This window comes from Felis catus, chromosome D4 (genome assembly GCF_018350175.1).
Source record: "Felis catus isolate Fca126 chromosome D4, F.catus_Fca126_mat1.0, whole genome shotgun sequence".
Lineage (NCBI taxonomy): Eukaryota > Metazoa > Chordata > Mammalia > Carnivora > Felidae > Felis > Felis catus.
Window position 1 is genome coordinate 47,778,727 of NC_058380.1, and position 288,358 is coordinate 48,067,084.

Genomic DNA, 288,358 nt, shown 5'->3' on the forward strand with positions numbered 1-288,358 from the left:
GATTATAAATTAGGTTTGGGGCATGTGGAGTTTTAAGTTCCTTTCAGATCTATAGGTGGAACAGTTGAATAGGCAGTTAAACAGGTAGCTTCCAGCACTCAATAAAGATATAGAAGAAAAAAAAATCCCTGAAATATTTTAAGTTGAGAATTACATTAAAAGCAACACAGAAAGTATAATACAACTGAAAAAAATATATAATCAGGGTTATGGTAGATAAGAATATATAAAATATAAGTGCAAAGTTTAAAATTATAATAAGGTTGATAAATATGGAAGACATACTAGGGAGTTTATATGTATGTATAATTGGTCATCCTGAAGAAAAAAAAAAGGTAAATGAAACATTAAAACTAACTAAAGATATATTAGAAGAAAACTTTTTTGAAATAAATACTTGTATTATTGTTTTATCAAAAAATATTCATTAGATGACTAGTTTTTGTCAGGTGCCATTCTAGGCACTGAGAGCAAAGTATTGGAAAAGTTAGAGAAGGTGACTTTTCATGGAGTGAGCATTATATAGCCACTAAAATGCACACCAAGTTCCAGAGGAAACTTATATAAAATGTCAATAAGACAGACTTTGGTAACAGAATTGAGTTACCAAACATCAAGATAAAAAATTTTATGGATGTCCAAACAAAGAATGCAAGTCAGCTAGGGAATAAAAGTAATTTTGGCCTCAGATTTGTCCATTAGTCTTAGTGAGAAGACAGAGGGTCACTGTCTACAAAACTCTGAGGGAAGATATGTCCCAATAATTTTAATACCCAACCAAAATTTCTGTCAAGTATCAAGGCAGTGGACATTCTCAAGTAAGTAAGAAGTCAAGCAATAATATACCCATGAATCTTGGTTGGAAAAAATGTAAAAACTGGACAATGATATCCAGCTGAAAATGATATGAAGCAAATTAAAAAACTCAGGATGGCAGACCCATGCTTGGCATTGAATATATTGAGATATAATTATTTGTATATTGAATATACTGAAACATATTTATACTGAAGTAGATTATAATTATATAATATTAAATAAATGTGGGAATTTTTTCATCAGAACATAATACAAGTGCCATAAACCTTGTAATTAACGAGTAAATATTACAAGGTTCGGAGAGAAGAGATAGGAATTAGTATTTTTATGCTAATTTTTCTCGTATTTCATAGTAAAGGTTCAAGATCATGGCCTAAATTTAATCACGAGGTTTTGTTTTTCTTCCTGAAATAATGATATCTATCTTTTCATACTTTAAGATTTTTTTTAATAACTTCGAAAGAATCTTTTAGGAACCAATATTATATGCTGACAAATGAACAGGTGTCTAAACAATAACTTCTTTAGTTTTACTTTATTCTCTTATATTAAACTCAAGTAGACTTAAGTAATTTAGAAATTAGAAAGTACGATCTCATTTGGACCGCTATTCTTTGGCCTCATTCTCTCAGCCTATCTATGTATCTATCTGTGTGTTTGCATGGGGGTGATTTCTGGAGTGAGGGTCTCCAGATGATAAGAACAAAGGTGACTTCTGGAGTTAGGGAGATAGCGCAAACATGATATGTTTCTTTTTATTATGAATAGTCATATATTGAAGAAACCACTGATGAATGAAAAAAACAAACAGTTCAAAATCAACTTTGGGAATGGGTCTGGTAGTAGGGGTAGATAAGGCAGGAGGATTAACCATGGGAAAGTCTTTTATCCTCTTGGGCCCCTTCAGTTCACAACACATCTTATATTATAGACGGCAAGTTATTTAAGCAATAGTATTTCAGAGAAAACTTTCTAATTCTGATGTATTTATTGGCCATTTCAGAACTGACTTGCTAATTATTTCAATTTCAAATATTGAAACAATTTAAAGATTTTTTTTAGGTATTTTCAAGTATTAAAAATATTTTGAAGTAATGGTTTATTTTTTCAGGGAGTTCTGTAGTTGTTATACTTTGTGATTTTACTTGGTTTAGATCCTGGTCACACCTTTCCTTTCTTTATTTTATTTTTTCCAAAATTTTTTTTAATGTTTATTTTTGAGAGAGAGAGAGAGAGACAGACAGAGTGAGAATGGGGGCAGGGGCGGGTCACGGTGGGCAGAGAGAGACAGAGACACAGAATCTGAACCAGGCTCCGGGCTCTGAATTGTCAGCACATAGAGCCTGACATGGGGCTCAAATTCATAAACCGCGAGATCATGACCTGAGGCGAAGTTGGACGCTTAACCAGCTGAGCCACCCAGACACCCCACACCTTTTCTTTGTATAATTATTTCACATGATACACGCACCCACACACATTCAAATTTTTTCAATTAAAAAAAAAGCTTTTGGCATTTGAAACTGATTTACTAAAATGAGTTGATCTCTCTGACTTGATTTTCCCCACTAAATAACACAAAACAATCACTTCTCCTAAATTCCTGTAAGTTCCTTACAGCACTCAATTTATTTCGTTTCCCAGGTTGTCCTTGACTTCTATACCACCCAGGTACTGCTGGGAGCATTGCAGGTCAGGATTACACCAGCTCTCTGGGCTTTGTAAGTAAACCTGCCTCTACCTAGGAATTAGCAAATAGGATTTTTGAAAACATAAATCTACCTCCTTTTACTGTTTTTCTGTTTTAGAAATGTTTCATGCTGTCAGAGGCTTGAGTTCATATAGGAAGGAGAATAAGAAGGAGGCTGGGTGACTTGGGGACTGGAGGTCACAGTGGGCCAGCCGTGGGGGTGACTTCCACATACAGTGATCCATCTGGTGCTGCGGTTTGTACCTCTGCTCTGTCTTTAATGAGACCACTTGATGTCCAAGAAGCTCGGCTCTTTTCCAGCTTCTGGATCAAATCTCATCTCAGTAGCAATTTAAAGAGAAATTAGAATGGTCTGTTAAGATGTCACAATTCCAGTCTCAAAGGAGTGGGAGTTACAAGAGGGAAGTTGGTCATCTCAGGGGCTAGTTATCCATAAACTTCTGGGTGGTGGAATCTTTCTCTTTTATCACCATGACCCCCATTATTTAACATATTACTTTGCATAGAGGAGGAACCCAGTATTTGATGAGTGAATAAATTATTAATTAAATATATAAAAAGAAGGAAACAAAGAGTCCTAATTGGGTCATACTGGGGAGTGAGTTGCACAATTGCTCTTGAAAACGAAGCCATCACTAGCGTGATGAGTAAATTTAGTGCTAGAAGGTATAGTCTGAGGTATGAAACGAGGGCTCCTCCAATGTCTTCTCACCCACTTACCTTGAAGTCTTGGAAATCCTATTTAATTTTTATTTTATTTTATTTTATATTTTATTTTATTATTAGTTTTTAAAAGTTTATTTATTTTGAGAGAGAGATTGAGCATGAGTGTGAGTAGGGGAGGGACAGAGAGAGAGGAGAGAAAGCATCTCAAGCAGGCTCTGTGCTGATAGCACAGAGCCTGACGTGGGGCTCCATCTAACAAACCATGAGAACATGACCTGAGCAGAAATCAAAAGTTGGATGCTTAACCAACTGAGCCAACCAGGTGCCCCATTGGAACTCCCCTTTTAGAGATTTGTTCATAAAGGGAATGTGGCAGAAGTGGGACTGTCATATTTATTGTGACTGTTTCTGGATAAAAGAACTATGCAAGGTAAAACACAAACAATTCTCCCCACCCCCCCCCAACCCAGCAAAAAGTAATAACAATAAGAACAAAAGAGCAAGTCAAGGAGAATGTCTTACCAAAAAAATAGATGCCATGTTACATTGATGTAATATTTTTCCAGAGTTATTCTATTAAATATTGATTTTCTGTGTTTTTTTTTTAAATCTCTATCAATTTATTAAAGCCTTTTGGCATTATATAAGAATCTTTTGCCTTGAAAAGATTAAAACAGAGACCTTCCAAATCAGTGAGCAAGAACAACTTCCTGCCACCTACAGAAAATCTTGCTGCCAAGGAAAGAAATGACAGACCTATAATATTTATGCCAAAGATAGCATTTCTTGGGCCCTAAATGATATATCTGGAGACCCTATATTTACTGACTTTGTTCTTATTGCTAAACTATCTTTTATTACAAATAAAGTTTGCTTTAGTTCCCTTTTGGATGGAGAGAACCCATTTGCAGAAGCTCTATGCTATCCCTTCTCCTACAGTTATTTCAGTATGAAAGTTTGGAAATTCATTTTTCTGTAAGTTTAGGAGGAATTTATCCAGAGCTTCTCCATGGTTTTCTGGCCATCATATAAAACATCACAGAAACTCATCTGCTTCTGATGTGGTCATCTCTGGTCTTTGCATCCCAGCTGGCATTTTCGTGGACAGGGCAGAAGCATTTTTCATTTAGGTCACAAAACTTCAAACAACATGCACTGTAAAGGAAATATATGTCTTATCGTTTGCTCTTATCAACAAAATGTTTCCCCCTAAATGTGGTATCTGTTCACTGTGTATCGAAATTGTTGACCTAAAATCTTAAGGGAGATCTTAGTTTGTTTTTGGCCTTTGACAACCTATTCTCATTGACATAAGGATCCAGGAGACTGGATTAACAAACTCTTTGTGATAAAGGCTTTCTCCTAACAGAGATCCTCTTGGAAGCAGAGAATAGGGAGAGACTCCCTGAGGCATCTGAGTAGTCATGATGGACAGAGAGGAGACCAGACACCTGGACTCCATGGGGCCATCATTAGAGGGACATGATGTTTGTTAGAAAGGGAATCCCTTAAGTATTCTCAGATCTCCATTATATCTCCCTCTGGTGAGCTATTTCTGACAATAGAGTCTGTGTCCTTGGAATACATTCTCTTTGCTGATTGAACTACTGTACTTTTTGCTACCTTAGAGTCATAGATGATTTTGGATTAAGAAAAAAATTCTTTTAGAACTCAGTGACCTACAGCAGGTCATTCTTAAACCAGAAATGCTGACTCAATTTAGATTTAAGAAAATCTTTTTTTCAAATTTAGACTTAAAAAAAAAATCTTTTTTCTTGAAAGATGTTATAGAACTAAAGAGAAAGGAGAATAAATGAATGTTGTTTGGTTTCTGTTCATAGACACAAGCTCCGGACGTTTAATTTTTTTGCTTTATATCTGTATAAATATATATGTTTAAATAAGTGAATCCAACTATTCCCTGTGATATTCAGCTTGCTATAGAAATCCTTTTCTTCACTGAAAAAGTAAAGATCATTTCTCACAGAAATTTTGTTATTAATTTACGTTGAGGTAATAACTCTTTAAAAACATGGACTGAGTCAAAAGAGATAAATTTGACATTTTAGAATGGTAAGATCTTGATTTAACTGCAGATGGGAACTTTGGTTACTGAGGGACATCGTTTTCTCTTTTAATTAATTCCTTTTCCTGACATTTCTCCCATCATGAGGCAAATTTGTTTGTGGCGCTTAACCTTTAAGTATGATATCAGTTTTCACTGGAGTCATGCAGCGACCAACAGTAAGTACATGTAAGGCAAGAAAAGTATTTTTTTTTTTTAAGGCAAAAACTCCTCAAACTAAGTTTACAGTCAGGAAATTTTCTTCTTCACTTAGAACTCATGACCTCAGCTGCCTCTTTATCTTTGCCTTCTTGGTCCTTCTCCCCAAACTCCAGAGCCCAGGGACTTTGTGTCCTACAAATAGTTTTCAGATTCACTCTCTCCTCCTTACCCATCAAATTCATTCCCTGAACAAACAAACAAACAAAACAAACTTTTTTTTAAACTCATGCTCTTCCCTCTGCTGTTTCCTTTTTAGCTTTACTTGTCAAATTTTACTTATCCTTTAAGCTTACTTTGACTCTCCCAATCCTTGCTTCCCCTTTCCTTGTTATTTTTCCCTCTCCTGGCCTAGAATGATAAATTCCTTCTTTGTTCTCATATACTTAGTTCACATGTGTAGTATTTACTCCACGTTATTATCATTTGTAATTTGTCTGTTTCTACTCCTCCTTTCCTTGAGGGCACACCGGTTTTATTGACTTTTCAGCCCTGAGGGTGGTGGGGGGCGGGGTGTTGGGGTGAGGGAAGAAGTTCTAGCATCTGGCTTGAGATCCATTTATTCCCTTTACCTGGGCGTGAGGGTGGGGTAAGATACGCCTTCAGGGGAAAGAAGAGAAGGCAGTTATCTTGGTCTAGTCTCCATGTTAACTTGACCTCCAGGTAAATAGGATAATAATACTTTCTGGGAGGAAGAGACATTATTTCAGAATGCCTGCAGTACAGTGTTCCTGGCCAAGGCTTACTTATATTAGATAGAACCCAGGAAATGTGAGGGTTGGCTCCCTGGAGAATGGCACATGGGCTATGTAATAATCCATGGCAGGGGTTGATGAACTTTTTCTTAAAGGGTCGGATGCTAAATACTTTAGTCATGTGGGTCACATGGTCTTTGTTACAACTACTAAGTTTTGCTCGGCAGTGGGAAAGCAGCCATAGGCAATGTGGCGCATGTAGGACTGGCAGTGTCTTAGTGAAGCTCTATTTATAAAACAGATGGCCAACTTGCGGGTTGTAGTTTGCCAACCTTTGATCTAGGGTATGAAACAGAGAAGCTTCCAAACTTATATGCTCCCTGCGGTGGGGGGTAAATCAGCAAGCCTCACTTAGAGAACTCAACCATTGTTTCTCAGCAGAGGTCCACCTGGAGGAAGGAGGAAGGGCCTAGGTACGAACCATTCTTAAAGTCACAGACCTTGACTCCCCTTGACTATCTGTATCCTTGAAATCATTAGCAAAACTTGATTCAAAGTGAAATCTCTGATTTGTATGAACCAGACTTGACCATACGATCCTGAATGCTAGCACAAGACACCATGGGGCCTGATAGGTCACATTAGCACGAACAGATAAAACAGTGAATATTTGTCGAGCATAATTACTCTGCACCACCCCCTAAGTGTCTCAGTGAGCCACATGTATTGAGACATGAACTTGACTGGTCTGTTTTGGGAATCAGGTGACCCATCCCAGTCAACCTCAGACTGTCTCAAGCAGGTAATCCCTGACCTTTTATCATTGTTGATCTCCCTTATTTTTCTACAGCTATTTTGGTACATATATTATACAGTTGTTAAAGAGTGTTCCAAATAAAACAAAGTCGTGTTTTTGACTGTTTGCTGTTTAATAAGAGTGGCTTCTAAATAGCTTTCTCTGTCTGTAATACTCGAGTATGGGGATTAGTATCCTGTTTTGGTTTGGAGAGACTTAGTGAGGCCTGACCTTTGACGTGTGATTTCCGTTGAGCATATAGCTCGAGAGATCCTTCCATCTTCTCTATTTCCTATATAATTCCAAATTAAGTGAGGTGTGAAAAGAAAACAGAAGAAAATCCTAACTGAAGTTACGGCCCTGCCTTCTGGCGCATCCCTCTCTTATCTTGGGTGAGAGAAGTAGGCAGTGTTGGCACTAAATCTTGTTATGTCCCTAACTAGCTGTGTTACTCCAACCAACATACATAACTTCTCTGAACCTATTTCTCTTTTGTAAAAATGGGAAGTACACCTTTATTGTGTGGATTTAAAGGGAAAGCTCATTTGCAGGTTGGGTGATTATTCTTGTTCTTTGTTGGCCTGTAGCCAGAAGTTATATGCACATGCACATATGTCATTCAGAATTACAATCAACTGTTGCGAAAGCTCCCCTAAAGATGTTCCTGAAAGTAAAGAGCAAAATTTCTCTTTCTAGTGTGGTTTAGAAGCAATTCTACTTGAAGGCAGAAGGATGAACTGGAACAATGTCTTATTATCCTTTATAGTCCTATTAACCTGTCTATTTCATCTGCTTCCCTTTGGCACAAATAGTATCTCCCTCAACATGTTGACTTTAGGGAGAAAAGCCCACTATGCTAGTGCCGAATGCTAGTTAAGTGCTGATTAAGTGAGTTCTGAATGTATGTATGGCTTGACTAAAATTATTTATTCAGTCAGGGAAGAAACTAATTCACACAGCAGTGCCCTAATTGGCATCAGAGAGGCATTTCCGTAATGCCCTTAGGAAAAGCAGGAAGTTGATTAAACAGAAAAAATGCACATGGAAATAGGAGTACAAAGTATGCATAGAAGAATAAAAATGCAGTTGTTAAATAATCGCCCTCATGATATTTTTTTTTTTTTTTTTTCCCTGAGAAGCTACCTTTGATTTAATGCAGGAGAGAGCACCTGGGAAAATTTCAAATTGGAGTCCCTCCCACTCGTGCCCTGCTTACACTAAGCATCCATGGCCCAGAATTCAAATACTAAATCTAAGAGAGGCAGGTAAAAAGAACAGTGGAAAACAGATGGCAGCAGTTACAACTAGCAAATTCCCAGTTGGTGGCTCTCACATTTAGAATCGGGCATCTGTTCTTCTTCCCCACTGAAAAGTGGTTTTAACTCAGAGGTGTTAAAAATATCTAAGTTGCTGTTTTATTCATTTCTGCTATTTACTGACTTTAATGACTTACAGTATATCCAATGAAAAGTACAATGTTTACCCAAGTGGCAAGAGACTCAAAACAGAAATATGGAATGCTGTTAAAAAACCTTGTGGTCTACCAAACAGCCTGTATGATTTTATAGGTATACCTTGCTTTATGAAATAGACGGGCGTCTTAATATTTGTTTGTGTAGATGGAAATACACTCTGAAGTACACCTGCAGTTCTTGATATTGGAAGAATCCTGGGAGAGTCACAACCTCTCTGGACCTCCCTTTCCTTCTTCGCAAAATAGTAATAATGATGCCTACATTATTCGGTTGTACAGGTCTGTTGTGAACATTAGAGATCGTGGCAGTAAGTTATGTTCAAAGCCCCTCAGATCTTGTAGGTGCTTAATAAATAATGCATTCGATTATTTGTGAAAGTTCCCATTTTGAGACAAATATCCATTCATAAACAATCGAAAATGTTGGCTGTGCCTATATTCTTGAGTAAGAAAACCTCAAAAATGAGAGAAAAGAGGCAGCCTTCGTAATTATGAATAAGATATCAGCAGCCTGTTGTTTTTATGTTATTGTAAAAATGCATTTCCCGTAACCATTTATACTGGTTCCAGGAAGAGAGCCCTATTGAATTGAATGTCATTTAACCCAGGGCCTGATACAAAGTAGGTGATCAATAGATAGTTACTGACCACGGGTTATTTCATATTTCATTCTTTCCTTTTTTTTGCTTTAAAAATAATATTTAATCATTGTAGACAATTTGGAAACATAACAGCATGAAGAAGAAATAAAAAAAATAGTTTATAATTTCAAAACCCACTGACATAATTTTAAAGACTAATGTGAATCTTATATCACCACATGGAGAAAGCGCTACTAATAAGATTAATGTATTAATATTTTTTTCCTTCTCATAAAACTTACACTTGAATAATGGGTCTATATACAAACAGTGGTTTGTAATCACAGATTCTATTCTCACACTCTGAATATTCTTTCTCAGTCAGGCAGTATTAACATTAATAATCACTAACATTTATTGAGAATTGTTATTTACCAAGTACTATATTAATGCTATATATAATAATATTAAGGGGGTGTATATATATATATATATATATATATATGTGTGTGTGTGTGTGTATATATACACATATATATATGTGTATATATATACATATATATATCCATTTATTTATTTATTTATTTATTTATTTATTTATTAAATTTTTTTTCAACATTTATTTATTTTTGGGACAGAGAGAGACAGAGCATGAACGGGGGAGGGGCAGAGAGAGAGGGAGACACAGAATCGGAAACAGGCTCCAGGCTCCGAGCCATCAGCCCAGAGCCTGACGCGGGGCTCGAACTCACAGACCGCGAGATCGTGACCTGGCTGAAGTCAGACGCTTAACCGACTGCGCCACCCAGGCGCCCCTATATATATCCATTTAAACCTCACAACAATCCTATATGTGGGACTATTATTTACAAATGAGGAAATCAGAGCATTTGATATTAGGAATATGCCCAAGAGCTCATGTTGGGTGATAGAGGTAGGATTAAATTAATAATTAAGGGGGTAGGAGGGATAGGCAAAAGTAAAGAGGATTAAGAGGTATGGTGACAGATGGGGACTACACTTATCTTGGTGAGCATTTTGCAATGTACATGATAACTGTTGAGTCACTATGTTGTGTGTCTGAAACTAATATAATATTATATATCAACTATACTTCGATTAAAAATAAGTGGAGGAGGGTGCCAGGGTGGCTCAGTCGGTTAAGCGTCTGACTTCGGCTCAGGTCAGGATCTCGGGGTCTGTGAGTTTGAGCCCTGCGTCAAGCTCTGTGCTGACAGCTCAGAGCCCAGAGCCTGCTTCGGGGCTTCTCTCTCTGCCCCTCCCCTACTCATGCTCACTCTCTCTCTCTCTCTCTCTCTCTCAAAAATGAATAAACGTTAAAAAAAAATTTTTTTTTTTTTTAAATACGTAGAGGGGCACCTGGGTGGCTCAATCGGTTAAACATTCGACTTGGGCTCAGGTCATGATCTCACGGTTTGTGAGTTTGAACCCCACATCGGGCGCTATGTGTTGGGCTCTGTGCTGACAGCTCGGAGCCCAGAGCCTGCTTCGACTCTGTGTCTCCCTCTGTTTCTCTGCCCCTCCCCCACTCATGCTCTGTCTGTCTGTCTCTGTCTCTCAAAAATAAATAACGAATTTTTAAATCTTTATTTATTTTTAGGAGAGAGAGACAGTGTGTGAGCAGGGGAGGAGCAGAGAGAGGGAGACACAGAATCGGAAGTGGGCTCCAGGCCCTGAGCTGTCAGCACAGAGCCTGACGTGGGCTCTAACTCGAACCGTAAGATCACGACCTGAGCCGAAGTCGGACACTCAACCCACTGAGCCACCCAGGCGCCCCACATTAAAAAAAAAAAAACTTTTTTAAAAAGAAAAAGAAAAGGGGGCACTGGGTGGCCCAGTTGGTTAAGTGTCTGATGCTTGATTTCTGCTCAGGTCATTATCTCATGGTTTGTGCTGTGGGGTGGAGCCCCATGTTGGGCTTGGGATTCTCTCTCTCTCTGTCTCTCTCTCTCTCTGTCTCTCTCTCTGCCTCTTCCCTGCTCTCTGTCCCTCAAAATAAATAAATAGAGGTTAAAAAAACATAAAAAGGAAAGAGCGTTGGACTTGGAGTTAGACTAGATTTGAATGCTAACTAAACTATTAAATAGCTATGTGATCCTGAGTAATAAACCTTCTCTCCTTCTCTGAGTCTTCATTCCATCTATAAACAAAATTTTAGAAATTAGGGTATTTCATTCTGTAATGTGTACTGAACTATTCTGCTTCTCTTTAGTGTAGAGGTAGGAGCCCAGATTTTGAAATCAGATATGTGTGTGGGGGTGTACCTTTATTTCTCCATTTCTCACATGCCCTTTCATGTGGAAGGGCTTTCACTCGGGTCACCTTCTGTCCCTTCATTCTCCTCTTCTCACGTTAAGATTGGCATCCCACTTGCAAGAGAGTTCCGGCTTGCTGTCATTGCTTAGTTCTTTCCTCTTTTCTCTTTCTGTGTTCTATGTGTGTGGAGAGAATGTGCATTCTCAGCAGCTCCTTGGCAGTGCAGGCTCTATTTTTGTGGGTATGCCCAACATTTTTTTTTTTATTAATGGGGAGGGTAAATTCAAGCCAGGGATTCATAAGTCAGCCCATTTTTTTTTTTTTTAATTTATTTTGAGAAGGAGCGGGGCAGAGAGAGAGGGAGAGAGAGAGAGGGAGAGAGAACTCCAAGCAAGCTCTGCACTGCCAGCACAGACCCTCATCCAGGGCTCGAAGTCACAAACTGCAAGATCGTGACCCGAACTGAAACCAAGAACCATTTGCTTAACTGGGTAGTAAGTTAGCCTATTTATTGTATTTGAGTTACCTCCTCGCGTTTAGTTCTTTGTCAGTAATCCATTTGTCTGACTCCGATGTCTATCTCTCAGTTTGTTAGTTGAGTTGAGTTAGTATGTACAGAAGCACTGGAGGGAAAAAAGGAGGAAAAATTAAGATGCAGAAGTTTGGATGAGGTCGGTGGACTGAAGTTAGAGGGTAGAAGTGACCTTGGGTACATAAAGTGCTTGTCCTCCCATTTGTTCCCTGACCAGCCTTCATGGACCCAGGCCTGAACTTTGCTTGTGTTATTTCTTCTCATTTTCACAAAACCCTATACTACAGGCTTTGTTTTCATTGTCTTCTGATGTGGATACTGAGACTTGGGAAAGTTAAGTACCGTGTCCAGGGTCCCATAGCTGGAAAGAAGAAAGACTGGTAGACCAAACCAAATGTGGGCTCGTGAGCATGGAATCAGATACTCATGACTCCTGGGAGTGTGGGCCAGTGTCAAGGAGATCACTAACGGACAGTAGAAGGATGCCCTGAACTCATGATTAGAGCCCTGACACAGGTCGCAGGAGTAATGAATGGTTTGCAAGGCGGCATGAAGGTGCTCTGGTTTTTACAGAGGAATGGTTTTCTATCCACCTGTCATTTCCCCTTGTCTAATTAAAGCTCAGATTTAAAACTCCTGGTGTCTTAATATAGAATCACATGGCTTGTGATCAAGTCATCACGCTTAAGAGCTCCACCAGAATGTTTGATTTTTCCACGACAAATCCTACTTCCTCCAATAAGATGCTAAGGGTCGTCTCTTCCTGCTCTCTCTGCGTTCTCGGTCTCCATGTGTCCCCTCTGTGTGTCCCCTTTCCATCCTCTGCCTTGGAAGCAATGTGGGTTACTGCCTGAGGAAGAGTAATGAGTAGAAAGAATCACATGTACTTGAAGGGAAATTTTGGTAACGCATCTACTTTGAGAGCCATAGAGAAGTTGCTTAAAAAGTGGGGGATTTGGAAACCAAACGAAACCCCAAACTGTCCCCAGATCAGAGGACAGTCTGCAGAATTAATTGTCTTGTGTCTGTGGTTGTCTTTCTTAAGGAAAAGGCCATTTTTCAAGGGGCAAATTTGAGTTTAGCCATCATTTGAAAGAGTCACAAGTTCTTTCACAGAGCTAATACAAAATGAAGACCACACTTGGGCCAGTGCACTGTACTAGGTATCTTGACCCGCATTATCTCCTTTCATCCTCAACAATAATCCTGAGAAGTGGAAATTACTACCTTTGCTTTCACAAAAAGGAAAGTGGGACTCAAAACGATTAAATACTTTGCCCAGGGTGACCCCTTTAATAAGTGCAGGAGCTAGTATTCATGCCCTAGTCTGTCTGTTTGCAAAGCCCCTGCTCTTTTTGATCTTTCTTGCATGAACTAGTTTATTAAATATGAATGGGGGGAAACTTCACTAGAAGGCTTTTTCCTCAGAGCAACCTCAGGAATCCCTTCTCTACCTGTAAGTGGATACATTAGTATGGTCTCCATGTCCACCTATAAATTTTCTAGAGGGTGATCAATTCTGAAACTGGCAAGGACAAACTTGGGCAAATAGCTGCTCTTACAGAAAGTCTGGAATCGGAAAGAGAATGGCTGTACCCTGTGCCATGAATTTTTCAGGAGAAATGTTGCAAGGGATGGAAGTCATGATATAGATGCTTTTTTTTTTTTTTTTTTTTGAAGAGCTCCATATGAGAAAATCTTCCACAAGGGACATCCCTTTTACCAACTTGGCAAAGACTAAAAATGCAGAGTTTCCAGGATCAAAGCATATTCGCAATGTGAAGAACTATCCCCTGACAATCAGACTGGAAGAGGGAGGTTTCCTTTAATCTTTTTTCCTTTGTTTTATTATTTTTTTTTTCTGAGGCGAAAATTCCTTTTTCATTTTCTTTTGCTGACTAACTCGTCCCTTTAATCATTTTCATCTCGAGACTCTTAGCCATTTCCCCCCTTTACATTAAGAATGAATATAAACACAAATCATTTTTGAGTTTCTGTTGCAGGGAGTTGCTTTCCTCCTGAACCCTTCAAAGATATGCGGGTGAGAGCAGGACCCGAATCTAGCAGAATTGGAAGTTTTCCGTCTCCTCTTTCCTCTCAGTGCATTCTAGAATCGTGGAGAAAAATGTATCCTGTGGCCACAGGAAAACAATCTGAATCAATCAAAGATCATTTATAATCTTTATGAACGAAAGAGAAGAAATAGACTTTTAAGAGATTTTTGGAATCTAGGGAAGCTGTTTAAAGGGAGCCAGAGGTGGTTATTTATAAGTGAAACTTAAGGTTTTTGGTAAGGAGCTTCTGTGCTAAAGATTTCAAAGCTTCATTTGATGTGCCTTAATGTCTAGGACAAATGTCAAAATAAGGGATGCAGGATCATTGCACAGCTTCCCTTGTCTGGGGGCCCAAAGTGGGTGGATACAATGGATATCAGTGTTCACTTCTGAGCTGTTCTTTTCAAAAAGCTTCAAGTTATGAAGAATAAAATCATCGTTACTATCTCTTTATACTATGGGCCTGGGATATGAAAAAATTGATTACCTGATCTTTAGTTCCTTACTCTATCCTATCTATCTCTAATTTTGTTGCTTGGGGATTACTGGACTATCAACACTCTTCCTGAATAATCAATCTGGTTAATTTAGCTTATAAACCACTTTCCCCCTTGTGTCTGGTGTAACATATTGTTTAGTAATGTGCCCAGTAAAGCATAAAAAGTAACTCTCCCAGAAATGGAAAAGGAAACAGCACTCAGGTTTTGAACTTAGGCATCTTGAATTTTACCCGTCTGCTGGGCTGTGTGGTAACTGACTTTTTATTTATTTTGTTTTTAGACATATGACTAAACTTACCTCATTCTGCTCAGCAGCTGAACAAAATGCACGGTGCTATATTCTGAAGCGCCTACTCATTCTTTATTGCTTTTATGACAAAGCTGTCCCTCCACATGTCTGCTCTGCCCTCTGACCCAAGGCGTTTGCTTCAAGTAAACAGGCCAGATGGTGGAGAAAAGCGATGGGTCAAAGAACAACCCTCGAGGGTCAGGAGTCACCAAATCCTTCTTCACGAAGCAAACTTAAAAGCAACAATTTCACCAAATGCAGTGGAGTACTTTCACAGTGGAAATGGAGGTGGGGAGGGCATACCTTAATTATATATTTTGCTTTCAGGGCCTAATGATTTTAGGTGTAGTGTCTATTGGCTAATTTGAATATAAGCGATTTATGAGAAATAAGACAAGTTGGACAGATGGATCAATCTTATACTCAGCAAAGAGTGGCAAAGCTTGGGTGTGAATGAGCATTCCCAGCTCTGGCCAGAAAATTACGGAGATATTTTAGACTCTTACATTTTTTAGGGGCTATTGTTGAAAGTTGACGCTAAGGAGATGTCATTGTCTAAAATACGCTAGATCCCCACACCCCCCAAAAGGTCTCTAGTAACTCTGCAGGAAACATTCAAAGGTGACACTCCTTTCCTTTCCTTTGGTGTGGCGATGTGTGAGTCCAGGTGTATGAGCATTTGTGGAGGTGCTGTAAGTACCATAAACACAGAGATATAGTGGGTCTTTTTATACTGCTGTTTTCAAAAGTAATTTAACAAAACGTTTATTAGCCATTTTATAAGACTGTGTATTTTATAAAGAACATTAGAGTAGTAGTTTTTCCTTATAAATAAGCTGGCAATGGATAGGCCTGCTTAGCTCTTGTGCAGATAATGATAGTGTAATGTACCAGTAAAATGTATTAGATTTATACGTGGAATTCTAAAATTAAAAAAAAAATTTAAACGGTGAGCACCGTTAATTTTTCAGTTAAGGGTCCTGAAATACACCTGTGGGTTTAGAATTCTTTCTGGGCTAAGTATTATCTAATGTAGGGCGTTCAGGATGAAGTGTATCTCTCACTTGCCACGACATAGTTACTTATTTATTTTTGCGTGTGTGGTAAAATGAATTCTTTAGCTTGGATACAGTATAAAATAGAGAGTTTAATTGGTATTTTAAATGTAAAGATTATTTCTAAGGCTAAATTTTTGTTCTTAAGTTACCAAGCTTCTATAATATATCAATATAACTGATATTTAGTGTTTACAAATTACCAATCGCTGAATTTATTGCTTTGTGTGTGTTTTCTCATCAAATCTTCAAAACAACCCTCATCGAATCTTCAAAACAACTGTACAAAGTAGGTACAATTCTTAGTGCCATATTGTAAGTGAGAAAACAGGTTTGGAGAGACTAAATAACTTTCTTAAGACTATACGCCTGGTAGGTGGCAGACATAGACTGGAATCCCAATACACGAGTTTAAGTTACTTCTCTTGGCATTGTCATTATCCCTACTATATTAGAAGAAACATTGGAATTCAGACATGTTGCATCTACCCAAAGTCCCAATGCTATCAAGAGGCAGAGGGGACATGCATACTCAGGGTTTTCTTACTCTTAACACCGCACTAGATATGGTGGAAGCTCTCTCAACAGAACACTGCCTCTTCAGTACCCAGGACAGTGGGCTACTTTCTTAGTATGCTTGCGTATTTCTTCTGTCCATAGTTTAGTCGTGTGTTTATAGGAGTATAGTTTCTGAACCTGTTTATACCGGTTGAACATGTTACCCTAGTTATATAATTATTTTAATGACCACAGAAGCCAATGAAATCTGGAAATAGAATTGTGATTTCCATGAAAACTAAAGTGGATGGAAAGACTGACTTAATAAAGGCAAATTGAAAAAAAATTATATAGATTAGGTATGAGTGATGCTACTGTAAAGAATTGAGGGAAAATAATACAGTTCTAGGAAAGCTCTTTAAATTTTCATTCCACTTAAAAATTTTTTTTAAGATCCCAAAGGAAAGACAGAACGACCTTGGTTCTAAATCAAAAGACTGGCCAATGATGGGGTGCCTGGGTGGCTCAGTTAGTTGAGTGTCCAACTTCAGTTCAGGTCATGATCTCGTGGTTCGTCAGTTTGAGCCCTGCGTCAGGCTCTGTGCTGACAGCTTGGAGCCTGGAGCTTGCTTCAAATTCTGTGTTGCCCTCTCTCTCTGCCTCTTTCCCGCTTGTGCTCTGTCTCTCAAAGGTAAATAAACATTAAAAAAATTAAAAAAGAGACTGGCCAATGAATTGATAGTTATACATGTTTAGATTAGAATAAGATACTTAACTATGTCCTTAATTTTATGATCACATAATGATAGAGGATAGGAGCATTTCTTCTCTATTATTACTTTGTTTACAGCTGAGAAGACTGAAATGCAGGCTGACTAACTCTCTTACCTAGATCCTACAATCTAGTACAATGGCAGAGCTAAGACAAAGTGGCAAAGTCAGAGTAGGATGTAACTCTGTCGTTCTCCATGGCCTATACTTTGTCCCTTACTGCCTTGCCAAGGATGATAAATTTGAGGGTGAGAATCATATGCCGGGAAGCTCTATGGGAAGTATTTGGACCCAGGCAGTCCTTGAAAGGTCTGCCACCACATTCCCTACTCTCAAAAAGAAATTCCCTTTTCTCTGACATGAGCCTATTTGGTTTTCAAAAACTCTGGGGAGAGATATTTCATCACATCATGTTATGATTATCATTGTTATAAGAATTTTATTTTCCTTAGAGACTCTACCAATAGAAACTACTTCTAAAATGTAAGGCTTTTAAGCAATAGGAAAGAACAGAAATGACTTATAATGACAAGACAACGTTGCTGAAGATGTAAGTCCCAGAACTTCTCTACTGCATACTGTCTTCCCCAACTACTTACTTGACACTTGCTGAATTATTCATAAATGAAAAAAGACAGTGTACATTAGACTTGGTGATTAAAATCATTTAAAAATAATTCATTTAGCTAGTTTCTATCTGTTGAATTAATAGGAATGCCAGCTTTGGGGGAGGATTTCCTAGAGAGTGAGAGAGTGATCTGTGATCCTATTTTCTTCAGAATTAAAGCCGGGTTATGATCAATAGGGGAGTAATTGCTATATCTATCCCCTCTTCTCAGGATCTGTCAATGTAATGACCGGATCCCTTGTGTTAGTTACCATGGCTAGATAACAAATCACCCCACAACTTAGTGGCTTTTAATAATACTTATTTACTATCTCTTATGGTGTCTGTGGGTTAAAAATTTGCCTGTGGCTTGCTTGGAGGAGTCTAGCTCAGGGACTTCCATGAGGTTGCAGTCAGATGTTGGCTGGGACTGCAGTTATTTAAAGTGTTGACTGAGGCTGGAGGATCCACTTTCAAGGTAGCTTCCTGACATGATTGGCCAGTTGGTGCTGGTTGTTGGCGAGAGGTCTTTGTTCCTCTCTCCACGAGGCTGCTTGGGTATCCTCATGGCATGGTGGCTGGCTTCTGAGAGAGAAGTCCAAGAAACCAGGCTAGCAGCTATCGTACTTGACCTGGCTTCAGAAGTTACACCTTGTCATTTCTACCATATTCTGTTGGAGTCACACATGGCCAAAAGGAACAAAGATCATAAGGGACCATTTTAGAAGCTGGTTACTCCACCCTCCTGCTTTATACACTTGGAATTGTGGCCATAATCAAAATCTGCTGCAATGTAATGAAAACTGTCTCTCTTCTCTCTCAGAATTTAAGTTTCTCTGCTGCCTTCTTCCTGTCATTCATTTTCTTTTTCTTTAGTACACAGGTTTTAAGAATTTTTATTTTTATTTTTTACCATTTCTATCCCCCTCACCCTGGTGTGTACATTTGGTTGCTGCATTATTTATTTGTTGCCGCAGAACAAACCACACCAAACCTTAGTGGTTTAAAGCAACAACTATTTATTTGCTTATAATCATGTGGATCAGCAGTCTGGGCCAGGCTAAGTTGGGTGGTACGGGGGTCATTTGTCATGCCTGCAACCCAAGTCATCTGACAGTTTGAACGGAGCTGGATGGTCTAAGGTGACCTTACTCATGGGTCTGGTATCTGGCAGGTTATCAAACCCTCGATTCTTCTCTGTGTTGCTCCTCCAGTAAACTAGCTTGGATTCATTCATATGGAGCTTTCGGAGATGCAACAACATCTAGGAGAGTTCTTAAGCGCTTTTCAGTTCTCCTCTTATATTGTGTTTTCAAATATTCCGTTGGCTAAATGATGTCACATGAGCAAACCCAGATTTATGTAATTGAGAAATTGATGTCACTTCCTGATGGGAGGATTGGCATAGTCCCATTGCAAAGGGAAGTGATACAGGATGGGAAGAATAATTATTATGACCATCTGTGCGGTCTGCCGAAGTGGCTTTCCACTCTCCTTTGGGATAGACTCTCCTTATCTATATTACCCTCTAAGCTATACACTCCCTGAGGCAAGGACTTTGGCTGGGTTATATTTTTCTATATCCCTAGCATCTCTTCCACTGTTGCATAAATATTTATTGAATTGGATTGAATATAAAAACGCTTCCTAAAAAAAAAAAAAAAAAGATTGTGGAAAGGGCAAGTGGAGAATGAAATTCAGACTCATGCTCTATTGACAATTTTGACTGGATTAGTTATTTAAACACTTGCTCAACCCAGGCAAACAAAACCATGAGATTTTAAAAAACTCAGTTATTAGTTGTTTGTCTGAGCTGACTAGCTGTTTTGTCAAAAAGGTGGGATAAATTGTGGGTGTGTAGGCAAAATAAAAGTACCATGTGCCAAGCAATGTCAGTTGATAATACTTTCTAATTGCTAGCTCACATTAAACAACTTTTCAAAGTTTATTATTGAAATGCTCTAAGAATATATCAGGTGGTTAAGAACGTTGTTTGCATTGAATTAGTTCTTAAAGTAACAAGGTTTATTCGTGGCAACAACACCTCTACTTTTAGTATTCAATTTAGGATTATTTATGTTTTTTTCATCTATGGCAGTGGTGTTCAATTTGCGACTATATATACATATGTTTAATATTAAAAATATTTCAGATGAGACTTCAGAATCTAAAATTCCTAATTTTATTTGATTTTTTGGACTAGAATTCTATTGAGTGGAATTGCAGTGTGGCAATTCCGATTATTTTATCCTGATTAAAGTTATGGAATATCTGATTAATGAAAAAATAAAAACAAATTGATGTGTGTATATTGGAGCTTATTAAGTAGATACATTTTCATAGCATGAGGTCTATGGAGAGAAGTAGTAAAAGAAGCTGTCTGATAAAAGTTGGGAGATTGAGGGCTATGTTAAATGCTTTAAAATATGGGGTAGCCAGTATAGCTGTAAAAAGTAGGTCTCATGAAAATCATGTAAATTAAGACAGTTAGTTATTAATAGAGCTGGCTGTATTCATTATCTATTGCTGTGTAAAAAAATTATCCCAGAATGTAGTAGCTTAAAATGATAATGATCATTCATTTTCTCTCATGAGTCAGGAATTTAGGCAGGGTATCATGGGATGGCTTGTTTCTGCTCTGTAATGTCTGGAATCTCAGCTGGAAGAATTGAGAATAGGGGCTGGAGTAATTTGAAGACTTATTTGTTTGCATGGTTGATGCCAGGGGGCTTAGTAGGGATTGTTAGTCAGAATACCCATACAGAGCCTTGGTCTGGTCTTCCTCACAAAATGGTAGCTGGATTTCAAGGATGAAGAGAAAAGAAGAGAGAGAGAGAGAGAGAGAGAGAGAGAGAGAGAGAAGAGAAGAGAAATTGGTGCTTATGACCTAGCTGTAGCAGTCATGTATTGGTACTTCTGCTGCATTCTATTCATGTAGGCATTCACAAAGTCCGGCCCAATGTGTAGGGGTGGGAAAATAGAATTACCGTCTTAACAGGGAATGGCAAAAAGTTGGAAGCACATGTGGAACCAGAAATATTGCTGTGGCCAATTTTGGAAAATCTAACCTGCCGTTATGGAGCCACCAGAAGTGGTCATGATCACATTGGTTTTAGACTTATTAGGCTTTTAAAAAAACATATATACTAATATGGGATTTTTTGACTTGTGGTCTGAATAATGAATATGACTAAGAATGTTGGGCAGAATCCAGAGTGTTGATTCTAGGGGGAAGGCATTAATTAGACTATCTTTCAGAGAATTCAGAAAACATGAGCAATAATTTTTTGTTGTATTGGTGGTACATTTTTGTTGCAAGTGGTGAAACTGAACTTCAGTTGGCTTCATCACAGACAGGAGTTTATTAACTTACACAAATGAAAAATTTGGGGGGGGGGATAATGCTTACTGTAAGTACAACTGGATAAAAGGGTGTCAGGAATCCACGTCTCTCCATCTCTCAGCTTTACTTAACAATTTTTATTTCTCAGGTAGAGTTTTCTTAAGTCTTAGAAAAAGAAGCTAGCCATAACTCTAGGTTTCTATCCTTACAGCTTAGCAGCTCTTATTGAAGCAAAGAGTCTTTTCCCTAATAGTTTCAGCCATACTTCAGAGCACTGAGACACATAGTGCTGGACTCTGAAAAAATGACTACGAATGATCTCTAAGTAGTTATGACTCTGACTGACAAAGCTTGAATCATGTGTATATCTGAGCTAGTGGTTCGGTTGGTCATTGAACTGAGATACATAGTCTACCTTGAACTGGCCATTCACAGCAATAGTAGGACTGGATGCCTGTGCAGAGAACACTTTCTCGTCATGATAGAAGGGATGAGTTTGGAGGTTGACAAGAAAGCACTGAAATACCCAAGGATCAGTTCTGCAGGGAAGGAATCAAGGGCTGGAGCCCGTTGGTTGACTTAGTGAATTATGCATCAGTCTGACTTCATTCTCATGTATTTATTTGATACATCATTATTGAACATCTAATACGTGCCAGGAACACAATTTTATATGTTTAGCTAGTAATGCAGCTTGATTCTAAGTGAGAATCAGAGGCTTGGGGTGAAGCTGGTAGAAAACAATTACATGAGGACCTCAGAGCCTTTTGGAAAGTTTCATGCTGAGAGGAGGTATGTGTTAAGGAAAGTGAAGCCTTCACAATTGTAGATGAGAGGCAAGGGCAGATAAGAATTTCCCATTCAGAACAATTCCCTAAGCCTAACCTCCTTTGATTTACATATGAGTTCCAAAGAAAATTGTGGGAGTCCAAGTCAGTATCCAAAGTTGCCATAAGACAAATAGCACAGCATTGCAACCTCCGCCAGAAGACAGAAACCCAAAGGAAAGAGGAACATTCTCCTACTTTGGAGCTGAATAACTGGGTAGCATCTGTATCTTGAGTATTGTGGTGTCTCAGATAGGGCAGGAAATAAGAGTTTCCAGTTATAATTCCAGCAGGCATATGTTCAGGCTGGTGGGAAAATATTTATTTATAAGCTTATGCGTGCTAGTCCCTGGGTACCCAACAATACCTGGGAATACTTTTTAGAGCAGGAGAGTGAAGGTCACAACCATAAAAATATGAGTTTTTATATGTGGGGGGGGGTATTTGCATTATATATCATTTGGTGTAGTTCAGTAGTTTTCAGTTTTACTGGGATACATTCTTTGTTCTTTAATACAAGGGCTGTGGAGTGGACCAGAACCAAGGAGACTTAACTTTAAAAAGTCTGCATTTGAGACTGATGCCTGAAAAACCACAATAACATCCAGGGACATGTTGAAAGTAATCACTATTGTTTTTCAGATATACTGATTACATAATCTGCAATTAAAAGATGACCATAATTATCTAATGAATCTTCTGGGATGTTATGTCAGAGATGTTTGGCCTTGTGTAAGATCCTGCATGGAAGATGGTCAAATATAATTCTTTTAAAAACTGCTTTATTCTCAGATAGATTAAAGACTTTAAAGGAATTTAATTAGTATTGTGCTAGGCCAGAAGATATAAAGAATGAGACAGAATATTGAGATTACAGAATAGTGGGCTCTAATAAAAGTATGTTTAAAGTGTATCATGGGGAGAAAATGAAAACAGACAAGTTCATGGAGGAAGACATTTGAATTTGGCTTTGAAATATGAGTTGCAGTTTTATGGATTGCAGGGATGATCGAAGAGCCCGTTCAAGGTAAAGGAAACAGACACACAAGTAGCCCTATGTTTGGAAAGAGTGAGTAGTTTTGGGGCTAGGGCACAAAGTGTTGGAGGTAGGCAGGGACAGAGTATAGAGGATCTTTTGCATCTTGCTTATGAGTTTATTTTTTATTTATTTTTTTTTTTTAATTTTTTTTCAACGTTTATTTATTTTTGGGACAGAGAGAGACAGAGCATGAACGGGGGAGGGGCAGAGAGAGAGGGGGACACAGAATCGGAAACAGGCTCCAGGCTCTGAGCCATCAGCCCAGAGCCCGACGCGGGGCTCGAACTCCCGGACCGCGAGATCGTGACCTGGCTGAAGTCGGACGCTTAACCGACTGCGCCACCCAGGCGCCCCACTTGCTTATGAGTTTAAACTTGATCATGTGAGACATTAGAAGCCATGAAAATATTTAAAATTTTTTTAATGTTTGTTTAGTTTTGAGCCAGAGGGAGACAGAGCATGAGCAGGGAAGGGGTGGAGAGAGAGGGAGGCACAGAATCTGAAGCAGGCTTCAGGCTCTGAGCTGTCAGCACAGAGCCTGACGCGGGGCTCGAACTCGTCAACTGTGAGATCATGACCTGAGCCAAAGTCAGACGCTCAACTGACTGAGCCACCTAGGTGCCCCAGGAGCCATGAAAATATTTAAATGAAAGAGGGGCATAACTTGATCTTTGTCTCAGAAGCATTACTTTTGCATCATTTTAGAGGACTAGGAGTGGTCAAGATGAGGGAGAAAGAAACTAGTTAGGTTTATCATTCATAACCCGGGCTAGAAATGTCTACTGCCAACCCAGAAATGTCCACCTTGGTTCTTGGTAACAATGGGGAGCTGGAGGAGGAGGAGTGGAGCTTTGAGAAAAACCGATCAATTGTGTATTCATCAAGCAAACCAGATGAGACACTATGTACTTTTATTTACCTAATTTGTATTGTATACACTCTAACAGAATCTTACATTTTAGGTGGTTGGATGTGTTTTGTCAAAGGAATGTTACCACAGAGGTGTGCAACCCCACTGCATATTGTCTTGGTTGGTGATGGCCGCATGCTTACCAAGCAGTAGTACTTTATGTTTGGGGTTTGCTCTGGGCCTGTTTCAGATTTCATGATGATAATGAATGCGAAAATGAATTAATAGTTTACTATTTTTAATACAGCATGAATTTTACTTGAGTATGTCAAGAAGATAAGGAATAATTAACTTTTGAACAGGTTGAATGAAAGGTTTCAAATAGGCTGCCTTTGCCAGAATTTATTCTATGTTGACGTTCTTAAGGTTCTTAAATATTCTATTTATTCTATGTTAAAGTTCTTAAGGTTGTTTTATTATACAATTAGGGCTGAATTTTTAATGTCAAAGTATGATTCAAAATGTAAACATTCACTTAACAAATGTTTGAATAAATACATATTATATGGGAAAGCCTCTACCTCTATAGCATTTCCACCCTTGGATTAATTCCCAAATGAAAATTTAGTCTAGCTTTAAGTTCTGGAGGCAATCCTGTGCCTCGTCTAGGAAAGTTAAGAAGCCTCAGGTAGATAGCTTGGGTGGAGCTATATTAAGGTCTTTGGACAGCTATTAATCTGCTCTAGTGTCTTTAATTTATTAACTAGAATCCTAAGACCAAGTCCAACCTTGTATCCCAGTTTCAGTACCATTTTAATCCTCTCCTTTGTCTTAACTCCTGCTTTGATAATTAGTATTTCTGTTCCTTGAGGTTGTGACTCTGACCTTATGACTACGTAGAATTCAAGTCTTCTCTCTGGGGCCATGCTGTCTGCTACTGAGCCTCTCAGACAAATTCAACCATGTCTGTATCAGCTGCCTCTCTACTCTGCACTCTGCTTCCTAGGGGAATTCAATCCTGTTCCATGCAGATAGCTAGTTCTTATTGCTGGTTCTCAGCATCTTTTGACTTCTTCTGTCCATTTGCAGACTGTTTTCTCATTCTAAAAACAAACAGACCACAATATTCTATATTTACTCTAGAATATTGATTTTGAGACAGATTTCTTTAGAATCTGTGGTGATATTTCAAGAATTCCATGTTTAAAGTTAATATGATTTTATGTAAAATATTTTTGATTTATAATAAGCCCACTCCAAACTGTTAACTTTATGGCAGTAGAGCATGAATTCTGAAGTCAAGCTACTGGGGTTTGAGTCCCAGCTTCAACATAAATCACTTGAGTGTCCGTAGGGAAGTTGCTTTTCTCCTCAAAGTTTTGGTTTTCTAATATATGAAATTGTTATAATTATGGCACTTGTGGGGTAAAATGAGATTATCTAAGTAAAGAACTCATCACAATGCTTGAAGTATTAGGTAGCAAATATTGTTAGTGGCCCACTTAAGTTAGTCCGGCCCTCTGACAGTTTTTGTAATTAAATGTGATTGGAACACAGCCACACCCATGTGTTTACATATTGTCTCTAGCTTTTTCATGCTGCAATGACAAAATTGCATAATGGTGACAGAGACTATGTGGCCCACATGTCTAAAATATTTATTATTTGACCCTTTACAGAAAGCGTTTGCTAACTGCTGGCTTAAATCGTTATTTTTTCTTTTACTTGAGATTGAAAGCATCCCAATGAGTACATTAAAATTTTTCAATAAATAATAGCTATTATTCCAATAAAAAACTATGCAATGGAGCTACCTTCTTTTTTCCTAGTCTTCTACATAAATCTCCCATCTCCTCTTGTTTGAAGAGCATTCTGAGATGGCAAAGAAAATAGATTGTAATAAGCAAACAATTGTATTTTCATTTTGTAAATATTTATCTGTGGGAATCAGGGCTTTTATTTACACCATAAACCCAATTGTAAAAATATCAGAAATATGGGGCTCCTGGGTGGCTCAGTTGGTTGAGCGTCTGGTTCGTGATTTCAGCTCAGGTCATGCTCCCAGGGTTGTGGGATCGAGCCTCACATCAGGCTCTGTGCTCAGCATGGAGCCTGCATAAGATTCTCTCTCTCTCCCTCTGCCCCTCTCCCCAACTTGTACATTCTCTCTCTTTCTCTCTCTCAAACAAACAAAAAAAAGGAAAAAAATGTATAAAAGTTTATATAGGGCTACATCTGTTAAATGTATCTCTGATTTCAAAATGAATGCTCATCAAAATCCATTCATTTTCTTTATTCATTAATCTTATAAGGAAACTTATGTACATAAACTTATGCATATGCTTTAAGATATTCAACTGTTTTTAATTTTTAATGTTTATTTTTGAGAGAGAGAGAGACAGAGCTCAAGAAGGGGAGGGGCAGAGAGAAAGGGAGGCAAAATCCAAAGCAGGCTCCAGGCTCCGAGCTGTCAGCACAGAGCCTGACCTGGGGCTTGAACTCACAAGCTGTGAGATCATGACCTGAGCTGAAGTCAACTGAGCATCCCAGGCACCCCTCAAGTGTTTCATATAACAAGATACCAAGGAAGATGCTTGGTAAAAAAAAATTCTGTTCCTCAAAATAAGGTTGAATGGATGTTGGAAAAATTTTAATTGGCTACTTGACTTAGAAATGAGGCCCCCATTCTTGAGATCTTTAGTTAGTTCTGAAGCTTTTTTGCCTATCTTAAACTGGTTGAAGTGATTTACAAGTTATAAGAAAGGGCACCTATCATTCTGGTTACCTGCCTTTGTAATACCAAAAGGTATTTGTAATAGGAGAATGATGAGTGGTTAAGTTATCACTTTCCCTAACTGGGTGAATGATCTTGGTCAAGTCCCTTCAGCTCTCCAAGCCTTGGTTTACTATGGCAATACCTTAGCAGCTATAGTGAGGATCAGAGGATATTGATCTCTGCCAACATACACTTATTACTTCATTTCATAGATTTGACACTACACTATGTTGTATAATGCATGTAGACATTCTGATGATTATTACTACTAGACTGAAGACAGTGGAGTTAAATTGTTTTTGTTGGCATTAGTTCTCAATAATTAACTAAATAACATAAAGCCTAAACTATTGAGTCAATCATGGGAAAATAACATTATAAAAAGAATACATGATTGGTTAAAAAGAGTATGAATCCCTATCCTGGGTATTCTACAGGACTCCTAATTGCGTGTGGCAAGATACAAAAACAAAAATTACGTAAGTTTGCTTTAGGGGAAACAAATTCAATGGCAAACAAACTGAAAAGCATAGAATGTACAATTGTGAGAGCTCTCTGGCATGACTAGGTATAGGAGTCAAACTATGTTTTTGTGATCTCTCTCTCTCTCTCTTCTGCTCCCTCTCTCAAGCATCTCTTTCCATTTTTGCTTTGCTTTTCTCAGTGGTTTCATTCTTAGCCACGTTTTCTTCCCATCATGACATGTAATAGGTCCAGTGTAACATCCTACCTGTTTAGCGATTTCAGTAAAAGTCAGGTGTCATTTTGTTATTGCTATGAACAAGAGGACTTAGGTTACATTCCTCAGAACCAGTTGTTAGGTCTGGCCCTACCAAATCTCAAAGGCTGAGACTAGAATAAGGGTTGGCTTTCCAAAAGGAGGGCATAGCTTCTTTCACCATCAACTGGAATGCTGAGAAGATGCCCATGACTAAGTCACACTTCCTAAGTATATGATCTCAGACAATTTCTTGGCTTTTCTGAACTTTCGATCCATTACCTTCTATTGGTAAGAATAGTTATTCCAAAGGTTTAGGTGATAATTAATGGCTGAAGGTATTAATAAACTGCCCGGAGTAGCTGGCATTAGGTACCCTTCATCCATCTAATTCTTCTCTCTGTTTTTAGTGGCATGGAAATAATATTTTTAAGGAAGGCAAGTGTAAAATAGGAGTCACTCTGAAATTTCTACCATAATTTCACTTTCCTTTTGATCTCACATGTTTATAAATAGAAATCATGAGCATCTGTATAATATTTCCTTTAGGTCTGGGCTACTTTAGGTAGCAAACAGCCATAACTTGTGCACAAGGGGATAACTTTAGCTCTTGTGTTCTTTTAGGACCTTGTGATACTCAGGTCATTCCATTTACCTACCCAGTGGAAGATGTCATACTCTAACTGCCCATGTCAAAACGTCATCAGAGGCAGAAATGCCTGAACAAACTCAATATCTGTTGCCTCCTAGATAATGTTAGCCACCCCAGGCACAGGATCAAGGGAACTGCGGGACTATCAATCAATGAGTTGATTGGTAATTTGCTACTCTCCTGCTTTGTCCTGTTAATGTGAGGACAAAAGCTGTGGCAATATTGACAAAATCTGAAGAATATGTAGCAATTTGAATGTGTTGTTTGTCGGAATGAAGCCATGGTTATGTAGCTTTAGAAGTGTTAAAAGTAATTAGTTGTAACTGATCTTGACTATCAAAGAAATGCACGGGAGGCAGGTTGTGGGATATCCTTTTAGTTCCTGATTGATTTTTGCTGTAGGTTGTTTTTTGTAATTTTTCTAATAACAAACACTGTGTGACAATAGCCTTCCTTCTAGCATGTTGCGATCCTCGGTTTCTTGGTCCTGACATAATCCATTAGTGTCTGCATTAGAAGCTTAGGTAAAAACACAGAGCTGGTCAAGTTCCATTACAAAGAAAACCTTTGTTTAACAAAATGGTTCCCAAGTCTTTTTCTGTGGCATAATTAATTCAAGTAGCACAGAATAAAACATTTTGGTATCACAAAGTATTTGGAGATTCTCTTCAAATTCCTCTTAAGTGATTACAAAATCATTCATTGCTTATTCAACAATTTAAAAATATCTACTGTGTTTACTGCTTGGCATTGAGCCTATAGCAGTGGATGAAATAAAATCCCTGCTCTCAGGGACATCACATTCTAGTGGATGGCAAAAACAGTTGTATTAGTTTGCTTGAGCTGTCATAACAAAATGCTATACACGGAGTGGCTTAAACAATGGAGATTTATTTTCTCATGGTTCTGGAGGCTAAAAGGCCAAGATCAAGGTCTCAGCACATTTAGTTTCTCCTGAGGTCTCTCTCCTTGACTGGCAGATGCACCCTCTGTGTCCTCAGAGGATTTGTCCTCTATGTGTGCATGCCCCTGATGTCTCTCTGTGTCCAAATTTCCTCCTCTTGAAAGGACACTAGTCAGATTTGATTAGGGCCCACTCCAACAGCTTCTTTTTAACTTAATCATGTTTCTGAAGTCCCTGCCTCCAAATACAGTCACATTCTGAGGTACTGGGGAGCTAGGGCTTCAACATATGAATTTTGGGGGATACGATTCAGTCAAGAACAACAATGAAAACGAAACCAATGACTATGCATTTTTTAAGATGGTACCCCAATGATATAAAGAAAAATTAAGTAGGGTATATGATGGGGTGGTGAAAGGGGCATTGTTATAATCAGGATGGTCAGAAAAAGGCCTCTCTGTTGGAATAGCATATGAAGAGAAATAAAGAGAAGGAGTAAGGCATGGGAATATCTGGGGGGAGAAGTGTTTTAGGCAGAAGAGATGGAGTAGAAAAAGAGCCAAGAGGCAATGTGGCTGGAGTGGAGAGTGTGAAGGGCTGAAATGAGATCACAGGTAACTGGGGCCCATCTTAGAGCTCTTAGAGGGCTACTTAGAAAGGGATGGCATCTGCTGGGGATAACAGGTTACTAAACCCACCATCAAGGTTCAGTGTGATCTATGCTAGTAGGGTTCTTCAGGGTGTTATGGGTAGGGTGGCCACAAAATTTGTGGGGCTCAGTGCAAAATGACAGTGTCGGGCACCTTGTGCAGATGTCAAGATGGTGACAGCAGGATATTAAATCAAGTGTGGGCCTTCTGGTTATAGTTCCTTGTGCAGTTGCTCAGGTCACATGCCCTGGCTGAGGAAATATAAGAGAGACATAGTTGGCTCTACACAGCTGCTTCTTCAAAAGTAAAATACATAGCGTGGGGGGACACCTGGGTGGCTCAGTCAACTCTTGATTTATGTTGAGGACATGATCTCATGGTTCCTGGGATTCAGCCCCACATTGGGCTCCGTGGTAGCAGTGCAGAGTGCTTGGATTCTCTCTCTCCCTCTCTCTCTGCCCCTCCTCTGTTCAGTAATTCTCTCTCTGTCTCTCTCAAAATAAACACTTATAAAAAAAAAGTAAATACATGTAAATAAAAAAAAGTAAAATACATGTAAATAAAAAAAAGTAAAATACATGTTTGGAAGTTGTTTAATCTTATGGAAAGTGATTGCCCAGAATTTAGAATTGAGGTCCCTAGTAAATTCCGAGCTTCTTTGTTTTTTATTAGTCAGGGTTCTCCAGAGAAATAGAACCAGTAGGAGATTATATTTATATAAAAAAAGAGATCTATTATGAGGAATTGGCTCATGCAGTTATGGAGGGGGAGAAGGCTCACCACCTGCATCTGCAAACTGGAGACCCAAGAAAGCCAGTTGTGTGACTTAGTCCAGTTGGAAGGACTGAGAACCTGGGAGCTGATGTTGCAAATCCAAGTCTGAGGAGAGGAAAAGATGAGAAGAGGTGTCCCAGTTTGAATAGTGAGGCATAAAAAAAGGAGATGAATTCCTCCTTCCCCTGCCTTCTGTTCTTTACAGGCCCTCAGTGGATTGGATGATGCCTACCCACATCTAGGTACCTAGCTAGAGGGTACCGATTCAAATGATAATCTCGTTGGAAATCCTGTCAGAGACACACCTGGAAAAAAATGTTCCATCTGGGCACCCTGTGACTAGGTGAGGTGACACATAGAATTAACCAAAACAACCAGAGAGACCTTGGGCAAATAATGTAAACCAATTGGTCCTAGATTTCCTACCTGTAAAAGAGGAATAATTGGCCCTGTCTTAAAAGGTTTGGTTTTCATCCAATTTAGCCAAATAATGGTGAAAATGTTTGGTAAACTATGGAATTCCATAAAAGGATTATGATTTAGTAATATATTTAAATTGCTTCTCCTTTATGTTCTGTTTTGACATCTCCTCCTTCCTGTAATTCCTGAACAAGGAGAGCATTTTGTGAACTAATGGTGATAATTTGCACTGGAAATAAAAATTATTCACCTCTTTTTTTATGCAGGAAATCAGTCTCATTATGCGATACGTTTTATTATGGGCAAGAAGCCCAGACGTCAGATTGAATGTTATGCTTTGTCCCATGACAAAACTGAGACTGTATATCAATGGTCTTTATTCCTCTGCAGCAATTATTTGGTAAAATGAACCAATTCTAAGTGAGCCTGTTGTCCTGGCCTCCTCCCTCCTGCTTCTTTCCCTCTAGACAGTCATTTTTCTGCCTCTCTTGCCCAGCCCTCTCCCTAAAGAGCAGCTGTATTCATATGTCTCACCCTGAGAGGGCAGGCAACTGGCTGCCATCAAAGCCACTCTGTGGCCTGGCCAGTGGGGAGCCATGAAGAGCCATCTGCTCGCCTCTGCTGCAGTAACTGAGTGTCACCTCTGCAGTAGTCCTGTTTACAGAAGGATAATAGAGTTATTCTTAACTAAGTGCATTGTTTGCCAGAGAAAGGGGCATACTTTCAAGCAGTAAATAAGGAGGAAGATGTAACCAATGCTGGTAAGCTTGCATACTTGGCTGCATATTTTAGTTTTCCTGTAATCAAGTGAGAGATGACAGCAGGCACATGGGGCACATACCTCTGATTGAATACAACTTCAGACAGTGTGTCCCTGTACATGCAAAGATAAATGGCAGGAATGCCTTATTTGTTGAAGTGAAAATTTGTAAAAAATATTTATTTTTAGAAGTTATATTAATGGTTTTAACCCCCAGATCTCCCCTTGTAGCACCCCCACCCCAGTCCTGTCTATTGTTCCTAGGGCTACACTTGCAGTGTGGGGTAATAAAGAAGCATAGGCTCTAGCCCCAGACAGGCTCATGTCCAGACCCTCACTCCCTTACTTAGCAGATAACTTATATGGACCAGTCAAAATCTTGGGATTGTTTCCTAATCTATAAAATCAGCATCAGAATACCTACCTCAAAATACTGTTGGAAAATTTGGAAGTAATCTAATGGTCTTTACAGGAGGTACTTGAATATAGTAGATGATCAGTAATCATTAGCTGTTACAATTAGCCAGTGTTTAGATGACTGTTCTTCATTATTCTTACCTGTACATGAATACAAGAAACTCACCACAAGAAATGGAGGCATCTAACTAACCAGACAGTTTTGTTTTTGTTTTTGTTTTTACTAACCAGGGAGTTTTGATGGTGGTTGGAAACTTGACTCGAGTTAGGTATTAGTTTAATATAATTCAATACACATTTATTAAGTAGTAATTATGGAAAAATCACTGTGCTCAGAGTTAGAGGTATAAAAATTAACCCTGAATTCGGAAGTTGGTGGAATAGTCAATACGTGCAGCTACTAAATTACTAATTTCTTTTCAACTGGGCAATACCTCATTTCTGTGTAAAATCCTCTTTGATTCTCTGTGCCCAAAATGTTGATAATTTAGTTAGTCCTGTTTCTTGATGACTGTTGTACTATAAAGCATTTCATTACTTGAGTAGAATTCAAAATTTTTGTTATAGTTTTCCTTTTCGGTGCTGGGTCTTGAGATATCTTTGGGGTATCTCTTTCCTGATGACTTATACTATTTCTAAACGAAAGCATGGAAGTATTGAACCTAGTCTGGTGCTGTACAAAGAGAAGATTCACAGCAGGTGTGAGTAAAAATGAGGAAAAGACAAAGAGATGAGACTTTAAAATGTCAAGAAATGAGAACGGAGTAAAAGGTGCAGCTTGGTGAAAAATGGTGCAAACTCTGGAGAAATATATAAAAGAAAATGGAAAGCAGAAAGGAATTTTTAAGTAAAGATAAATCCAAGAGGAAGAATATATTTATGTCTGAGAATATGGTCATGTCATAAAATCTTTTGTCTTACTTTGGTTTGAAAGGGGCTTTGTTACTTGAAAAGAGATTTTTTTTCAGTGACATTTGTGTCTTACCTGTATTCCTTAGAAGACTGGAGAATCTTGGTCGCTGATCTATTCATCTAGAGGATCAAATGGAAGTTTTACCAAAATTCTTGCTATTTTTATGCACCTGCTGCTTGATCTCAGTTGAATGTATGATGCCACTGACTGAACCCGGCCATTCACATAAATTTTCTTTTCCATTGGGGCAGGATTAATATTCTCATTTAGTTAAATGAGAACACCAGGGATCACTGCCACAGCAGTCAAAAGATTTTGAGATTATTCTGTTGATAGAGCTTTCTTTCTAGTTCTCTTTGTAAACAGTGGCTTCTTATTCTTGAAACTCTAAGCAGTCAGTAATATCTAAATAATAAATGCAACAGGAGGATTGGAGACAACTTTTCTCAGCATAAATGTGTGCTTTGATCTCTCACATCGTTTCCTGAACTGACATTTGAAGATTTTTATTTTGAGGTATAGATTCAACACTGAAGTGTAACACATCATGGTTTTGACCACAGTTGAGTTGCACTCTGTAGCTAATTTGCTCCTTCTCTTTAATTTACTAAAGAGCAAGATATTAGAAAAAACCTTGGAAAGTTTTCAAGGGAATTGTTACACTTTCTAGCATTGTGTGGTGTTTATATTTTTATAAGCCTACTATGGCGTTAGAGAAAAATCTGAAGGGAGCTTCTCTTGGAATGAGTTTATCAATAAAATGATTGCAAAATAAGTTTCCTTTCAGGGTTTTGAAATGACAACAACTTCCCATTTTTCATAAAAATGTCTGACTGGTTAAAAACAAAATTAAAAATGATTTTTATGTGCCTTCAAGATATTTTTGTGGAAATAATTTTTTATTTTTGTTTATTAATAAAAAAGTTACAAGGCCAGTGATGTTTGATCTTCTATCGTTATTTATGAATATTTTCCCCTGGAAAATTCACATGATGAAAAGCAAATTTCCTTTTCTTCCCTTCAGAATATCTATTTTCCTTGATATTAATCTGACCATAAACAGAGCTATGAGACATACTAAATTTTATTTCTCAACGCCAAAGACACAACATAGAAAATAATCAAGAGATCCTCAAATCAAATTTTGCTGACAGTCCTGGGAGGACTATTAGAGTCAATCTTCAAGTTTCTAATAGTTCTTTCAAATGACCTAGAGAATCATTTGATACCTATTTACTCATCACAATTGAAAAAATGATAGAAAAATGAAAGTACTAAGCCAACAGGAAGCTTTGAGAAGTTAAGCATTATTATTGTAGCATTATTATCAATTTGAGTCATTATAGTAGTAATAATTGAAACTGTTCATAATCACAGAGAGGAATTTATGGCCAAAAGTATAAAAAGTATTTTGTTAGGGCTGTTAGTCAGGGCTTTTCACCAGAACAATGTCTATTGAATAAAATATATTATTAAAATTGGTTTCTCATTCTTAGGAGAATATTTTTAAAAGATCTGTTGCTGCATATGTTATTAAAGTAACTGGTTCGTGAGGAAAGAACAGATTTTGTTCGATAGTCTTAAATTTGAGTATTAATGTCCTGATTAAACCAAAAATCTTCATGGATGATTCCCAAGAATAAAGACTTCACTGGTCTCTTTAAAATGAGGATTCTAAGGCAACTTGCCAGATTCAAACTCTGAATTGGTTGTGCAGCATAGATTAAAACTTGGACTCTTTGACCTCCAGTCTTTTCCTTGTCTATTCTACTTTACTTGGTTATATCACACTCTTAATTCCTCCTGGAGCTTAGAGACCAGGGGAAATGGAATGAATTAAAGAAGAAACATGCAAATAGTTCATACAGAATTCACAGAATGGGTCCAAAAATTAGTGGACCATTTTCGCTGAAAATAATTCATCTCCAAAAAGGAAAAGGCTAAGCAGAGAGGGGAAGGGCCTTTTTATGTGAAACTTACTTGTTCGGACTTGCTGAGTACTTACTTCCCTTCATTTGTCCAGACACACTTATTCCCTTCTCAGACAGGCTGCTGTGCTATGGAATTGCTTCATGCCCTTGTAGAAATGCTAAGGCTCTTGGCAGGGACAGATGATTATCTCTCCACAAGATCTCTTCACTGGTGCTTGTGGCTACCACAATGATTTTTAAAATATATATTTTTTAATGTTTATTTTTGAGACAGAGCATGAGTAGGGGAGAGGCAGAGACACACAAAATCTGAAGCAGGCTCCAGGCCCTGAGCTGTCAGCACAGAGACTGACGCGTGGCTTGAACTCATCAAGTGCGAGATCATGGCCTGAGCTGAAGTCAGACGCTCAACCGACTGAGCCACCCAGGCGCCCCATTTTTTTTAATGTCGCTTTTATTCTGTGATTTGGAATGCTGCTCTGGATACTTGATTCCCAGATATCTGTCTCCTTGTGTGGGTGCTTGCTTCTTTATTATTATTGTTCATCTGTTTTAGCCCACAACATTACCGTAAATTAAGATGTGTCCCTAAATTCTGGGGTGGGTATTACATACTTTATTTTTCTCTCCACAAATAACTTATTTAGCTGTTAAGCACCTGGGTTATACTTTAACTAATAATTTCCAGGACTTATTCCACTTTGATATCTGTCCCATGCTCTAGGTTTACCGCAGTTGGTTCTCTGTTTCTTACCTTGTCTCTGAGATCTACTTGTCTCCCACTGTTTCAGAACAAATATTTACCAAAACCTACAGGAAGGTCCTCTGGATTCGTTAACAACACTGCTTCTCTCCTTCTTGAGAAGTCCTGAACAAATATTTCTTCACCATGTAGTTGGTCCGTGTACCCAACTGTCAATACGATGATATAGAACAACAACAACAACAACAACAACAACAAAAGGAATCCTGAAGGGTAAACGTTTGACTGATGCCAGAGTCTTCTATTCTCTCAGCTTATTAATACCACGTTGGTTTAGATATGGTGGGTATGAATTGCTCTGAGTCTGAGGAAAAGTTTATATATATCCCTGAAAAAAACAAACAAACCTGTTTTGTAACTGTGTATAGTAGTAATATTGCTGTGTAAAACCAGGTGCCAACCAAAAAGCCTAGCTTTGAAGGAAAGCCTCATAGTTGAGTTATGAGACAGCTGGAGAGCAGCAAAATAGATATAGATCCATAAGCCCTGCAGGAAAAACAACTTTAATCAGGGCCTGACACATTGGGTGATTGTAACGAAGTCCCTTGGTATGTGTAAGCCCTGGATCAAATGGGACCAATTGACTATTGACAAGCGTTACATTAGTGCAAAACTGGATGAAAAACGGGCTATGGCCCTGCACAGACTCCAATAATGAGAAATGAGTTTCTTGTAAAAGAAAAGGAGTTGGTTTGTTTTAGGAAAACATGTGTGCATTGGCCCAGGTGATACCTCTGGTGGACTGAAATTCCCTCGGTGCAGTCTTCAGACACGGTAGTGGCATTTAGGGCTGTCTTTCCAAGCCTCTGCATGCGACAGGCCTCTTTGACTCCTTAAGTTGATTCCATGGTTCTGAATACCAGTAGCTAATGCTGGCAGCCTGACCCAGGAACAGGAGCATTGTCCTGCCCTGAGAGCCCCTCAAATGGATTTTACAAGGGACTGGTGCATACCATGCATCTAGGTGCAGTGAGGCATGTTTCTAGCACTTTTCACAGATCATCATAAATTAATTTGAAATAAGCCTCTCTCCTCCCACAAAATATAATACCAGAGAAAAACTGTCATCATGGTTTTTCTGTAGCATAGTGCCTGAGGGGGTAAAAATCATTTTCTCTGGCATTTGTTGACTGGCCACGTGACAGGTACCAAATGCTATGCTGTCCATAAATGCGTGGCATGTGTGTCCAATTCAAAATAATTTGTAGTTTGGAGTAGATTCTTCACACCTTCAGCTCTGAACCTGAAAGAATGGAAAGAGCTGTGCCTACTCGGATTTGAAGCTGGGTGTCATGTAAAGTCCCAAACTGATGTGTCAGGAGCCCCAAATATCCTGTCTTCGCTGTTCTGTACTGCAAATGGAAGTGATGATTCTTGATAGTTATTCTGGAAAAGATAAGAAGGGGCAAGTAGGACATGCAGTCTTATTTTACTACTATGTGTGGGTATCTGGTAAACAATACAATAATGCAATATCCTCTTTAGTAATGCTGCAAGATGGGAAGCATGACAGCAGTTTTTCAGACCTTAACATTCATAGTGTTTCTTTAACTTGTAGGGAGCACCTGCTCTTTTCTACTTAGCAAAAATTTACTAAATTGATTATCTTAATCTAGGTTGATATCATTAGTTTTGTTTTCTTGTTTTCTTTTGCCTTACTGTATGGGGGGGCAAAGAAAGCCTTATTTGATTAATTGTGTTATGGTTGAAAGTGATCGTGGGTCAGAGAGAATAGGAAGCATTGCACTTAGGGAGAAAGAAAAGCAGAAGAAAGATGTTCTATCAGTAGCAGGTATCCAGGAAACTCAATATAAACTATCTTGTCAATGGTCTTCTCTCTCCTGCCTAGATCCTCTCCTGATTTCTAGAACTACCTATCTAACTTTCTAGGGACTACTCTTCTATATTCTGAGGGTACCTCAAACATCAGCATCCAAACTTAACTGCTCTTTTTTCCCTCTGTGTTCATAGTCTCTGTCTTAGGGAATGATAACTACCATTCTAGCAAAGACAGAAACCCGGAAGTCATCTCAGGGTATTTTGTCCACCTTCACTTTTACCTAATAGCTATAAATGGCTCATTGAGTTTTATCTCCAAAATTCCCTAACCTGTTATGGCCAAGTCTACTGCTTTAGCAGTTCTTGCTTGGATTACTAGGAAATGGCCTCCTTGACTCTATCCTCTACCCTGCTTTAATTCAGCCTTTGCCCTGCAGCTGTAGCCTTTTAAGTGCAAATGTGATTACATCACTTCCTTGATGACATTTCCTTGGGAGTCCTTTTTGCCTACAGACTATGTTCAACACCCCAAATTCTTAATGATCTTTCTGTGCTTGATTCTCTAATCTTATTTCCTACCACTATACTCTGGGGTCCTTTCACCGTATGAAGAGAAGTTTTCAATCGGTACAATGCTGTTTCATAATGCCATGTCATTGTATAGGCTATTTCCATTGCTGGAAGCACCTTCTGAACTTTGGAACATGGTTGGAGATTGCAAATCCATTCATCATGAACACATGTTTCTTCATCTGGAAAGCCCTCCATGATGTCTTAGTTCAATTTATTCTCTCTCAAGTCTTTGTAATGTCGCTGATTTCTCTGTTTCCCTCATTTATTCTAAGCTCTTTAGGATCAAGAACAGTGGTGTTTGTATTTTTGTAGTGTAGTACAGTCCCTGATATATGATGGATATTCAGTGTATATTTGTTGAATCAACATATGGATGCAATGGTAAAAGCAGAACTTCTTTGGGATGATGGATGAGGAGGTATCAGTTTGGAAAGAAACTTGCTATCGTGTTGGGGGATTTGGGAATTGGTACATTTAGGAGCTAAGTGAAGACTTGATCTTAATTCAGATTGGATTTAAATCTCTGGGGCATTTTGATCTTGAGGAAGCCAACAGGAATTGGAAACCAGTATAAGGGTGTAGAAGTAGTAACAGACAAAAAACTGAAGAAAGCCTTTTTTTTTTTAAGTTTATTTATTTATTTTGAGAGAGACAGAGAGAGACTGTAAGTGGGGGAGGGGCAGAGACAGAGGGGGACAGAGGATCTGAAGTGGGCTCTGTGATGACAGCAGAGAGCCCAATGTGGGGGTTGAACTCATGAACTGTGAGATCATGACCTGACCTGAAGCCAGATGCTTAACTGACTGAATAGTGCCCTCCAAAACTGAATAAAGACTTAAATTCCTCTCTCCTTTCCTCTCTTTCTACCTTCCTCCTTCTCTCCTTCTCTCTCTCTGTACAACAAATATATTATAGCATATATTTTAATATTTTAAGGTGGCTATGTTAATATATATGTGTGTGTTCATATATAACTAAAAAAACCCACCCCTTAAATACAGTATAATCTTTTCTTGCTAACTAGTTCTATGTTGATGTTGGTAATGGTCTGAAAAAGAGTTTGGGCGTGGGGAGGGAAAAGGGAACTCAAGTAATGCTAAAAAGCCAGAATATATATTTTGAGAGCCAGCCCTAGAGGAGAGGAAGAAGCAGAGGCAGAGTACGTGGAGCTTTAGAACTTCATTCTCTGCCGGTCAAGGGAGTGGTGGATGCAAGGGCCAGAGGAGTCAGGGCGGAGTGGTGCGCCGGTGCTCCCACTTGCTCAGCTGTGCAGATACCATGGACAGAGCTAAGGCTGCATTCCTCTGAGTTAGGCAAGACACTGAAGAAGGTACTCCTGTGTACATGTGGGAACATCTTTTTGTTTTGTTCTTTCCTTTTGCAAGTCAACCTGAACTAATTATGAACATCAGAATTGCCAAAAGCTTTTTCTAGCTCAGTTACCCCCGTTCATACTCTGAAGTTTTAGCAATGCTGAGAATTGACAGTCAACAGGTTATATATCCAAACCCAGCCTCTTGGGCTCTCTTAAATCGGAGAGAAGCACCTAGGGAAGAAAATACATCCAGTGACTTCTGCAGTAGGGGGTTCATGAAAAGATAGCTGAGGCTGCGAGGGATTTAAAGGCATATAAAATGGCAAGTAGGTTATCATTTGTGGGATACTCTTACTTTAGTGTGTAAATGTAAGTGTTATATTAAGATGGCTTTCACCATGTGGCCAAAAAGCAATGTACGTGCTACCAAGAGGGAAACACCACCAGCTCCTATGTTCTAAGCACTAATCCAGGCACATTAACTTAGTCCTCCTCACAGCATTCAAATATGGGTTTATCGTCCTGATTTTACCACATAAGAAGGTGGGCTTCACATCTAGTGAGTGGCAGAGCTGGGTTCAATTCTGGGTATGGCTGACTGGGATCCCCGTTCACATTCTTTTCTCCATCCTGCCTTCTTTGCCATCACATCTTGGCTGGCAGCGGGAGAGGCAAATCTGACAGGGACTGTGAAAAGCCTGGAGTTTTCAGCCTGCTAGGCAAGCGGCAATGCCATAGAGGTAAGTCACTGTGAGCTCTGTCATTTATTTCTGTCTACTTTAAATCTCTTATCTGTAGGGCGAAAAGCATTTACAAAGCTTTCAGAAAAATGCTTTGTGATTACCAGCACTAGGCGAGCAATGGCTTGCCTGTTTTCCACAGATAGCTACAAAATATGTCTTTTAGGGAGAATTATCTGCTTCCTTCCACCTAGATTCATATACAAACACACTGACAAAAAATATGTTTTGGAAATCCCATAGTCCTAGGTGTTAGCAGATACTCTCTATTCTGGGCTGCATTGAATCAGATGGAAAAAAAAAACTTGAAAAATAAAAGTAAACATTCAGTTGTAAATAAACAAACAAGAATTGTTACCTCTTGGTAACAAATTCCTGTTCTATGGTAATTTCTGTTAAAGCTTGGAATTCCAAGGTGTAATTCTACTGGTAAGGAGGAATCAGGTGTTTCCCACCAATGTGCTAGGTATTTTGGGGAGTTGGGGTTGGAGAAAATAGTAAAGAAAGGGGTACTAGCTCTTTCCCACTTAAAAAACATACCTGGCCATCTTGATGGGGTCTCCTTGAGTGATACCTTTACCTAGAATTGGCAACTCTTTTGGCCTGATGACAGCTTAATCTTCATTGTTCTTTGCACTTTTTCCACGTAGACTTCAGCTATGGGAATAATTCTTAACAAATTGCACAGCTGACCTTCTCTAAGTAGGCCCCTTCTGCATGGTTAGAAGATTTAGAATTGCACAAAAATATGATGATTCATGAAGCCGTGAATACCTTGGCCTCCTTGCTCTGATACCCCTTGTTGAAAGCATGGGCCCTGAGGTCTGCACTGTTTTCCCAGGTGGACCTGTGGAGCCTTCAGTCCTGGAGCTCAGGTCTTGCTGCAGCCGCTCTGCTAATTCTCCTCTTGCTTGAGCTTCTGACTCAGGGAATTCCTGAGGGAGGAAAACCTGAGTCCTTGATAAAGAGCCAGTTTTTGCAATATTCCCACTGAAAAGAACGAACATAACCTTTAAAGAGTAGAGAATTTGTTATTCTAAGTCTGTTTTATAGTCCAAGCTTACCGATTCTATTTGAGATGTCTCTTCCTTGCAAGATACACTGTCCTGGCTGGAAAAGGCTTTAATACGCCAGGCATGGTAGGAAGGCTGCTTTGCTCAACTTTGCTTTGCTGTTAAAACATTAAGTGTAATCTGATGTGTCAATAGAGTCACCTCAGGTACTCAGAATCATTTTAATTCCTCTTACTGTCAAAACATACTGTCAATGCTGACACGAATTGGCATTAAAAATATATGCGAAATCACCTGGAGAACAGCACTTTTTACTGATAGGAGGTCTCTTTAAAAGCGGTCTCTGTCAAAGATTCAATTTGAACTCTTTTTTGGCTTTGAATTTTATAGAGCAGCTCTTTTTTTTTTTTTTTTTAAACCTGACCTGCTTTGCATCATTCAAACCTATCAGTGGAGGAAAGAAGCTTTTCTTTTTATCTGACCCTATGGGAGATGTTGTACATTCCCAGTGTGTGCCCTGAAACAGATGTGCAAGATGACACATAAGTGGATGACATCACTCATGGCTAGTGATTAAATACTTCCCTGGGACTCACAAAAGGCACTCAAAAGAAAATGGAAAGGAGGAGTGATTATCAGGACTTATATACTCCTCCTGGGTGCATGATTTTGCCACTCTAGATAGATTTTAATATGGAGGAAATACGAATGACCAAAATGGAAGAATATAAATATGAAAACCTCAGATTTTGGTGTTGGAGAAGTATAAACCTAGAAATATACATATACATATACATGATTTTATTTGTAACATTATATTTTATGTGCTTTATATTTTATAACATGGGATACAAAATATATAAATGTATGTATGTATAATATATGTAATATATATGTCTTTGCAATATATAAGTATATTCAGTGTATATTATATACATGTAGTGTACCAGATCCCCAAGCAAATAGAAAAACCAAGAAGGAAATATTTTATTTTTTGAGAAGTGTCATATTCTTTTCTAACTTGCATGTATCTAAGTGTTATCTAAGTGTTATCTAAGTGTTTTTTTTTAATAAATATGTTATAACATTATATTTGAAGAGCTGAAGCATTATTTATCAAATAATTCATGTATTAGCATTTGATGTATACATGTAAGTGTGTGTGTGTATGTATATATATATATATATATATATATATATATATATATAAATTTGGTGCATACACAACTGTTTGTTTTGTTTTATTGTTTTGCTTTGCAGAGTCTTGGGTGGATAAATGACCTATTGAACTGAAAAGTGAACACCCTTGCATTTTAAGTTTTGAAAGCAATAGATTCCATTGACAGGATGACTAGATTTTCTTTGCTGTTTGAAATCTAAGAGCTGGTCATTCTTTTTCTATTTTGCTAATGTTAGCAGATTGTGTGTGTGTGTGTGTGTGTGTGTGTGTGTGTGTGTGTGTGTGTGTGTGATAGAGAGAGAGAGAGAGAGAGAGAGGAGAGAGTCTGGCAGCAAATCACTCAGCTGACCTTTTTCGTAATCAACTACAATGAGCAGAGTGTGTGTATATGTGTGTGTCCCTGCACTTTTGGTGTGATAGACAGTTTGCTTAAATATGTGGGAAAAGTTAATCCCACTGCCCCTGACCTTTGGCACAGGAACCTTGTGCTTCCAGTAGAAAGTGTGGTAAATGCCAAGTCCTTTGGGCAGAAGATGTTTGCATTAATGTTTTCTGTGCTGGAGCCTGAGCCATAGATTTTCTGTCAGCCGTCCTTTGCACTGCTGATATGGAGTAGGTTGAGTTGTATATAGAATATAGTGCCTGATGCCATCTGTTTTGACACCTTGAATATTTTAACCCCAGCCATTGTATTAAAGGAGAATGTCTTCCACTCCCTATCATGCATGTGATTACCATGTAGTATGGGAGGTGGAAAAAATCATGCAGTTTAATATGATTGCCAAAGGGTGGGTGAACCCTAAAAGGAAGATGAATCCCAGAAGAATAGGAGCAATACTCTCTTATGGTCCCTAAAAAGAGTTGTAATTCTTGCCCAAGTTACTATATCGGCACATGTCTGCAATAAAAATTTGGAAAGAAGAGTTCAGTTATTCATATGGACAATTAGAAAGCTGTTAGAAACTGTATGACTTTATGTTCTTTACAGTCACCAATTTATTGTATTGTTGTGACATTTATCTGTTCATACATTTGACATTTATGCGGTTAGCACCTCTGGTGATGACTGAAATTAAACACAGACTAAAAGGACTCAGGCAGAACAAGGATGTTCTCTCATTTTCCTAGAGATTAATCTCTCCCTCTCAAATTTATAAAAGTAAACTTTTTCTTGGTTTGATTTTGCCCCCCAAACTCTTTTCTAAGTTATAATTAGAGATGGAAATTAAGATATCAATGAAAAAATACACTCTGATTTATCACTTCTGACAGAGGAAGTCTTTCCCCAGGCTGCGTCTGAGTTCCTTTCTTTAGAGGAAACAGCAGGTGAGGGTGACTATTTCTCAGCTGGTGGCAGCTTCCAAGAGAAGAGTTATGTTCAGGACAATATTTGAGATTAAAGCACATCAGAAAAGAAGCATCATATCAAATTAAGATTTTATTCAAATCAACTTACTGACCTATATTTGAATGTTAAATCCTGATATTTCAAGGTTGGAGTTTTGAAAACCCATGCTCCTTGTAGACTGATGATATAGACCTCCCAAGCAAGGATTTCACTTAAAGATGGCATCCTTTTGGGAAAACATAGGGACTGTTATTTCATGAGCGTTTATAAGCCAAGTGCCTAATATGTATTTTGTGTTCCCCTTTTGGTCCTTACAAATCTTTGATGCAGGTATTATTATATAGTTGGCCCTTGAACAATGTGGAGGTTAGGGGTCTGACCCCTGTAAAGTTAAAAATCCATGTATAACTTTTGACTGCCCCCAAACTTAATTAGTAATAACCTACTGGTGACTGGAGGCCTCAACAATAACATAGTCAATTAACACATATTTTCTATGTTTTATGTATTATGCACCTTATTCTTAAAGTAAGCTAGAGAAGAGAAAATGTTAAGGAAAATATAAGGAAGAGAACATACATTTGTAGTACTTTACTGAATTTATTGAAAAATATCCACATATAAGTGGCCCAACACAGTTCAGGCTCGTATTGTTCAACAGTATCTATTTTGTAGAGGAGGATGGGGGCTGAGGAAAATTCAGTGACTTGCCCGGGGGACCTGTAAAATATAAATAGAAGGGCCACAAATGGGATGCAGTTTATTCTAAAGCAATGCTTCTCAATCCTTTTCTCTCCCCCCACTTTTTTTTTATAAACCCAAAAGACTCCATTTCCCACATACCCACTTCTCTTTCCCTTCTTACTTATAAGATGCTGCTCTTTATTTCTCCCAGCCTAGACTATTGTTCCTGGCTGGCTTCCTTCCTTCCTTCCTTCCTTCCTTCCTTCCTTCCTTCCTTCCTTCCTATCAGGAAGTCTGTAGGTTTTATTTTTAGTTTTTAATATTGAAAAATATATATTTTCCCTATTTCATTTAATCTATGATGCCATTGATTGAAAGACACACTATTGGACTAGGTTCTACTAAGAAAAAAAAAAAACACTTTCAACTAAACTATGATAGAATGTCTTAAAGACAGTCCTGCAATGATGCATGAATCACTCACATCAGCCACTCATTGTCTTTCATTAATGACAAGGGATTTAGCAATTTCTTTTATTTTCAGTTCCTCTGCTTCGCATGTGATAGCTAATCCCTTTTGTATGCGTCTTAATAACAAAACCCAATACAGCTTCATTTGCTTCTGGTATTTTCTTAGGTTCTGTAAAACACATGGTTCTTATTTTGTAGGAAAATATGGGGCTCTAGTCATTCCTGATGTGATGAATATTTGCTTCACTAAATCAAATTTTTCCCCACTGCTTTATTTCTGCATATGTAATGATTTCTCCTTCAATGCAAATCATAGTGTAATCCTATAGAAGATATTGTAAATGGCAATTAATCTCAACACCAAAAATACTCAACACCCAGGGGAAATGATAGCAATGTGAATATTTATAATCCAAGGCAATGACAACCACATCAAAACTATCACGTGGCTGGTAGTGACCACAACAGGTCACTGAATCTGAGACTCGTCCTACTTTTAGAGATATTGAAATGTGGAAAACTTTACTTCTTAGAATTAATGAGAAAAGAAGTACCGACTATGCTTTTGGATAGCCTCTGTTTTCTGCCTCTCAGATTCTGATCGGATCGTAGCTCTTTTATTCTTGAGGCATCCTCTCCCCCCGTACCTCTCATCCTGCAGAGAGATACTGCTGTGCGCTGTGCCTCTATCCACGATGATATGTTCTTTCCTCTACTCTAGGCTGGATTTTAGAATTTACCCCAAGGCCTGTTATAAATGTTCAGAAAATTAAATTTTTCTTTTTCCTCTTAGGGAGAGAAAACCTGACTACATTTCCAACTTTGGGCAGTACACATTCTACATTCCCATTTCCGTTCTACCATGGTGCTATGTAGCCCTTTGCTGATAGTTGTAGTGAGCATTAAGGAATTTAACTCAGTACTAAACTCTGTAAAGAACTTTGTAATTTGTATAGAAGAATTACTTTCCATTATTAAACATATTTTCATATGTAACTCATGAACAGTTTTTGTGTGTGCCCTGAGAAAAGTATCTATGCAGTTGCTGATTTTTGACTTTCATTGCTAGTTCATTTTTCTCTTTTTTTTCCATTCTTTATAATCTTTTCAGTTGCCTGAAATATAATCATATCTACTTCCTATACAAATCCAAACAATATATACTTAAAAGTGAAGTTGATAGTCTCTCACTTTCTCTTTCTAATCTCATTCTCTAATGTAACCACTATCAGCTACTGTGTCTCTTGTTAATACAAACAAAAATATATACATTGAAGATATGTATCGAAAAAGATACATGTGGCCCTGACAGGAATCTGCTATTCTCGCCTAATAGTATGTTGTAAGCCTATTTCTAAGTTAATGTGTAATGATCTATATTGTTTTAATAGCTGATTAGTGTTTCACAGTATTAGTATATCATGATTTGGGCAACCATTTTCGTAAATATGGGCATTCTAGTTGTTTATGGAGGTTGTTTCCAACATTTTAGATGTAAATTTGGGTAAGACTTTGAAAATATTAAACATTGCCGATGTTTCTTTTTCTTTTTTTCCTCTGTTGGTTAGAATCCCAGAAATGAAAATACTCAGTAAGGGAGTATGCATATTGGAAAAAAGTATTCTTACTATTTTAATTTTCAAAATATTATCAAAATGCATGCTTTCACCAATAGTAAATGAGAGCGCCAGTTTCTCTAGGTTTTCTTTAGCACTGACTGTTATCAAACTTTTACATTGTCATCCAATAGGCAAAAAAGTTAGTATCTTCTTTTAATTAGCATTTCCCTCTTACGATTGAGGTGGTATATTTTCATTGTTTACTGATCATTTGCATTTCCTCTTTTGTGATTTGCCTACTCCTATCTAGGACCTATTTTATTTTATTTTATTTTATTTTATTTTATTTTATTTTATTTTATTTTATTTTTTGGTGTCTATTTATTTTTGAGAGAGAGATAGAGCACAAGCAGGGGAGGGGCAGGGAGAGAGGGAGACACGGAATCTGAAACAGGCTCGAGGCTCCGAGCTGTCAGCACAGAGCCCAACTCAGAGCTCAAACCCATGAACTGTGAGATCATGATCTGAGTCAAAGTCAGATGCTTAACTGACTGAGCCACCCGGGTGCCCCTTTAGGACCTATTTTAGATTGTCTTTTTCTTATTGACTTAAAAGAACTCTTTATATATTTAATAATAATAAACACTGAGTGCTTACTATTTAAATGGACTCTAAGTTAAAGTACTTTATACATATTAACACATCTAATTAATTCACACAGCAACCTTATAAGGTAGGCATAATTTTATAGGTGAGGAAATGGAGGCAGAGAAAGGTTAAAAAAATGTGTTCAAGGTCACACAGCTAGTAAGTGGCAGAGCTGACATTCAAATGAAGTCATGTCCTGACTCCTATGCTATGGGCTGCTTAGTTGGAAGGATAGAGGAGTGTGTGCTGAGCACAGAGATATGTCACTGGTGGATCCACAGGTGCTTCTGGCAAGTGCTTTCCAGAGCACATTGGAAGACAAATGTTTGTGTCTAAAGTTTGATGAAAACACTTCTCTTTAATAAAAAATAAAACTACACCATTTCAAAGTAGATTCTTGATGGTGTGTATTGTTGAAAGTGAACTTTCGGAGATCGTAAGAAAACTGGTGGGACAGAAACTGAACAAGGAAAGCAAAGGAGTGGAGGAGAAGTTTTCTTGGTCACACTAGACATTGAAGGCCGTAAATTCCTTAATGAAGTGAGATTAAAAAATAATATAAGAACTACCTTGTTATTTGTAGTTTGTTTAAGTAAATTGTTTGTATGTGGTGTTCATTACATTAGCTACTCTTAATTAATCCCTTTGTGGTCTTTATAAAGTTCAGTGAAAGAAGGCTAACATCTCTCCCCCTATTCTATTATTACAGAATAGATTTATAATTGTTATGATGTTTATTTTCAGGTGTTCCAGAAATAATACACACACACACACACACACACACACACACACACACACACACACACACTTTTATTACTTCCATTTAATGTCATCTTTGGAATCCTCGTATTGCCTGATTGCAACAATAAAAGTCTTCCTAATCGATTTACGACAAACCTGGGCATCTCAGTTTTAAACTCGTTTAATTTAGGATTTTTCTCTCTAACTTCTCTTCTTTTCCAAGAGTTGATCTAAGTTCTAGGGGCTTTGGAACATGGGAGTTGGGAAAGAGATCTGGTTCAAGGTCATTTTTCTTCTAAGTGGGCAAATGAAAGACACTGCAATCCTGTCTGGTCCTCGGATTTGACCAGATCTTTTCACTCTCCAGAATCTTCTGGAGCATCTGTTATGAGTTAAAGTATGTTTTTCAAAAAGATATAATGAAGTTCTAACCCCCAGTACCTCAGAATGTGACCTTATTTAGAAATAGGGTCATTGCAGATGTAGTTACTAAAGGTGGGTCATATGGAAGTAGAGTAGACCCCTAACTCAATATGACTGGTGTCTTTTTCTAGGCAGACAATGTGAAGATAGTAGAGGAGAAGGCTCTGTGTGGATGCAGGCAAAGATCGGAGTTACGCAGCTGTAAACCAAGGGATGCCAAGGACTGCTGATGACACCAGAAGCTGAAAGAAAGCCATGGGACAGATTGTCCCTAGAGCCTTCGAGAGAGGATAGCCCTGTGACACTCTGATTTTGGATTTCAAGTCTCCAGAAATTTGAGAGAATAAGTTTCTGTTGTTTTAAGCCCCTAGCGTTGGAAAACTTTGTTATGTCAGCTTTAGGGAATTACTGTAGCATCCAAACTCTTGCTACTTCTGTGGTGTCTTCTTAGCCTGTTGGTCCACTTTCATTGAGAGTTATATACACTTGACTCTGGGTCAGTTGGGAAAATATCTGGCCGCTTCTAGTGTCCTGTCAAACTGCTGTGCTGTCAGAGTGCTTCCTACAGCTTCTCTGCACTACTTCAAGACCAGAATGTCACGGACACTCTCTGCAGTTCTTGTTAACTTCCAGGGCAACCAAGTAGAAAACCAGGCATAAGTACCCTCTCTTCATGAATCTCAAAACCCTTCTCTTATGCCTTGGACTCACCTAGAGGTGGAGAGCTTACATCCCTGTCCTCTCAAACTCCTGGGATGTTTCTGTGATTTTTATTTAATATGGGTAAACAGAAAAGCATTTCCTCCACAATCTGGATCTATATGAGTTCATCCTTGAATTTTCTGTCTGACATCTGGCAGGTGTAAAAGTCTAGAATTTGCCATCCTTGTTCTTTGTTCTTTTACGTTCCTTTATGACATATCCTCCTTGGGCAGTGGGGACTCCAGTCTTGTGGTTTAAGTGAGAGAGTCATCCTTTTACAAAAAGTGCAGATATGTAAAGCCTGAAACTGTAAAACTCCTAGATGGAAACATATGGGAAAAGCTTCTTGACAATGATTTCTTGGAAATGACACCAAAAGACACAGGCAACAAAACCAAAAATTAGCAAGTGGACTACATCAAAATGAAAATCTTCTGTACAACAAAAGAAACAATTAACAGAGAGAAGAGCCAACCTCTGCAGTGGGCAAAAATGTTTGCAAACCATGTATCTGTTAAGGGGTTAATGTTCAAAATGTATAAGGAACTTCTATAATACAGTAGCAAACAAAACCAAAACCAAAACTGAACTCGACTTCAGAAAATGGGCTAAGGATGGGCACCTGCATGGCTCAGTCAATTAAGCATCTGACTCTCCTTTTCAGCTCAGGTCATGATCTCAGGGTTTACGGGATCATGCTCTGCTGACAGCACAGAGCCTGCTTGGGATTCTCTCTCTCCCTCTTTCTCTCTGCCCCTCCTCCGCTCACACTCCTGTGTTCTCTCTCTCCCTCTCTCTCCAAACAAATAAACTTAAAAAATGGGCTAAGGATTTCAATAGACATTTCCCCCAAAGAATATATACAAATGATCAACAGTATGTGAAAAATTCTCAACATCATTAACCATCAGGGAAATGCAAATCAAAGCTACAATGAGATATCACCTCAGACCTGTAAGGAGGTTATTATAAAAACAAACAAACAAAACAACAACAGATATTGACAAGCATGCAAAGAAGTTGGAATTCTTGTGCACTGTTGGGAATGTAAATTGGTGCAGCCACTATGAAAAACAGTATGGAGTTTCCTCAAAAATTAAATAAAAATAGAACTACGTATGATCCAGCAATCCCACTTCTGAGTATTTATTCCAAAGACCTGAAATCAGGAACTTAAAGCTGTATTAGCACTCCCATGTTCATTGCAGCACTATTCACAAGAGCCAAGATACCAAAACAGCTTAAATGTCCTTCAGCAAATGAATAGATAAAGGGAATGTAGTATATACACACAATGGGGTATTATTCACCCTTAAAAAAGAAGAAAAATCTGCAATATGTGACAGTATGGATGAACTTTGAAGACATAACGCTAAGTGGAATAAGCCAGCCACAGAAAGACAAACGCTATGTGATTTCGCATATATGAGGCATCTAAATTAGTATAATTCATAGAAGCAAAGAATGGAATGTTGCTGTCAGGAGATGGGGGAAGGAAGAAATGGGGAATTATTAATCCACAGGCATAAAGCTTCAGTTAAGCGAGATGCATAAACTCTAGAGATCTGCTATACAACGTTGCACTAATAGTCAAGGGGATTGTTAAGGCAGTAGATCTCACATAGAGAGTTTTTACCATAATGAAATAAATAAAACATTTAAAATGCAGAAGAAACTCATCTGCTAACATTTCACAGTATAATTTTGATTCACATAGTTAGCCTAGGTTGATAAGGCTTAGCTGAAAATTGGAGTCACATTCTCAAGCTGAGCATGGGCAGAGACTATCTGCATCCTTTCTGGAACGCTGTCTTTTAAGGACTATACCTATCTATGTGGGATCATATTTAATGAAATTAAGAGATGGGAGTTTATGGCAGACACTGACTACAACTTAATGCTTAAATGTCAATATACACACTGTCTAGTGAAACCTTGGATTGCAAGTAACGTGTCCTGTGAGTGTTCTGCAAGATGAGCAAACATTGCTAATAAATTTTAGCTTGATAAACAAGTGATGTCTTGCAATACGAGTAGTACCTGATGCCGAACATCACATGATCACAACTGAGCCAATGATTCTTGAAATTCACTTTGCTATATGAGACTTTAGATTACAAGCATGTTTCTGGAAGAATTATGCTTGCAAATCAAGGTTTTGCTGTATTGGCTAATGTTCTTCATGGATCTTATTTCCTTGTCATCAAATATATATGTTTCTTCCTAGCATTGCTGAGGGGTTTTGCACAGTTGATGTATCATTTGGACTTTTCTCTGGTCATTGCTGTAACATGCCTATTCTTTTAGTTTTTCCTTGATTTGCCTATACCCTTGTATTTTACCTTAGTATGACTGGGGAATCATTGGGACCTGGTATTAGTAAACGCAGTAACCTTAAGGCAGTGATATATGCTGAATATAGCTAAACTTGATGACATAAAACTAAATATGTTAGTGATAGATTGGTGATTACACACATGCTGTCCTCAGCACAGCAGTGTGTGGCACAGAGAAGGGATACAAAAGAAGTATAAGGCATCACGTGTGGCCACATGGAGCTTACCATCTGGGTGGAAGGGAATAGGACCAGAGAATAGAGCAGAATAAAATCACCAGGTACAAGCTTATGATGCAGATTATTATATAATAAAACAGAATCTAATATAGTTCCAATAAGGCAGCAATCAAAGGTGACATAACAGTTTAAGAAGGAGAGAATAAATCTGGCCTGAAGTTACCTCCAGCTCAAGGTGACTTGAGTTGATCTTGAATCTGGCCCAAACATGTCCAGAGAGAGGGTTTTTCCGTGAGCTGTTCCGCAAGCTTGAAGACATGGTAATAAGTAGAGAAAATCCCATTTTGGAGGCACGAGAACAGTATGAACCTTTCATACAGATAGACCCCTGGATGCAAATGTTGCAGTTTTATTTTCACTCGGGCCTCAGTCTCACTCATGTTAATGCGTTAATTCATGTCCTTGTTAAAGATAGGACTGTAGATCCTACTGAATGCAGACTAGGATGTCCCTTCATTTATTTTTTGCTACCCTAGTGGCGTCTCCTTGTGCAGTCTCATTATTCAAAAAAAGAAAGAATCTGTGCAGGATACTAGGAAGCTTTACCTGGAAGAGTAGAAACATGGACAGCCTAACCTAAGAGATCTGGAGATCCTAACCCATCAAAGTACAAAGTACTTTGCATAGTCAATTATATTTAACATTCTTTCAATTATATTTAAAAATTGTTCTGCTGATGGTTCTATTCTGTATTTCATTTTTTGCTTCATTTATTGTCACATCATATAATTTCCAAATTTTTGTATAGCCTTTGTGACTATTTTCCATTTTCCATCAGAATTGCCAAACCATTTGCCTGTTTTAGTCATCTGAATAGTTTCTGTAATTTTTTTCTAACACAGATTATTAGCATTTAATGATAACTTTTTGCTTTTCTCCAATTCTTTCCTTACTATGAAGCTCCTGGAGTCAGATTACTCAGTTAAAATGACAGAAGCTGTTGCTTTCCAGAATGACTATAAAAATTTACAAAGCTGCTAGCCATGTATGAATGTGTTCGTGGGGCCAACTGCATTTTATAAAGATGGCTATAAGTATGTCTCCATCCTACACCATCTTTTCCAATATGACCTTGACATGGTGCCTCTCCCCCAACTCCTTGAACTTAGGTGGGCTTGTGACTTGCTTGTAACCAATAGAATCCAGCAGAAATGATATTGCATGATTCCTGAGGTAGGGAAAGAAAGGCAAAGCAGCTTTCACTTTGTGTTCTGGAGTGCTCATGCTTGGCACCTCTTGAGCTGTCGTGGAAGGAATCTGTGTATCTTTTTTTTTTTTTTAACATTTTTTTTTTTTATTTATTTTTGAGACAGAGAGAGACAGAGCATGAACGGGGGAGGGGCAGAGAGAGAGGGAGACACAGAATCGGAAGCAGGCTCCAGGCTCTGAGCCATCAGCCCAGAGCCCGACGCGGGGCTCGAACTCACGAACCGCGAGATCATGACCTGAGCTGAAGTCGGACACTTAACCGACTGAGCCACCCAGGCGCCCCAGGAATCTGGGTATCTAAAGACCACCATGTCACAGCCCATATGCCAAGCTACCTGGAAAGGCCACGTTTAATAGATGCTCTGAAAGGTAGTCCTAGATTTCCAGTCTCCCAGACAGATGCCAGACATGTATGAAGAAAGAGTTCAGATGATTTTAGTCCCCAACTATGGAGTCATCTCTGGCCCTGTTCTTCTCTCTCAGACCCCAGTTACAGACCCGAGTTACAGTGGAGCAGTGGCAAGCTGTCCCTGTTGAGCCCTTTCCAAATTCACAGACCCTAATCTGTGAGTAAAATACCTGGGTGGCTCAGTCAGTTAAGCATCTGACTTTGGCTCAGGTCATGATAACGCATTTTGTGAGTTCGAGCCCCGTGTTGGGCTCTGTGCTGACAGCTCAGAGCCTGGAAGGAGCCTGCTTCAGATTCTGTGTCTCCCCGTCTCTCTGCCCCTCCCATGCTTATGCTGTGTCTCTCTCTGTCTCTCAATAATAAATAAACATTATAAAAATTTTTTAAAAATGCAATGATTTATGTTGCTAAATTTGGGGATAATTTTTTTTTTACACAGATATATCATTTGGAAAATAATCTCAGTAACAATCCAGCCAGCTTTATGTGTTCTAACATCTTTAGCCAAAAGTTTTGTTTTTCATTGTTTCTTAAATTTAGTGTTGTCTTTCTTTTTAAAAATTTTTTAAAAAGTTTTTTTTTTGAGAGAGAGCATGCACGCTCATGAGTGGGGTGGGGGGGTGGAGAGATCGAGAGAGAGAGAGAGAGAGAGAGAGAGAGAGAGAGAGCGCGCGCTCCACATGCTGTCACTGTGGAGTCCGATGCAGGCCTTCAACTCAAGAACCTTGACATCATAACCTGAGCTGAAATCGAGTCATACACTTAACTGACTGAACCACCCAGGCACCCCAGTATTTTCTTGAAGTCTTAATGCTTTATATTTCAAATATATTTGAATACACTCGCTATAAAGTATTGATAACTATATTCAATGTAAATATATTTTCTTAATCAAATGTTATTCCCTTAATTTTAGTTTGTTATGTTACCCGTGTTTCCTTTGTGATGGCTTTTATAGCCTGAAAACCAAAAATTATTTCTCTGAAGATTTGATAAACATTAAATTTGATTCCTGATCATTTTGAATGTTCAGTTTTGATATTTCACTTATTAAACTCACCTCGAACTTGCTTCCATGTGTGGATACTTCACATTTATTCCCTCAGTATTTTCTAAGTAAATATTCTTTGTCACCTTACTTTTTGGAGATTTCTTTCTTTTTTTTTTTTTTAAATTTTTTTTTTCAGCGTTTTTATTTATTTTTGGGACAGAGAGAGACAGAGCATGAACGGGGGAGGGGCAGAGAGAGAGGGAGACACAGAATCGGAAACAGGCTCCAGGCTCCGAGCCATCAGCCCAGAGCCCGACGCGGGGCTCGAACTCACGGACCGCGAGATCGTGACCTGGCCGAAGTCGGACGCTCAACCGACTGCGCCACCCAGGCGCCCCATGGAGATTTCTTTATCACAGTTTGGTGTTATTTTGGGGGTGGATCCTTCTGAGCTACTCATTCTGTTTTACTAGCTGTATTTTTCTTCTTGTTGAGGCATCGCAGTGTTTTGGTTATTGCTACTTTCTTGAAGGTTTATACTTCCCTCACTGTCTCTTTGTTCGAAAATTTTTCAGTTTTCTTCTTGTTTACTTACAAATGAATTTCACAATTCATTCTTTGTAAAAACAAGTTACCAACTATTGTAGGTATAATACACTGTAATCAATCTAAAACCTGAACTTCCCTCAAATATTAAGACCCAAAGATACAAATATGGCTGAATGCAACAAAACAACTAAGTTACAGTGTTCCACCCACATTTCATCTAAAATTATGATAAGAAGAGGAGGAAAAAGGGTGAGTGAAGGAAAGCATTCCAGGACGGAGGAACAGAGTGTTAAAATTTGGGGTGGCAAGTCAAAGTATGGCACATTGGTGGAAGTGAAGTAGTTCAGGGTGATAGACACAACGGCACCTGACGGTGGTGGGAGGAGGGAGAAGGGAGAGAGAGAAGCAGGTGTCAGGTAATGGAAGTCCTTCTAGCTATGTTGACAAGTTTTCCAGAGGAAAGTATGGAGGGAAGGAAGTACAGGGAGTGAGAAGGTTGTCTAAAAGTGCAGAGAGAACTAGGGAAATAGCCAGAATGTGACCTGTTTCTCTGGTCAGCTACTTGTTTTTAAATACAGGAGGAATTTGGGCCAGTTTGGATGCTGGGAGGAGGGTGGCCACAGGAAGGGAAGGGCTGGAGATTTGGAGAGGCTAATATTAGAGAACTGAGTTCTGCTTCCTTGAATTATTAGAAAATGAAGTCAGTGTGACGAGCACCGGGTGTTGTATGTAAGTGATGAATCAGTAAACTACACCTGAAACTAATATTACACTGTATGTTAACTACCTGGAATTTAAGAAAAACTTGGGGAAAGAAAGGAAAATGAAGTCAGGTTAGCTGCATAGGACAAAATTTGGTTACCTTAAGGTGATGCTTTTTAGTTTTTTTTAAAAAAAGACAACTGAGTCAAAACAAGTGAAATGCATTAAAATGAATAAATATGTAATTCCTCCTTGTTTTTTTGAAATGTCCAATTAAGGATAATTTAAAATGGACCCAATTAGAAGTAAACAGTGTTTAAACTAAAAGGAAATATTTTGCAAGTATCTTGTTTTATGAAGGTAAACACTACATTTAAATATGCATCCTTGCACTTGACATATTTATTCATTTTCTTCAAAATGTAAATGCTTTAACAAATGTTGCAAATGTAGAGACATAAATTAACTTTACATCAAAGAGCAAACATCTTACAAATGGCAACAAGAGACCAGTTGTATTTAAGATGTCTGATATTGCTTTATGTCTGTATTAATAATAAAATTTTCTTATGCACTATTCCTCCTCATGGAAAACCCTGCTGTCCTTATTCATATACAAGTAAAGCTGAATTGGGATCTGGATGCCTGTGTGTCTCCCAGAAGCTTTTTCTGGAACGGATTTGATGAGAAAATTTATACTTTCTAACCACCTTTTTATACAGATCTGCTCTTCACTACTTTTACCCCTGGAGTCCTGGATATTTTGGTGGTTTTGACAGAGTACCTCAGACACACATGTTTGCTCCAGAGCGTTTAAACATACATTATTGATTCTATCGTTTGAAGGTAAAATGCTTTCAGAAGAAACTTGGAAAACAAGTCTAAATCGATTGAATTTAAAGACCAATAGAAGTCCCCAGATATTGTTTCCACAGCAACAGTTTGAATGTTGAATATTTCTTTGCATGTAACAGGTAATTAATGGCTTCATTGATTCAACAAAAAATTTTGGCAACTACTATATGCTAGGTAGCTAAGAAGCAGAAAGAACCAGGCCAAACTGTGTCTCGTTCTCTTCCTTTCCCAGTGTATTGCCACCGGAGAGTGCACAGTCTAACCAGGGTGCCTGGCAAATGAAGTTTTAAGAATACTATAATGTGTGCCATAATAAATGAGGGAAAAGGTACTTTGAAAGCACAGAAAGAAGAATCTAAACTTCCCTGTTGGGACTGGATGCAGACAAGAGGGATTTTATCACCTATTAAATCAGCAGAGAGAAGGCATTTGAGTTTTATCTTCAAGAACGGGAATAATTTGTAGGATGGGTGAAGGGCCTGGCAGGGTGGGAGGATGGGATTGTTGGGGCGGAAGGAGGCATATCCTGTTCGGAGGAAGTAACCTGTGTAAAGCCACGGAGCTGTGTTAGAACACTGTGGTTTTGGAGTGAATACTTGCCGTTCTGACTTGTGGTAGGAGAGGCACAGGGTGTGTTGAGAGAGTGGCAAGTTTTTCTTCTGAAAGAGTAGGTGGAGATATTAGTAAACATTTTTATGACATCATAAGGAGTTTGAATTTACACTGTACTCAGTGGGGAGCGTTGAATGATCGATGTCTTACATCAGACATATACGTTAGCATCAGGAAAAGCATAGCAACGAATCACAGGACTTGCATGACATCAGGTGACCATTGTTGTTCTCTCTTTACTTTCAAGAAAAACAATGGTCAAATAAGGCATTGCGGGTGACTGCTTCTTTCAGTGTAAAAGACCCTGGAAGATGCTCCTTGTAACTTGTGGAACTTACTAGTCTTTGCCACCATGACCCAATTCCACAGGCTAATTCTCATGGTTGGTGATTAAATCCCAACCCTCTTGTTTTATCCTCTTGGAGATGAAGACTTTTCAGCAGCTTTTAATTCACTTGAAGGCAATTTTAGAGTTATCTCTTGGACTTTCCACTCTAGACTAAATAGTTCTATCTCATTTACCTTTTTTTGTTTTCCCTCTCATGACTTCCATGCAACAACTCTTGAAGCCATTTTAGTTGTTGTTTTTTGGATCTTTTCTAGTCTCTTAATATCTTCTTAGTATATGGTAAAATAAGGCAATATAGTGTTTTAAAAAGATTCTAAGTGATGTTAAACCAGCATAAAGGATTATTCTCAACCGTTTTACATTATATTGCTATAGGATATGTCTAATATCATGTTAGGATTATTTATTTATTTATTTAATTTTTTTTTAACGTTTATTTATTTTTGAGACAGAGAGAGACAGTGCATGAACCAGGGAGGAGCAGAGAGAGAGGGAGACACAGAATCTGAAACAGGCTCCAGGCTCTGAGCTGTCAGCACAGAGCCCGACGCGGGGCTTGAACTCACAGACCGTGAGATCATGACCTGAGCTGAAGTCGGACGCTTAAGGACCAAGCCACCCAGGTGCCCCATGTTAGGATTTTTTTAAAGGCACCTCTGCATTGGTAGAAGATAGAATTATTTTTTTGATGTTTTGATCGTACATTCCTTTTCTATTTATACAGTTAAAATATATTTGAATATATATTCAAATATATAATATATAGTATATATTATATACATTTACTTTTTTAAAGTTGGCTCTATGTCCAACATGGGGCTTGAACTCACGACCCTGAGATCAAGAGTTGCATGCTCTACCGACTGAGCCAACCAGGCACCCCTATGCATTTGAAATATTTTTGAATCAATACTGATAAGTTCTTTCTTGCTGTTGATGAGTGATTTCTCTAGCAGTCTTTAAACTATTATTTTTTCAGCTTTATGGAGTTATAATTGACAGATGAAATTATAAGATATTTAAAGTATACAACCTAATGATTTGATATATCTGTACATCGTGAAAGAATTCCCTTCATAATTTGAACTGCATCCTTATTTCAAGCAACAAGGTGTAAAGAAAAGAAGATAGGTTGGGTAGATCTGGGTTCAAACCCACGTCTTCGTCAGATGTGTCGGAAGCGAACAACTTAGGCTAAAAAGATCACCCCGGAATAATTATGCAATATTCTTAAAAGTGTCCTAGTTTGGATGATAACCTGCATAGTTACCTTGGGTTCTGTCCATTACTAGTCTTCTTTGACTTCCAGCTTCCTCACTGGTAAGAGGGGTAACCATATCTAGCCAATACATTCATTTGTAAATATAAACACTAAAAAAAGCTATGTTTTTTAGCATGGAGCCTGATACATAGTAAATCCTTTAATTAGGTCCTTTCGTTTTTCTCCACTTTTTATAAAATTTATTAACTTTTCAGAACAAGTAGATTCTGTATCCTTAAATTATCTACATATCTGAGATAAAATCATATTTGTCTAAATAACATGCTTGTGAAGTTCATCCTTATAGATGTCAGTAGGAAGTTTAATGAGCGTCCTTGCTATATCCACAATCCTAAGTCATTAGTAATGACATTGCACAGCAAAGACTTGCATGTAAGGTGGTTTGAATTGTCCTTTAGTTACATATACAGCCAGTAAGAATGACTCCATATTCCGTCCAGTCTCCAGTTTTCAGGTTGAATCCCATTAAAATGGGATTTCACCATGTGCATTCTGAGGAACAGTATTCCCGGTGGGTAGTTGATAGCTGTTATGATGAGGGAGAAATGTTGTGGTCAAATAAGCTGTGCAGATGGGAAATGCTGGAATAATCTAAGCTAAAGAGGTTTCTACCCTACAGCATTTCCTAGAGCTTTATCATACTCCTCTGTGCTGTGAATCTGAAAGAGTGTACTGTATTATGCAGCATTCACGAAATAATGAACTGAACTTGGTTTTTTTTTCCCATGGTGGTATTCAAAAACGAATAGAAAACACTTGGAAAAACACAAGTGACTGACAGCTCAGTTTATCACAACATTTTCCAATTTTGGCAGAATGTTTATTCATTTATTCATTCATTCAACAAACATGTATTTACCCCAAATTATTTATTGATTGAGTGTTTGTCCCTAAGTAGTCCTTAAAACCACGTCATTTAATACACAATTATAGTTTTTATAGTTTAATATTTGGAATATAATTGAGGTAGTAATTTAAAAATATAGATATCAAAAACATGTTAAATTCTGTAAATATTTCCTCCATATTTTTAAGTTTATTTATTTATTTTGAGAGGGAAAGAGAGTGAGAGTGGGGGAGGGGCAGAGAGAGAGAGAAAGAGGATCCCAAGCAGGTTCCACACTGTTAGGGCAGGGCCCGACGCAGGGCTCGAACTCATGAACCCTGAGATCATAACCTGAGCTGAAATCAAGAGTCAGACGCTTAGCCAACTGAGCCACCCAGGTGCCCCTGTATTTCTTTCATTCTTATTTTGTAGTAAGAATTCAGTCTTCTACCAGTGGTCTCCAACTTTTTTGATTGTGCCCTCAGTTCTTTACCCATCAAATATGCTTGTTTATTTATTAAATTATATGCATGTATTAATGGATTAATATAATCATATGTTATAAAATATGCACAGAATTCAGATGTTTTAAAAGGATGAGATGAAAAATAAATAAAAATGAAAATTCTAATATTTTCTTCCTGGAATTCATTGGGTCACTTTGCCAGCCTCTTGGCTGTGTGCCCCTCTGTTTGTTTGTTTGTTTTGTTTTGTTTTGTTGTACCCTCTCATTGGAGACTACTTGGTGAAAGAGCAAAGAAGGAAGCAGATGTAAATGTGTTACAGGCAGAGGAAGTATTTTTTTTCATCCATTATGTTTGTCATGATTTATTAAAGAGTAAATTTAGGTCCGACACTATTGTAAGTGGTTCACCAAAAATGGATAAGGAAACATTGTTTTTTTTATCTTCATGAGCTTACTCTGATTGAAGGAAATGAGCAATATCAGTTTAGAAGGTAGAATTCTCAGATCAATTCTGTTATCAAATATTTGTAGAACATCTATCATTTGCTAAGTGCAAGGCATCAGAGATGCAGAAGTAAGTTATAGCCTTGTCCTTGAGGAGCTTTTATGCACCGAAGAGATGTCCAGTGTAACAGTGTTCTCAGGACAAAAGGGAAGGTTACTCTGGAAAACTACTTCTTCATGTTATGAATCTTACATTTTGAGTAAGACTTCTTTCTATCAAAGGATTATGGGAAAAGGCATCTGCTTGCTAGGAGAGAATCTATAACTCTCTTGTTTCTAAGTACTCCTCTTTTCTTTACCCTATTTTAGTATGTAAGACTCCTGCTCTCTTAAGATGCTGCTGCTAGTGATTGCTGTGCTATTTTTCCTCTTCACCTGCTCTTTGGTCTCAGTGAATTAACCATTCAAACTTGTTTTTGTTAACTGCTGCCATATTGTTCACTCATCAGTAGTCTCCCATTCCATCCTTTGTGATGAATACCCCAGTATGTTATTACTTTAGATACATTTTATTTCACCGAGACTCTAAATTCTAGCAGATGTCCACTTACATCTCAATCACAAATAGTCTTCGTTAGAATTACTTAAATGCATGTGACTTTAGGATTTTTCAAAACATATTTGATATCTTTGTTTTATCATACACTCACATTTGTACACCTATAAGAGCTTAGGTATTTGAAGGATGGGTATGACCTGTAGAAGTATTTCTCAGGTTTCTAGTTTTATTTTTCTGAAACATTTCACTTCAAATAGAGTTTTAATTGTATTGGCTCTAAGTGAATGTAAACCAAGTTAGTATTGAACCAGCAGATGGAAAAATCTTTATCACTGAACAATGAAACAACTTGAATTCTTTTTTCCCCTTTTGCCATCTGGTATCTGTGCTCATATTTGAAACATTAACCATTCAGGAACGAGTTGTTTTCTGTATCCAATAGTCAGAAGCTTTCTCTGAAGGCTGGTGCTTATCTTTTCAGAAGAAAAAAAAAATGCCACAAATACAAATGGAGCCCTGAACTAATATTTGACAGTCACATAAAAGCTTAAGAAAATGCAGAGTACAAAGTGAGTCTAAGGAGATGCCATTTTCAATTTATTTTCATAATCTAATTCTGCATTGCTTGTAAAGGTTAATCTAAATCCAGCAGAACAAAGCCAGCCCACTGTTTACTTGTTATAGGCACTGCTACATTATTCTAAACACAGCAAAATGAGCATAGCCCTTGTTCACAACCTATTGCTATTTTTTTTCTGAATTGTAGCAGATATTTTTTTCATGCAACTCTCAAATTATCAGTAGTCAAATAGTGTCTGTAATGGTAAAATGCTTCTAAGAAAACATCCAGAAAATAATTTATAATATTCACTTTGAAAAGAGCAACACAATACATTAGCCTCCAGTTATTCGAGTAACCTTGTGGATTGACTTTTCTCTGGATGTCCAGCAATATTCCCATCACTTAACTTTATGGAGGATGAAAGCCAAAGGAGCTCAAATAGTTTACATATTATTTTAAATATTCTCTAAGGACATATCTCTGCAACATTAGAAACTTTAGCCCCTAAGCGTCAAGCATTACAATGATCTGGTAGCAATGGTTTTGGATTTTCTGGCACTTTCATTATGTATAAACTATTTATCTCTATTTTTTCAACAGTTTTTCTTGTATAAACAAAACATAAAGAATTAATGTGGTAGTTCTATTGTCCTTGAAGTCAGATTCATGGTCTAAATCTAAATCTTTTGGCATATGGTGTATTTACTCTCACTTTTCAGATTGGCTTATGTTTGAGTAGACTTTGAAGACTTTCCTTCTGTGGTTGCGTTTTCCATCTGGGGACCCACTGGCAATTTCTTGGTTTGTGGCTGAGTGGACCGTTTCCAGAAGTTTTCTCTGTATGGACAGCTAAGACAATCTTATAAATTATTCTTTCTAGAAATAATTTTTACTGAAGCGTGTCTGATGGACAAGTTTAAGAAGATTACAAACAGCATTCACTAGGTTAAAGTGTATTACTTTCTTGTATAAACTTGGACCTTTATCTTTCTGCTTAATCTAACTCTGGTTTATTTGGCTCTAAGACAGATGTTTTAACACCCTCTCTCTCTTAATTGGCCTTTCAGGTGTGGAAGAGCTTTTGGGTGCGGGGATGTGCTTTGTGAATACTCCCAGCAGCTACAAGGGACGCCTTCCAGGGAACCTGAGCTGTACTCCCTGTCCCTCAGAACGCTGTACTCTGTACACAGCAGCTCTCATAATGGTGAGTCTGAAACTCTTCCTCCAGAGACAGTGCTCGCTGCTTTGTGCCCATGTCTGTTACCTGAACCATCTATTTTTCAGCTACTTTTTTCCATTCTGCCAACAAAACGTCCCCTGCTTACTTCTCTCCTCATGGCCTCTGCCTACTTAGCTCCTATCACTTTGTGGCTGCTTTTCCCTTAATGTGGATTTCAACTTTTACTCTTACTGAGTTCCAGCTGTCTCCACATCTTGCATTCATCCCTGCCACAGAGAGTGTGTGGTCGGATTGTTGCGTTACCATGCAGGAGAGGGTGTTATTGTGTCTCCGAGCTCTCATGCCAGGCCATTTCAAAGGTCTTTGGTCTTTATGTGTCTGAGTCAAATAGTCACTTGGAGTTAGAAAAACAACATAAGCCCAAACAGTACCAAAGACATTATTTACTTGTGATTTAACTAACCTGATGTCAGGAATTCGGATTACTGTTCATCTCACCCCTGGGAGGCAGGTATTATCCCTATCTCTGTTTTATAGATATGGAAACAAGATTGGGAGAAGTTCAATGCTGATAGAGCTTGGACTCAAACTCAGCTCTGACTTCAAAAGCCATGCCTTAACCAGTATAAAATGGCAGAGGCTGGGTCACAGGGTCATGTTATTCAACGCCCAGAGACTTTTGTAAATGGATGCCCTTGGAGGAAGGGTTGTATAGGCAGGTAGGTGCCCTGAGGCTTTTTAGAAAGGGCATTTTCACCAACAGGCACCTTTCTGCATGCATAATTTTCTGACAGCACAATGGAGGCTAGCACATTTATCCTATTAAACACAATTTCTTGATGGATTGAAGATGTGAAGCAAAGCTTTACTGTTTAAACTTCAAAGTAATTGTGTAATGAGAGAAATGGTACTGGGCATGGAATAGTAGGACTTGGGTTTTGTACCCAGCCCTGGAATTTACTGACCTTTAAATTTTGGACTAATCACTCAATCTCTTACTTTATTCATCTTTAAAATTGGGTCGATCTTAATTTTAAAAGGACAATTGCACACTTAATTTTTTGAAAAGATTAGATTACTTTAACAAAGGGCTTGGCATTTGATAGGAATCGAGTATGTTAATGGCCTGTTTCTTATGTCTCTGAAGAGAGACTATATCTGGCCACTTAAAACAAAAAGAAAAAAGAAAAAAGAAAAAGAAAACCTCTTAACTGAAGTATAACACACACAGAAAAGTGCGGAAATAATAAGTGTTCAGCTGAATTAATTATCCAAAATGAACTCACTTGTGAAACCACCTCCCTACTCAAGAAATGAAACACTACAAATACCCTCCCTAGGATTTCTACTCATGTCCGCTTTCAACCACTGAACTTTTCCCCAGAACTAACCACTATTTTGACTTCTAATACCATTGGTTGTTATGGGGAAGTAGGTTCTACTTACATAAATGGGTTAGAAAAAAGCTTGGGGTGGAAAGCTGCCACCATGGGGTGAAATCACTTGAGGTTAACTTGGGAGATATTGTAATGGGATCATGAGTATCTTGTTATATCACCTGCAGGAAATTACTTTCCATTTGATGCCTATGTACTATTGTTCTTTGATCACAAATTCCACTTGCCCCCCAGACCCTTTGCTTCTTACACACTCAAGTTAATGATTACTGTCTATTTTCTCAATGTTCATGTGTGTAAGATCTTATTTTCTGCACATTCACCATGTGGGTAATAGCTTGTGAGCTCAATAAATATGGGGATGAAACTCCTGTTCAGGGCTCTTGGCTCCTCCTGGACATTAGCCTCTCTTGTATTCAATTCTGCAATCACTCTCTTGCTGCACAAGAGTGAACTCCAGACTCATAGTCTGCGACAGTTGGTTTTGCCTACATTTCTTCTTCTTCTTCCTTTTTTTTTTTTTTTTTTAGCTGTGTGTAAATGAAATTGCATATAATGATTCTTTTGTGCCTGGCTTCTTTTGCTAATTTATATTTGCCATATTCCTTGCTGTAATTGCATGTGGGAATAGTTTTATTCATTGTGATGGCTATAGTGTGTTTCCTTGTAGGAATGTATCACAGTTTATTTATTTCACATCTGATGGACATTTGGGTTAGTTCCAGTTTTCAGTGATTATGAATAATATCACTGTGAATGTTCTTGCATATGTCTTTTTGTTAATATGTGTGCATGGTGAGTGGTGCATCACTAGGAAGATATCTTTAACCTGAGCAGATAATGCTAAACAGATATCCAAAATGGTTTTCCATTTCTGCCAGTAGTGTTTAAATTTTTTTTTTCAACTTTTATTTATTTTTGGGACAGAGAGAGACAGAGCATGAACAGGGGAGGGGCAGAGAGAGAGGGAGACACAGAATCAGAAACAGGCTCCAGGCTCTGAGCCATCAGCCCAGAGCCCGACGCGGGGCTCGAACTCACGGACTGCGAGATCAGGACCTGGCTGAAGTCGGACGCTTAACCGACTGCACCACCCAGGCACCCCTCTGCCAGTAGTGTTTAAATGCTTGTAGCTCCTAAGACTAGCCAACCCGTAGTATTTTCAGTCATTTGAATTGTGATGAGTTTGTAGAGTTGTTTTTACCTTTCCTTGACTGCTAATGTGGTTAGCCTCCTTTCCTGTACTTGTTGGATATTTGGATAACATCTTGTGTAAGATTCTTCTTCACAGTCTCTCATCCATCTTTTTGATTAAATTTTAGCTTTCTCTTATTGATGGTTTAGATTTTAAAATGTATTCTCTAAAGAGCCCTTTGTTGATTATATATGTTACAGATATTTTCTCCTAGCCTGTGGCTTTACTTTTCACTTTCTTAATAGTATCTTTTAAAGAAAAGAAGTTCTTAAGTTTAATGTAGTCCTATTTATTATTTTTTTATTTGGTTAGTACCCTTTGTCCTCTGGGAAATATTTCTTAATCTCAAATCATCTAGAAGATATTCACTTGCATTATCTTCTAGAAACTTTATTGTTTTTACTTTCATATTTATAATGACAATCCCCCTGGAATGGATGTTAGGAGTTTATCTACTACATTTCTTTGGCTTTCTTTTTTGATCCAGTGTTCTGTCCCCTTTATGGGAAATAAAATGAAACTCTAATCTAAACAGGATATGACTATTCATACATTTGTGCTTCTTATGACTGTCCTTTTACATAGCACCTCATTTTCCTGAACTTACTCCCCATTTTTTTGAGCATATTTGAGATGTAGGATGAGTTTCTTAAGGAACTTTTTAGCATTCTACGTCATTTTCCCCAACTTATTCCCCATTTTTCTTGAGCATATTTGAGATGTAGGATGGGTTTTTTAAGAAACTTTTTAATATTCTTCCTTCTTAAGGAGACTAGGACAAGAGCATTCTGCAATATATGCAGACAGCCCAAAGTAGTTGAAACAGATACATAGAGTGATTTATTTGTGGAGATGCAGGTCATTCTTTTCAAAATTCTTCCCACTATTCTCTGTCATTCCTTCCTGAGCCCAGTATCACTCTCAGTACCTGGACTTAATCACCAATAACAACTCTTCCCTTTGACGGTTAGCAATATGAAAGAAGGAAGGAAGCTTTCGTATATTCTATAGCAGGACTTGACAGCATTATGAAAACACAATGCTGCTTTTCAACTGTGTCTATGCGCGGGGCTACATCGGTGCTCATTGGCATCTTTTGTTTTGTGAATAGCTTTTCCATGGCTAGATAAAACATAATCGCAAGAAAGGTTATTGGCAGATACTCCAACAGGGAATAGGTATTCTTTGGATTTATTTTTGGTGCTGCTACCTTTCTTTCCAAGTCAAACACTGTTATGAACTCAAACCTTTGGTTCAGCAATGAAAATGTGTAGAGAATGTACAAATGCTGGATTGCACTGGGGTCTTATTTTCACATATTTCTCACAGGCCATGTTGTCATTTCTGCCATCTTTGGCACCTCTGCTCTGGTGATTTCAATGCTAACGTTTTTGCATTTCTCTGAACAGTGGCATTTTATTTAATTTTTTAAGAGCTGTAGGTCACAATTACAAATATCTTTTTCTTTTTTCTTTTGCTTTCTAGAGCTGACAAAAAAGGGAAGCGCTATCTAAGGAACAAGGTGTGAGTGAATCTGCCAGAGGCTAGAGCCATCCATGATTTACATCCTTCCCTATCTCTTTGGGAGAGCACTGTTTTCATGTCTCTGTGCAGTTTGCAGTTTTTGAAGGGCACGTTAATAAAGGTGCACTCCAAGGAAGATAGGGAAAGGTCAACTAGTGCTTCTTAACTAGTTTTAAAAAACTTCTGACTTCTACAGCTGTATAGATATGTGCACAGACATAATTGTTAAGGGCTTACCCTACAACGTAGTCGAAAGTAATGTGTTTTTTCTCTAGCATTGGCCTTTTAAAATGTCAGTAACTTTGTTAATTCCAAACCAATTAGTTTCACACTTTTCAAAGGATAAACTCAGACTAGTCATATGTATCTCTATATTGTGATATAATAAAAAATATATATGTGTATACATATACACCTGCACACATTTACTCATTGCTTTCAGTTCTAGGTATGATGCCATTGTTCTTACTACTTTAACTTAATATGCAAGATTTAGAAAGATTCTTTTTTTTTTTTTTTTTAAATTTTTTTTTCAACGTTTATTTATTTTTGGGACAGAGAGAGACAGAGCATGAACGGGGGAGGGGCAGAGAGAGAGGGAGACACAGAATCGGAAACAGGCTCCAGGCTCCGAGCCATCAGCCCAGAGCCCGACGCGGGGCTCGAACTCACGGACCGCGAGATCGTGACCTGGCTGAAGTCGGACGCTTAACCGACTGCGCCACCCAGGCGCCCCAAGATTTAGAAAGATTCTAAGTAAAATATGTATGCTGATCAAAAGGGAAATTGTGGCTTACAAGTATTTTCACTTTGAATATTCAGAAAATACTACTTAGGATTTAAAAATCATGGCCAGGCTGTTCTGAAAATCCCCCAGTTCTGACTCTATATGGCCATGGTCTGGGTGTGAATTTGTTTTTTTTTTTTTTTTTTTTTTTAATTTTTTTTTTCAACGTTTATTTATTTTTGGGACAGAGAGAGACAGAGCATGAACGGGGGAGGGGCAGAGAGAGAGGGAGACACAGAATCGGAAACAGGCTCCAGGCTCCGAGCCATCAGCCCAGAGCCCGACGCGGGGCTTGAACTCACGGACCACGAGATCGTGACCTGGCTGAAGTCGGACGCTTAACCGACGCGCCACCCAGGCGCCCCTCTGGGTGTGAATTTGTGATAGAATGAAGACAAAATCTCTGCTCTCAGGGTGCCAATATGCTACAATTTTTTACTTTGTATAGATTCAAAATCATGAGGTTACTAAGGCAGAGCAGTAGTTTTTATTATCTGCCTCTGCTGTATCTCACTGGCTTTATTTATTTTTCTCCTTCCTAATTTCTGAGGGTTAAACACCATTGTGTCCAAGACTGTAAATATTTTCTATTCTGGTAATAAAGAAGTGGGCCACCTTTATTGAGACTGGGGATAAAGTGCTCATAGGCAATCACTCTATGAAAAGGATGCCAAGTGGAAGATTCTTACTACAACTGAAGTCTTTGTGTCTAGCCAGTGGATTTGATGCCATTGCGCATTTGGTATGGCTTTTGATGTAGGGATATCAAATTAAACTTGTGTCTTATTTTGACATAGTGTGGTTCTTTCTTGCCTTCTTTCTTTCTGATTTTTTTTTTTGTTTGTTTATCTTTTGGCTAAGCAACAATCAAATGTATGGATTGTTCATCTTAATCTCTCATTGGATCTAGGGATTTCAGTACACTAGGGCTAAGCATGAGCAACAGCAGAATGTCCTTGATCATTATTATTTAGAATCTCATCAGTGAGCCTGGGTGGCTCAGTCAGTTAAGTGTCCGACTTTGGCTCAGGTCATGATCTCATGGTTCAAGGGTTCGAGCCCCACATAGAGCTCTGTGCTGACAGCATGGAGCCTGGATCCCGCTTCAAGTTCTGTGTCTCTCCCTCTCACTCGGCCCCTCCTCACCCCTGGTCACACTCTGTCTGTCTCTCTCTCTCAAAAATGAATACATTTAAAAAAATTAAAAAAAAAAAAGAATCTCATGGATTACTATGTAAGGTCAAAGATGTTAGTTCTTTACAAATTAATTTATGGGGTTGAGGTAGTTCTTAAAAATCTTAGTATGATTATCTGAGATTTGACAAAGTCATATTAATATTTCAGCTAGAAAAAGGAGAAAGTAAGAAAAACTAAGAAAATATTGAAAAAAAGTAATGGATGGAAGGTTTGCCCCATGAATTATCAAAAGCTACATTAATCCAATGTTTAAAACTATTAAGTCAGGGGCGCCTGGATGGCGCAGTCGGTTAAGCGTCCGACTTCAGCCAGGTCACGATCTCGCAGTCTGTGAGTTTGAGCCCCGCATCGGGCTCTGGGCTGATGGCTCAGAGCCTGGAGCCTGTTTCCGATTCTGTGTCTCCCTCTCTCTCTGCCCCTCCCCTGTTCACGCTCTGTCTCTCTCTGTCCCAAAAATAAATAAATGTTGACAAAAAAAATAAAAAAAAAAAACAAACTCTTAAGTCAGTCAAGCTAATGTATGTATAGGTATGCAAAATTTTAATAAATATGCATTTGGATATAATATTCAAATACTATCTATCCACATACCTATCTACCTACCTAAATCCTAATTTTAATAATCAACTTTATGTCTATCTGTTCATCTATCTATGCTTTATGTATATTTGGAAAGTTTACCAAAAAATATGCAGGGACAATATAAAATGATCTAAGAATTTTATTGAGTGGTATGACACATTATTAAATTATGTCCCTACATGGGAAAGGCTTGTAGGACAATATAAATTTCTTTGATGCACATTGTGGCCTACTGCCTAGCACATAAAGTAAGTATTCAATGAATAAGTATTCAATGAATAAGTATTCAATGAATAAGTATTCAATGAATTTAAGTTTCTTAAATCAAGGGCTATAAAAAAGTTTGTGGCATTTTGTAATCAGTTGTTGAAAGCTTTATATCAGCGTGAGGTATAATCTAAATCAGTATTAATTTATATAAAGAAATTGTCAGGAGGGGCGCCTGGGTGGCTCAGTCGGTTGAGCATCTGACTTCGGCTCAGGTCATGATCTCGCGGTTCGTGAGTTCAAGCCCCGCGTCGGGCTCTGTGCTGACGCTCAGAGCCTGGAGCCTTTTTCAGATTCTGTGTCTCTCTCTCTCTCTCTCTGACCCTCCCCCGTTCATGCTCTGTCTCTCTCTGTCTCAAAAATAAATAAACGTTAAAAAAAAAAGAAATTTTCAGGATAATTAGTGAAAACATTTTATCTCAGTTACCTGGTAAGAATATATTTACAGGAGATGGGGAAATATGGATGAAGAAAACTCTCGAAGTTTGCCACATTATGTTGGTGAATGAATAGGAAAAATATCTACCAGAAAATAGTAGCTTACCAGAAAAAAGGTAAGGGATCATCTATGCTCATGCCCTGGATTATATACTTGTACATATTCTCACTATAGGGCAGTGCCAGCTAGGAGTAATCTGGCATATCAGGCATTACATTCAAAGCAACAGGAAATTGGGAAGAAATGCAGATTTCGAAGGGAGAGAGAAACCTAGACTGACATTTAATAACTGTTCCCCCTGATATATGATTCATCAAAGTTCTTTTCAATATAATTACTCATGAATATGGGAAGTCAACTGCAATTTATTTCCAGGAATCAGTTAGTGCTTTTCTTGCTAGATTGATCCCTCATGGTTTCTGATCACTATGCCTGGATTTGGACCAGTGATGTAGAGTGCATTCATTTTTCATTCCTGTATTTCTTCAATAAATATTTATGAAATGCCTACTAAGTGGCATAATAGTGCTAGGTGCTGTTAATATAACAGGCAATGAGACCTGGTTTCTGCTCTCTCAAGGAAAGAGAATGGGAAGTACTGGGGGACACATTTTGATGTGTTCACAGAATATGGTATAAGGGCAGTAGAGTAGCTGGAGAAGTTGTATGTAGATCAAAAATATGTGTAGACTGTATAAAATGTAAGTCATGACAAGGAGTTGAGACTAACTCCTAAGAAAAACATGGTGCCATTGGAGATTTTTAAGCAATGGAAGAATATGGTCATATTTGCATTTTAGAAAGACCACGTTATCTATGGTGCTAAGGAGATTGGAGGCTTTTGCAATAATTCAGACAGGAGAGAGTATAGGTTTTGTAAGGGTCCACAGTTTATATAATTTGGGATCCTCTTTAAGAAAAATAATACAAAGCTTTGAATACAAAATTAGATACAAGGTTCTAGAAGGGACCTTAAGATGCACGAGCCCTCCTCTAGTTCACCTCTAGACCTAGAGAAGTGATTTTGGTGTTCTGAACCATGGCGGTGATAGTAGAGATGAAGACAAATGAATGGATAAGGAAATTTGAAAGACTTGTGATTAGATGTGCAAGATACAAAGAAGGAATGATCAAAGATGATGCTTCATTATCTGGCTTCAACATTTAGCTGGGTAGATAGAGGATCTGTTCACTGAGATAGGAAACACAGAAGTAGATTTTGGTGGCAATAGGATACATTTCAAGAAGTACGACAACCCATGTCAGGTTGAAGCGATGGTGAAACATTTGGGTGTGAAGCTCAAGATAGTTGAAATTATCCCACTTCGAACACAGCTAGTTCATTTGGCAGCTTATGTGTTCAACATCCTGAGGATGAATATAAACCCACAGTGGTTTTCAAATTAGATGTAGACTTCAACCCGCGTAGTAAATAGTAAAATGATCATTGCCTTGCAGCACTATTGTCTAGGTCTGAAAATTAATGGTGGGTTATGTAGGACTCTTGCTGTTTTTCTCACCTTTAATGTGGTACCTTTCAGGATGATTTTTTTCTTGGTCCCTAGCACTATAATATTGGGACAAATCCTGCTTAGCTAGCAGGTTACCCGGAAGGCTTTCAGTTCTCTGGGGATGATGAATTCTTGGTTGTGTGTGTAGGGTTTCTCTAATGTAGGTCAGTGTCTGAGCTTCCTTTGATTGTTAATCCATAGTCTTGAACTGATTATGCAACCCACTGAGGACCTGCTAAATATAATGTTTTAAAGTTCAACGGCAAATTCCCTTCCCATTGTCCTTTAACTTGAAAATGGCTGAACAGATTTTTCTAACACTTTTCATGAAAATAAAGAAAAATATGCTTCCAAAGAATCTAAAAATCATCCTAGTAGGGAAGTTTTAGACAGTTATCAAATGACTTAATACAAGGGATAATAATAGAGACTGTTTTGCAATCTAAAATACAGCATTTTCTACTATGAACACTGTAATTACTATTTACAGCTAGATTATAGGGAAATCTGTGGGTGTCATGGAATTCAGTTTCAGAATTATGGAAACTCTGTTTGCATAATTAAAGGGCTAGTTAGTAAATTCCCTCCTATTTTCTAACCTATTTAAGCAGATCATATATGTGCCAATATTTCTTTGCTAACTATGGTGAAGGAGACAACCAAGTTTAAATCTTCTATTGCTGAATAATACCCATAATAACTGTGTATAATATATGGTTCATAATTAGTGAATATGCTGAGGTTTTTTAAGAACTGCATTAGATATGGCATAGATACAAATTTCTGCTTCATTAAATGACTTTATAGACTATATTTTGCTGCTTTTGCATATGCAATTTTTTTTCCTGTTTGATAGCAGGATTACTTTACAGCTTCTTAATGAGAATACCTTTTTTTTATTGGAACCTTGTCTGAAGTTTTACTGAAGCTCTCGGTGACCTATTTCTAATGATTTTAGAGCTCTAAAGTTTTCTCTCCCTTATAAGTAGCTTTAACTTATGTTTGATTAGTGGCTTTGGAAGTAGATTCACAATCTAATTTTAGGAAGGAAATCTTTTCTTACCGGAGAAACAAATTCAAAAATAACCTTGCACATCACAGGATGCCTATGAATTATGGAAATGGCTCACATCCCCGCACCACTTATTAGGCAAAGAGAGGGTGAAAGTCAGAGATGGTTCCTCTTAGTTGCATTTCGTTCTCAGTCGTATATGTGCAGGAAAATTCCTCTTTAATATCCTCTTTAATAAACACTGAGAACTCCGATGAATATGTTCACTGGTGGCTCTGAGAAATGATTATAATGCATTGTTAAAGTGCTCTAGTTTTGTAGTACTGTGGAAAAGCATAGCGGAGATGCTGGTATTCGGTGTTTGTGAGAAAGGGTGGGAAGTTTGCAGGCATGGAAATGCCCAACACTCAAGGAAGTTTAAAAATCTTAATTGGAATTTGTAATAACTTTGACTTAAACATCAAGAAATATTGTGATGATTGAGTTGGGCCCTGGAAATAGGGTTTCAGTTACCACACAAAATGGAAGGCTATCCAACTAAGAGAAAGAGTCAGAGGCATTTATCCATAGTATCATTTTTTTTTCCTGGTAGAGTACATTTTTGTTGTAACTTCAAGGAAACAAGTATACTTTATAAAACTGAAACAATTTACAAACATGTAAAGTTAAAAGCAAATATCCACTCTGTTCTTTGTTTTCTTTAAAAAATTTTTTTTAATGTTTATTTTTTGAGAGAGAGAGAGAGAGAGAGAGAGAGAGAGAGAGAGAGAGAGAGGGATGGGCTGAGAGAGAGGGAGACACAAAGTCTGAAGCAGGTTCCAGGCCACGAGCTGTCAGCACAGAGCCCGACGCGGGGCTGGAACTCACTAACTGTGAGGTCATGACCTGAGCCAAAGTCAGATACTGAACCGACTGAGCCACCCAGGCGCCCCTGTGTTCTTTGTTTTCCTCTCTCTTCCCAGCCCCTATTCATACTTCTCCCTGCATCTGAAAGCTTTTTCTATGCATTTAATCATTTACATATCTGTGTGTGTGTGTGTGTGTGTGTGTGTGTGTGTGTGTGTGTGTGATTAGCTTCCTAGCTTTGTAACTTGCACCCGTAAATATGCTTTATAAACCTTTCATGTTAGTGCACTTCAATCTACCCCATTTATTTTAAGAGTGACCTATCATTCTAGTATGAATATACCATAATTTATTTAACCATTACCACATATAGGCTGTTTATAGTTTTTCCACATTATAAAATTGTTTGTTAATTTATTTTTAAAATTTAATTTATTTTAATTTATTTATGAGAGAGAGAGACAGAATGCAAGCGGGGAGGGTAAGAGAGAGTGGGAGACACAGAATCTGAAGCAGGCTCCAGGCTCTGAACTGTCAGCACCGAGCCAGATGCGGGACATGAACCCACGAACCGTGAGATCATGACCTGAGGCAAAGTTGGTTGCCCAACCGACTGAGCCACCCAGGTGCCCCTAGTTTTTCTACATTATAAAAAATGCTCTAACGAACATCTGCATCCATACTCTGATTTATTCCTCTAGCATCCTGTCGCCACCACGTTCCTTCCTTCCGTGCCATCTTTCTGCACTATATCTTTGTACTCATGTGTAATTCTGTAGGATAGGTCTTGAAAGTTGAATTGTTAGGTCAACTTAAGTACTGACATACAGTTTCAAATTTCTCTCCCCGAAACTGTACCAGCCTACCCTTCCACCAAAAATGTCGTGGTGTTTATAAATCATTAACCCTGCATACGGTTTTGCCTGTTTGGCTAGATAAAATGATACATTACCTTTCCATTTTTTTGTTTGCTTTTCTTGTTCCTGAAATGGTGAACTTGAACATCTTTTCATGTGTTCCTTGATCCAATGGAATTCCTGTATTTTTTTTGTTGTTGTTGTTGATTTTTATAATGATTTTTTTTTCTAAATGATTTTAGGATATCTTTATCCAGTTGGGCTATTATATTTTTGTCTGTTATATGTTTTGCAAATATTTCTTCCAAGAGTGCCACTTATTATTTTAATTTTGTCTTTTGTGAAAGAAAAATTTTGAATTTTGATGTAGTTAAATCTGTCATTCTGTGTGTGTGTGTGTGTGTGTGTGTGTGTGTGTGTGTGGTTTCTGCATTATATCTCTAGTCTTTGCCAGATTGACTATAAAAATGTTCTTTTAAAATCTCTGTTGGTACTCTCATAGTTTTGTTTTTAATTTTTAATGTTTATTTTTGAGAGAGAGAGAGAGAGAGAGAGAGAGAGAGAGAGAGAAGAAGGAGGAGGAGGAGGAGGAGTAGGAGGTAGGGGGAGAGAGAGAGGGAGACAGAATCTGAAGCAGGCTCTGTGCTGTCAGTGCCAAGCCCTACATGGAGCTTGAACCCACAAACGCTGAGATCATGACCCGAGCCAAATTCTGACATTCAACAGACTGAGGCACCCAAGTGCCCCTCATAGTTTTTTTATGTTAGATTTTTAATACTTACAAAATTTAATTTTGCATAAGATGTTGTTTATGGCTGAGATTCCTGGGCAATCACACATTGTTTCCTCTTTGTATTTACATACATAATTAGATTCCCAGCCTCCTGTGAGGCCATGTGCCTAAATTGCAGCCAATAGAATGAGAGTTGAGCAATGTACATCAGTTCCAGTTTTGGGCTATAATAACCTTTCAAGAGAGATCCTCTTCCAAAATGACTTTGTAGGTCATCTTTCAAAGGTGGTGAAGTCAAACCTGAGAAGTGTTTAAAATTTTTTTTTTATGTTTATTTATTTCTGAGACAGAGAGAGAGCATAAGCGGGGGAGGGGCAGAGAGAGAGACACAGAAGCAGACTCCAGGCCCTGAGCTGTCAGCACAGAGCCCCATGCGGGGCTCAAACTCACAAACCATGAGATCATGACCTGAGCTGAAGTTGGTCGCTCAACCGACTGAGCCACCCAGGCGCCCCAAATCTGGGAAGTGTTTAAATCCAAGACTCATCAATTAGGGGAGAGCCACCCACCAATCAGAAGCATCCATTTTGGACTCCATGTCAAGCAAGAAATTCTTCCTTATTTTTTTTATATTTTTCTTTCTTCTTTCTATAGATTTAAGCCACTGAGATTTTAGGGTTCATCTTTTACAACAGCTGTATAATCAGCATACAGAATAATATCATGGCTTAACTTTTCCCCAACTATAAGATCAATGGTTCCAACACACTTTTTTCCAACACACTGTCCTTTATCCTCTAATTTGAAATTCTACCTTTAGCATATTCTAAATTTCCATAGTTATAGGAATGATTTTGGACTATATTTTGTTTTATTAAGCTACTTTCATATTCCTGAAACAATACCATGGTACTTTATTTACTATAGCTCATAATTGTTCTTGGCATCTGGTAGCAGAGTGATTGTTAAAAATTCAGGTTAGTCTTATTCCTTCAAACCCTTTCCATGAATCTTAGGATAAAATACAACATGTCTAACATGGTCTATAAAGCCCTGGATGATTTGGCCACTGTCTATTTTTACCTGTTTCCTTTCTTTCCTGCTGCTCAGTGAGCCTCAGCTGCTTCAGTTTTGATGAAAATGCAAAGTATCTTCTCACCTCTGGACCTTCACAAATGCTTTGCCTGAACGAGATACTATTCATCTTCTATGTCTCAGATCTAAGAATGATTCTTTAGAAGAGATTTTTTTCCTGACCTCCTGTCAAACAAGATCCCATGATTAAACGGTTTTAGGGCATCTTGCGTTGCAATCATTATAATTTAAATATTTATTTGTGGTGTTATTATTTTAATATTTTCTCCTTTTCTTGATTTAAAATCCATGAGGCCAGAATGGCATTTTTCGTTTATTATGTATCCTCAACACCTAGTGTAACACTTGACACATAGACTTCATAAATGTTTGTTGAATAACTTAAGAATCTGAGGAATAATTTGGTAAGTATGTCCAAACATTATAGATTTATGACTGGGACCGTTTTCAGAATATCCAGATAAAATCTTCTTCCCCTCTTAACTTTTGTCTGTTATGTAAACAGAGAGAAGTCCTTGTTGATTTCACTTATACATGAAATATTCCTAAATATAAGCAATTTAAGGACATATGTCACCTGGAAGACAAGGACTTGACTTGGAGGATTTTGCTTTTCATTAGTTGACCCACAGGTGAATCCATTCTTCACTGACATCACATGAGTCCCATCATGCATATAATGAAACGGCAAAAATCAAATTTTTTTTTTTAGTAACCGTGGAGGCATTGGTTGTACCCTATATTGTATATAAAGTAGTATGAAGCTTAATGGAACTCTGAAATATTATAAATAAATATTCCTATGTTGTCCAGATACTATTTCATTAACTCTAGGCCTCTTCAAGAGCAAAGACGATACTGTATACAATGTCTGAATAAAGCCGAGAACCTTTTCTACCTAGGGGAACTATGTCAAACTCCTATATATCTCTACATCAGTCAGGGAGGGTATGGGAAGCAAATAGCTCACTGACATGGTATAATTGAAGAGTCTTTTATGGAGTCTATTGAAATGGTGTGGATAGAATTAAAGGAGACCAATAAGGGATGGTGATGTGCCCCAGGGTTGGTACTAATGGGGTCCTATTACCAGCCCCAGACATGAGGGGATAAGGGTAGAGAAAAAGTTTTTGGAACTTACAGATTGGGCCACCTGACAGGAGCCACGCCTTTGGTGGAATGGCATAGGTGACCTGTGGTAATGTGGCAAAGAGAAAGCTAGGGGAATAAATTCCTGCTCTCGTTTTCTTACTCTATGGTCTTGTGTTGGAATCTCTCATTTGTTGAATTCAGCTAGAAGCTAGATCGGAAGGTAGCCTCTTGATGTCATAAATAGAGGTCATAAAGGTCTTGGGAGACTAAAGTAGGGTGATGAAGGGTAGACAGAGAATTTGGAAGATGAACAGAAGTTATCTAGGATGCTCTGAGGTAGCTAGAATTTATTTTATTGTCTTCTTGAAGTTTATTCATTTCAAGAGAAAGAGAGAGAGAAAGAGAGGGAGAGGGTAGAGCCTAGAGAGTGGGAGAGAGAGGATCCCAAGCAGGGTCCACACTGTCAACATGGATTCCAACGTGGGGCTCGATTTCACAACCGTGAGATCATGACCTGAGCTGAAATCAAGAGTCAGATGCTTAACCGACTGAGCCTCCCAGGTGCCCCTAGAATTTATTTTTTAGTACATATATAGAGTGAATATTAATTTCACGTATTTTCTAGTTCCACACCAATACTCCCAGCACCATTTATAGAAACTTGATTTTCCCTACTAGTTTCTGAATCCATTTAAATTATTATAGATCCATTTCAATTATAATAGAGTCTGTTATGGGATTTGTATTCTGGGTTATGTTCTTCAATGTTTACAGTAGTTTCATAAAATGCTTACTATATGATTTGATAGACCTTTTCTTATTATAGTTTTCAGAGTTAAGAGCTTTTTTGAGCACTTGTGGATTCAGACAAAATTTTAATAGGGGCCTAGGCCACTAAAAATCTTAAAGCTATATGGGGAAAAGACCATGTTTCTCCTATTATATAACACCTTTCACAAATATGTGGAATGCAGTATCTAGTATGTTACAGGCATACATAAAGAATAAAGAATGGGTGAATAAATTAATATAAATTTATTTAACAATGTACTGAAGTATGTATGTTCTAAAAGAATAGAATAATGCCGTATGTGCTGCAGATAAGACTTGAAGACATTTAATGACATTTATTTAAATAGGAAAAGACAGATCTGTATTTTCAAATACCAGTGCAAATAGATTTCATGTGAATAGGAAAGGCCAAACACAGGATAATAGTGGTTAATTTCATGTTATTTAATCAATCATGCAAAAGGTTCTCACCAGAATCGAAGAGGATGGAAATTTAGGGACACATGTAAATTGAATCCTGTGTCCAGATACAAGGGTCTCTCAAGCGTTTAGGGGCTTCCCTGAACATAAACAACAGAGAGTATTTAGGTACTAAATATGTGGTCTAGGGCTGCTCCAACTCTCAGGAGGGAGCCTAAACTGCTCAGGGTAGGAGATGAAAACTTGAAGCTTCTATTTCATCTGTCTAGGACATTTCTATCTCTCTCCAACTCTTTATGTTATTGAATTATTTTTATTCATTATTAAAAATTTAGATGTGGTTTATACCTCTTACAAAATGTTTTTATTTAAAACTTCTTTCCTGGGGCACCTGGGTGGCTTAGTCACTTAAGTGTCAGGTCATGATCTCGTGGTTCGTGGGTTTGAGCCCTGTGTCAGGCTCTGTGCTGACAGCTCAGAGCCTGGAGCCTGCTTCGGATTCTGTGTCTCCCTCTCTCTCTGCACCTCAGAGCTCATGCTCTGTCTCTCTCTCAAAATTAAATAAACTTTTTAAAAAATTAAAAAAAACAGTTCTTTCCTAATTTCCATTCTGGGTCTTCAGTGTGTTTGTAGATCCTTGGGTTAGTGGAGGCATCATCATCATCATCATCTGATCCTAATAGTTATTTAAATTACTATGTGCCAGGAATTTTGTTAAATAATTTATATGGATTTTCTCACTTAATTCTTTCAATGAAATAGGTGATAAGATTATAAGTATACCTAGTTTAGAGATGCATGTAGTGTATTGTTTAGAATCTTTTAACTTGTCTCCCCCTGTAAACTGTGAGTTCATTGAGGGCTTAGACAGTCACTTTTATCTTGTATTTCTGCATCCATGGCACTAAGAATAGTGACCAGTACATGTAGCCACACCCCAAATATCTGAATGAATGCTGGTTGAATCTATGTTGATTTAATTTCAAGATGTGGCTCTGATATGATCATTTTAAAATAAAATGGCACTTTGATTATTATCCTGCAAAGCCAGTACATTTCTGGAACAATAACTTCTTTTATTAAATTCACGAAAATATTTGTCAAATTAAGATAAAATTTCCTTTGGGTTTCAGTTCTCTGTTCTGTATGTGTGTTTAATTCAAACTGGATGAAAGAAAGAGAATCATAGATTTCTGCTATTGAAGAAAATGGGATAGAAGACTTCTTAGCAAAAATAGTCAGTTTTTCAACTTGCAAATTATAGTGTAGATTTGCTGTCTTGCCCCCATTAACTTCTTGCCCTTTCTGGCATTCTGAGCCCCTGGGGATCAGATTTCCTGTGGCTGCGTATAACACGCTATTGATCACCCCTTCTGCCTTGTCACCCTTACTTCTCAGTACAAATTGGTCAGTGTCAATTGGAGGGGGAAGATAATTAATTTGCACTCACATTAAAATTAGATGTGTTCTGAAAGAAGGCCATCACCTGGGCTTGGGCCCCTAGCTCAACCAATTTTAGGACGTGAATTCCTAAGCTAACATTCCAAAGTAGTAGAAGTGTAGGTAAATATATTTATTTTTGTACATCTGTGCATATGTGGGTAAAAGATTGGGAGATACCCTAAAATAGATTCTAATGGCGATCTTTCTAAAGTTTTACAGTTTTAATCACATTGTGCCTCAAAGGTGAAATTGTCTACTCTTAAAATATTGGAAACTTCCTCAAAACCATGGAAACTGTGCGTGAGATGTAAGATGACTGGACAGCAAAATAAGTCTTTCCTATTATGATTATATGATGTTCTTTCCCTTTCAATTTCTAAGTGTATATGTTATGTTCATATGTCTCTTTCTTCTATTTATAGCCTTGGGAACATCACTACTTTAGAATCAAAGATGTCATTATGGAATAAAGTGCAAGTCATGAAACTATTCATAATATGCCTACAAGCAAGTGTTTTTCTCTCCTACTTAGCGTTCTACTTTGATGCTAAATAATGTATTTGAGGCACAGAGTCAGTAATCTTCCTAAGCAGAGTGACAGGAACCTCTAAGAGATAGGCAAGGCCATTCCATGACTCTGCTGGCCTTCCAGAATGCTTGTCACCTAATGCAGCTCAGATAAATTAGCATGCAATAAAGCTTGCAAGGGAAGTTATATTCATTCCCAACATTGGTACAGAAGTGAATAATTATAATTCTTTCAGTTGGTTTGCTGAATTCATTCTGATTACATCAGTGAAAACATTTTTAAAGGGTAATGGATGTACCATTCCCCAGAACCCGGTAGCAGTCCCCTACACATTATGCTTGTGGTGAATCCCTAAAGTTTAAAATACTCTCTGAGAGAGATATGGAAGAGTTTGGACTTAGTATTGAAAAGCAGTAACTTGTCCACCCGAGTCCTCTATTGTTTTGGTCTTATATTTCAGTTATGCTTATCTCAGCAAATCCTTGGTTAAGGACCTTTCTGTTTCTCAGCTAACATGAGTAGTAAGGATGATAGTATTGGTCAATCCTTTCAGAAGAGAGATGAATTTGTCTTAGATGGGTGGCTTATTAATTTAGAGTAAACTATACGTCACAAGCAGTTCCAGAACTTTTTCATTGCTGACACTCATAGATTATTATTTTTTGATGTTTATTTATTTTGAGAGAGACAGAGTGCTAGTGGGGGAGGGGCAGAGAGAGAGAGGGAGACACAGAATCTGAAGCAGACTCCAGGTTCTCAACTTTCAGCACTGAGCCCCACGTGGGGCTCGAACTCATGAGCTCTGAGATCATGACCTGAGCCAAAGCCGGATGCTCAACCACCTGAGCCACGCAGGCACCCTAACACTCATTGATTATTGAAAAGATGTTCAAAAAACGTAATTTTAGACATGAAACAACTTGTATTAAGATCTGAATCAGCTCAGGTGACCTTTAGAAATCAATTACTTTAGGTTAGATTTCTCCTAGATATGATTTAAAAAAATCTACATATAGTGGGCAAATTCAATCACTGATACAGATATTTTTTAAACTAAGTAAATCAATTCAACAAATAGTCATTGAGCACTTGCTGTGTGCCAGACACATTGACGGTAATTGGAATAAAGAAAACTTGGTGCCTGACCGTAGGCATTATTATTCAAGTACACAAGCTGGGTAAATCTTACTTGAAGAAGAGTATTCTAGATAAGGCTTTTTTTTTTTTTTAAATAAGAGAGTCAGGGACAGAAGGAAGCTGGTAGATAAAGAGACTGTTGTTGGCCTTTTGGTTGCCAGAAAGGAGAAAAGTAAGTAGAGATTTTGTTCAATGCTCCTATGATAGGTGAGTTGGGTCTGAAGGCTAACATTCTATGAAGTTAGGCTGTCTGAGGAATAGAATACTGGATGGCACATTGTGATGGCTTTAACAAGTAGCAGTGTTATAAAGAGGTCCTCTGGCTTGATGTGATGGTTTCATCTTCTTTGAACCATTGTCAACTTTTCTGTGGGCACAACATAGTCTGGCAGTGACAAGATACAGCATACTAAATCCTGTCATTGTGTCTGAATGTGAAGGTAAAGAAACGCTTTTTTCAAAACTCAGATGGAAAGGTGGTTGCTTTCCCAATTTCTGGCGGAAGAAATTAACTGATAACCTGCACTACCCAATCTATTCTTTGAGTTGGGGTTTTCATAATGCTTTAGATAAACACAGTAACAATATGAAGCATCGCTAACCATCTGAATACTCAAATGAGAAAGGTCAGTATATTCATCTTAACCTTCACACTTAGCTAATATAGGTTGATAGCAAGTCCTTCTCAAAGCCACCTTCAGGCAGTTCATTCGTATTGATCAGCTCTTTGGCTAGCAATGTGTTAAAGTGACTATCCTTGTGCTCACTTCGGCAGCATGTATACTAAAGTGACTATCCTAGAAGGCTGGATCTAAAGAAAAAAATAAGAATGAATACCCAACAAATTTTATGTAGAACTTTAAACTATAAGGGAACTATCGTTTTCTTAGATAAAAAGGAGATGAATTTTTTTTTTTAATTTTTTTTTTCAACGTTTATATATATTTTTTGGGACAGAGAGAGACAGAGCATAAACGGGCGAGGGGCAGAGAGAGAGGGAGACACAGAATCGGAAACAGGCTCCAGGCTCGGAGCCATCAGCCCAGAGCCCGACGCGGGGCTCGAACTCACGGACCGCGAGATCGTGACCTGGCTGAAGTCGGACGCTTAACCGACTGTGCCACCCAGGCGCCCCAAAAAGGAGATGAATTTTTAAATGTCATAATCTATAGAAATTTGTGAGTTTATGAACCCACTATGAAATATATTAAATGAATATTTATGTATACATTTACATGTGTATATATATATATATATATACATATATATGTATATATATATATATATATATATCTCCAAATGCTGAAGAAAGAAATTTTGTCATTTCTCTCTTTATCTGCAGCAGCTGACAGTTTCTGGCCCATGGGAGTGCTCAGTAAATGTTGAATGATTAGATGAACAAATGAAGGAATGAAGGAATGAATGAAGCCTGGTTTGTTTTAAGCTTCTCTGAATTCCATGTATAAATAAGATTAGTCTTTTCCTGCAAGAGGAAAGACCAATGAACACACTAATTAATTGAAGTTCTCTTTGTTTGCCAACTTTTTAATTAATTGAAGTCAGCATGATTCCTTGTCCCCCCAGTACCTTGAATAATCACTGGCATATAATGGTGCTAATTACTCATATGAGTGAGTGAATGTTCTAGTGAGACTAGACATTTTTGCCATTTCCATTCAGATACTCTTAATCCTCCCTTATTGTCTATACTAAAGTCCCTCATTTTCTATGAAGTATGTTTCATCTGATCCTTTAACTCACAGTGGTTCTCTTTCTTTGAACTTTGGTGCATGCCATCTTTACATTTTTTAATTGACATCTAGAAATGACGGCAGTTTACCTTTATCTGCTTCTGGGAATTTATCGTGAAGACAGATTATAAAATATTGGGCAAATTCTTTTGGAAGATGCTCATTGCATTGCTATTTTTAAGCGTGAAGCAGCTGTATTCTGCTTTACCTGTTTTTAAGAGTACAAAGTAAGGTCAAATTCCCTTTTAACATTCACATCCAATGAATCTGAGCTGCTTTTCTGCTTTCTCTGCTTAGAGTTCCTCTCCCAAGTTTAGCAGGGATATTTAGTCCAAAGAATTCGTCATTATAACTTCAATGAAAAAGAGCTGTAAAAAAAATCTATTCACCTCATCAAAGGACTTGTTCAGTGTGGCTGACACTGCTGTTGCTGTGATATGAAGTTACTTCTGAAAGTATGAAGTCCAGCATCAGGGTTTGAACACCCCTGGAATCACTACAGAAAACAAGGAGCCCAGCTCTGGCTGATTTGACGATTGTTTCTTTGTGTGCAGGGAGAGAAAACCTTTTCCTTCCAGGTGATGTTATAATATGTTTACTGCACACCAAAGTGTGTATTGGGTCCAAGTGTTGCAATCCTCAGTGATAAGCTCATTCAGTACATACACCCAGCTGTCATTCTCAAGGCATATCACAATGGCTGTGCCAGGAATGGCTTCAGTATCACCCGAATGCTGCCCAACCAGCTGTTCCTTATAACATTCTAGAGCTTCAGGTCGGGCCATTCACCAGTCCCAAGTATGACCTATTTTTTCCTGAGGTTTTTCTCTTAGGACACCTATCCATTGTCATGATCTGGCTTTAGGTAGATTCCAGTAACATTAAACATCCTAGGAGAAAGATTCTTCTTTTAGAAAGCTTGTTGGCCCTGCGTAACTTTTTAGTGTACCTGGTGTGGTAAGAGAGGAAATACACCAGTTGTATTTTAAATCCTAGGCACTTACAACATTTTTGACAATCTGCTGTATTCTTGGGTGATACACTTGCTGTGTTATATTGTGAACTGAAGTGTCATTCATTTTACCTTCCCCAAACTAGGTTCTCCCTAAGATAACTGATGTCTTCACCAAGAAATTGGTAGCAACTTTTACAGGATATTTTTCTCTCTTAAAAATTATAGTCTGCCTCACTGGGCAAATCGCTACACTAGCATATAAAAAGGAAATAAGTCAAAAGTCCAAAGATAGAATAATGACTAAGTAAACTGGTCAGTATACTAATTCAATCGGATGTTATGTAGGTACTAAAATCAAGATTAGACAGGCTATAAAATGATATTAAATATATTTATGAGTTATTAAATGAAAAAGCAGAAGCAGGTCCCAAGTTTGTACATATAATTCTGTGATATATATTAATTATATTATATTATATTATTATTATATTATATTATATTATATTATATATATTCTTCAAAATATGTAACTACTTTGCCATGACCTTAACTTTTGGAAGGGCATGCAGTCCATGATTAGAAAGTCTTAAGAGATGGAATGCCTACAAGTGGTTCAATACTGTTCTTTGCCTTTTGCCTCAAGTCATTTTTAGGTCCATTATGAGTTCATTTGGATGGAGATCAAGGAGTCTCTTCTATCTGGGCTGCTTTCTTCTCCCCATCCTTAATGTTCCTTTGTCTTCACCCTTTGGCTGTTCCTTCAGGGTTAGGCCTCTCTCTCCTCTTGGTCCTTAGATTCCATTGTTTGTTTTAGAAAAAGCTAGTGTGTGTGTGTGTGTGTGTGTGTGTGTGTGTGTGTGTGTGTGTGTGTGTGAGTGTGTGTATAAACGGCATAGCTCAGTCCTGCCTCATGGATAAACATCCACAAGAGAAACAAACCTTTCAAATACTAAAGTGAAGGGGCTTTTAGGATATAATTGTTCCTTTTGTCTCTCTTCTTCTATTTTGCCAACATAATTTGGATCCCATAATGATATGGGCACTTGCTTTTCCCCAAAAATGAGTGAGGCAAGAAGGAAACTCTACCATCCTATATTTCCTATAAGGAAATGGGACCAGAAAGGAATCTTTAAGCACCAAAAGATTTATTTATGGTGCTTGTATTAGAATGGAATATTGCATTAATTTTCCTCCCTTTTTTCTAATTTCCAAAGTGTATGTAATGGTTATAATACTTTTATAATAAAGAAAAATATATAATAGGAAATTATGAACACTTAGTGGATGAAGAGACTTCTTATATTCCTGATTAGGAAGTTGAATTCCAGGTTAGCTCAATGAGGTGTCCAGGAACAACCAGTGAGTGGTAGAACCAGGACTAGCATCAGGGAGGAAACATGTTCTAGTAGAAGGTAGATAAGTGTTGAAGACAAACCTCAATTCTTAAAATGGTCTTCACATTTTCTGGCTGCATTTCATAGGGAAGTCTTTTCCCCTCTCTTAGCCTCAGTTTCCTCATTTATAAAATGGAGACAGCCGGTTGGATTGTGATTTCCATGTGCTTTATACACGATCGCACATGTTAAGTGTCTGGCCCAGATACTGCCACGTAATGGGTAATCAGCAAATATTATCTCCCTTCCTCTCCCGTTGTTCTGAATTCTGGTGCAGAGCCTTACCAGTGTACCAGGCAGCAGCTTCTCTTGACTTACTGTATTTTCTTTATTATACTGATGATACACAATGCTTTGTGTTTTAGCTGAATTGTGTTCCTGCACCCCCTCCCTCAGATTCATAAATCTAGGCCCTAATCTACCTTAGAATGTGACTGTATTTGAAGATAGGGCTTTTAAAGAGGTAATTAAGTTAAAATGAGGCCTTTAAGGTGGGCCTTAATCCATCTGACTGATGTCTTTATGAGAAGGGATTTGGATACATGGAGAGACACCAGGGCTGTGTGCACACAGAGGAAGGCCATTGTGGGGACACATTGAGAAGGTGGCCATCTGTTAACCAAGAAGAGAGTCCCTTGGTTAACAGGGAAAAACCCAACCTGCTAACCATTTGATCTTGAACTTCTAGCCTCCAGAACTGTGAAAAAATAAATTTCTGTTGTTTTAAGTCACCCAATTTGTGGAATTTTGTTATGGCAGCCGTAGCAAATCACAGCAGATGCTTTGTAATCATAGCATACGATCAATAATTTCTTGATGAATATGATTTTTATTAGAAATAAAACTTTGTTTTATATTTCTTTTATGTCTTCTGTGGAGGCCCAGCTATTAAGGTTACTGACAACTATAATGTGATAATGAGGATTACATATGATCTTTTTTTTCTTTTGCAAATAGCAACTAGAATTGTCCTTTTTATGAAGTTATAGGAGTAAATGCAATTAAAGCTGAAAAGATTATTCCTCATTGCCTGTCTAGACATGGGAAGAGAGAATTAAATCTTCAAATGTAATTTCAGAAATTAAGATTAATGACCAGGAGTATATGATTCCCTCACATGCTGGTGACCTCATGTTGTCTGAGAGTAAATGTGGGGGCTTCTCACTATCTTTGTATTAATGAATATGATTAAGTAATTTTAAATATAGTCAGGATATAACATTAACTCATCAGTGTTGGAAGTTTGCCTTGTGTTTTTCAGAGGACCGAAACCAGTCCATCATGAGAGAGAAAGTCAAAGGATTTTTTACTGAGTTTTAAAAATTACAATTGATTTTCATTTTCTGGATTATGGGAAATGTGGAAGAAAGTGAGTTATCTTAATTAATTTATGGACAGGACATCAAGAGATAAAATTTTTTTTTTCAGGGTTTTCAATGTTTGCCAAGTCTAAGAGCTCAAAGGAGAATTTAGTGATAAATGGAAAAAACTCTGGACAGTAAGATATCAAATTTATTACTGGCAAAAATGCAGAAAATAGTGTTGAAGGAAGTAGGGGGCTCCTTCTTTTTGACCCAACATGGTCTTTGCATGTCCCCTCTTGCACATCCACGTACACATACATGCATACGAGGCACATTTTTCTAATGTCTTGCCATTACCATAACTTGCTGAATAATCTTTGGGTGTTAATTAACACCTCTGGCCCTCATTCACATTTATAAATAAAAAGCGTTAGAGTAGATAATCTATTTTTTTTTTTTTTTCAACGTTTTTATTTTATTTTTGAGACAGAGAGAGACAGAGCATGAACGGGGGAGGGGCAGAGAGAGAGGGAGACACAGAATCGGAAACAGGCTCCAGGCTCTGAGCCATCAGCCCAGAGCCCAACGCGGGGCTTGAACTCACTGACCGCGAGATCGTGACCTGGCTGAAGTCGGACGCTTAACCGACTGCGCCACCCAGGCGCCCCTAGATAATCTAGATATACTTTAGCATACCTTCTAATTCTAACGTTCTATGATTCTGTTGCATCTGGAGATGTGGCCAAAAAATGAGGGGCTGAAAGTGATGTCACTTAGGGAAGCTACTGGTCATACTGGGTCTGCTAGTCTCCTAAAGATAATCTCTGCAGAGGGTAGAGAGACCTAACACCAAATCTTAAGCTTCAAAATGACTGGAGAGCTGTTTAGTGCTCAATCTCAGAACCAGAGAAATGACTGTGGGAGGCAGTCAAGATATTTGTTGGATGAACAACAAATGTTGTTGGATCTCGAGATCATGAGGACGGATTAATGTTTCCAGTGCTGTTTTGGACCTATATGATTTATTATGATGTCACGTGGTCATATTTTTCAGGGTCATGTTGACATGTCTACTCAATTATTACACATGATTAGAGGATTAGAGAATTATAGAAATATAATCACATGTTGCTGCTAAACTGAAAATGATCTAAAATAGCAGAAACACTTTAAAGAACATTTCATTGTTTTTTTCCTATATAGAAAAACAATAAACTTTGTTTTATCCTTCTTTTCCAACCCTTCCTTTTGTTTTGTTATTATTTATTAAATTTTTAAATGTTTATTTATTTTTAAGAGAAAGAGACCGAGTGTGGGCAGGGAAGGGGCAAAGAGAAAGGGAGACACAGGATCTGAAGCAGTCTCCAGGCTCTGAGCAGTCAGCACAGAGCCCCATTCAGGACTAGAACTCGTGAACCATGAGATCATGATCTGAGCCAAAGTCAGTGACTTAACTGACTGAGCCACCTGGGCACCCCTTGTTTTGTTTTGTTTTTATCACAATCTATAGTCATTAGGAAAAAGATGTATTTTCTGAATGTAAACGTCATGAGGGAAGGGGTATTGTATGTCTTTTTAAAAATTTTTTTTAATGTTTATTTATTTGAGAGAGGGAGAGAGAGAGACAGAGTGCAAGCAGGGGAGGGGCAGAGAGAGAGGGAGACACAGGATCTGAAGCAGGCTGTAGGCTCAGAGCTATCTGCATAGAGCCCAACGTGGGCTCGAACCCATGAATCATGAGGTCATGACCTGAGCCGAAGTTGAATGCTTAACCGACTGAGCCACGCAGGTGCCCCTATCTTTTTCACGCACCTAGCGATCATGACAAGTAGAGCTATTTAAAAAAAATTAAATTCATTGATTTATTTTGAAAGAGAGCAGGGCAAAGGCAGAGAGAGAAGGAGAGTGAGAATCCCAAGCAGGCTCCGTGCCATCATAGCAGAGGCCGATGTGGGGCTCGATCTCAGAAACTGCGAGATCATGACCTGAGCCAAAATAATGAGTCGGGTGCTTAATGGACTGAGCCACACAGGTGCCCCAAAGAGAGCTATTTATTAAATGAATAAATGAATACTGAAATGTATAACCATAGAAAGACAAATGATATTTGGCTCACTTTTCCTCAGTACTGGGGAAAGATAGCTTGGAAAGAAGGGATGTATGTATGTAGTTATATTTATAACACATTAAGAGAAATATACGGATATTGTTGTTATAATAAAAAATAAAATCTCTGTCTGATGATTTGTCTTGGTTAAGTTTGAAGGAAACTGCTTATGACTGAAAAAAGGCAAAATTAAAAACGATTGGATTTCTAGCCATTCTTTTAAAAAGCCTGGTTGATTTAAAAAGGGAATTTTCGAAATATTAGCCATATGGCAAGAACTAATTAGAGACAACAAAGTTACCTTGAAGTATGGCGTGCCTCAGACACACCTCTTCTGGCAGGTAGCTTAGCATTGCTCTTCTCTCCCAGGTCATTATCACACTTCTCTGTGTGTCTGAGTTTGGTGCACACTTTCTGTGACTTAGGAGCCCTGATGTAGCTGAAAAGCTATATAAGAACAATCATCAGAATAAGAACCAGCCCTGCATTCTGACTCAATAAGGATAAAGAGGAAATCAGCTGCCTAATGAAGCTCTTTCTCTGCCCCCTGCCATTGTGAAAAATAGAGGCTAGTGTATTCCATTATGAATCTGTATGTTTCTCTTCTCACCCTTCCTTGGCCTGAGAATCAAAGGCCATTTCTGACAGATCTGACCCTCTGAGTTCTCATCTTCACTCATGCCTTCAACTATCACCTCTATGCAGATATCTCCCCAGATCGATATTTCAATTCACATCTCCCTCAACCCTTGCTGCAATCCTGCACCCTAACAGAACCATTTTCATTTTTAAAATGTTGTCCATTTTGACCTTATAGTTGCATACTTTCAGAGTCAAAAATCACATACACTATCTCATTCTGTTTTTTTTCCCCCTCAAAAATCAAATCATTAAAGCCCACAAATTGGACTTTTACATTTTTCTTCTTAATGAATATGTTGCAGGGGACTGAGGTACTTTTTTGGGGAAGTAGGGAGTATCAGAGACATTTGTCAGCTTCGTTTCTTGTTTCCTGAATAAAAGGACTGAGTAAGCATGACATATACATCACTTTAATGTTGAGGATGCAGAGTAAAATTTTTTATTTTTATTTTTTCAACATTTATTTATTTTTGAGACACAGAGAGAGACAGAGCCTGAGCGGGGGAGGGGTAGAGAGAAAGGGAGACAGAATCTGAAGCAGGCTCCAGTCCTGAGTTGTCAGCACGTGAGGCCTGAGCCCATGAACTAGGAGTTCGTGACCTGAGCCGAAGTCAGACACTCAACCGACTGAGCCACCCAGGTGCCCCTAGAATGCAGAGTAAAATTTAAGAGATTTATTCTCTCCTCGAATTTGACTCTGAAAATAACTTGTACCAATATTAGAAACATTGTATCCTCAACCTTGGAATCACATGGTTTCTGCAAATTTAAGACATAGAAGTGGTTGTGATTGAAAAACAATATTTAAAGAATGCAAAAGAGGAGCTCTTGTAAAGACTGTTCAGTCATACATTTAGTTTATATTCAAAAGCATGTTTTTGATCGAATATATCTAGGCACTATTTATATATCTCAGAAAATCTTAAATATTTATATAGGTCTCAGAAATTCTTAAATATTGTAAACTACAACTTAGTCATGAAATATGTCCCTGACTTACCCAAATCTCAGATTTGAAAAAAAATTTCAACTATCCGTCTGTGATCCATAAAGTCTGAATGATACATGATCCGTGGTGCTGGCACTTTACTTCTGCAGGGAATAATGTCCTTCTGAGGTCTTTCTCACTTACAGGGTACTTCTCTCTACCCCAGCTATCAATCCTCCATGAGCTAATAGTAACCCTGGCAAAGGGAGGCCAATGAGTTTGCTCTCCTGGCCTTAAATATTCTAGAAATGCATTTCCCTTCGTCTAGCCATGCAAACAACATCATCATCTCCCATCACTGACTATATACCGGAAGCATTCAGGACTCTGGGTTTATCTTTGTCTAATTGTATGATACCTCCCTACTTCATTATGGTTTCTATTTCTTTATATAGTATGTCACTCTGGAGCCTCTCCATGAAGAATTTGCATTGCTTCTAAGTAGAATGGGTCCCTCTTGCCACCTAGTTTGACCCGATTTGCCACCAGAGGTGTAGAAAACTTGCCTCTGGGTAGTTGTACAACGAACAGGTTTTAGCCATAAAGCGTATCTTTTTAAAGCATTATATTTTGGAAAAAAGTCATGAAAATGTATTAAACTGATTTTTGAATAATTTCATGAAGGTGTTTGACGAGGATGTTTGGCAGCATATCCAGTGAGAGACCAAAGCAAAGAATTCCTCCACGTCTCTTTCTTTGGAAACTTAAGATTTTTCTCTCTTGTGCTATATTTAGATGTGTGGCATGTCTAATTTTCTGCTTCTGTGCCTCACTGTGCTTCTAGTGCTTATTGTAATCCAGCTAAAGTGTCAGGCCAGAGTGTGAAGAAATCTTGAAGTTCCTACCTGAGTGAGCCAGCGTGTAGCAGTCTGAGGACCCTCTGTATTGGACCCCTCTCATCCTGCTTTTCACCGAAGCATTCCTGACATTGTAAACGGAAGTCAATACAGCCTTTTCTCAATAAAGGAGTTCTAAAAAGTTAACTCAAAGTGTTTCATTAATTCTGCAAGACTCAGAGTAGCTGGGAAGTTGGTGATGTAACCAGATTGATCAGATGGTAACAGCTGCCAATTAAATTTAAATAAATTTAGTTCAGTTCAAGTCAGGCTGATTCAATTCCATTAAACTCATTTCACACACATCTACTGAGTGCCTATATAGTCACATACAGCATTAGGTTACGAGTGCATAGAGATGCATAAAATACATTCACTATGTACAATCTAACAATGAGAGCAAGCATATAAACAAAATAAATTGTAATATCATTCAATAAGTAGAATAATGGAATCATATACACAATGCTGAAGTACTTAATTTTGAGAAGGGAGCTATAGTGAAGGACTTCTCAACAATGCTTCCTGGAAGGAGTGATACGTAAGCAGGATTTTGAAAACTGACCAAGAGTATGTTAAGTGTCAGGGTGGGGTCAAGGTTAGGCAGAGGGAAGACCATTCGATACCCTACTCTAACCACTATGACCTTGGATAGGCTCTTATGCATACAACACTGACCTTGGCTGTGTTCACATGCTTTTTCACTTCAGCTATTTTTTAAAAGATGAATATTTTTTCTGCAGTTATATTAAAAACAAATGCATAAACCAAGAGATAAATGGCTTTGACCTGGGATGCTATGCTACAACACGAACAGCATCTTCTGGATTTGTGAAAAGTGGTAAACTTAGTTTTAACCATCATTCAAAAGAAGAGCAATGAAACCAGTGGGAAAATAGTAAAAATGCAAAGTAAGTATGAATCAAGAGACTTGAGTTTAATTCCTCATTCTGACACCAAGAAGCTTTTGATTTGGGTTAAGTTGTAAATCCTCGCAGGCTGTAGATTTTCTCATGAGTCAACTGAGGGGATAACTAGGAAACTCTATGGTCTTCCCTACCTTTTAAAGCATTCTCTACTTCTATAGAATGGCCAGGACAGTGAAAATAACCGAAGGCAGGCAGAGTAAATAGTAGAATGAGTGTAGTCTTTGGAGTCAGCAAACTTCACATTGAACCCTGTCTGGATTTTGTACAAGTTGAGAGATCTATGGGGCAAGGGCATCATTTCCTTAGTTATTCTTATGTGCAGAACACCTGTTTTATAGCATTGTGTGAATTACTGCAACAACATGATCAAAATACCTACAGAGTTCCCTGCACATAGTAGGTACTCATTAAATGTCAATTTCTATTTCCATCTTCTTTTATTCTGAGTAGCAGAAACTAGTCAGTCTTTTTTAAAGGGACCCTCCAATATTTGAAATATCGATCTGGGGAGATATCTGCAGAGAGGTGATAGTTGAAGGCATGAGTGAAGATTGTTGTTATAGTTTAATTATTCTCCGACTTAGAGATTGCCCTGTCCGTACTGTGGCCAAGATATGCTAGATTGAGCAGAGTAGAGAAGTGGAATAAGGAGTCATAGAGCTATGGGATATTTGATGACTGTGTTGTTGTTGTTTTTTCCTCCAAAGGGAAAGTCATTTCACAAACTTGTGCCTTAGTGGCCTCAGCTGCTTTTCTGTCTCTCATGACCTTTCATTTCTGCCTAATTATTAACACTGATACCATGCAACTCGACTAGTCAGCACATTTGCTGATAAAGGGGCATTTCTTACACAATAATTCTCTTGCATTTTACTTCATAGCCAAGATTTACTAACCAAGATTTGTAAGGGGGGGGTCCTCATATGAAGATTTCTGTGCTTTGATAAGGACATACTGTAGTTCATTTGAGAAAAGATAGTACCATAAATAATATTACAAGAGGCAAGGTAGCTCAGTTGGTGCTAAAATAAGCTGAGTGTAGAGTTCGTAAGAGCTAATGTGGATGCCCCCACACCTCAGTTCCTCCTAGGGACTTGCTATTCTTGTTTCATTCTTTTTTATCAAGCACTTCAGGCCCAGTTTCACAGAAGCTGAAATCCTTTGCTTTTTGTGATGTGTGTGCTTTTTGAGAAGATGTGACTAAGGGCACCTCCTCATGGAATGGGAAAGATCCTTCCATTTCTTATCAAATGGTATGATAACATGTGATCCTTACTTTACTAAGGGGTTGTTAGAAATGATGGCATAGATGTCTGCCTGGTATCCTGGGAAGATCAGGGACTGAAAATTCAGACAGTTGTAAGCTCAAAGCTTCTCTCGTCACTTAATAACTGGGACTTTCCATTATAAGTTTAATTCCTCTGAGACTTGGTTTCCCCACCTATAAGATAAGGCTGATAATAACTTCTGTATGAGCTGTTGAGAGATACATTGAGATGACATGTGTAAACTGCTAAGCAATATCTCTTGCATAAAGTAGGTCCTTGTTAAATGGAAGCCATTAAAACAAAACAAAACAAAAACAAAATAAATGGAAGCCATTAAGAACAAAAAATGAGCACAAAATAACAAAGACAAAGTGTCAGTAATTTCAGTTGTGGTTTTTTATTTCCCAACAAATGAAGGTCACAAACGTCCTGTAGGAAGAAATTGGCTGGAATTTCAATTTTCAGTCCTGTTTGTTGAATAAACCAATAAATAAATAAATAAATAAATAAATAAATAAATAAATAAAGCTGAGCTAGAGAATCTGTGAGATAACTTTTTTCCCCCAGTGAAACGGAATTTGGCAAAAGTTTTCTGGTCATAAAGGTAACTACTGAGAGAAGGCAGGAAGATTTATGGGACATAAGTAACAATCTTCCAGCGCAGTAATGGTATGTTGCAAGCAAAAATAAGAAAAGCCATTGTAAAACATTGAAAAGGATGTTACTGTGCAGGTCTGGGGTACGTGTTCAAGAGACCATGTTGGTATGAGTGGCCAACATGAATATCTGTGATGATATGAATGTGCTGTGATTACCTGACTGATAGTGAGCTTGCTAATGTGGCTGGCTGTGGTGGAGGGTACCAGTGTGGAAAGGTGGGTATAAAACTGCAGTCACTGAGACCGTGTGTTTTTATCCTGCTGTACATTTCCCACAAAGCCAAATAACTGGTGAGATTGGTCTTTGAAAAAGCAGCCAGTGACATGCTATGCTAATAATCCCAACCTTAAGCCTTCAAAATTGTTATATACAGCTCCTTAGAAGAGCAGTCAAAGGCATTCGATGAAAAAAAGGAGGGGCAGCTTTTTCATTGTCAAATAAGTTTGGAAATGCTAAATGTCATGTCCCCACCAAGGATCATCACCATATAGATTAGCGTATGAAAAGCTCTGAGAAGTCCTGAAGTTAAAAACAGCTGATTAATTACGGAATAGTTCAGCGCTTCCCTAATTTTAACACTGGCATTGTTTATCAAGGAATTTTTAAATAAACATCCTGTTGTGCTAGTGATCTCGAAAACATACTTGGGGAAATCCTGTAATTGGCACTTAGGAAAAAGATAGAATTACATATATGGTAATAGGAAGGAGTAAGTTCTTTCAGGGAGACAGACATTTACAATTTTACATCTCCGGAAATGTACTCTTCATGCTTTCTCAGTGCTGGTATTTTAGTCATTTGTGAAGAATGTAGTGGAATCTTTTGGTGCTGGCTTATGACTAGCTGAAATAAGTTTCTTGTACGACAGCATGGAGCAAGAATCGGTTATTTCATAGTTTTATTTTGCAGATTAAGGCACCAGAGCTAGGTCTCATTGTCTGATGAAATCCTTTCGAGGTTTTGTTCTATAGCTTTCAAGTCCTGATGTAGCTTTCTTTTTAACTAAAACTATTTTCTTAATTTGAGCAATTCGCTGGGTTGAAGAAAACTTGTAAGCACTGTTAGTACTTGTCAGGAGTAAATGGGACTCTAGAGAGTTCTTTGAAATAGGAAACATTTGAACAGAATATCATCTTGCTTTCAGCTGTTTGTATAGATGCAATTTCTGCAATTCTATACCTCACAGCTCGAATTCCTCTTCATCTGTGTCTCAGGCTTCCATCAATAATCCCTCTGCTCAAACACACTTGACAAGAGAGGTAGAGTAGACGCCCTTGCAATATCTTCTGAATGTTACTCAGCAGTGATGTGTAATCGGGCTCATAAATTTTAGGAAGAAAAACGTAAAACTGAAGAGGGGATTCAATCCATATGAATCCACATTGGACAAGGGTAGTGTGAGGAGCATTTTATAAAATCAGTTTTTGATTAGACAGTGGAGATTTTGTAAAACATTAAAAAAAACAGTGATTACAGATTCTTATTAGATATATACATCATCTATATATGATAAATGTGGTATTTATATATAAAATAAAATCTTCCTACCATGTACTGTAATGTATGAGAGAACTGGCTGTTTTCTAGATCCAATTATATTCACCTTACACAGTGTGATTTCTGATGTATCTTCCCAATCGAAAAACTTTACAGTAGAGTTGTTATCCCATCTCATAACATCAGTATTGGAAAAAAGAACCTAGTTTGTATGTGTTAAGTAAGACACTGGATTCTTGCTGCCTTTCTGAAATTCAGGAGAAATCTGTACTATAGCCCACAACTATTTAATATTAAAAGATTAGGAAAAAATAATAGACATTCTTTTCAGACAGTGAAAAACGTTAGGTTAATTGTATTGATTTGGATTTTTCTGTTGACTTGGTGAAAGTTGTTAAAAAATTATTCTAGTTACTTTAGAACAAAATTTAAACAATAAATATATTTTTAAAGCTATGCAGTTTATTTTTCTTTCAATTTATACTAGAGCCATGTACTCTACTAACTTTTCATTATTTGTTTAAGAAGTAACATTGGAACTTTATGGGAAATATACTATATATGTATATTTAGCCTGGACTATTTTTCCCTCCAGTCTCATATGTTTATGTTTCCTTTATGGTTTTAGTTACAAAATAAAAAAAATACTATGTATTAAGCATTGTTTGGAAACAGGAATGATGAGTTTATAAAAACTTTTGTCTTAATACAAGGAATAGAGAAGTCGAGGCATATGACGATAGGCTTCCACTCTACTTTCTCTAGGGCAAATTGCACTGTTCGAGGAATTCCTTTAAGCTCACAATTATAGCAGATAAGCATTATATAATTTCACAAGAATATCCATATTGACTAATTGAAAGAAATTACTTTAAAAGTTTTGAAAGTAATGAGGCCTGAAGGCCCATTTAACATGAACTCTACTCTGTTGAATTCACAGTCATTCTTCTCCTTTCATTCAACTCTTCAGAGATTAGAGAATTCCAGCCCATTCTGGAAGAAGTCACTGTCTGGAGTGCAGAAGGCTACTTTGCTCTCTGTGTCCACTTAACCTTTGACTGCTCCGAGAGCCTACCAAGTGTCAATCAGGGCTCAGTGGACACAGGTGCCTGGGGAACAGGACAGAGCAGCTCACCTTACCCAGGACATCAGACCATCTCCAGATGGCAAAGAACTTCTGAAGTTATGAACTAACTTGCTTGTGATGCAAATTAGTGACCTGGGGCGAGATGCTTCATTAATGTTCCTGCTCCCCTGAGCCACCAAGGTGTCAGAAGTAGGACTGCTTACTCTCACATTTTTTCTCTCTGTAATATGTGTTAACGACCCTTTATTCTCATAGAGATGGTCCAATCAATTGCTTGTGGCTAGTTAATAAACTACCAAAGCAGAGATGAAAATTAGATTCCATTTAGAAGAAAACAATGTTTACCTTTTCCCATGGAAATGTGTGAAAAAGCTTTAGAAAATTCTGTGACCATATATAAGGTCTCAGAGGAGACTGTGATTAAAAATAATAAAAAGGAGAAATATGAGTTTCTATCCAGATCACTATTTCATTTTTTTTATCCAACAAGTGATGAGAAAAATTATGCGAACCCATGCATTTGCCCTGAGTTATGATTGTATTATATTAACCTCAGCTGACAATATCCTATATTGACTTTGGCTTACTTAAAATTCTGCCTCTTGGGTATAAACACACATCTAAAATTGACTCAGCTCATTTCTATCTTGCTGAGGTCACTTTACCAGTTACTCCCAACTACTGAACTTATTTTATGTGTTCTCTTTTTTTAGTATTACATTCTCAAATTTTTGGCACCTGGGAATTTCTCTGTGATGGTTTTATTACTGAATTCAAGATGCGTAGTTACGATCAGCTCTTATGGCTAATAAGATGCTAAGATGAGCTAACAGGGTTTTGCTTCTTCTTTTGTTTAATATGGATGGAATGGGTCTGATTACAGTGAACACTGGCCAGTCATTTGCCGGGAAAGTGGTCCCATAAAGAATGGGTTGTCTTTTTCCATAAATTACCTCAGCAGGAAAAAAAAAATGCATGACAGTTCACTATGGCTGTCATCTTGGAATCCAGGTAGCTCATATGGAAGAAGTAATGATCTTAGCAATGTCTGAGAAGGATACTTCTGAAATTTCACTACTAAAAAGAACAGACGCTAATAATGAAGATATAGGATCAGTAAATATTTGAGCATCTATATTATATCGAGTGCCATTTATTCAGTTGTGTTGCTTTTCAATAGAATACACTAGGTCATTTAGTGCCAGTGTGAAACCATGGAGTGTATTTTCTATAACAAGTGGGAAGGCTCACTTTTCTGTTCAAATTGACTGAATAAGCTACTTCCAGCAGATATTTAAGTCCTGTGGAATTATCCTTTATTATGTATCAGGGGGACAAAAAAGAAAGGATTCAGAGAGGAGAGGTGTGAGTCATTATGTGAGTTTTGGGGAAGTGTGAACGCTGGGTGATTCTTTATTCTAGTATGAGCGGTACTTTGAAAGATTAATTTAAGACTAATCTTCTTTAAAAGTTCATGATAGTAAAGGTTGGGATAGATTCCATAAATGAAAAATCATTTTTGTCTAGTTATAAAAATTGCCAAGTTACAATTTCAAAATTATAAAAATAGCAATATAATTTGAATTCATGGATAAACTCCACATGTTATCAAATGCATGTTTCTTTTTATTTTTTTATTTTTTTGGCTTATTAATTATAAGAAGGGTACTCTCTAATTGTTGTTAGAAGTGAAGTACCAGATTATGATACTGATGCAATTTCTATAACTAATTTGATCAAATAGATACACCAAATTAATACAATTTCAGGTATATGGAAATACTTATTTTGTTGACAGATATTGGATGTTAAAATAGTCCCTCAGCATGATTTGAATATATAGTTTTGTAAGTTTCCTATGTAGCTTGAAGGGCTATGAGGGTCAGATTCTTCTGATCTCTATAACAATAGGTGAAAATCTGATATAATGCTGGATTCTTACAGCTGAAGAAACACTTTTACTGTAAGCATAGGAATAATCTGGGTTTTTAAATTTTGAATTAAATATGTAGATAATATAAGTTCTTGTTAATTTAAAATAAACTTAAAGTATATGTACTCTGAGGATTTTCCAAAAGGATAAATTTAAGTTAGAATAAATTTAGCTTCACTTGGGAGACAAAAAGTGGACTTTTCAGAATAAAAATCTATGCCATGGAAAATAGCTATTACTTTCACTGATTATACACATTCCATGGCAACTGCTTTGTTGGAGTCTTGATGTCATTGTATCAGTGTTGAAGATTCTAGCTGCTACCACTAACGGAAGAAAAGAATGAGGCAATTTAATACAGCAATGTATCTGCACAGGATGCCCTCTGAGGTAGCTCATATTTTTGAAGGATGTGATGGAAGGCAGAACAAATAACTGAGAATGAACTTGGAAGAATAGTGCCATGGCTAAGTGGTGATTAAGCAGCGATGGAGATAAAAAAAAAAAAAAAAGAACATGAAAATGATTTCTAGTCGGTTGACTAAGAAAAATTACTTTCTTGGGAAAGTAAATGTAGTTGGGGAGAAAGGAGTCGGGTTCTTATTTACAGTCTCTACTATGTTTAAGGGCTTTAGTCTGTGCTTCCATTTAATCCTCAGAGCAATATACATAAGGTGGGTATTTAATAGACGAGAAGGCAGAGGCTCAAAAAGATCAATAATTTGCCTCAGTTAATATAGTGAGGATGTAGAATCCAGATTTGTTTGGCTCCAAGCTCATGTTCTTATTCATGACACGTAAAATTCGGTACATGACCCAAAACTGCTGCTACTAAACTTTTAAAAGTTTTGTTTTGCTTGAATTATGTGTATATTATTTATCTTTTCTTTTAAGAATCATTTCTGAAATCTTTGCTTGAATTTACTCTAATTTCAGTAACTGTTTTGAAAACGTCATTGCTTTATATAGTAGCTCTGCTCACTGTAACATCTTTCACTCTCAGATTCTTCATGATTGGAACTTCCTTTTGGTTCTTGGTCAGACGGAGTATGTCCTATGTAAGTATTTGTAATAAGGGCACTAGGATGATACATTTCAAACTTTTGTGTATTTGACAATATGGTTCTGTTGTCTTCCCGAGCAAATACCGCCTGATGGGAAGATATTCCTTGGGAAATAATCTTTTTTCCACTCCCACCTAAATTTGTAATAATTATCCCAAATATAGTAAGTCAAGAGAAGCTGCTGCCTGGTACACTGGTAAGGCTCTGCACCAGAATTCAGAACAACGGGAGAGGAAGGGAGATAATATTTGCTGATTACCCATTACGTGGCAGTATCTGGGCCAGACACTTAACATGTGCGATCGTGTATAAAGCACATGGAAATCACAATCCAACCGGCTGTCTCCATTTTATAAATGAGGAAACTGAGGCTAAGAGAGGGGAAAAGACTTCCCTATGAAATGCAGCCAGAAAATGTGAAGACCATTTTAAGAATTGAGGTTTGTCTTCAACACTTATCTACCTTCTACTAGAACATGTTTCCTCCCTGATGCTAGTCCTGGTTCTACCACTCACTGGTTGTTCCTGGACACCTCATTGAGCTAACCTGGAATTCAACTTCCTAATCAGGAATATAAGAAGTCTCTTCATCCACTAAGTATATTTGCTTTATTATACTTATACACAATGCCTTGTGTTAGAGCTGAATTGTGTCCCTGCCTCTCATCCCCCAGATTCATAAATCTAGCCCCTACCCTCCAGTACCTTAGAATGTGACTGTATTTGAAGATAGGGCTTTTAAGGAGGTAATTAAGTTAAAATGAGGCCTTTAGGGTGGGCCTTCATTGCTGTACATATTATTCCATTATACAAATCTGTTACCATTTATCTATCGATCAATGTGGGGTTTCTTCTAGCTTGGGGTTATTATAAATAATGCTGACATGAATGTTCTTATATACATCTGTTGGTGCATATATCTGTGTACATACCTTTTGTTACTATGTATGTGGGTTACATTCTTTCAACTTGAGTAGATAATGAGTTTTCCAAAGTGGTTAACCAGTTTACATGTCCTCCAGCAGTGACTGAGAATTTTAGATACATTACATCTGCTGTGCTCTGAATGTTTCTGTACTACCCCGCCTCCCACCCCCAGTTCCTGGATTGAAATCCTAGGGCCCATTGTGATGGTATTGGGAGGTGGGGCCTTTGGGAGGTGATTAGGTCATGAGGGTGGAGCTTTCATGAATGGGATTGATTCATGTGTCTCTTATAAGACTCCACACGGTTCCCCCTGCCCCACCTTTCTACCATTTGAAGACCCAGTAAGAAGGTGCTGGCTGTGAACCAGGAACAGAGAGCCCTCACCAAAACACAGCCATGCTAGCTCCTTGATCTTGGAATTCCCAGCCTGCAGAGCTGTGAGAAATAAATATTTTTACTTTATAAGCTACCCAGGCAGTTGTAGCAGCCTCTATGGCCTGACAGCCTCCTTGCAAACACTTGGCATTGTCAGTCTTTTAATATTAATAATTGGCTGTGCCAATTTATATTCTTATCAACAGTGCATGGGTGTCCCCATTCCTCCACCTTGTAACTGTTACAGTGCAGAAGACTTGTCCAATTTTTATCAAATTTATTTCTTGCTATTTGAATTTTTATGCTACTGTAAGTAGTACATTTTGAAAGCTGTAATTTAATTGAGTGTTGCTAGGATATATAAATAAATTCAGTGTTCTATATTGATCAAGTACTCCAAACCCAGGTTAAATTCACTTAGTAATTTTAATAATTCGCTTGTGGAGTCTTTTGAGTTTCCATTTATACCAACTTTGGATAGAAATGATGACAGTGGGCATCTTTGTCCTATTTCCAATCACAGGGATACATCTTTTGATAATCACCATTTAGCTACCCTTTATCAGACTGGGGACATATATTTATATTCTTAATTTGTTCACAGTTTTTATAACAACTAGATACCGAACCTCGTCACAATTTTTTGTATCAGTTAAAATAACATAATATTATTTTTCTTTTTCTATCAATGTGGTAAATTTCATTGATTACTTTTTAAATGTTAATGAATCTTTAATCCCTGAAATAAACCCAACTTGGATTTATATATCCATTTCTTTTTTAATGTTTACAGGATAAGTAAATCCTGATACTGTTTTTTTTGGTGTGTGCTTTTCTTCCATTTAAAAAAAGTAAATCTTGTTAATATTTTATTGTTTTTATTAATATATTTTTTTGCTAATTTCTTTTTTAATTTATTTTTTTTTTTAGTGTTTATTTTTGAGAGAGAGAGAGAGAAAGAGAGAGAGAGGGCGAGAGAGAGATGGAGGGAGTATGATCTGGGAAGGGACAGAGAGAGAAGGAAGGAGGAAATCTCAAGCAGGCTCCATGTTGTCAGCACAGAGCCTGATGCAGTGCTCGATTTCTCAAACTGTGAGATCATGACCTGAGCCAAAATCAAGAGTTGGATGCTTAACTGAATGAGCCACGCAAGTGACCCTCCTTTTTGCTAATTTCTATATTTATTTCTGCTTTTATATTTATCATTTCTTTCTTCTTGATTTTTTAGGTTAAATTTGCTATTTTGTTACTTCTTTAAAATTTTTTTTTAATGTTTATTTTTGAGAGAGAGACAGAGCATGAGCAGGGGAGGGGCAGAGAGAGAGAGGGAGACGCAGACTGAAGCAGATTCCAGGTTCTGACATGTCAGCATAGAGCCTAACATGGGACTCAAATCCACAAACTGTGAGATCATGACCTGGGCCAAAGTCGAACGCTCAACTGACTGAGCCACCCAGGCACCCCTGCTTTTGTTACTTCTTGAGACAGATGCTTTAATCATGAATTTTCACCCTTTCATCTTTTCTAACTTATAGATTCAAGGCTATAATTTTCCCATGGCTTTAACTGCATCTTGCAGTTTTATTTGATATGTCACATTTTAATTATCATTAATTTAAAATATTTTAATTATATTGTGATTTTTTTAATTGACCTATATGTTATGCAGAAATATAATTTAATATTTTTAACATTTGGGGACTTTTGATTTTTCATTTTATTTTCTTTTTCTACCTTTATCTCCACTGTGTTCAGAGAGTGAACTCTGTAATTTCAACCTTTGACATTTGTTGAGACTTACTTCATCTTCTCAATTTTCCTAAATGTTAATAGGCACTTCAAAAGAATGCCCATTATGTAGTTATTGGATTCAGTGTTGTTTATATGTCCTAAGATCATGTTTTTAAATCATGCAGTTCAAATCGTTCATATCCATACTCCTTTTTTTTTTTTTTTTTTTTGCCTGCCTATTCTGTTATTGAGTGAAGTGGGTTAAATCTAGCAATGATTGTGGGTTTGCCTGTTTCTCCTTTTAGTTCTGTATATTTGAGTCTAAGTGATTGTCCATCTGAGTTTAGATGTATTTTGTTTTCTTGGTAGATGATGTTTTTGTCATTATAAAATGTCCTTGCTTATCTTTAGTGATGCTTCTTAAAATTTCTTTCTCCAGGAAGTTATTTTCTTCCTACGATTTGAAGATTATTTTACTGTCTGCTTTCTTTCATTGTTTCTATTGAGAAATTGGTTATCAAACTTACTGCTTCTCCTGTGAAAGTAACAGGTCTCTTTTCTCCAGCTGTTTTTAAGATATTTCTTGGTCTTTAGTTTGCAGTAGGTTTTTCTCTAAGGCACTTAGGTGTGATTTTCTTGTATTTATCCTGCTTGCCCTTCTTAAGTTCTGACATAATGTTATTTTTTAATTTGAGAAAGTTTTTGTCTATTTTATTTGCATATGTTAGACTTTTTCAACACATGCTCACTATTTTCCATTTGTCTCTTACAGTAACCTTTATTTTTCTTCTTTGTATTTTCTCTGGCTTTAGTTTGTATATTTCCTTTTGATTAACTTTTTCTGTTCACTAACATTCCCTTCAGTTACATAGAGCTACTATGAACCCCATGTATTGAGATTTTACTTTCAATAATTATATTTTTCTCTTAGCATTTAGAGTTATCATATTTTGTATTTTCAAGTTCTCTTTGTTTTAATTCTCTATTTATTGACTTAGGAAGGTAATTTGAAATAGTCTCGTCGTTTATTTCTGGAAATAAAATTCCCAAATAGGATTTTTAAATAGCTAGCCAATCTTAATTTAAACAAGTAGGTCGATATTAAGTCTAATAATAAACTCTTGAAAATGATATAGAAATGTGTCCTTAATTAATACATAGATTAAAAAACTTACTGAAAGATGGCTTGTTAATAAGCCACTTTCATTCATTTGAGAGATTTCCAGTGCTCTTCCTGTACTTCTTTTATTCAACACATTATTGGCTATTTATGTCTAAAATCTTACCACATATAATTCAGGCATTGGTTTACATAATTATTGTAAAGAAATAGAACAATGGTTCATGATGATTAGATGAAGAGTAGCAGCTTAAAATTTAATGTCAATAAACATAAAATCCTGATTTAATATCAATAACTAGCATAGTGACATTTTATATGAAAACTTATAGAAATTTCATTAGCTTACCTAATTATTATTTAGCTATAAGGGACAATATTGTGAGCCTGTTTCTAAATCTAGCTAATAAAACCTAATTTTATAGTGATTATATCAATGCATTATTAACTCAGTTACATTATAGAAGAGTTGGATTTCATTCATCTCTTCATTCATTTAGGAGATAATAATTAAACATATACTCAAGACAAGGCAGAGTCTTGAATTCATGGGGTGCTGTAAAGATATGGCAGATAACCTGCCCTAAACAAAATTATTCTAGCAGAGGATACTGTCATTCTTCCAAAATAACTGAAACAGTAGGCTAATAAGCTGTAAGTCTACTAAAAAAGATGGAGTCATAAATTGATGTTGTGTTTTATTTGAGGGAGAAAGTGATTGCTCTCAGTTATGTGAATCACAGATTTCATCAAGGAGGCAGCATTTTATCTGGTGTTGAAAATGTAAAAGTTGGATATGAAGGGATGGAAGGCAAGACATTCTAGGCAGTTATGGTGGAGTGGGAAGAAGATATACTTTAGAATCAGAAAGATCCCCATGTTCAATTGTTGGTTTCACTAACTAGCTATGAGTCATTATTTGAGTCAGATTTTAAGAGCATGTCTTATTTCCATCATCTAATTCTATCATGCTACATCATCTTCACACCCAAAACCAAAGAACGCATAAGCTCTGAGTATAATTTTGTGTTTTAAGAAACTGTGAAAAACCCTTAATGTCTAAGTTTGATTCAGTGATCATCCCATTTTCTATTTAGAAAAGTAAGAAACATAACTATCTTCTTTCTAGATTGCAATGACATATCTTCGGTGGTTAAAAATTGCCAAGTAGTTGTCTTATTCTTGGAAGGGAATCAAGGTAATTAAAAAATTCATAAAACTATCAAATCCTTATAGTGAGAAGCTCTCTATTTTCTTTATGTTTCTTGTATTATTAAAAGATGATTGTATATTTTATTAGGGATTCAGAGAAATAGTTTCTGTCCTGTTAATTCTGCATAGTTATATGTAATAGTGACATAATATGTTAAAAGAGGTTCTCCCAGTTTCTTTATTATAAAATTAGACTTTAATTTCCAAACGTTTGATATTTGTGTTAGGATATTTTTCCTAAACTAAGCTTTTTTGGAGGAATGTTTAATGTTCTTTGTGAAGTCTCTCTACCCTCAGTGTTAGATGCACACAATAAACAGCTATCCCTTATATCCAGGTTGGCTTGGTGAAACATGAGTTCCAGTAGAACATTTCTGAAATAGGGATCCTAGAATTTGTGCTCATTTATAAATTTGAATTTGTGATAACTTAGGCATACATTTTCTCTGGCTTAAACAGGGAGGAGGAAGAAGAGAGAGGGTAAAACTCAGTGCTGTCCATGCATGAAATTGGCTTTGGTAATTGGCTTTGGCAGTACTAAGGTACTAAACTACATTGTTTCATGAAATGTGAGGCTGGGAAAAGAAGGAGTAATTAGTCAGTCACTTTGACTTTTTCGACACGGCTTAGCATTTATTACTGTTTCCCCCATTGCCCTGACCTAAATCAATGACCTTTAAACTGGAATATATTTCATTGTGTCTCCTTATAACCCCTCCCTTTTCTATCTGTATTGCACTCAAAGAAACAAACAAAACAAAACACACACACACACACACACACACACACACACACACACACACACGCTGATTCAAAGTATGGAAAGTATCGAAAACACCTACTCATCTTTGGGAAAGGGGCTATTTTTAAAAAATGTTTATTAATTTTTGAGAGAGAGAGAGAGAGAGAGACAGAACATGAACAGGGGAGGGGCAGAGGAGGAGGGAGGCACAATCCAGGCAGGCTCCAGGCTCTGAGCTGTAAGCACAGAGCCCAACGTGGGGCTCGAACCATGGGCCACAAGATCATGACCTGAGCTGAAGCTGGATGACCAACCAACTGAGCCACCCAGGTGCCCCGAAAAGGGGCTATTTTTAACTCCACTAAAACATTGAGAAGCAATGTCTATGACAAAAAAATGTGCCTTATTTATCTCAAGAAGTATAAACTGGGCCACTTTATTGTTAAGGTGAGAGGTATAACCTCATTTCTTATAATTTTAGTTAGATATAATTCATTCTTAAACCAGTTTTCTTTGAGATGATTAAACAAACTAAAAGAAAAATAGAAACTTTGAGAGGAAAAGAAAAAAGATTTTTCCAATGAAATTATCTTTATCTTTCATTTTGCCATAAGGCATGCAGATTTGGAATAGGTTAGTTTTTAAAAACCAATCACTACATATGAAATTCAATTTGTAGTTTTTAAAAATCATTTTTATATCATATAACACCTGGTGTGAACCAAAATTGTCCAACCCCCCACAGGTTTAATACTAGACTTACAAAATCAGAATACTTGAAAATTAGGGCCCAGAATTTCACGTTTTTAATATGACCCTCAGTATATTAAAAATCTCAGGAATTCAGAAAACCATTGATTTAAATGGATTATTCTTTCTTAAAGAAAAAAATCCTATTGTCATTATACCACACAAGGATAATGAGATCTTTTTATGTTCTGTATTTAATTCCTGAATGTTTTTATGTAATGAGAAAATGGAGAAATTTTATCAGAATTTTTTTGTGAAAAAATTAAATGCAAGCATAAGTTCAAGCTATCACACACTACTTTCTCCTCAAATTCTAGCAGTGAAAATAACTTATTATTTTTAAAAAATTTTTAAGGTTCATTTATTTTTGAGACAGAGAGAGACAGGACGTGAGTGAGGGAGGGGTAGAGAGAGAGGGAGACACAGGATCTGAAACAGGCTCCAGCCCAGAACTCAATGCAGGGCTCGAACTCACGAACCGCGAGATCATGACCTGAGCCAAAGTCAGATGCTCAACCGACTGAGCCACCCAGGCTCCCCTGAAAATAATTTATAACAATGGAAAACAATGTGGACCTCACAGTGTTCAAACATAAGATCAAAATCTCTGAGGGCCAGAAAATGAATAGAAAAATTATATGAGTGGGACTGAAGTCATAGACTTTCTGGTATCTTGGTCCACTACACACAGGGGCAGCCAGGAATGGGATATGCTTAGGGTGAAGGTGAATAAAAGCACTCCAGACAAGATGAAAGGAAGGAAAGGGGCAGATGAAAATTAAATTTACTGTTTGAAATTAGGACTTTGGATGAGAATTTCATGCAGATAAGGGAAGCTAAAAAAGTTTATTTCAGATCATTGCTAGCAGCTACAGCATTTTCTACATTTCATCCAATAGGAAGGAACAACATATTCAGCACTTCAAGATGAGGAATTAAAAACCATTCTAATGGTGCATGAATGAATTTGTATTCATTTCAGATATTCTCAATCTCACTAAGAGGCAGAAGCTGTCAAATGCCATTTTAAGACCTGGTTTCATATGAGGTTAGGAGTTAGGAAGAAACAACTGCAAAATTATGAGAAAGAGGGGTGAACACAGAGAATGGCAGAATAGATAGGTGGATAGATTATTGAAAGAGCATTAAAAATTTCCCCTAGTAATGCAAACTACATGAAGCTATCTAATGCTAACAGCAAGAGCCAACACCTTCAAAATTAAAACGTAAACTTGTTCCACATGAAATCAATTTTATGGAATGGTCTGACAAAAACTTCAAAATAAATAGGCTTGGAATTAAAGTGCTCAGTGAGGTAAATAAAAAATAGCTTCCATTTAAAAAGAGTAATAAAATATAATTTTTTAAAATGTTTATTTATTTTTAAGAGAGAGTGAGAAGGAGATAGAGCATGAGCAGAGGAGGCACAGAGAGAGAGGGAGACACAGAATCTGAAGCAGGCTCCAGGCTCCGAGCTGTCAGCTCAGAGCCTGATGCGGGGCTCGAACTCACAAACTGTGAGATCACGACCTGAGCTGAAGTCGGATGCTTAACCGACTGAGGCACCCAAGTGCCCCAAGAGTAATAAATTATTAAAGAGTAGAAATGAAATAAGAATAGGTGGATAATAAAGGAACCAATTAAAAATCTTGGAAATTAAAAAAAATATAATGGCAAAAATATTAATTAAAATACTATAGGGGCACCTGGGTGGCTCAGTTGGTTGAGCGTCCAACTTCAGCTCAGGTTATGATCTCACAGTTTGTGGGTTCGAGCCCTGCATTGGGCTCTGTGTTGATAGCTCGGAGCCTGGAATCTGCTTCAGATTCTGTTTCTCCTTCTCTTTGTCTGTCTCTGCCCCACTTGTGCTGTCTCTCTTTCTCTCTTTCTCTCTCAAATATAAACAAAGATTAAAACATTTTTAATAAAACAAATTAAAAAAAAGAAAAAGGGAGGAGTAAAAACATTTTAGACAAACTATGAGTGTTTATAACATGCAGACTATCGCTAAAAGAATCATGAAAAGATGTGCCACAATGAAAAGTAAACGTAGATGAAGTATATGGAAAAGAAAATAATGACAACCAAAGAAACTGATAAAGTTCAATTAAATATTGCTAGAAGAATGGTATTTACTAAATTTTACATGTTAGAAAGGTAAAAATAACAAATGGGGGACCTGGCCTTTGTAAAGTCTCATTGAGTAATCATTGTACTTGGACCACTCTCAGGGAAGGATTGCAACCTTGGATGAGGCTGCAATATTTGACTGAAGGTGATCCTTAGAGATATAGTTGCAATCCATAAGCAGCCAACGCACCTGACAGGTGAGGGAAGGTATGCAGAATGAATGCTTTGGTCTTGAAAGAGAATCTGGATCATATCACCTACATCATACAATAATTTGTGAAGCAAAATCTTAAAACTTAGAGAAGAAAATATAGGGCACTGTATGACATCAGGACAGACATACTTTTGATGAAAAAGAAACAGAAACAAATAAACCAGAAAGGTTTAAGTATTTAAATTAAGTATTTAATTAAAAATTCCTGTTTAGCGAAGTTAAAACTAAGTTATATCAGAGTCAGACAAAAAACAAAAAGATATTTGTAATGTATATAACTATTTAAGGATGGACTCACTAGAATGTATCAGACATATGCAAGTGAATAAGAGACAACACCCATAAAAAACCTGGATGACCAATAAGCTTATGAAAAGATACTGTGTATGCACCAGTCATATTGGATTAAGGCCCATCAGATTACCTCAGTGTAACTTAATTAACTCTTTAAAAACCCTAATCTCCAAATATAGTCAATGTCTGAAGTACTGGGGGTTAGAACTAAATATTTGAAATTTCGGAGAACACAATTCAGCCTATAACAGCGGGGAAATCTTTAAAAGGCTGTAAGGATCCAGAGAAATGAGAGCTCAATACAGTGCTCATAGAAATGTAAATTGGCAAACCCATGTTGGAGAGCAATTTGATAATAAGTTAATTTAAAGACATGCTTATCTTCCTTCCTGCAATTCTACTTTTAGATATTGAGCCAAGAAAGACTTTTGCACATGGGCACGAGTTGATAGATCCAGGAATGTCCATCATGATATATACATATAGAACACCACTAAAAATACATGATGTAAGGCTATACAAAAACACAATATTAAATGAAAAGATAAATTGCAGAGTTTTACATATATTATGTTGTCCATAAAAAGACTTTAAAATAACACTGTTTATTGCTTTGCCTACGAACATGTAGAATAGTTCAAAATACATATGCTATTGCTGAACACTAAATTCAGGGTATTATTTTCATCTTGAGAGGGAAGGTGTGAGGGAAGTTGGGTCATGGATGGATACCCAACTGTAGTTGGCAAAATAATGGCCCCCCCAAACCTGTGAATATGTTGTGTTACATGGCAAAGGGGAATTAAGCCTGAAGATTAAGATTGATAATGGATGACTTTAAAATGGGAAGATTATCCTGGAGAGTCTGGGAAGGTCCAATGTAATCACAAAGATCCTTAAAAGTGAAAGAGGGAGGCAGAAAAGTCAGTATCAGAACATCGCAATGGAAGAAAGGCTTGGCTGGTATTGCTGATTTTGAACACAGAAGGAGTCACAAACCAAGGAATGCAGGCAACTTCCGAAAGCTGGAAAAGGTGAGGACAATGGATTTCCCTCTAGAATCTTTAGAAGGAACACAGCCCTATAAACACCATAGTTTTTGCCTAGTGGGATCTATGTCAGAGTTTAGAGCAAATCTGTAAGAAGCAGCCAGATCCTGATACTCCAAACTTTACTTAATATTTTGGATCCCATGTATACCCTCATGGCAGAATTTTTACTGTATGTTTTTATATTATCTTCCTTGCTTTACATTATTCTCCTTGCTTGCTTAATGGTTGGTGACTGAATTAACTTTAGTATTCTCTGATCATGTCCTGTCTTTGTTTACAACCTAAGGCAGTATCTTATATAAGTAGAATCATGCATTATGACCTGTTTTATTGTACCTGGTGGTAGTTCATTTTTTAGAATTTGTGTGTATCATCCCATGTTACCATTTATATTTTCATTTTACTCTTTATAGTTATTTTGGTTGTTTCTGGCATTTGGTTATAATAAATAAAGGAATTTGGGACATTCTTGAACATCAGTTTTTCTTGGATATATACCTAGGATTGGAATTGGTGGGTCATAACATCACCAGTGCAGTTTTCCAAAGTAGTTTTATCAGCTTACACTCCAGTTTATTAATACATGAGAATTCTAGTTGCTCTGTATTTTTACCAGCACTTGGTATGATCAACCATTTTTAATTTTAGCCATTATGGTTGATGTGGAGAAGCATTTCACTGTTTTAATTTCAATGTTCTTGATGACTAATTACGTATGTTTTTACATATGTAAATAGTCATTTTATATCCTTTCTTATAGGTACCACTTACAGAAATATACCCATTAAAAGTTGAGATGTCTGTCTTTCTTAATTTGATTTTTAAGAGGTTTTTTTTATGTTTTCTGGATGTGAACTCTTTTGTCAGTTATATTTTCTCTCTGTGTGGCTTACGTTTTCACTTTCTTAGTTACGTTTTGGATGGCCACAATATCCTAACTTTAATGAAATGCCATTTCTCAATTTTTTTTCTCTAATGGTTAGTGATTTCTGTGTTCTTTTATGAAAATTTTGCCCAGTCCAAGGTCATGACAATATTTTCTTTTCTTTTTTTTTATTCTAAAAGATTTATTGTTTAACATTTAGGTCTATGATCCATATCAAATTAATTTGTTTTTTTATATAAAAACATTTATATATGATATGTGGTAACCATGGTTCATTCTTTCCCATTTATATATCCAATTATTCTAACACCATTATTTAAAAGCCCATTGTTCCCATACTAAAAGTAAAAATACTTTAAAGTAAATTAGGTGACCACTTATGTGTTTCTGGACTCTAGTTTGTTCCACTGGTATACTTGTATATCATTTTGCAAATACCACATTATCTTTACGAATGTTGTTTCTGGTAAGTCTTGAGGTCTGGTATCTTAAGGTGTCAGATTCTGTTTTGTTTTTTTTTTTTTTCAAGATTGCCTTGGCTACTTTAGGGCCTTTCAATTTCATATAAATTTTAGAATCAACTTGTGATTTCTCTTTCACATAATAAATATGTTGGTATTTTGATTAGGATTGCTTTGACAGTAGATTAATTTGAAGAGAATTGGCATTTTAACAACAGGCTTTTAATCCATGAATATTTCATATTTTTACATTTACTTAGGTTTCTTAAATCCCACTTAGTAACATTTTATGGTTTTTCATCGTATAAATCTTTTATAGATTTTATTAGATTTATTTCTATATATTTTATATTTGGATGCTAAATAAATGGTATTCTTTTTAAAATTACATTTTCTAGTTGTTTCTTGCAAGTGTATAAAAATGCATTTTGTACATTGAACTCATATTTATAGACCATTAATTCACTATGTACACTAATTTACTTACTAATCCTAATATTTGCAGATTTTTTTAGGTTTCCTATGTACCCAGTCATATCCTTTTCAAGTTTAAAAGATTTTATTCAGTTGTCTTGTGTTAGTGAAAGTATAATATTGAATAGAAATGGTGATGTGGTTATCCTTATCATGTTTCTTAACTAAAAGGAAGAGTATGCAATATTTTGCCATTAAGTAAGATGTTAACTGTAGGAGTTTTGTTGCTAATTTTTCTCAGATTTAGATAGTTTCCTTCTATCTAGTATGATATCTATCTAGTAGATATCTCCTATCTACTAGTATGCTAAGAGCTTTTATCATGAACAAGTTTTAGATTTTTATCAAATAACTTTTATACATATATTAAAATGATAATTTTAAAAATTCTGTTAACATAGTGAATTACACTAATTATATATGTTAATCCAAACATTCCCTCCTTCTTGGTAATGATATATTTTATATATTGCTGAATTCAACTTGATACCTTGAATTTTGAATTTATTTTTGAATTTGAATTTATTTTTATAAGCCTTTGAATTTATTCAAAAGATCTTTGAATTTATTTTTATAAGCCACATTGGCTTGTGTTTTTCCTTTTATGTAATGTCCTTGCCAGGTTTTGGTATCAGAGGATATGTTGGTATCTGGGACAACGGAAAGTATTTTCCCTTTCTGTATTCTGTGAAAGAGTTTACATGAAATATATGGCTTAAAACAATTTTTTTATATCCATTTATTTTTGAGGAGGGGGGGAGGGGCAGAGAGAGAGGGAGACCCAGAATCCGAAGCAGGCTCCAGGCTCTGAGCTGTCAGCAAAGAGCCTGATGTGGGGCTCGAACCCATGAACTGTGAGATCATGACCTGAGCTGAAGTCAGACCCTCAATTGACTGGGCCACCTAGGCACCCTTTTATGGTTTTTTAAAAAGTTTAATTATTTTGAGAGAGAGAGAGAGAGAGAGAGAGAGAGAGAGAATCCCAAGCAGGCTCTGCACCATCAGCAAGGACCCCCACAAGGGACTTGAACTTATGAATGGTGAGATCATGTCCTGAGCTGAAATTAAGAGTCAGAAGCTTAACCAACAGAGTCACCCAGATGCCCCTATATGGGTTCTTTTTTTTTTTTTTTTTTTTAATGTTTTAATGTTCACTACTGAAGCCAACTGGGCCTGAAGTACTCTTTGTGGGAATTTTTAAAAGTATCATTGAGATCTAATTGACATGCAATAAATTATAGAAATTGCAAAACATTTTGATAGTTTGACATATGTATGCACCATGTATTTTCTCATGATCCTTTGAAATTCCTCCTTTCTGACTCTCCACTTCCCTGAACCCACACAGCTATCAATATACCTTCTGTAACTGTGTATTAGTTTATATTTTCTAGAATTTTATATAAACGGACTCATGCAATATATGCTCTTTTTAGCCTGGCTTCTTTCATTCAGCATAATCATTTAGATATTCATCATGTTGTAGTGTGTAACAATGATTTGTTCCTTTTTAATGCTAAGTAGTATCCCATTGTACAGCTATATTACATTAATTCACTTACCTGTTGTTGGGTTCTTTTTGGGTTTTGTTTATTACAAATCAACTTACTATGAACTTTTATGGGCAAGACTTTGTATGGTCATTTGCTTTTATTTTTCTTGGGTAGATACCAAGGAGTGGCATGACCAGACTAAATGATAGGTGAATATATAAAGTTTTAGGAAGTGTTAAGCTGTTTTCCAAAGGTGTTGTGTCATTTATATAGCTAGAGCAGCGTATGAAAGTCCAGTCTCCACATCCTCATGAATACTTGGTATAGTCAGTCTTTCAAATTTTAGCTATTTTAATAGGTGTGTAGTAGTAGTCTGTTAATGTGATTTTAATTTGTCTTTTCTGATGTCTAATAATGTTGAGCATTTTGTCATATGCTTCTTTATTATCTGTCTATCTTTTCTGATGAAATGTATATTCAGATCTTTGGCTCATTAAAAATGAGCTGTTTTGGGGCGCCTGGGTGGCTCAGTCGGTTAAGCATCTGACTTCGGCTCAGGTCATGATCTCACAGTTTGTGAGTTCGAGCCCCGCGTCGGGCTCTGTGCTGACAGCTCAGAGCCTGGAGCCTGCTTCACATTCTGTGTCTCCTTCTCTCTCTCTCTGCCCCTTCCCTGCTCATGCTGTGTCTCTCTCTGTCTCAAAAATAAACATTAAAAAAAATTAAAAATGAGCTGTTTTATTATTATTGACTTTCTAGAGTTATTTATATATTTTGGATACAAGTCGTTTATCAAGTATTTTATAATTTTTTCTGCTATGTAGCTTTTCATTATACATATGTTAGGCTGCTTGAAGTTGAATGGAGGTCTCTGGGGCTATGCTGATTTTTAAAAATTCTTTTTTATTCTGTGTTTTATGTGGGGTATTTTTTATTGCTATTCCTTTAAATCTTCTGGTTATTTTAGCTCTTGCATTTTTAAATCTTTCAAATTGTAGTTTTAGTTAGTTTTTATATCTTCTAAATCTCGTTAATGGGTCATACTACCCAGCTTCTTTGCACAACTGATAATCTTTGATTGGATGTCAAATATTGTGAATTTTGTCATTTTATTTCCAGATACTTTTCTCTTCTTATAAATATTCTTGACCTTTTGTCTGGGATATAATTAAATTTCTTGGAAATAGTTTGATCCTTTTAAGTGTTGCTTTTAAGATTTATGAGGTGATGGATCCTGAGAAACTTAACAGAAAGCCATGGGGGAGGGGAAGGAGAAAAAAAAAAAGAAGTTAGAGAGGGAGGGAGCCAAACCATAAGAGACTCTTAAAAACTGAGAACAAACTGAGGGTCGATGGGGGGTGGGAGGGAGGGGAAGGTGGGTAATGGGCATTGAGGAGGGCACTGTTGGGATGAGCACTGAGCGTTGTATGGAAACCAATTTGACAATAAGTTTCATAAAAAAAAAAAAAAAGAAGAAGAAAAAAGATTTATGAGGTGGGACTGGAGCCATGCTCAGTCTAGAGTTAAATTTTCCTCACTCCTGGGATAAACCCTTTTGTGTACTACTCCACTCACTGCCTCAGGAATTAGTATTTTTCCTTTTTTTTTCCCCCTAGTTGTTGTTATTGTTGTTGTTAAGTGGCACTATTCCTGGATCTGTGTAAGCATCAAACCTTAATATCTATAACCCTTTCAGCTTTGTCTCCTTGGCCTCAGATAGTTTCCTCACAGGCTTGTGCTGATCAGGCTTATCTGAAAATCTGAAGGGGACTATACAGTTCTCCAACATTCTTTCTTTTTATTGCTCTTTCCTCCAGGCACTCTTTCCAGCAAACTCTCACTGGCTTCGTGTCTCCAGATTTCATCACTGTCTCTTAATCTCAGGAAGTCTACTGGACTCTGCCTGGGTTTTCCCTTCTCAAGTAGATGCCTAGAAAGTCTCTAAAAGCAGTGAGTTTGGGTAATGGTATGGCTCATACCATTTTTTTTTTTTTTTTTGATTTCCCGGTAATCATCCTTCTCTGTTCAGCCCAATATGTGAATAATCTTTGGATTTGTTTCTTCTGTTTTCTCCTCTTGGGTGCTGGTTACATTTATCCACCTCTTCATAAGACTTTTAGGATTTTTCTGTGCATTTAAAAGCCTCTTGATCTAGCCTCCCAGCTTGCCATTCTACTTTTAGGACTCAGCAAATGGGGAAATTTGGGCCCAAGTTTTGAGCTTCACCAGTTTCCAATGTGCTCTGCCAACCCCATTGGGCTGCTAGATGCTGTGCTATAGAGTCTTTCTACCTGGGAAAAGCTGATCTTCAGCCATGGCCAGAATCGGAAAATACCCCCAGGGAAAGAAATGGTCAGGAGTGTTTCCTCATATAGTGTATTAGTTTCCCGTGGCTGCTTTAACAAATTACCACAAATTAGGTGGCTTAAACAAGAGACATTTATTTTCTCACAGTTCTGGAGGATACTTCCCTTACCTCATGTTCACTTGATAACATTTAGAAAGTCTCTATTTTGTAATATGGTCACATTCATAGGTATTGTGGGTAGGACTTCAACGTATCCTTTTGAGGGACACAATTTAATCCATAATCCCTAGAGAACACCTTTTTCCCCTCTGGAATTTTAATTCATCTAGTGTTATTTGCTTTCAAATTTCTCCAATTTTCCATATTAAAAAATTATGCCAATTTACCATTTTTTTCCCTACCTGCTGCTATCTACAACTTACCATCTCCACTCAGAAACAAGTCTACTGATATTTTCCAAACTATTTTCATAGCCTTTCTATTTAGTGTCAGATTTTGACAATAGTTTGAATCTTAGTTCAGTTTTTGGTTTTGTGAATTTTTATATTTGTGCTTTTGTGAGCATTTTGGTGGAAGTTATGGTAGAGCTTCAGGAAGGGGCACTTGGCTAATTTACAGTAGCTGGTATTAGAGTGCTCTGTTTCAGACACCATATTAAACACTTAAAAGGCATTATATCATTTACTTTATACAACAAGCTTATAAAGGTTACATTCATCATATGCCCTTTAACTGTGGTTATTGTGATAATTTTAGGTCATGTTAAAACATTCACTTAATATTTGGTATAAGAAGATACCAAAGCTCGTTTTCCTCATGTTATAAATTTGAAGACATTACATCAGAATATTAGAGCCATGTTTACAAATACAATGCTTATCTTATTGTATTAGCTGTTCAGATTTCTGTATTTCTTGCTAGACTATGAGCTCTTTTAGGACAGAGACTAAATATTACCCATTTTTATATTACCAATACCTAGCATCACATAATACATATATATATATATATATATATATATGTGTATATATATATATATACAATTATTGTATATATATATATATACAATAATTATATATATATTAGCTTTTTGGATAGATAAAATGGGAAATATTACATATTATATAACTTTTTAATTATATCATAAGAATGTATTTGGTTATATGAATGACTCTTGAGTTAGTAATAAAACTTCTGTGTACAATTGGAAAGTATTGGACACATTTGCTATCATCCCCATTCTTCTGTCCAGGGAAGCCATCAGTAATCAGTTAAAGAACCCTTTCCCCCTAAACTTGGATATAGTCAACAATTACCCCTTTAACCATGTAGTTCAGGCAGCCATTACCAAATGATGCAAGTTTACCTATTCACAGAGTATTACTTACCACTTCTGGTATAGTAGTAGGAGCAGTGGACTAGGTGTCTGGAAACATAAGATAAAGCCTGGCTTTGAAGCTTATTAGGTATGTAATTTTAAGCTTGTTAATTGTTTAGTCCTCCATTGCTTCATCTGTAAAATGAGAGTCATAGTAGCTATGTGGTTTAAAGGACGAAAAAAGAACAGAAGGTCATGCTACATACTGAAGAGATCTTGTGAGTAAGGCTCTATGGTCACAAGTCCAGGGTCAGGCTCTTGTAAATTAGATGAATTTTGACAACTGGACAAACCCTGTGATGATAGCATTTGCATTTTTTATTTTATATTTTGTTTTCCTCCTTACCCCAGCATAGCACCTACTTAGTAAATACACAAAAGGTATTTGTTGAATTAAATGATTTGTCATATGAGGAGATTTTAGAAGATTATACCTGATGCCCCTTTTTGTTCGTGTATTCTACACTTCTTGGTAACAGATGTATGAGTGCTTTGAATGCTAAAGGGTACATTTGTAAGAGACTATTTTTTAATTCTGGCTAGATTATCACTATGAAGCTGCCGAAGCAGAAGAGACTTTTATTGATATTAATGGTTAGATAAGTGTTGTCAGGGTTAGATTTTTAGTAGGGAGTCAAAACTTACAGCAAGGACTATAAATCTCTGATCGACTAAATAATAATCATTTACATATTAATATTATATAGGCCACCCTACCCAGTTTGTTTTAAAAGAACTTGCTAGGAGTGCCTGGGTGGCTCAGTTGGTTGAGTGTCTGACTCTTGATTTTGGTTTCAGTCATGATCCCAGGGTCATGGGAAAGAGCCCCGCATTGGGCTATGGGTGTGGAGCCTGCTTAAGCTTCTCTCTCTCCCTTTGCCCTTCCCCTGCTCACAGTCTCTCTCTCTTTCTCTCTCTCTCTCTCTCTCTCTCCACCCCCCACCAAAAAAATTAAATTAAAGAACGACTTGCTTAATAATTCTAACATATACATAACACCATTTTTTGACAATGATACACATTGGTCCTCCCCCCATGCCCTTTTCTTTGGAAAATTGGCAAGATGATATTTGCTGGTTATCTAGCAAGAAACACTCCTTTGTTGCTACTTTGTAGGAATGATTTGGCTAGAACTTCTATCCAATAGTTAATTACTTGTATGCCTCTGGATGCAGGCAATGATGATCTTAATGCATTCTGTGGTTATTTTTTCTTTTTTAGAACACTGTGGTTTAAACCTGTTGTAAGTAGATTAAGTTAATTTTCAGGTTTCTTTATTTCCTCAAAAGTCAGGCCACTAGATAGAATATTTTTTGACATGTACATTCTGCTGTCATTTTGAATCTTATGTCTGCATCTTCAAAAAATTCAAATAGCATAATAACTATGCTGGTTAACTTAAGCAAATTTTAAAGCTTGTCTTCTGTTAATGGAAGATGTTACCTGCTTTCTTGTGAAAGATTCAGGTCAGCAAAGATATAGCAGGATGCATATCGTTGTAGATTTCCTTCATTGTTACCTGTTGCTGGGCGTGCATTATCAGATGTAAAAAAGACAATGACCGCTTCTTTTAGTTTCCTTTTCCTGTCTGGTGTGTGTTTGTGGCAAAATGTATCATTCATGGTGTGTGTGTGTGTGTGTGTGTGTGTGTGTGTGTGTGTGTGCGCGCGCGGGCGCGTGCATGTGTGTGTGTTTGCGTGTTCATGTGTGAGACACAAAGGAGAGAGAAAGCTGAAAGGTAGCTATATCTCTTTTACTTTCCTTAGGGAAAACTGTTTTCCTATTTGGTCTTAGATCTGCTCAGTGTAAACAGCAAGTCCTAAATCACGACTTTTGGAACAATACATTTCCAAACAAATCTATGCCATAACTTCCTGTTAGAATGTTCCAATTTTATGGGTTAACATCTCCTGTCTTTCTAGCCGCAGGAGTTTCTGGGTTTGTAGACTTGTGGCTGTGAAAGAACTATGTTATAGTCAAAACTATAAGTGCTTTTATTCACCCTTAATAATTTATTAAATTCCAGTTTCTTAATATAACTGCACAATAAATACGCAGTCTTTGTTGCTTAGAGAGCAGCAGCATTTTTTCTTGTTAAGAGTAAGCTTTGGGCTTCATATATTTGTAGAATGTTGGGATTACCACACCTTCCAAGATAATTTTTTAACATTTCTATTTTACAGATGAGAGAATCATAGGAGCAAGCAAATGATTGTGTCAAAGATCTCACTGCTTCAGTAGTGACAAGGACTCTATGAAATACTAGATCTCAACATTTCATAGTCTGTTCTGTTTTCTGACGTGTTGCATACAAACTCATAGCATTTCCATACACATCTCCAGAAATGAGCCTCCGGCTCTCCCTGCACAGCCCCCACTAACTCCCAGGGAAGTAGGATTGTAGCTTGAAGTTTCCCTGACTTTTGTAGTTTAAAAAAAAATCTCTGTTCTCCCTTTATGATGCAGTGGAAAGAGCTTTTATTTGGAATCATTTATTTAACCATTTTTATTGAATGCCTTCTCTGTGCCAAGCATGAGACCAGCAGGACCTGGGAATACAAAGTGAATGAGGGATGTGATCCCGGCATTTATAGTCTGTTTGAACTTCTAGTCTTGCCACTCAGCAGTTGTCTGTCTTAGGCAAATCATTTCACCTCTCTGAGACTCCACTTTCAGATCTTTAAAATAAGGGCTAATTCTATTTTTGAGAGTTGTGAGGATTAATTAACATTAAAAAAAAGGTAAATGTCTTGGCATATTTCTGACAAATAGTAGGCGTTCACTCAACAAATGTTAGTATCTTCCCTCCTACATCCAAGGGTTACTTTGAGAATCAAATATGATAATGAACGTGGAAATGTTTTGTGAATTGGAAATGGAGTCATAGACAAAGTTAGAGTTTTAGGGAGTCAACACATACTACCACTTTCTTCACCTTGCAAGTTCAAGTCAAATGAGAAGAGGCAGACATCTCAAGATCAAAGTAGCAACCTAATTATAGATTAAAGCTGTATTGATGATTGTAGTTTTGATGTGCTTCCCAGTGCTTTACTATAGAATTAAATGTACCCACTCAGGCATATGCAGAAAGGGTAGGTGCAAGTCTTATCCACTGGGACAGGTAACTTACGTCCTGTAGAGAGGCCAAGAGAACCCTGGAGCAGAGTTGCATATGGACAATTCTGTTTTCAAACACACCACTCAGGTAAGCCACTCCACCTTATGTGGGAAAGAAATTGAAAGTGCGTTTTTTTTTGGGGGGGGGGAGTCTTTCTGCCTGGAAAGGAAACATGACAACAGAAAAATAATAAGTCTTTTAACAGATTCACACGTTGCTGTGAAGAAACTCAAATTTAGCCTCCCTCTGCCAAACTCCCATTCTTATTTACGGCTATTTTGGAAATGGCTATATCATATGTTAAAATATCTTTGTATTTCCTTCAAAGCTGGTTAAAACTCTTTTACCAGATTATGATATGTTCAATGAAAAATGCAGATTAGAAAATTCTACCATATTACAGTGTATAATATATTCTGTACATATAATGTATATTGTATGTATGTTGTGTGTGTGTGTGTGTGTGTGTGTGTGTGTGTTTGTATACTAAAAGAATGTATATTTATAGAGGAAATGGAGAGTGAAATTACATTAAAGTGCTTAATGTGACCATTTCAGGTGTGATTATGGATGATGATGTTTATTTTTACTTTTCAGAATTTGTGAATCATGTGTTTTTAAAAAGTTGACAGACCCCTTCCCCCTCCAAAAAACCAACTGAAAAAAAAAAAGCACAAATAAAAACCCAAACCACCCCTATTATTTCTTCTTCCCTGATTTTTGCAAAGTTTTATAATTTTTCCTTTGTGGTTTTTTTCAATACAAGCTCACTCTGTACACTTAACAGGGATGGAAGAAAAATTCACCACGGGACTAATCAAATTTTATTAAATTGCAAATTTCAAATATTATAGGTGACATTGTCATTCCTAAATACCTACCTTCTAATTATTTGTGAATAATGATAGGTCCTGAAGGTAAGGTCAATAATTCTAATTCCTTTTCTTGATCAGCATGTGAGAGAGCCGTCTGTATTTACAGTTCTGTGAAATATATGTTCATATTCTTTGCCTATATTTTCTATTGTTTTTTGAAATTATTCTGCTCAGTATGCAGATACTCTTTGTATACCAGAGAAGTATTAGAAAAATATTTGTATATTCAAGAAATATTGGCCCATTGTCTGTAATTTGAATTATAATTATTTTCTCACTTTGTTATTTTGCTGGTAATCTTTGATATAAATTTTGGTGAGTTTCTTTTTTGTCATATAGGTTATATTTTTAAAAATTAGGTTTAATTTAACCGTCTTTTCTTTTATAGCTTCTCTGTTTCCATACTTAAAAACACTTCTACCTCTGGGTTATGGAAGTGTTTTTTTCCCATATTTTCTTCTGAACTGCTATGTTTTCATTTTTACATTAAATATTGATATATTGGAGTGTTTGTTAGAATAAGATATGGGGTATGGATGCAATTATATTTTCCCCCAGATGGCTATCCAGATTTACAGCATCATTTATGGAATAATCAGTCATTGCCTTATCTTTATTTTATACTAAATTTTTGTATGCATGTGTATTTATTTCCTGACTTCTATTTTGTATTCAAGGTTCCAATTTTTAAAAAGTTATCATACTTTAAAAGTTACATTGTTATGTTTTGTATTTTAAAATATGGTTAGTTAAATCCCATCTCTTTGTTCCCAGAATACAGCTAAAAGTGAACTCAAGAGTTGGTGTTTGCTGGAAAAATCACACATATATCTATCATCTTTAATTCCAACAACTTCAGCAGTTTCTTTGTTTTGGTCAATATTATAGCTTTTGCTACCTTGGAAATGTGCCACTTGAAATGACATTTAGTCAAGCGCCTATGATGCAATTGATCTTTCAATTATTAGCAATCTGGAATGCAGCTGGGTTTCAAGTAGAAGGAAAAGTCAAGGATGGGCAACTTCCTTATGTAAAATTGGTTATTATCATACGAAGGCAGGGACAGAACAAGGAGCTTTGGAGAAATATACATCCTTTTTCTTTATCTTTTGCTGAGACAACTTTTCAGGATCTATCTGGATTGAGAAATATTGCCTATTTCTCAATTAGAAAAGCCTAGTGGGTTGTGCCATCATAGATGGCAAATTTGTGTGTTTATAGGTATGTGACATGATGGGTACTTAAAATACATCATTCTAAATAGTACAGGAGCTCAAAAATTCATTCCACTGGTAAATATGCGTCTTCTCATCCAATTCAAGAAATAATTCCAATCTACTTGAACATGTCATTAATTTGCAATATGTCAATACTGTCAGCACATTGCAAATTTTAGCAGTATTTATGTAGATTTAAAAAAAAATGTTTATTTTATTTTTGAGAGAGGGAGAGAGAACACGCACGGGGGAAGGGCAGAGAGAGAGAGGGAGACACAGAATCTGAAGCAGGCTCCAGGCTCCGAGCTGTCAGCACAGAGCCTGATGCGGGGGTTGAACCCAACATCCGCAAGATCATGACCTGAGTCAAAGTCAGATGCTTAACTGAGCCACCCAGGCACTCCTATGTAGCTTTTCCTGTGTGTTATAATTACTAGAAGGAAGCATCTCCAAAAAATAACTAGAATTCTTTAATTCAGCATATGTTTTCTGCCTTCAGTTTATATGGTTCACTGTGACTGACTTAAGAATTCATCTTCTAGAAATTTATCCTCAGGAAATAATGAAAATCTTAGCATATATACAGAATACACACACACACACACACACACACACACACACACACACACACACACATATATATAAAGATTGAGGAGAAGGAGGAGGAGTACTATTTTTTACTACTCAGTCTTTTATCATCAACCTGATCCTCTATCCTGACAACGTCTTTGTAAATGTTATTTTAAACTGAATATGCCATACCTGTAAATACTCTAAGTTACATAACCATTCTCCTAAATGGGAGCATTTCAGTTCTAATTTGGTTCGCTTAAGTAATGCTAAGTTGTACACCTTAAACTAATGTAACATTGTGTGTCAACTATACTCAAGTGATAATAATAAAAAAGTAGTCACTGAAGAGAAAAAAATAGGGATACCACAGGTAATATCAGCTATTAACCTTACACTATAACTGTGAAATGATATTAGTTCCTCTGAGTGTTGGGATTATGGATTGTCAATATTCTTAGCTCCCGATTTTTGTGGGTTTTTTTTCCTAAAGTTTTTTACAGTCAATGAAAAATGTAGTACTCGGCGTATTTTGTGGTGGAGGGGGGTTGGGATGAGAACATTTAAGTTCTACTTTCTTAGCAAATTTCAATGATAGCATGCAGTGTTATTAACTATAATCACCATGTAACATAGTGGATTCTCAGACCTAATTCATCTTATAACTGAAAGTTCGTACCCTTTAACCAAACTCTATTTTCCCCAATCCTGGCAACTACTTTTCTATTCTCTATTTCTATGAATACAGAAATGAATGCTGCAACGAACACGGGAGTATAAATATTTTTTCAAGATAATGGTTTTGTTTCCTTTGGACATATACCCAGAAATGGGATTGCTGGATCACATGGTAGTTTTATTTTTAATTTTTTGAGGAACCTCTGTAGTGTTTTCCATAGTGGACGCACCAGTTTACATTTCCACCAACAATGCACTGTTTCCCTTTTCTCCACATCTTTGTCAGCATTGTTCTCTCACCTTTTTGATGACTGCCATTCTAATAGGTGTCAGGTGTTTTGTTTTGCATTTCCCAGTGATTAGTGATGTGCATATTTAAAAATTTTTTTAATGTTTATTTATTTTTGAGAGAGAGAAAGAGAGAGAGAGAGAGAGGACATAGATTCCGAATCAGGCTTCAGGCTCTGAGCTGTCAGCACAGAGCGCGAATTGGGACTCAAACCCACAGACGACAAGATCATGACCTGAGCTGAAGTTGGACGCTTAACCGACTGAGCCACCCAGGCGCCCCAGTGCATATTTTTATGTACCTGTTGGCCATTTGTATGTCTTCTTTGAAAAAAAAAAATGTCTATTCAGGCCCTCTGCCTGTTTTCTAGTTGTATTATTTACCTTTTTTGGTATGAATGAGTTCGTTATATATTTTGACATTAACCTCTGATCAGATATATGGTTTGGAAATATTTTCTCCCATTCCAAAGGTTGCTTTTTCATTTGTTGATTTCCTTTGCTGAGCAGATCTTTTTGGTTTAATGTGGTTCCACCTGCTTATTTTTGCTTTTGTTGCCTTTGCTTTTTGTATATCCAAGAATCGTTGCTCAGACCAATGTCAAGGAGATTTTTCCCCATGTTGTCTTCTAGGAGTTTTACAATTTCAGGTTTTAAATTTAATCCTTTAATCCACTTTGCGTTAATTTATGAGTTGTGCAAGATAGGGGCTCAATTTTATTCTTTTGTGAATATCCAGTTTTCTCAACACCGTGACATTAATTTATTTTTGAACATTAAACCAGTCTTGAATACCTTAAATAAAACCCCAGTTCATCACACTGTATAACTCTTTTTATGCATTGTTGGATTCAATTTGCTCATATTTTGTTGAGGGTTTTTGCATATATGTTCATGAGAGTTATTGATCAATAGTTTATTTGTTGGTAATGTTTTTATCTGGTTTTGGTTCTAGGGTAATGCTGTCCTTACAGAATAAGTAAGAAAGCTGCTATTACTAAATTCTTAATCTCTACTCTTTAATTCACCTGCTGTGCACAATGCTCCATTTCTCCCTTGTATTACCCTGATAGACACCACCCTGATTAGATTATTTCACTATCAAGGTCATGTTTTTTTTTAAGTCATGGCGTTTAGCATATTATACTGAAGATTTGCCATCCAAGAGGGGAATTAGCGTGCAACACAGCACAGTATACAATTCTAATTTATATTAGACAGGTTTTCTTTTAAATACCCTTGTGCTATTTCATATAATGTGAACTTTTTTTTTCCAGTAATTATTCTGCCTCATCTATCTGTGGACTTTAGTTGTATGGCAGGGCCTTTTTTTTTTTTTTTTTTTTTTTTTTTTTGGTCTTTCCTTAGCTCTCTTTTCAAAAATCATCTGGTTTTATAACATAATTCAATTTTCTTCAGTTAGTTCTGACCCTATGTTAGTGTATAAGTTGGGGGAGGCTGATATTGTTTGTGTAATAAAATGAACATTTAATGTTTATGTCATGGTTTGCTGTGGGTCCGTAGAGAGGGTCTCTGCTCCTTGTAGTCACTCAGGGCACCAGGCACCTTTTATGTAGTGGCTCTACCATCTCCTTGGACAAATGAAATAAAGAACTTGAAGGAGGTCCAAGAGATTTTGGGGTCAGGCCTGGAAGTATCATTTGTCACTCGCTCCTACATTCTACTATTCAGAACTTATTCACTAACTCCAAGAGAGGGTGCAAAATACTGTCTGGCTGTGTGCTCCAGAGAAAATTTAATGTTTTCTGATGAATATATAGGACTCTTTCTGTCAACCCTCAGAAAAATATTAGGTTGGTCTGCTAACTAGAAGCCTAATCTCGGTCTCCACCCCTTTACTAACATTTTAGCAAAAAATTCCTTTCTTATCCATGACCTCACCATCTTAAGCAGGACTTCTTGTTTGGTATGATAATCCCAAATCCCTTAGAAAGAAAGGTTTTCATCAATTTTGTTCCTTTGTTTTATTGTTTGTTTATGTAAGTGTCTTAAACGGTCCTTTTTATTGTTTCTGTACTTAGCCTAGTTTATGCAGTATGCATATATACTTTAGTACCTTTAAATTTTTCACTAATAACACTCAAGGGATCTTTTCTTATGGATTGATGCTATCTACCGGAATCTGAAATGATACTGGCTGCATTTAGTTCTGATTTTAACTAATAGGCTCAATGTTAATGTCTCTTGAGCTTTTTGATTATAGTTGGAAATCTGTCTGTACATTTTGTAAAAAAGCCTGCTTCTTTTATTGTCCTGTAAGGATTCCCCAGTCACCTTTTTCAGTTTGTCAGCTGCTTTCTTTATTTTTATTTCTTATCTGTTTCCAAGTTATTCACTGTAGCTACCTTGATTTCTTTGTCTTTTTTTTTTTAAACTTTGATTGCTCCCCATGTTCTCATAATCAACTGGGAGGTTGTTTATCACTCCTTACACATTCAGTCCCCCAAAGTGAAAGGAGTTAATGAGTACTTCAATTACTTCTGTTTGCTCCCCATTCCCTGACCTTCCCACTAATTTTAGTCTCCCAGTGTGTTTTATACATTATGGTTGCATTTTGTACAATTTTGTTTTTCAGAATTTTAATATGTGAATCAATTTGACTTTGAATTCACTTTTTATGGACTATTTTGTGACAGTCTTTATCAAGCATTTCTGAGATCAACCAATGCTATACAAATAAGGATTGTTTAAATTGAACTCAGGAGAGGATTTCTATGGACATGGTATGAGTTGAAGAGATTATAATCCCAATAAACTAGGAGAAGCAATAAAACGTTTTGTTGGAATTTAGATTTTTTTAATATAAAATAGCTCTCAAATGAAGCTCTTTCAATGCATACATCAGTTTAGAATCTGACTACTAGGCTGCTGCTTTTGCTAGTGAGATTATCTCTCTTTTTTTAAAGGTAATGGGTTAAATATAATGGTTGACCTTAGTAGAGTAACCAGTGCAACAAAATAATTGAAACTAAGGTTTAAAAAAATCTTTTTTGGTGGTGGTGATCATTTTATGGAGGGTAATTTCTTAGAAGGATGTGGATAGAGAACTGTTTCTTGCCCTGTGAGTTTCTGGAATAGCTAACACTTTTGTTTCACTGACAGTAATATGTATATGGTTTATTGGCAAGCTTCTGTGTCCCCAGTGTTCCAGAAGCCACTGCTTACTATAGGGATGAACTATGAGCACGTTATCAGGGCCTGGCCAGTTTGATTGATTTGGAGATGGATGTGTGACTCAAATATGGCCAATAAGAGCCCCACCAAAAATATTTGCTGGAACTTTCAGCAAAAAGTACGTCCTCCATACCTGAGTTGCTAGATTTTAAGTTGGAGCTGCTGGGAGCTCTTGTTGTTGCCATTAAGTGGAAAGAGCTCTGCCTAAGGACAAAGCAGAACGAGGAAAGCGGAATCAAGAGTGAGAAAGAGAGGGGCACCTGGGTGGCTCAGTCGGTCAAGTGTTCGACCTCAGCTCAGGTCATGAGCTTACAGTTCATGAGGTCGAGCTCTGTGCTGACAGCTCGGACAGAGCCTGGAGCCTGCTTTGGGTTCTGTGTCTCCTTCTCTCTTTGCTCCTCCCCCATTCATGCTCTGTCTGTCTCCCTCTCAAAAATAAACATTAAAAAATTAAAAATAAAAGAATGAGAAAGAGAGGATTTACTGATGGTAGTTTTGTAGCCCTAGACCTATTTAATGGAGTCTCAAGTCAGGACCTCTTAGACTTCTCAGGAATGTAAGACATTAAGTTGCCTTTTCATGTAAACTAGTGTTGGTTGAATTTCTTTCACTGACACTAAAAGTATGCCAACTGAATCACTGATTACCTAGAATTTTTTTTTTTAAATAATGTCACCGAAGTAGAATATTCATTTCTGTGGGGCAAAAAGGCCCTTTTCTATATTATTCAATGTTTTATCTCTAATATATATTACAGTAACTGGCACAGAGCTATGTTTAATACATGTTTATGGAATGGATACATGATTAATTAGTCCAATTTAATTTAATAATTTAGTTCAATCTGTTGGACACAACTATTTTGTGCAATGTCTTATCTTAGGAGATGGTAAAATGATAAAAAGAATAAGAGAGATAGAGTCTGTGTCTCTAGTTTCTGATTTTGTGTAGGCAATGAGGTATAACAATAATTTAAGGCGAAATAAAAGAAGGGCTAAAGGGAGTTAAAGTTGTATGTTGAGGTGTAGCCAAATCATCAAAGGGTTTTAGAGTCAGATTACCTGGATTTGAGTCCATGCTCTACACTTGTTAAATGAGTAACTTTGGCTACATAACTTACACTCAGTTTTCTTATCTGTAAAATGGGGGTAATATTTGTAAGTTCTTTATAGATTTGTCACGAGGATAAATCAACATATCCTACTTAAAAATGGTTGAAATGTCTAGGATATTTGAAATACTAAGTAACTTTTAGTTTTTTTTATTTCAGCAAGCAACCCATGGCTATCACATGATTTAAATATTGAAAGGAGAGAGAATTGGATATAATGTAACCCTTGGAAGCTGAATACTGACATCTCAAGTCACTATCAACTATTAACAAAATCACACATTCATGTGAAATACAAAATGATCCAGCAAAATCTTGCTTTAGTGTTAAGCGAGTTCGATTTATGCAGTGGTGTTTACTTTTGAGGAGACGGGTTAAGACCGGCATCCTTGGTAACTGGGCACAAGAAAGTAAAGACCTCTATGTTATATTTTTAACATTTTTATTTTAACGTTTTATTTATTTTTGAGACAGAGAGAGACAGAGCATGAACGGGGGAGGGGCAGAGAGAGAGGGAGACGCAGAATCGGAAGCAGGCTCCAGGCTCTGAGCCATCAGCCCAGAGCCCGACGCGGGGCTCGAACTCACGGACCGCGAGATCGTGACCTGAGCTGAAGTCGGACGCTTAACCGACTGAGCCACCCAGGCGCCCCTATTTTTAACATTTCAATAAGAAACAACTTAACGTTTTAAACCCAGAGTGGTAATGGCAATGTTGGTTTTGTGAAAATTAAAAAAAAAAATTGTACGAGATATTATGCAGGAGGAGAGGAGAAAAAAGGATTTTCCAGGATATATCTGTTTACTTGTCTGCTATGAGGTAGTGATGCAGAGGATGGAATAATATATAGAGTTAGAGATGGGCTTCTAGTTCGTGAATATACAATGCTTAAACTTCATAAAATCTGAAAGTTTTCAAAGTCTCATTCCGGAATAAATATCCTTCTATGTCACAAAATGCTTTTTATAACTACTTACATTCTTTTTTAGTTTAATCTGCACTTCAAGGTAGTAATTTCCTGAGGGTCTCTGGGCATAAAGGAAATTGGGGGTGGGGGGAATACCTGGATGGCTCAATCTGTTAAGCATCCACTCTTGATCTCAGCTCAGGTGTTAATGTCAGAGCCATGAGTTCTAGCCCCATGTTGGGCTCTGTACTGGGCATGAAGCCCACTTAAAAAAATGAAAATGGAGGCCTGTTAGTGGGAAAAAAAGTAACTTTAAATATCCTTAATACTGCTGGCCTACACATTTGAGAAACATGGGAGTATTTCCACTCGATTCAGGGGTCTTACGGAGAGAACAGAATAGCACGGTATAGTAAACAACACAGGCTTTGGAAATAGTAATAAGAATAGCGTAAAGTTGTGTGACCTTGTATTGCCTATATAGCCTTTCTGAGCCCATGATTCCCCCTGAGTAGAAAGTAGATAACATTAACTTCATAGTCTTTTTGTGAGGATTAGAGATAATATTCACAGGGTAACACTCTCGGTTTTTGGCATGTGGGAGGTGATCGATGTATGATAGCTATTCTTATAAATTATATATTATCTCTGGTTATTAATAACAGAAACACATCCGTGAGATTTGCTATAGTAATGGGAAATATAAACATATCAAAATAAAAATAAAAGAATGGATGACTACTATAAATTCGAAGGGAGAAAGATGTGAATAAATAAAACTGTAGAGACAAATGCTGTGTAACAACTTGCAAGATTTTTGTAGGTGTTGATGAATCTTAGCTGATGTCATTGCTGATGAATAGCCACGTTCAGCGTTGTCACTTAACTCTTTCCATTTCGGCCTGCTCCAAATCCAAAGGGAAGAGGGTGGAGGGTGTCCAGACAAAGATTAGGACCATGAAACAGCTCCTCCACCTCCTCTCCTCAGGCTGTGTGCCTTTTTTTATGTAGCCAGTGAAGTACATGTAACTAGTTTCTTCCAGGAACCAGAATTCCTGTCAGCGTTCTCTAGCCAACTTCCTGCCCTTGCTCCTACAGCCTTTTCTGGCCTTCTCTCCTGACCTCGCACTCTGTCCAATTTCCCTTTCTTGTTTGTTTAACGAGAAGTTCTCTCACCTTTTCAAAACTGTGTTCCTCAGGGGCAGTCTTAATATACCTCACACCACGGAAGGAACACAGCCCTCCCAAAGAAGTATAAAACATACTGTAGGATGTCAAAAGCAGTTGTTTTTTTGGGGGGGGGGGGGCGCTTAAGGACTCTTCATTGTCTTCGATTGGAATAGATGAAATTCCCAGATGTTTATTTTACCATATGTAACTTTATCCACTGGCCCAGGTATATCCTTAAGAAGTCGTAAGTTTTTCTTCTTTTTCTTTTTTCTTTTTTTTTTTCAACGTTTTTTATTTATTTTTGGGACAGAGAGAGACAGAGCATGAACGGGGGAGGGGCCGAGAGAGAGAGAGAGACACAGAATCGGAAACAGGCTCCAGGCTCTGAGCCATCGGCCCAGAGCCTGACGCGGGGCTCGAACTCAAGGACCGCGAGATCGTGACCTGGCTGAAGTCGGACGCTTAACCGACTGCGCCACCCAGGCGCCCCTCTTCTTTTTCTTTTTTAAGGGAACGCTTCTCTGAATTTGTATGTTGTCTGTATGTAGGGACCATGCTAATCTCTGTATCACTCCCGTTTTCGTATATATGCTGCTGAAGTAAGCCTGCTTCTCTTCTCTCCCCTTCTCCACCCTTCTCTTTCTGTTTTCTTTTCTTTTCCCACTTACATATGATCTGTCTGCAATAGTGTAAAACTTCTTTTTACTTTAAGCACATACACATTTTTTCCTTTTTTCCTCCTGTTTTCTTTTCTTTCTTTTTCTTTTTTTCTTTTCCCACTTAACATATGGTCTGTTTGCAAAAGTTTAAAACTTCTTTTTACTTTGAGCACATGCGCATTTTTTTCCTTTTTTTTTTTTTTTTTTCTTTTCTTTCTTCCCTGGTAAAAATCTTGCAAAGCAAGTCCAGGATATAAAAAGGAAAATTCAAAGCTGCTCTTGTTGAGGGGTATGTGGGTCTAGATCTCTCACTGCTTTTTCATCCCCATTATTTCTGTGGCCTCCACTACAGTAGCTCTGAGGAGCCCCCCTGGCTGGGGGAAACACAAGTGAAAACACTTGAGTTAGTGACATGGGTTATTACCTGGAATTCGGAAGACTCAAGTTTTAGCTTCAGTTCTAACATTAAATTTGCATGTGTCACTGATAGGGTTAATTGTTTTATCTGTGAAACAAAGGTTTAGAACAGTGGTTCTCAATTTTGGCTGCACGTTAGAATCACCTGGGGAGCTCTTAAAAATCCTGGTGCTTAGGCCTCACTCTCTACCAATTAAATTAGAATCTCTGGGGCGTGACCCAGGCAACAGCATTTTTTAAAGCTCCCTGGGTGATTCCAGTTTGCAACCAAGTTTCAAAACCTCCAAAGAATTTTTGAGTAATAATGTCCCACAAGTCTATGGGTCTGTGCAGCTTGTTTTTGTAGATGTCGTTAGAATGTGAGCCTATTCACAGATAGATGGTACTCAGTGAGGAGTGGGGATGAAGGTGGGCAGAAAGATTGGAAAGTAGGAAAAAGTTTTTTGATTATCTTAATAGCTCAGTGTGTTGGGCAAAACACTTAATTTTGTTATATCCCTGATGGGAGTCATTTTAACTTCCTGTAAAACGATGCTGTCAACTGAGAAATCCTATTTAAATGCAATGTTATTATTTTTATACTAATACTGATACCATTTCTCAATATGATCAGTCAAGAATTGCACCTAAATACTTTATTCACAAAGGAAATAGAAAAGGCATTGACTACTGAAATGTAAAATATGGTTAATATCCCTCAGTTGGTGGTATATTTTGAATATAGACTGAAACAACATGTTGATAACAATGGAAATCTTGGATACTGAGATGCTGCATTAAAAGTGCGTCCATCAAAGAGGCAAAGAAAAAAATCCCCAGGATTACCTCTATGAGCTTCTTGTCAGTTATGAAAAACTACTGTTTCAACAGAGTTTTTAAATTAGGGAAAAAAAATTCACAGTATTGGTAAGCAATTGATTCTAAAAAATATACAAATTGGGTGACAATGCCTAGGCTATAATCTTCAAAGTCAAATGAATTTATCATGATTGTATAAATTACAGTGAATACCAAATAGTTTAAAAATGACAGCACAGTTAGAACAAAATGATTGATATTACATGTGTTAGATGTATAGCTAAACAGAAATGCCTTTTCATTTTCTTATTACCAGGGCCATTTACATATTTTGTCTCACATTTGTGCAGCTAATAGGTGTTCAAGATTTGTGTGCTTTGATCTTCCCTTTTAACAGAGTAGCTCTTTTCTGGAACTTGGTGACCTTTAAATAAAAGAAAAAGTGCAGTTATCACTTGTGGCAGGGTGATATATTAATAATTTTATACCTTGTTCTTAGGCTTTTTGCTGGAATAGATTTACCAGCAACGGAATAAAAAAAAAATAATTTTACACATTTTCCGGCTGAAAGGTCAGCCAGTGCTTAGTGTTTTTGTGTTCTAGTTCTTACCTAGAGAAAAGTTTATACGAGCTTTTTTATGTGGAAATGCCCCCAAAGGTTGGCTATAAGCCCCAACATTGACTTGACAGGTGTGGAGAGTCCGTAGAGACAATTTGACAACACGGAATTGAGCCTGTAACAGCACTGGCCACTTTGAGCTGTGTTAACAAGGACAGTGATTCTTTTAGCAATGGCCATGAATGACCACCAGTTGAGAATTTGCTATACTTTTCTCAGATTTTTTAAGTTCTGATGTCTTGGTACAATATAAAATGAATGAATGAGTGAGAAGAATGGGGCTGGGGGAGAAGGGGAGGGAGAAGCAGGGAGAAACATTCAGGGAAGTGGAATGTAGTGAAACACAAAAAATTATTGATGTTGGTCTTTTCACTAAACTTGGTCAATGGAGACTGGGAGCTAAATATAATTTGATTTAGATAAGTTAAAAGCACATAACATTTCCCATACTTTATGTGTTATGTAGCACAATTCTTTTTCTTTCAAATTTTTATTTAAACTTTAGTTAGTTGACATAGAGTGCAATATTGGTTTCAGGAGTAGAATTCAGTGATTCATCACTTACATATAATACCCAGTGCTCATCATTTATAGCATAATTCTTAATTGTCACATATCTTTGAAAATGTATAATCGGTCAAAATAAAGCTCAATATTCGGTCATTAGTGAGTTACCTTGTTTTAGAGAACAAATCTCTAAAGCACCTCTGTGAAATCTTCTCAGTTTGCCCAGTTCCATTGTGATCCTTTCTATTCTGCACTTCAATTATTTATTGTCTATATCATTCATTTTATGACTTAGTAATACACTGCTTTGCGATTTTTTTTTTTGGTTTGTCGCATCATTTAACTTGCATTTTATTAACATATGTAGATTAAGTTTCTGCTGTGATAGGAATTGCCTAAAAAACGTTGAACAAGGTGGGGCGCCTGGGTGGCTCAGTCTGTTGGGCGTCCGACTTAGGCTCAGGTCATGATCTCACAGCTCGTGAGTTCGAGCCCCGTGTCGGGCTCTGTGCTGACAGCTCGGGGCCTGGAGCCTGCTTCAGATTCTGTGTCTCCCTGTCTCTGCCCCTAACCCACTCGCATTCTGTCTGTCTCTCTCAAAAATAAATAAACATTAAAAAAAAAAAAGTTGAGCAAGCAAATGTATGAACATTGTTGTAGACTGTGTCCTCTAAGAGTAGGAACTAACAATACCGTTTACCCATGTGTTTTCAGCAATGAGTACAGTACAGGCATGTGGAAAGTACTCAGTACCTGTTTGTTGAAGGACTACATGAATAGATGAAGAGACTAATACAGAATGAAGGCACAGTTGAATGTATCCACTTGAAAAGTTGATTCATTCGTATCTCAGGAAAGATTAGTCTGTTACACCCAGATACAAATTTCTAATCTAGCTATAGATGCTCTTTGCTAATATATTTAGGCAACCAATCTGATTAATGTCATAATAAAGGGAAATTTGATCCGACCTCACAAATGATAAGGCCTCTTTTAATTTTTCAACCAAGTCTCATATTTTGTATTGGTTTATTTTTCTCTTTTCTGCAAAAATGAAGATAGCAATTCTCCCACCAACACTCATACTCCATTGTCTCTCAAGCTGCAGCTCATAAATTCTGTTATTTTTCTCTGAGAGTTTATATCCTGAGTTTCACCAAACCATCGTATCATGCCACTTCACTTTATCTCAGGGACATCTGAGAGATGAACTCTAGAGTTTCTTTTGGTGGAATTGTTAGCAACTTCCTGTACGGTATTTCTGCAACAGTTTAAATCAGTTCTTTGGCAATTCTCTCATTGAGATATGGGGTCCCTGCCCACTCCCCTTGTATCTGGGTGGGCTCGTGACTGCTAAAACCAAGAAAATATGGTGGAAGTGATACTCTATGGCTTGGGTGTTCTGACTTGCGAACAAAAGGCCATGGGTGTTCTGACTTGTATGTTGGAACAATGAGTTTCTGTATGGGAAGCCTGACCACACTGAGGCCACAGGCTGGAGAGGCCATGCGTACATGTGCTCACCTAATCACCTACCTGAGGCCAGCTTTGCAGCCATCCATTCCAAGGTGCTGCATGTGTGTGTGAAAACACCACCTTGAAAGTGGGTCTCCAGCCTCAGCTGTCCTAACTCCAGCTATTTGAATCATTCTCAGCTGAGGCCCAAAATATCAAAGCGCAGAAACAAGCTGTACTCTGAATTTTTGACTCACAGTCTCTGCGAGCATAAGAAGAAAGCTTGTTTTAGGCTCCCAAGTTTTGGGGTGATTTTTGCATGTGAGAATAGTAACTGAAACGATTTCAAGACCAGCTTTTGTATACTGAAAGATATATTTTATTTAAAAAATTATAATCAATGATTGTTATTTGTCCTTTTATAAGTAATATATCATTCTAAATTTAATCTGGGAAACTTCAAATTTACTTTTATTCTCTTCTATTTTAAAGTTTGAAAATCACCAAATGATAAATTCAGTGGCTTGTTTCAGCATATTTTAAGCACATTTGGAAAATATTTTAATGTTTTTTTTTAGCTGCTGCTATTTTTGAGGAGGGTGGGTTGGGAAGAAATATAAGTTACTATAGAGTGCTGCCTCTATTTTAACTGTACCTGGAGTTATCACTATGGAGGCCTGACTTAGCTCAGAGTTCCCTGAAGGCATTGTTCCCAGCTTGGGTCATTTTTCCACTGGACTTGCTTCTGGCATATGTTAACATATATGACAAAATAAAAGGTTTACATCGTCAAATAGTTGGGAAATATTGCATCCTATATGCTCTTCTTAGAGAGTCATAATGAACATTAGTATATTGAATAATCTGAGAGGTCTTAACATAAGGAAATCTGTTCAATTCTATTTAAACGAGTGTTTCTAAACTCTTCTGACCACCCTCAGGTCATTTGACCACAGAGCCCTTTTATAGAATACATCTATAATGTTGGTGTTTTCCATTAGCACTTTAGAAAATGTGGATTGAGCTAGATGGATTCATTATTAGTAAATATTCAAAGAGTTTGCTTCATTTTTTTCCTTTCATATAAGTCTTCAAGTGTAGGAAGTATATGAGAACATAAATGCTGGCCTTTAGAACTCCAAAGAATGAGTGAGTAATAAATGTGAAGACAAATATTGAAGGAAGTAGGATCAGAAGGAAAGGCACTAACATGGGGCACCTGGGTGGCTCAGTTGGTTGAGCAACTGACTTCAGCTCAGGTCATGATCTCATGGTTTGTGAGTTCAAGCCCCGTGTTGGGCTGTGTGCTGACAGCTCAGAGCCTGGAGCCTGCTTCAGATTCTGTGTCTCCCTCTCTCTCTCTGCACCTCCCCCACTCATCCTGTCTCTCTCTGTCTCATAAATAAATAAACATTAAGAAAGAAAGGCACTAACACCAATTAAAAGCTATTGTAAATAACCTAGCTCTGTTATTATTAACTAGCATCCTCTTCCCCAGCTCCATTCCTCCTACTTGATTCCAGACTTTTTCTCAGAATTTCCAGGAGAAGCACAAAAAATGTTGTTTGAAATAGGCATGTTTAACATTAAGGTAATTTAAATTTGCCTTTAGTTGTACTATTTAGCTCTCTTGAATTTTCAAATAATAGCAGAAGAGGGTGTGAGCATGAATATCAAGCAGGTGAGAGCTCCAGGACTAGGTAGAAGAAAACATTGACAACTTTGGACAGTGAAGTAACAGCTTGGTATCCCAGTCTAGTTGGGGAGTGGTATATTCTTGTCAATCAAGTTTGCAGTTATTTCATTTTTTAAAATGTTTGCTTATTTTTAGAGAAGAAGGGAGAGAGGGAGAGGGAGAGGGAGAAAGAGAGAAAGTGAATGAGCAGGGTAGAGACAGAGAGAGAATCCCAAGCAGGCTCCACTCTGTCAGCATGGAGCCTGATACAGGGTTCAGTTTTCCAACTCTGGGATCATGACCTGAGCTGAAATGAAGAGTTGGATGCTCAACCGACTGAGCCACCCAGTTGCCCCCCGGTTATTTCATTTTTGACAGTGAAATTGATATTACTGTTTAGGTGTGAGGGTTGAACTGTAGAATGCTCTGGATTGATTTTTCAAGAGGTATATACGTTTTTAGAAAAGCAGCACTTTAACAGCTACAGATCTTGAATAGAGTTGCTAGACCATCAACTAACATGTCAACACACCTTGAAAGAGGCTTCATCAAATGCAAAGGTGAAGTTCTGTCAGATGTTGTTAGCAGAACAGAATAAACTCATAGGAAGAAGGAAATATTTCTTCTAAATACCCTGGTGTTATAAAACAGAATGCTTCAAAAGTCCTCAAGAAGGTGTTTCAAATAGGACGTCTGGGTGAAAATGTGAGAGATTGAAAAGGCAATAGAGTAAATGAAAGCACTTCTCAAAAGATTTAACTAGGGAGTGGCAAAAATGCCAAGGTGAAGCTTTGTTTAGTAAAAACAAAAACAACCCAAAAACCCAAACTCTACTTCCTTTAAACGGAATCAACTGTGGATTCCATGAGGTGAGAAAGAAATGAAAGATAACACTTCACAGACTTGGAGAAATAATATAAATACTATTAATACTAAAATTGGGTCAGAAACTGCTTTTATTAGATAGTTTCTGGCAAAAATGGGTTATGTGGTCAAAGAAGTTCAGGAAAGTTATGTCAAAAATGTTGGAGATCTTTTTACTCTAAGTTTTCTGGGGCTTTAATATACTAACATGCATTATGAATCATTCTGATATGCATCTATGGTACAGTGTTTCCAAAATTCACTTGACTACAGAATTTTCTTTTTTGTAAGAGATAATCTCTTTGGCACTTGGGCTCCAAGGGGGCAAACTTTGGGAACACATATTTAGCCCTTCTGTTTAATAAAGCTCTTGTTGACTTGTATGATGAGACTAGCTGGTACATGGTCTGTAGGCATCTCATGGTTCCCCCTTGGTGTATTCATAGTTGTAATCATTACGACTAGTTTAAGTGGTGCTTGTGCCTTTTCCTGGCTTAAATCACTGTTTTAATGTTTGTTTGTTTGTTTATTTATTTATTTATTTAAACTGGGATTATTACCTTTTGTAGAGGAGAAAAATGGAATGAAAAAAGGTGAGTAGACTCTCTGGAAGTCATGTGATATATGTTACTGTATTAGAATTTGAAATTTATACTTCTTCCCTGTCTGCTGAGTGTTACCTTCTAGATTTTTTTATTTTTTAATTTAATTTTATGTTAATTCCAGTGTAGTTAGCATTGGTTTCACGTACAATATAGTGTTTAAACAATTCCATATATTACTCAGTGCCCATCATTATAAGTGAACTCTTAATCCCCTTCACCTATTTCATCCATCCCCCCCCCAACCTGTCTCCCCTTTGGTAACCGTCTGCTTGTGCTTTAAGTTAAGGGTCTTTTTTTTGGTTTGTTTCTCTCTCTCTTTTTTTTTTCTTTGTTCATTTGTTTGGTCTCTTAAATTCCAAAGTGAAATCATATAGTCTTTGTTTTTCTCTGGTATATACTTCACTTAGCACTATACTCTCTAGCTCTGTTTGTGTTGTTCAAAATGGCAAGATTTCATCCTTTTTAAGAGCTGAATAATATTTCATTGTGTGTATATATGTATGTGTGTATACACACACACACACACACACACACACAGCTTCTTGTATGCATTCATCTATTGATGGACACTTGGGTTGCTTCCATATTCTGGCTATCGTAAATAATGCTGCAATAAACACAGGGGTGCATGTATCCCTTTGAATTAGTATTTTCATATTCTTTGGGTAGACACCCAGTAGTGCTGTTACTGGATCATATGGTAGTTCTGGTTTTAATTTTTTGAGGACCTCTGCATTGTCTTCCACAGTGGCTACACAGGAACCCCCGTGCACTGTTGGTAGGAATGCAGAGTGGTGCAGCCGTGGTTACTTTCCAGATTAAAAAACAAAACAAAACAAAACTGTGTCTGGTTAACAAGTCCTGGCCTGGCTGAGTCCCTCTTCTCTGAATGGGACTCTGGTTTGACTTGAAATTTGCGAAAAAGGTCTGAAGTTTTTGATGAAAGGCTGTATGTATCTCGAATAGGGTTTACTCTTTGGATAGTACGGATTGTGCTAGTGAATAACAGGAAAGGAAGGGAAAAACCTGTTCCCAGTTAATAAAGAAGACTTTTTAAAAGTGAAAGTAGCATTTGCAACTTGAGTAATCATGCAAAGGTGATTCCTAAAAATGAATATATTTTGAAGGATTTTAGAGAAACTTTGTTTCTTATGCAGAATTATTCAAAAGATGGTTAGAAACTTGGATGTGGAACTTGGGAGGACAGACTGGCTGGAAATAGCCTAGTCATCTTCTTACATTTGAAGATGAGGGAACAGCTATTGTTATATTAATAGTTCTCAAGTTAGAGCTCTCTCTCTGTCGCTTACTTTCTCATACTTCTCTATATTTTTTCACACTTCTGCTGCTTTCTTTTTCTCTTGTATAAATCCATCTTTGTGAATCAGATATTCAATGATGGGGCGCCAATGGGAATATCTAATTTTGTGGCCCATTTGTAGAGAGCTAGTATTTTCTGGTAGGAGCCTTCTTTGCCCAAGGCGTGATTTTACTGTGATCATGGTGCGGAGGTCTGTTTATTTGTTTGCTTATTTTTTCAAAATCAAGTGTCATTATTTTATTCACGTGATTTCCTACATTTAATGTTTTGAATTCCCCTAAATAGTTCTTTGCATGTGGACAAGGCCTGTTAAGGTATGGAAGTAGATTGATTTATCTGAAAACTGGCCAGTTTCCACAACACATGTACACCCTCTATTCCTAATTTGTGGAAATTATATGTTGGGAGCGAATGGTAGGTGTCCTGATAGAAGTTTGAAGGTGGGCACAAAAGGGAAGAGAAACTTTAATTTTCTAAAGTCACTCTTTGTGAGGAAAGAATGCAATAGCTTTTAGGAGTATCCCCTCCCGGGTTTGGTTATTTACTTTTTCTGTTCATGCTCTAGTAGAGTGAGCTCTTCACCCTGGAAAACTCAGGCAATATATTGTCTTCAAAACAAGCAAACAAAAGGTTAGCTCACCACTTCTTGCTCTTTCCTGTTTAGGAGGAGATTTTCCCTTGGGCAATTCCCTGGCAATTATGTAGATCTTCTGTGAGCCAATGAAATGTCTTCTGTGAGATATCAATGGTTCTCTGGGAATAGGTGAGCATTAACTTAGATGGCTATGAATATGGTTAGAAACAAAATGAACCCTCCCTTCCTAGTGTAAAGCTATGGAAACTTAAAGAGAAAAATTCCAGTTTCTCAAAAATTAGATTTCTAGGTGGATTTTCTTCATAGCACCTCTCGCATTTTCCCCCTTATTTGCTTGCTGGCTTATGGGTTTATTCCATCCCATCCGCATATACACAGGAAGTTAAGATACATGTGTACTATTGCATTCTCAGTGTCTAAAATAGTGCTAGGCACACAGTAGGTTTTCAATAAATACTTGCTGAATGAATGAGTGGATTAGTAAACAAACATGTCTTCATTTTAAGGGGAAGAAACTGAGTCAGCTGAGGTGAAGTGATTAACCAAAGGTCATACAGCAAGCTCAAAGCAAAACTGCTTAAAACTGAATGCTGTCTCCATATTCTCAGACCAGTACAGGATGTTGGATGTTTTCCATTTTATCTATTATAACTGCATATGTTTACACAAAAAAAAGCATTTAGAAATTCAGAGTGATTATATGCCAGACCTAGGATAAGTCATGTCTGATGACAAATCCTTTAATAACCCATTGACACTGCACTTTTTGTAATGTGACAGTGCAATTTTTGAGTTGTCTGAGATTTTTCCTCATGCTTCAGTGTATTGAGTAAACCTTGTAAATATGAAACTTATATTCATCTTCCATTATGTGGAGTTCTAGGTACATTCTTCCACTAGATGATCTGATAACAGAATTATAATACTGATTTAAGAAATAAATGTATGTTATTATTCCTGAATTATTTATGGTTTTGAATCTATAACATAAATTTCATTTGTGTATTAATATTTTTCTCAGATAGTTATATTTTTACTTTAAATTGATTAATTTTACATTTTCCTTTTATACTTTAGTACCAAAACATAGTTGATTTTAGTGGACTAAATTAACTATTTACATTATTTCTATACTTTCTCTCTTCCTTTCTTTTTGCCTTCCTTTTTTCCTTCCTCCCTTCCTTCTCATCCTTCTACCCTTCCTTCCTCCCTCTTTTCCTTCCTTCTTTCCTTTTTTTCATGACCCAGAAGTTCTGTACCCGTTGGAAGATTGGCAATGCCCTGTTCTTGACCTGCGATGGTTACATAAGAGTTAGTAATTACACTAATATTTATAAACTGTATCATGACTGTGTCCTATACACTGTTCTGCACGCATATTTCATAAAAATTAAAAAAAGCAAAGTCATATATTTCATATGCTCTTAAGTTTACACTGGATTTCAGTTTGGTAATGGGAACATATGTATATGTTACGATTTCTAATTCTCAGAAATCCGTGAAAGTTTCAGGGTGTGGAACTTTCTATTTTTGTTCCACCTTATGAACGAGCCTCTAAAACACAGTGCTCATAAGTGACTTACTCCACTTAAAATCTACTTCGATTAGACATGTAATGAATTATATAAAGAACATAAAAGATACGAACTTCCTGTTTAATAATAAAATAATTTTATTTTTTATTGTTCTGGCATAAGTAACCAAGTAAATTTTTGTAAAATTCCCAATGTGCAAGGTAACAGTAGTTTCAAGCCTTTTGCTTCCAGTATCCGTACTTTACACATAAAGACATACACTTAAGGCCTTCATACAGCATTTGTTGGATGAACGTATCTTTGACAAACTTTTGTTCTTTTACTCCTTTGGACAAATATATTTATCACATATTTCCCCGGCATAATGTAATTTTGTTTTGTCTTTTTCTGTCAACAGAAAATTAAAAGCATTTTTTTTGTTTACAAATTTAATTGCATATTTATTGCTTTCTAGGTATTCATGGATTCCAAGTACAAACACGACGAGCTTATCTTGTGCAGATAAAAACTAATACTTTAAATAAATTTAAAAACCTCCTATCATTATATAATATAGCATTTGTAACATCCAGTGAAAGACAACATGCCATGTTCACTTATATCATTTTATTTCCCACATGACAGGATATTTTTGCATAAATATAGCTGTGCCCACAAATAAAATTTTGAGTTCTGATCCTTTGAATTTAGGACTGAAGAAGGATTTCCCCAAGACCTTTTTAATATTAATTCTTCTTAGAATAAAAGAAAGTGAGGATCATGAAAAAAGTTAGAAAGTATTTGGTTCAGAATGTAGTCTTTTGTTCATATATACAACAGTAGATGTTGCTTCTTTGTTGTACAATAATTAAACTTTAGTGGGGGAAAAAAAAGAACCAAAAGGCAGGATACAGCTACTAATGAGCTATTGTTGGGAGTAAATCAGCCACTTGGGAATGAATTCCCACTTCGGAAAACACAACCTGAAGGAACATATTCACGCTGATTATTGATGACAGAAGCAAGGGAATAAAATTTATATAAAGAACGAATTCTGATTATATCATTGGGACTGCATTTGTGCAGGTTGCTTTGAGACTCACAGCAATGCTCTGTCTTTCCCCTTAACAAACAAGATTTGAAATCGGGAGCTACTGGGTAGTGGTCCCAGTATTCTTTCCCCTCTACCAAACTTTCTCTCATTGTGCTATTATTCGGGTTATGCCTATGGATTGGCACAGATATTTAACTTCAGATAAAAGACAGGACAATTTGAGAAAATTATTCTTTAAATTGCCTGATATTCACTTGGTCTCCTAAAATCTTCAAAGTTCCCTGCCAGAAGGTTAGAGATATAAAGAAATGTAAAGATCACAGGCCTTGAGCACAGTGTGCAACACATTCTTATTTGTTGATGGAATGAATGATGAGTATATATGAAAGAAGGAAGGAAGGAAGGGTGGACAAGAAATTGGAAAAAATGTAAATGACTGTTATAAGTTGAAGTTAAGTGGGTGCTGTAAGAGTAAGCCATTCCTAGTTTCGTGGAAGGTTAAGAAGAGAGAGAATTAACATACAGTTGGGAGAAACACAGGAGAATTTATGGAGTAGTAGGTCAAATGTGAGATGAATTTTGAGGGATTACAATCAAGACATATTTCATGGAGGAGTTGGTAGCTGAGGTAAGTGGAATGAAAGTTGAAAATGATGTTGGGCTTATTTTGTTGTTGTTCTTTTTTCCAGTTTGAATGAGAACCATGAATCAACCTTAACTTGGACACTCTTTATTTGGAAAGTAGGGCATTTTAAGTGAAATCACCCTTCCCTAGCAAGGGCAGGGTTTTGTTATCGATCTTATCTTCATTATTAATGCAAATTAATATTGTAAGACTTTGACACTTTACATGAAATGGTGCCTAGCATTTAGTAAGTGCTTTGTGTTTGTCAACTCAGCTGATTCTATCTCAAGTTAGTTACAGAAAACTATGAACCAACTGATCCTACTTGTCTGGTTCCTCTCTTTATCACCTTTACTGGCTTTTCCCAAGGCTCAGTTCTTGGACTGCTTCCATTCTATGTCTGAACTGACTATTGGGATCATCCAGTCTCATGGCTTTAAATACCATCTATACACTGACTAGTCACAAATGTACAGCTCTAGCCCTGAACTGTCCCATGAACTCCAAGTTCTTACAGGTACTACTTATGTTACATCTTCTGTCAGATATCTAACAGTCATTTCAAACGTGGCATATCCAAAACTGGATTTCTCAGTGTGCTCCTGCCAGGTTCCTTACTTCATCCAATGCCACCCAGATCCTCCAGTTGCTCAAATCAAAGACCTCGGAGTTCCTTTCTTTTATACCCCACAACCAATCCATGAGCAAATTTGTTGCCTCTGTATTCATAACACATTCAGAATCTGACCATTTCTCTTGATCTCCGTCACTGCCACTCTGGCTCATTCTACTACTATCTCTCCTGTGGCTCACTGTAGTATCTTCTTACACGGTTGTCCTGTTTGCACACTTCTTTCAGTTTGCACAGGAAGAATCTTCTCTGAATGATCCTGCTAAAATGTGTATCAGATCATGTCACTCTTCTGCTTAAAACCCTCCAAGGGCTCCCATATCGCTGTGAAAGTCCTACAAACCCTCGTACTATCTGTCCTCATTCTCTCATTTATTTCCTTATTCGTTCCATTCAGGACCTACTGCCTCCTTGTTGTGCCTAAGAAGGAGGCTAAGTGCTTTCCTGTCTGAGGACCTTGGCACTTGCTGTTGCTTTTCCATGTAAAATGCTTTCTTCATTTCCTCCTGGCCTGTGCATAAATGCCTGCCTCTCAGTGAGACTTTCTCGGACTATACTGTTTAAAATTGAAGCCCTGAATATTCCCTATCTCCTTTAACTTTTCTTTGTAGCCCTTATTGCCATCTAATATACTTATTTTAATCAGCTATTGTGCTTATTATCTACTCTTTGTAAAGAAGTACACTTTTGCCACGGCTCTATTCATATTGCCTAGTAGATACACAATAAATGTTTGTCAAAAAGTGAATTGTAGACATTATGTTAACCAGAGGTTTTGTAGGTTTATATTCTCATACTTGCTGGTGTTATAGTTTCATTTTAACAGTTCTGCATTTATCAATTTGGTGGACTTGGACAGAGGGGTTATTTGGATTACTATGAGTCTCTGACAGTCGTGGGCTGTAGATAGCTTACACAGGTTCTCCAGAGCTGATTATACGCATCTTGTGGCAACTCTGCATTTGGTGCCATCATGTTGGTAGCCAGGTGGAAGTCTTTACATCTTAGAAATTGGCAAATGTTACAGATCATGACTTCTTTTTCCTCGTAGACTGGGTTTTTAAATATTTTAGTACACCCCTGGTTGTTGGGTAGTGTGCAGAAGGGTTAAGGAAGGTGATTTGATAGTGAAGATACCTAACCCATTCAGCCACAGACCGTAGCAGGTCCTTTGCTGTATAAAGCTCTAGGATTTTATTTAGTCATTCATGATTAAGGGACTCAGTGCTATGAAAGGGAGACACACCAGGAGAACCTGCATTGTAGGAGAAAATCAGTAGTCATGATATGGAAAGGAGTATAAGAAGCATTGGTAGTTATTTGAAGCAGTCAGTACATTCCTACTATGTTCAGGGAATGGTTGCATGATAGAGGTATAGGATCTACATCATTAATAATGGAGGAGTGATGGTAGCTAAATAGTGACAGGATCCCAGCCATAATGGGTTAGAGGTGAGGAAATAGTTCTGTTCCTAATGGGGAACTGGAAATCTAGACAGGGACATTATACACACAATATTAGTCAGGGATGGAGTACTATCTGTAGCATGGTATCTCAGGGAGACTAATAAGTTAACACCCATTATTAACTTTTTCACTCTTCATTTTTTATTCAGCCCTTAGAGCAATGGTTCTGAAGTTGGAGAATACCTCAGCGTGACCCGAAGAACTTGTTAAAACACAGATTACTGGGTTTCATCCTATAGTTTTTGGTTGAGTAGATCCGGGGAAAGTCCTGAGAATATGTATGTCTAACAAGATTTCAGAAGACATTTCATGTCTAGAAATCTCACTTAGATGACCACTGATTTAAAGGAAAAGCAAGGGGCATGCAGGGAACGTAGAGACTGACAGCTAACAGTGGCAATGTCCAGCCTCCCTAACATGGTTCTGAGCAAGTCAACCATAGTCCTGAACTTGTTCACCCGGACAGTCCAGCAATTATCCAGGTCCTTATTCTTTGGCAGGCAGTTAGATTCCCTGATGATCTTATTCTTCCTTCCTCAGAAGGTGGCTCATTCCTAACAATGTAATATAGTACTCTTCTTCAGAAGAGTTCTGATTAATCAGTTTTCTCATCACATTTCCAGTAATAGCAATACTTCTTATAATATTTTATTGTCCCTGACTGGCAAGTTCCTTGGTTTAGCTCTGAATCACATGATGATAAAGCAATATAGTCTCAGCAATGATTAAGATGCCAGTTCTCATCCCCAGCATGGTGGAAACCAGGTGTGTTAGAAACAAGACTAATTCAAGGCTCTGCTAGTTAGGCAGTTGACCTGATTACACATCTACATTTTCAAAGAGTGTGTGTGTGTGTGTGTGTGTGTGTGTGTGTGTGTGTGTGTGTGAGAGAGAGAGAGAGAGAGAGAGAGAGAGAGAGCAAGAGGTCAAATGAGAAGTCAGATGTGGGTGTCTGCAACTGAATCTACTGGTAGAAGAAAGTACTAGAACCTCCCAATTATAGTCAGGAAGAATTAGGAAAATAGAGCCTCCTACAAATATTCTATTTGTTTATTGTTATAAAGTTATAGTCATCTAATTTTTATACAAATATATTAACATCTTCTATGCAGATGATGTACTGATACAACTTACTTGCTAATGACACATTTCATTTACTTATTTATTTTTCCCCATGTTCTCTTATATAATTTAATTTAGTTTCTTCAAATTATTTTTTAAATTAAATTATAGTTGACACACATGTTATGCTCATTTAATATGCACAACATAGTGACTCAACACATATTTTAAAAACCTGTTCATTGAAAAAAATCCCCAACGGACTTCTTTGAACCTCACTCAATGAATGAAAGATGCACTAGTTGAGCCTGAAAGCCTTTGTTTGGATAAAGATGGTATTTTGAGGCAGAAAATTAAATTTCTTTCAGAAGTATCTTAACATGTTGAATTTCCATTAATTTAGATAGACTTTTCTAATTAATCCAAATTGTGGAAATTTGGGTATGGGTCCCGATTTTCTCTCTTCACTAATCTTTTGGTCTTCCAAGCTCTATTAGGTGAGATAATAATTAGAAGCTTAGTGGAAAATGGCATTTAAGAAGAAATATAAAGGTGAGGAAGATGTTTGCATCACATCCTGAAGCATGCCTAGTTTTCATTTGTTAGTTCTTGGCTTTCCAGTTTATTATTATATAAGTAGATTTGCACTCCATTAGTGATTCTTTGCCCTAACTACACTTTGGAAGCACCCTTTGAGAATAGTAATTTCTCAGTTCCACCCCTAGATCTTCTAGTTTAATTGGTCTAGGATGGGGTCGGGAATTCGAAATTTTTGAAAGCTCCCTAGATGATTTCAATGTGCAGCCAGGTTGAGGACCATTGCATGAGAGAAAAACAAAAATCATGATGGCTTAGAATAACTGAACAAATACCTTTTGACAAGATTTTAAGACCAGAGGCCGAATCTAATGATTCTATAGTGATGTACATTTCACTTATGCTCTTAAACATAAAAAAACATATTTAAACCCATTATGGTCGTGTGACATGACTAAGAGCAAAGATGCTGTACACAATCTACAGATGAAAATGGTGAGACTTTATATTTTGTACATTTCATTGGGCACTTAATTTTCAGAAGATTTGTGTTGGGTTATGTGTTGCTAAACATTAGACTGGAAATTTTCAGTTTCATAGCAAGAAGAAGGTACATCTGAATATTTGATTAAATGCTTTCCTTTTCATATAAAAATTTGATCCTCAATGGATACAACCTTAGCTTATGTTTTCGTCTTATTTTGCAGCCAGTATTAGCTTTAAATAATTTCAGGCACAGTTTGCTTTTATTATCCTTGTTTATTTTGACTTATTCATCACATTCAGGATGTTTACAGTGCATTCCTAACTTTGGGGTCATTATTAAGCTTAGAAGTGACATTAACCTTCCCAGAGAGAATTCTCGACACAGGAAGGCTGACAGCCTGATCCTCTAATATGAAATCACAGGTTTGAAAGGTGAGGAAATTGACCTTGAAATCTTCTTTTTGCCACCTACTGGACTCTGAGCAGTCAAAGTCATTCTGACTGAAGGGCAAGCTGGGCTATTTGCTCTCTGCCTTTTACTACACTTTTTTTGTGGCAGACCAAACCTTTATTAGAAGACTATTGAAAATTCCATAAGCCCAGCTGCCAGAAAGATTTCTTTGTGGTAGCATATAAGCACAGTAGTCTCTAGGCATGGAGAGTGCTTTCATAGCACAGCTCACATCTTCAGAACAAACATGTGTCAGAGTCGGGATTTGAACTCAAAGTTACTGACTCCCAGACTTGTGCTCAGACTGGCAGGTCCTGCTGCTACTCAGATGTTTGCTATTGTAGAACTGAGCTGAGCAGCAAAGAAAAAGCATAGCCTGTGAAATAGCATGGCTGTTTCACAGCTGCAAATATGTGGCCCAGGAGCTTGATGCTTCCGCCAATGATAAGCGAATAAAAAGAAAATTATCAGTTGTCATTTTTAAAAGATACATTGATGAAAGAGTGGAAATGTGGAAAGAATACAGTGGAATACTTACTCAAGCAGGTTTTCTCTTGACTTTCAAATGACAAGAGGGATTTTTCAGAAACCACAGTTGAGAACTTTAGATCCTGGAGTAGGAATATTCAATATTCACTGGAGAGAAAGTGTGACCATCTTTCAAGGGAGAGTTCTTGTGGGGTACTCTGTGGAAACGCCTTTGTTTCAATTATTCTTTCCAGCATGGATGGGTATTTGCAAAACGGGCAGAGGCTTTGTTTTTTTTTTCTGGGTCTGATTAATCTCTCTATCCACTGCAAGTATAACCAGGGATATGATTAGCTAAAAATGGGTCCCAGTTCAACCAATCCAAGTATAATGTGAGCTCTACATTATACTTGAAAACCATTTAGACAATTGTTGCTAACCCTACTCTCATCAAAACAGAAAGTTAATAAAAAAAAGTTCTTCATGAGAGCATTTGAAAAAAACAATTACATTTCCTCCTCCCCCCCACCCTGCCGCCCAAAGCTTTCCATAATTAACTCTGCAAATTCAACAATTCCAGGTGTCCACCATGCCTTGTTAAAGGAGATAGGGTTTTTTACAGCATCACCTTCCTAGGATTCTGGAGACTTCTCGGAGGATGCTTATGCATTATACAAATCTATGCTTCGGATAACTCTCCATTCCATTCAGGAGTCATGTCTTCTACAAATCTGCAATTTCTGGGTGACAGATTTCCCTTAGGCTAATATGTTTTCCATATGTAGAGACATGGATACTTTCCATTAATTTCAGTGATCGCTGCAACTAAGTTAACTTTAAGTGAAAAGTTAGTAAACTATAAGCGGTAACAAGAAAAGTATTATTTACAGCTTATATATAATATGCATCTGAACACACATGAACATATATTGAGTGTGTTAATATATACATACATACTTAATAGCTCTGCTACTTTAATTCTAGCTCCTTTGGGCATTCTTTCACCAGGTACTGACTCTGAGGGAATCTGTTAGTAATGTGGGTAGCCCTTTGAAGGGGAGATTACGGAGGAGCAGATGGGTGCGTTTGGTTAGAAATGTGTGATTCTAACATGATTTGGCATATGTTGGGAAGATGCCACTTCTTTCTCTTTTAAAGAATGTTTATCTTAGAGAGAGAGAGAGAGAGAGAGAGAGAGAGAGAGAGAGAGAGTGCATGCAAGAGCAGGGAAGGGGCAGAGAGAGAAGAAACAGAGGATTCGAAGTGGGTTCTGCGCTGAGAGCCAAATGCAGGGCTTGAACTCACGAACTGTGAGATCATGACCTGCGCCAAAATCGGATGCTCAACTGACCGAGCCACCCAGGCACTCCGGTAAGATGCCACTTAGAATCATGGTATATGTAGCTGGAAATCATCGTAGAGAGCTTGCAGTGCAAACATCCTGTCTGCAGGTGAGAGACCGAGGCTCAGAAAGCTAAGTGCCTTGTTTTAGAGCACTGAAGTGAGTTAGAAGCCTAGAGAGGCCTAGAAGCTAGAGAACCCCTAAGCCAAGGTTACGAATGCCTTGCCGTCTCTCTCTGAAAGGTATGGGCAAGTTAGGGAATTGTTAATTTGTTGTAAAATGACACCACGAAGCAAATATGTTGGTGAATTGCATAAACCAGGGATACCTATAAAGAAAATCATAAAGTAGTATTTTCCCATGGCCTTTCATTCATTCTCCTTCCCTCTTTTCCTATTTCATCCCACCTCAGTGTGCAGGAGCTCATGCTCACTGTCAGATTCTGGTTCCATAAATACTCTGACTGTTGTCAGCCTCAGGCTCACCATTTTGGCTGTGTCCCAAGACTCATAACTTCCTGTTACTCTTTTTTTATTTTTATTTTATTATTTATTTATAATTTTTTAATGTTTATTTTTGAGAGAGAGACAGAGAGAGACAGAGCATGAGTGGGGGAGGGGCAGAGAGCGAGGGAGACACAGAATCTGAAGCAGGCTCCAGGCTCTGAGCTGTCAGCACAGAGCCCGACGCGGGGCTAGAACTCACAAACCATGAGGTCATGACCTGAGCCGAAGCCGGTCGCCCAACTGACTGAGCCACTCAGGTGTCCCAGTGTTACTCTTAATTCACAAGTACTGTCTTGTTGTTGTTGATATGGTTTTTTTTAAAGTTATTCAGGAATTCTGTGATCTTCTTAGGATAGTGTGAAGATATTCTAGGTATAAAAGATAAGCAACCATTTACTGAATTACCTTCCAGTGGAAGGTGTAGGTGCGTGTGCATACACACGCACAAGCGTGCTGTATGCTTTCATGTGCATGTAATTCACCCAGAGATCGTCTTAAAATGCGGGCTCTGATTCAGCAAGTCTGGGTGAAACCTGAGATTCCACATTTCTACGTTGTCTTAGGTGATGCTGCTGGTTCATTGGCCACACTCTGGGCAACAAGACAATTGCTATAATATTTAAAATATTTGCATTTTAATAGAGGACATTTAATATTTTAACCTATAAAGTGACTTAACATGGGTATTTCACGCAAGTGTGTTTTTGACAATCCTTGTATCACAACATACAGTCAGGTGGTTATTGCCTCTGCACGAGGTCCATTCTGTTAACCTTCACTGAGGTCTTTACATAAAAGAGAGCCCAGAAGGTCAAACAAATTATCCCTCACTGATCACAAGTTTCAACCATCAGCAATTTCCTCTTCCCATTTATGTATTCATAAATACATTAAGAGTTTCCCATGTACAAGATGCCAATTTTGTTTATTTGCCTTTAAAAGGAAAAGATACCTTTATTGACTATTCTTTATGTTTTAGTTGATAAAAGCAGTAAGTAGGTTTTCATTTTAATTTGGGAGGAAATTAGTTTTCTTCTTCTTGCTCCAGCCCCCATGGTGGTCCATTTCTTTCACATCTACTTTGTACTCTGTTTTTTTTCTCTCCATAATTGCCTTCTCGAAACCAGTTAGAATTTGTCTTCCTCTCTAAATGTTATACAGTGTGCCTAGCAGCATGGCTCAATTTTGTTCCAGCATCCATTATGGTGACCTCATATATTTATATGTTCGGAGAAGTCTTGATGAATAAATATACACTTAAATGTTCATGGCATTTAATTGCCCTGGCTCTTTGAGGTAACCCGTCTCCATGCTGGTTTTCAGTGACATAAGGACGATACTTGTGGGTTTTGGTTTCCCTCTGTAGACTCTGGTGATGTAGTTATTCTCTATTCTTTATGTATTTCTGTATTTTTCAGTCAAATGGCAACACTATTTTTATAAATAATATCTCTAATCTTACCTTTCCTACCTGTGATTTTGCAAATATCCTCTTTGGGGCATGCCTAAAGTAGAATAATCTTACATACTTGCGTTTCTCCATGTATCTTTGTGTCCTGAGGCAACTAGGAAAGATAAGTAGGTGGTTCAGATTAATAATTCTTTCAGTTGGTGTGGGAGCTGCTCAGTAAACAGAGATTATGCTCCGTTTATGCTTGAAACTTTCAGTGGCTGTTACGATGCTCTTACGATGAAGTTGAAAAAGCTTGAATGAAAGCTGGATCCCCCAGCCTCATTAAGCATGCCAGACTCCCTCAAGCGCTGTCTGTTTTAGCTTTGCCTCCTCCTTCTTTTAGTCCTCCTCTCTCACTCTTCTCACCACAGGGCCTTTGTGTGTGCAGTTCCACTGCCTGGAGGACTCTCCACCTGTGCAGTCAAACCTCTGCTCTTTTACATCCCAGCTTCATTATCATTTCCTTAGAACTGACAATGGCCTTCCTATAATCTCTGTTATGTGAACTCAGAGTATCATGCACCCCTTCATGACACTTATCAGCATTTCACCTGTACATTTCTTTGTGGGTTGATTAATGTCTTTTACTGCTACCAAATTATAAGCTCCATGAGGCCAGAAACCAGGATGGCCTTCTTTCCACCACATTTTCTCAAGTGCTTTGTGTAGTATCTGCCACACAGTAGATGTTCAGTAAGTACTTCAATAATTGATTTTTAAAAGTCTCCCACCATTTTCCCCCTTTCCTTTCACCTTTTATTTCTCTTCTTAGCCTCTTTCCTCCTTTTCCCCTCTGTTCTCTTTCTTTGTTTCTCTTTTCTTTCTTCTCTCCTCTTAATTTGTGAAGACTATTTTACTGCTGAGTTCAAGATTCTGTGAATATTTCCTAATAACTAAAAGTTATAATAGCATGCTGCCATTTTACGTGAAATCAAAGATGGCCCCTTCATAAGAGAAAATGACTATCACATCTTCCTTAAATGAGGACCTATATCAAGCACTGCAGCAAGGGTGTTTTTCCATTTCATTTCTTTTGTTCTGCTTGTGGCTTTGCTGAATCCATCCATCATTAACATTTATAATTTAGCACTGTCTTCTGGCAGAGTGTGATGCTATCTGTATTGCTGACAGATTTGTCTCAGTCTTGGTCTTGGGTCTTTCAGCTGTCTGGTTTCCCGAATTTTGCTTATCCAAGCATTTCATTTGTCACACTACCTGCCATTGTCACCACGTTTGTCTTTATCCTCAGTCATTAGTTTACTATGCTCTGTCTTAATTCCATTATAGGGCTTGTTCTTGCTATTTTTATTTGTCATGGTATCTATTTTGGTAACAGATGTAGTTGTCAGAACATCTCCTTTACTCCCATTACTGGTGTCACTTGTGCATTTGGTGTTAAGAGTTGGTCTTATGTGCTATTCTGGGTCTTTCTCTGTACACATGTTAGTTTACTTCATTATTTTAATTGTATCAGATCTTTTCTTCTCCTAGTGATATATAACTGTGGTTCATTTATTTCTTGCTGATTCTGAATATTGTTGAGTTGCTTTGTCTTTAAGACAAGCATATTTAGAAGGCCAAATCAATGGAGCAATAGATGAGAATGGAAATTTATGAGTATTTGCTCTGAACATGTGTGCATTCAGTCAGAGAGCTGAGCTACAGTGTGTGCAGTTGATCATGTGAGGAGAGAATGTTTGTTTACTGGGGTTTGATTTTTACTATGGGCTCTTCATATCTGCATTAATAACATATTGTACAAGATGAGAGTTTTTCTTTTTGTACTATTTAAACTTAGTACATTTTTATTGTAAACAAAATTTTAATTAAAAATATACTGCATCTTTCCTACTTTTGGGTGATGGATTAACAAAACAAAGGAAAACAAATTTATCCTAAAAGGAACTGATTGCTTGGAGGAAGATCTCACTAACCAGTGTTTAACCAAAAAGTACAAAATGAGGAGAAACATGGAGAAGTGCTGATAAATAAAAATAAATAGAATTTGTCTTGAGGATGGGTACAAATTGTATAAGCTTCTCAGATGTAACCACCTAACATTTACAACTGATTCTCAAATGATTTAAAATAACAGAGATCAGGAACACGACAGGGATGTGCACTGTCACCACTGTTGTTTACCATGGTGTTGAAAGTCCTAGCCTCAGCAGTCAGACAACAAAATGAAACAAAAGGCATCCAAATTGGCAAAGAAGAAATCAAACTTCCACTTTTCATAGATGACATGATACTCTACATAGAAAACCTGAAAGATTTCACCAAAAAGCTGCTAGAACTGACACATGAATTCAGCAAAGTTGCAGGATACAAAATCAAAGTTCAGAAATCGGTTGCATTTCTATACACCAATAATGAAGCAACAGAAAGAGAAATAAAGAAATTGATCCCATTTACAATTGCACCAAGAACCATAAAATACCTAGGAGTAAACCTAACCAAAGATGTAAAAGATCTATATGCTGAAAGCTATAGAAAACTTACGAAGAAAATCAAAGACGACACAAAGAAACGGAAAAACATTCCATGCTCATGGATTGGAAGAAGAAATACTGTTAAAATGTCAATACTACCGAAAGCAATCTACACATTCAATGCAATCCCAATAAAAATTGCACTGGCATTCTTCTCAAAGCTAGAACAAACAATCCTAAAATTTGTACGGAACCACAAAAGACTCCAAATAGCCAAAGTAATGTTGAAAAAACCAAAACCAAAACCAAAACAGGAGGCATCACAATCCTAGACTTTAGCCTCTACTGCAAAGCTATAATCATCAAGACAGTATGGTATTGACACAAAAACAGGCACATGGACAAATGGAATAGAATAGAGAACCTAGAATTGGACCCACAAATGTATGGCCAACTAATCTTTGACAAAGCAGGAAAGAGTATCCAATGGAAAAAAGACAGTATCTTTAGCAAATGGTGCTGGGAGAACTGGACAGCAACATGCAGAAGTTTGAAATTAGACCACTTTCTTACATCATACACAAAAATAAACTCAAAATGCATGAAAGACATAAATGTGAGACAAGAAACCATCAAAACCCTAGAGGAGAAAATAGGCAACAACCTTTTTGACCTCAGCCACAGCAATTTCTTGCTCAACACATCTCCAAAGGCAAGGGAATTAAAAGCAAAAATGAACGATTAGGACCACATCAAGATAAAAATCTTCTGCACTGCAAAGGAAACCGTTAACAAAACTAAAAGGCAAACAACGTAATGAGAAAAGATATTGGCAAATGCATATCAGATAAAGGGTTAGTATCCAAAATCTATAAAGAACTTACCAAACCCAACACCCAAAAAACAAATAATTCTGTGAAGAAATGGGCAGAAGGCATGAATAGATACTTTTCCAAAAGAGACATCCAGATAGCTAACAGACACATGAAGAGATGCTCAACATCACTCATCATCAGGAAAATATAAATCAAAACCACACTGAGATACCACCTCACACTGGTGAGAGTGGCTAAAATGAACAACTCAGGAACAACAGAGGCTGGTGAGGATGTGGAGAAATGGGAACCCTCTTGCACTGTTGGTGGGAATGCAAACTGGTGCAGCCGCTCTGGAAAACAGTGTGGAGGTTCCTCAAAAAACTAAAAATAGAACTACCCTATGACCAGCAACAGCAGTACTTGGAATTTACCCAAGGGATACAGGAGTGCTGATGCATAGAGGCACTTGTACCCCAATATTTATAGCAGCACTTTCAATAACCAAATTATGGAAAGAGCCTAAATGTCCATCAACTAATGAATGGGTAAAGAAGATATGGTTTATATATACGATGGAACACTACTTACCAATGAGAAAGAATGAAATCCTGCCATTTGCAGCAATGTGGATGGAACTGGAGGGTATTATGCTAAGTGAAATTAGTCAGAGAAACACAGATATCATGTTTTTACTCGTATCTGGAACTTGAGAAACTGAACAGAAGACCATGGGGGAAGAGAAGGGGAAAAAATAGTTACAAACAGAGAAGGAGGGAAGCAAGCCATAAGAGACTTTTAAATACAGAGAACAAATTGAGGGTTGATGGAGGATGAGGGAGAGGGGAAAATGGGTGATGGGCATTGAGGAGAGCACTTGTTGGGGGTGAGCACTGGGTGTTGTATGTAGGCAATGAATCATGGCAATCTAACCCCAAAACCAAGAGCAGCACACTATATACACTGTATGTTAGTCAACTTGACAATAAATATTAAAAACAAACAAATAAATAAATAAATAAATAAGTAAAATAAAGTAGCTTAGAATATATGGGAGAGTTTGAACTTACTATAAGATAGAAGGACAACCTAATGCCCAGGAGTTGTGGATACTTGCTCCGTGGAATTAGCTGTAGTTTTTCTAAGGTTTAGAGCTAATCCATAAGTTGTAAAAGAAAAGAGAATATATGAAAAAGTCAAATCATAGAAATCCTGTAAGTGTGTAAAATATTTTATGCCCAGTCAACTGATTTAAACAAGGCCATACTGGAATTCACATTCTTCCTCTACCCCATGATTTCATAATTGCTTTAAAGTTGGTATTTGAACTGTTTTGTTAGCTTGATTCTTCTAGACTGAGAAAATTGGAATATTGATCACTTTGAAGAAAAATTCAATATCATTGTGGAGTCTTAGGAGTCAAGGAATTTAAGAGAAAGTGGATTCTTGAAGGTCATGAAAAAGACTTTATAGTCCTCACTTGTTAGTGTCTGCTTTCTATTTCTAATTTTTACAACTTGAACTTGCCTTTTTACCATTAGATCATAGGAAAATGAGTTTTTGTAGGGAAGAGGGAGATGTTCATGGGGATGTAGATTTTCTATAACTATGAGACACCTGGCATTTATGAATTTGATAGACCTACATAGGTTTTTTGAGTGAGAAGGAGAACATTCTCCACTTTTATCCTGTGAAGGAATAAAACACCCAATAGCAATTTATGCAGGAGAATGTTTCATATGTATACATTTAGATACCCTTGTAAGAATCTGCTTTCCTGTATTTTATGGTGTTGTTCCCACTTTGTACCTCTGTGGTACTTGGTTCACAGCTCTCTCATAAGACTTTTTATTTCTTCCTGATTGCTTATCTTCTACCACCCTTGCAATGAGTTGCTTTGATGTGGGCTTACTTATCCACATTTATTATTAAGTCAGTACTTTTTGGATAATTGGTTTTCAATATATGATTGTTAATAGATGGTCACCAATTTATGATCTATGCCAGATAATTACGTATTATGGATACATGCTGTAAATCATTTTCCTGTTTGAAGATTTTATAACTCTAGAATACGCCAGTGGAAAAAAAAATCTATGTTGAAATATTTGAGGGCAGACTAATAATCTTCATGTATATGTGTAAAATACTTGAAAAGGTAGTTGAAAACAAAAACAAGCCTTTGAAATGTCAATCAAATACTCACACTTTGCAGAACACCATGCTTTAAGTATGACCTCCAATTTACTCCCTGTAACAACCCAGTGAGGTAGGGATTTGTAGTAGATACTTCTTCAGGGAGCTGCTGACTCAAAGTAATCTCCCCTTTTCTCGGAAAAATGTATGAGACCATAGTGATTACATTTGTACTCTTAACCTTAAAGTTCTGGCCATAGTTTTTTGATCCAGGGTTGGTTATGACCCCAGCAGGGATAGTCAGATTTTATCTTCTAGGAACTGGAAATGTGGGTTGGAGAGATACTAAGAATTGTTGCAGTGGAGTCATGTTAATGGCAGTCAACAATAAGTTTTCTGCATGGAATTGTTGAATCACTTCATTGTACACCTAAAACTAATATGTTAACTATACTGGAATTAAATTAAAACAATGCAAAGAAGTTTTCTTCACTCATTCAACAAATATATATTGAATACCATAAATATTCCAGGCACCAAACAGAGGCTGGAGATTAAATAAAAGCAAAATCAGACATAATCTCTGTTCTTAAGGAATTTGTACATTATAAAGAAGGAGGAAGACAATAATTAAATACTCACAAAATAATTAAAATTATAAACTAATGTAAATGAAAAAATGGAATATCGTTCCATGGTAGCAAATAACAGTAGAAGCAACAGCACAAAAGATTGGGAAAACTTCTATAAAGAAGTAACATTTACTTTTCTATCTGACCATTTAATGTTTAGAAAGAATGTTAAGTAGGTGAAAAGGTGGATATGGCTAAGAGTGAGACATTTAAGGGAGAGGAAAAGCATGTCAGAGGCCCTAGGATGCGCGAAAAGAGCATGGTGTCCCAGTGCATTTGACAACTGAGAATGGGAAAAAAGTGGGAGGTAAGTATGGAGGGTCTTGACTGGTATGTCAAGACTTTTGTCTCTACTATAAGAACAATGGCATTCAACTAAAGGCAGGTATCTTGATGTGATCAGGTTTAGTCCAGGGAAGAGTTGATTTTAGTTTGTTATGGTAAAAGCAATAGAGTGGGAAGAAAAATGGATGGGTTTGAGAAATATTTAGGCAATAAAGTCAACAGAATTTGGTGATAAAACCTATCTAGTGGATAAGAGAGATAGAGCTGTCATGTATGATTTCAAGATATTTGGATTGAGAATGAGAGAGAAAAATTCACTGAGTTAGAGAACCTTAAATAATATTAAAAACACTGAGCAGTATTTCAGTATTAAACAATGTAGGATTTTTGTGTGCCCATTTGAGATCGTAATGATGGTAATGGATTTCAGTTCTAGTATATATAAAGCTATGCCAGTTTTGATGTTTGGTGTTTAATAGTAGAGTTTGGCTAGTAAAAGATAGTGGCTAAGACTTAATTTTCTGGATACTCTTCAGGAGAAGAAATACATGAATTGTGTTCACCATAGTGAACCAGAGTGCCATCTGGTGACTATTTACACAAATAGTAGGTACATATACCCTGAGGACAAACTTGTAAGAGCTAACATTTATTGAGAAACTATTATGTGTCTAGAACCTGTGCTAAGATTTATATAAAGCATCACATTTATTAATACATTATAACACATTTAAATTTAAGTGACAATATAAGGTAATAATATTAATATAAAGTATATGATTGAATGGAATATGAATTATATAAATAAAAAAGTTATAATAAGGTTTCAATAGGATGATGGACTATGCCTTTCTTTCCCCAAAGACACATGAACATTCACATCACTTATTAGTTTATGAGAAAACTTATAATTAACTTTGCTATAGGAAAAAAAGAGTCTTGCTAAAGGAAAAAGGCTCATCTGTAGCTCTTGAGTTACTCTTTACAATGTAACCTAGGCTTAGGAAAAGAAGTTAATGTTCTTCTGCATAATTCATCTGTTCATTTACTCAACAATTAGGATTATATATTGAGCAAATATTATGATTATGTGCTATTTTACTGAAGATGCAACAGTGAAAAATCTATGCAAGAACTTATATCTTTATAGAGTGTTCCATGAAGGTAAACAGAAAATGACTTGTAAAATATATAATAGGCCAGATAGAGCTAAGTACTGAGGGGCAAAAAAAAAAAGCATAGAAAGAGAATAAATAGTGATGGTTAAGTAAGTTCAAGTTTGTTGCTATTTTAAATATATGTCAGAATCCATGGAACAAAAATTTCAAGGAGATAAAGAAATAGACCATATGGACATTTTGAGGTTGAGTGTCCAAGTATAAGGAACAGAAAGTACAAAGACCCTGAGGTAGAGGTGTGCCAAGTTTATTTAAGTAAAACTAAGGAGGCCAATGTGGCTACAGTAAATTAACTCATGGAATGAGTTAGGAAATGTTCCTTCTCCTTCTATTTTCTGGAAAAGATTATGAAGAACAGACATAATTTCTTCCTTAAATATTTGATAGAATTCATAAAGGAATCATCTGGCTTGGTCCTTTCTTGATGGAAGATTGTTAAGTACTGATGCAGTTTTTTAAATTGGTAGAGGTTGATTCCAATTATTGATTTATCTTTGTGTGCCTTTTGGTAGATTGTGTCTTTGGAGGAATTGGTTCATTTCAAATTTGTGGCTATAGTGTTTAAAGGGTTTCTTTATCTTTTTAGTGTCCATGTGAACAGTACTGATGACTTCTCATTTCTGATATCAGGAATTCATGTCTTCTCTCCTTTTCCCCTTGGTTAGCCTGGATAGAGGTTTATCAATTTTATTGATATTTGGAAATAGCAGTCTTTTGGTTTTGTTGATTATCTTTATTATTTTTCTGTATTCACTATCTATGCTCTATTTTTAAAATTATTTCTCCTGCTAGCTTAAGGCTTATATCACCCTTCTTTCTCTAGTTTCCTAAGATGGAAAATTAGATAACTGATTTTAAGTCATCCTTCCTTTCTGATATGTGCATTTAATGCTATAAATTTCCCTCTAAGAACTGTTTTAACTGTATACCACAAATTTTGATAAGTTGTATTTTTATTTTCACTTAGTTCATTAAAAAAATTTCTCTTGAGCTTTCTTCTTTGACCACCTGCCTTTAGAAGTATGCTATTTACTCAATAAATATTCTGAGTTTTCTAGCTATCTTTCTGATTTGTAGTTAAATGCGTGGTGGTCTGTGAACATACTTTGTATGAATTCCATTGTTTTAAATTTGTTAAGGTGTGTTTTATGGCCCAGAATGTGGTCTGTAGGTAAATCCTCAATGTGAAAAGAATGTGTATTCTGCTGTTGTTGGGTGGGCTATTCTATAAATGTCAATTAGATCAAATTGATTGGTAGTGTTGTTCAGGTCAGTTATGTTCTTCCTGATTTTCTGCCTGCTCAATCTATCAGTTACTTGAAAGGGAGGTGTTGAAGTTATGAATAGTAATACTGGATTTGTCTGTTTCTCATTGTAATTTTATCAGTTTTTGCCTCACATATTTTGATGCTGTACCATTAGGTGCATACACATTAAGGATTGTTATGTTTTCTAGATAATTGACGCCTTTATCATACACAATGCCATTCTTTAAAAGACCCCTGATGATTTTTCTTGTTTTAAAGTATGATTTGTCTATAATTATAGTTATAACTTCCTTTTGGTTCACGTTCATATGCTATATCCCTTTTTATATCCCACTACTTTTCACCTATCTGAGTCTTTATATTCAAAGTAGGTTTCTTGTACACAACATACTGGACCTTGTTTTTTTTATTTTGAAGCACTCTGACAATCTCTGTCTTTTAATTGGTGTATTTAGATCATTCGCATTTAAAGTGATTATTGATATAGTTAGGTAATATATCTTATATTGGAAAATATTTTCTATTTATTGCGTTTGTTTTTTGTTTCTTTTATTTTCTCCATTTTTTATGCCTTCTCTCATTTTGAGTATTTTGTGTTATTACATTTTATCTCCTGTTTTGCATATCATTTATAGTTCCTTTTTTAGTGAAGGGACTTTAGTGAAGACTATAAAAGAACATTTTTAACTAATCTAAGTCCATCTTCAAATAACACTAAATCACTTCATGTGTGATGCCAGTAATTTACACAAGAGTATTTCCAGTTCTGCCTCATCTCTTATGATGTCATTCGTTTATTTTCAGTTTCAGTAAAATTTTGACTTTTACTTATTAAAAAGATGAAAGTCACAGCTTTTACACTTTCTACATGTTGGATTTGAAAACTGGAAGTGGATTGATCATCTTTTAAAGAAATCATCTCCTGACATAACTGTTTATAATTTTTTTGGGCTATGGGACAAAACAATTTCCTTGCTTTCAATGTCCTTTCACTAGGGCAAGTAACATAGTTGAAAACACGTGTCCTGGAAATTCTAAGGGGAAAATGACAAGCTTTCAAATCTGTCTATCTGTCTGTCTACCTACCTACCTACCTACCTACCTATATATCCTATTTTAAACAGGAGTTTTAGACTACTATGAATGAAAAAAAAATTTGGCCATGTACAGAATTATCCAGTTTAAAAGATGTAACAATACAACTTGTATATTTATCAAGTATGATTTATTGTTCTTTTTCCAGTAATGTCAGCTTCACTTACATTGTTCTCTTTCTAAGCACCGTAAGTATATTAAAAGCATAGAATTCAAAACCCTCATGGATGTAAATAATTAGAAGTTTATGGGTAAAAATAACCAAAATAGACTTGCACTTAGAACTGTTGATCAATCACTTACAAAGGTAAACATTCACATTTTATATTTTAAAAAATATAAACCAATTCTCTATGGTATTCTAAAAAAAATGCCATATCTTTCTTTTCTTCATTGCATTTATTTTTCATATTTCCTATGCTTAGAAACAAAGGTATTTATAAACTACTTAAACCCTAAATTTTTTGTTTGCTGCCTGCACAGTATGCATAAATTGTCGATAAATACTTTGAGTGAAGCTTAACTGATGTCCTACTGAAACACACAGGGAATGGGGCACCTTAGCTGAGATTGGTCTCTATGGTTTTTAAAATCTTAAGAACTTAGGGCTATAAAAGCCACTTTTTCAAAGCTGCAAGCAGTTTTGATTGTTCAGAATGGAAGCCTTAAATTTATCCTGAGTGGAAAATATCACACTAATACCTCCATTTCAGACTAAGAGTTCCAGTGTGCTATTCCTGAGTCTACTCTCTCAGGATTTTCCTTTCTTTCTTTCTCTCTCTTTTTCTTTCTTTTTCTTTCTTTCTTTCTTTCTTTCTTTCTTTCTTTCTTTCTTTCTCTCTCTCTCTCTCTCTCTCTCTGTCTCTCTTTTTCTTTCTTTCTTTCTTTCTTTCTTTCTTTCTTTCTTTCTTTCTTTCTCTCGAAAGAGAGAGGGAAAAAACATTTGTCGGCTTTATGTATATGTATTTATTTATTAAAAAAATTAATGTTTGTTATTGAGAGACAGAGACAGCATGTGAGTGGGAGGGGCAGAGAGAGAGGGAGACACAATCTGAAGCAGTCTCTGAGCTGTGAGCACAGAGCCTGACATGGGGCCTGAACTCACGAACCGTGAGATCACGACCTGAGCTGAAGTCTGATACTTAACCAACTGAACCATCCAGGCATCTTGGCTTTCTGTATATTTAGAATGCACTCTGCCATATACAAACCATGACTTGTCCAAGCAGAATTTTGAATGTTTTTCATTTGTCCCAATTTAGTGGGCAACGATGATTATAAGTGGAGAGAACTATAGGCTCAATTTACTCATGCTGGATTTAGAACTATAAAAAAGGAACTGGGATATTAATATCTTACACACTGTATTAATAAAGATAATCCAGAACACAGTGATTATGGAATATTGGTTTGGATATTATTATCTAGACTTAGGCCATAACTCATGGGTAAGTAGAAGGGAAAAAGATATTTTATAGCACAGTTCTCTTTGATCATGTACTTATGAGAAGTCAGCCAACTCACATCCTAGTCTCCAAATTTGGGACTCATTTCACAGATAATAAAAGAGTTTAGGGATCACCAGCCAGGATTCCTGTCCTTAGCTGCCATTCCTGATGCTCACTAATGGCAGTTGATGAGAAAGGACAGCTCTGAATGGTGTGAGAATCAAATGGTGGGTACAAATTTCTTCCTGTCAAAGATTAATTGACCATATAGTTGTGGGTTCATTTCTGGGTTTTCTCCTCTGTTCTATTGCTCTTCTTTTGTGCCAGTAGCCTTGATACTGTCTTGATCACTATAGCTTTGTAATATAGGTTGAAGTCTGGAATTGAATTGTGATGCTTCCAGCTTTGTTTTTCTTTTAAAGGTTATTTTGGCTATTCAAGGTATTTTGTGGTTCCATACAAATTTTAGGATTGTTTGTTCTAGCTCTGTGAAACTGATGTTGGTATTTTGATAGTGATTGCATTAAATGTGTAGATAGCTTTGGGTAATATGGACATTTTAACAATATTTGTTCGTCCAATCCATGTGCATGGAATGTTTTTCCATTTCTTTGTGTCATCTTCAATGTCTTTCATCAGTGTTTTATAGTTTTCAGAGTAAAGAGCTTTTACCTCTTTGGTTAGGTTTATTCCTAGGTATCGTATGGTTTTTGGTGCAATTGTAAATGGGATTGCTTTCTTACTTTCTCTTTTTCTGCTTCATTATTGGTGTAATGCAATGGGTTTCTGTACAATGATTTTGTATCTGTTCTAGAAATTTTTTGGTGGAGTCCTTCAGGCTTTCTATGTAGATTATCATGTCATCTGCATATCGTCAAAGTTTGACTTCTTTGCTGATTTGGATGTCTTTTAATTTTTCTGTTGTCTGATTGCTGTCAATTAATCTTGTACAAAACAGAAATTAATAGTCAATGTTAAAAATACAGTTTCTTCAACAAATGGTGTTGGGAAAACTGGACAGCAACATGCAAAAGAACGAAACTGGACCATTTTCTTACATCATATAGAAAAACAAATGCAAAATGGAAAAAGACTTAAATGTGACACAGGAAACTGTTAAAAACCTCGAGGAGAACACAGGCAGTAACCTCTTTGACATCGGCTGTGGCAGCTTCTTATAAATATGTCTCCTGAGGCAAAGGAAACAAAAGCAAAAATGAACTATTGGGACTTCATCAAGATAAAAAGCTTCTGCATAAGATGAAAAGGAAACAATCAACAAGACTAAAAGACAATCTATGGGATGGGAGAAGATATTTGCAAATGAGATATCTGAAAAAGGGTTAGCATCCAAATCAATAAAGAACTTATCAAACTCAGCACCCCCCAAAAACAAGTAATCCAGTTAAAAAATGAGCAGAAGACATGAATAGGCATTTTTACAAAGAAGACATACAGTTAGCCAACAGACACATGAAAAGATGCTCAACATCACTCATCATCAATGAAATACAAATCAAAACTACAATGATATATCACCTCATATGCATCAGAATGACTAAAATATAAACAAAAGAAACAACAGGTGTTGGTGAGGATGTGGAAAAAGGGGAACCCTCTTACGTCGGTGGGAATGCAAATTGGTGTAGTATGGAGGTTCCTCAAAAAGTTAAAAATAGAACTACCCTATGATCACGCAACTGCAGTACTAGATATTTACCCCAAAATACAAAAATACTAATTCAAATGGATACATGTACCCCGATGTTTATAGTAGCATTATCAGCAAGAATCAATTTATGGAAAAGGCTCAAATGTTCATTGACTCATGAATAGATAAAGAGGACATGTTACACATGCACACACACACACACACACACACGCATGCATACATACAAACACAATGGAATATTACTCAGCCATAAAAAAGAATAAAATCTTGCCATTTGCAACATGGATGGAGCTAGAGAATATTATGCTAAGTGAAATAAGTCCATCAAAGAAAGACAAACACCATATGATTTCACTCATATGTGGAATTTAAGAAAGGAAACAAACAATTATAGGGGATAAAAGAGAGAGGAAAACCAAGAAACAGACTCTTAACTATAGAGAACAAACTGGTGGTTATTAGAGTGAGGGGACGGTGGAGGGATGGGTTAAATAGGTGATGGGGATTAAGGAGGACACTTGTGATGAGCACTGAGTATTGTATGGAAGTGTTTAATCACTAAATTGCACACCTGAAACTAATATTACATTGTAGGTTAGCTAACAGTAATTTAAATAAAAACTTAAAAAATAGGTATAGGTGGAAAACTAGAAGTATCAGCCTGTTAGAATAAATATATGCTTAAATCATTGGAAAAGAAAAAAAAAAGAAATTCATCCTGTCATCAAGCATTTTGAAACACTGGTTTCTGAGGGTAAATATGTCAGTGGTGAGAGATAAGGTGGTTCTACATGTAAAACACAAAGGAGCTTGACAGGATGACTCCCAGTAATAGAATGAGAGAACCGGGAACTGCCATATATAATAGTCCTCAATTATTCTTGAGCCACATTTTTTTAAAACTTCAAACTTTCAGTGATGTTTCTTTTCACATTATGTAGAGAATTAAGGAAAAAGTTTGATCCACTTTTTTTTTTTTAAGTAGGCCTCACACCCAGAATGGAGCCCAACGTGAGGCTTGAACTCATAAACCTGAGATCAAGATCTGAGCTGAGATTAAGAATTGGGTGCTTAACTGACTGAGCCACCCAGGTGCCCCCACTTTTTAATCATGTAGACCAGTGATTCTTGACTGGGAGTAACTTTGCCACCTAGGGGACATTTGACAACTATTGGAGACAATTTTAGTTGTTACAACTTGGGGTGGGGAGAGGAGGGCCACTGGTATCTACTGGGTAGAGGCTAAAGATGTTGCTAAACATCCTATAATGCACAGGCCTTCCCTTCACAAAAAAGGATCATCTGGTCCAAAATGCCAAAAGCGTTGAAGTTTAGAAGCCCTGAATTTTAGATATTTTGAGGAGATTCCTATATGGGCATGGAAAAGTTTGAAGTCAATTGTGATTTGTATGTTTACAGGAATGTATTTAAATATACACACATACACCAGAATAAGCGCTCTTACAATTATCTATCATTAGCGTGGTAATGACCTTCAGAAATAATGTCATGTACCTAACAGTCCCTCATCAGCACATGAAAAGCAGCCAGCAAAGCCCAAGTTAAGCTTGTGGGAACAAACAATTGCACTTCTTTCCTTATGATCTTATCTGAAGTAAATAAATGCTTTAATTTGCTTTGAAGCTTTCTTTTTAAAAATTATTGATCAAGTCTTGGCTTTATGTTTGCATTGTGCCTGGAAAGTTTATGTTATTACTATAAATGTTGATTTTTAGTGATTGATTATGGAATACAATGAAGTTGTCTCTGGACCTTGGATAAATTGGTGATGGATACTCCTGCAACAGTTCCAGAATTTGACATAAAACATTCCCTGGAATAGAAGCTTCTTTTTTTCTTTTAATGTTCATTTGTTTTTGAGAGAGAGAGAGAGAGAGAGAGAGAGGGAGCGAGCGCATGAGCACAAGTGGGGAAGGGGCAGAAAGAGAGGGTAGGACACCAGCTCTGCACTGAGAGCCAGAGCGGGGCTTGAACTCATGAACTATGAGATCACAACCTGAGCTGAAGTCAGACACTTACATGAGCCAAAGTCAGATGCTTAACCATCTGAGCCACCCAGGTGCCCCTGGACTAGAACATTCTAATGAAACCCATTCTTCCATGCTGAGCAGCGGAAGTCAAGTTTTACTTTCCACGAGTGGTGACTGGAATGATAGATGTCAGTCTTTACTACCAATTCTTTTGTCAATTTGACCTATCAATAAATCAATTTGCTTTATGGTCTAAGTTTAAGAACATTGGAATAGAAATGGAACATTATGTTCTAATTTATGTGATAACAGTAATGTTACGATTAGAGAAGGCATTTTATAATTATTTAGAAATCAACAAAAAAAGATTCTAGAACTAATAAAAGTCTTCTTTTTACCTCTATGACCTGAGATAGCATTTTCAGAAAGAGAAGCCCAAGATGCTATGACTGTTAAGGTGGTTTGGGAGGCCATATTGTGACTCTCCTGGTGGTAAAGAAGCTGTTGTCATGTGACAGGTCTCCCATGGATAACCATTACCTCCTGTCAGTGAGAAATGTGAAGATTAAAAACAGTGTCACCAAACACTGACACCATCCTGTATTTTTTATTTAAGAGCTGCTGAAAGATTTCCCGCTGGCTGATCAAATATGTGAACAGCTGGCTCCTGACCATAATCTGTCACTTGCAGCACATTTCAGACTGCCCATTTAAGAGCAACATAACATCCCTGGGACCTTCAAGCTAGTCAAAGGGGCAAGAGAGCTTATAAGGAAGCACATCGCTAGCCTAACCCATGGGTAGCCCAAAGCCCATTAAGTGGTTTGTGAGTATCAAGTTTCATGGGTAAAGAAAGGCAGAGATTCACGGACCCTCAAAGTTTTTTTTATAGCATGGATTATCAATCCTGGGATTGGGTTGAGTTTTTGAGAATCTAAATTCTTTTGGTTGATTAAAAGAGAGTTATACTGTAGTTCATTATCACCTGAATAGCATAAGCAGTGGCCTGGAATTTTTGAAATGGATGCTTGCTTGTGTATCTGACTGTCTAAGAACCTATCATCTCTTTAAGAGATTTATAAAAAAAAAAAAAAAAAAAAAAGAATAGTTGTTGTATTCTTTTCTCATGACCCACAATTAATCCTACTCTCCTCTATCAATCAGTGACTGGAGTGCCAGTTTGGCTGATATCCCTGTAATAGAAAGTCTCATTTGAATTGATTGATCAGCTGGATAACTTAGATAAAATGCAGTCTGCTTTTATTCATCTTTCTGTTTAATAATGAGCTGTCTGGAATTTCTACTCCTCTGATATATGTTGTATTCTAATAAAAAGCAATCAGCTGCAGAATTTGCTGAATTCTGTGTTCTTGGTTCCTTGATAACTTCTAAGGAACCTGCCTATTTTTGTGCTGTTAAAATACTGTCTTTTGAATCAAGTACTGGTTTAAGCCCTTTTAAAATGAAAATTTCCAAAATGTTGGGATTCCATTCTCAGCCAAAATAGGAGTGACCCTCTTTGGCTGCTTTCTCAAAGTCAACCTAGAAAATTGCCATCTACCTCTGCCTAAAATGAGACTGGAAAGGCAGATAAGAGCTCATTTACGAAAGACCGTATTTTGGCAAGATAGGATGCTTGGATCCTGTCCTTTGTGCCAGTGAGCTAGGTGAAGTTTTTTAGAAGGGACTGATATGCATTTCTTGTTGGAGTAAAAAATAGTAATGATAAAACCAGAAAGCAGCTGTTTGCAGTAGCCAACCAAGTCTTCCTCAGTGATTGAAAAGACACTATTTGCAATCCCATCCCCAAATTTGTCAGTAAAATAGGTTAACATTTTAACCATATGATGCTCTTTCTCCCACCAATAATTGGTATTTGAATACAAAGCAGGAAAAATACTTGAAAACACAAATCTCATTGAAGACCTATATTCATTAAACAAATAGTACCTTTTCTATCTTCCACTTTATTGCATACACGTTTAAGCCAATCTCACTGATGGAAAAACACCTGCTTTGCAGAAGGACATGAAGGGATATGGAAAGGATGGATGAGAAATAAAAGTTTCATATGATAAACTCAAAGGAAGATGTAAAGATCCTTAAAGACCCATATTGTATGTATGATTATAATTTAGGATTAAAATTTATGGTACAATTAAAATACCTGAACATTTGAAAATCTTAATATTGTTGCCTCTCAAACAAGGTCATAGGGCTTTTTAAAGCAAGCTTCTTATCTTACACTTTCTTTATTCTCCATAATGCATACGAATCATGCATCATTACACAAAAGATATTCAGTGATTACTTGGTGATTGACAGATTCTTTGTTTGCAAATTTTTTGAGCACTAACTCAGAACTAGGTTCTATGGGGGATTGAAAAAGGCATGAGATGTAGCCACAGTTCATTCCATAAATGTTACACCTGAATCAAACCAAATAGAACTGAGAGACACAAATGTACTTTATGTCCACATAGCATAATAGTAACATCTGTCTTTCTTTTCTGTCTCTAAAGAAAATATGAGGGCTGTTCATAACAACCAAAAATCTTAAGAGAGGTTGCTGTGAATCTAGTGAAATTGCATTTATGTCTTATGCAGTGCATTCTTAAATTTCAAAAAAATACATTATTAAGTGCCCACTTAATATTTGAGAAAACATTCACAATAATATATTCACAAAAGCAGAATTGGTATGACGATTAGATTTCCTTAAAAACTAAACAGAACTGATTTTCATGTTAGCAGATCACCATTACTCCTTTCTCCTATGCCAAATCAGCTCAGTACACTGAAATATCTCAAAAGAACAGTTGAGAAGAAGCTTCTAGGGGATTGAATGCAATTTTCCTATAGCAGAAGATTTTTATTTACCATCCATCAGAGAAAAGCAAGAACTCTTTGGGCAATTGTTCTTTTTGCCATTGATGCAGAGCTGGAATGTGTTAAATAAATCTTGGGGGCATTTCAGATCCTCCTTCGAACTAGCTGGAAGTTTTGCTCCCTTTCCTAACCATATTGCGTTATGTAATGATAACTTTTAAATGAATCATTATAATACAGAGACATGTCCTACAAATTTGATAATGGTCACCATGAACAGCAGTATGCAATAAGGTTTCCTCAGCAGGGACATATTCTTTCTGGAAGGGAAATTTAATTATCTGGCTTGACTACTGTGTAATTCAAACGCTAGCTGTTGCGGCTCTTTTATACTACACAATGGTGTTAGTGGCAAACAGAAAAATGACGGTTACCACCCTGTAGGCGAACTCACAGAACTGAACTAAGCAGAGCTTTGCTTTCACTCAATTTTTGAATTAATATCCAGATTTTTAGGCATTCCTCTCTCATAAACCATGTATGATAGGTGAAAACGGTGGGGATTTTAATTATGTGATGATCGCATGCCACCTTCTTTTCCTGCATTTCATCTTCTACCTTTTGGTAGAGGCGGGGGAAGGGGGGTCCAGGAAGGGGAAATACCATGAGCCAAATAATGGCACAGAGGGAAAGACAGACACACTCCTTACCAATCCCCCATAAACAATTACAAAAATAGTTTGAGTTTCTAAACAATAAAACCACTATATAAATTTAAAATTGTTGTTATTAATGTGTTGATATTCTGAAGTGTATAACCAAGCTGTTGAAAAGGGAGGAGTTGATGAGGTGGAAAGGGAAAGGTTGGGGGGAAAAGTGCTGCTGGGAGCGTCTAGTAGATTTGTCTTTGAGACGTCCTGCTAACCTGAACTTCTTTGGTTGCTAAGAGCACGAACAGATTGGAGAACGTGAGGTGAGCTTGCCCAGTCCATTGAAAATGGAAATTGCCCAGTCCATTTGTTAGTTTGTTCTTCTGGCAGTCATAGTTGTTAAAGCAAAGGTGTACAAGTCTGTGATTTTATACATACATACTATTGAGTAGTAAAAACAAAACAAAACAAAACAAAAAACCCAGCAAACCCAAAGTTAAAGGACTTAGATTTAAGAACTACTACTGGGATTCTGCTCTTTCCTAGTTTCATGGCCTTAGTTTTGATATATATAAAAAGCGAAGATAAAAGGTCTAGGTCACTAGGTCACTCTGTGAGATGTTGTATCAATTATAAGAGATATTAACTTTGAAAATAATTTATAATTATTATATAATTAATTATAATTATAATATAATATATATTATAAATATCTAAGAAACATGATGTTAATATTATTATAATGAACTAAGGAGAGAGGGGTACCTAGTGTGTAATTAAACCTTCTTGACTCTCAATCCCTTTAGAAAGAATATATATTCTGTGACTTTCTGTTGAGGGGGAGATAGTGCTCATTTACTTACCCTGGCATTTTCTTGTGAACAAATGTCACCCCTCTCCATCCAGAAAAATATGCTTCCTGGCATTTCTTATATATCACTTCTTTCTCTAGCTGCTGAAGTGAAATCAAAGGACATGTGTATGTAAGTCTAGACTATTTTTGATATTATAAGTGATACACAGTCATTGTACTTCTCTGTGTAAAGTAGATGGCAACGTGAAGAGTTGTGTAACATAACTGGCCCCACATTCTGAGAGACTGTTCCCTGAGCCTTCTGATTGGGACAGTCTTCATGGTCAGTCTACAGTGCTAATCTGATCATGCTCTTCCTTGCTTAGAAAGTTTCATTGAAACATTCATCACCTTTAGAGAATAAATCCAGTATTATTTGCATTGCACACAGTTCACAATTTGAGTTCTTATCTACTAGACTCATCCCCCACTGCTTATACCTTGGGCTTAATTAATATTTTTGTAGTTATCCAAGAAAATATTGCCATTTGATGTGCCTTTGCACATGCTATTTCCTTTACCAAATGTTTTCTTGCTGCTTTGCACTCATGGAAAACATACACTTATTCTTCAAGAGCAAGTTCAAGAGTTGTCTAGTCTTTGAAGTGTTCTCTGCTTTTCCCGGGCAGAGAGGTTCCCTGCCTCCTCTCTGCCACGAGGTACCTTTTTACATGCTTCTGTTATGGCACTGCTATTTTGGAATGGTTGAAGAATTTCCTAAGTCTAAGGATGAAACTAAGAGTAGGTGTTTTCTTCCAGGGGAAGAGAGAAAGAACAGAGATTCACACTGTAAGATCAAACCAGAAAGCAAGGAATTCCTACCTCTTATTTCTCAGAATGGAGGCAGGGTGCAGTTTCCCACCACTCCATGCTAATGGGGGACAGAACGTTGTTCAAGCGAGACAGAGACAGCTTTTCTATTAGCACGTTCCTGCAGATGCAACCACAAAAGCAAGGATAAAAATGTGCCGTGCTGTGCTAAGTTGATCCAGGGAAAGGGCCCAAAGTACTCTTTCCTCTCTGAAGCTAACTTAGTATAATTTTTGCTCTTACCGGAAGCAGAGAGGGATTTCAGAGATGGACTACACACACATGTAGGTAATCCAGGGGTACTCTTAGATTATATCATCAAAAATGTCATTCTCTTATGAGTCAGGCATAACATTTGTGCCTGAATTCAAATGAGCTAATTCTAATTAAATACTTTAATAATGCAAGACCTCAGTAGGGTGCAATTACTCTGGATTAGGAGATCATTTTATGACCAAAGGAGACCACCACTTATAGTAGCATTTTCTAGGAGGTCTTGGCTCTTGCAAGGAAGTTTCCTCTTTCAGGGGAACTGTAGGTATCTTTATTTCCAGTTGGGCTGTGTATACCCTTTAGTTTAGTTCCTGAAATGCATTCCTATTATGCCACCTCTGACGATGATACTAATTTTCTGATGAAGGATGTTTCATTTCATTTAAAAATTGAATTTCTTTCAAGTCACAGAGGACTATGGAATACTTCTGGGAAATCATTTCAATACACCTAAAGCCTACCACTGCGCTGTTGTGAAGAAGACCAAGTGTGATCAGGGTTAAGTATTCTGCAATCCAGTGAAGCCACCTCAAAACTGAAACACTCTGAGAGAACAGACAATCTTCTGACCTTTCAGCTTTTATACTCTATCTTGGCAACAAAGAGTTTTGCTCAGAATGAATATATAGTTACACGCCTCCTGAATTTCCGTGGTAAAAGTGGAGAACCAAGTGTATCCAATTGTTTAAAATAATGATGGATTTCTACATTAAGCCATGACAAGCCCCAAATGGTTTTATTTTCATGTGAATTATTCAGGTTAAATCTCCCAATTTCACCTTCTTGAGAAGGTACAATAGAGAAAGCCCTCCCATAATTTAACCTTGAGAGCTGAAAGCAACTTGAGAAATCTGCCTTCTGCAATAAGTTACCCGGTTGCACCTCTTGGTTGCACATGATCTAGCTCTCTGCCACTGTTTCACAAGCTGTAGACAGATGTGCATGAAGGATTCCTCTAAAACCCTGCTTAAATGACCCTTAGCTCAGTAGTACACATTTAAAGCCACCCATGGAGGCAAGGTAGTGAGATAATTTCTATAATCCTATTTTTGGAAAGTCAGGGAAATGATTCTTCTATCTCAGATGGAAATTCAGTGGGGTCCACTCTACTTTGTGGATTCCCTTTTGTGTGTTCATTGGTGTTTCTCATGACTGTCTTGGGTCCTCTTCTATGTATAAACATGCTTTTGGAGTAAATGCATCCATTTTCATGATTTTAATTACCCAATGGGTTTCAGCAGCCCAGATATCTCCCTGGGATAGGACTCTTAATATCTATTTTTTAAAGTTTATTTTTATTTATTTTGAGAGAGAGAGAGAGAGAGAGCATGAGTAGGGGGAGGGGAGAGGGTGAGGGAGAGGGAGAGGAAGAGAGAGAGAGAGAGAGAGAGAGAGAGAGAGAGAGAGAGAATCCCAAGCAAGGTTCTGCTCTGCCTGATGTGGGCTCCAACTCACAAACCTTGAGATCATGATCTGAGCCTAAGTCAAGAGTCAGATAGATGCTTAACTGACTGAGCCATCCAGTTGCCTCAGTATCTATTTTCTGACATCTACACTTGGACATACCACAGGAATCCCTATTGCAATGTGTCCAAAAGTGAACTTACCATGTTTCCCTGATCCTCTTCCAATGAGCTCTCTCTGCTGGGTTTGCTCTGTCAGGGAATGGGGCCAGCAGCTAGCTGTTGGCTTAGTCAGTCATCAGGAAGAAGAGTTACCCTTCTTCCACATGCTCCACACAATTATCAACTCTTGCCCAGCCTATCTCTCACTCCTCTTGAACCAGTAATTATTTTTTCCATTCCTTTTGCCCCACTTTGTTCAGGTCACTACTGTACAGAAGACACTCAGTGAATAAATCAGTCAAATGTATTTAAATTGGTAGAGGCTTCAAGCTAATTGGTAATTGGTAGGTATTGGGTTTTCTGCCTCCACTACGCCACCCCCCCAACCCCCCTCCTCAGCCCTAGTATTGCTTCCAGGCCCTAATTTATGTGTCTTTCCGTTTTGGTGTTACTCAGTCCATGATATGGAAGTTTATTGGGAAGATAAATTAGTCTTCTAACTGAAATCTGCAGGGTTTTTTTTGTGGGGTCTTTAAGAAAGCCAGTCATTTGAACAATCCTGTTACCTCTAAATCTGGATTATTTTTTGTAACATAGCTCTGTTTTAATTTTTGTTAAAAATGGAAACAAATTCATCCTTTCTCTTCTTTTTTAAGATTAATATTCTTAACAGAATATTTCATTACAAAGGAGTATGGCAAATAGTGATTTTCCACTTTAATATGGTAGTGAACCATGCCTTCTCTAAAGACTTTAGCATAAGTGAATCTTTTTTCTATTAATAAGTACTATCTAGTCTTTAAATGGGCAGTCAACTGTCAAACCCTCAGATGGCAGAAAAGAGCTCATTTTACTAGCCTAGCTATATACTTGCTACTATTGTAGGTGTAGACTACAATGATTTCATGCTGTGCCTGTGTCAACATCAGACTGAGATTTCTTTCATCTTTCTTTTTTTTCTTAACATGTGTAACTTTCCTTATTTTGTGAATACCTATAAAATATTGACATTTCTTTGATTTTCTTATTTTTCACATTTTGCTAAGACAGAAGTATGGATATTATTATTATATGGAAAGTGTTTTCATATAAAAAATAATGTATCATGTTAATTTTCCCACTTGTTTCTTGACTGAGTGAATGACTGTTGTTTTCACCACTAAAGTCTAGTGTAGTTTGATCTTTTATTTATTTATTTACATTGTAATTTTTTAATTTAAATTTTATTTGTTAACATACAGTGAAATTTTGGTTTCAGGAGTAGAATTCAGAGGTTCGTCACTTGCATACAACACCCCATGCTCATCACAACATATGCCCTCCTTATTAACCACCACCCAACTATCCCGTCTCCCACTCACCTCTCTCCATCAACCCTCAGTTTGTTCTCTATTGGTAAGAGTCTCTTTGATTTGTTCCCCTCTCTTCTCTTTTTCTTCCCCTTTCCCATGTGTTCATCTGTTTTCTTTCTTAAATTACACATATAAGTGAAATCAAATGGTATTTGTCTTTCTCTGATGGACTTATTCGCTTAGCATAATACATTCTAGTTCCACCCATATCATTGAAAATGGCAAGATTTCATTCTTTTTGATGGCTGAGTAATATTCCATTGTATATATATATACCAAATCTTCTTTATCCAGTCATCAGTTGATGGACAGTTGGCCTCTCTCCCCAGTTTGGCTATTGTTGATAATGATGCTATAAACATTGGGGTGCATGTACACCTTTGAATCTATATTTTTGTATCCTTTGGGTAAATACCTAATAGTGCAATTGCTGGATCATAGGGTAGTTCTATTTTCAGTTTTGGGGGGAGCCTCCATACTGTTCTCCAGAGTGGTTGACCATTTTTCATTTCCAACAGTGCAAGATGGTTTCCCTTTCTCCACATCTTTGCTAACAACTGCTGTTTCTTGTCTTGTTAATTTTAGCCATTCTGACAGGTGTGAGGTGATATCCCATCATGGTTTTGATATGTTTTTCCCTGATGAGGAGTGATGTTGAGCATCTTTTCATGTGTCTCTTAGCCATCTGGATGTCTTCTTTGGAAAAGTGTCTATTCATATCCTCTGCCCATTTCTTAACTGGGTGGTTTGTTTTTAGGGTGTTGAATTTGCTAAGTTCTTTATAGATTTTGGATACTAATTTGTTGTCAGATATGTCATTTGAAAATATATTCTCCCATTCTATAGGCTGTCTTTTAGTTTTGTTGAATATTCACTTTGATGTACAGAACTTTTTATCTTGATAAGGTCCCAATAGTTCATTTTTGCTTTTATTTCCCTTGCCTTTGGTGATGTGTCTAGGAAGAAGTCGCTGTGGCCAAGGTCGAAAAGGTCGCTACCTTTTTTTCTCCCCTAGGGTTTTGATGGTTACCTGTCTTACATTTAGTATTTCATTCATTTTGAATTTATTTTTGTGTATGGTGTAAGAAAGTGATCCAGTTTCATTCTTCTGCATGCTGCCATCCAATTTTCCCTACATGGTATGTTGAAGAGACTGTCTTTTTTTCCACTGGATATTCTTTCCTGCTTTGTCAATGATGAGTTGATCATATAGTTGTGGGTCCATTTCTGGGTTTTCTAGCCTGTTTCATTGATCTCTGTGTCTGTTTTTGTGCCAGTACCATACTACATTGATAACTGCAGCTTTGCAATACAGCTTGAGATCTGGAATCTCGATACCTCTGGTTTCGTTTTTCTTTTTCAGGATTGCTTTGGCTATTCGAGGTCTTTTGTTGTTCCATACACATTTTAGGATTGTTTGTTGTAGTTCTGTGAAGAATGCTGGTGGTATTTTGATAGGGATTGCATTAAATGTGTAGTGTAGACATAGGGTAGTGTAGACATTTTAACAATGTTTGTTCTTCCAATCCATAAGCATGGAATGCTTTCCGTTTATTTGTGTCCTCTTCAATATCTTTCATAAGTCTTCTATAGTTTTCAGCATACAGATCTTTCACCTCTTTACTTAGGTTTATTCCTAGATATCTTATTGTTTTTGGTACAATTGTAAATGGGATTCATTCATTGATTTCTTTTTCTGCTGCTTCATTATTAGTGTATAGGAATGCAAGATATTTCTGCATGTTAATTTTTTTTTCAATATGTGAAGTTTATTGTCAAATTGGTTTCCATACAACACCCAGTGCTCATCCCAAAAGGTGCCCTCCTCAATACCCATCACCCACGCTCCCTCCTTTCCACCCCCCATCAACCTTCACTTTGTTCTCAGTTTTTAAGAGTTTCTTATGCTTTGGCTCTTTTCCAATCTAACCTCTTTTTTTCCTTCCCTTCCCCCATGGGTTTCTGTTAAGTTTCTCAGGATCCACATAAGAGTGAAACCATATGGTATCTGTCTTTCTCTGTATGGCTTATTTCACTTAACATCACACTCTCCAGTTCCATCCATGTTGCTACAAAGGGCCATATTTCATTCTTTGTCATTGCCCTGTAGTACTCCATTGTGTATATAAACCACAATTTCTTTATCCATGCATCAGTTGATGGACACTTAGGCTCTTTCCATAATTTGGCTATTGTTGAGAGTGCTGCTATAAACATTGGGGTACAAGTGCCCCTATGCAACAGTACTCCTGTATCCCTTGGGTAAATTCCTAGCAGCGCTATTGCTGGGTCATAGGGTAGGTCTATTTTTAATTTTTTGAGGAACCTCCACACTGTTTTCCAGAGTGGCTACACCAATTTGCATTCCCACCAACAGTGCAAGATGGTTCCCATATCTCCACATCCTCTCCAGCATTTGTAGTCTCCTGATTTATTCATTTTGGCCACTCTGACTGGCGTGAGGTGATATCTGAGTGTAGTTTTGATTTGTATTTCTCTGATAAGGAGCGACGTTGAGCATCTTTTCATGTGCCTGTTGGCCATCCAGATGTCTTCTTTAGAGAAGTGTCTATTCATGTTTTCTGCCCATTTCTTCACTGGGTTAATTGTTTTCCAGGTGTGGAGTTTGGTGAGTTCTTTATAGATTTTGGATACTAGCCCTTTGTACGATATGTCATTTGCGAATATCTTTTCCCATTCCGTTGGTTGCCTTTTAGTTTTGTTGGTTGTTTCCTTGGCTGTGCAGAAGCTTTTTATCTTCATAAGGTCCCAGTAGTTCATTTTTGCTTTTAATTCCCTTGCCTTTGGGGATGTGTCAAGTAAGAAATTGCTATGGCTGAGGTCAGAAAGGTCTTTTCCTGCTTTCTCCTCTAGGGTTTTGATGGTTTCCTGTCTCACATTCAGGTCCTTTATCCATTTTGAGTTTATTTTTGTGAATGGTGTGAGAAAGTGGTCTAGTTTCAATCTTCTGCATGTTGCTGTCCAGTTCTCCCAGCACCATGTGTTAAAGAGACTGTTTTTTTCCATTGGATATTCTTTCCTGCTTTGTCAAAGATTAGTTGGTGATACGTTTGTGGGTGTAGTTGTGGGGTTTCTATTATATTCCATTGGTCTATGTGTCTGTTTTTGTGCCAATACCATGCTGTCGTGATGATTACAGCTTTGGAGTAGAGGCTGAAGTCTGGGATTGTGATGCCTCCTGCTTTGGTCTTCTTCAAATTACTTGGGCTATTCAGGGCCTTTTGTGGTTTCATATGAATTTTAGGATTGCTTGTTCTAGCTTCAAGAAGAATGCTGATGCAATTTTGACTGGGATTGCATTGAATGTGTAGATAGCTTTGGGTAGTATTGACATTTTGACAATATTTATTCTTCCAATCCCTGAGCACAGAATGTTTTTCCATGTCTTTATATCTTCTTCAATTTCCTTCATAAGCTTTCTATAGTTTTCAGCCTACAGATCTTTTACATCTTTGGTTAGATTTATTCCTAGGTATTTTATGCTTCTTGGTGCAATTATGAATGGGATCAGTTTCTTTATTTGTCTTTCTGTTGCTTCATTATTAGTGTATAAGAATGCAACTGATTTCTGTACATTAATTTTGTATCCTGCAACTTTGCTAAATTCATGTACCAGTTCTAGCAGACTTCTGGTGGAGTCTATCGGATTTTTCATGTATAATATGTCATCTGCAAAAAGTGAAAGCTTAACTTCATTTTTGCCAATTTTGATGCCTTTGATTTCCTTTTGTTGTCTGATTGCTGATGCTAGAACTTCCAACACTATGTTAAACAACAGCGGTGAGAGTGGACATCCCTGTCATGTTCCTGATCTCAGGGAAAAAGCTCTCAGTTTTTCCCCATTGAGGATGATGCTAGCTGTGGGCTTTTCATAAATGGCTTTTATGATCTTTAAGTATGTTCCTTCTATCCTGACTTTCTTGAGGGTTTTTATTAAGAAACATTGCTGAATTTTGTCAAAGGCCTTTTCTGCATCGATTGACAGGATCATATGGTTCTTATCTTTTCTTTTATTAATGTGATGTATCACATTGATTGATTTATGAATGTTGAACCAGCCCTGCATCCCAGGAATGAATCCCACTTGATCATGGTGAATAATTCTTTTTATATGCTGTTGAATTCGATTTGCTAGTATCTTATTGAGAATTTTTGCATCCATATTCATCAGGGATATTGGCCTGCAGTTCTCTTTTTTTACTGGGTCTCTGTCTGGTTTAGGAATCAAAGTAATACTGGCCTCATAGAATGAGTCTGGAAATTTTCCTTCCCTTTCTATTTTTTGGTATAGCTTGAGAAGGATAGGTATTATCTCTGCTTTAAATGTCTGGTAGAACTCCCCTGGGAAGCCATCTAGTCCTGGACTCTTATTTTTTGGGAGATTTTTGATGACTGATTCAATTTCTTCACTGGTTATGGGTCTGTTCAAGCTTTCTATTTCCTCCTGATTGAGTTTTGGAAGCGTGTGGGTGTTTAGGAATTTGTCCATTTCTTCCAGGTTGTCCAGTTTGTTGGCATATAATTTTTCATAGTATTCCCTGATAATTGCTTGTATCTCTGAGGGATTGGTTGTAATAATTCCATTTTCAATCATGATTTTATCTATTTGGTTCATCTCCCTTTTCTTTTTGAGAAGCCTGGCTAGAGGTTTGTCAATTCTGTTTATTTTTTCAAAAAACCAACTCTTGGTTTCGTTGATCTGCTCTACCGTTTTTTTAGATTCTATATTGTTTATTTCTGCTCTGATCTTTAGTATTTCTCTTCTTCTGCTGGATTTAGGCTGTCTTTGCTGTTCTGCTTTTATTTCCTTTAGGTGTGCTGTTAGATTTTGTATTTGGGATTTTTCTTGTTTCTTGAGATAGGCCTGGATTGCAATGTATTTTCCTCTCAGGACTGCCTTCGCTGCATCTCAAAGTGTTTGGATTGTTGTATTTGCATTTTCATTTGTTTCCATATATTTTTAAATTTCTTCTCTAATTGCGTGGTTGACCCATTCATTCTTTAGTAGGGTGTTCTTTAACCTCCATGCTTTTGGAGGTTTTCCAGACTTTTTCCTGTGGTTGATTTCAAGCTTCATAGCATTGTGGTCTGAAAGTATGCATGGTATGATTTCAATTCTTGTATACTTATGAAGGGCTGTTTTGTGACCCAGTATGTGATCTATCTTGGAGAATGTTTCATGTGCACTCGAGAAGAAAGTATATTCTGTTGCTTTGGGATGCAGAGTTCTAAATATATCTCTCAAGTCCATCTGATCCAATGTATCATTCAGGGCCCTTGTTTCTTTATTGACCGTGTGTCTAGATGATCTATCCATTCCTGTAAGTGGAGTGTTAAAGTCCCCTGCAATTACCACATTGTTATCAATAAGGTTGATTATGTTTGTGAGTAATTGTTTTATATATTTGGGGGCTCCTGTATTCGGCACATAGACATTTATAATTGTTAGCTCTTCCTGATGGATAGATCCTGTGATTATTATATAATGCCCTTCTTCATCTCTTGTTACAGCCTTTAAAGTCTAGTTTGTCTGATATAAGTATGGCTACTCCAGCTTTCTTTTGACTTCCAGTGGCATGATAAATAGTTCTCCATCCCCTCACTCTCAATCTGAAGGTGTCCTAAGGTCTAAAATGAGTCTCTTGTAGGCAGCAAATAGATGGGTCTTGTTTTTTTATCCATTCTGATACCCTATGCACCCTGGTGCATTTAGTCCATTTACATTCAGTGTTATTATAGAAAGATATGGGTTTAGAGTCTTTGTGATGTCCGTAGGTTTCATGCTTGTAGCGATGTCTCTGGTACTTTGTCTCACATGATCCCCCTTAGGATCTCTTGTAGGGCTGGTTTAGTGGTGACGAATTCCTTCAGTTTTTGTTTGTTTGGGAAGACCTTTATCTCTCCTTCTATTCTAAATGACAGACTTGCTGGATAAAGGATTCTTGGCTGCATATTTTTTCTGTTCATCACATTGAAGATGTCCTGCCATTCCTTTCTGGCCTGCCAAGTTTCAGTAGAGAGATCGGTCATGAGTCTTATACATCTCCCTTTATATGTTAGAGCACGTTTATCTCTAGCTGCTTTCAGAATTTTCTCTTTATCCTTGTATTTTGCCAGTTTCACTATGATATGTCGTGCAGAAGATCGATTCAAGTTACGTCTGAAGGGAGTTCTCTGCGCCTTTTGGATTTCAGTGCCTTTTTCCTTACCCAGATCCGGGAAGTTCTCAGCTATTATTTCTTCAAGTACACCTTCAGCACCTTTCCCTCTCTCTTCCTCCTCTGGAATACCAATTATGTGTAGATTATTTCTCTTTAGTGCATCACTTAGTTCTCTAATTTTCCCCTCATACTCCTGGATTTTTTTTATCTCTCTTTTTCTCAGCTTCTTTTTCCATAATTTTATCTTCTAGTTCACCTATTCTCTCCTCTGCCTCTTCAATCCAAGCCGTAGTTGTCTCCATTTTATTTTGCAGCTCATTGATAGCATTTTTTAGCTCCTCCTGGCTGTTCCTTAGTCCCTTGATCTCTGTAGCAAGAGATTCTCTGCTGTCCTTTATACTGTTTTCAAGCCCAGCGATTAATTTTATGACTATGATTCTAAATTCACTTTCTGTTATATTGTTTAAATCATTTTTGATCAGTTCGTTAGCTGTTGTTATTTCCTGGACGTTTTTCTGAGGGGAATTCTTTCGTTTTGTCATTGTGGATAGTCCCTGGAGTGGTGCGGGACTGTGGGGCATTTCCCCTGTGCTGTCTTGAATAACTTGCGTTGGTGGGCAGGGCCGCAGTCAGACCTGATGTCTGCCCCCAGCCCACCGCTGGGGCCACAGTCAGACTGGTGTGTGCCTTCTCTTCCCCTCTCCTAGGGGCGGGATTCACTGTGGGGTGGTGTGGCCCGTCTGGGCTACTTGCACACTGCCAGGCTTGTGGTGCTGGGGATCTGGCGTATTAGCTGGGGTGGATCAGCAAGGTGCACAGGGGCAGGAAGGGCAGGCTCAGTTCACTTTTCCTTTGGAGATCCGCTTCGGGAGTGGCTCTGTGGCACCGGGAGGGAGTCAGACCCGCTGAGGGATGGATCCACAGAAGTACAGTGTTGGGTGTTTGTGCAGTGCAAGCGAGTTCCCTGGCCGGAACTGGTTCCCTTTGGGATTTTGGCTGGGGGATGGGTGAGGGAGATGGCGCTGGTGAGTGCCTTTGTTCCCTGCCAAGCTGAGCTCTGTCGTCCAGGGCTCAACAACGCTCCCTCCCTTTGTCCTCTGGCCTTCCCGCTCTCTGAGCAGAGCTGTTAACTTATAACCTTCCAGATGTTAAGTCCTGCTCACTGTCCAAACACACTCCGTCCGGCCCGTCCGCTTTTGCAAGCCAGACTCAGGGGCTCTGCTTGGCTGGCAGGCCACCCCTCCACCCCGGCTCCCTCCTGCTAGTCCGTGGAGCGCGCACCGCCTCTCCACCCTTCCTACCCTCTTCTGTGGGCCTCTCCTCTGCGCTTGGCTCCGGAGACTCCGTTCTGCTAGTCTTCTGGCGATTTTCTGGGTTATTTAGGCAGGTGTAGGTGGAATCTAAGTGATCAGCAGGATGTGCGGTGAGCCAAGTGTCCTCCTACGCTGCCATCTTCCCAGGATCCTCTCTGCATGTTAATTTTATATCCTGCATCTTTGCTGAATTCATGTGTTAGTTCCAGCAATTTTTTTGTGGAGTCTTTAGGGTTGAGATTTCTATCAAAAGCAAGAAAAGATTTTTGTTCTTCCATTGGACAAAAATGGAGCATGGAGGGGAATGTGGGGAATGGAGAATGAAAGGTTTTGCCTTTGGCTTCCCAGTCTACAAATTAAGACTTTTTCATTCAAGGGAAAGGAAAGTGATCAGTATTAACAGACAGGTATTAACATTGAGGACAGGTTAAGTGCAGGGTAAGTTCTAGAGCAAGACTTTATCAGCCCAAATGTATAGTAGTCTTAAAGTGATGACATCATTTGTAAAGAACATCAAGTCCTAAATTGTCCTTGGCAATGTGCTAATCTACCTGCATGTCCTACACCCATGTTAAACTAATCTTCAAAATAGTAGATCTAATGAACTGACAAGCGGACTATAAAAATCTATTTTCTCTGATTTTTACATTCAAAAAGCAAAATTTATAATATGTCACTAAATATGTGTCACTAAATGACTTTCATGAAATATGGAGATGAATTTAGGTTATTTCCTAGAGATTTAAAAATTTTAGTGTCTATGATCCATATATTTTCTCTACATTTCTTTGTACAGTGTTTTTTGGTATAATTTCAAAGTCTTTTGGGCTATATTCATAATGTTTTTATTACCTAATTTTGTTAAATGCTTCCTTTTCCATTACTAGTATCTTTAGTGAGTCCTCATTATTTCCTTCCTATTGAATTAGTTGGAGCCTTTATTTGTAACCTGTCAGCTCATTCACAATGTTTAATTTCAGTTATATCTTCTTTTTTTAATGTTTATTATATTTTTTAATTTTTATTTTTCTGAGAGAGAAGAAGCAGGGAAAGGGCAGAGAGAGAGGGAGCCAGAGGATCTGAAGCAGGCACGAACTGTGAGATCATGGCCTGAGCCAAAGTTGGACACTAAACTGATTGAGCCACCCAGGTGCCCCTAATTTCAGTCATTTCTTTAGGCAGATACCTGTCTTTTCAATTATTAGGACAGTTGTAGAACTTACATAAAATGTATGTATATATATTTATAAATATATAATTATGCATATATCATATGTGTTTATATTATTATAGAATAATACAATATACCATTAATATTTATACATGTTTATCCTATGTATATTTACTTACATTCATAGAAAGTGTGCATATATAAAAGGTGAATACAGTGTGCAGAATTTTCCAAATTTATTTAATCACAAGCCTATCTGTTTTTAGTAAAGCGTCTCACAGGAATGGTGTTCTGTGGAATACATTTTGACAAATGTCATTTATTCATTAGTTCTATCAATAAATATTTATGTGTCCATTACCAGGAAGACAACAGAAATTAAAACAGTAGGGAAAAGAATCCTTACCCTCATGGAAATTACATTTTTCTGGAGGAGACAGTCAATAAACATAACAAAGAAAATAGTGAAGTTTATTAGAAGGTGACAGGAACTGTGGTGTGAAATAAACCAGGGAGGAGACACGGAGCACCTGAAATAGGGCCATAGTTTGAAATAGATGGTCTTGCAGAGACTTATGGCAAGAGTGATATTTTAACAAAGATTTAAAGGAGGTGATGGAGAAAACCAATGCAGATATTAGGGGGCTAGGATGTGCTTCCAGCAGAACAAAGAACAAGTGCAAAGGCCCCAGGTTACCTAGTTTTAAAGACTGGTAAAGAGGCCAGAGGCAATTTTGATGAGTAAGGAGGTAAAAATATATCCAGATGCTTCCATTTTGTAACTGGTTACAGGTGAGACTGTGTTGACAGAGATGATGGTTGATGACAAATTTGTGAATTATTGTCAGTATAGTAAATTTTTATCTTTCCTTTTATTTATACATTTACTTATTTATTTAAATAAATTTATTTTAAATACATAATATGTAACATGAAATAAATATGTTATATGAAAGATATAATGAACATTAATTCAGTCACATTTACCCAGCCCTCCCACTACCCTCCTTTTTATAAATGCAACCGTTATTGCTGGTACAATCTGTACTCATCATATTTGTAAGCATATCTGATAAACTCCTGAAAATATAATTGCTATATTTATAAGTATATGTTATGTGTATTTAAAAATTGTTGATAGGTAGGTATTATTATTCCCTGGATATTACTCCAACTCACAATTCTAACATCAGTGTGCGAAGCTGCCACTTTCTCTATAATATCATCAAGAATATTTTTGTTAATGTTTATTTATTTATTTTGAGAGGGGAGGGGAGACAGAGAGAGAAGAAGAGAGAGAATCCCAGGCAGGCTCTGTGTTGTCAGTGCAGAGCCCAACGTGGGGCTCAGTCCCACAACTGTGAGATCATGACCTGTGCTGAAGTCAAGAGTTGGATGCTTGCTTAATGATTGAGCCACCCAGGTGCCCCATCATCAAGAATAAATTTTTTAGCCTCAGTTTTCTATACCAACTGTCAGATTAAGCTAATTATTTTATTTATTTTTTATGCTACTTATATTTTATTGGTATTTTTATAGTAAAACGACCTTAAGGACAGTTTCAAATGAATGGCAACATATCAGGGAAATTTGAAGTGCCAAAACTGCTCTCTTGAAATGGAAGCTAATTATTTGCAGTTATAAAAAGGTCACTGCAATAGTTTCTGGTAATCAACAAAGAGATAAATTTATACAGTTGTTGCTCTCAGATACAAGTTTTTTTTTCCTATTGTTTCCTGGGCATATTCACAAATGCCAAATTATTCTGAGTCTTTATCATTTCACTAGGAACATTTTAATATATCATTTCATACACACACACACACACACGTGTATACACACACACACACACACACACATACATATATGGAGAAGAAAGATACATGTCTGACTAAAAAGTAATAATGAGCACAAGTTGATGATCCATATTGATTTAAACAAATATTTGATAGATTTAGGTGACAGATGTGCTTCCTTCTAAATCGAGTATCTAAAAACATTTTGAGCTTTTTTTTTTTTCAGTGGAAGACCATATGAAAGATGGTGGGGCCAGAGTTAATAAACGACATTCAGCATAAATGCTGCACCAAAGTTATTTCATGGCTTTGTGATATTCATGGGTTTTCAATGTCAGGTCACAAGGATTTGTTTCTTTAGGTAGAGGTTCCTAGAAGCCCTCAGGTTTTACTTCTAAGATATAGCTGTACTAGTGAGCAGTTTGATTTGGAAGCAAAATTTCAGGCATAGAGGGAATGCCATTTCTATGAAAATTTAAAAATAACCTTATGCTTAGTTTAATTTTTTTTTAATCCTTCAGTTACTATTAACAGGAATAGGGGAAGGTAGTCTGCAGAGGAACAAATTCTCAAGTTTAGGCAGATTGTTCCTTTAACACTTTCAGAAATATCCACCCTACTGTAGCACCTTAAACATAGTAGGTCATCAGTAAATATCTGTTTAATAAGTCAAAGAATTAAATAAAAGAATAAATAAAGATATATGGAGTGCTTTAGGCAAACTAACTGGTCTGGTCTTCAGTTGCCTCATGTATAAAATGGAGATAATAATAGTATTTACTATATAAGAATTGTTAATTTACATTATATAATGCAGGCAAAATACATTGTAACTTGCCAAGCACATAGTAAAGCTCAATAAATATTAACTTCCATGATGATGCTTTTCTTTATAGTGAGGGAGAGAGTTTCGAAACTTTCATTAGTACTTTCATTTATAGTATAAAAGGGAAATAAAGTTTCACTGAATAAGTCAGGGCTGTGTAACAAAGAATTTCTTCAAAGAGGACCAGAAAATTTGCATTTGTTTAGCCAGATTCCTTCAGCGTCTTAGCTATTATTGGTTGCCAAACTGACATCTTGAATATTAAATCATTTAGTCACTAGCTACCACTTTATCTAGACCCATATCATTAATGCCTTAATAAGCCGCATTATTGGGTGGATTTCACTCAAAACTGACTTGAAGCTTGTGTATATGTCACTCATGTCAGTGCATTCTTTTGTTTTTGAATTTTATTTATTTACTTATTTAAAAATTTACATCCGAGTTAGTTAGCATCTGGTGCAATAATGATTTCAGGAATAGATTCCAGTGATTCATCCCCTATGTATAACACCCAGTGCTCATCCCAGCAAGTGTCTTCCTTAATGCCCCTTACCCATTTATCCCATCTCCCCACCCACAATCCCTCCAGCAACCCTCAGTTTGTTCTCTGTATTTAAGAGTCTTTTATGTTTTGTCTTCCTCCTTGTTTTTATATTATCTTTGCTTCCTTTCCCTTATGTTCATCTGTTTTGTATCTTAAATTCCACATATGAGTGAAGTCATATGATATTTGTCTTTCTCTGACTACTTTCGCTTAGCATAATACCCTCTAGTTCCATCCACGTAGTTGCAAATGGCAAGATTTCATTATTTTTGATTGCCCAGTAATACTCCATTGTGTATATATGTGTATACACATATATACACCACATCTTTATCCATTCATCTGTCATTGGACATTTGGTCTCTTTCCATACTTTGGCTATTGTTGATAGTGTTGCTATAAACATTATGGTGCATGTGCCCCTTCAAAACAGCACACCTGTATCCCTGGGATAAATACCTAGTAGTGCAACTGCTGGGTCATAGGGTAGTTATATTTTGAATTTTTTTGAGGAACCTTCACACTGTTTTCCAAAGTGGCTGCACCGGTTTACATTCCCACCAGCAGTGCAAAAGAGATCCTCTTTCTCTGAATCCTTGCCAACATCTGTTGTTGCCTGAGTTACTAATTTTAGCCATTCTGACTGGTATTAGGTGGTATCTCAGTGTGGTTTTGATTTGTATTTCCCTGATGATGAGTGATGTTGAGCATGTTTTCATGTGTCAGTTGGCTATCTGGATGTCTTCTTTGGAGAAATGTCTTTTGCCCATGTCTTCACTGGGTTTTTTTGTTTTTTGAATGTTGAATTTGATAAGTTCTTTATAGATTTTGGATACCAGCTCTTTATCTGATATGTCATTTGCAAATTTATTCTCCCATTCCATTGATTGCCTTTTAGTTTTGCTGATTGTTTCCTTCGCTGTGCAGAAGCTTTTTATCTTGATGAGTTCCCTCATGTCAGTGCATTCTTAAATTTCCAATATTTACTTTCATGGACTTTGACTAGCTTTCATGACTTAAACCTAGCTCACTTCTCTAGAAAACTGGGAATATATAAAAATAAAATTTGAGCGTACTAAGCCAGATAACTATGATTATATACTTGTTAATAATTAAAAATGGTATATGGCAAATATAAAATAAATCTTTTCATAGAAAGTCCAAATTCTTTATGCTTCCAAAATTCCAATCTGTGGATGGTCTTTGACCCAACCACGTACTTGAACCGACAGGACTATTTCATAGGTCAGCTTGAATTTCAGCTGGCACAATTACCTATCTTTCAAGACCTTGTATCTCATATAGTCTATGATGGTGGTTCCAAAACCAAAATGATAGCCCAAAGGTGAGAGTCTGACAGACTTTTCTAGTCGGTCAAGAAATTAGAAACAACAAAACAAAAAATAATATAGTATGTTCTCCATAAAGTTAAAATTAGTCAAGTTTTATTTTTAAAAAATTTAAGTTTTTTATTTATTTTGGGGGGGGGCATAAAGAGAGGGATACACAGAATCCTGGAAGCAAGATCCAGGCTCTGCACTGTTAGCACAGAGCCCAAAGTGGGGCTCCAACTCATGGAGTGCGAGATCATGACCTGAGCCAAAGTTGGGCACTTAACTGAATGAGCCACCCAGGCACCCCAAATTCTGTCAATTGTTAAAAATAATTTGAGATGTCATTGTATTTTTTAAAAAGTTTTTATTTATTTATTTTAAGAGAGAGAGAGAATGAGGAGAGGAGGGGCAGAGAAAGAGAGAGAATCCAAAGAAGGCTCCAGTGCAGAGCCCAGGGCAGGACTTGATCCCACTAACAGTGAGATCATGACCTTGAGCCGAAATCAAGAGTCAGATGCCTAACAGATTGAGCTACTCAGGTGCCCCAGTTATCTCATTTTTTATGTTTAAATACCACTATAAAAGGAAATAATGATCATAGTAGTTAATAATAATCATTGTATATCAGCCAAAACAAACAAACAAAAAAGAAATAGTTGATTACTCCATGTGTGTCCTCCCTAACATATTTTTTTCTTAGCTGGTTAGAGAATAAATTCTAATCTTTCTTAGAGTTGTACTTCCCATTTAGCTTGCTAATGACCATCCCTCTCTATGATATAATATTCTATTAGAATCATGATACATTTATATTTATTACTTGAATCCCATTAAATCCATTCCTTCAGTGAATATATATTGAACTGTCTTTCTCTCTCTCTGTGTGTATATTTATATGTATGTATATGCATATTAATATATGTATAGAATATACATATACATACATATATGCTCATATACTTATACACATGCATTAACACACTCTTTCTCTATAAATAGTGTATCACTACTGCCCAGCACTGCATCTAATTTGACACATTTTCTTAATTTGAACTCTTTCCACTGTCACCTTTTTAATTCTATTCTATTTCCTGCTATCTTAAAATAAAGCTATTTTACAAATATATAGTTGAAGGGTACTTAGAAAGCTAAGAAGCAAAAATCACCATCAGAATCCCAACAGTATGTTTTGTATTCACTGAAAAATAAAACAAAAGCAAAGAATAAAAAGTACTACAATTAGAAGTATAACTTAACTGAACCTTGCAAAAGTACTATAGAGTTTGAGTTATTTTTCTTAAGAAGAATGAAGCCTACACATCATTGAGCTCCAGATTTGGGGGAGAAGTTCTAGCTCACTGCTTTTCGGCACTTGAATCGGCTTAAAGGGAATTGTCTGTCGTGCTTGATGGTTTGGCAGATTCTGGAAGCTGCTGGATGTTCTGGGCTCAATGGAGTAGAACACCACAGCCTAAAACTGATTCATGATCCACTTAGTGGAGAAGGAAGTTTTTGCCTGGGGGAGTTATCTTTTCCTTTAACATTGTGTCCTGGATTGTGGCTCAGAATAATTTCACAAAACATTCCAAAATGGAAACATTTTTTCCCATGCTTACAGTATAGTGGTTGATGCCTTTGGGTGAAAATCTAGTAACACAGATGAACTGTTGTTGTTGTTGTTTCTTTTTGGATTATCTTCACAGCTTAATTTTGTTGTTGTTATTGTTGTTCAGCACTCTTATTTAAAATATTCTGGGGGTGCCTGGGTGGCTTAGTCGGTTGTGTCTGACTCTTGATTTTGGCTCAGGTCATTATCCCAGGATCGTGGGATTGAGCCTCTCCACACTGAGTGTACAGCTTGCTTAAGATTCTCTCTCTCTCCCTCTACTCCTTTTCCCTGCTTGCTCTCTCTCTCTCTAAAATTAAAAAAAAAATAACAATAAAATAAAATATTCTGAAAAAAGATTGGTAAGTCTAGAAAAATCTGTCTCCTTTCCAAGTTATAAACTAGAAGTGAATTCCAGTAGTCTCCAAAAATGCCTTTGACTTCTGTAGAATAAACTTTATAAAATGCCTTTGGGTATGCAGTCTTATTTTATAGGCAGTGCTCCTATGAAAGAGACCCAAAAAGAGACGCTTCTACATCGGCTCAGCATTTAAGTGTTCTAGGATGTGCTATCTGACTCCAAGCTTTCTAAGGACTCACTGTTTCTGATATTCTGTATTATTTCTTTCATCTAAAATATTTTTCTGTCCCTGTGTATTTTACTTACCCATTTTGACTTGATGATCCAGTGGAAAAAATTATAAGGAAATCAAACCTCCTTAATTGTTTGCTAAGCATGTTGAAACTTTCTCATATATTCATTTCCTTGGATATTCATTATCTTTCACCTTTTTAATTCCTTTTCTGTGTTTAGAGAAAAATAATGGTTTATGAAAGTCACTGAGAGATAATTATCTGCCTGTAATTGATGACAACTACTTGGAATTTTCCAGAGAGTATGAGGGTTATGGCTGGTCATCACATTAGAATCTGTCTCATGGGTTTCCATCATGCTGTTTGGAAACAGTGTGAGAAATAGTAGGAAACTACTAAGAATTTCAAGCTAACATGACCCAAGTGGCTTACTCTGGATCCTGTCTGATATTTTTCATTTTTAATATGAATACTGGGATTTGTGATTTAAATTTTATTTGGCAAAAATCTTCCTGCTAAAAACTTGAGCTTTATTTTGTCTATTCTTTGTTTCTATGCTTTCTTCTTTTTTTTATTATTATTAGAGAATTAGAATAATTAGAACGCAAAGGATCACCTCCTCCAGAAAGCCAACAATTCCCATTCTTTTGTCCTTGTTCACTAGCTTGCATGATCATATATTATCATTTATTTTCTAGTTAACGTATTTATACTTTGTGCATCTTTTACCCCTTCCCCACCCCTAGTTCAGCTCTCCATCTGAGCTGTCTATGTGGCCTCTCTTTTGTTTCCCTAATAGTTATTGTGACAAAATTTTCTGAGTTCTTGGTCTGGTAAGATTCGGAGCATATGAAATGGAGAAAGTAAAGTTAAAAAATGGATTAGAAGTGCCAGAGTGCAGTTCCATATAAGAGGACACAATATCAGAGAGGTAAATGCAGTTCTTAATGCTCCTCAAATTTCTTTAGCATAGAGATGCCATTTCTGTCCGGGCAGAACTTTTAACATTCTCTTTTATTGTGAATATAATGAGTATATAGCAAAGTACATAAAATAAATAATATTAGTGCAAAAAGCACAGCTGTGTCATGCCACCTTGGTTAAGAAAGAGAACATTGCCAGAATCCTAGAAAATCCTAGAAAATTATCCATTTCAATGCTGCTGATTTTCATGCTAACCATTTCCTAGCTTTCCTTAAAATTTTGCCTTGATTATGCAGTCTGTAGAATCTTGATGCTGTTAGTCCTCTACCCTGCCTCTCACCTTTCCTTGGGCAGTTGCTGCATAGCAAAAATTCACAGATGTCCACCTATTTGGAGAATTGCCATTGGCCAAATGGGAATCTCTGCATCCTCAGTACTGACTGGCCCTGTGGCACAAGAGGCCATCCCTGAACTCAGGGTGGATCTAACTGTTTGATGTTCCAGGGCTTCACCTTGCGATCAGACTAAAGCTAGTCTCTAGCTAAGATTTTATTCTTGCAGTAGTCTTTCCCCTGCCTGTTTTGTTTCCTTTACTCCCTTGTCCTGACAGCATAGCTCCAATAAATGAATCTCTTGAACAAGAATCGCCATCTCAGGCTCTGATTTTAGGGAGTCAGAACTAAGACACTTTCTGTATTCGTTTTCTATTGTCATTTAACAAATTAGAACAGACTTTGTGACTTAAAACCACACTCACTTATGATATTACAGTTTCTGGGGGTCAAGAGAGTCCAGGTATGGCTTAGCAGGGTCTTCTGCAAGGTGGTAATCAAGGTGTTGGCTAGGTGGGGGAGTTCAACTAAAACTTGACTCTGGAAGGATCTGCTACCAAGCTAACTCAGATTGTGGGCAGAATTCATTTCCTTTTACTATGAATTTAGGTTTCATTTTCTTGCTAGCTGTCAGTCAGCTAGAAACCTTTGTAGGAACTCAACTGGAATTCCTTGCCAACATGGTCCCCTGGTTAATCAAAACCAGCAAGGAAAAGAAAGAGAGATTCTAGCAGGACAGGTGCTACATCCTTATGCAACATGATCATGTATATCCCATCACTTTTTTTGTATCCTGTTGGTTAAACGACAATCACAAGGCAATTTAGACTAGTTTTGGCTGTTTTTGGATTTTATGTATTTGGGATCACACATTGCATGTTTGCTGTGTCTGTTTTATTTTTACCCTCCCATTTTTGTTTTCTATGCATTTCCAGTTTTCTCAAATCATTTATTATGTTTTTAAGATCCATGTTTTGCTTTGCCTGTGGTTGTATTCATTTGTATTTTTCTGTAATATTTTATTTAATGCAAACTAATGAGTTATTTTTTCATTCCACTCTTTAGTTGGAATATTGTTGGTTTTGACGGTGTCTACATTTTTTGCTGTTGCAAACTATGCAATTATGAGAATAGTTGTGTATATGTCCTGATGCATTTAGTCTCCTTTTTTGTGTCGAATTGTGCTTCTGAAGCTTCAGCACACTTAGGAATCATTTGACGAACTTGTTAGAATGTCCCAAATTCTGGGACCCAACACTAGAGTTTGTTTCAGAAGGTCTTGATGGAAATTTGCATCCTAAGGTCTTAGGTGATGCTGGTGTCCACACTTGAGAAGCCACTGATGTAGAATGCATTCTTAGGTGTGCAATTGCTGGCTCAAGAGTATTGGTATTTATTAATACATATTTCTAGTGAATTTAACATTCTTTCATTGTGTAGACCATTTCTCTAATAATTCTCATTGCCTTAAAATTTGCTTTGTTTGATATTGCCATAATTACATTAGCTTTTTGGGGGTGTTGGATTTATCTTTTAAAAAGAGTCTTTGGGCACCTGGGTGGCTTCGTTGGTTAAGTGTCCACCCACGGTTCGTGGGTTCAATCCCCATGTCAGGCTCTGTGCTGACAGCTCAGAACCTGAAGCCTGCTTCAGATTCTGCGTGTGTGTCTCTCTCTCTGCTCCTCCCCTGCTCACGCTCTGTCTCTCTCTCTCAAAAATAAACATTAAAAAAGGTAAAAAAAATAAAATAAAAAATATTTTTACTTCAAAGCGTTTTATACACTCCAATTTCAAATTGTGTATGTAAAAGGGCTTATAGTTAATATTATTTTTAAAAATCAGTATAATGATTTTTTTAACTTAAGCATGTATCTAATTTACATTCAATACAATTACTAAAATATTTGGCTTTCAGTTGATTATATTCTTATGTCACTAATAATTTTTTTCTTGGGGTGCGTGGGTGGCTCAGTGAGTTAAGCATCAAATCTTGATGTCGGTTCAGGTCATGATTGTACCATTCGTGAGATTGAGCCCTGAGTCGGGCCCTGTGCTGACACCAGAGCCTGCTTGGGACTCTCTCTCCCTCTTGCTCTACCCCTCCCCCAGTCTCTCTCTCTCTCTCTCTCTCTCTCTCTCTCTCTCTCTCTCTCTCTCTCAAAATAAATATTTAAAAAAATTGTTTTCTTATTTTATATTCCTTTTTCACTTTTTTGCTATATATACACACATACACACATAGTCACAATATATAAATATACACACATATATTTAAGAGTTTGGAAGTTATAAATTTTTCCCTTCCAAATGTTTTAATACAGGTATTCATGGCCATACCCTGGAGATAATACTGTACCTATGCTTTATCATAGATTAATAACTATCTTTACCTGAATTATCCTTTCAGAAAATATAAGCATCTTAGAATACTTTTTACTCAATTATCTCATCTCAATTTATATACTCTTATGTGTTTTGATTCTCTTTCTATACATTAAACCCCATAAGACACTTTACATTTTATTTTCTATTATCAATGTTTATTTAAATTTGCCACATATGTACTGTTTTCTTTACTTATCATGTCTTCCTGAATTTCTGAGCTTAAAATCTGCATGAATGTAGTAAGACTGGTTGTTTTATTGTCTGCACCTAATAATTCCAATATCCAGATTCCCAATGGGTCTCTTTTTGTTTTCTGTTGTTCCTTCTGGTTTGGCTTATTTTGTCTTATGAGTCTGATTATCTTTCTGTGTTGGACATTGTATTCAAAAATTGCTTTTAGAAATAATCTGAGGCTGACAATGGTGTTTGTTTGTTTATTTGTTTTTCCCAGAGAGGATAGCATAGTCAGGGCCAGGGCAGCAAAGAAATCCAGTTGAAAGGATTCAGAAACTATTTATAGAGTGTTCTGGGGCAGGAAACCAACAAGGGACACTGAGTCACTTGGTCTAGTTTAAAAGGACAAGGGGAGGTAGCAGTGGAGAATCACCTGTGAAGCTTTACTTGGAGATGAGTACAGCCACTGCATGAACTATAGCAGAAATGCAGGTGGGGGAGGCAATGCCCTGATTTCTCTATCCTCCCAGCCTCTGCTGTCCTGACCATGCTTCTCTTTGTCCAAAACCGATTAGAAGCCGGAGGACATGGGAGCCTGAATGATGTAGTCAATTAGGTGTTAGTGATACTGAAACAAAGAGCAGGGAAGAGAAGGGTAGAAAGTAAATCTGGAGAGCCAATGTGGAATAACAGATACAGTGGGTGTATTTTTACTTCTGCTCTTTGCTGGGGCTATGACTTGAGTTTTTCTGGGACATGTAAGTAACTTATCGGAATAAAGTCCAATCTTTCACTGTCAGGGTGGAGAGCCTCTAGGCCTAAACTCAGAGGGATGGTGACTCAACTGGAGTCTCCTATCTTTTTTTTTTTTTTTCAACGTTTATTTATTTTTGGGACAGAGAGAGACAGAGCATGAACGGGGGAGGGGCAGAGAGAGAGGGAGACACAGAATCGGAAACAGGCTCCAGGCTCTGAGCCATCAGCCCAGAGCCTGACGCGGGGCTCGAACTCACGGACCACGAGATGGTGACATGGCTGAAGTCGGACGCTTAACCGACTGCACCACCCAGGCGCCCCTGGAGTCTCCTATCTTGATGGGCTCTCTATGCCATCCTCTGCTGAGTCCCTAAAAGTAAAGCTCCACCTTTCAGCTGTCTTCAGTCAATCTGTAAAGCCTCCAGGGCATAAGCACGACTTAGCTATAATGTTCTTTGATCTCTACCTGATTACCCACTTTCTGTAATATTTTTACAAGAAATTTTGAAGGAAGATGGGGAGGATCTAACTATTTTCTTTGTCTTCAGTAGAAAGGTTGAGCACGGGTTGGCAAACCATGACCCATGGGACAAATCCAGCCCAATACTTGTTTTTGTAAATTAAGTTCTGTTTGGAAAAAAAACCCCATACCTATTAATTAATATATTGTTAATAGCTGTATTCATGATGCAATGGCAGAGTTGGATAGTTTAGCTAGAGACAGTAGGACGCCACAAAGCCTTAATACTTACAATCTAGCCCTTTATGGAAAAAGTTAACCAGATTCTGCTAAACATGCCCGTCATTTTCAGAAACCAATCATCCTTCCCACAAGAAAATTTAAACATATATAATTCACAGTGTGAAGCATCTTCATATATACCATCTAATTAAATTTTAGTGGCAAACTTGATCGAGTTGAGTTTCTTTATTATTATAGATCTATCTAACGATGGTGATATTAATGAAATGTTCAGTGCTCAAACTGAAGTTAATTGGTAGGAAAATAAGAAAGAAGTGGTGTAGATTACTGGAAAAGGCCAATAAAACTGCCATTGATGGAGATAAATGGAAAACTGGAACTTCAAAGTGATTAAAAATATGATTAAGAGATTTAATTAATGTACACACAAACAAATATTAGGCTTATCATCACTTAAATCATATTTTGATACTTTCTAGCACCTACTGTGTGGCTGATAATATGCTACAATTTTTATATGCACTCTCCCAATCAAGTTCCAATCTCTGTTGAGTTAATTACAATTCTTCTCATTTAACAGATGGGTAGACTGAGTTCCAGAAAGTTTAACCAATTTATTTGTGATCTCAAGCTTGCAGGCAACGGTTTTGGGATTTGGATCCCCTTTAGAGTGAAAGCAGCAGAAGGACCAGCTGGGGCCACTTCATGTACTTCTTTAGACAACAGGGTTGTGCTGCCCCAACAGGTTTTGTTCATGTTGTAAATACGGTAACAATACCATCTCTGACTTTTTGTTTCAGTTGTATCCTGGAAAAAAAAACATCACATGGCAGAGGCAGAAATGTTTACTTCTAAGAAACAGTAGGACAGATCTGATTGATTTGGACTGAGGCATACTGACAATTCAACAGTAGCTGGCTGAAATTGCCTTTTCCAACTGAAATAGGCAAGCCTCGTCGAGAGCACTGTAGTCAGCCCGCACCTGCTGCAGGAATCCTTTGCAGTACTTCCGAGGCAACGCGCATCTTGGAGGTATCTTAAGACTCTGTTATGTATTTATTATGTTCATGGATATCAAAGAGGTGGAGGACAAGTTTGGAAGCTTCAGATAAACTTCAGATAGGCTCTGGGAACTTCTAATTGCATTTTTTTTAAGTTGTGTTTTATGTATACTCTTTATAAAAGATTTCTTCCCCATAAATTCCTAAGAGACTGTTCCTTAGCCTGCACTCAACAACTGGAAAGTTTTTTGTCTCTTAAAATCCAATTGATGTTTAGGTGTCTGTGCCTTTGTAATGTCCTCGTTTGCTTTCCCAGCAACATGTTTGCACTTAGGACTTCGTTTTGCTTTAACTTTGGCAAAGATTTGCCCTGAGTCTGAGGCCAGGAAGGAAGTCATTTAGGCCCCAGAAGGACGAATTCATCTTGACTGGTAAGTAACAGAAAATGGGTTTGTTGTTACAGAAAACTTACAGGCTTAACTTGAGCAGCTGTGAATGCTGCAATCGATTTGAAATGGTTGTTTTAAAAATAATTAACTACAAAAACAAATGCATATTTAAATTCTAAATATTGTTATACTGGTAGGCATGTTTATATATTGTAATTAGTCTGAGGTGAGAAAAAGAGCCCAAGGAGGTTCCTGAACCATTAGAATACTTCCAGTGTCAGAATGCTTCATCCTTCCCTTCCCTATTTTTTTGCTCCACCCTCCTAATTTTGTTACTTCTTAGTCTTGAAGAGAGAGAAATATAGGGGAAGAAACGATAGAAAAAGGCAGAAAGATTGGTACTTTCTTTTTTTGAGACAGAGAGAGACAGAGCATGAACAGGGGAGGGTCAGAGAGAGGGAGACACAGAAACTGAAACAGGCTCCAGGCTCTGAGCTGTCAGCACAGAGCCCGACGCGGGGCTCGAACTCACGGACCGCGAGATCATGACCTGAGCCGAAGTCGGATGCTCAACCGACTGAGCCACCCAGGCGCCCCAAGATTGGTACTTTCTAACACTGGAAACACAAATCATATGACATCAGTGGAGAATCAGTTCGCTTGGAAATTCAAATATGTGACCTCCCCGTAATGTAACATGAACGATTACTGAGAGTTGATCTCTATGTTTTTTAGAATGTGTCCTTTAACAAATGCACAGTAAATGTGCTGTCTCTGGGGGCGCCTGGGTGGCGCAGTCGGTTAAGCGTCCGACTTCAGCCAGGTCACGATCTCGCGGTCCGGGAGTTCGAGCCCCACGTCAGGCTCTGGGCTGATGGCTCGGAGCCTGGAGCCTGTTTCTGATTCTGTGTCTCCCTCTCTCTCTGCCCCTCTGCCATTCATGCTCTCTCTCTCTGTCCCAAAAATAAATAAACGTTGAAAAAAAGAAAATGTGCTGTCTCTGGAAGCATTGACCAGTGTGTAAAGTCTTGTTTCACGCAACTTGAAACCATTGAAAAATATTTTTGTGAGTTACCTTTACATGTCCTCTGTAGGACAAAGATAAAATAAGGGAAGAATAATTTTTATATGACAATGAAATGGACTCTTAAGGGTGGAGGAAAGGATTGGAACAAAAAAAAATGTCAGTACATTTAAATTAAATTTGCTTGCAATGATTGGTTCAGTTTCAAAACCTCTTCTGGTTAATAACCATTTTGCCACACACCTTAGCCAAAGGTCACTACTATCCTGACGGTTCCACCATTATAGATTAGTTTTGTCTACTTTGGAAAATTATACACATGGAATCATACAGTATGTTCTCTTTTATGTTTTTCTTCTTTCATTCATGAGATTCACCCATGTCATTGCATTTGGTTTTAGTATGTTTGTTCTCATTGTGTGACTGTACTACACATTATTTATTAATTTGACTGTTGAAAGATATTTGGTTTGTAGGACTGCAAACCAGGTATGTGGAATCCTGGAAAACCTTTTTTCCCCCAAGGTCTCTGCCTACATAAATGATTTGAGTAAAAATGAATTACAAAATTTATGGGCCTATGTGATACTGATTTATCAATAAACATTTAGAATAATAGGTAGAGAAGAGGTACTTACAAATTTGTTTATTGTCCAATTGGTAGTCATATTCTTCATAATATCCAAATATCTTCTAAATAAGACCCAGGAATTATGTCTTAATGTTCTTAATTGTCACATGTCTTATTCCTGGCTAATGTTTTTCTTACTATAAGGAAAAGTGAGCAAGACTTTACTATCTGCAATGCCATGGCTCTTCAGCATCTGTTGGTATTGAAACACCATTGCTTTTCTTGCCTTTGCATATCCTTAATACCTTTTTGTTAAATGCTGGTTACCTTATTACCCATGATGTTGCATCACCCATGTGACATCTGTGATTATTGGCTTCCAATGCCTCTCCCAAAGATTGTTACTTTACTTCATTGATTGTGACCACACATGCAAGTCTTATCCATAGTGTGCAGTGTCAACAAGAATTCATTTCTAGCCATGATAAATTTACCATTCAGAATTTTATAGGATAAACATAGAACAACACATCTTGTTAGCTATGTCTTCTCTTGAAGTCTTTTGACTAGAATCAGTATAATCCTAGAATGTGATATCTTTTGGTGTTGGTTATAACCCCTGCCTTGTACTTCTTCCCACCATTGGGAATGATCAGCTAGGAGTTGATCAGTTTGTACAAGCAGGGTGGTTCCCGTCCATACAAGGTACATCCTGCCATGTTCGGTACGGCTTAAGAACAATCAAGGGAAGCATCAAGAGGACCCACTGGCATTACAGAGCATCAGTCTGGTTAGCCCATGGAGGAGATAGCTATGAGCAGCGCTGGAGGACTGGCGGATATGAGATACACATTCTATGGAGAGGGTGGGGATTGTACTGGCTGTTCATATGGGATGAGTGCTGCCACCCTCACCACTGCCAGGTGCAATAGACTAGATGTGGCACTGAAGTAAGAGCTGATACATGGATGTACATAGGTGGTGAAGTTGTCAGTGGACTGTTAGTAGCCCAGAGCCTGTGTCTATCTTGTGTCACCCCAAATTACTGTATTGGCATCATTCTGGTGACTCAATCCCATGTGATTTTATGGGAAAAAAATGCCAAACAAGGAGTCCTGGACCTCCTTGGGACATCCAGTCAACCCCATGAGTGGGGTAGAGTGTTGGAAAGCACCTAGGAGAGGGGAAACAGGGAGCAGTACCCATATGAGTCCTAGTCTGGGCTCAGACACCCTACATGGATGGCAATACCAGCTCCAGCTGATACTACCCACTTGTAAGAGAGATAATTGCAAGGAAATCACTCAAAGCATGGGGTTCCTTGAGGCATTGGTAGGTAGAATGCTGCATGTCTAAGGATGATACTATTGGGTTGCTTCTAGTTTTAACCATTACAAGAAAGCTATTATGAATATTTTTGGTGCACATATGAACTGATTTCTGTTGGCCCTATACTCAGAGTGGAATTGACTATAACTAATTATTTATAACTGAACATAACATGCATGTTCACATTAGCAGGTGCTGACAAGTTTCCAGAGGATTTCTATCAAGTCACACTCTCAGAAACCTGACAATTATCAGATCTCCGCACGCTTGTCAGCATTTGGTGAGGTCATTATTGTTATTTAAAACAAAAAAAAAATAAGCTCTTCTGGTGGATTCAGTGGGACTTCATAATGGTTTTAATCAGATTTTTCTGATGAATAATGATATAGATACCTTTTCATATGCTTATTGGATATGTTGGTATCCTTGATGATTTTCAGTTTTTCTATTGACTCTATTTGATAGAAAAACATCTTTTTTTCTTATTGCTTGGTAGAAATCTTTTTCTTATTGAATGTAGGAGTTCTTGATATATACCTTTAATACTAGTCTTTTATTGGTATTTGTATTGCACATATCTTTATCTTATGTAACATTTAGGTTTTTATTCTCTTAATGGTGCCTTTGAGTGACAGAACATTTTAATTTTAATATAATCCAACTTATCAACATTTTCCTTTATTGTTAGTACATTTTTGTCCTTGAGAAAGGCTTGGTTTCAGCCTTTCATAGGGCAGTTTTTCCTATTTTTTATGGACCACACTCTTTAGGGTTTCATCTGAAATTCTGGGTTCTTTACCAGAAGGAACCTCACCTTTGCAGACCCTGAGCTCTAACCCTGTCTTTCAGTACCAAAACATTTTAGATATTTTTGCTCATTGTTTTAGCCTCTCAGACTTACTTTCCACTTGTATTCTTGGTGACTTGCATATATAGCTTTGGTGTCAGCTAACATCTCGTGGAGAGATTGCATATAGAATTTTCTAACTCACTTTTGTGCTGCCATTCCTTCCTCTGTGATCTTGGCCCTGCAAATCTGGGCATCTCCAAATTCTAATTTCTGTCTCCCCAGCCTGATGGAACTGCCTCCAGCTCCAGATTTCTTTCTGCTTCTCTTTCCTGGGCTGCAAATTGGTAAATTCCTCAGGAAAAAAAAAACCCACAGAGGCAAATTTGAGTCTCACCTCAGTTAGCTTATTTTCTGTGATGTTGATCTTTCAAGTCCTGTCCTCTTTGCATCATTTATGATGCTTTCAAATATTCATTAATTCATTAATTCATTCATTCATTTTTGTATTTATTCAAAATAATCTGCTTTTATTGTTGATCTGAGAGAGAATTACTCTGATGCATGACATATGCTATCATGCCAGAGGTGGAATGAAGTCATAGTTCTTAAAATAATCCTTTAAGCATGCTACACCTGGGGAGTTTCATTGGTCCTAGTTGGTATCTAGTTCCAGCTTTTCTCCATCTTTATGGCCCCTCCTATCCCTTATCTTTCTTTTCTGTAATTTTATTTCTGTTACTCTTCAGCAATAAAAAATTCCTCTGTTTACCTTATGCAGAGTACTGCTGTTCTCTCTCTCTCTCTCTGTCTCTTTCTCTCTTTTAATCCTTGAACTCTGTAGTCACCTTAACTGGCAGGACCCATTGTCCATTCCAAGCTTTTAACTCTCATGTGAGGATAGTTCCCACTTTAAGAGGAACTCTAATGCAGTTGTTAGAAAATTGTCCCCCTACATATTCCTACAAAGGTATGTATCAGTTTTTATATAAATGATACCTAATTCCAAAGAGAAATTGAAGTGGCTTGACAGAAGGAAGTCAAAGTCCTTATGTCTGAAGTATATTTTTTGTTTTTATCTTGCTCTTATTTTTTTGAGTAATATTTCCTATATATATATTCTATGTTCTAAAATCTTAGAAAATATTTAAAACTTCAAACCTGACTTGAAACTTCTTGAAATTAAAGGAGACTTATTTATTTACTTATTTCTTTAATGTTTACTTATGTTTGAGAGATAAAGTGTGAGTAGGAGAGGTGCAGAGAGAGGCGGGGGGACAGAAGATCTGAAGTGGGCTCTGTGCTGACAGCAGAGAGCCTGATGCTGGGCGTGAACTCACCAACGTGGAGATCATGACCTGAGCCAAAGTCAGATGCTCAACAAACTGAGCCACCCAAGTGTCCCTTCCTTACCTAATTTTTAAAAAATTGACTTCTAAATGAAGCACTGATGCTAGGAATATTGCTCTGTTAAGCCTAAGTTTCCTTTAGGCTCATCCTCTGGATTCACTTAGATAAATTATCATTTGCGCAGACTCTCAATGTATATATGCTGTTCACTCATTCAACACATATTTATTGAGTGCTAACTCAGTGCCATGCTCTGTGCTACGTGCTAGGCATACAATGGTGAGCAAAACACACATGATCTCTGTCCCCATGGAGCCTACTGTTCTGTGGGGAGGAGCAGATATTAATAAAATGACATAAAATGCTACCTCAATCTACAAACAGAAAATTGTTGACAAGAAAATGTGCGGCCTCTGTGATAGCACAGAGAGATCACATATTGGCTGGGAGTTGCTAAACAAAGCCTCGTTATGTGGATATTTCACCTAAGGTTACATGCAATTTCTATCATTACTCTGAATAATCAGCAAGGTGAATGATTTTGTTACAACTGTGTGCTACAACTATGTAGCATAACATTTCTAATCATCATGAGATCATCACACTAATAAAATTCCAGTATATAAGACGTATCCCACAAGCCTACATATTGTATGGCTAGGATGTCCTTTATTTTAAACATTGCACTATTTAATGGCATAGGTGGATGGCACAGGGATAGGGAAAAAGACGGTTCTTTGTTGTATAGTACTAAGTAAATTTAGATATTCAGTGTATTGTTTTAAATTTTTATTTATGCTTCCAGTTGGCATTGCTAGGTGGAAAGAAGGATGTGCTGATATTTTTCAGGGCAGATCATATTTACTTCTGGTCTTTGAGCATAAACTTCAACATATATACAAAAATGATGAAAATTGAATATCTTGGAAGAGAATACCTGCCAAACACTATTGTCACTTGAAATGCTACTAATTCTGTTCTTGCAGCTTTGCCGAAGGAACGCTATGAACAAAGCATGCAGGCATGAATGTGTGTCATATTCTCAGGGAAGGGCGAGCATAACAGTAAGTACAAAGAGAGGTAGAATGGAGTGGAAAAAATAGAGTGGACCCAGATTACAGGTTGAGGGGTGTCCTGCTAAGAATTTGTAGGTAATAGGGGAGCCACTGAAATGGGTATGTTGTGGCAGGGAGGATATCTATTATTTGGTAAGATTGCTTTGAGAAACCTGAGAAAATGGATTGAAACGAGGAGAGTTATGGACTGAGCCACAGTGAACAGATAATATCTGGGAAGGGATGGTATTCGAGAGTCTCAGATATGTCACCTATGATTAAAGATAATCTCTGTTGTTGTTGTTGTTTCTTTCTTTTCTTTCTTTTTCTTTTTTACTTTTAGGAAAAGCTTAACAACTGGAGAATTTTAATGAATCTGATAGGATTGCGAGATTACTAATTAACAACAATCGATCTTCATTTCATAATTTGGGGTCCCTTATCTGATTTTCCTATTACCTTAAGCATTCTATGTTCTGACTTTTTGCTTTTGATTCCCTCAAACTATGCTGCTCACAAATGAAGAATACATTAATGTAAATATGTAAGGACGTTCTCGTCTTTATCATTTGCTCCTGAGCCTTGGACAGTTCTGATGTAAATCATTTTAGAAGCCTCCCTAATTAAAATGGAAACCCATTGTGTCAGTTTGTCTGAAGGAACTCGAGTAATGTATATTTGAATGTTTGTTTGAATATAGCTTTTAGGCTATTGACAGAAATTTGAGAAGGAGGCCAAGTTTAGCAGCATGGGCCCAGAGAAAGACCAAAGCCAGGCATGAATATTTACTGACAGGCGGGTAAGCAAAACAGCCACTCTGCTGTTTGTCTTTTCACTGTCCTGGATATTTGCTTCTTATTAATCTTTTAGGATGTATTCTTCCTTTGCTGAATCCATAATTAAACAGAGAACAGACATTGTGTTAGTAGCATTGTTTGTTCTTGCTCAGGTTGATGGAGAAAAAAATATGTTGGAGGCAGTTAAAAGAAGTTGTATTACTTTTCTAATTATGTGCATTTACAAACAACAAGATTTCTAAAAAGACATCCTGTATTTTTAGTTGTTTTTAGGTGAGAAAAGTGTATATCTTAACACTAGATTGTAGAGAATGATCTCACAAATTCTCTAAAATCTGCCTCTTGCTCCCTGGGAGTTTTAATAGAATTATAAAAACTATTATGCTGATGAGTTTTTATGATAAAAAAAGAATACACTGGATTTTGTGTTTCATGGGCCAGCTATGGATTGCTTCTCTAGGATGATTTTGCCATTTTTATCTGCAGTATTTTTTTGGCAGTATTATTGTCTTATAACAATTAAAATAATATTGTTCTATTAAAATTAAATATGTAGCTACAATCTTCATTCTTTTAACAACCTTGTAGTTTAGAGATAAGGTTGCTGAGGCCCAGAGAGTTTGAGTAACTTGCCAAATATCACGTAATGGTAAATAAAGACACTGATATTCAAATTTAAGTCTGCCTCCAAAGATCCTATTTTTTTCTGATATACCCTGCTGTTTTTTCACAGAGATAAATGTCACACCAAATTATTTTTCTTCTTCTACTCAGAGGAGGAGGATGAGGCATGGAGGAGTTGTGTCTTGACGATATGAAGCAATGAGACCTTGTTGTAATAAAAAATGGCAGCCAGTCTTTCAGTGGCTTGCTCATTAGTGTCTCAAAATAAAGAATTCAGTTCTGATGATGGCAAATTCTTGGCAACTAACAAAAGGAAGCAAAATACAAACATTTTGAAGTAGGCTTCTACTGATACTTCTGTCTGAGAGATTTATACTTTTGTCTCTTTGTTTTCCCAAAGTGTCCGTTTCAGGAAAACCAAATCTCCATTTCAGTTTGACCTGAACGGGTTGTGTGAAACCTTGTCACTTATTGCTTGATGGATGATGTCATGATGAGTGGCATGTACAAGGATGGAGTCAGTGATCTCAAACTTTCCAAAGCTTGATTTGTATTTTAAGAAAGTATATGTCTGGCCAAAAGGAAAGATACATTCAGTGGCAAAGAAGCACATTTTGGCATTTTAAAAGCCCATATTGTTAAATTGTGCAATTGAGACTGTATCAGGGATTAATAAACTACAGCCACTCGGACCAATCTCCATCATCTGAACTTGTTTTTGCATGGCTTCCTAAGTTAAGATGGTTTTTTACATTTTTAGAGGGTTGTAAACCAAAAACCAAACAAACAAATTCAAAAATGCAAAGAATATGAAAGAGACCTTATGTGCTCCACGAAGTCCAAAATATTTACTATCTGCCCATTTGGAGGAAGAGTTTGTCTATGCCTGACCTATACAATGATGGTTAAGATATCTAAACATATACCAATTCTATTCCATGCAGCTTGCCTTAGAGAAACAATAGATTTGTGCTTGAATCCTATTTACTGCTTGTGTGAACTTGGGTAGAATACACAATGTTCTTGAGGCATGCTTACCCATTCTTGAAATAGGTATAATGTTATCTGTGTCATAGCGTAGTCAGAAAGATTCTGTATGTGAAGAAAGTTTTAAGTGTCAAAGCAGATTGCAAAGTAGAATGTAGAGTATAATCTCATCTTTGTAAAAACATGTTTATTTTTGCGATTTTATTCACATGAAAAATGCCTGGGAACATAGCCACTGAGTTGTGTTAACAGTGGCAAATGCCGGAGAGTGAGAATAAAAAAAAAAAAGTTCACTCTATTTTATATGGTTCTGTATTAAATTTTAAAAAGGTACTTCTTTGTTAATTACAGAATAAAAATAATTCAAAAACTTTTGGCTTATCATAGGGATAGGGTAGTGTTGATCCTTCCTTTTTCCTTAAAGAAGAATAAAAGATTCTCCTGATGGCAGATTCTAATTTGTGGATTTGAACAGCATTTTGGAAAAGGATTAAGTCTTAGCCTAGGATAGCAGAGCTCAGATTATTTAGGAGAACAAACATGTAAGTGTCTTTTAAAATGTACTTTATTGTTTAACAATTTGTAATGTCCTGACTTCTGAAAGGAAAATTAGATTCAATATTTAATCTCAAGTTTTAGCCTTTATGTGGTTGGATGGGGCATCCTCAAATAAGATGCCATCCTCCCTGCATCTCACTTGGGGGAAAATTCCATCACTTGTGTGTCCGTCTGGACTTTCTTTTATCCCTGAAGTCAAATTCATGGAAAGCTCAGCCTAACCTCAGTGGACCCAATACTTCTGTTATTATAGACTGTTACTATGACTGAAAGTATTTCTGTAATTAATGAGAAATAAAAGACATAATTAGCGACATTCTCCTTCCATTATAGCCCAACTGGGGCTCCATCAGGTCTATAAAGATTTCAGATTCTCTTAGACTGTTAGGCAATGCTGTTTGCCATGGTCTGGCTTCGTCCAGATATATAATGTAAATTGAAAGAGCATTATATTTATATAATGTAAATTGAAATGTAAATTTCATCTGAAGTTGAGGAAACATGCCCATTAGTTTCATTCCTAAGTGCTCTGACTTCTAACTAATGATCCTTTGGTGAAATTCCAACACTTTCAATATACCCAAACATCCTCAAGACCCCACAAAACTGTAAGATCCCAGGTAAGGTCACTTGAGCAGCTTCTCACCAAGACTGATGGTTACTCTCGTCCTCTGGAGCTGCCATGCTCTCTTGTTCTTTGCACAGTGCACAGGCCCTGCGTATCATTCCCTGTAACTCCCACTCTTCCAGGACCAGTTTGCCTGCCTCGGATTTCTCTCACACCTATAATTATTTTTTTTTAATTAAAAAATATTAATGTTTATTTTTGAGAGAGAGAGAGAGAGAGCATGAGCAGGGGAGAGGGCAGTGGGGGGAGATAATAGATAGATAGATAGATAGATAGATAGAGATACTCTTAAGCAGGCTCCACCCTCAGCCTGGAGCCCAGTGTGGGGCTGGATCCCATAACCCTAGGATTACCACTTGAGCTGAAATCAAGAGTTGGACGCTAAACAAATTGAGCCATCCAGGCGTCCCTCTCACATCTGTAATTTTGATTCACCCTCACACTCTATCTTTCTGAGGTGTGGGTCATCCATTTTCACCATTGCTCTCCACTGTCCCTAGGATTACCATTATTCATCTTTTAACCTGTTTAAAAAAGCTTTTCTTCTTGGAGATGTTTCTTTTACAGGATACAATGCAGTTGATTTAATTTTATTACTCAGCTCTCTTGAATAGGATTGTCTCTGTGTTATGTCTCTGTCCTGTTAAAGGGATAAACAGTCTGCAGAGAGGAAAGGAAGATGGGTTGGTTTAAGTTCAAGTACAATTTTACATGGCTTCCACTCAATATCCTACAAGGCCTGATGAATCTCATTCCTCATGTCTCAGTGTCTGCCCCTTAGAATGCTGTGTTGTCTTCCTGAATCTGTCCACCACCATGGCTATCGTTTCTCAGCCAAGCCTTCAGTTATAGCTTTGTTTGGTCTAAAACTGTGAACAGGGCTTGGACCTTTCCCATAGGAACTTTGTTTCTTAGGAAAACTTTGGGAGGGATCTAGTTGTCTGATAAAGTTCCTCTCTGTATTCTATGACTTCGTTAAAAAAAATGTTTACAGGTTTTTTTTTTAATACTTTGATTTCCTAAAAACTGCAAAAGACAGTATAGACTTCTCATACTCTTTGCCCAGTTTTCCCTGTTGTTAACATCTTACAATAGTACATCTGTCACAACTGAGGAACCACCATTGGTATATTCCTATTAACTAAACTCAGTCTTTATTTGGATTTCACTAGTTCCGTGATTCTTAAGGAGGTATTTTTTTGCCAAAAGCACAGGGGATATATAGGAGAGTGTTGCCTGTTTGGATTAAGCTCTGATCCTTTCTAGGTAATTTGGGGTGGTGAGTGGCTTGGTTGACAATTAATTACATTATTTTCTAGGTGTGTCCTGATTAAATGACTTGAAAGGGGTGCCATTAGGGACAAACGTTTTTTCACACAGCAGTTCTTTGAGTTTTTAAAACTCCAAAGAAAGAGGACAGATTAGGGTAACCTGAGTCTTCTTTTAGTGAAACCTTTTGCTGAGAAAGAGCAGGCAAAGGACTCTGCTCCAATTTTAGTATATGTGCTGCTGGAGGGAGCACCAAAGGCCTCTGCTCATGTGGCTCCCCCTGCCCTGGGGCTTCATGGGAATAATGCTGACTTCAGGCAAAACTACAGTGCCTGGGAGAGCAGTAGGGGCTAAGGAAGGTTTACAAATAGGATAAAAATAAAAATCATTTGGATTTTTGGAGAAAGCAGAATGAAGTGAAACCAGGATGAACTTAAAAACATAGAAAACTATTAAAGTGCCCAAGGGGATTTGGGTTAGTGGTCATAGAAAATCTTGTATGATTACTGTACCTTCTTTAAATGTAAAATCTATCTCGTAAATGTTCTGAAGATACTGTATGTGTGTGTGTGTATGTGTGTGTGTGTGTGTGTGTGTGTGTGTGTGTGTGTGTATTTGAGCTGGCAGGATGACATTTATTAGGCAAATAAATATTAAACAGCTAGCTAGCTGTGGACTAGACACTGTAGTAATTACTGAGGATACTGAATAAAGAAGACTGTTCTTGCCCTCAAGAAGCTTATGACCTGGCTGATGGTGACCTTACATATGTATAACCTAGCAGTTTTTCTTTTCAACTATTTCTCTTCCTCCAATTTATACTGCATTTTATCTGGCAAGGCAGGAGATGTCTAGCTATCGCAATATGACCATTGTCATAAGTTTGTCCTTATGACAAATATAAACACAAATTATCACCTTCATTAACAAATGTTGATTAAGTTTTTGCTCTCTGTAGCACTTTTACCAGCCATTAGGCAAATAAAACCAATGTAAGACATACTCTATCCCTTTTTTACCCAGTGTATTATCCTAAAAAGAAAAACAATGGTACAAGTTAGCCCCAGTTCGTTCTGAAGAATGTTACAGATTTAAATTCTCAGGGAGATTAGGAAAGGATGCAATCGCTTCCAACTGGAACCGGAGGTGAAACCTCATGGAAGAAAGCCTCACATTATGCACCAGAAGTAAAACCTTACATATTCACAGGGTTTTCGAGGGTTGAACTAGACCAGCCCAATTTATTAAACACCCCCCTGTTTTCTTTGGTATTGCTCATTTTCTCGCCTTTTTGTGCCACGATGACCAATTATGGTGAACATCATTCATTTCTCATTAGCTGAGTTAGAAGAAATGGTTAATATAGATTAAGATTGGCAGCAACAAGCCATGCCACCCTGGGAGTTAACACAGCAAGTGTGGAAATTATCCTGGTCTCTTCACTTCTCTGGGTTCCAATGCAGACCTTGAAATCCCCTAAACCAGTGATTAACTAACTGGTTATCTGTATATTGTGCCACAGTATACACTTTTGGCCCAGAGTCCTAGTTCATGGTAGAAGTAAATACTTATTCTATGCTTTTTCTTGATGTCTCCAATTGCTGTTTTACCCATAGGATATAGTTGGAGACTGTCATAATTCTGCCATAATATTCCAAATTTAGTTTTCAAACAGTCTTTGTCACATGCTTTGTTATTTTTAAGATACAAGTGGCACAAGATTTATTATGCTATAGTCATATATATATGTATGTATATGTGTGTATGTATATAATTTCCTACCCCCTAAGAGGTGAATTCTGTAGAGGAAATGAAAATAAAAATTTCATAGGGTGTAGGGCAGAGCAAATGCTCATCACAGACTTATCTGACAAGTCTCTTTCAAGAGCCTGTCCACAGATTGAAGATTCACTCTTTGCTCAATTTGCATCCTTGGCCCAATAAATGTTTTATGACCTCCCTCTATGAGCACTCACAGCCAGAAGGAGGTAATGCAAAATTGATCTGTATATTAAAACTGCTGAGCCAAGCGGGCTTGCTCCTGGAATTACACTGATTATGTGTATATGTGATTCAACAGGCCCTATTGAGACACCATAGTATTTGAAAAGACACCCATCAGCTGCATTTTTTATATACACAGTTTCTTCTTTTCCTCCTCCTCTTAACCCTCTGGACCAACTCCTATATTCACATTTTTAACTCCCTTTGGGCTCATGAATAGCAATAAGTGTTTTCAGAAAAGAAAATGCTTCACCATTATGCTCAGCAGTCTATTATTTCTAGAATACAAGGAAGGACATAGACCTTCAAATCAAACACACAGAGGTCGGAATCCCAGCTTTACCATTTAATTGCTATGTGGATTTGGGCAAATTATTATATCTCTCTGGGCCTCATATTGCTATTTTAAAGTAGAGATAATAACATCTACCTGCCTGAATTGTTGCAAATATAACTGGCATAGCCAGGCTTTCGCTGTCTGTGAATATAAAATGAGGTCCATTTCCTTTCATATCCATGTTATGATGGTGGAGTTAACGCTGACATGATAGATCCCCTTAAAGCATGCTCTAATTATTTCTGGAAATGACACCAGGTTCTCTTTTACATGGGCTAAGAACAGATTTATTCACGTTTTTCATTCTGTCCTTTTTTGACAAGCTCCCAAGATATTCATTTATATAACAACTATTTTTATTGATACCTATTTTGTGCTAGGAGCTTTTCTAGCACATGGGTTATTGCTGAATAGGACAGACAAGGTCCTTGTTTTTGTGAAACTTATAGATTATGTGGAGCATCTGGGTGGCTCAGTTGGTTAAGTGTCTGACTCTTGATTTTGGCTCAGGTCATGATCTCCCCAGGTTTGGGAGTTTGAGACCTGCTTTGGACTCAGCTGTCAGCACAGAGCCCAAGCTGTCTCTTGGGATTCTCTCTCCTCTGTGCCTTCCCCATGCACACATGCTCTCTCTCTTTCTCTCTCTCTCTCTCTCTCTCTCAAAGTAAATAAACTTAAAAAAAAAGAAACTTACAGATTGTCGCAGGTGAGGGGTGAGGGAGTCAGACCAAATAGATAAATAATTATAGATAAGGATACTCTGAAAGAAATAAAGCAGAGAAATCCTGTAGAAATTGACTAGCAAGCTGTTATAAAGGAACAACATTAGAGATGATAGGTAGTTGACATTTGAGCTAAAACCTAGATGGTGAGATGGAGCCTACTAAGTGAAGATCAGAAGTAGAGGAAGGACATTCCAGATTGAAGGAGCTACAAAGGCAGTTTTGAGAAAGAGCCATGGAGTTAGAGCAACTGAGGGAAGAGGAGTATGATTCTGGTCATCAATTCTGACATGTGGGTTTCTTCCCACACCACCAAGCGCTTCATCAACACCAGGTGGGTGTCTTGCAATTCAACTCAATTCTGACACTATCTACCCAGGAGAGAGCATCAGATTCCACAGGGTAAGGGTTTAGTCCCATAACACTCGATACTATCCCACCCTGAACTTGCACTTCAGATGCCAGGTTGCTACCTGTGCTTCTGACTGACTGGCTATAAATCAGAGCTTCCCATGACCCCCTCCTTTGGTTTCATTAATTGCTAGAACAGGTTACAGAACTCAGGAAACCAGTTTACTCACTAGATTACTAGTTTATAATGAAGGATATCAAAGGACATGAGTCAACCTACATGTGAAGAGATATATAGGGCAAAAGGGCACGGAGCTTCCATGCCCTCTCCTTGCACACAACTCTTCCTGGATCTCCATGTGTTCACCAGTGAGGAAGTTCTCTGAACTCTGTCCTTTTGTTTTTTTTTTTATGGAGACTTCCTTATATAGGCAGTGTTGATTAAATCATTGGTCATTGGTGATTTATTCAGTCTCCAGCCCCTTCCCCCTTTCCAGGGAAGTCAGGTGGTGGGACTAAAGGGTCCAACCCTCTAATCATGTGGTTGGTTCCTCTAGGGCCAGCCCCAATCCTTAGATGACCTAGGGGCTTTCCACAGGACACCTCATTAACATAACAAAAGACACTCTTTGTCATTCTCATTGTTTATAAGGGTTCTAGGAGCTTTGTGCCAGAAATGAGGGATGAAGACTAAATATATGTTTCTTATTATAAATCACAGGGAGTATAACTGAAACAGTGAGAAAGGGTAAGGTAGTACAAGGTGAGTCTGATAATTGCGCAGGGTCCTGATTATGTATGTCCCTGCAGGACATCAAAGGGCAATTAGAATGACTGGAAGATACTGATTGATATGTTTTAAGCAGATAAACCACATGATCTAATTTACTTAAAAAAAATTACGTTAAAAAAAAAAAAAACCAAAAAACTTCTGGCTGCTGGATGTGTAAGAATATGAGTACAAGTGTGGAAATAGGGAAAATATTTTGGCTATGATTGTAGTTCAGATAGGAGGGGTCGCCTGGGTGGCTCAGTGGGTTAAGCATCTGACTTTGGCTCAGATGATGATCTCATAGTTTGTGGGCCTGAGCCCCACGTTGGGCTCTGTGTGGACAGCCTGGAGCCTGCTTCAGATTTTCTCTCTCTCTCTCAAAAATAAACATTAAAAAATTTTTTTCTGGCAGTGGCTTGCGGGTATGATACAGAGCATGAGTTCTGTTTTTCATAAGCTGGTACTAGTCTTACTATTGAAGATGTCAAGTAGTTAGATATACAGCCTGAAATCTAGGGTTTAGAGAGGATGGCAGATTTAAATTTGAGAGGTATGAAAATATATATAGTATTTAAAGCAATGGATGTGGATGAATTATTGGGGAATATGAATGGGAGATAAAAGAAGAGGTTATAGGATCAATCCCTAGAGTACGCTAACATTTAAAAGTCAGCTAAAGAAGAGAAGAAAGTAAAGAATATTGAGAAAGAGAATTAATGAAGCTGGGGGAAAATGGAATAATGTATGATGTTCTGGACTCAAGACAAAAAAAGGCTTTTAAAAAGGTAAGAGTGTTTGAATGTACGGCTAAGAAGTGCAGCGAGAGGAGACAGAGAAGGGATTACAAAATTTGGCAGCATGGAGATCACTGACAAGATCCTGAGGAGCTAGTTCATTGAGTCATTGATGTAAAGAGTGAAAACCCAGTTGAAGTGAGGTGAAGATAAGATAGGACCTGAAAAAATGGATATAGATATGTATTTCCAGACATTTGGCTATTGAATGAAGTAAAGAAAGGAGACACTCTTTGGCAGAACATGAAAGGTCCAGAAAAAAACTTTTTTGTTTGTTTATTTTTTCCAAATGGCAGATCCAGAACCTGTATACTTTTCAATGTTAATAATCCTTGGAGAAGAATAATTGATGGTCTTGGAGAGAGGGGGAATCTTTGCCACAGTGAAATCTTTGAGAAGCCAAGAGAGTATGTCTATAGAACACAGGTGCTCTGCTGGCATTTGATAGATAAGGATTGGTCTTTCATGGTAGGGGAAGAGAAAGCAGTGACTGCACGTTCATTTTGGGGGAAACTGAAGACAATTCCATCTGATTATTCTATTATCTCAGTGGAGTACAAGGGAAGGTTATTATTTAAGAGTGAGCAGGGAGGAAGAGGGGTTTTGGAGGGTTGGCAGAGAGAAAAGATGTGAAATAGTCTCTGAGGGGAGAGGCAGTGCCAGTCTTTAAGGAAATGTTCTGGTCTTGCTGGGCAGGCTTGAGTACCCTCAGAGAAGGAAACAAATTTAAAGTAAGACCTATTAGCGTGGTGGAGTGCCTCTGCTCCTGCACATGCTCTCGAAAGTGCTATTCAACACACAAAACACTGCTGGCGGCTGCTCTGAGAGGTGCTCTGTGAGGGACTAGTCCCTTTGGGACCACGTTCCAAGCATAAAATGAACATCCACAGAGCAAGGTCATGCTACAATTTTTAACAAAGTTTTGGATCTGGTGGAAGGAAGCCATGATGGTATGAATTTAAAAGTATTCTTGAACATAGCTACTCTTGCAGTTCACAGGAGAATTTTCAAGGAAGGTCTGATGAGCATTTTGATGCTTATAAGTCGACTGGCTCCCAGGTAGGTAGTAAGGGTCAGTTTACCCTCTCCAAAGAGAATGCCCTTGAGAGTGGCTGTTCTGTGTCCAAGAACCAGGTACGCCAAGGCCCAGAGAGATGAAAATACTTCATTCTCATCCCAGCCTGAGGTGTTTCCCAATCTCCATTTTTTGTCCCTAGAATTTTCCTCTTTCCAGGTTGACTGACAATAGTAATATAAAATCACATTTTTAAAGCTTATTTATTTATTTTGAGAAGGAGAGAGAGAGAGAGAGAGAGAGAGAGAGAGAGAGAGAGCGCGCACATGAGCAGGGTAGGGGCAGAGAGAGAGAGAGAATGAGAGAGACTCCCAAGGAGGCTCTGCACTGTGCAGAGCGTGACATGGGGCTTGATCCCCATGAACCGTGAGATCATGACCTGAGCTGAAATCAAGAGTCAGTTGCTTAACCGACTGAACCACCCAGGCACCCCAATATCAAATCACATTGAAGAAAGTCTGTCTTAACCAAAATGGATGTAGTCTTACTTAATGGCCTGAATAAAATAACAATATTAGTGCATTTGGATTATTCCCTCTAAATGACATCATGTATAGAACATCAGTTCTATCAACATCATCATCATCAACATCAGGTTGAGTCTGACCAAATACTTTTTTTAAGTCGATGAATAGTAGCTTGAGGGCAAAGCCATATCTGTATGCTTTTTCTGTAGTTCTCTCTATTTCAGCTTCATACTTCCTATTTGAGCTACTTAAGAACATATACAATTCCAATGAGCAATAGTATTTTTTTAATCTACACACCATCCAGGAATACAGCTTGCGGAAACACAGTTTATGCAGGGCAATTTACATTGCCAAATAGAATTCATGGCAGTGAATATTTTATATTTTTCCCTAAAGAAAATATGTGTGTGATGGTTTTACATTTGCAGAATTATGGCTCATTCAAGAGGTTCTCCCCCATGCCATAACTACAACAAAGGGTTTCTGTTTCCTTCCACAAAGAAGAGTGGAGGTCTCTTCTATGTTGATGTATAGATAACCCCCGTGACTTTGTTTGTTTATTTGTTTGTTTATTTATTGAGAGAGAGCGAGAGAGGGAGAGAGAGAGAATGAATCCCAAGTATGCTCTGAGCTTTCAGTGCAGAGCTCAATGTGGGGCTCAAACTCATGAGCCCATGAGATCATGACCTGGGTTAAAATCAAGAGTCAGATGCTTAACTGACTGAGCCACCCACGTGCCCCCTCCCCCCCTCCACCACAACTAACTTTTAAATAGTAATTTTCTGAGGTTTCCAAAACATTTAGGGTTGAGTTGTGGTCTAAGGACCTTGCTAAATGAATTTTAAAGTTCACATGTTTAATGTGGCTTGAACATACCTACAAAACAAAGGGGCCCTATCTTACAGATTTTAAGTTCTATATAAGTTAATGCTATAGTATTATGGTACCTACATCATAGGTAGATACCTAGAAAATGTAGATTCTTTTACCTGTAATAATCATTGTTTCTTTCAAAATACAAAATTAAATTATTATAATGTACATTACTATTAGTACAAGTGCCTAAATTTGCATTATATACTGCATTTCTGCTACTTGATTGGTTCTTCTTCATGGGCTTATTACCCCAGTTTATTAAAAATCGGGATTTGCTATAAGATGGATTTGTCTTGAAACTTTCCCATGGATCTATTTATCAAAATGGCTTAATTTAACTTCTAGGATATATTAAAAATAATAAATTATAATAGTAAAATTTTATTATACCACTTTATTAAAAAATAGATTGTTTGCCATACTGGGAATCCAATTTACTTAAGTGTTTACACTGGTGGGGTGATTACAGTAGGGTCAGAGAAAAAATGAGAGGAAAAGAGAGAGAAAGAGATTTACAATAGATTACAGCAAGAAAATAAAACCCTAGAGTATGACCATGTAGGTTAGCAACTATAATCATAGAAAAAGGAAAAAAAAAGGATGATGTCTCAATGACTGGAAATGAGATAATTGCAAATAATGCACCAAACTCCAGGCTACTGCATGAAGAGCTATGAAACAGAAAATCTTGGCCTGTTGTGAAAAAAATTAATGTTTCTGATATTCCTTCATTCACTCACTTAATCATTTATACATCAATCCTTGCATCATGTTTAGATGAGAACAGTGAAGAAAAAAATTGATGTCTAAATTCTGAAAAAAGGTAATGAAATAAACTCCTATTTGGTTATATGTCTTTCTTTGTAGAGACATGTCCATACTTGATTGGTAATCATAATTAATTCTACTACTTTTTAAAGGATTAAACCTGAAAAACTATAAAACTCCTAGTAGATAACATAGAAGAAAATCTAGGTGATGTGGGTATGGTGATGCCTTTTTAGATGTAACACTGAAGATGTGATCCATGAAAGAAACAGTTAACAAGCTGGGCTTTACTAACATCACAAACTTCTGCTCTGCAAAAGACAATATTAAGAGACGCAGAAGACAAATTATTTGCAAAATAGTTTTTGGGAAAAATATTTGCAAAAGACACATCTGATAAAAGACTGTTACCCAAAATATACAAAGAGCTTTTAAAACTCAGTGGTAAGAAAATAAACAACCTGATTTAAAAATTGGCCCAAGACACCTTAACAGACACCTCATCAGAAAAAGAGACACAGATGGCAAATAAGTACATGAAAAGGTGCTCAACATCATATACTTAAGAGAAATGGAAATTAAGACAACAATGAGATACCACTAGATACCTATTAAGATGGCCAAAATTAAGAACACTGACACGAAATGCTGATGAGGATGTACAGCAACAGGAACTCTCATTTATTGCTGTTAGAAATACAAAAGGGAACAGCCTCTTGGGAAGACAGTTGGACCGTTTCTTAGAAAAAGAAGACATATTCTTACTATATGATCCAGCAATTGTTTCCTTGGTGTTTGCCCAAAGGAGTTGAAAACTTGCGTCTACACAAAAATCTGTGTGCAAGCGTTTATGGCAGCTTTATTCATAATTGACAAATCTTAGAAGCAGCCAAGATGTCCTCCAGTAATTGAATGCGGAAATAAACTGATATATCCAGACAACGGGATAGTATTCAGTGCTGAAAAGAAATGAGTTATTAAGCCATGAAAAGACTTGGAGGAAACTTAAATACAAATTATTAAGTGAAAGAAGTCAACCTGAAGAGACTACACACAATAATTCCAACTAGGACATTTTAGGAAAGGCAAAGCTATGAAGACAGTAAAAACATTAGTGTTGGCAGGAGTTTGGGGGTGGAGGGAGATGAATTTGCAGAGCACAGAGGATTTTTAGGGTAGTGAAAATACTCTGTATGATATTATAATGGTGGATATGTGTCATTATACTTTTGTTTATACTCGTGGAATGTACAATGCCAAGAATGAACCCTAAGGTTAGCCATGGACTTTGACTGACTATGATGTATCGATATAGGGCTATCTTTGGTAAAAAATTGTACTATTTTGTTGAGTGATGTTGATAATGGGGAGGCTATGCATGTGTGGGGGCAGAGTTAATGAGAAATCGCTGTACCTTCCTCTCAGTTTTGTTGTAAACCTAAAACTGCTTGAAAAAATAGTCTTTAAAAAAAGCAGGCCCTTGACATCAAAAATCCATATGACCTTTTTGGCCAATAGGACTACTGTGAAATTGAGATGTGCTGACTCTAAGTGTATAACACATACTGGATTTTGAAGTGATAGTAATAATGATAAAAAATATAAGATATCTCAATTTTATGTTATATGCTGAAATGGTATTATTTTGGATATATTGGGTTAAATAAAATACATTATTAAAATTAATGTCACTAGTTTCTTTTGCTTTCTTTCAAATGTATCTAATAGAAATTTAAAATTATACATGCAGGGGCACCTGGGTAGCTCAGTCAGTGGAGCAACCAACTTTTAGCTCAGGACATGGTCTTGCGGTTCATGGGTTTGAGTCCTTCATTGGGCTCGCTGCTCTTGGCACAGAGCGTGCTTTGGATCCTGAGTCCCCCTCTCTCAGCCCCTCCCCTATTTGTGCTTTCTCTCCGGAAATAAACATTAAAAAAAAACTTTAAAAAATTATAAGTGCAGCTTAAATTATATTTAAGGACAATACTGCTCTAGACCAGTCTGCCCCCAAATAATGAAAATTGTTGGAAATAATGGAGGAATTAAAACACACATACATAAATAGGTATTTAAGAGAGGTTTGCGACTTTTAAGGTGCAATCCACACTTCTTAGATCAGAGGAATTTATATAGGTTTCTTCTGATTGTGACTTAGAATTTATTTCTGAAGATTTGTTTTACGGATTGTGCTGACTTTTTTGTTCATCTCTCCTAGTAAATTAATTGCGCTTGCAGGATTTTTCTTTGTTTTCCGGTACATTTCTCCTTCCTTTCATGTTTGTCATCTATTCTCCGACCCGTTCCAAGGGTTTGAAATTGACTCCATATATGACTTTCCACATGGTGGATTTTGAGGATCCTCTGAGAAACGATCTAGGGTGGGATCTATGTTTCTCACTGTAAAGTTGTTTATGGCTTTCCATTCTCAGCCACCCTTTGGGCATCACAATTCTGACTTTCTCACTCCCGCCTCCTCTCCCTCCTTCCCTTCACTCTGTGTGGTATGTGCATGTGTACTTTGGATTTTGTGGGAATTCAGAATGTGTGATGTCTAAGAATGGAAACTAAGGTAGGTTTTTTTTTTTTTTTAAGCTTGTGTGAGAAACAAGTAATCAGACAAATGCTGTATAGGATTTTGTTGAATATCGGTCAGGAAACCCGTTCTGTTTGAAATGAAGTAGCATCCAGCATATTGACATGAATGAAGCTGACACTTGGATGCAGAAAATTCACTGAATATAAATTTAAATATTAAAGAATAATGAGGTTATAAGTGCCTGAAAAATTGCTTTTGCTCATGCCCAGTAGGAATTTTCATGAGCATGGAATTATGTAACTGTTTCTGCCTCTCTGAAATATTACCAAAGTTTAATTGGCAGTTGTACAGTTGGGTGGAAATTTTTTAATGGTTTACTGTTTTCTATAGATTGAAGTCTTCACTTATTATTACAAAACGTCTTCATACATTTGACAACAATAAAACCCAGACAGACAAAATGAAAATGTTGGTACCTTAAGAAATGTAAGATGTTGGTCATTTTATAAATGTGGATAGATCTGTTAAATGTCCAGGAATGTTAAGGTATTTTACCCTCTATTTATTTTAGACAAAAATATAGTCAGAATTTATAATTGCTTGTATTTAGATGATATTATATGTGTATCTATATGTGTATAATAGTCCATAAGATAAATGGCAGTATCTTTCATTATTGTCATATCTTTACTTCTGCATCTTTATATTTGTGAAATTAGACATTAATTTGGAGGTTTAATGAATGAAATATTTATATGCAGGAGTTCCTGGGTGGCTCAGTCAGTTAAGTGTAGGATTCTTGATTTCAGCTCAGGTCATGATCTCACAGTCATGAGATCAAGCCCCAAGTCGAGCTCTGTGCTGCACATGGAACCTGCTTGGGATTCTCTCTCTCCCTCTTTCACTGTCTCTCCTCTGCTTGTGTGTGTGCCTGTGCTGTCTCAACATAAAAAAAAAAGAAAAAGAAAAAAAATATCTATATGCAGATTTACTGCATATGTTTCCTATTTATATACATTCCCATAAATGAGTGAACAAGTCTTTGCAAGATGTTTTGTAAAAATCATTGTTCTTAAGATATTCACTCATTATACCTAAGCTTGGGAATGGATATTTTTACATTTTACCTATCTTTTGTTCAGATGAAATTTGTAAATATTAATGGAATGTCTATTATGCGCAGGTGCTTCTTTCTACTTGCCTAATGGGGCCACTGATACTGATGGTTGTATTGTGGTTTTGTGTGAAAATGTCCCTGTTTTAAAGCATTTGACTGTGATGGGACATAGGTCAACAGTTCTCAATAGTTCAGGAAGAAAAGAGTTTTTTTGTACTTATAATTATGCACCATACTTACAATTTTCCTGTAAGTTTGAAATGTTTCTAAAAAACAGAAGGAAAAAAAAAAGACTATCACTTGGCAACTGTTTGAGCTTGGAAAAATAACTTCAATGTTCTGAGCTCAGTTACCACACATACTAATATCTTTTTTAAAAAGTTTTTATTTACTTATTTTGAGGGTTAGAGAGCACACATGGGCAAGTGGGGTAGGGGCAGACAGAGAGGGCAAGAGAGAGAATCCAAGCAGGCTCCACACTTTTAGTGAGGATCCCGATGTCGGGCTAGATCTCATGAACCACAAGATCATAACCTGAGCCAAAGTTGGAACATTAACCAACTGAGCCACCCAGGTGCCCCTGGGCATACTAATATCTTAAAAAGTTGTTTTAAGGATTAGGATTGTAAGTTAATTATAGATTTATGATTTCCTATTTTATTCAGCGGTTTATAATTTATTAGAGTCATTATTTACTTTGATGTTCAAATTATTCCATATTTGCTAGTGGGAGCCCCTTCTAATTTGCAAGCCTGTTTTAACATCCTTGCAACAATCCTATTTTATGATTAAAAAAAATCTTTAAATTGCATCAGTATAGCACATCAAAGTACACATGACATGAGGGCATTTGCAGACATCTCAGAATAGAGATCCGGACAGTGGTTTGCAACAATACAAAACAAATACAAAGTCCCTGAAGAACCACCGTGTTACAGAGAATGCAGCACCTGTAGGAGGTGTCTGTGATGGCAAGCACTGGGACAATAACCTGAAGTGTTGTTTGCTCTATTCATGGTGGTAGGCAGGGTAACCCTCTGATTACAAAATAAAAAAGACATTTCCTGACTTATTTCAAAAAATATTAATCCCACAGAGAAAGAAAATCATGGTGAGGGAAAGGGAATTCTAATATTTTTGCTTATAATCTCTGAAAACTGAAGAGATGAAATTAACAGAGGGAAACATGGGGGGAGGTTGTAATTCCCCTCTTTTTCTTACCTTTAGGAAAAACCAGACCCAAGCTGTTCCAGACACATGATGTTATTTCTTCAAGACCTCCCAAAACAGGAGACTCCACCACCTTCTCAGTCCATTTCAACATCTACTGATACTTACAGCCTGGAATTCTGTGTCTCTAAACCAAGTATCATGTGCTGCTTTAAGATGAAACCTGCTATGCTTGTTCCATAGTCAAAAAAATAAAAATTCTGGTTATCATTCTCTTCAAGACGTCTGTAAGGGAGTAGTTTTCAAATTTATAGTTGCCGTGTTCATTCTCTACTTCCAAGGAGTAAGGATGGAATATTTTCTGGATTTTTACTCTCTGCCAGAGAGGCATTTTACTAACATTTACTGAGTACTTACTATATGCCAAGGGTGGACCTTACTAATTTGTTGAAAGCCTGAATAGAAAGCTGAGTAAGAAAGAATTCTTTCTCTGCCTGTCTTCAAGCTGTGACGATAGTCTTCTGCTTTCAGACTCAGAATCAGATCAGAGCTTATACTATTGTGTATAAGACCAGTCCAGACCAGACCTTCTCAGCCTCCATAGTTGTGTGAGCCAACTGCTCATAATTATCTATCGGTCTATCTATCTATCTATCTATCTATCTATCCATCTATCAACTATCTGGCTAGCTCCTGTGGGTTTGGTTTCTCTGGAGAACCTTGACTAATACAATAAGCAAGAAACAGAGCTTGGAGCCCAAGCAGTCTTACTTCAGCATCCTTGCTCTTAACTAACACACTGAGTTGTCTCTGATTCAATAAACATTGTGTAATCTTCACAACTCAGCACAATTGGTGGGATTTTTTTCCCTCTCTTTTACAGATGAGGAACACAAGACTTAGAGAGGTTAAGCAATGTACCTGTGATCAAATAGCTAAGCTAGTAAGTGGCAGAAATAAATTAAAAATTCAGATAAACACGGCTCCAAAGCCAGTGGTATTTATCTTCTAAATTTATCTTCTAAATTTATATATATATATATATATATATATATATATATATATATATATATATTTTGTAGGCAGGAGAGAGAAGGAGAATATTATCTACAACAGGGGCCTGCTCAGAAAGGAACAGAAACCATTACTTTGCCTGGACAAGAACTGTATTTATCAGGTGTATTTCATCAGGTGGGCTCCAAATTAGATCTATAAAAGGCTGCAAAGGTAAAAAGACTTTCAGCTCCCTTCTTAAAGAACAGATAGTAGTTGCCATTTATCAAAGGCCTGTTATGTGGTCAGTCCCATTCCTGGGTATAATAATCTTTCATTTAGTTCCCAACAGAAACCATTGAGGTAGTTTATTTTCATAGGCTGGGTTTCCCAGGAGCAGACTCTAATATAAAGATTCAAATGCAAATGATATATTATGGAGAAACCAGTGAGGGATTGAGGAAAGCAGGCAGAGCAGGGAAGAAGGAAAGCAAGGATACAAATTAAGGCAAGAATTCACTCACAGAAAGTGACTTCAGCCTGATCCCATAAGGGCCACTGGAAAGGAAGGCATGCCTCAGGGTTTATCCCAGCCTGAGGCGTGGAACAGTGCTTTCCTCAGCGCTCATTTTCTACCCTTGGTGAGTGTTGTTCTGGTATTTGGGAAAGGGGGGCATAGAAACTCCCAGGCATTTATGAAGCTCCAGTAGCCTGGGGGCGGCCCAGGGAAGAAAAGTCACATGTGTGGTCAAGTTGGAGATAAAACCACCATCAAATTTGGGGAGAGTGCACAGAAACAGTAAAGGGATCTGAGGGAATGCCCCGTTTTGCTTCTTCTTGATTCCCCTACCCGAGCCTGTCTTTCCTTATTCCTGGCTCAATTAACAGCCACAGACCCAAGGACTGAATTACCCTGTATCTTGGAAACCAATCACACTGAAGGCAGTTGAGAGAATCAACAAACTCAATTCCATTTCCTAAAGGGTTTAGTAGCCTTCTAGGCTTAGAACTCCAGAACTAGTGGTTTAGGAAATTGATTTCCCATGTTACAATTTATGAAATTTTAAAACGTTTTTGTAACTTTATTTAAAAAGCATTTAAAACTTATAAAAATAAAATGAAGCCTCCTGTAAGCTAGCCAGACCTCTGTCCTTCAGGGCAGCAATGTCCTGTCTGTGTACTTTGGGGACCTCCTTTTCCTGGACCTCACAAGACAGCAGCTCCTACCTGGGTTGTTTGTGTTCCTGGCGGGAGCAGGTCCTGGACAAAAATAAGTCACCTGCTGCCGTAGGGACCAGATACCATGTGGATTTCTGATGTATGAATGCACAGGACACAACAGATGGGATCTTTGAATTTTGCTTTTCTGAAAGTCTCCTTTCTTTTTCTCTGACAAATCTTATTTATACTTCTCTAAACTTGAATTATTAAGGCTTTGTGGTCTTGTGTATGCTGCAACTTGACGAACAGAGACAATAGCACTAAGTAAAAGTGTGAAGAACAACTTTACATTTTTATAGCGTTTTTCACAACCATTGTATCCCGAGGCACTTCACAGGAAGTAGCAACACCGACTTTTCCTATAGGTCTTATTGGGGTGTGAATTCTGAAACCCAGTTCTGGCCTTCTAAAGCTCATTTGATGGAGTGGGAGACTAAAAAAGGCACTCTTTAGCTTTTTTCTTTCTTTCTTCTCTTTTTTAATTTAACTTTCCTTTGAATTGTTTCCTTTGATGTTTTTATACACCTCTCCTTTAAACAAATATTTATTTAACATTCAGCAATGTACTAAGCAATAGGGCATAACATGGCAAACAAGAGATAATTTTGAATTTCATTTAAAAAATTTTGAAGTTTATTTATTTATTTTGAGAGAGAAAGAGAGAGAGAGAGAGAGCGAGAGCGCAAGTGGGGGAGGGGCAGAGAGAAGGAGAGAAAGAATCCCAAGCAGGCTCTGCACCACCAGTGCAGAGCCCGACGTGGGGCTCACACTCACAAACTGCAAGATCATGACCTGAGCCGAAGTTGGATGCTTAACTGACAGAGCCACCTAGGTGGCCCGTGAATTTCATTTTTGCCACTTTGAGCCTGGGTTTTGTTACCTATAAAATGAGAGTTATATGTTTCCTATGGGGAATGAAATGAAGTGCTGCATATTAAGGTCTTAGAACAATATCTGGGAGTCAGCTAATAATTAGGTATTGAGAACTGATTGTGTGTGTGTCAGGCACTGTTCTAGGGAGTATGAAAATGACATAATGCTGCTGTCCTCAAAGAACTTGCTTCAGGTAGAAGGAGACAGACACAGCGCAGAAATTATAAACATTTAATTACCAATAAGTACAATGAACCAAATAAAATGATAATCCATTGGAGATAGGAAAATTTTCACTGGGGTCATCAAGGAAGGCATCTCTGATGAGGTGACCTTTTGAGTTGGGACCTGAATGATGAGGAGGCTGCCAGGTGAAGACCTGGGATTAAGTCATTCCAAGCTTAAAGTGCAAATGCCCTGAGATGAGAATGAGTTTACATATTTAAGATCCAGAAAGAAGGCATGTGGTTGGAGCACAGTAACCATGAGCGAATGGTGGAAGAGGAACTTGGAGAAGTAAGCAGGGGCCAGATCACCTAGGACCCTCTACTCTGTGGGAAGGATTTAGAATTTTATTGTGTTTGCTGTGGGGAGCCACAGGATGCTTTTAAGGAAACTAAGCGGTAGTGATTGGAGTAATATTGAATTGGGTTGACTTAATTTCACTTCAGAGTGGAAAAAAAAACCATAATAGGGTCAAGAATGTGGTAAGAGGGAGCCTTTATGATGGTGGTCCAGGTGAGAGAAGAAGTTGCTAACTGGATTGGAGTTAGGGAGTGATGATCAGATGTGGGATACCTTTTTGAGGGTATTAAAACTGGACTTGTGGGGTTGGGTGTGGGAAGGGGTGGTGGGTTTTGACTAGCACAAATGGATGAGTGGTGGTGTCATTTTCTCTGAGCAGGAAGACTTGGATTGAGTTGATAGTTATGCTTGGGTCATGCTAAGTTAAAGTGAAGTTAAAATTCCTCTTGCACATCTAAAAAATGAAACAGCCAAATAAGCAGTTGGCTATGTAAGTCTTGGGTTTAGGGAGATTCCAGGGCTAAATGCAAGCATTTTGAAATTATCAGCAATTAGGTGACTTTTAAAATCATAGGATCAACTGAAATCCTGTAGAAAATAATAGCTACTATTTATTCAGCACCTACTAAATACCAAATACTGTTGTAAGTGATGTATGCATTAACATCTTTCTTTAATACTCACAACAATCTGACAAGGTAAGAGATGTTCTTATATCAATTTTACTGATGGGGAACAGAGACAAAGAGAAGTTAAATATTTGCTCAGTTATATACATAGTCAGATGAAAAAGTCAGAATTTGATTGTAAGTAATCTGGCCTCAGTTTCCAGGCACCAGAGTATAGAGAGAAAAGAGGGAATAGGATTCAATTCTAAAGCAATTTAACCTTAAAAAAATTTTTTAATGCTAATTTATTTTTTAGAGAGACAGAGACAGAGCACAAGTGGGGGAGGGACAGAGAGAGAGAGGGAGACAGAATCTGAATCTGAAGCAGGCTCCAGCTCTGAGCTGTCAGCACAGAGCCTGACATGGGATTTGAACTTGTGAACTGCGACATCATGACCTGAGCAGAAATCAGATGCTTAACCAGCTGAGCTACCCAGAAACCCCCTAAAGCAATTTAACCTTTTGAGATCAACTTAGAGGAGCTGTGGTCTGTGAGACAACTGAGGAGAGGTGGTCAATGAAGAGGGAGGAAGTCTAATTGCTGGTGAGTTGTGGATGCCCAGATAAGTAAGTTAATGAGTAAGTAAGAGGCTGATGCACCAAATGTTACAAGATCACCACTAGATGTGTTAAAATTGGAACAAAGCAAAGAAAATGAGCTCTTATCCTTGAGCAAAGGTGTTATGCAAATCTGTGAAGTGGTTCATGTATTTTTGTGGGCCCACATCTCATGCTCTACAAAAAATATAAAATTTATGTGGGTTAAAGATTTAATTCTGAAATTTAAACTTTAAATCTTTTAGAAGAAAATATAAGAGAATATATTATGAGCTGGGAGTAAGAAAGAATTTCTTTTATGAAAATAGCCAATGCTTATTAAGTACTTAAAATGTTAAATGCAGTTACAATAAGTTAAAGATATTAATACATTGAATCCTTACAACAATCCTGTAAGATTATCCCTACTTTACAGATGGAGCCACTGAAGCATATAAGGCTAAGTACCCAGGGTTGTACAGCTGATGAGACGTGGAGCCAGGACCCAGGCCAGCGCGACAACTCTGATAACCATACACTTTAAACACCATTCCTTACTAAGTCTAAGATAGGATACAAGTACACATTCCATAAAGCAAAATATTAATGGACTTCAGTATGTTTCATTAAACATTTTTCATCAAAAGTTATCGTAGAGAAAAGAAAGAGACAAACCACAGACTGGGAGTGTACATCTGTAACACATGTAACCAACAGATGATGAGTCTCGTGAATATTTAGAGAGCTCTTAAGACGATCAATAAGAAAAAGACAAAGAATTTCACAGGAAAAAAGGGCCAAAGACTTGAACAGGCATATTTCACAGAGAGAAAATGTAAACCATCTATCACCTAGAAGTTACTCAATCTCCTTGATAATTATGGAAATACCGATTACAATCGTTTGGTTACTTAGGTAACCATTTGATGCCCAGAAGATGGGCAAACATAAAAACATCTGGCAATAACAAGCTTTGGTTGGGACATGGAACAATTTATGCTGTTCATGGAATGCAAACTGGTGCAATTACATAGGAAGACAATTTGGTGTTATCTAGTAGAACTGAAGATGTGTACCATGTACGTCCCAGTTTATATCACTAGTAAATATGTGATCTAGAGAAACTCTTATGCCTGTGTATCAGAAGACATGGCTAAAACATCTACAGTGGATTTAAAGATAAAAAAATATTCAAACGAAGAAATAAAATCTGGAAATAGCTAAAATATTCATTGATACGGGATAATGAAATGAATTGCGATATATTTATACAATGGAAGGTTTCTCATTGTCACTGTTGTGGCTATTGTTGCATTGTTATTGTTTTGTTTTGCTTTGTTGTTTAAGATGAGAAGGGTAAGAAAAGACTAGCATGCTGATGCAGATAATTGAAAAGAAAGTGTTGAACTGGTGATATAGAGAGGGAAAATAAGACTAGAAATAAAGCCCATAAGAAGGCAAGAGGAAATGAGATTAAAAGCTCACATGTGCCAGTTGGACTCAGGAACAGACAGATGGGAGGCAGGTAGGTGGATACCTCTGCAAGTTGTGAATGAGGTGGCAAGAGGGTGAGATGGTTCCTCTGCATCTAGGCTTTCTATGATGTTTGAAGTCAAGTCATTGTATGGGGACACTTCATGGAGACAGATTGTTGGAGAATTGAGGAAGAAGAGGAGGTGTAAAAAAATTCCCGAAGAATTGGAAAATGGGTAAAACAATTGTCAAGATACTAACACTCTCCTGTAGAAGAGAAACAATGCTCGGAAAGATGAAATAAATTCGATGAAGCCCCATAGCTAGGTAGTAAGAAGTCTCGGCTTCTTACACAGGTCTTCTGTCTCAGGTCTGGTATGTTTTCTCCCATGCTTCGACTTCCGAGAGGTGAAAATTTGCTTCTTTTTATGGATCTTAATGATCCCTGGAATTTCTGGATGAGTTGGAATTGTTTCAAAGGTCTGCCTGCTCCAGGAGTGCCTGGGTGGCTCAGTTAGTTAAGTGTCTGTCTCTTGGTTCCGGCTCAGATCATGGTCTCACGGTTTGTGGGTTTGAGCCCGTGTTGGACTCCACACTGACAGTGTGGGGCCTGCTTGGAATTTTCTCTCTCTCTCCCTCTCTCTCTGACCTTTCCCTGCTCACATTATCTCTCTAAAAATAAACAAACTTAAAACAAAAATGTCTGTCTGCCCCAGGCACTATTAAGGAGATCAGATACCTGTCGTTTTTGAATTTATATAGCATCATTGTATTCTTATTTGGCTTATTTTAAGACTAAAACTACAGGTAATGAGTGCTTGTTTGAGGATTGTAATTTTCATTCATTTATTCATTTGAAGCATTGAGCACCTACCATGTGCTTTAAAATAATGGTGTGTTGTAATATATTTATGAGCACCTCTATAACTTGGGGGGGGGCAGAAAACCCCAGGTAATTATGTCAGATGGTGATAATTTCTACGGAGATAAATTAAGCAGAATAAGGGGGTTGATGGAGAGATTATGATCTTATATTGGACTGCTGAATGAGCAAGCTTCAGAGGACAATGGGAGGAGAAAGATTAGACATGGTGGGTATCGGCAAATCTTTAAAGAAATTTTGCTATAAATGAGAGTGAAAGGGATTTGTAGTCGGAAAGAATGCAGAAGTCAAGGGAGAGCTTGTGTTATTTTTTTCAGGTGGGAGATTGTGATGGTTAATTCATGTATCAACTTGATTGGGCCATGGGGTGCCCAGATATTTGATTAAACATTATTTTGGGTATGTCTGTGAAGATGTTTCTGAGAGGAGATTAACATTTGAATCTGCAGACTGAGTAAAGCAGATTCTTCTCCCCAATGTGGGAGGGCGTCATTCAATCCACTGAAGACCTGACTAGAAAAAGAAAAGGCTGTGTGAGGGAGAATTCATTCTCTTTCCTACCTTGGTATGTTTAAGCCTGGACATCATTCTTCCTCTGCGTTTGAACCCAAAATTAGATGGGAACTTCTATCACTGGCTCTCAAGTACAGGTCTTGGGACTTCCCAGTCTCCATAATCATGTGAGCCGATCCCTTACAATAAATCTCTTTATAAAAACAAATTGGAATTTTCCAGTAAAGAGGGGAAAGTGATGATTCTGGAAAGGGACAATTGCTGGTATAATATTCTTGTTTAACAGAGAGGGAGTGGTCTCGAGTGAACAAATGGAGAGCTTATCTACAGATAGTTCATAAAAAAATGGGATGTAAGGAAGAACAGGTTCAGGAACAGGTATGTATATGTTTGTGGATGTGGTGGTGCATGCTTGTGGAGGTTCTTTTTGATTTCCTCCATTTTCTCAATAGAACAAGAAGCAAGTTCCATAGCTGAGTGTAAGAAGGGGTATAGGTGTTGAAAATTCGATAAGTAAACAATTTTAAAGGAAAGAATATACTAACAAATAATTTCTTACATAAAATGAATTTCTGTACAACTCTAAAGTCTGATTTTTGTGTCTTCATTTCAACCTCCGCATTGATATTAAAAATCTTATAGTAACTGAGAAAATTGCACTTTATCCTATGTGTAGTATGGATAATAAGCACTAAGTATCGAAAAGGTTAGTGGAGACAAGTGAAAAATAACAAAGACCTTGAGTAATCCACAAAGAGATCCCTCTCTCCTGAGTACTTTCATTTTAGACAGAGATTGACTTTGTACTCTGAAATTGGACTATGAGACTTGATATATGTTCTGTTTTTTTTTTTTTTAAGAAGCTCAAGCATTTTGCCTGTGCTTTCAATTTTTCTCTAAAGTGAGGGAATGTTTTAACATTTATCCATGTGCAAACATTACTCTTGTAATCCTAGAGGGTTATGGAGACCTTGGTTTACCCACCACATCACTTTCCTTTGCCCATGGGCGGCTTTACCTTGTGTATCCCAAAATTTCTAAGAGGCCCTGCCTTTTCCAGATGGGTAATAACTTATATTTTTATTGATCTCCAACTTTGACCCAGGTGCCTGTCTCCCCGACAAAAGTGTAGACCAGCATATAATAAGTGTTAATATTAAAACACAGAACCTTGTGTTTTAACATTTATGACAAACTAAAATTTTAACTTCCATACTGCTAAGGTATGGGGAGAAGCAGGTGCTAAGTTGTAACCAAGTAATAATAAGTAGGAATGGACAAATCTAGGTGGAGAAATCAAACCTCCCATGGGGATTACCAGAAATAGTTTGGGTAACTTTTTCCTTCCTTCCACTTCTGCTTTTTTTTTTTTTCCAGCTTTGTCTATAAGATTAAGATTGGAAATGTGAGCACAAAGAGCTCTTTGCTACAGTTTTACTGTGTGTTTTGCTCATTCAGGGAAATCTTCTAATCCAAAATAAACTTTCTGGCTTTTATGAATTTCTTTTTTTTTAATTTTTATTTAATTATTATTTTTTTTAATTTACATCCAAGTTAGTTAGCATATAGTGCAACAATGATTTCAGGAGTAGATTCCTTAATGCCCCTTACCCATTTAGCCCATCCCGCCTCCCACAACCCCATCATTCTTAAAGCCAAGCATGCTGTCTTATTGTCAAAAGACATTAGCTTAATTTGAAAAGTACTTTCCCATAAGTAGATTTTGTTCCAATGATGTATTCATTGATTTTTTTTCAACTTGTGTTGTTTTTTTTTTTCAGGTGTGTGTGTGTGTGTGTGTGTGTGTGTGTGTGTGTGTGTGATTAGCAATTGTAGTGTGTTATTTTTGCTTGGTGGAGCCTTCTCTGGAATATGAGCTCTTTTTTACACAACATTGTGTCTGTTTTCATGATTCATTTATATAAAAAAGAGACATATAATTACCACCCAGGAAGTCTGGGACAGTAGCACCTCAGAGTTACTTGTTATTGTTGTTGTTGTTGTTATTGTTGTTGATACTTAATTTTATTTTGCATATATATTATTTATGAAAACTTTATAAATCCTGCCAAAACACATTGCTGCTGAATTGGAAATGGCATCACAAGAAAAATTGCCTGGTGTGGATCCACAGGCTTTGTGGCCTGTTTTATAAATGTGCCTTTTTGTTGTTTACTTTATAAATCATGTATGTAGAAGGAAGAAAAAGAGTGATTTATTAAATGTTTATGAGAAACTCTAGTACACCCTGTTTTTAAAGTGCAAGGAACAGACAATTAGCTCAGGGATTTGTCATTCAGGTTATTGATCACAACGGGGGTCTAAATGGAGGGAAAATGTGAATTTCTCCTCAAGCCAACAGTCACGGTACAGATGAAGTAACCCTAATTTTGAATTCCCTTTCCTTCTCAAAAGTTTATTATCACTCAGTTTGCAGCGCTGAGATCTTTAGCCTTTGACCGAGAGAGAAAGAAGAATTTCTGAAGGGGGCTCCCTTTATCCCCTTTTATCAGTTTCCGTAAGGAAGGAAGACATGTTTTTGTCTCTTTTCTTGCTTAAGAAAAAGGCTGGCATAACGTTATAGATCTTGTTGGCTGCGAAAGAAGAATAACTATATCAGTTTGATTGAAGGTGTCAGAAATGTTTTGGGAAACAGCAGAAGCAGAGTTCCAAGGTGGGAAAGGTTTGACATATAGCAACGGCAGCGTCTGCTTTGTTTGTGTTTTGATTTAATACACCCACTGGGTTTTTAAGCATATTATGCTAGAAGAGTGAATTGCTTATTTGCCAGGATGGCTAGAGTGTGTTTTGTGGACGTTTGTCCTTATTTTACCTCCACGTTTAAACAAACAAACAAACGTAATTTTGAGATTTTTGTGAAGGGTCTGGTCGACTTTTTCCCCCTGGTTGAGAATGGTAGGCGTCTCTCAGTCGGATGAAAATGAAGAGGAAGCAGTGTTTTAGGTAACAGATTGTTTTAATAAAAAGTGTCCCTCACCCACAGAGATTCTCTGTTGTATGCATGGCTGCTGCTGGAAATATTTGCCTTTTAATGGAAATAAATAGCTCAAAATCAGAGCTCACACTAAAGAAAGTGAATCACACCCATAATTATCCTTATATTCTTAATTTTTCCACTTGTTTACATGTGTGCATTTTGATGAGGCACTTCACTTCCTGGTGCCTTAGTTTTCATATTCACATAGTGGGGTCCATAATATGCGTTTATAACCCTGCTGAGAGGATCAATGAGGTCCGTGTACATGAAGGGGCTTAATAAAGAGTATGTGATTCGAGCTTTCTGGATGAAAGGTGCTACGTGAGGACAAAGTAGAGCAGCCTCCCACAGGTAATGCCTTTGCCTGGGTAACTCTGATTATAGGCTTTCTTTATCTCTTCAAAGCAGAGATTTTTCTCCTTGATTCCTTCCTATATCTTCGTTGTGGAAGCTAAGATTCCTATTTACTCAGTACCATTTCCTTTTGAGCATGCATCCACCAATCAAGGAACACACTTGGCAAAAAGATTTGTTTACTTAGTGCACACATGGTCAATCACGTAAACGCAGATAGGAAAAAGGAACAGCATGAAAGCGATGTTCACATCACATCCAGCCCCCAGATGGCTCTCAGAACCTTTGCCATCTCAGGTGGAACAAAATTTTAGAATATGTATTTTCAAGTAAAGCCACTGTGTCCCCAAAACATTGAATAAAATATTTTTTGGAGTTAATTTAAATTCGACTTCATTCTATTTCCATGTCCTGTGCGGCTCTAGATAAAAGTGATAACAAGAAATAATTTTATACAACACTTTAAAGTGTTTACAAAACATTTTCACGGGCATTCTTTAATTTGCTCCTCACAACAGCCGTGTGAGGTGGGAAGAACCTGTGTGCTTGGGAAGGTTATGTAACTTGTCAAAAACTACCCCGCTGTTAAGTGGCAGTGTGTAATTTAGAACAAACGTCTTTGGTGCTTTTCCACATTTTCTGGGATGGCAAGTGAATTTCAGCAGACATTCCATCTCTGATTAATAAGTAGTGGCTGTCTACAGTGCTGTGCTCAGTGGCGAGTATCTGAGGGAAAGAGGGCAGTAATTGACTAGTGATGTCTGTTCTGTATGTGGGCAGAGCACTGGGTCACGAGTGATGCTATCTGCCAACCCAGAATGTACTATAATGTGGGTGCTATGGACTGAAAGTTTGTGTGTGCCTCCCTCCCCTGTTTGTCTGTTGAAATCAAATTCTTCATGCCATGGTATTTGAAGGTGGGGCCTTGGGGAGGAAATTAGGTCATGAGACTGGAACCCTCATGAGTGGGATTAGTGCTTTTAGAAGAGGAGGCCAGAGCACCAGCTTGCTCTTTCCACCTTGTGAGGAAAACACAAGAAGACGGCTCTTTATAAAGGGGACGTGGTCACCCACCAGGACCTGACCATACTAGCACCCTGCTCTTGGACACTCAGCCCCAGAACTGTGTGAAATAAACTGGTGTTGTTTATAAGTCACCTATCTATGGTAATTTGTTATAGCAGCCTGAACTGACCATGACAGTACATTGTTTTTAAGTGTCTTTTGTCCCTCTAGTTCTCATTTACAATTGGTATTGCTAAACAATTTGTACCAGGGGTGTGGACTGGGTGTGTTATCAGCCACCGTATACAAACAGCCGCTTGATCAGCACGAATTTAATTGAACTACTCCTTTACCTAGATTTCTGATTTTGAAATGTGGCAGATGATTATGATACAGGTATATATTTCCTTGAACTTTCTCTCAGTCTGTGTGTTTATTTATTATCACCAATCCCCCTACTTATCCTTTAGAAACTCTTGCAGAGTTTGGGTTAGGTGAAATCTATTTAGAAAAACTGATGCATGAAAATGAGAAGGTAAAGGCACTGGGTTACAAACTTCTTCTAAATATTGGTTGGTAAAATGAAGGAGAAATAAGGGGAGATGATCTGAAATAGAAGTAATATGGCAGGGAATCTTAGTTTCCTGACATTATATCAGGTAGGTGACAGTCTGTCCTCAGTATTGTAAGGAGAGCATTGATTGCTGAAGTAAGTTATTTTAGGAGGGCATTAATATTATGGTAAATAATTTAGGCCTATCAACCACAGGAAGTATCCTATCTTAAAAGACACATCAGAAGACATGTCTTTTGGCTTTTAAGAAAATGATATAAGACTCATGCAGTTAAAATTATTTTTGAAGCTGACTATCCCTAGGTGCATAACTGTACTGATACTTTCCCATCAGTTTGCAGACAATTGGCCCACTTTGGTGATGAGTCATTCAGTTCCACTTTGAATCTTGGCATTGAAACAGACATAGATAACTCTAGTGTGAAAAAAGAAATTTCCATATTCTTACCTTAAAATTAGATTTGGAACTCTATGACCTGCTATTTTGTTTCTTTTACCAGAGGTTTTTGAAATGAAATTTTTATAAAATTGCTCTAATACATTTTTATAGTTGTGAGGGACCATTTGAAAATATGAATTGGAATTCATCACTGTGTGATTGGCTTCCAAGTCTGTATCTTCCGCCAGGCACCTCCTTAGAGTTCTGGAGCATATTTATTGACACAAAAGGAGATTCGGAGTGGAATAAGGAAGAAAGGTGGGTGTCATTATTGATATTGGCTAATTTTTGACTCTGCTATAACAACCTATCCCAGTAGAGATAATTTACTCCCTAAATCATCTCTAAAATCTGACCATATCACTCTGAGTCCATTGTTAGAAACGTTAGGCTTAACCTTAAACCAAGCTAGCAATCTCTCCCTGGACTTTTAATGATGTCAACTGATTTGCCTACACTGATTTTCCTACTCTTGCCCCTCTCCTATTCATTATCCAGATGAGCTTTTTAAATGAAGCTGCTAAACATCCTTCTCCACAAAACTAGAGGGTAAAGGCATTTTTATTTCTAGAAACAAATTGAATCTGCTCACAGACCTTGGGTCCTGGAAAATTGAGTCTCAGATAGTACAGTAGATTCAGATGAGGGAGGCCAGATTCAGACTCTTCTAGCTCAAGTGCTGAGTTTGTAAGCCACGTGATATTGAGCAGATCACTTATCTCTTAAAGCCTCTTGTTCTTTCCTCATGTGTAAAATAGGGACAGCAGTAGTCTTTAACTCGCAGGTGGTTGTCAGTATCCAATGAGACAATCCCAGTAAAGATATGTTGGATGTGAGGTCGTGCAGATCATCCTCAAGGCTGCCGTGGGCAGTTCTCGCTGCCTGTCCCCAAACTCCATAGCATCAGTGCTTGGCCAAATCCACAGGAACTCTTGCTGTGGTCTTCCTGGTCATGATTTATTTGTCCACCTTTGGTAGGCATCCTATATTGCAAAATTGAGACCTGGGATTCTGCTCTAATGCAACCCCCCACACCTCTACCTCTAACTTCATCCCTTCTGTCAGTCAATACCACATAATGGACCTGATGATGGAGTCAGGGAGTGGGGAAAGGGCAGGGAGGTAGAGATAAAATGGCTACTCAGCCCTTTGGATAAATAATCCTGGCCTCTCTTTCCTTATGTCAGATGGGACAGGAGAAGCACAGTTTTATTTATTTATTTTTTCCTTAATAACTTCTCATTATCCTAAAGTTAACTCTTATTACATCACCTACCTTGATTTCATATCCTTTACGGCCAAGATCCACCAGGCACAGAGCCTATGCCTATAGTATTCCAACACACTTCCTGTCTTTCTTTGCCTGGTGAATTTCTACTGGTTCTTCGTATCTCAGATTAAACTTTCTCAGAGAAGCTTTCTCTGATGCACCAAGTGAGGACAATTCCCCCTGTTGACAACATATTTTATATTTCTGTGTGTTCCTCCACTCATGATCTGTCATAGTTTATAATGATCTTTCTAATGTGCATGTGGTAACTCCCTCACATCAGACTGAAGGCTCCAGGTGGATAGAAACTATATCTGTAAGGTGTTGACTGACTGAATAAGTAATTTTTTTCATAAACACTGAGAATTTATATGGTCTGTAGTACCCTACTATCTTTTAACATTTAGTTTTTACTTTTAAGTTTTTTAAATCTAATCTGCAAAGGACAGCAAACATGCAATAATCTATTCTTAATTACATTATAGCTGAAGAACAATTTTCATGTTTGCATTTTCCTGTTGCCTTCATTGACCAAGCATAGGAATTAGTCATTACTGCTTTCTGTTGTCTGCACCGTTTATTGCAAACTACTGATATTTAGAATTAATCTTTTTATAAAACATTTTAAGGTTATATATCAATTCACAAGGGCACATATACACAGAGGTAAATACTTCCTTTTTGTTTTTTTAGAATGATATTAACTATGGGCTTTCCAAATCTTCTTTCTCTCTTTTCCTTCTCTATCCTGCTTCCTTCCTCTCCCTCTCTCCTCCTCCCTTTCTCCCACTCCCCCTCCATATATACACTCCCTGATCTGAACTCACAACTGTAGGAAACCATGGAAGCATCTATCCATTGGTGGCCTGGTTAGCTCAAAGTTAAGACACATGCAATATTGAAATATTCTCTTTAAACTTCCAGCTCTCCATTGTGATTTAAAAATTTGCATTATCATTTTAAAGGATTAATTTTCTTTGGCAGTTCTTCCAGGATTCTGCTCTTAAAATCACTTTGGGAATTAACAAGTGCATTTGTTTTCCAAATCTGCTCAGCTCTGCACCTTCAGCTCCAAAGCGTTCAGAGCTTGCTTCCCTCATTCTCTCCTTGCTACCCCAGTTAACTCAGAGGATGAATAAGTCCTCAGTAGACTAGTAAAGAGGCTGCTCAGAGATCTCTCCTTTTCTCTTTTGGGGGGAGAATTTCCTTTGACAAATTTGGCATGAGTGCTATCAGTCAGTTAATACTTCATGAAACGCGGACTGGAATAAAATTAATCTTCAGAGTACTGGCAAATCAGTTACACTTCTGCTAATTAGAATTCAGTGTGCATGAGAATGTTATTGGAGACGGAATACATCTTTCCATCATGTAGTTAATCTGATTGTTTCCAGCTCACTCTACTCTCTGGAATCAGTATAACCTACAGAGCTAAGTCTGGGTAATATGTTGGTCTTACACCCCCATCAATGCTAAGAAGGAATATGCAGTAACTGGATGAGGTGATGTTGGAGGTAATTACGACCCTCCTTAGCCTCTGAAATATTCAAAAGATTCCTTAACCCTGTAATAGGTTGCCAAACTTTAATGTAAGAGCCATGATGTACAGGTGCTACTTTTTAAATATCATTTTTGTTGTCTTAAGTGTAGCAGTACCAGGGAGACCTTATGGAATGGGAGAAAAATAAGAAAAAGAAAATTACTATTGTACTGCTGCTCTAACACATCTGGTATCATTTTGATGTGGACTCTTCTAAATTATTTGTACATGTATTTTTAAGTAGCTGTATTCACAATTTTGTATACTGATTTTTCTTTGATACCATTTCAGAAATATTCCTACATTATAAGGTAGAGGTGTTAAAGTATCAGTATGATATTATGTAGCTAATAGATATGGCATAATTTGCCTAAACATGTCCTATTATTAGACATTTGGGCTTCCTGTAACTCCTCAATATTTTAAATAACATTGTAATGAATAGTTTTTGCATAGATATTTTGATTTATTTTCTTAAAAGAAATTCACAAAGTGGTATTATCATTGCTTGACTTTTGAAGGGTTGATATTAATAACATTCTTCTTCTTGAATTGCCATGGAGTCTCAGAAGGAGAAACTGTGAGCTCACATGATAATTCTATAAGAGCTTTATCCATTGAATAGTTTCAAATACCTTTCAGTTGTGTTTCTTATTTTCCCTTTTTTGGAACTAGGTAAGTCAACTTCATCTGTAAAAACATCACTACCAGTAGCCACAACTCTGTACTTAGTATCTATGTTAATATGCCAAGCCCTTCATTTATATTATGTTAGTTGATTCTTATAATAATCCCACAAAGTAGACATTACTATTGCACCTACTTTGCAGATGAAGAAAGGAAGGTTCAAGATGGTTGGGTAACTTGCCTAAGGTCACACTAGGAAAATGGTAGAACTGGATGTTAAGCCCTACTCTTATGATGCACTTTACAGCTTAATTGTATGGACTCTCTGAAATTATGGACAGTTTTTCACCGTGTTCCTCAGAAGAACCAAAACTTCATGCTGTGCACATTTTAAATACCACTCTCATTGTTTATTGAAATGAATACATGCTATTTCATCAGGTGAATAAGAACTCGGCAGAAACAGTAATCACTTAAGGAGAAATACTGGATACAATTAAGTAATGGATCATATATTTCTGGGTTTCTGCAAGGCTAGATTGAAAACTTCATGACCAAAAATTCATGCCTTTGTGTTCACAGCTACATTTCTAACCTTATGCGATAGTATTCACAGAGGACATTCACTGCGTGTTGGATGCCCATCTCCAAATGCTAACCAATTCTTTCATAGCAATTTGCTACCTATAGCATCAGAACTATTCACTGAGTCTTGACTAAGCTTACTTGTAAGTTACTCAGAGTCCTTTTTTATCTATTAAATCCCTCTCCTATAATAAGAATCCTATAACATTAAAATACCTCATTGGAGAATGACATAATTCTGCCACTTGGAAAAAAAAATAAAGCAAACAAAACATCATTAGGCCTAGAGCCTACATAAGTAATTGCAATTAGAGAAAAGGAGAACAGCTGCAAATAATTTAAAACCTATAGAATCGAAATTGATAAATGTTTAATAAATAGATCTAGAAAATGTAACAATGCTATGTAGTCAAATGAAATTCCACTGAACTCTTAAAATGTTATAAATTTTATTTATGGTGATATGTGGCTATACTTTATTATGTTTAAAATTATGAGGGGGGAGTCTTCAATGTTAAGAGTTCCTAGGGTTGCTGAAGTCATAACACTGCAGGCCATTGCTATTTGGTTCAAATAAAAGACAGCTCATTAGTCCCATACTGATTCCTCTGGCTGTTGAAGGCCAGATTCCAGAACGGCAGGTGTAATCAGTAGACACTTGTTAGTCTTTCTTACTGTTGGGTATTGGGGGTCAACAATTGGTGAGCCTTAAAAAAGTATGGGCTTTTCTTCCTCTAGTTAAGTCCTGTTCTAGACTAGTATTTTTTTTTTCTTTTCTCTCTCTCTCTTTTTTTCTTAACTCTTATTTGGTCAAATATGTGCACACATATAAATTTCCTGAAATTATTTTCTGCTTAGGGATTATCTTTTAGATACTGTTCAGATGCTTCATGTACTTTCATGGAGACTCTTAGTGCTGCTGCATGTTAGCCTTAGCTTTAGTTCTGGGAAATATTTGCCCTAAGGGTGGAAACTTTAGAGTTTCTGGAACCAGAGCTCATGAAATCAGCCTTGAGTCAGTTTTGCTTCTGGGTTTGGACTGGGATGTTTGAGCTGGGTTTTGCTACTGATCTTTGGTTGTTGTGGTTGTATTTCCACCAGGAGTGCCTGGATCCCCAGATGTTATCTATCTGATTGATTGAACCTCTGCTTGTTGCCGGTCAACAGTCACAGGATGAGAAATTCTGTTCACCTGTAGGGCTATCCACCTGTTTCTACTTTTAGACCTATTTAATGCTTAACACCTGCCTACCTGCCTGAACTTCCTTCAGTATCAGTCCAGTCTTCCTTTAGTTCGCTTCGAGGCTTTTCCCAACAGCCTCTCCATCTGTCCATTCTGGCTCCAGTGGGACGGTCTAACGTCTGTGCCCGGTCTCCTCCAGATTGGCCGTTTGTGGTACTGACAAAATCCCTGGTCCTGAAGCAAAAGAGAACACCATGCAGTTGAAATACGTGAGAAGCAGAAAGCAGTGAGTATATAATATTTAAGTAAAACATAATGTTTTATTTTATGTTACTTTAACCCACATTGAAACCTAGTGGGTTTTTTTTTGTTGTTGTTTCAGACAGTTGTCACCTCAGCTTTTTACTTTATGTTCTGTATAGAAATCTTTGGTTTCAGGCAAATGGAGTCAGAATGAAAATGAATTATTTTACTTTCTTTTTTTTTCTTTTTTCTTTGTGGAGGGGAAGGTGTGGTATTTAACTACCAAAATATGGTTATTGGAGGAAAAGTTTTCAGATTTAAATATGGAACTTTATTTTCAAAACTATTTTCTGTATTAGCTTGAATTCTAAGAATCCTCCTTCAGTAACTTTTTCTCTCTGTATTGCTACTCGTGATTGCAACACCTCAGCCTGGCTTTCTCTCCCTTCTAAGAGAAGTTGCCGCTTTTCATCCTCAACACCCGGTTAGCCATTGACTGATGTTGATTATGGCAGTTTGCTTTCTTTTCTGGAACTGGAGACTCCCATCTTGACCCTGGCCAGTCACTTTGTGCTTAGTGTATTACAGTGGGAACCAGGTTAGAAAGCGGGACTGGATTTGTATGGAATTCACCTGTGAATAGTGCTTCTTATGGAAGCTCCGTCATATCACCTCTCTGAAAGGACATTTTAATTATTCCTAATGAATCCATTTTCCTGGTTCATTTCTCCTTTATTTTTCGTTGTTTGTCATCCACAGGTGGCAGATTTATCAATTGGATGACCTGTTTGTGGGGGAGTGGCTTTCTTCTATTCTTGGTGTTTGGCTTTATCTGGTGATAATGATTTTCCTCTTGGATTTGTATGTGCATCTTCCTCGTTTCCAGTGCTCATATGGAGAAAGAAAGCACAACATGGCAGTGTTCAATATAGGGCGAACTATTTGGCTATTCTGACGTCTGATAACCATCAGTGTACTGTTGAGTTCCTTTTGTTGTTGAGTATATCCATTTTTTGGCTCCAACAGGCTATCCCCCCCCCTTTTTTTATTTGAACATTGGAATGGGAATGAGACCAAATAAGCTGAAGCAGAAAAATTATGTTTTTTAATCAGAATTGCCTAAAACTATGGTTGCCCTTACCTTCTGGTGTTCCAGTGGTTAGCTGGTGTTCTATTCTACAAACATCAATTACTCAGCCCGAAATGATTTAGATTTAAAGCGAAAGTCGTACCCTTCTGTAATTATGGCTATTTGATCAATGGTCTTGACATTTTTACATTTTCAGTATTGTGAAGAGAAAATCCAGTTTTAAGGCTTGCCCTTTAAGAAATTAGAAAATTAAAAATTAATCTGATTGAATATTGCACGTCTACAAAAAAGAAAATTCCAGATGTCATTAAAAGACAGGTGTTCCCTTTCCAAAACCTGACATACATAGTGAATACCAGCTTTAATATTTTGATGACCTCTTGGGATAGAAAGTTAAAAATGTGCCAAATATTTCTAAATATTATATAGCTAATGGGGTTGAAAAACAAGGCCACCTCTGATGAGTGGGTATTTCCCATAAAAGAGTTCCCCAAAATGTTCTGTGCTTCATGAAACTATCATTGGCGAGATCTATAACGCAGTGAATCCCAATTTTCTAATACAGTATGTGAATTATAATTTTTACATAGGGAATGGTATGTAATTTATAAAGACTATTTGATAAATAAGGGTCAGGCCCAGATTTAGAACGAAACACACTATCTTCTAATTGAATGTTAATTTGGGACTAATTTGAGGACTCAGGTGATCTCATTTTCCTATGAGGTAAAACATGGAATGTTAGAAATCAAGAGACTGGGATTAAAAGGATATGAGGTTGAGTTTTATATTTGATTCTTACTAGAAATGTGGTCGTCGACTACATAACCTTCTTGTACAGTTAAATTTTACTCACAATATTGCTTTAATTTAATGAGCAGACAGTATATGATCATTTAAGGCAAGTTATAAACATTATCTAGCTTAATTTTCATAATACCATGGTGAGATAGATATTGTCATATATGTATTAAATAAAAATAAATTGAGTCTTGGAGAGGCTAAGTAATTCCAATTTCATAGAGTACCAAGAGTCAGTATCCAAAGTGAGACTTCTTTCTTTCCTTTGTGAGAAATGGTATTAAATTCTCTTGCAAGGTGTTGTAACAATTTAATGAGATAATGCAGTATATTTCCAGCCACTATATAAATGCTCTATTTTGGCATCCTATTTGGCCATCCTGTTCTTCACTCTTTACTTCTAGTCATTCTTTAATTCCTGCCTTTTATATTTCTTTTAGCCTTCTTTACTTCTTAGTTTTCTCAGTGTTAGTGCCCTGATTTAGGACATTATTTTTCTTTGAATCATTTTCCCTGGCTCTGCCTCTTAGCATTTCATGTCTGTTCCCTTACCTGCATGTCCTACATATCCTATAATATAGCTTTGGTCATATGACCACCTCCATACTCTTTCTCGTAAGTTTTTCCAGGAACTGAAACTAACCTTCCATGACTTACAAAGCAGTTTTAGTTCTTAGCATAACTTTTAGGACTCTCCCCAAAGTGGCCATGTACTACCTCTCCAAGCTTAGATACACTTCAGGGCAGCAAACTCAACTAGTCTCACTCCCTGAGCAAGGTGTGTGTATATCTATGTTTTGCATCTCTAGTATTGCTCACATTATGCTTTCCATCTGCCAGGTCTTCCTTTCGTACTCCCGCTGTTGCCCATCATTTTCATGCACAAGTCTTAAATGGCCAGTGGAAAACTACCTCTTGCATGAAGTCTTTCCTGCCTTTAGCTAGAATTTTCTTTCATTACTAAAACCTCAAAAACTCATATGACTGGTAATGTTTTCCTGGCACTCTATTAGTTGTGTCCACATTTTCTTCCATTGTTAACTCTGTCCCCCTTAAAGACAGACATGATGTCTTGCTCATCTTTTTATGTTCTAAGTAGCACCACATAGACCTATAATATCTTATATCTAGTAGAATCTTGGCAAAATGATTTTTAGTTACATAGATGGTCCGAAGAGAGACACGCTGGAGGAGAGCAAAGAGCCAGAACTTTGGGAAAAGGTATAATCAAGTTAAATAAGATACCTGCCAATTAAGAGATGAATTAGACCTCCTATCTGTAAAGTGGGCTGATAGTGTCTATCTCAGACGACCGTGGGGAAGATATATACAAGCAGCATATACTGATAGCTGGTACTCTGGTATGTGATATGTGTTGGCTCTTGTTCTCAGTGCTACATACATATTTTGCACTTCATTCTTAGAACTGCCCTGTGGGATAAGTATTATTATAACATTTTTAGAATGGACAAACTGAGGCACGGGAAGTATTCAGTCTGTATTATTCTTGCCTAAGTTCACATGGCTGGTAAGTGGAGGAACTGGGACCTGAATCCAGGAAGATGTGTTTAAGCACTGCCTTCTTCATTTATTTTCCCCCTGTGTAAGTGGAGGATTTTTTTTTTTTCTAAACTGAAAGGGGGATGATTACATTCATGGGTTCAGCAAATGCTTGTAGGTGATGTCAGTGCGCCAGGCAAGATGTGGTCTCTGCCCTGAGGGAGTCTCAGTCTCGTGGGGGAGGTAGGCAGCAGGCGAGCGGCATGACAAGCCTTGGCGTTCCAGCAGTCACAGTTGCTGTGGGAGAACAAACTTGTTTCCTGTACACGCAGGTTTTCTTTTAAGAGTGTTCTTTGCAAGGGGGAATTTCTTCTGTTTTTTGATGCCATAGAAATTAAATAATTGAAAAGAAGTCCTGTTACAGGTTCAGGAACTAGGCCCTAAATAGCCTATGATTTCCGAAGTCTCATATTTATATCTTTTTTTCTGTTACTTGGTTCTTTGAATTGTTCAAATCAGAGGGGCTGCTTCATGGACTATGATCTGTAGATCAAATGAAACCTTAGGGAGGAGAGCTTTGATACTCTCCCATTCAGACCCAGGTGAGGAAGGTCCGGTATGCCCGAGACAAAATGCAGGTGGGCAAATCTGACTCATTGTATTCTGAGTTGAATATCTTTAGACAAAGTGAGAGAAATAGCCATATAGCTATGAGACTCTGTATGACAGAAGTTAACGTCTTTCATGGTTCATATTAAGATGTTTTTCACCACTCTTTCCCTACTAACTGCCCTAAAATAATAAGTGAATATCCACAAAAAGAAGAAATCTGTTCTAATGGCACTTATCCAGCCTAATTGAAGGTAAAATCTTACATAGTATGTGTGTACGTATTATTTTCTGGCAACCAGCCAGCTACCACGTACCTGTTTGGCAAGATAGTTGATTTCCTTTCAGAATGTGATATGTACACAAATAAACGTTGAAGGAGGTAAGAGATGGGAGAGTCTAAAGAAAAAAGGTCTTGTTTAGTATAGCTACATCCCTCGATGATTGTCATACCTGCTTTCCTTTTTCATACCACACGTTTGCATATGTATCATGGCTCTAGGCATATTGATTTGAAATTTTCATGCTCAGTGTTTTCCATTTTTTTCTGTCTATAGGTGTTCTTATCTGAGCGAGGGGAATTCTACTTGTTTAATGGGTTTCTGTGAATTGGCAACAGTCTGATCACTTGATGATATTCCAGGAGAAGTTTAGACAAGTCAGAATCACTCCAACACTACCCCAGAAGGGATGGAAACCTTTTCCAAGCAGATAGTAGCTATATTTAAATACGTCTTCTTATCTAAGACTCCAAAATTACATGAAAAAATGTCTTTTTCCCCCCTGAATATAATGTTTTTTTTGCTCATTTCCCTAAGTCCAGACTCAGGGGTTAGGTATGACTTGATGTTAGATGGACGGCACCATCGTGTGTCTCAACAGAACAGCGGTATTTTAGATGCTTCCAAGAAGTATTTTAGGTGCTTCCAGGAGAGAGAGGGGGAGGGAGGGGCAGGGAGGGGGAGGGGGAGAGCTCTAGGGCCCCACACCAAGTACATGAATGCTGTTGGTCAGGCTGGAACAAGTAATGTTGAAGAGCTTACCTGATGATTTTTAGTGATCAGCTGCGTTTGAAAACCATTATAAGCATGAGTTTGGTATTTTTAAACTTTCACGATTCTACTGTTCAGCCGGGAATGAGAACTACTTGATAGCAGTTGGGAAGTTAGATGGGGGCAAAGTATAGACTAGTAGGGATCATTGGACTAAACTAAATAGAGACAACCTGAAGACCGATGAGAAAGGCAATAGATTTGAAATCTGTGATCTTTAAAACTCCAAGTCTCTAAGTAGCACTGACATCAATAACTCTGTACCATTTCATTGACCACTTGTCTCCATCAAACTAGGATGTACATTTGAATTCTGGCATAACTATATTAGTGTGGTTGTCAGAGATGGGGAATGTGCCAAGCACTGTGTAAATGGAAGAGAAGACCATGGGATCCCCGTATTCACAATTAGGTGAGAGAGGTGGTGGGAAAGATGAGATGATCCTTTTTACTTAGAGTCGCTACTGTGTGACAATTATTTTACTATACTATTAATAGCGATGCCTGGGGGGCTCAGTTTGTTAAACATCTGACTTTGGCTCGGGTCATGATTTCACAGCTCATGAGTTCGAGCCCCACATTGGGCTCTGTGCTGACAGCTCGAAGCCTGGAGCCTGCTTTGGATTCTGTGTCTCCCTCTCTTTCTATCCCTTCCCCACTCATTTTCTCTCTCTCTCTCTCTCTCTCTCTCTCTCTCTCTCTCTCTCTCTCTCTCAAAAATAAAACATTAAAAAATCATGGTAATAGCTAACACTTTTATGGTGTTTTCTAATATGTCAGGCACTGTGTCTAAGTATCCTATATGTATTAACTATTTTAGTCCTTGTAAAAACCTTGCAAGGTCAAGACTATGAAGTTCCACATTTAGAGCTGAACCAACTGAGACCCAGACAGGTTATGTGACTTGGTCTAGCATCACAGAACTAAATAATGGCTGAGTTTAGATACCTCTTAGAATGCACTCTCCTTGCGTCCCTGCTTTCAACTACTTTCTTAAATAATGGACTTGGGTGTCCATTTAGAGTGCCCTTCAGAATTTGTGTATAGATGGATGAAAGACAGAACTGCTTTCTGAGGAATACAAGGATCGCTGGACATTGATCACATGACTCCTTAATGTGCCTCTCAAGGATGCTCCTTTCTTAAAGCAAAGGCATGGGCAAATGCAACAGTTGTTATAGAATTGCAAAAACAATACTTGTGATGTCAGTGCTTTAAGTTTATTAGTGGCCTGATAGATTCTCCTGTAGCCCTCATTCTTAGTCTCTGCTTACATCTCCTTTTAGACATCTGGCTTTCTTGTTCAATTTCTTCTTTCCATGTGCTATTTTTCTACTTTGCACCTCAGGCAAAAATACAAAAAGTTCAAACAAAAACCAAAAAGCACCCTGTGTGACATCTAGCCAAAACAATGTGACAGAAGGTATCCATCTTTATGCATTCCTTTCTAGCACCTAATATATTCATATTTAATGGCTCCAATTTGGTCATCTGTCTTATGTTGTTGTGAGCTTGCTATGATCACCAGACTAAGAGACCCGTTTTACATTCTTTACCCCAGCTTCAGCTGATAGTTATCCTATGCCCTTTAACAAACAAACAAACAAACAAGGAAACCAAACAAACAAGGAAACCAAATCAACAAAATCCTGCCACGGCCATCAGAAAGTGGCGACATGGCCATTTGACGGAAATCCCATCCTTTGCTTCTACCCCCTGAGAATTCCTGGACAGTGTAAATTTCTTTTTACACATCCTTGCCCTGATTTCTTATTTCCCTCTAAATTTTTATATCTTTCTTATGCATCTCGTTTTCTGTAACTTTTCTTATCTGTATCAAGTCTATCCAGGCGCTTTTGCCGAAGTAACATTAGCAAAGGCATTTTTGCACGTCAAGATTCTGAGAGTTTGAGGGTATCAGAAGTTTGTTATGTCGTTTCCCAGCATTGCAAATGAAGTATGTTTACATTTTAGACATTACTATTATTCAAGTCCCCAGGCATTACCACCATAGGTGTTTCTCAATGATCATCATCTTTCTCAGGGGCTTCAACCTTCTTCCTGAACAAGCAGCTTCTGTTCTTTTTAGATTGTGTCACAGCTACCCAAATTCTCATTTCTCCTCCTATTTTTTAATCGTCTATTTGTGGATTCTTGGAAAAGAAGGCTGTTAGGATTTATGGCTTGACAAGTCTTCCTTCATATACAGACAGATTTGATCTGCTATCATTAATGCTCCTAGAACAGAGATGGTTCTACTTTAAAAAAAAAAAGAGTTTACATAAATTGCAACTGAGGAGAGAGTGAACAAATCTTAACAGCATATTACTAGAACAGCTGTCCAAGTAGTATCTGATTATTCTTTAATATTCCTCTGAGTAGAAAATTTAAAAGACTTTATTGGAAAAAAAACATTTTGACTGGTATTTGTACCTTAGAGTTTTAAATCTCTTACTCAATCCCTTGAAAAGGAGCCAACTAACTTTAGAGGGCACTGTCAAGGAGAAGTCTTCCCTGATAATTGGCTAAGAATTCCTACGACTCTCCCCAAGCCTCAAGTTCCAAGTCTAGCTCATTTCTGTATCTAAAGTCATTCAGATTTCTTTCATTTCTTCCTTACCATCCAGTCCTTTCCATGAGCTGATCTTTTCACCTCCGAATTACCCATCGATGTATTTTGTGCATCAAAAATAAGTTGTCAACTTTTGTTTCATTGTGTAGTTATTTTCTATAAATAATAGTTTTGCCCCTCCGTGCTGCAGGATCGTGCAACACTGCACTGCAAACTTAGATTGAACATTGCCGTCTCCTGTAGCCCACTTACTGTTACATTGGTTATAAGCCTCCTCCTCTCTTGTCTTCCTGATTCTGATTTTGATGATTATTTTAGTACTTTCCTACTCTGTTCAAGTAGTCTCATCTCATTAGGGTATTCTGAAGACCATTTGCTAAACCAAACCAAAAGGAATGTGAGCATAGGGAATGTAGCTTCAACATTTGGGTTTCCAAGATGGAGTTGAGCAAGACAGGCAGGGTTGCCTGCTTCATGCTCTGTGTTTCTTGACCAATATTCTTCATTTTATGAAATTCACTGAGTGAATTGGTCTCATGACGTTGTTGAGACAGCATGAACAATGATGGGCTTTAACTAATGAATACTGTAAATTTTGAGGTGCATGAGGTTTCAAAAAATTTTATTTTAATAACAGTAGATGAACTCATACTCTTGATGTAACCACTCCTGTAAATATTTATCTTAGAATTTGATCAATAGGAAGTATTCCTTCAAATGCAAGGAGAAGTTTCGCTTTTTCTTTATTTTACCATTAAAATGACAAACAGAATGCTATGAAGCATTCATTACCACCTTTTATCCTCCTGTCTCTTTGATGTCCTAAAAAGTATTAATGTTGTTTATACTTACCAGAATCATAACTGTAATACACTTTTCTCCCCATTGCCGTGTTGACTGCATACAGTACATGCTAAAAACCCAGAGTCAAAGCCATCCAACCTTCTGCTGGATGGTTGGCATTGGTCTGGTATATCTGCCCTCCCACCTGTCCCCAACTTAAGGGTTAATATATTTTTTTCACTCCCTTTTTTTTCACCAGCTGGCGAGTTCCAAGCAGAAAAAAATAATGCTAAGTGGAAGTGTGTTAAGTAGAAAATAATGGGGGAAGATCCCATAAGGCCAATATACCAATCTAAATCCTAAATCCAACTATCCTGAAGAAATGCTACATATTTTATGGGATCCCCCAAATAAAATGACAGTAGAGGAAGAGGTAGCTTTAAAATAACAGGATTTTTTAAAAGACCCATAAACCTGCAGAAAGGAAAATAAATTATGGTAAATGAGAAGAAATAATATCTCTATTAAGTAGGATTAAATAACTTTTGTAAGTACTCATTGCATGTATATGATATACAATGTAAAATTAGTTCACTCATCCTGCCACTTCTCTAAAGTACTCTGGAAAATGGGGACTTTCTAAAGTATCATGTAATGAATTGCAGTTTCCGTCCTTTAAATATTCATTTAATAGTCTAAGCAAAATAATGATTGCAATGTTCCTGTTAATGAGAATTTGTGCTGGAACTCACTGATGAAATCTTCTATCCACATTGTTGCCAGTTTGAGGTCAAGATTTAAAAAAAAAAAAAAAATTTTTTTTTTAACGTTTATTTATTTTTGAGACAGAGAGGGACAGAGCATGAACAGGGGAGGGGCAGAGAGAGAGGGAGATACAGAATCTGAAACGGGCTCCAGGCTCTGAGCTGTCAGTACAGAGCCTGACGCGGGGCTCAAACTCACGGATCGTGAGATTGTGACCTGAGCCGAAGTCGGCCACTTAACCGACTGAGCCACCCAGGCGCCCCTGAGGTCAAGATTTAACAATAAAAACAAAAAGTTTAAAAGGCTAACAAATATCATTTCAAAGGATTCTCTTGTCTTGTTGAAAATAAGACCAAGTTTAAAATTCTGTGTTCAAAAGTCAATTATTGCCAATTTCGTGGACTTTTCAAACATGGGACTTTGATTTAGCAGAGACAACTTTACCTGCCAAAAGCCCATTAAATGGCCCCTTTCCATCTGGTAAATGTTCCACAATGAAATTAGAACCATTGGAAAATAATGGAAACCTATGGACATATGTATACTGTGGCTGAAATGGGGAAATGTGTCAATGGTGTCTGGTGTGAATTACTGACTTAAAGACCAGTGTTAACTCCTCTAGACCAATAAAACTTGAGTTGCTATATTATAGCTGATGTAATTTCCTACGTCCAGGTAGAAGTAATTCTAACGTTTCAAAAGAAATAAGAGCTCCCACGTTGGCGAAAGTGGTTCTTCAGTATTTTTGGTGAGTATCATGACCCTTTGGAACATCAAATGAAAAATATACACATTCATCCCAGGAAAGAGATGCTATGTAAAAAAATTAGAAGCAACTTGGGTGGTTTAAAAAAAAGATATTCCAAATGGTTTTTTGAAAGAGGGGTTCTACAGAGTCTCTTAATGCATTTAGCATTTCTGAGGAGGAAGATCTTTCTTGAGTCCAACATATAAATTTAAATAATTTCCCCTAGGTTTATCTACCAACTCTATTTATATTATTGGCTTTTTTCCCCTTTGAAGATTTAAATGAATTTCTCATAATTTTCTACTACTCTATGAATGGGCCACAAAGGAGACAGCCTAACTAGTGAAAAATGGTTTGCTTTTTCCAATGTACGAAGAAAGGAAAACGTAATTCTGTGTATGTGCCCATGTGCATACTTATGTGTAATGCAGAGAAGGTGAACTGGCACATGCATACGTAGACAAGGTAGGAACCTGACAGAACATGTGCATTATTAATTTATGAAATGTAATCCATGTGGGTATGCTAGCTCCCTTCCCCTATCTCGTTCTGGGAAAAAAAAGCCTCTTTTTAAAAAATTTATTTTCTTATTTTATTTTTATTTATTTTATTTTAAGTTTATATATTTATCTTAATATGAAATTTGTTGTCAAATTGGTTTCCATACGACACCCAGTGCTCCTCCCAACAGGGGCCCTCCTCAATGCCCATCACCCACCCTCCCTTCCCCTCCACTCCCCATCAACCCTCAGTTTATTCTTAGTTTTTATGTTTACTTATTTTTGAAGAGAGACAGTGTGAGTGGGGGAGGGGCAGAGAGAGAGGGAGACACAGGATTCGAAGCAGGCTCCAGGCTCTGAGCTGTCAGCACAGAGCCCGACACGGGGCTCAAACCCACAAACCATGAGATCATGACCTGAGCCAAAGTTGGAGCTCGACTGACTGAGTCACTCAGTGCCCCCCCCCTCAAAAAAAAAAAGCCTCTTAACCTCTGATTCATGAAATTTTTTATTTTAGCAAAATTAAAGAATTAGCAAAATTCTTAATTGAAGTAAAATGATATCCAAGGGCAGAAAGAACTTTTTAATCCTCACAGGGGAGGAAACATTGTGAAACAGTGGAAAAGGGGGACAGTGGTAGGATACGGGGCAAAATTAAGTTGTACAGAAATTACTCTTCCTAAGACAGGAAATAGGTTGTCAGTAGATGCTTCTAGAAACTAATCTTGTTTACATTTGGTTGCTCACTTTGTCCCTCAGTTCTGTGAATCTTTTCTTAAACGATGCTGTAGTACTTTGTTTTCTAACCATATAGAGGACTCTATCAACCGAATGGGTTTCAAGGCATTGGTTTCACATGGTGAGGATAAGCGAAGCCCTTTCGGACTCAGGGGAACCAAAGGATCATCTGCATAGACAGCTGCCAAGGAGATCCTACTTCGTAGTAGAGCGCCACATCATTTCTCCTGATTCACAGCACGGGGAATTCCAGCTTACTTTGAAGCCTGTTAAGAATACTCTTGTCCATCTTATTTTCAGACCTGCCCTTGGTTAGCTTTGACTGACAGAAAGGCTTTAGAAGCCATTGCAATCTTATTTTAGAAAGGATTGAAATCTTATCTCTTTGAGTTCTTCAATCTCTGTTTGGAGACCAAAGGCTCTATGTCAAAAGACTTGTAGATACCTGTACTTGCAACGGGGAGTTCTATGGCAGATTTACAACCCTTGAGTTATTTGAGGTTTCCAAGTTAAGACCTTATGGAAAGAGGGACATGGAGAGGCAGCTGAAATACGGACAATGCACCTATAAATTTTTCCTGGAAATAAGTATATTCTCTAGTCTGTCACAGTTAATACAAAAACAGAGTAATACAAATGAAGACTTAAATTGATGAGGCACATGTGTAAATTGATAAAGGAAGTTTGATGCATCATAACATTGGAATTTATCTAAATTCAATATTGTTAAACATTCTTAAAGATCAAATGAATTATACATGAAGTATATGGATTATTTGTCCCTGGCAAACAATGGTGACATTTCTGTCTGTCACTTAGTATGACAAGGTTAGCATGTTTTATTCAAAACTTTTAAACAGTAAAATGATTTGTATGCATTACTCTTTCTTTGGACTGTCAGGGAAGGCAGAAAGCAACACAGTTATTCTATGACATTGAGTCAGCATGTGCATAAAAAAATGACAGAACAGGATTGCCTCCGACATCTATAAAGCTAATACTTGGGCTTTCTAATCATCTGGTAGGAAAACAATAAAGCCGTAAAGATAAAACTATTTCTCTTCCACCCTAAAAAGAAATATTCCCGTTTGCTGAAATATAAATATAATATTTGTGATATAATGAATATAGAATATTCATGAATGGGAAAAGGTTTCTGGAAATAGTATGCTTTGGGTTGTAAGGAAATTTAATGAAAGAGTATTATTTTCAGTAAATAGGTTAAGAGTCAGATTTTGTTTCCTTTGTTAAAATACTCTACCGTGCTGGGATTGTCAGTAATCTATAAGATTTTTGGATGTTGTGCTCTCTGTATGTGGGATGGGCATATCGAAGGAAAGAGAGTAGAAGGCACTGTTCAATGCGTGAACATAGGTGACACTGGAGTGTCATAGCTGACACTGGAATGTAGCAGAATTGATTTCTGATAGAGAATCTTGGAGAAGGAACAACTCCCAGGGCAGCCCTAAGATTGATCGTGCATCCACCCTTTTCTTCTCCACCCAGGACACCAGAAGAACCCACTCTTTACTGTGGTTATGACCTTCCTCTCATGAGAATCTAAAGCAGAAAGGAGTTTTGGGGACATTATGGTAGGTTGGAATAGGGTAGAACTTAGGGACCTTGGTTCTATATTCACACCCAGGGACAGAGAATATCTGAGACTTTTTATTCACTACTTTCCATTGACAGGTGGCATTAGGGACCTCAGTAGTATAGCAGCCATTGCACAAACAACATTCCACTGACATTTTTTGAGAATAAACTGTGGACCAGTGACTGGGAATAAAATGATGACTAAGGCAAAGTCTTGCCTTTGTGGTATTTACAGTAGAGAAAGAAAGAGACATTAGCGAGTAAGCACAATGATGATACAGGTGCTATTGTGGCTAATTGCGCAGGGCGAGTGGGGTAGGGAAGAAGAGGGGTACCAACAGTGGGGAGGGGCCAGCAAACCACAAGTTACTGTTTCCCGTTTCTCTGTTCCATACCTTGGAATGGTAAGCACAGAGAAGAATATTTCATTGCAGTCAGCAGTATATTTACTAGAGCTTCAAAAACGATAAAATTTCATATATCATGCATGCATTTTGTATCTCTTCCATACTTGCCTGTGACCTGGAGTAAAGGAAGTCCTTTAGATCATGTATTAAGCTTTCCTGATCATTATAACAGCTAATGGCTATAATTGATTAAGACCTATCTAAGGCAAAAGACTGAAGTATGCATTTTTTTTCCTGGAATTATTTCAGAAATCCTTTTATGAAAGGAAGAAGAAATTTTACTATAGACTCCATTTTTGGAAAGACACATTTATTTTTATATTGATCCTGAAACCAGTGATAGTAATATATACGATACCAGCTACAAGGTAGATAATTACTGGTTGCGCTGATAATTATTGCTATTTCATTTTAGTTATGTACAAAAAACTGTCCAACCTATTTCAATCTTTTATCTCCATTTCCCCCCAAGCCTCCAGCATATCTAGCATCAGGTCCAAATGGAAAGAAAAAATCAAAGAACTTCATACTTTTCAGAGATATTTATCCTGACTCAATAAGCAAATTTACAGAGATCTTTGGAAGCAAATTATAATAACCTATTGCTGAAAGGGGACTTAAGGTGCTGCCAAATCTTTGGGATGCTATTCAGTCTTCCTGGGCTGTCATTTTAAGAAATGTTGTTTCCCTAGAGGAAAATGTTTCCAGAAATACTCCAACCTTTCCACTTTTTAGCATGAAAGTGAGGTGATCTAAGAAGAGCCATCTTCCAAGTAAACGTGGTGAGCCTTAGTTTGCAATATTCATCGTGTTTCTGTTGTGAGGAGGCCAATCCAGTGCTAAGATTCAGCTTGCCGGTCTATTCAGCTTATTCATTTCATGCAAATCCCAATGTGCATGAAATGAACAAAAGACTTCCTTTCTATTTGTATGCATTGTTAGTTTTCTATTCCATTTTTATTCCCAAACTTGTTTTTCTCTCTTTCGTATTAGTACTGCATTCTTTCAACAAATATTTGTAGCATCCCTAGGCATGGCAAGGCACCAAAATGAACACCATTCCAGCATGGTGGTAAGCATGACCCACAGGATTCATGTTTTTTCTGGCTTTATAGATGCACCATTAAAGGAGGCTTGGAGATTTCTTGAGCCACATCTGTGATAAGGGGAAAGAACGATCTGCTCAATTATGTGTATCTGCTATGAGTATAGCTTGGGGGGCTCGTTGCCTTACTGACTCAGGGAATGGGAAGAGTGTACACCTGGGAGTCAAACAGCTATGGATTCTGATTCTTGCTCTGATATTTGTAAGCTCTAACCTGGAGGAAATCACTCGTCCTCAGAGCTTACTTATATGGAAAATACTTGTCTTAGAGTGTTGTTAAATGAATTAGCAGAGATTCAACACTTAGGACTCCCCAAATAAGTGCTCATGCTCAATGCCTTAGTTCCTAGGCTCTACAATCTATTATATATGAAAATGAGTAAAAATTTTAATAATAATAATGAAAGGCTAAAATAAGTCCTATTAAGGCAGGTACAGGGTTCTGGGATTTCTTGGAGGATGTGTAAATTGTAGACCTTCTGATTTTCCTTTTTTCAGTTTTTATCTTAGATGTAATAGTTTCCATCATGGAAGTTTTAAACTTAGGTAAATTGAACTACAAGTACACAATGGGAAGAGAGAGAGAATGAATATGAGTTTAAGGAGTTTAGATAGCATGGCTGATTACACATGCCTTCCACTCAAGGAGTACCACTACCCTGATTCTTCTTGGGACCATCTCCCCACACTGAATTTGCTTCTATTGTTTTAAAGACCTATGTTTTTTGTACTATATTGCCCCACGTTCAAGCTAACTCAAGTAAGCTTTGATTTGTCCCAATGCTGGAGGAAAAAAACAAAACAAAACAAAACAAAACTGACGTTGTTAGACTTACTGAGACCTGACAAGTTTCTCTCTAAAATGTACCTTTCTAAGGCATTATGAAAGGCATTTTTTATTATACACGATTATTAACTTATTTGCAGTATAACATTTAACCTCACTGTACTTCTTTACTTTTCTTTTATTCTTTATCATTCCTTTCATCTTTTACTTACCTTGATTACCTTGTTTTTGTTTTTTCTTTTTTCTACATAATCTTTGCAGGTAACTTTATCTGTTCTTTGCCCAGGTTATTTAAGGGGTATTTTATTATTTTTTCAAGAAATGTCGTAGGGCAGTGTCTAAAATTCAAAATCACTGTATGTTATGTCTCCAGTGGGTCTTGATACTTAGGGCATTATCTGCTTAGGAATACCTGGTAAAGTTTTGTGTTCCTGGAGTTGTATGCGACAGTTTTGCAGGTTAGAATGAGCACAGCAGTGTTTTTAATGTTACAATAATCACCCTTTGCTGCCTGACACTTCCCTGTTTTTATACTGCCAACACAGAGGATCTTGAGACTGAGTACAAGAACCCAAGGCTCTGATCCACAATAAAATGCAAAGAGCACAGAGAAGTAAGATCCCTTTATTGGTTATTTACATCTCTGTGTGAATCAAGTGTGATAAGGGCTAGAGAAAAAGGCCAAAGGGCTCTAAGCAGGTAAGGAAAAAGCAGGAGTGTCTCAAAAGTGCTTGGATGGGGTATAAGGCCAGCTTTCCTACTTCACACCTTTGCCAAGTGCTATTGACCACCATTAAACATTCTCACTCCACTCCTGTCCCCTTTTTGCACGTTGGTTCTTCTACTCTGTCGTGTGGGCGTGGGGTTTTCCATTACCTTTCTTTTAGGGAACTTGTTTTCAGCTCTTTCTGCCCATACACATTAATATTGAATATTCCTTGTTAAAGATAATGACACCAATGGTGGTCTAAAATGCATTAAGTATAAGGAAGAAACTCCTAAGCATCTCTAATTTTCACAATAATTCTATAAGGAAAAGTTTCATGTTAAAAATGAAAAAAAAATCAAAACACGGAAAGTAACTTAGCACATAATGTAGCAAATGGTGGAGCCAGATGAGTATCCATATGTCTGTATTGCCTATGCCCTCTCCACTCTCATATGCTGCCTTTGTTTGTACACTAAGTATGTTTATAAGTGTGTGCACGCGTGCATGCGTGTGTGAAAGGGAAAGAGCGAGATCATGCTTATCAATCTTTGTGTGTATACATGTATTTTTTGAAACCATGGCTGACTTCCACATATTTTTGCTGTGCTTGCATAGCAATGTTGCCAGATCTTTCACTCCAAACATGTACCCCCACCCTCCAGTGGCTTAAAATTTTACAAGTTGGAATTTATACAACTGATGTTTTCTTTTCTGATATGGTTTTTGCAAATGAAACAAAACTCATATCATCTTACTAAAAAAAAAAAAAAAATTCCAGGGCTAGCAATTGCTTTAATTCTCACTGGCTGGTCTTTGATGACACCAACACTATTTTCCTTAACATTATTTGCACTTTGCTGTAAGGAGGAACGCCCCTTTCGTATTGTGTCCATTGGAGCAGTTTCTCATTTCTGAAATTTTAATGCCTTAAAAGATGGAAAAAAGAGGGAAGGAAAGACCCTGTGGTGATTTAAGATGATAATTCTGGATTGAAGCATCTTGCTACTTAGAGGAACACCATATTTCATAGCGTATTTGTAGAAATGCTTCATGGCACAGACTCCTATTTCCTGTCCTTGAAGGCCGATGGAGTAACATAGTTTCTGTTTCAGTGACTATCTGATCAATAATTCTATGACTTTTTGGACTTGCCGTATATCTTGTGATACATTTTTACTGTGTTGATGTGCAACGACTAATACCTACGTGTATATATTTTTTGTCTCCAGCTGTAAATTATTTTAAAAATATTTCTATAGGTGGTTAGATTTATTTATATAAAACATATCTTCCTTCACTTCATTGGAGATATCCATAAGTCAGTTTCACTAGAAAAATATATTTGGAATTTAATATAACTTCTCATGGGCTTGGCCTTTAACTCAACATAATAATAGAACACCAACTGTAAGATGGGAAAAATGATAAATGTTATCTCAAGATTTATGTGATAATTGCATTAATGCATTTAAAGTCATTTAAAGTGGTGCCAGGCATCCATCTCAAAAAATTCTGAGTATCACTGACATTGCTGTTATCACATGAGCTGTTACTATCACATTGCTATTGTTACCACGTTTGCTGTTATTATCACATGAGCCACAAACAACTATTATAATACTCTACAATAAGTATAAAGTATTCAAGAGAAGAGTACAAAACTCCTTCATGAGCTATCAAGGAAGCTTTACTAGGAGAGATAAGACTTGAAAATCTTGAAGTTAAAATATTTCACTACATGTATAAGGAAGGTCCTAACACTCTAATACTTAAAGCTAGAAGTAGCTTTAAGAAGGTAGGAAGTCTTGAGAAAGTATGTCCCCACTCAGCAAACTGTGGATAGGGCCATGTATATAATGGGAGTAAGTGTGAGGTGTACAGAGTGGGGTCACAAAGAGCCCTGCGTGATATATTAAGAATTTAAGACTTAATCATATTCGCATTGGAAGCCATGAAAGGATTTTTAAAAAGGGAGCTAACGTGGTCAGATTTATATTTTAGAGATATTACCTTAGCATCCTTATAGAGGATAGATTAGAATGCCAGCTAGCTGGAGGAAGCTGAGACATGGGGCTAAAAAGCTTTTCAAATTGGTCATAGGAGAGCCGGTCAGGTCCTTAAGGCTGTGGCTATGGAAATGGAAAAAGCAAACACATTTGAGATACATTTAAGACACTTTACTGACAACGCTACAGGATCATTTGGCTGGAAAGGGAAGAGAGGGATCCAGAATGATGTAGTTCAAGTTGATGTTTTGGGCAATTGAGTGGATAACATTGCTATCAGTAGAGATCAGGAAAAGATTTGAAGGGCAGAACAAGGGCAGTATGGTGGGTAAAGATGAAACTCTGGGCAATTATCACCTACTCATGGACTGGTAGAGAAAGACCAACCAGAAAAGAAGACCTATAAGAAATGTACAAGAAATACGAGAAGAACCAAGTGTTAGATAATCTAAGGGAGAAATAGATGTCAAGAAAAATATCTGTTAACAAAATTAGTCAGAAGTTATTGGTGATCTTAGTATATTCTAAAGGTATGAAGGATGAAATGAAGGTAAGGAAGTGAAGACAATTAAGTCATTGTCAAATAGCTTGGCTATGGGACATAGAAATGTTTTTTCTTCCCCTTTGTAGGAAAATAGGCTTGAGAAATTTTTTAGTTTATGGGAAAAGAGTCACTAGAGAGGGGAGAGATAATAGTAACAGAGGTAATAAATAATTCCTTTTAGATAAAAATGGGTTGGAACCAGAACATAAATGAAGTTCCAATTAGAGGATGGGATCCTGTTAGTATTTATGGGGGAGGGCAAGAATGAGGTACATGAAAATAGATTATATGTATCTGGAATACGAATTTGGAAGGATCATATCTGATGGTTTCTATTTGTAAAGTAGAAGGTGAGGTCATCTTTGTGAGTAGTCGAAGTTTGTTCTCTTTTCCCTCTTGAAGATTTTGTTTTGGCTAATCAATCCCAGAAACCAAGTAGTAAAAGAAATATGTATTTCATTTTATTTTATTTTATTTATTTTTAAAATGTTTTATTTATTTTGGAGAGAGAGAGAACACGGGTACAAGTGCGGGAGGAGCAGAGAGAGAGAGACACAGAATCTGAAGCAGGCTCCAGGCTCCGAGCTGTCAGCACAGAGCCCCACGCAGGGCTTGAACTCACTGACCACAGATCATGACCTGAGCCGAAGTCAGACGCTTAACCGACTGAGCCACCCAGGCGCCCCAGAAATATGTATTTTAAAAAATGTTCAGGTTTTGTGAGTTTCTTGGCATTTCCTATACTTCTGTGTGTGTGTCTTTTCTAATGAAGATTTATCAACTAGTGTGTTAACAGTAAGATAGTTTCTGGGGTGCCGGAGTGGCTCAGTCGGTTGAGCATCCGACTTCTGCTCAGGTCATGATCTCACAGTTGGTGGGTTTGAGACCCTCGTTGGGCTCTGTGCTGACAGCCTGGAGCCTGGAGTCTGCTTTGGATTCTGTATCTCCCTCTCTCTCTCTCTGCCCCTCTCCTACTTGTGCTCTGTCTCTCTCTCTCTCTCAAAAGTAAATAAATATTAACAGTAAGGTAGTATGCACTGTTGTAGGCCTGTGCCGCCTCTACCTCTTCATTTTATTGAGGGGCAGCATGGATCTCTGAGGGCCAACCACCATGTCATTAATTTGGTGAGGGTCACCCGTGGAGATCACCTAGGAACGTATTAGCAGAGAGGAAAGGTGACCTTCAATATTTGGGATCAGCAGTATCTCCGATATGGATTCTTCGTTGAAAATCCTGGGAGGACATGTCTTGTACTTGGAACTGAACACTCCTCATACCCATTGCTTGCTAAAGGAACATTTGAAGAACATCTTAAGAATTGGGTTAAAAAAAGATGATACCAGACAAATACACTGAGAAGATGTTAAGTACATCATTTCCTGTTGTTAGCTGGGCATGTGTTTCAAGTTTGCTCTTGATTACTACCAAGTTCAAGTTTTTAATCCTATGGTATTAACCTAATGCCCCTGTCCAGTCTCAAGCTTTATGCTATTTGACTCTAGGTCTGTCTTCTGGAGTGAAACAAAACAATTCTCCCTTTTCTTCCACAAGAACGTCACTGCAAGTAATTGAATTTTACTGTAATCATCATTTTCAAGTCCCTAAAATTCTCATCATAGGTAATGTTTTGCACATCTTTTCAATGTCCAAGTCTCTGTGAATAAGCTTTGCTTCACAATTTATGAGGAAAATGCTCATAAGATGGAAATTGCATTAGACTCAAATACAGAGGATGGGTTCTGTTTTAGAAAATTCTAATTTGGAAAAAAAGCCACAGCTGAATCTTTATTCATGGGCACCTGAGAATGGCACCTTAGCAATAAAATTTTTTCTTTTTAAACAGTTTCATTAATAGTTAACATACTATAAAGTTTACCCATTTAGAATACACAATTCAATGGTTTTTAGTATATTTGGGGGGTTGTGCAAGAATCCCCATAATCTAATTTGAATATTTTCATTACCCCAAAGAAACACCATAGGCACTGGAAGTCACGACTCATTACCCCCATCTTCTCTCTTCCCACCCCTGGTGCTAGGTAAACCCTAATCTGCTGTCTTTCAATACAGATTTGCCTATTGTATAAACTTCATATAAACGGAATCATAACATGTGGTCTTGTGAGACTGTTTCTTTTTTTAAACTTAGCCTACTGTTCTTGAGTTTCATCTATGTTGTAACATGTATCAATACTTCATTTTTATAGCTGAATATTCCATTGTATGGCCACACTACATTTTGTTTATCCATTTTTCAGTTGATGGACATTTGGATTGTTTCCACTTCCTGACTATTATGAATAATTCTGCTATGAACATTTGTGTACAAGTTTTTATGTGGACATATGTTTTCATTTCTCTTGAGTAGAATCCTAGGGGTAGAATTGCTTCTTAAAATTTTTTTGCATTCATATGGTAACACTGCTTAGCATTTTGAGGAACTGCCAGACTGTTTTTCCAAAGTGGCTGTACTATTTTAAATTGCCACCAACAAGGTTTTGATGATGACTAAAAGATTGAGTCAGAGGAATAGTCAGAGGAATAAGTAAATGGTAAAGTACTACCCATGGATTCTTCTATTGTTTTGTTTTGTCTAACTCTTCTCAGAGAGCAAAGAGTAAAGAAATATTTAGTGTGCATTTAAAAAAAAAATCTCCAGATCACCCTGTGGGTTTCTTTAGGTATTTCCTAGACTGAATGTTGGGCTTTGACCTCACATGTTTCTTGTAAGGCTCTATTGAGGCCAAGAATGGATGTGAGTCTAGTATATTCAAGTTAAGTAGTTAGCTATTTGGGTGTTTCCCCCCATTATTACATTTTATCTAAAGGTTTTAGAAGACAAGTGGCATAGCTCTCAAAAGTTACTCGAATTACTAGAAGCCACAAAGTTGGGAGAGCGTTTTTTTGTTTTTGTTTTGTTTTAAAGTGGATACCAAAATAGCTTTTAGGAAGATAACACCTTACTTATCTCTTAAATTACTGAAGTGAGCAAAAGAAGCCTTAAGACCTGAAAAGTAAAAGTTAAAAACATGATAAAGAATACATTAAAACAAACAATAGAATGAAGAAAAATACATTGTTTTATAGGTTAAATTTTGTTATAAATGAACATCATTTTTATGCAACTCTATGTTTATAAGCCTCATACTGTGTTTATTTTCAATTTTGGGTGGTACATTTGAATTTCTCTCTGAAGAAACGGGGGAAAAGGTATTGGGTGTCCCCTCCCCTCCTCTCCCCTATTCCCACCAGCCCAGTAAGTCCCTGCTGGGAGGGCATTTCTGCTGCCTGTAAAATTTTGAAGTAAATAGCAAAGGAAACAGCATCAAATGTTAAATGTAGAGCAATGGCACGGACTGGGCCCCAGCCCTGGCAGGTGGAGCACTCTGTGTGTGGACAGTCTCGCGGTGTCATGAGGAGAATGCAGGACTTGTTGCTCTGCTGGATACTGGGGTACGCGGGCACAGATGTGACATCTGGTCCCACCCAGATAGCAGGAGCTGCCAGGAAGGCCGCCTAAAATTTGTTCAGGAAGTTGCCAGGGTCTGCAATATTTACTTCAGGCCTTAGTGCTTGTGGGTCTTTGCCACCATCTGGCTGGGCGGCTGGTGCTGTGGTAGGGGTCTCTGGGCAGGGTTTGCTGGCGGCTGACCATCCACTGGGGAAGGTCTAGCTGCTTGTGTGGGACCTCAGGTTTGTAGTGAAGCCAAAGGACTGGTTGATGGGCAGGTAGGCCTTCAGCACAAAGATGGGGGTGCTGGCCACTTGGAAATTCTCCAAGGCATGGCCCCATTCAGAGCATGTTCTGTGTTTAACACAGTATATTCCACCAACACTTGTTCTAGACACTGGATCTCCACAAGGCCGATGGGCTCCATGAACCAGGGCTGGGGCATCAGCACGTGGGTGTAAGAGGCAGTGCCTGGCCTTGGGGATGACCTGGATGGCATCTGCGTTCAGGGACACGTCATGGTCAGGGAAGGGCATGCTTTGCTTGTTCTTGGGCAGTTCCACCTCTTTGTGTGATGTTCTTGTGAGGCAAGTCCTGTATGGGCTCCATATAACAGCCATTGTAGGGACTGTTCTTTGGATTGGCTTCAGGTATGGGTCGTCCTTCTTCCTGGGCATATTGTTGGCAGTGTGTATAGTGGTGATCATTTCAAAATAGATATCTAAGTCCTGTGTTGTACACCTGAATTACTGTCCTAACCTTGGGCTGTGATCTCTCAGGAACATGCAAATTATTTCATAGATGTGTGCATCAGGCAGCAGTTGTGGTCACTCCAACCCCAAAAATGACTGAAAAATAAGTTATGGTTGTCCCAGTGATGGAGGGTGATTAGTACTATTTTGTAGATAATGTTAATTAAAATGCCCAAATTGAGGAATTCTAAGGAGTTCATGCCAACATGACTCAGAGAAGGGACTAGTCTTCCATTATCATTCATTGCACATGAGACTGCTCTCTTTGGGGACAAAAAGTCACATGGTAGCTATTTCTGTTTCTGCAGTGCTTATGGAGTGCCTGTCATCTAGGAGAGTTTTTTTTTTTTTTTTTTTTTTAATGCCCAAATACATATTGCAGGGCCTTAGCACAAACCAGTTATATTAGGATCTTCACTGGTATTCTCAGGTCTGTTTGGTACACAGATCTATGAAATAGAAATCCTTTATGCCATTCATGTTAAATACCTCTGCTTAAATCTCTCGCCTATGAATTCAAACCCTTGAATGTAACTTACTGTCTAGCTTTACTTAGTTTAATGTGCTCTTACCCTCCTGGTTGTAATGCTCCCCATTCACTTTTGAGAATGACATTAAGAAAACAATTCAGGAGCATCTGGCTGTCTGGCTCAGTTGGTTGAGTGTCCGACTTGATTTTGGCTCAGGTCATGATCTTAGAGTTGTGGAATTGAGCCCTATGTTGAGCTCTGTGCTAGGCATGGAGCCTACTTAAGATTCTCTCTCTCCCTCTGCCCCTCTCCTCTTCTCTCTCTCTCTCTCTCTCTCTCTCTCTCTCTCTCTCTCTCTCTCATGTGTGCTCTGTCTCTTAAATAGGTAAATAAAACTTAAAAATTTGGAATTTAATAATATGATACGAGGGTATAAGGATGTCTAAGTCAAAGATGAAGGCTAAAGAGGAGCACAAACCACTGAATGCCATAAACAGAATGGGTGTGGCCTTTGGGAAAAAGGGTAAGGACAAATACACTTTTAAGCTTTGCTGAGAAGTGAGGAAGAATATAAACAGATAGATCCATATCATGGGAAAAGTTTCAGAAAAAACTTGAATGATCTAACATCTTCATCAAACAGGAGAAGAAAAATGAAAATTTAGGGTAGGTGAGGACCCAGTAAAGAAACACCAAGCTTCTAAATAAATGGGGGAGACTATGTATTTTGGATGACAGAGATGGAAAAAAAAGGAAAAAATGTAATTAGAAGGCCCTGAATGAAACATGAACATTTGTGTGGGTAAATTATAATCTAGCACCAGAGTTTAGAGTCAATTCCCAAAGCAAAGACTGGGTAAAACCTAGTATGGGAGGAATTTGTATTAAAAACAAACAAACAAAAAAACATATCCTACAGTTCACTGAAAGGTTAATAAAAATTTACAGTGTGGCATGGTTGTTTCCTAGTCTATGATAGGAATATAGTAGCCTGAACAAATGGAGTAGTAGTTCCATTGTTTCAGTTTTATTGAGATTTATATGTGTTTTAATTCTGTTGCTGCATGAATTTAGCAATACTCAGAGCACCTCTTGTCAGAGCTGTGTGTCCTAGTCCCAGAAGTTCCCCTTCTCAAGCTCCTGAGATGTTAGCATCAACAAAGCTGTCCTCTTTTCTTCAGAGGCCTGAGTCTTAGCTTTGTAGGACCCTCCCAAAAGCTTCTAAATTCTAATAATTCTGTCCTCTTCCTTTGTTCCACCAGTCATAGGGTCGTAGCTTAGTTACTTCTTCTGTGATACCTTAGTGTTACCTTTTGCCTTTTTAGTTTTCTAATACCTGGGTGACATTTCTTTTAATTAAATTTTATTAAAATAACTTGTGCAGTTTCCACCTTCTTACTGTGCCCGGATGGTTACAGCCAGGGACAAGTATATTATGGAATATGGGTAATGAATAGATCTTTTGAAATATTAAAGGGTTGCATGTGAAAGAAAATATATCTAATGTATTGCACATAGTTGGTTTCTTTATATTTCCTTGTGGGAGATTATGGGAGATTATCTGTCCTCCCTATGCCCTGCCACTGTGAATAGTCAGGTTCTAGATAGGGCACATGACCTAGTTCCATGACCATAGCTTTTGGGCCAGGGTGGGCACTTTACTTAGACAACAGATTCTAGGCTAATCAATTTGCCTATGACAAGGTTTGGCATAAAGTGCTCTTCTCAAAGATAGATGAACTGGGCCAAATGGATTTTTTCTTTTATGATTTTGAACCGAGAGTCTCAGTTCAAAAGCTGGACCAAAAGAAGCATGTGATGCAGTTGAATCGATTAATAGCACGACATTAGTGGCTCATGAATTCCTGCCACGGATTTTTTCCAGAGACATTTGACCTATGAATCACTCTCTTTTACCCTCAGCAAAAACATTTCCATAATTAAGACTGGGTTTACTTTGTGAGATGGATATATCTCTATTATTTGAATGTTCAAGCAGAGAATGGAAACCTCTCAAGTTTGTTTTAGAGACGTCCATGAAGGCTTTTCACGCTAGAATACAAGATGTGCATATATTTCTGGGTTCTGTTCTAGATCCATTGAATAAGAATATTCTAAAAATGGAGTCAGGTTATATACACTAAAAATAGCAATAGCAAGAAAAACTCCATGTTATGCTGAAGTATCTGGTCTGTATATCAGTCAGATACACAAAAAAAGAAGCATGTTGTTAAGGATATCTGTTGTTGAATAATAAACTACGCCAACACTTGGTGTCTCTCCATTTTTATTATATCTCATGACTTTGTGGGTCAGCAATTCAAGTAGTTTCTACTGGGAAATTCTGCACCATCATATTGATGAGGGCCACTTGGTGATATTAACTGGAAACTAGATTCATCTGAAGTATATAGAATGGCTTCACTGATATGCCTAGGGTCTCAGTAGGGATAGCTGACACTTTTTTTTTCCCTCCATATAGTCTTAGGACTTCTTGCTTAGTTTTCCCAGCAAGGCAGTTGAAAGTCTTATGTAATGGCTCAATATTACTTAGTGGCTTGGGGCTCTTATGCAGGCCAAAATCTGGCAGTCTTCCTAAATAGTAGGTCTGGATCTGGCATATACTGTTTCTACTGTTCTCTATTGGTTAAAGCAGTCACAAGCCAGCCCAGCTTCAAGGGCGGGAAATTAAACCCCATCTCCCAAAGAGAGCAGTTAAGAATTTGTGCCCATCTTTAATCTGTCACAAAGACCTTAATTTATTGTAAACTATTTAAATCCTGAAGAGATGGCATTTGAGAAGGACAATTCTAATGTCTGGGAACTGCAAGAGAGGACAGATCAGGCAGGGCATGGCTAGGAAAAGGGATATCTGGCTTGTCCTCTATTAGAGAAAGAACTATGTAATGAAGAACATGCAAAAAGGGAGCGATGCATTCAAGATAATTTTACCCTAAGCAGAGTTTTATTTGAGACCGTTCATGATCATAGTCTACTGGAATAGGATAGAGAAGAATTTGAGTCTGTAGGTAACTTTTGGATTAGAAGTAGGTAGTATTTGCCTACTCACCAAAAGCATGCCGGTAAATGTTACCAATCACCAGTAATAGTGATAGTAACGATTACATTAATGAATTCAATTTGTCATTCTTTCAGGTTCATATGAATAGATGCGTTCTCTCTATTGAAACATTTTTTGTCTTTTAAGTGAAAAGGAAAGAAAGGAGAAATGTTCAATTAGAATTGCTTGAGATCTTAAAAAGATATCATAAAACATGATAAATAGGGTCACTTATAATTTTTCTTGGAAACCTAGACTTACTTCATTTCTTCTTAAATAACTTAAGTCTCCCAAAGTGCCTTTCTTAAAGTTAGAGCAACTTATTTTTGAAATAGGAAGCATGCTGTGATAAACTTTCTTTCCTCCTCTATTGTTAAACTATTTCACAAATTGCATTTGTGAGCTGTGACTATGCTGTTGATGTTATTTACACTCGAGAGCAGATTAAACATGTTTTTGTTTATATTAATTATGAAACTGAGGCACATGGGATTACCATTTGTTTTTGTTTTTCTTTTTAATTTTTCCTCTTGGTAGGGGCTGGTTATTACTTTGCTCTAAGCTGCTGAGTGACTCAGAAATGAAATTGACATAAACTACTCAATATCAGATATGTTGACTTAAATCAATGGCACAAAAGAGTTTCAGTGAAAATGCAGTGTCATTTAATAAATGAACATGGGGGACAAACTGATGCTAAAGTTGGTTTTGACAAAGGTGCTTAAAATCTTGTTGAGCAAAGACAAGAGGATTAAATTCATTCTATTGATACATTCCAAAGACAATAATAGAAAAATTCCAAGAGCAAAGGGTTATGTCCTGACTGCACCCTTATGAACCTCCTCAGGTAAGAAACTCTCCAGAACATTTTACCTGGCCACTATTCTGTTGGTGACTTGACAGACTGGAAAAGTAATGATCTTTTCTGGGAAAGTTGTATATTTCCTCTATGGAAAATAATTAATTTGAACACCTTTCACTCATCAGTATATTGTCTGACCATACTTGATATTCCAACCATTGCTGCAGTAACCAGTTCTTTTCCGGCATCCTTGGGCAGGTGAACCTGGTAGCACCACTTCATCCCAGAGCCTCAGGCCTAAACTGAATGCCTCCTAACTTCCTGGTCCTGACATTCTGTCATATGATATCTCCCATAAGGGGACCTGTGGCAATTCCTTGGTGCTCATGCACACACAACCTGGAAATGCAGGGGAATGAAGCAGGTGGATAAATGCCTCCCTCTCAGTGGGCAGATGGCTCATGGACACATTGCTTAAGCTTCTGAGATTCCTGAGGGATGGAGTAACCAGTTTCCCATAGTAGCAAACAACTATACCCTGGTATTGGCACTCTTTACTTCCCTGGGTCACTTTTATTACCTACTATCATAGTCCCAAATAAATTTTTCTCACATAAACTTTGGTGTCTTAGATCTGTTTTTTTTTATTTTTATTTTTTTTGGTGGTGGGGGGGTGGGGAGTGCGGGGAACCAGAACTAAAGCAGGACCTTTAAAACTTGTCTCTTCCTTTTGAATTATCAATAATGTGTTGGAATTTAATTAGGGAATGTTTCCTCAAAATTGAAACCAGGAATAACCCAAGATTAACCAGGAATAACTCAGCGCACTGTAACATCCATTTTTACCTTGTTTTGGTTTTCTCTGTGTTGGTATATCTATGACCTTAGTTCCATTGGCACATAGACTAGAACTTTTGGACGAACACTGTCTGCTTATGAAGTTAAATGTTGGAGAAAGATATTTCGAATTTCAGATGTCTGGGAATTTTCGTGAAAATTTTAATTTCACCCCAAACAATAGAATGGCATCAAGTCTGATAAAAATCATACCATATTTTCTACTCTGTGAAATCCTAAGTATTAAATAGAGGGAAAATAAATAAATATTTATTTATTTATTTATTTATTTTTATTTTCTAATTTATTTTATTTTTTCCAATATATGAAGTTTATTGCCAAATTGGTTTCCATACAACACCCAATGCTCATCCCAAAAGGTGCCCTCCTCAATACCCATCACCCACCCTCCCCTCCCTCCCACCCCCCATCAACCCTCAGTTTGTTCTCAGTTTTTAAGAGTCTCTTATGCTTTGGCTCCCTCCCTCTCTAACCTCTTTTTTTTTTTTTTTCCTTCCCCTCCCCCATGGGTTTCTGTTAAGTTTCTCAAGATCCACATAAGAGTGAAACCATATGGTATCTGTCTTTCTCTGTATGGCTTATTTCACTTAGCATCACACTCTCCAGTTCCATCCATGTTGCTACAAAGGGCCATATTTCATTCTTTGTCATTGCCCTGTAGTACTCCATTGTGTATATAAACCACAATTTCTTTATCCATGCATCAGTTGATGGACACTTAGGCTCTTTCCATAATTTGGCTATTGTTGAGAGTGCTGCTATAAACATTGGGGTACAAGTGGCCCTATGCATCAGTACTCCTGTATCCCTTGGGTAAATTCCTAGCAGTGCTATTGCTGGGTCATAGGGTAGGTCTATTTTTTAATTTTTGAGGAACCTCCACACTGTTTTCCAGAGTTGCTGCACCAATTTGCATTCCCACCAACAGTGCAAGAGGGTTCCCATTTCTCCACATCCTCTCCAGCATCTATAGTCTCCTGATTTGTTCATTTTGGCCACTCTGACTGGCGTTAGGTGATATCGGAGTGTGGTTTTGATTTGTATTACCCTGATGAGGAGCGACGTTGAGCATCTTTTCATGTGCCTGTTGGCCATCTGGATGTCTTCTATTGAGAAGTGTCTATTCATGTTTTCTGCCCATTTCTTCACTGGATTATTTGTTTTTCGGGTGTGGAGTTTGGTGAGCTCTTTATAGATTTTTGGATACTAGCCCTTTGTACGATATGTCATTTGCAAATATCTTTTCCCATTCCATTGGTTGTCTTTTAGTTTTGTTGGTTGTTTCCTTTGCTGTGCAGAAGCTTTTTATCTTCATAAGGTCCCAGTAATTCATTTTTGCTTTTAATTCCCTTGCCTTTGGGGATGTGTTAAGTAAGAAATTGCTACGGCTGAGGTCAGAGAGGTCTCTTCCTGCTTTCTCCTCTAGGGTTTTGATGGTTTCCTGTCTCACATTCAGGTCCTTTATCCATTTTGAGTTTATTTTTGTGAATGGTGTGAGAAAGTGGTCTAGTTTCAACCTTCTGCATGTTGCTGTCCAGTTCTCCCAGCACCATTTGTTAAAGAGGCTGTCTTTTTTCCATTGGATATTCTTTCCTGCTTTGTCAAAGATGAGTTGGCCATACGTTTGTGGGTCTAGTTCTGGGGTTTCTATTCTATTCCATTGGTCTATGTGTCTGTTTTTGTGCCAATACCGTGCTGTCGTGATGATTACAGCTTTGGAGTAGAGGCTGAAGTCTGGGATTGTGATACCTCATGCTTTAGTCTTCTTCTTCAAAATTCCTTTGGCTATTCGGGGCCTTTTGTGATTCCATATGAATTTTAGGATTGCTTGTTCTAGTTTCGAGAAGAATGCTGGTGCAATTTTGATTGGGATTGCATTTAATGTGTAGAAAGCTTTGGGTAGTATTGACATTTTGACAATATTTATTCTTCCAATCCATGAGCACAGAATGTTTTTCCATGTCTTTATATCTTCTTCAATTTCCTTCATAAGCTTTCTATAGTTTTCAGCCTACAGATCTTTTACATCTTTTGGTTAGATTTATTCCTAGGTATTTTATGTTTCTTGGTGCAATTGTGAATGGGATCAGTTTCTTTATTTATCTTTCTGTTGTTTCATTATTAGTGTATAAGAATGCAACTGATTTCTGTACATTGATTTTGTATCCTGCAACTTTGCTAAATTCGTGTATCAGTTCTAGCAGACTTCTGGTGGAGTCTATCGGATTTTCCATGTATAATATCATGTCATCTGCAAAAAGTGAAAGCTTAACTTCATCTTTGCCAATTTGGATGCCTTTGATTTCCTTTTGTTGTCTGACTGCTGATGCTAGAACTTCCAACACTATGTTAAACAACAGCGGTGAGAGTGGACATCCCTGTCATGCTCCTGATCTCAGGGAAAAAGCTCTCAGTTTTTCCCCATTGAGGATGATGCTAGCTGTGGGCTTTTCATAAATGGCTTTTATGATCTTTAAGTATGTTCCTTCTATCCCGACTTTCTCAAGGGTTTTTATTAAGAAAGGTTGCTGAATTTTGTCAAATGCCTTTTCTGCATCGATTGACAGGATCATATGGTTCTTATCTTTTCTTTTATTAATGTGATGTATCACGTTGATCTGCGAATGTTGAACCAGCCCTGCATCTCAGGAATGAATCCCACTTGATCATGGTGAATAATTCTTTTTATATGCCGTTGAATTCGATTTGCTAGTATCTTATTGAGAACTTTTGCATCCATATTCATCAGGGATATTGGCCTGTTGTTCTCTCTTTTTTTACTGGGACTCTGTCTGGTTTAGGAATCAAAGTAATACTGGCTTCATAGAATGAGTCTGGAAGTTTTCCTTCCCTTTCTATTTTTTGGAATAGCTTGAGAAGGATAGGTATTATCTCTGCTTTAAATGTCTGGTAGAACTCCCTTGGGAAGCCAGCTGGTCCTGGACTCTTATTTGTTGGGAGATTTTTGATGACTGATTCCATTTCTTTGCTGGTTATGGGTCTGTTCAAGCTTTCTATTTCCTCCTGATTGAGTTTTGGAAGTGTGTGAGTGTTTAGGAATTTGTCCATTTCTTCTAGGTTGTCCAGTTTGTTGGCATATAATTTTTCATAGTATTCCCTGATAATTGCTTGTATCTCTGAGGGATTGGTTGTAATAATTCCATTTTCAATCATGATTTTATCTATTTGGTTCATCTTCCTTTTCTTTTTGAGAAGCCTGGCTCGAGGTTTGTCAATTTTGTTTATTTTTTCAAAAAACCAACTCTTGGTTTCATTGATCTGCTCTACCGGTTTTTTTTTTTTTTTTTTTAGATTCTATATTGTTTATTTTTGCTCTGATCTTTAGTATTTCTCTTCTTCTGCTGGATTTAGGCTGTCTTTGCTGTTCTGCTTCTATTTCCTTTAGGTGTGCTGTTAGATTTTGTATTTGGGATTTTTCTTGTTTCTTGAGATAGGCCTGGATTGCAATGTATTTTCCTCTCAGGACTGCCTTTGCTGCATCCCAAAGCATTTGGATTGTTGTATTTGCATTTTCATTTGTTTCCATATATTTTTAAATTTCTTCTCTACTTGCTTGGTTGACCCATTCATTCTTTAGTAGGGTGTTCTTTAACCTCCATGCTTTTGGAGGTTTTCCAGACTTTTTCCTGTGGTTGATTTCAAGCTTCATAGCATTGTGGTCTGAAAGTATGCATGGTATGATTTCAATTCTTGTATACTTATGAAGGGCTGTTTTGTGACCCAGTATGTGATCTATCTTGGAGAATGTTTCATGTGCACTCGAGAAGAAAGTATATTCTGTTGCTTTGGGATGCAGAGTTCTAAATGTATCTGTCAAGTCCATCTAATCCAATGGATCATTCAGGGCCCTTGTTTCTTTATTGACCGTGTGTCTAGATGATCTATCCATTCCTGTAAGTGGAGTGTTAAAGTCCCCTGCAATTACCACATTCTTATCAATACGGTTGCTTATGTTTGTGAATAATTGTTTTATATATTTGGGAGCTCCCATATTTGGCGCATACACATTTATAATTGTTAGCTCTTCCTGATCGATAGACCCTGTGATTATTATATAATGCCCTTCTTCATCTTTTGTTACAGCCTTTAATTTAAAGTCTAGTTTGTCTGATGTAAGTATGGCTACTCCAGCTTTCTTTTGACTTCCAGTGGCATGATAAATAGTTCTCCATCCCCTCACTCTCAATCTGAAGGTGTCCTAAGGTCTAAAATGAGTCTCTTGTAGGCAGCAAATAGATGGGTCTTGTTTTTTTTATCCATTCTGATACCTTATGTCTTTTGCTTGGTGCATTTAGTCCATTTACATTCAGTGTTATTATAGAAAGATAGGGGTTTAGAGTCATTGTGATGTCCGTAGGTTTCATGCTTGTAGCGATGTCTCTGGTACTTTGTCTCACATGATCCCCCTTAGGATCTCTTGTAGGGCTGGTTTAGTGGTGGGAAATCAACTTTAATTGAGCCAGAGTTTAAGTTGGAGGTGGCCCAAATGCCACCTTTGCAAACATCACAAATCCTTCTCAGACCCAACTTGTATTTGTTGAGATTAGATTGGAGTCTTGTAATTTCAGTTTTTTGCAAGTGGTTACAAAGAAGGTATCTTCTAAGATTAAAAATAGTTTTAAGTGTATAACTGGAGGAAATGTATGTATAGTTCACTGCAATAAAGCTTAGGATCCTAGGCTTAAATATTTCCAAATTCTTTAGTCTCATGAAAACAGTCACTCTTGTAAAATCTGAGTAGTATCACATTTTATTTACTTACTCACATTTGTAATATCCTATTCATGTTGGTGAATAATTTTAGAGGACTTGAAAGGTAGTTTAAGATAACTGTATGCTTTTTAATTTTATTAAAAATATATTAAATATTGAGAATTTTAGGGCTAAAACCCAACATTCAATTATCTAGAACATCTCAGTTTATTGGTTGGACAGATTTCTGGCTGTTTTAAAAACTTAGGATGATACAGAATCCAGAAAAAATAGCAAAGCTGATTGTTTACATTTGAAAATAAGAATAAAAATATTGGGGACATAAACTGCTTTATGAAGTAGACACAGATCAGTGCTTTCCTTATATATTTGTCTCATTGAATCTTCAAAACAGTCCTATGAGATCAGTGTTACTATTAGTATTTTTTAAAAGGTGAAAGAGCAGAAACTTTAAAGCAGTTAATCATTTGAACTTACCCAACTATTAAGTTTGAGGACTGCAATAGCCATTTCTTTTCCACTCCCAGTTCTGGTGCTCTCAGTGGTTGCTTCCCCTGGGAAGATCCAAATATGACAGTCAATCCCAGGAAAATCTGATCATTTGACTTGCTGACCAAATAGGCTATTGCTGGCTGTGATATCATATTTACTAGAATTGAAAGAGTTAGAACTGCAGAAATAAGAAAAGGAGAAGAGAAGTATCTGGTCCATGACATAAGTGATAAGAGTGACTGTGACAATAGTGACCAGAAGATGATAATCAAATCTACAACAGAGGAGTAGTTCTACTCAGCAGTAGCAAATGCACCTATTAACTTACTTAGAGGTTATTTGGGTACAGGTTGGTAATGAATTTTAAGTTCCATACACTGCCCTCTGTTTAAGAAAGCAGAGAATAATGTAGTATGGATTAGGCATATTTCAATGGTTGTTATCATTAAAATAGAAAACTTTTATGTAAAAACTTATCAGGCATCTGGAAACCTGTATCACAAAAAACAGCACTTTTCCCCAGTGATTCTGCTCTTTGGATGCCATGATTATTTAAGGTTCTTGACATAGAAGAGATCAGGAAAACTTTAAGTATCATGCTTCAAGACATCGTATATTTCCAATTTATTACCATTTAGTTCTGAAATAAATAGGACTCATAGAAGTAATTTCACCTTCTATTTTTAAAAAATTCTTTCAATGGGAAACTTTAAACCACAGTAAATGTTGCCTACTACTGAATATTTTATTTTTTTATTCAGGAAATGGATCAAGATATTTTATTTGATTTTTCAAGGGACAGAATCGTAATTGATTTAGGAAAGAACACTTTATACAATTTTATCATTTCCTTTCATATTTTATCACCAAGCCTATTCCCCTTGCCTTCCTTCTATATATCTTATCCCTCATTTATCTAATGTATGTTCTTTTAGTTTTCTTTTCCATATATGTCTATAAAACATGGATAAAACTGGGGTGTGTGTGTGTGTGTGTGTGTGTGTGTGTGTGTGTGTGTATCTTCATAATAGTGATGTACTCTGAACTTCATTCTCTCAAAAAGATGGTCCTAAAATTTTACTTACCATATGTAGATCTAGTTCATTCATTTTCCTCTTTTATGAAGATAGCACATATGACTTGCTAATATCCTCATATTGTTTCCTTCCTCCTTGTGCATCTCTGTTTCTCTGGCATATAACACAAAGCATGGATTGCTATGTAATAAGTTATATGCATGCTCTGTTTTATGAAGTACGAATAGATCATACTTTAAAATATCTGCATACATTTGCATCCCACGGACAAGATTGCACAAATTTTCACTAACATACTATTTGATACGCTATTTCTACCTATTTAAATATGTAAAATGATAGCACATTATCGTAATTTACCTTTGTTTAGTGAGATTGAATATTGCTTTACATAATTATCATTCACCACAAATCACCTCTTCACCAGCCAGTACTTGTGTTGGTTTGACTGCCTTCTTAGCATCTCCTTCCATTGTAAATATTGGTGTGTCCAAAGGCTTGATATTTGAACATCTCCTTAATCTACAATCACTCTCTTGATTTTTAAAATTCAATTTTTAAAATTAAATTTGGATGAGATTACTATCTATGTCCTGAAGACTTCCAAATTTTTAAATCTTAAGGCAGAACTCTTTTATATCCAGCTGCTTCCATGTGTCCCCTTGGAAGTTCAATGAATATCTTAGGACTTATGTGTCCAGAAGTGAACTTTTGATCACCATGCTCTCCTCCCAAAAAAGCCCTATTCTTGTACCAGTTTTCCTGTATATCATGAAACATGCTAAAAAATCTTGAAATGTTGCTTGACTCAACAGCATTCTCTCATACCTTATCACTTACCCATCAGTCAATCTTCTTGGCTTTATTATCACTGTCTATCCAGAATCCAGATGCCTTCTTCATATCCAACCACTATTCCTTTGTTCCAAGCCACCATTACCTTTGGTTGGGTCATTGCAATAGCCTCTTAACAGCCATCTGCTTTGATGGACACTGTACCTTTCAAAATATTTGGCTTAAAATTCTCCTATGTCTTTTCACCTCACTCATAGTTAAAACCCAAATCCTCGCAATAACAAGAGTGCTATACGATTGTTTGAACCTCACCTACCCATCTGTACTTGCCAATTGCATTTCAGCCACACTGGCCTATTTGATGTTATTAAATATGCCAGTAATCTTTCTTTTTTTTTTAAATATAGTTTATTTATCTTAAGAGAGTGGGGTCGGGTGGTGCAGAGAGAGAGAAAGAGAATATCCCAAGCAGTCTCTGAGCTGCCAGTGCAGAGCCCAACATGGGGCTCCAACTCAGGAGAAATGAGATCATAACCTGAGCCAAAACCAAGAGCAGGATGCTTAACCTACTGAAACACCCAGGCACTCCTGCCAATAATGATTCCATCTCAGAATCTTTGAATTTCTATATCCTGTTGGGGACCCTGTTCTCTTGGATAGCTGCATGTTTATTTGCCTCTCTTCTTATGGGTCTTGCTCAAATGCCACCTTGCTTTTCAATCCCTGGTATCCTGATGGACTTTTCTTAAAAAGACTCATTACCACATGATATCTTACATGTTTTCTTTTATAGTGTATATTTTTCTTTAATTTGTATCCTTTGAGAGTATAACTGCAGGAGGGTGAAGGTCAATTTTGATCCTTGCTCTATCCCCACTATTTAAAACAGCTTCTTCCCTTATGAAGAGCCTTGAGTAATGTACAGGATTGCTGAATCACTGTATTTTACACTTGAAACTAATACAACATTGTATGTTAACTCTACTGGAATTTAAATCAAAAACAGTGTTTAGCATTAAATACTGGTATAATAAAAAATGACTTTGCTTTTAGCTAAAGTTTATATTTGACTAATGGTAAAATTAATATCCAGCTTTATTTTGCTTCATATTTGGCTCATATTCTTATGTGTAGAAGAATGTGTATCCCTCTCTCTCTCATATATGAATTCCAGTACACAATATATGTGTATATTCTTTTAAACCTTTCTCCCCAATATTTCCATGCTCTTTTCCCTTTTGGAAATGTGCCACTTTGGGGCAGGATAGTGTATGTGTGTCTGTATTTTATGATTAGTTTTAGGTTCACAGCAATTGTGAGAGGAAGATACAGAGATTTCACACATACCTCCTTGCCCCTTGACATTCGTAGCCTTCACATCTTCATTGATGTAGTTTCATCAACAGTGGAAAATTGTTGATGTAGGTTCATCATCAAGGGAAAAATACACCCTTCTCTTGTGTGACATTGATAATGGGAGAGTCTATGAATGTAGAGAGGCAAAGAGGTATATAGGAAATCTCTGTATATTTTTCACCAAGGATGAACCTACATTGACACATCATGATAACTCACAGTTTACCTTAGGGTTCACTCTTGGTTTTGTGTATTATATGGGTATGGACAAATATATAATGACATATGTCCACCATTATGGTATCATACAAAGTATTTTTGCTGCCTTAAAAATCTTCTGTGCTCTGGCTGTGCATTCCTCTCCCCAATCTAGTCCCTGTAAATCACTGATCTTTTTACTCTCTCCATAGTTTTGCCTTCTGGTAAATTTCATACAATTGGAATCATACAGTATGTAGCCTTTTCAGATTGACTTCTTTCACTTAGTAATTCTCATTTAAGGTTCCTCTATGCTTTTTCATGGCTTGACTTGTGTATATTTTTTTAAAAATGGACACTGTGAATCTTCCTCTTCTATTAAATGTGTAGCCTGTTTTATTTACTGTAATCTCACTTATGTTAGGACCTGTTTCTGTAATTTTTTAATGATTTTGACTTACCATGTTTCCTGTTTTTTAATTTTCCTACCATTACCTATAAAACATTTATCTTAACCTGAAAATTATGTATTATATTCAAGACCCATGTTGGGTATTTTTCTCTATCAGTATTGTCCTAACCAAAGGAACTCTTTGGCCTTGTGTTGATATTCTAAGAGCTTTAGGACTGTAATGTCATTCCTTATTTAGTTACAATGTATGGTGTTTTTTAAAAAAATAATTTAATTTAATTTTAAAAATTTTTTTATTTACATCCAAATTAGTTAGCAAATATAGTGCAACAATGATTTCAGGAGTAGATTCCTTAGTGCCCCTTACCCATTTGGCCCATCCCCCCTCCCACACCCCCTCCAGTAACCCTCTGTTTATTCTCCATATTTATGAGTCTCTTCTGTTTTGTCCCCCTCCCTGTTTTTATATTGTTTTTGTTTCCCTTCCCTTATGTTCAGCTGTTTTGTCTCTTAAAGTCCTCATGTGAGTGAAGTCATATATTTGTCTTTCTACGACCCAGCAATTGCACTAATAAGTTTTTATCCAAGGGATACAAGTGTGCTGTTACAATGTATGTTCTTATTTTCAATATAATATTTTCCATTTTTCTTATTGCAGGAATTTCTTTTAAAGAGTCTTTCAAAGATGATACATGTATGATAAAACTTCTGAGAATTTTTATACTGAAATTTTGTTTTTATCATGAATTATATAAGGGGAAGGGTGGGAAAGGGTAGTCTTCCTTTGTGCCCGAGAGGTCAGGAAACAATTTGATACAACCAGAATCATCTCTGCCACAGGACACTATCAAATTGAAGCCTAATATAAAGATTTTGGTTTTTTTAGTTTTTTAAGAGTTTTGGTTATAATTTTATCACTCTTTTATCCCCAACTTGTACTCTTTGTTTTTTCTTTAGGTTTTCCAACTCAGTGGGTTTGGCACTGCTATTTCTGTTGTCCAACATTCTTGTCCTATTTTTTTTCTCATTCTTTTCCTCCTCTCTTTTCTTCGTGTCTTCTGGGAGAGTTTTCTGACCCAGAGAGCTGAGTCAAGTAATTTGATTTTGAATCAAATCATTCTGCTACTCCATTGGATTATTTATTTCAAAAATCTTATCTTCCATGTCCAATATGCCCATCTTAGAAATGCCTGATCATCTTGTCACATGATGCAAATATGTTCCTTTTTCTGTTTTAAGTATATTTTACTTGCTTTTTCAACTTGTTTTAAATTTCTGTACTGTCCCTTCCTTGGAGTTCATTTTCCTCCGTTCAAAGTTTTTCTCTCCGTTTTCCTCTAAAATAATTTTTGTGTTCCTTAATGTCTCTTAAACATTTGCTTACAGAGAAGAATTATTTCCTAAAATGAAAGGAAACAACAGATGGCCTGGTCTACCATCTGTTGGGTGGGTTCGAATGACAATACTGGTGAGTTTGGGGCTTATGCTTCATAGTCCCTTTCTCTACCTACTGGAGAGTACTTTCCAAACTTTGTATTCAGGCACTGCTCTTGTCCCATGTGGCAACTTTCCTGGGTAATTTCCCAGTTCTGTGTAGTGTGAGGAGGACTCCGGGAGCAGCTGGCTGCTGCAACCCTTGTTTTGGCTCTCCACACAGAACACTGTTGTTACCTGGTGGTTATCCTACACCCTCCAGCTGGAGATTAGCATTCCTGCCCTGTAGTATTAACAGGGTGGTCAATGATAGGGGAATAAGAATTTCATGGTAGTAAGTGGAAATGGGTTTGCTGTCTGCAGAAACCATAAAATATCTTTTGAAATTGTGAAGAAATAGGATGGAATGAAAACCTCTAAGATTTTTGAGGGAGAGAGGAATCTATGTCCATTTGCCCTTTTAATCATTCATCAAACATTTATTCATATATCTATGCATTCAACAAATATTTATCAAAGACTTACTATGGGCCCCCAATTGTTACACTGTTACATAAGTGCACTAGGAATTGAGTAGTAAACAAACAAAAAATACCACACTTAGAGTCTGTGGATGGAGGAGACCAGTAAACCTATGTATAATCTGTTAGGGGAGAAGTGCTGTGAATGAAAACAAAACATTTACAGGAGAGAGAATGTCAGAGGCTGGGAAGACCAGATTTGAGCAAAGACCTGAATGAAGGAAGAATGCAAATAGGTTGCTTAGAGTCTCTACCACTTAGAGTTCATGTAATTGTAGGCAAGGTTGATGGTGGGGATGGAGTAACAATGTATATGAAGGTCCATTGCATGGCATTGACTAGGGACTCAAAAAAGGGTAGCTACCCATACACATCATTAAAAAGTCCAAATTAATAATTTAGTTAGCATATCTAACTTTCCTGTTATTAAACATTGCTTTTCATTTGTTAAATTCCTGTGAGATTGGCAGCAAACACATAGCAAATCTCACTCACTTTCTTATATCTGAGGGTCATTAGTCATGGTCTTGACCATGGACAGTGGAGTTAAGATTCCACTGGCAGAAAATAGTGGATTTTGAGGGCCATTCAAGGAAAAGTATGAATTAGTGAAATCCATAATGAGGATAGCTAACAAATACTTGGTAAATTCTTATTAGTTCTTGAGAAGGAAATAGGGCTATTCCTTCCCCACCTCTCTCTCTTTTCTACATCTCACCTCCCTCTCTCTCTCTCTCATGTTAAGCCAGCCGAAAACTTAGAATAATTTCATCATATAAACATCATTAAACACTCCTGTTGAAGACTGTCATCTGCATAGATATACAAGCAACATCAAATGACATCTTTTCCATCTTCCAACATCTCCCTGGCCATCACCCATATGAGGGTTGAACATCTCATTGTTTTATTGTCACATGTGATCAGATGATACTAATTATTTAGCTTAATCTCTTATCTTGAACCTTGGAACTGGTGTAAAGTGGCTGTTTTGTAAAACTGCCCACTTTTAAGAGTTGAATATTTTCCATCAGAATAAACTAAAAAGTTTAGACCATCTTATCTAAAGGCATTTTCCAGAGAAGTGTCCAAAATGTTTTGAATGGCCACAACACTGCAATAAAATGTATGATAGTTCAACTTGACAACTATATAAGAAATAGAGCTCATTTAGATGAGTGATCTCAAATTTGTAGTATCCCATTTTTTGTTCCAAACATAATGTTATTTAGATTGTTATATACAAAATAGGAAAAAGAGTTGATTTTTCTGGCTGCAATTTGGTGGAGAAGGATGGTAATTGTGAGAAGCCCAGATGCCATCTATTCAGTTTTCTCCTGACTTTCTCCTGAGGTAGACTCTTGGGGATTGGAGGAACACCATTTGGAAACCCCTAATTTAGATTTTTGAATTCTTTAATTCTTATGTGCAGGTAAAGAAAAAAAGATAGATGTGGTCTCCATTGATTCTTTCTTCATAATATGGACTTACCGTGCCCAGATTAAGTTGATACCTCCTATTACACATTTCAATTGTAGAAGGATAAGACAAGATTATTCAGCCATTATAATAAAGTGTTCCAGTAACATGGGCAGCTTCAAACCATTCAATAGTCTGTTACTGAGGAGTAGATTTATCTGAAATGGGAGTGAGAGTTGAGAAACAGCCATCCTGTCTCTTACTGTATGCTTGCCTGGGCATAACGAGTTTACAGTGTTTATCTATGCATAATAGTGTCCTTGTATTCCTCTTTATTCATTTATCAACACTTTTAAAAAACTGCCATACACCAGTGAGGGTTTGAAGAAAAAAAAGAAGAAAAGAAAAAAAGACCAGGTCTATAAGCTTTTGGCACTCAAACTACATAACTTACTTTATACTGAAATATTTACAATTATAAAGGAAAAGTACCCATTGGCAGTTAAAATCATTCTCTATTTTCAAGTTGGCTAGAATTGACAGAAAAAAAATGCCATGTTACAGTGTCATTGAATTAATGATCCTCATTGCTTTAATGATAAATTACTTTTTAATGTGATAGTTTCTACTTTGAAATTTTCAGGGACTGATTGTTGGGGGTAAGAAAATAACTTGTCCAAACAAATATTCTGTATTACTTATTGGTGTCCTCAATCCTTAAAACTGTGCATGAGATGGGGCCTGGGTATTTCTCAAGGATAGGCTGGACATTTAAGAGTTATCTTAAATGAAATACAGCCCATCCAGTTATAGACTTGAAAACTTCTGATGGGAGACATGAACCATTTGTAGAAAGGAATCCTGTCCTTTGCCTTGCTAGTAGCACCAGTATCATGGTAAATACATAATTGGTATTCAGTACTTGATTCACTGGCTAATGGGTTGATGCCCAAAACTATTGGCCATGAAGATGGTACAAAGAGGGCACTATTCTAAGAAGCAGAGCTTGAGGGTCATTAAGTTCTACAACTTTCACTGTTCTTTCAAAAACCAGATATTATGCAAAGGCATTCTGTACAATTTATTTCCTGAACTTTTGCCAATGAATATGATTTTCTCCTAATTCAAACACTATCAGCTCCAATAAATGACAGTTCACAGCTGTTTTCTTAGCCTTGCTTGCACCCAAGTTTTCAGGAGGGCACACAATTGCCCTTAAACTTGGTTCTAAATTTTAAGGATTTGTGATTTGTTAGCTAGGATGACTCAGATGAAACCCCCTTCTAAAGAGATGACTCAGTGGTATTTAAAAAAAATGCTGTTATGTTAACTGGAAAAAATAGCTTTTTGATGATAATATTCCTTCTTTGAACTGTTTTATGACATTACTTGACAATATTGCTATCTGTGACCCGTTTTTATATCATTCTGGTGTTGGTGGTGCTTGAGGTAGTGGTTGCAAATGCGGTAATATGTTACCTCAGACCTTGCCGATTCTTGATTTGGGATGATTTCCAAAGGGATTGGCTAAAGTTTACTTTTTCTAGTCACCCAGAGAAATAGATTGATGAGCAGAATAATAGTCTGAATAAGATTGCTGGAGTATTTTGATTGAGAAAGAAAATGTACAGACATCTTATTTATTTTTATTATTTATTTATTTTTTTAAATATGAAATTTATTGTCAGATTGGTTTCCATACAACACCCAGTGCTCATCCCAAAAGGTGCCCTCCTCAATACCCATCACCCACCCTCCCCTCCCTCCCACCCCCCATCAACCCTCAGTTTGTTCTCAGTTTTTAAGAGTCTCTTATGTTTTGGCTCCCTCCCTCTCTAACCTCTTTTTTTTTTTTCTTCCCCTCCCTCCATGGTCTTCTGTTAAGTTTCTCAGGATCCACATAAGAGTGAAAACATATGGTATTTGTTCTCTATATGACTTATTTCACTTAACATAACACTCTCCAATTCCATCCACGTTGCTACAAAAGGCCATATTTCATTCTTTCTCGCTGCCACATAGTATTCCATTGTGTATATAAACCACAATTTCTTTATCCATTCGTCAGTTGATGGACATTTAGGCTCTTTCCATGATTTGGCTATTGTTGAAAGTGCTGCTATAAACATTGGGGTACAAGTGCCCCTATGCATCATCACTCCTGTATCCCTTGGGTAAATTCCTAGCAGTGCTATTGTGGATTATAAGGTAGGTCTATTTTTAATTTTCTGAGGAACCTCCACACTGTTTTCCAGAGCGGCTGCACCAGTTTGCATTCCCACCAACAGTGCAGGAAGGTTCCCGTTTCTCCACATCCTCGCCACCATCTGTAGTCCCCTGATTTGTTCATTTTGGCCACTCTGACTGGCGTGAGGTGGTATCTGAGTGTGGTTTTGATTTGTACAGACGTTTTAAACATTTGTTAGGTTAAAAACCTTTATTATCAGATCATTATCTGTACTTTTCCAGTTATTGGTTGTGTGATCTCCATTTTGTCTGTAAAACAGTGATGGCATTAATACCTACTTGTTGGTATTCATCTCTTTCATCCATTAAACGGTGGTACTAATGGAACCTACATGATGGCATTGTGAGTGGTAATGGGTTAATACACATAAACTACTTAAGCAGTACTTGGAATATACAGTTCTTTCAGTGTTTTAGCTGATTTCGAAAATTATTATCAGCCGTGTGATTACCTATTTGTTAGTAATAAAACACATTATTTCTGGGCCTTTTTTTGATTTAACTTTATTTTGTGTTTTTTTAAATTTACATCCAAATTAGTATATAGTGAAGCAATGATTTCAGTAGATTCCTTAATGCCCCTTACCCATTTAGCCCATCCCCCCTCCCACAACCTTCCAGCAACCCTCAGTTCTCCATATTTATGAGTCTCTTTTGTTTTGTTCCGCTTCCTGTTGTTATATTATTTTTGTTTCCCTTCCCTTATGTTCATCTGTTTTGTCTCTTAAAGTCCTCATATGAGTGAAGTCATATGATTTTTGTCTTTCTCTAATTTCACTTAGCATAATACCCTCCAGTTCCATCCATGTAGTTGCAAATGGCAAGATTTCATTCTTTTTGATTGCTGAGTAGTACTCCATTTTGTGTGTGTGTGTGTGTGTGTGTGTGTGTATGTATGTGTGTGTGTGTGTATATATATATATATATACACACACATACACACACATATGTGTGTGTGTATATATGTGTGTGTGTGTGTGTGTGTGTGTGTATCACATTTTCTTTATCCATTCATCCATTGATGGACATTTGGGCTCTTTCCATACTTTGGCTGTTGTTGATAGTGCTGCTATAAACTTGGGGGGGGGGCATGTATCTCTGGGCCTTTTTTAAATATCACTGGAGAAATTTAGTCTAGACCTCTATTAATTAGGATTTTGGACCAAACGTGTACATTTAACAATAACATAAATATTCTAAAATAGACAATTCACTAATGTAGACTTCCCTGGATTAATGAAATTTCCCCCCATTATTCTAAGTCTCATGCTAAGAATCTGAATTGCACTCATAGCTTGTGCTGAGCATTATTATTATATATTGAAGCACCAATTGTATGCTGGAAAGTACATCATAATGATAGTTGTCATAACTGTTTTATTCCTGATGATTTTTCTAATCTCCTCTTTTCCCTCTTAACTTTGTTAATAACTATTTTGAATACTCTATGGGGGTGGTGTAAGATTAACTGTTAAACTTGATTCTGGCAAATGTTATTTTAACTTAATCAGCATACATTTTTCCTTCTATCAGCACCTGGTTTTTTTCTTTAGGCCTAACATCTTTACCGTGAGATACAGTTTTGATGCCAGTAGTCAATAAAAGGTGTTCTACCCTTTCCCATCCCCTCCCTCTTTTTATCAAATTTCAGGAAATGGATCTCTGGAATTACAAACTTTAACAGAGACCTAAAGACCAAAACTGATCCTGGTTCTTTCATCGACAGGAATGCATGTGAGAGATAATGTTATTTGTTCCTGTTACCCAATCAATTGCACTACTTCTCGTTCTTCCCTTTATTGACCTAGTTCTTTGGTTCTTCCTTGGTTTCTGTCAGCTATGCCATATTCTTCCAATAAATTCCTTTTGTTTGCTTAAGTTATCCAGAATTGTTGTTTGCTGCTTGCAGTTAAATTCCTTAATGGTACAGTGTTGCAAAAATAGACTGTGGGTTGGTGAGAAAGCTGTGGTTCCAGGAATTTGTTGAATTTTGCCCTGTGAAAGTCACTGAGCTGGTCATGGCTGTTTCTTCTAAAAAGGGAATGTCTGGGCTTCTTGGTTTTGGAATTGGATTCTAGCTCTAATACCACAAAAACGTTGCTGGGATAAAATAAAGTATTAAAGCGGGAGGCCCTCTGAACAAGCTAAGAGTACCTACATAAAGGAGGAACCCTACCAGATCCATATCAATGATTAAAACACCCTCTTGTGCTATCTTGTTAGATCAAGACAACACAGAGGAAATATGCTTGAGGAAATATGTTTCAATGGCTTGAAACATAGTGAGAGCATGGGTACATCAGATTAAATGGAGAATATGTATAACTTTTCCCTCTTAAAGGGAAAAGAAGCACCAAGAAATATTTTTGGTAGTAGCAAATAAAAATTCATCACTCCTGAGATAGTTTTCTCTCTAGCTTCTGACTTAAGCTGTAAAATAGTGAGGACAACTACTGATTAGATGTCAATTCAGAGCAAGTGCAAAGTTGGGCAACCAACTTTGAGTTGTGCATGATATTACCACCCAAATCTTAGAATTCGGCAAAATTGTTGTTTTTTTTTTTTTTGTATTTAACCATGCTAACCTATTTTATTTCATTTTTTATTTTAAACCATTTTATTGAGGTAGATTACCATACAAAAAGTTTTACATGTTTAGTGTACACATCCAATGAGTTTGGGGATAAGTATATACCTGTGAAACCATCACCGTAATCAAGACTGCAAACATATCCATCACCTCCCAAAGTTTCCTCCTGCATCCTTTATTACTATTATTTTTTGTATGTATAAGAATACTGTACATAACATCTATATTCTTAACAAATTTTAAGTATACAATACAATATTGTTAACTGTAGACATGATGCTATCTTATCCATCTCCAGAACTTTACCTTAGATTACTGAATCTATGTACCCTTTAATTATTACCTCTTCATTTTCCTCTCTCACAGCCCTTGGCAACCACTAATCTACTTTCTACTTATGTGAGTTTAACCATTTTAGATTATATATGTAAGTGAGATCATAGAGTATTTGTGTGTCTTGTTTATTTCATTTAGCTTAATGATCTCCAGGTCCACCCATGTTGCTACAAATGACAGGATTTTCGTGTTTTTTAAAGGTTGAATAATATTCCATTGTAGATGTATACCATAGTAGATGTATATTCTTTATTCATCCAATGATGTACATTTAGATTGTTTGCATATATTGGCTATTGTGAACCTTGCTATTGGTTTGAGTTCCTTATATTTTTGGATATTCATCCCTTATCCAATAAATGGTTTGTAAATCCACTGAATATATAAAAAAATTCTACCATTGTGGAGGTTGTATATCCATTTGGTTCATGGATTTCTTTGCTGTGCAGAAGCTTTTTAGTTTGACATAATCACACTTGTTTGCAGTTGATGCTGTTGTTGGCTATATTTTTGGTCTCCAATCCAAAAATAATATCACTAAGACCAATCAAAGTGCTCTTTTTGTCTTCTTTAGGAGTTTTACGATTTCAGTTCCTATATTTAAACCTTTTTGAGGTTTTGAGTTGATTTTGCATATGATATAAGGGTCCAATTTTATGCTTTTGCATGTGGATATCCAGTTTTCTCAACTCTATTGAAGAAGCTATTCTTGTTTGTAGGAGATTGCTAAAATGTGTTTCTGTGTGGTGATGAGGGCTGGGTCCTCTTATTCCCCCATCTTGCTGATGTCATTTCTCAAATTATTGATAAAAACCTATGATAAGTCTTAAGTTTGACAGTTAATATCTGTGATGAGAGAAAAAATTGGCCTATAGGATCAAGTTGTTACTTAATCTTTTTAAACTGAGACCCATTTACAGATTATTACTTTGTTCCACCATCGTTTCAGCAATACATTGTTCGAGGGATGGAGATGGGGTGGAAAAACGTAACCATGTACCATATGTCCTTTTTCTAAGATGCCCTTTCAAAGAATTTTAAATGGAAAATACTTAAAAACTGGGGCTAAGATTCATTTATTCATGTATGTATGTATTTTACCTTATTGATGTACATCAAGTAAACAATGATGTCTTAGGAAATGTTCAGCAAATATGGGACATAAATATATACATGCCGAGATAAAGATAAAGCTATAAAATATATGCAATGCACCAATATGCACAGAGCAAGCTACTGAGTTTAACACCTGCTTTTGGAAATGGGATATTTGAACTTCTATGAGGTAGAACAAAACTTCCAAAATAGTTAGAGCTAATAGAAGTTCTACATCAATGAATCCTATTGAGTTCATTTAAGGCAGTATCTTAGGAAAGTCATAGTTTATAGAACTTATGATGTCTTGAATAATATCAAGGGCTCAGTAGGTATTCAGTCATCTAAGTTGATGATGATGATTCAGCCACATGGGTATTATATCACCTATAGTTTGGAAATCACGATACCCTTACCTTTCATTTTCACTTTGCTGGGGTATGCTAAATTGTTACTAAAACATTACTCATCTTCTGCTGTAATTAATCTAAAACATATGTGTCTCATACCCTATTTATATTTTGAAACCCAAATAACAAGATGCCCTCATTTAAAGTCTTGTCTATGTGTAAATTCCACTGCAAAAGCATGAAATGACAAAATTTTAACAAGGAATCAATAAAATAAGTATATTCATGCTTACTCTAAATACTATTTATTGACTAACTTAGACATTTTGAGAACATAGTATTGGAATACTTTCCATTTAGAAAGGCTTACCATATTCTTTCCTGCCCTATCTTATTCTGTCCCACCCAACCTGACTCTACACAACCCTGAAGTGAGGTATGAAAGAGAAGTTATAATTCTGAATCTGCAACCCTTGAAGCTGCTAGCCTAGATATTTCCACAACTGGTTTGCCAATAAGCACAGAAAATGATTGAGCATGTGTGCAAGAGTACTTGTTTCATTTTTAGAAGAATGTTCAAAAGTTCACCTAACTGGCTTAAATTTAAGGAAGGCAGAGCTGAGAGCTGCTGTGCTCTGAGTTTTCCCTGTGTTAAAAAGAGAGAAAAGCTCTCTTCCTACCCCCAAAAAACCTGTGGAAGACTTCCTGATGCCCTTTATTAATGCTGGTTTTGGATCATCAGAGAATTAGAATAGTGATTAAATCTTTTACATCCTCAAATCATTTATCATTGATCTGCCATTTCCCTTAAAAACTGGACAATATAAGAACTATGGGAAGGCCAAAATAAAATGCATAATAATCCCAATCAGAATTTTGTTTAGTGCTTGGTGGTTTGTTTAAACATAAAGATGGAGATATAAAGAAAAGCTCGTATCTTTCTTTTAGAAATTAACAGGGGTGCCTGAGTGGCTCAGTCGGTTAAGTGTCCGACTTCAGCTCAGGTCATGATCTCATGTTTCGTGGGTTCAAGCCCTGTGTTGAAGCCTGTATCTGCTTCAGATTCTGTGTCTCCCTGTCTCTCTCTGTCCCTCCCCCACTTGCACTCTTTATTTCTCTCTCTCTCTCAAAAATAAACATTAAAAAAACACCAAAATAACAACATGAACATAAAAATGATCAAATCAACATTGTCCAAGAAGTGACCTAAGGTCAGTAATACAAAACTTCAGCTTAATTTTATAAATTCAAAATCTGGTCACAAAACCCTAAAAATATGGTGCTCACTATGAAGATAACAAGATGCTTCCATATTATAAATAATCTAGAATGCATGAAATAATATTCGGTCTAAACTTTGTAATAAGACAAGGAAACAAATATATTTTAGAAAGATTAGGTAGTCAAAATTGAAACAAAAATTTTAACTTCCAGTGAACCAGATTACCTCAATCCATGAGCTTTTTAGTTTTTTGATTGAAAGTATGAGAGTAAGGGCAGTTCTGAAGTAGGAAAAGTAGAAATTCCAGATAGACAACTTCTTAAATCTTGGCTCTGTTTTAGTTATTATTTGTCTTTATATAGTGATTCAGCAATTCCATACATCACTCAGTGTTCTTCAAGACAAGTGTACTCCTTAATCCCATCACCTATTAAACCCATCCCCCCACATCCATCCCCTCTGGTAACCATCAGTTCTCTATAATTAAGAGTCTATTGATTTTTCTCTCTTCTTTTACCCTTGGATTGTTTGTTTCTTAAATTCTACATACGAGTGAAATCATAGAGTATTTATCTTTCTCTGACTGGCTTATTTCACTTGGCATTATACTTTCTAGCTCCATCTATGTTGTTGCAAATGGCAAGATTTCATTCTTTTTTATGACTGAATAATATTCCTGTGTGTGTACACATATATGTGTATATATATATATGTGTGTGTGTGTGTGTGTGTGTGTGTGTACCCATGCATATATATATATTTTAACAATTTGTTCTTCCAATCTGTAAGCATATATAAAAACATATATATGCATATGTGTATACACACACACACACACACACACACACACACACCCACACACCACTTCTTTATCCATTCATCAATCATTGGACACTTGGGCTGTTGCCATATCTTGGCTATTGTAAATAATGCTGCAATAGATAGGGATGAATGTATCCCTTTGAATTAGTATTTTTGATTTTTTGGGTAAATATCCAGTAGTGTAATTACTGGATCATAGGGTAGTCCTATTTTTAACTTTTTAAAGAAACTCCATGCTGTTTTCCACAGTGGCTGCAACAGTTTGTATTCCCACAAACAATGCAAGAGGCTGCCCTTTTTTTTTATGCATCCTCAGCAACACCTATTGTTTACTATGTTGTTGATTTTAGTCATTCTGACTGGTATGGGATGATATCTCATTGCAGTTTTGATTTTCATTTTTCTGATTGTAGGTGATAACATTTTCATGTGTCTTTTGGCCATATGTATGTCTTTGAAGAAATGTCTGGTCATCTCTTCTGTTCATTTTTTAATTGGATTATTTGTTAGGTGTTGAGTTGGAGAAGTTCTATATATGTTTTGGATACTAACCCTTTATCAAATATGTCATTTGCGAATAACTTCTCCCTTTCTGAAGGTTGCCCTTCAGTTTTGTTGATCATTTACTTCACTGTCCAGAAGCTTTTTT

The 288,358-nt window shown here is 37.2% G+C and overlaps 4 long non-coding RNA genes across 12 annotated transcripts; 2 read left to right on the top strand and 2 right to left on the bottom strand.

Moving 5' to 3' along the window:
• The first annotated feature begins 2,251 nt into the window (after positions 1-2,251).
• LOC111557498 lies at positions 2,252-91,071 on the top strand. The gene is made up of 3 exons (XR_002737542.2): positions 2,252-2,540; positions 61,980-62,116; positions 90,873-91,071. It is a non-coding gene; the product is annotated as an uncharacterized LOC111557498 (long non-coding RNA).
• On the bottom strand, positions 43,859-76,993 carry LOC111557497. Of its 4 annotated transcripts, none has more exons than XR_006589210.1 (5): positions 76,676-76,993; positions 76,112-76,182; positions 75,523-75,699; positions 51,261-51,425; positions 43,859-44,014 (listed from the first exon to the last, which is right to left on the bottom strand). It is a non-coding gene; the product is annotated as an uncharacterized LOC111557497 (long non-coding RNA). The 4 variants fall into 4 exon arrangements; XR_006589211.1 differs by having other exon boundaries at positions 43,862-44,014; positions 51,261-51,345; positions 76,676-76,980; XR_002737541.2 differs by lacking the exon at positions 51,261-51,425 and having other exon boundaries at positions 43,863-44,014; positions 76,676-76,952.
• On the bottom strand, positions 88,759-100,455 carry LOC123381780. Of its 2 annotated transcripts, none has more exons than XR_006589212.1 (3): positions 100,295-100,455; positions 90,934-91,152; positions 88,759-88,905 (listed from the first exon to the last, which is right to left on the bottom strand). It is a non-coding gene; the product is annotated as an uncharacterized LOC123381780 (long non-coding RNA). The 2 variants fall into 2 exon arrangements; XR_006589213.1 differs by lacking the exon at positions 88,759-88,905 and adding an exon at positions 89,552-89,746.
• LOC102901354 lies at positions 99,295-220,718 on the top strand. Of its 5 annotated transcripts, none has more exons than XR_006589206.1 (6): positions 100,431-100,726; positions 139,624-139,722; positions 195,878-196,109; positions 199,581-199,671; positions 202,515-202,592; positions 220,496-220,718. It is a non-coding gene; the product is annotated as an uncharacterized LOC102901354 (long non-coding RNA). The 5 variants fall into 5 exon arrangements; XR_006589209.1 differs by lacking the exon at positions 139,624-139,722 and adding an exon at positions 196,395-196,509; XR_006589208.1 differs by lacking the exons at positions 100,431-100,726; positions 139,624-139,722 and adding an exon at positions 99,295-99,356.
• Positions 220,719-288,358: the final 67,640 nt, after the last annotated feature.